The sequence below is a fragment of the Mytilus galloprovincialis genome, chromosome 11, assembly GCF_965363235.1.
Source record: "Mytilus galloprovincialis chromosome 11, xbMytGall1.hap1.1, whole genome shotgun sequence".
NCBI lineage: Eukaryota > Metazoa > Mollusca > Bivalvia > Mytilida > Mytilidae > Mytilus > Mytilus galloprovincialis.
The window spans coordinates 51,588,584-51,876,941 of record NC_134848.1 but is presented as its reverse complement, the minus strand read 5'-3'; the positions used below and the strand labels follow the sequence as shown (position 1 = coordinate 51,876,941).

At 33.2% G+C, this 288,358-nt stretch overlaps 7 protein-coding genes and 3 long non-coding RNA genes across 12 annotated transcripts; 5 read left to right on the top strand and 5 right to left on the bottom strand.

The window, feature by feature from the left end:
- Positions 1-49,100: 49,100 nt before the first annotated feature.
- LOC143052359 (uncharacterized) lies at positions 49,101-75,916 on the bottom strand. Of its 2 annotated transcripts, XM_076225367.1 has the most exons (6): positions 75,371-75,916; positions 64,524-64,679; positions 58,942-59,077; positions 54,383-54,589; positions 52,109-52,384; positions 49,101-51,642 (listed from the first exon to the last, which is right to left on the bottom strand). In XM_076225367.1, exons 1-5 carry the CDS (start codon positions 75,856-75,858, stop codon positions 52,193-52,195), a joined length of 1,179 nt encoding a protein of 392 aa, XP_076081482.1. In that variant the 5' UTR covers positions 75,859-75,916; the 3' UTR covers positions 49,101-51,642; positions 52,109-52,192. The 2 variants fall into 2 exon arrangements, with proteins under 2 accessions (XP_076081482.1, XP_076081483.1); XM_076225368.1 differs by lacking the exons at positions 49,101-51,642; positions 52,109-52,384; positions 54,383-54,589; positions 58,942-59,077 and adding an exon at positions 63,762-63,946.
- Positions 75,917-79,218: 3,302 nt separating this feature from the next.
- On the bottom strand, positions 79,219-84,169 carry LOC143051224 (uncharacterized). Its single transcript, XM_076224199.1, has 6 exons — positions 84,136-84,169; positions 83,456-83,511; positions 81,735-81,843; positions 81,390-81,451; positions 80,670-80,753; positions 79,219-80,305 (listed from the first exon to the last, which is right to left on the bottom strand). Exons 2-6 carry the CDS (start codon positions 83,476-83,478, stop codon positions 80,152-80,154), a joined length of 432 nt encoding a protein of 143 aa, XP_076080314.1. The 5' UTR covers positions 83,479-83,511; positions 84,136-84,169; the 3' UTR covers positions 79,219-80,151.
- Positions 84,170-85,522: 1,353 nt separating this feature from the next.
- LOC143051893 (uncharacterized) lies at positions 85,523-87,328 on the bottom strand. The gene is made up of 3 exons (XR_012970936.1): positions 87,256-87,328; positions 85,837-85,880; positions 85,523-85,576 (listed from the first exon to the last, which is right to left on the bottom strand). It is a non-coding gene; the product is annotated as an uncharacterized LOC143051893 (long non-coding RNA).
- A 52,472-nt stretch (positions 87,329-139,800) lies between these two features.
- Positions 139,801-171,978, top strand: LOC143052358 (uncharacterized). The gene is made up of 6 exons (XM_076225366.1): positions 139,801-139,887; positions 157,602-157,830; positions 161,708-161,937; positions 165,073-165,292; positions 167,573-169,968; positions 170,343-171,978. The coding sequence occupies exons 2-5, from the start codon at positions 157,611-157,613 to the stop codon at positions 169,699-169,701; spliced, it is 2,799 nt and encodes a 932-aa protein (XP_076081481.1). The 5' UTR covers positions 139,801-139,887; positions 157,602-157,610; the 3' UTR covers positions 169,702-169,968; positions 170,343-171,978.
- Positions 171,979-174,846: 2,868 nt separating this feature from the next.
- Positions 174,847-176,509, top strand: LOC143051223 (uncharacterized). The gene is made up of 3 exons (XR_012970657.1): positions 174,847-174,978; positions 175,719-175,778; positions 176,053-176,509. It is a non-coding gene; the product is annotated as an uncharacterized LOC143051223 (long non-coding RNA).
- A 12,087-nt stretch (positions 176,510-188,596) lies between these two features.
- LOC143050800 (uncharacterized) lies at positions 188,597-200,053 on the top strand. Its single transcript, XM_076223914.1, has 5 exons — positions 188,597-188,816; positions 189,697-189,884; positions 194,454-194,673; positions 196,696-197,081; positions 200,000-200,053. Exons 1-5 carry the CDS (start codon positions 188,597-188,599, stop codon positions 200,051-200,053), a joined length of 1,068 nt encoding a protein of 355 aa, XP_076080029.1.
- A 17,581-nt stretch (positions 200,054-217,634) lies between these two features.
- On the top strand, positions 217,635-219,754 carry LOC143051222 (complement C1q tumor necrosis factor-related protein 3-like). Its single transcript, XM_076224198.1, has 3 exons — positions 217,635-217,804; positions 218,963-219,022; positions 219,258-219,754. Exons 1-3 carry the CDS (start codon positions 217,693-217,695, stop codon positions 219,716-219,718), a joined length of 633 nt encoding a protein of 210 aa, XP_076080313.1. The 5' UTR covers positions 217,635-217,692; the 3' UTR covers positions 219,719-219,754.
- A 959-nt stretch (positions 219,755-220,713) lies between these two features.
- On the bottom strand, positions 220,714-230,561 carry LOC143051221 (microfibril-associated glycoprotein 4-like). Its single transcript, XM_076224197.1, has 9 exons — positions 230,505-230,561; positions 229,571-229,615; positions 229,114-229,196; positions 227,336-227,407; positions 226,812-226,944; positions 225,289-225,416; positions 223,373-223,469; positions 222,553-222,717; positions 220,714-220,896 (listed from the first exon to the last, which is right to left on the bottom strand). Exons 1-9 carry the CDS (start codon positions 230,512-230,514, stop codon positions 220,811-220,813), a joined length of 819 nt encoding a protein of 272 aa, XP_076080312.1. The 5' UTR covers positions 230,515-230,561; the 3' UTR covers positions 220,714-220,810.
- Positions 230,562-234,863: 4,302 nt separating this feature from the next.
- Positions 234,864-261,269, bottom strand: LOC143052357 (uncharacterized). 2 transcript variants are annotated; one of them, XM_076225364.1, is made up of 6 exons: positions 261,149-261,269; positions 257,137-257,297; positions 250,752-253,604; positions 244,349-244,778; positions 241,564-243,366; positions 234,864-240,590 (listed from the first exon to the last, which is right to left on the bottom strand). In XM_076225364.1, exons 2-5 carry the CDS (start codon positions 257,142-257,144, stop codon positions 241,564-241,566), a joined length of 5,094 nt encoding a protein of 1,697 aa, XP_076081479.1. In that variant the 5' UTR covers positions 257,145-257,297; positions 261,149-261,269; the 3' UTR covers positions 234,864-240,590. The 2 variants fall into 2 exon arrangements, with proteins under 2 accessions (XP_076081479.1, XP_076081480.1); XM_076225365.1 differs by having other exon boundaries at positions 257,147-257,297.
- Positions 261,270-284,245: 22,976 nt separating this feature from the next.
- On the top strand, positions 284,246-287,122 carry LOC143052356 (uncharacterized). Its single transcript, XR_012971095.1, has 3 exons — positions 284,246-284,385; positions 285,357-285,609; positions 286,797-287,122. It is a non-coding gene; the product is annotated as an uncharacterized LOC143052356 (long non-coding RNA).
- Positions 287,123-288,358: the final 1,236 nt, after the last annotated feature.

Here is a 288,358-nt window from a genome sequence, read left to right as displayed (position 1 = left end):
TGTGATAGACTGATTCTTACACTATGTCTATAACTCACAGTATCATTATTGTTACAGGATAAATCATCGGACTGTGATAGATTGATTCTGACACTATGTCTATATGTCACAGTATCATTATTGTTACAGGATAAATCATATGACTGTGATAGATTGTCTCTGACATCATGTCTATAGGTGACAGTATCATTATTGTTACATGATAAATCATATGACTGTGATAAATTGACTCTGACGCCATGTCTATAGGTCACAGTATCATTATTATTACGGGACAAATCATCTGACTGTGATAAATTGACTCTGACACTATGTCTATAGGCCACAGTACCATTATTGCTACAGAATAAATCACCCGACTGTGATAGATTGACTATGACACCATGTCTATAGGCCACAGTACCATTTTTTATAAAGGATAAATCATCTGACTGTGATAGATAGACTCTGACAATATGTCTATAGGTCAAAGTATCATTATTGTTACAGGATAAATCATCTGACTGTGATAGATTGACTCTGACACCAAGTCTATAGGCCACAGTACCATTTTTGTTACAGGATCAATTATCTGACTGTGATAGATTGACTCTGACACCATTTCTATTGGTCAAGGTATCATTATTGTTACAGGATAAATCATCGGACTGTGATAGATTGATTCTGACACTATGTCTATAGGTCACAGTATCATTATTGTTACAGGATAAATCATCAGACTGTGATAAATTGACTCTGACACCAAGTCTATAGGCCACAATACCATTTTTGTTAAAGGATAAATCATCTGACTGTGATAAATTTACTCTGACACTATGTCTATAGGTCACAGTATCCTTATTGTTACAGGATAAATCAACTGACTGTTATATATTGACTCTGACAGTATGTCTATAGGTCACAGTATCATTATTGTTACAGGATAAATCATCTGACTGTGATAGATTGACTCTCACACTATGTATATTGGCCAAAGTACCATTATTGGTACAAGATAAATCATCTGACTGTGATAGATTTACTCTGACACCATTTCTATTGGTCAAGGTATCATTATTGTTACAGGATAAATCATCTGACTGTGATAGACTGATTCTTACACTATGTCTATAACTCACAGTATCATTATTGTTACAGGATAAATCATCGGACTGTGATAGATTGATTCTGACACTATGTCTATATGTCACAGTATCATTATTGTTACAGGATAAATCATATGACTGTGATAAATTGACTCTGACGCCATGTCTATAGGTCACAGTATCATTATTATTACGGGATAAATCATCTGACTGTGATAAATTGACTCTGACACTATGTCTATAGGCCACAGTACCATTATTGCTACAGAATAAATCACCCGACTGTGATAGATTGACTATGACACCATGTCTATAGGCCACAGTACCATTTTTTATAAAGGATAAATCATCTGACTGTGATAGATTGACTATGACACCATGTCTATAGGCCACAGTACCATTTTTTATAAAGGATAAATCATCTGACTGTGATAGATAGACTCTGACAATATGTCTATAGGTCAAAGTATCATTATTGTTACAGGATAAATCATCTGACTGTGATAGACTGATTCTTACACTATGTCTATAACTCACAGTATCATCATTGTTACAGGATAAATCATCTGACTGTGATAGATTGATTCTGACATTATGTCTATAGGTCACAGTATCATCATTGTTACAGGATAAATCATCTGACTCTGATAAATTTACTCTGACACCATGTCTATAGGTCATAGTATCATTATTGTTACAGGATAAATCATCTGACTGTGATAGATTGTCTCTGACATCATGTCTATAGGTGACAGTATCATTATTGTTACAGGATAAATCATCTGACTGTGATAGATTAACTCTGACATCATGTCTATATATAGGTCACAGTATCATTATTGTTACAGAAGATATCATCTGACTGTAATAGATTGACTCTGACACTATGTCTATTGACCACAGTACCACTGGTGGTACAGGATAAATCATCTGACTGTAATAGGTTTACTCTGACGCCATTTCTTTTGATCAAGGCATCATTATTGTTACAGGATAAATCATCGGACTGTGATAGATTGACTCTGACACCATCCCTTTAGGTCACAGTATCATTATTGTTACAGGATAAATCATCTGACTGTGATAGATTGACTCTGACACCATGTCTATAGGTCACAGTATCATTATTATTACGGGATAAATCATCTGACTGTGATAGATTGACTCTGACACCACGTCTATAGGCCACAGTACCATTTTTGTTACAGGATAAATCATCTGACTGTGATATATTGACTCTGACACTATGTCTATAGGTCACAGTACCATTTTTGTTACAGGATAAATCATCTGACTGTGATAAATTTACTCTGACACTATGTCTATAGGTCTCAGTATCCTTATTGTTTCAGGATAAATCATCTGACTGTGATATATTGACTCTGACAGTATGTCTATAGGTCACAGTATCATTATTGTTACAGGATAAATCATCTGACTGTGATAGATTGACTCTCACACTATGTATATTGGCCAAAGTACCATTATTGGTACAAGATAAATCATCTGACTGTGATAGATTTACTCTGACACCATTTCTATTGGTCAAGGTATCATTATTGTTACAGGATAAATCATCGGATTGTGATAGATTGATTCTGACACTATGTCTATTAGCCACAGTACCACTGGTGGTACAGGATAAATCATCTGACTGTAATAGGTTTACTCTGACGCCATTTCTTTTGATCAAGGCATCATTATTGTTACAGGATAAATCATCGGACTGTGATAGATTGACTCTGACACCATCCCTTTAGGTCACAGTATCATTATTGTTACGGGATAAATCATCTGACTGTGATAGATTGACTCTGACACCATGTCTATAGGTCACAGTATCATTATTATTACGGGATAAATCATCTGACTGTGATAGATTGACTCTGACACCACGTCTATAGGCCACAGTACCATTTTTGTTACAGGATAAATCATCTGACTGTGATATATTGACTCTGACACTATGTCTATAGGTCACAGTATCATTATTGTTACAGGAAAATCATCTGACTGTGATAGATTGACTCTCACACCATGTCTATAGGTCACAGTATCATTATTATTACGGGATAAATCATCTGACTGTGATAGATTGACTCTGACACCAAGTCTATAGGCCACAGTACCATTTTTGTTACAGGATCAATCATCTGACTGTGATAGATTGACTCTGACACCATTTCTATTGGTCAAGGTATCATTATTGTTACAGGATAAATCATCGGACTGTGATAGATTGATTCTGCCACTATGTCTATAGGTCATAGTATCATTATTGTTACAGGATAAATCATCTGACTGTGATAGATTGACTCTGACACCATGTCTATAGGTCACAGTATCATTATTATTACGGGATAAATCATCAGACTGTGATAAATTGACTCTGACACCAAGTCTATAGGCCACAGTACCATTTTTGTTACAGGATAAATCATCTGACTGTGATAAATTTACTCTGACACTATGTCTATAGGTCACAGTATCCTTATTGTTACAGGATAAATCATCTGACTGTGGTATATTGACTCTGACAGTATGTCTATAGGTCACAGTATCATTATTGTTACAGGATAAATCATCTGACTGTGATAGATTGACTCTCACACTATGTATATTGGCCAAAGTACCATTATTGGTACAAGATAAATCATCTGACTGTGATAGATTTACTCTGACACCATTTCTATTGGTCAAGGTATCATTATTGTTACAGGATAAATCATCGGACTGTGATAGATTGATTCTGACACTATGTCTATATGTCACAGTATCATTATTGTTACAGGATAAATCATATGACTGTGATAGATTGTCTCTGACATCATGTCTATAGGTGACAGTATCATTATTGTTACATGATAAATCATATGACTGTGATAAATTGACTCTGACGCCATGTCTATAGGTCACAGTATCATTATTGTTACATGATATATCATCTGACTGTGATAGATTGACTCTCACACTATGTATATTGGCCAAAGTACCATTACTGGTACAGGATAAATCATCTGACTGTGATAGATTTACTCTGACACCATTTCTATTGGTCAAGGTATCATTATTGTTACAGGATAAATCATCGGACTGTGATAGATTGATTCTGACACTATGTCTATATGTCACAGTATCATTATTGTTACAGGATAAATCATCTGACTGTGATAGATTGACTCTGACACCATGTCTATAGGTCACAGTATCATTATTATTACGGGATAAATCATCTGACTGTGATAGATTGACTCTGACACCAAGTCTATAGGCCACAGTACCATTTTTGTTACAGGATCAATCATCTGACTGTGATAGATTGACTCTGACACTATGTCTATAGGTCACAGTATCCTTATTGTTACAGGATAAATCATCTGACTGTGATATATTGACTCTGACAGTATGTCTATAGGTCACAGTATCATTATTGTTACAGGATAAATCATCTGACTGTGATAGATTGACTCTCACACTATGTATATTGGCCAAAGTACCATTATTGGTACAAGATAAATCATCTGACTGTGATAGATTTACTCTGACACCATTTCTATTGGTCAAGGTATCATTATTGTTACAGGATAAATCATCGGACTGTGATAGATTGATTCTGACACTATGTCTATAGGTCACAGTATCATTATTGTTACAGGATAAATCATATGACTGTGATAGATTGTCTCTGACATCATGTCTATAGGTGACAGTATCATTAATGTTACATGATAAATCATATGACTGTGATAAATTGACTCTGACACCATGTCTATAGGTCACAGTATCATTATTGTTACATGATATATCATCTGACTGTGATAGATTGACTCTGACACTATGTCTATTGGCCACAGTACCACTAGTGGTACAGGATAAATCATCTGACTGTTAGATATTTATTCTGACGCCTTTTCTTTTGTTCAAGGTATCATTATTGTTACAGGATAAATCATCTGCCTGTGATAGATTGACTCTGACACCATGTCTATAGGTCACAGTATCATTATTGATACGGGATAAATCATCTGACTGTCATAGATTGACTCTGACACCATGTCTATAGGTCACAGTATCATTATTATTACGGGATAAATCATCTGACTGTGATAGATTGACTCTGACACCAAGTCTATAGGCCACAGTACCATTTTTGTTACAGGATAAATCATCTGACTGTGATAGATTGACTCGGACACTATGTCTATAGGTCACAGTATACTTATTATTACAGGATAAATCATCTGACTGTGATATATTGACTCTGACAGTATGTCTATAGGTCACAGTACCATTATTGGTACAAGATAAATCAGCTGACTGTGATAGATTTACTCTGACACCATTTCTATTGGTCAAGGTATCATTATTGTTACAGGATAAATCATCGGACTGTGATAGATTGATTTTGACACTATGTCTATAGGTCACAGTATCATTATTGTTACAGGATAAATCGTATGACTGTGATAGATTGTCTCTGACATCATGTCTATAGGTGACAGTATCATTATTGTTACATGATAAATCATATGACTGTGATAAATTGACTCTGACGCCATGTCTATAGGTCACAGTATCATTATTGTTACATGATATATCATCTGACTGTGATAGATTGATTCTGACATTATGTCTATAGGTCACAGTATCATCATTGTTACAGGATAAATCATCTGACTCTGATAAATTTACTCTGACACCATGTCTATAGGTCATAGTATCATTATTGTTACAGGATAAATCATCTGACTGTGATAGATTGTCTCTGACATCATGTCTATAGGTGACAGTATCATTATTGTTACAGGATAAATCATCGGACTGTGATAGATTGATTTTGACACTATGTCTATAGGTCACAGTATCATTATTGTTACAGGATAAATCGTATGACTGTGATAGATTGTCTCTGACATCATGTCTATAGGTGACAGTATCATTATTGTAACATGATAAATCATATGACTGTGATAGATTGACTCTGATGCCATGTCTATAGGTCACAGTATCATTATTGTTACATGATATATCATCTGACTGTGATAGATTGACTCTGACACTATGTCTATTGGCCACAGTACCACTAGTGGTACAGGATAAATCATCTGACTGTGATATATTTACTATGACGCCTTTTCTTTTGTTCAAGGTATCATTATTGTTACAGGATAAATCATCTGACTGTGATAGATTGACTCTGACACCATGTCTATAGGCCACAGTGTCATTATTGATAAGGGATATATCATCTGACTGTGATAGATTGACTCTTACACCATGTCTATAGGTCACAGTTTCATTATTATTACGGGATAAATCATCTGACTGTGATAAATTGACTCTGACACTATGTCTATAGGCCACAGTACCATTATTGCTACAGGATAAATCACCTGACTGTGATAGATTGACTCTGACACCACGTCTATAGGCCACAGTGCCATTTTTGTTACAGGATAAAGTATTTGATTGTGATGGATTGACTATGACACCATATCTATAGGCCACAGTACCATTTTTGTTACAGGATGAATCATCTGACTGCGATAGATTGACTCTGACACTATGTCTATAGGTCAAAGTATCATTATTGTTACAGGATAAATCAACTGACTGTGATAGATTGACTCTGACATCGTGTCTATAGGTGACAGTATCAATACCGTTACAGGATAAATCATCTGACTGTGATTGATTGACTCTGACACTAAGTCTATTAGCCACAGTACCACTAGTGGTACAGGATAAATCATCTGACTGTGACAGATTTACTCTGACGCCATTTCTATTGGTCAAGGTACCATTACTGTTATAGGATAAATCATCTGACTGTGGTAGATTGACTCTGACACCATGTCTATAGGTCACAGTATCATTATTGTTACAGGATAAATCATCGGACTGTGATAGATTGACTCAGACAACATGTCTATAGGTCACAGTATCATTATTTTTCCGGGATAAATCATCTGACTGTGATAGATTGACTCTTACACCATGTCTATAGGTCACAGTATCATTATTATTACGGGATAAATCATCTGACTGTGATAAATTGACTCTGACACTATGTCTATAGGCCACAGTACCATTATTGCTACAGAATAAATCACCCGACTGTGATAGATTGACTTTGACACCATGTCTATAGGCCACAGTACCATTTTTTATAAAGGATAAATCATCTGACTGTGATAGATAGACTCTGACAATATGTCTACAGGTCAAAGTATCATTATTGTTACAGGATAAATCATCTGACTGTGATATATTGACTCTGACAGTATGTCTATAGGTCACAGTATCATTATTGTTACAGGATAAATCATCTGACTGTGATAGATTGACTCTCACACTATGTATATTGGCCAAAGTACCATTATTGGTACAAGATAAATCATCTGACTGTGATAGATTTACTCTGACACCATTTCTATTGGTCAAGGTATCATTATTGTTACAGGATAAATCATCGGACTGTGATAGATAGACTCTGACAATATGTCTATAGGTCAAAGTATCATTATTGTTACAAGATAAATCATCTGACTGGGAAAGACTGATTCTTACACTATGTCTATAACTCACAGTATCATCATTGTTACAGGATAAATCATCTGACTGTGATAGATTGATTCTGACACTATGTCTATAGGTCACAGTATCATCATTGTTACAGGATAAATCATCTGACTATGATAAATTGACTCTGACACCATGTCTATAGGTCAAAGTATCATTATTGTTACGGGATAAATAATCTGACTGTGATAGATTGACTCTGAATCCATTTCTATTGGTGAAGGTATCATTATTGTTACAGAATAAATCATCTGACTGTGATAGATTGACTCTGACACCATGTCTATAGGTCATAGTATCATTATTGTTACGGGATAAATATTCTGACTGTGATAGATTGACTCTGACACCATGTCTATAGGTCAAAGTATCATTATTATACGGGATAAATCAACTGACAGATATAGATTGACTTTGACACCACGTCTTTAGGCCACAGTAACATTATTGTTACAGGATAAATCATCGGACTGTGATATATTGATTCTGACACTATGTCTACAGGTCACAGTATCATTATTCTTATAGGATAAACCATCTGACTGTGACAGATTGTCTCTGACATCATGTGTATAGGTGACAGTATCATTATTGTTACGGGATAAATCATCTGACTGTGATAGATTGACTCTTACACCATGTCTATAGGTGACAGTATCATTATTATTACGGGATAAATCATTTCACTGTGATAAATATACTCTGACACTATGTCTATAGGCCACAGTACCATTATTGCTACAGAATAAATCACTTGACTGTGATAGATCGACTCCGACACCACGTCTATAGGCCACAGTGCCATTTTTGTTACAGGATAAATCATCTGACTGTGATAGATTAACTCTGACATCATGTCTATAGGTCACAGTATCATTATTGTTACAGGAGATATCATCTGACTGTAATAGATTGACTCTGACACTATGTCTATTGACAACAGTACCACTAGTGGTACAGGATAAATCATCTGACTGTGATATATTTACTCTGACGCCATTTCTTTTGGTCAAGGTATCATTATTGTTACAGGAAAAATCATCTGACTGTGATAGATTGACTCTGACACCATGTCTATAGGTCACAGTATCATTATTGTTACGGGATAAATCATCTGACTGTGATAGATTGACTCTTACACCATGTCTATAGGTCACAGTATCATTATTATTACGGGATAAATCATCTGACTGTGATAAATTGACTCAGGCATCATGTCTATAATTCACAGTATCATTATTGTTACAGGATAAATCATATGACTGTGATAGATTGACTCTGACATCATGTCTATAGGTCACAGTATATTTATTGTTACAGGATAAATCATCGGACTGTGATAGATTGACTCAGACAACATGTCTATAGGTCACAGTATCATTATTTTTCCGGGATAAATCATCTGACTGTGATAGACTGACTCTTACACCATGTCTATAGGTCACAGTATCATTATTATTACGGGATAAATCATCTGACTGTGATAAATTGACTCTGACACTATGTCTATAGGCCACAGTACCATTATTGCTACAGAATAAATCACCCGACTGTGATAGATTGACTATGACACCATGTCTATAGGCCACAGTACCATTTTTTATAAAGGATAAATCATCTGACTGTGATAGATAGACTCTGACAATATGTATATAGGTCAAAGTATCATTATTGTTACAGGATAAATCATCTGACTGTGATAGACTGATTCTTACACTATGTCTATAACTCACAGTATCATCATTGTTACAGGATAAATCATCTGACTGTGATAGATTGATTCTGACACTATGTCTATAGGTCACAGTATCATCATTGTTACAGGATAAATCATCTGACTCTGATAAATTGACTCTGACACCATGTCTATAGGTCATAGTATCATTATTGTTACAGGATAAATCATCTGACTGTGATAGATTGTCTCTGACATCATGTCTATAGGTGACAGTATCATTATTGTTACAGGATAAATCATCTGACTGTGATAGATTAACTCTGACATCATGTCTATAGGTCACAGTATCATTATTGTTACAGAAGATATCATCTGACTGTAATAGATTGACTCTGACACTATGTCTATTGGCCACAGTACCACTGGTGGTACAGGATAAATCATCTGACTGTAATAGGTTTACTCTGACGCCATTTCTTTTCATCAAGGCATCATTATTGTTACAGGATAAATCATCGGACTGTGATAGATTGACTCTGACACCATGTCTTTAGGTCACAGTATCATTATTGTTACGGGATAAATCATCTGACTGTGATAGATTGACTCTGACACCATGTCTATAGGTCACAGTATCATTATTGTTACGGGATAAATCATCTGACTGTGATAGATTGACTCTGACACCACGTCTATAGGCCACAGTACCATTTTTGTTACAGGATAAATCATCTGACTGTGATATATTGACTCTGACACTATGTCTATAGGTCACAGTATCATTATTGTTACAGGAAAATCATCTGACTGTGATAGATTGACTCTCACACCATGTCTATAGGTCACAGTATAATTATTATTACGGGATAAATCATCTGACTGTGATAGATTGACTCTGACACCAAGTCTATAGGCCACAGTACCATTTTTGTTACAGGATCAATCATCTGACTGTGATAGATTTACTCTGACACCATTTCTATTGGTCAAGGTATCATTATTGTTACAGGATAAATCATCGGACTGTGATAGATTGATTCTGACACTATGTCTATAGGTCACAGTATCATTATTGTTACAGGATAAATCATTTGACTGTGATAGATTGACTCTGACACCATGTCTATAGGTCACAGTATCATTATTATTACGGGATAAATCATCTGACTGTGATAAATTGACTCTGACACCAAGTCTATAGGCCACAGTACCATTTTTGTTACAGGATAAATCATCTGACTGTGATAAATTTACTCTGACACTATGTCTATAGGTCACAGTATCCTTATTGTTACAGGATAAATCATCTGACTGTGATAGATTGACTCTCACACTATGTATATTGGCCAAAGTACCATTATTGGTACAAGATAAATAATCTGACTGTGATAGATTTACTCTGACACCATTTCTATTGGTCAAGGTATCATTATTGTTACAGGATAAATCATCGGACTGTGATAGATTGATTCTGACACTATGTCTATATGTCACAGTATCATTATTGTTACAGGATAAATCATATGACTGTGATAGATTGTCTCTGACATCATGTCTATAGGTGACAGTATCATTATTGTTACATGATAAATCATATGACTGTGATAAATTGACTCTGACGCCATGTCTATAGGTCACAGTATCATTATTATTACGGGATAAATCATCTGACTGTGATAAATTGACTCTGACACTATGTCTATAGGCCACAGTACCATTATTGCTACAGAATAAATCACCCGACTGTGATAGATTGACTATGACAGCATGTCTATAGGCCACAGTACCATTTTTTATAAAGGATAAATCATCTGACTGTGATAGATAGACTCTGACAATATGTCTATAGGTCAAACTATCATTATTGTTACAGGATAAATCATCTGACTGTGATAGACTGATTCTTACACTATGTCTATAACTCACAGTATCATTATTGTTACAGGATAAATCATCGGACTGTGATAGATTGATTCTGACACTATGTCTATATGTCACAGTATCATTATTGTTACAGGATAAATCATATGACTGTGATAGATTGTCTCTGACATCATGTCTATAGGTGACAGTATCATTATTGTTACATGATAAATCATATGACTGTGATAAATTGACTCTGACGCCATGTCTATAGGTCACAGTATCATTATTATTACGGGATAAATCATCTGACTGTGATAAATTGACTCTGACACTATGTCTATAGGCCACAGTACCATTATTGCTACAGAATAAATCACCCGACTGTGATAGATTGACTATGACACCATGTCTATAGGCCACAGTACCATTTTTTATAAAGGATAAATCATCTGACTGTGATAGATAGACTCTGACAATATGTCTATAGGTCAAAGTATCATTATTGTTACAGGATAAATCATCTGACTGTGATAGACTGATTCTTACACTATGTCTATAACTCACAGTATCATCATTGTTACAGGATAAATCATCTGACTGTGATAGATTGATTCTGACACTATGTCTATAGGTCACAGTATCATCATTGTTACAGGATAAATCATCTGACTCTGATAAATTGACTCTGACACCATGTCTATAGGTCATAGTATCATTATTGTTACAGGATCAATAATCTGACTGTGATAGATTGACTCTGACACCATTTCTATTGGTCAAGGTATCATTATTGTTACAGGATAAATCATCGGACTGTGATAGATTGATTCTGACACTATGTCTATAGGTCACAGTATCATTATTGTTACAGGATAAATCATCTGACTGTGATAGATTGACTCTGACACCATGTCTATAGGTCACAGTATCATTATTATTACGGGATAAATCATCTGACTGTGATAAATTGACTCTGACACTATGTCTATAGGCCACAGTACCATTATTGCTACAGAATAAATCACCCGACTGTGATAGATTGACTTTGACACCATGTCTATAGGCCACAGTACCATTTTTTATAAAGGATAAATCATCTGACTGTGATAGATAGACTCTGACAATATGTCTACAGGTCAAAGTATCATTATTGTTACAGGATAAATCATCTGACTGTGATATATTGACTCTGACAGTATGTCTATAGGTCACAGTATCATTATTGTTACAGGATAAATCATCTGACTGTGATAGATTGACTCTCACACTATGTATATTGGCCAAAGTACCATTATTGGTACAAGATAAATCATCTGACTGTGATAGATTTACTCTGACACCATTTCTATTGGTCAAGGTATCATTATTGTTACAGGATAAATCATCGGACTGTGATAGATAGACTCTGACAATATGTCTATAGGTCAAAGTATCATTATTGTTACAAGATAAATCATCTGACTGGGAAAGACTGATTCTTACACTATGTCTATAACTCACAGTATCATCATTGTTACAGGATAAATCATCTGACTGTGATAGATTGATTCTGACACTATGTCTATAGGTCACAGTATCATCATTGTTACAGGATAAATCATCTGACTATGATAAATTGACTCTGACACCATGTCTATAGGTCAAAGTATCATTATTGTTACGGGATAAATAATCTGACTGTGATAGATTGACTCTGAATCCATTTCTATTGGTGAAGGTATCATTATTGTTACAGAATAAATCATCTGACTGTGATAGATTGACTCTGACACCATGTCTATAGGTCATAGTATCATTATTGTTACGGGATAAATATTCTGACTGTGATAGATTGACTCTGACACCATGTCTATAGGTCAAAGTATCATTATTATACGGGATAAATCAACTGACAGATATAGATTGACTTTGACACCACGTCTTTAGGCCACAGTAACATTATTGTTACAGGATAAATCATCGGACTGTGATATATTGATTCTGACACTATGTCTACAGGTCACAGTATCATTATTCTTATAGGATAAACCATCTGACTGTGACAGATTGTCTCTGACATCATGTGTATAGGTGACAGTATCATTATTGTTACGGGATAAATCATCTGACTGTGATAGATTGACTCTTACACCATGTCTATAGGTGACAGTATCATTATTATTACGGGATAAATCATTTCACTGTGATAAATATACTCTGACACTATGTCTATAGGCCACAGTACCATTATTGCTACAGAATAAATCACTTGACTGTGATAGATCGACTCCGACACCACGTCTATAGGCCACAGTGCCATTTTTGTTACAGGATAAATCATCTGACTGTGATAGATTAACTCTGACATCATGTCTATAGGTCACAGTATCATTATTGTTACAGGAGATATCATCTGACTGTAATAGATTGACTCTGACACTATGTCTATTGACAACAGTACCACTAGTGGTACAGGATAAATCATCTGACTGTGATATATTTACTCTGACGCCATTTCTTTTGGTCAAGGTATCATTATTGTTACAGGAAAAATCATCTGACTGTGATAGATTGACTCTGACACCATGTCTATAGGTCACAGTATCATTATTGTTACGGGATAAATCATCTGACTGTGATAGATTGACTCTTACACCATGTCTATAGGTCACAGTATCATTATTATTACGGGATAAATCATCTGACTGTGATAAATTGACTCAGGCATCATGTCTATAATTCACAGTATCATTATTGTTACAGGATAAATCATATGACTGTGATAGATTGACTCTGACATCATGTCTATAGGTCACAGTATATTTATTGTTACAGGATAAATCATCGGACTGTGATAGATTGACTCAGACAACATGTCTATAGGTCACAGTATCATTATTTTTCCGGGATAAATCATCTGACTGTGATAGACTGACTCTTACACCATGTCTATAGGTCACAGTATCATTATTATTACGGGATAAATCATCTGACTGTGATAAATTGACTCTGACACTATGTCTATAGGCCACAGTACCATTATTGCTACAGAATAAATCACCCGACTGTGATAGATTGACTATGACACCATGTCTATAGGCCACAGTACCATTTTTTATAAAGGATAAATCATCTGACTGTGATAGATAGACTCTGACAATATGTATATAGGTCAAAGTATCATTATTGTTACAGGATAAATCATCTGACTGTGATAGACTGATTCTTACACTATGTCTATAACTCACAGTATCATCATTGTTACAGGATAAATCATCTGACTGTGATAGATTGATTCTGACACTATGTCTATAGGTCACAGTATCATCATTGTTACAGGATAAATCATCTGACTCTGATAAATTGACTCTGACACCATGTCTATAGGTCATAGTATCATTATTGTTACAGGATAAATCATCTGACTGTGATAGATTGTCTCTGACATCATGTCTATAGGTGACAGTATCATTATTGTTACAGGATAAATCATCTGACTGTGATAGATTAACTCTGACATCATGTCTATAGGTCACAGTATCATTATTGTTACAGAAGATATCATCTGACTGTAATAGATTGACTCTGACACTATGTCTATTGGCCACAGTACCACTGGTGGTACAGGATAAATCATCTGACTGTAATAGGTTTACTCTGACGCCATTTCTTTTCATCAAGGCATCATTATTGTTACAGGATAAATCATCGGACTGTGATAGATTGACTCTGACACCATGTCTTTAGGTCACAGTATCATTATTGTTACGGGATAAATCATCTGACTGTGATAGATTGACTCTGACACCATGTCTATAGGTCACAGTATCATTATTGTTACGGGATAAATCATCTGACTGTGATAGATTGACTCTGACACCACGTCTATAGGCCACAGTACCATTTTTGTTACAGGATAAATCATCTGACTGTGATATATTGACTCTGACACTATGTCTATAGGTCACAGTATCATTATTGTTACAGGAAAATCATCTGACTGTGATAGATTGACTCTCACACCATGTCTATAGGTCACAGTATAATTATTATTACGGGATAAATCATCTGACTGTGATAGATTGACTCTGACACCAAGTCTATAGGCCACAGTACCATTTTTGTTACAGGATCAATCATCTGACTGTGATAGATTTACTCTGACACCATTTCTATTGGTCAAGGTATCATTATTGTTACAGGATAAATCATCGGACTGTGATAGATTGATTCTGACACTATGTCTATAGGTCACAGTATCATTATTGTTACAGGATAAATCATTTGACTGTGATAGATTGACTCTGACACCATGTCTATAGGTCACAGTATCATTATTATTACGGGATAAATCATCTGACTGTGATAAATTGACTCTGACACCAAGTCTATAGGCCACAGTACCATTTTTGTTACAGGATAAATCATCTGACTGTGATAAATTTACTCTGACACTATGTCTATAGGTCACAGTATCCTTATTGTTACAGGATAAATCATCTGACTGTGATAGATTGACTCTCACACTATGTATATTGGCCAAAGTACCATTATTGGTACAAGATAAATAATCTGACTGTGATAGATTTACTCTGACACCATTTCTATTGGTCAAGGTATCATTATTGTTACAGGATAAATCATCGGACTGTGATAGATTGATTCTGACACTATGTCTATATGTCACAGTATCATTATTGTTACAGGATAAATCATATGACTGTGATAGATTGTCTCTGACATCATGTCTATAGGTGACAGTATCATTATTGTTACATGATAAATCATATGACTGTGATAAATTGACTCTGACGCCATGTCTATAGGTCACAGTATCATTATTATTACGGGATAAATCATCTGACTGTGATAAATTGACTCTGACACTATGTCTATAGGCCACAGTACCATTATTGCTACAGAATAAATCACCCGACTGTGATAGATTGACTATGACAGCATGTCTATAGGCCACAGTACCATTTTTTATAAAGGATAAATCATCTGACTGTGATAGATAGACTCTGACAATATGTCTATAGGTCAAACTATCATTATTGTTACAGGATAAATCATCTGACTGTGATAGACTGATTCTTACACTATGTCTATAACTCACAGTATCATTATTGTTACAGGATAAATCATCGGACTGTGATAGATTGATTCTGACACTATGTCTATATGTCACAGTATCATTATTGTTACAGGATAAATCATATGACTGTGATAGATTGTCTCTGACATCATGTCTATAGGTGACAGTATCATTATTGTTACATGATAAATCATATGACTGTGATAAATTGACTCTGACGCCATGTCTATAGGTCACAGTATCATTATTATTACGGGATAAATCATCTGACTGTGATAAATTGACTCTGACACTATGTCTATAGGCCACAGTACCATTATTGCTACAGAATAAATCACCCGACTGTGATAGATTGACTATGACACCATGTCTATAGGCCACAGTACCATTTTTTATAAAGGATAAATCATCTGACTGTGATAGATAGACTCTGACAATATGTCTATAGGTCAAAGTATCATTATTGTTACAGGATAAATCATCTGACTGTGATAGACTGATTCTTACACTATGTCTATAACTCACAGTATCATCATTGTTACAGGATAAATCATCTGACTGTGATAGATTGATTCTGACACTATGTCTATAGGTCACAGTATCATCATTGTTACAGGATAAATCATCTGACTCTGATAAATTGACTCTGACACCATGTCTATAGGTCATAGTATCATTATTGTTACAGGATCAATAATCTGACTGTGATAGATTGACTCTGACACCATTTCTATTGGTCAAGGTATCATTATTGTTACAGGATAAATCATCGGACTGTGATAGATTGATTCTGACACTATGTCTATAGGTCACAGTATCATTATTGTTACAGGATAAATCATCTGACTGTGATAGATTGACTCTGACACCATGTCTATAGGTCACAGTATCATTATTATTACGGGATAAATCATCAGACTGTGATAAATTGACTCTGACACCAAGTCTATAGGCCACAGTACCATTTTTGTTACAGGATAAATCAACTGACTGTGATAAATTTACTCTGACACTATGTCTATAGGTCACAGTATCCTTATTGTTACAGGATAAATCATCTGACTGTGATATATTGACTCTGACAGTATGTCAATAGGTCACAGTATCATTATTGTTACAGGATAAATCATCTGACTGTGATAGATTGACTCTCACACTATGTATATTGGCCAAAGTACCATTATTGGTACAAGATAAATCATCTGACTGTGATAGATTTACTCTGACACCATTTCTTTTGGTCAAGGTATCATTATTGTTACAGGATAAATCATCTGACTGTGATAGACTGATTCTTACACTATGTCTATAACTCACAGTATCATTATTGTTACAGGATAAATCATCGGACTGTGATAGATTGATTCTGACACTATGTCTATATGTCACAGTATCATTATTGTTACAGGATAAATCATATGACTGTGATAGATTGTCTCTGACATCATGTCTATAGGTGACAGTATCATTATTGTTACATGATAAATCATATGACTGTGATAAATTGACTCTGACGCCATGTCTATAGGTCACAGTATCATTATTATTACGGGACAAATCATCTGACTGTGATAAATTGACTCTGACACTATGTCTATAGGCCACAGTACCATTATTGCTACAGAATAAATCACCCGACTGTGATAGATTGACTATGACACCATGTCTATAGGCCACAGTACCATTTTTTATAAAGGATAAATCATCTGACTGTGATAGATAGACTCTGACAATATGTCTATAGGTCAAAGTATCATTATTGTTACAGGATAAATCATCTGACTGTGATAGATTGACTCTGACACCAAGTCTATAGGCCACAGTACCATTTTTGTTACAGGATCAATTATCTGACTGTGATAGATTGACTCTGACACCATTTCTATTGGTCAAGGTATCATTATTGTTACAGGATAAATCATCGGACTGTGATAGATTGATTCTGACACTATGTCTATAGGTCACAGTATCATTATTGTTACAGGATAAATCATCAGACTGTGATAAATTGACTCTGACACCAAGTCTATAGGCCACAATACCATTTTTGTTAAAGGATAAATCATCTGACTGTGATAAATTTACTCTGACACTATGTCTATAGGTCACAGTATCCTTATTGTTACAGGATAAATCAACTGACTGTGATATATTGACTCTGACAGTATGTCTATAGGTCACAGTATCATTATTGTTACAGGATAAATCATCTGACTGTGATAGATTGACTCTCACACTATGTATATTGGCCAAAGTACCATTATTGGTACAAGATAAATCATCTGACTGTGATAGATTTACTCTGACACCATTTCTATTGGTCAAGGTATCATTATTGTTACAGGATAAATCATCTGACTGTGATAGACTGATTCTTACACTATGTCTATAACTCACAGTATCATTATTGTTACAGGATAAATCATCGGACTGTGATAGATTGATTCTGACACTATGTCTATATGTCACAGTATCATTATTGTTACAGGATAAATCATATGACTGTGATAAATTGACTCTGACGCCATGTCTATAGGTCACAGTATCATTATTATTACGGGATAAATCATCTGACTGTGATAAATTGACTCTGACACTATGTCTATAGGCCACAGTACCATTATTGCTACAGAATAAATCACCCGACTGTGATAGATTGACTATGACACCATGTCTATAGGCCACAGTACCATTTTTTATAAAGGATAAATCATCTGACTGTGATAGATTGACTATGACACCATGTCTATAGGCCACAGTACCATTTTTTATAAAGGATAAATCATCTGACTGTGATAGATAGACTCTGACAATATGTCTATAGGTCAAAGTATCATTATTGTTACAGGATAAATCATCTGACTGTGATAGACTGATTCTTACACTATGTCTATAACTCACAGTATCATCATTGTTACAGGATAAATCATCTGACTGTGATAGATTGATTCTGACATTATGTCTATAGGTCACAGTATCATCATTGTTACAGGATAAATCATCTGACTCTGATAAATTTACTCTGACACCATGTCTATAGGTCATAGTATCATTATTGTTACAGGATAAATCATCTGACTGTGATAGATTGTCTCTGACATCATGTCTATAGGTGACAGTATCATTATTGTTACAGGATAAATCATCTGACTGTGATAGATTAACTCTGACATCATGTCTATAGGTCACAGTATCATTATTGTTACAGAAGATATCATCTGACTGTAATAGATTGACTCTGACACTATGTCTATTGACCACAGTACCACTGGTGGTACAGGATAAATCATCTGACTGTAATAGGTTTACTCTGACGCCATTTCTTTTGATCAAGGCATCATTATTGTTACAGGATAAATCATCGGACTGTGATAGATTGACTCTGACACCATCCCTTTAGGTCACAGTATCATTATTGTTACAGGATAAATCATCTGACTGTGATAGATTGACTCTGACACCATGTCTATAGGTCACAGTATCATTATTATTACGGGATAAATCATCTGACTGTGATAGATTGACTCTGACACCACGTCTATAGGCCACAGTACCATTTTTGTTACAGGATAAATCATCTGACTGTGATATATTGACTCTGACACTATGTCTATAGGTCACAGTACCATTTTTGTTACAGGATAAATCATCTGACTGTGATAAATTTACTCTGACACTATGTCTATAGGTCACAGTATCCTTATTGTTACAGGATAAATCATCTGACTGTGATATATTGACTCTGACAGTATGTCTATAGGTCACAGTATCATTATTGTTACAGGATAAATCATCTGACTGTGATAGATTGACTCTCACACTATGTATATTGGCCAAAGTACCATTATTGGTACAAGATAAATCATCTGACTGTGATAGATTTACTCTGACACCATTTCTATTGGTCAAGGTATCATTATTGTTACAGGATAAATCATCGGATTGTGATAGATTGATTCTGACACTATGTCTATTAGCCACAGTACCACTGGTGGTACAGGATAAATCATCTGACTGTAATAGGTTTACTCTGACGCCATTTCTTTTGATCAAGGCATCATTATTGTTACAGGATAAATCATCGGACTGTGATAGATTGACTCTGACACCATCCCTTTAGGTCACAGTATCATTATTGTTACGGGATAAATCATCTGACTGTGATAGATTGACTCTGACACCATGTCTATAGGTCACAGTATCATTATTATTACGGGATAAATCATCTGACTGTGATAGATTGACTCTGACACCACGTCTATAGGCCACAGTACCATTTTTGTTACAGGATAAATCATCTGACTGTGATATATTGACTCTGACACTATGTCTATAGGTCACAGTATCATTATTGTTACAGGAAAATCATCTGACTGTGATAGATTGACTCTCACACCATGTCTATAGGTCACAGTATCATTATTATTACGGGATAAATCATCTGACTGTGATAGATTGACTCTGACACCAAGTCTATAGGCCACAGTACCATTTTTGTTACAGGATCAATCATCTGACTGTGATAGATTGACTCTGACACCATTTCTATTGGTCAAGGTATCATTATTGTTACAGGATAAATGATCGGACTGTGATAGATTGATTCTGCCACTATGTCTATAGGTCATAGTATCATTATTGTTACAGGATAAATCATCTGACTGTGATAGATTGACTCTGACACCATGTCTATAGGTCACAGTATCATTATTATTACGGGATAAATCATCAGACTGTGATAAATTGACTCTGACACCAAGTCTATAGGCCACAGTACCATTTTTGTTACAGGATAAATCATCTGACTGTGATAAATTTACTCTGACACTATGTCTATAGGTCACAGTATCCTTATTGTTACAGGATAAATCATCTGACTGTGGTATATTGACTCTGACAGTATGTCTATAGGTCACAGTATCATTATTGTTACAGGATAAATCATCTGACTGTGATAGATTGACTCTCACACTATGTATATTGGCCAAAGTACCATTATTGGTACAAGATAAATCATCTGACTGTGATAGATTTACTCTGACACCATTTCTATTGGTCAAGGTATCATTATTGTTACAGGATAAATCATCGGACTGTGATAGATTGATTCTGACACTATGTCTATATGTCACAGTATCATTATTGTTACAGGATAAATCATATGACTGTGATAGATTGTCTCTGACATCATGTCTATAGGTGACAGTATCATTATTGTTACATGATAAATCATATGACTGTGATAAATTGACTCTGACGCCATGTCTATAGGTCACAGTATCATTATTGTTACATGATATATCATCTGACTGTGATAGATTGACTCTCACACTATGTATATTGGCCAAAGTACCATTACTGGTACAGGATAAATCATCTGACTGTGATAGATTTACTCTGACACCATTTCTATTGGTCAAGGTATCATTATTGTTACAGGATAAATCATCGGACTGTGATAGATTGATTCTGACACTATGTCTATATGTCACAGTATCATTATTGTTACAGGATAAATCATCTGACTGTGATAGATTGACTCTGACACCATGTCTATAGGTCACAGTATCATTATTATTACGGGATAAATCATCTGACTGTGATAGATTGACTCTGACACCAAGTCTATAGGCCACAGTACCATTTTTGTTACAGGATCAATCATCTGACTGTGATAGATTGACTCTGACACTATGTCTATAGGTCACAGTATCCTTATTGTTACAGGATAAATCATCTGACTGTGATATATTGACTCTGACAGTATGTCTATAGGTCACAGTATCATTATTGTTACAGGATAAATCATCTGACTGTGATAGATTGACTCTCACACTATGTATATTGGCCAAAGTACCATTATTGGTACAAGATAAATCATCTGACTGTGATAGATTTACTCTGACACCATTTCTATTGGTCAAGGTATCATTATTGTTACAGGATAAATCATCGGACTGTGATAGATTGATTCTGACACTATGTCTATAGGTCACAGTATCATTATTGTTACAGGATAAATCATATGACTCTGATAGATTGTCTCTGACATCATGTCTATAGGTGACAGTATCATTAATGTTACATGATAAATCATATGACTGTGATAAATTGACTCTGACACCATGTCTATAGGTCACAGTATCATTATTGTTACATGATATATCATCTGACTGTGATAGATTGACTCTGACACTATGTCTATTGGCCACAGTACCACTAGTGGTACAGGATAAATCATCTGACTGTTATATATTTATTCTGACGCCTTTTCTTTTGTTCAAGGTATCATTATTGTTACAGGATAAATCATCTGCCTGTGATAGATTGACTCTGACACCATGTCTATAGGTCACAGTATCATTATTGATACGGGATAAATCATCTGACTGTCATAGATTGACTCTGACACCATGTCTATAGGTCACAGTATCATTATTATTACGGGATAAATCATCTGACTGTGATAGATTGACTCTGACACCAAGTCTATAGGCCACAGTACCATTTTTGTTACAGGATAAATCATCTGACTGTGATAGATTGACTCTGACACTATGTCTATAGGTCACAGTATCCTTATTATTACAGGATAAATCATCTGACTGTGATATATTGACTCTGACAGTATGTCTATAGGTCACAGTACCATTATTGGTACAAGATAAATCAGCTGACTGTGATAGATTTACTCTGACACCATTTCTATTGGTCAAGGTATCATTATTGTTACAGGATAAATCATCGGACTGTGATAGATTGATTTTGACACTATGTCTATAGGTCACAGTATCATTATTGTTACAGGATAAATCGTATGACTGTGATAGATTGTCTCTGACATCATGTCTATAGGTGACAGTATCATTATTGTTACATGATAAATCATATGACTGTGATAAATTGACTCTGACGCCATGTCTATAGGTCACAGTATCATTATTGTTACATGATATATCATCTGACTGTGATAGATTGACTCTGACACTATGTCTATTGGCCACAGTACCACTAGTGGTACAGGATAAATCATCTGACTGTTATATATTTATTCTGACGCCTTTTCTTTTGTTCAAGGTATCATTATTGTTACAGGATAAATCATCTGCCTGTGATAGATTGACTCTGACACCATGTCTATAGGTCACAGTATCATTATTGATACGGGATAAATCATCTGACTGTGATAGATTGACTCTGACACCATGTCTATAGGTCACAGTATCATTATTATTACAGGATAAATCATCTGACTGTGATATATTGACTCTGACAGTATGTCTATAGGTCACAGTATCATTATTGTTACAGGATAAATCATCTGAATGTGATAGATTGACTCTCACACTATGTATATTGGCCAAAGTACCATTATTGGTACAAGATAAATCATCTGACTGTGATAGATTGACTCTGACACCATGTCTATAGGTCACAGTATCATTATTATTACGGGATAAATCATCTGACTGTGGTAGATTGACTCTGACACCAAGTCTATAGGCCACAGTACCATTTTTGTTACAGGATAAATCATCTGACTATGATAGATTGACTCTGACACTATGTCTATAGGTCACAGTATCCTTATTGTTACAGGATAAATCATCTGACTGTGATATATTGACTCTGACAGTATGTCTATAGGTCACAGTACCATTATTGGTACAAGATAAATCAGCTGACTGTGATAGATTTACTCTGACACCATTTCTATTGGTCAAGGTATCATTATTGTTACAGGATAAATCATCGGACTGTGATAGATTGATTTTGACACTATGTCTATAGGTCACAGTATCATTATTGTTACAGGATAAATCGTATGACTGTGATAGATTGTCTCTGACATCATGTCTATAGGTGACAGTATCATTATTGTTACATGATAAATCATATGACTGTGATAGATTGACTCTGACGCCATGTCTATAGGTCACAGTATCATTATTGTTACATGATATATCATCTGACTGTGATAGATTGACTCTGACACTATGTCTATTGGCCACAGTACCACTAGTGGTACAGGATAAATCATCTGACTGTGATATATTTACTCTGACGCCTCTTCTTTTGTTCAAGGTATCATTATTGTTACAGGATAAATCATCTGACTGTGATAGATTGACTCTTACACCATGTCTATAGGCCACAGTGCCATTTTTGTTACAGGATAAAGTATTTGATTGTGATGGATTGACTATGACACCATATCTATAGGCCACAGTACCATTTTTGTTACAGGATGAATCATCTGACTGCGATAGATTGACTCTGACACTATGTCTATAGGTCAAAGTATCATTATTGTTACAGGATAAATCATCTGACTGTGATAGATTGACCCTGACATCATGTCTATAGGTGACAGTATCAATACCGTTACAGGATAAATCATCTGACTGTGATTAATTGACTCTGACACTAAGTCTATTGGCCACAGTACCACTAGTGGTACAGGATAATTCATCTGACTGTGACAGATTTACTCTGACGCCATTTCTATTGGTCAAGGTACCATTACTGTTATAGGATAAATAATCTGACTGTGATAGATTGACTCTGACACCATGTCTATAGGTCACAGTATCATTATTGTTACAGGATAAATCATCGGACTGTGATAGATTGACTCAGACAACATGTCTATAGGTCACAGTATCATTATTTTTCCGGGATAAATCATCTGACTGTGATAGATTGACTCTTACACCATGTCTATAGGTCACAGTATCATTATTATTACGGGATAAATCATCTGACTGTGATAAATTGACTCTGACACTATGTCTATAGGCCACAGTACCATTATTGCTACAGAATAAATCACCCGACTGTGATAGATTGACTTTGACACCTATCTATAGGCCACAGTACCATTTTTTATAAAGGATAAATCATCTGACTGTGATAGATAGACTCTGACAATATGTCTACAGGTCAAAGTATCATTATTGTTACAGGATAAATCATCTGACTGTGATAGACTGATTCTTACACTATGTCTATAACTCACAGTATCATCATTGTTACAGGATAAATCATCTGACTGTGATAGATTGATTCTGACACTATGTCTATAGGTCACAGTATCATCATTGTTACAGGATAAATCATCTGACTATGATAAATTGACTCTGACACCATGTCTATAGGTCAAAGTATCATTATTGTTACGGGATAAATAATCTGACTGTGATAGATTGACTCTGAATCCATTTCTATTGGTGAAGGTATCATTATTGTTACAGGATAAATCATCTGACTGTGATAGATTGACTCTGACACCATGTCTATAGGTCATAGTATCATTATTGTTACGGGATAAATATTCTGACTGTGATAGATTGACTCTGACACCATGTCTATAGGTCAAAGTATCATTATTATACGGGATAAATCAACTGACAGATATAGATTGACTTTGACACCACGTCTTGAGGCCACAGTAACATTATTGTTACAGGATAAATCATCGGACTGTGATAGATTGATTCTGACACTATGTCTACAGGTCACAGTATCATTATTGTTACAGGATAAATCATCTGACTGTGATAGACTGATTCTTACACTATGTCTATAACTCACAGTATCATCATTGTTACAGGATAAATCATCTGACTGTGATAGATTGATTCTGACACTATGTCTATAGGTCACAGTATCATCATTGTTACAGGATAAATCATCTGACTATGATAAATTGACTCTGACACCATGTCTATAGGTCAAAGTATCATTATTGTTACGGGATAAATAATCTGACTGTGATAGATTGACTCTGAATCCATTTCTATTGGTGAAGGTATCATTATTGTTACAGGATAAATCATCTGACTGTGATAGATTGACTCTGACACCATGTCTATAGGTCATAGTATCATTATTGTTACGGGATAAATATTCTGACTGTGATAGATTGACTCTGACACCATGTCTATAGGTCAAAGTATCATTATTATACGGGATAAATCAACTGACAGATATAGATTGACTTTGACACCACGTCTTGAGGCCACAGTAACATTATTGTTACAGGATAAATCATCGGACTGTGATAGATTGATTCTGACACTATGTCTACAGGTCACAGTATCATTATTCTTATAGGATAAACCATCTGACTGTGATAGATTGTCTCTTACACCATGTCTGTAGGTGACAGTATCATTATTATTACGGGATAAATCATTTCACTGTGATAAATTTACTCTGACACTATGTCTATAGGCCACAGTACCATTATTGCTACAGAATAAATCACTTGACTGTGATAGATCGACTCCGACACCACGTCTATAGGCCACAGTGTCATTTTTGTTACAGGATAAATCATCTGACTGTGATAGATTAACTCTGACATCATGTCTATAGTCACAGTATCATTATTGTTACAGGAGATATCATCTGACTGTAATAGATTGAGTCTGACACTATGTCTATTGACAACAGTACCACTAGTGGTACAGGATAAATCATCTGACTGTGATATATTTACTCTGACGCCATTTCTTTTGGTCAAGGTATCATTATTGTTACAGGAAAAATCATCTGACTGTGATAGATTGACTCTGACACCATGTCTATAGGTCACAGTATCATTATTGTTACTGGATAAATCATCTGACTGTGATAGATTGACTCTTACACCATGTCTATAGGTCACAGTATCATTATTATTACGGGATAAATCATCTGACTGTGATAAATTGACTCTGACATCATGTCTATAATTCACAGTATCATTATTGTTACAGGATAAATCATATGACTGTGATAGATTGACTCTGACATCATGTCTATAGGTCACAGTATCATTATTGTTACAGGATAAATCATCGGACTGTGATAGATTGACTCAGACAACATGTCTATAGGTCACAGTATCATTATTTTTCCGGGATAAATCATCTGACTGTGATAGATTGACTCTTACACCATGTCTATAGGTCACAGTATCATTATTATTACGGGAAAAATCATCTGACTGTGATAAATTGACTCTGACACTATGTCTATAGGTCACAGTACCATTATTGCTACAGAATAAATCACCCGACTGTGATAGATTGACTATGACACCATGTCTATAGGCCACAGTACCATTTTTCATAAAGGATAAATCATCTGACTGTGATAGATAGACTCTGACAATATGTCTATAGGTCAAAGTATCATTATTGTTACAGGATAAATCATCTGACTGTGATAGACTAATTCTTACACTATGTCTATAACTCACAGTATCATCATTGTTACAGGATAAATCATCTGACTGTGATAGATTGATTCTGACACTATGTCTATAGGTCACAGTATCATCATTGTTACAGGATAAATCATCTGACTCTGATAAATTGACTCTGACACCATGTCTATAGGTCACAGTATCATTATTGTTACGGGATAAATAATCTGACTGTGATAGATTGACTCTGAATCCATTTCTATTGGTGAAGGTATCATTATTGTTACAGGATAAATCATCTGACTGTGATAGATTGACTCTGACACCATGTCTATAGGTCATAGTATCATTATTGTTACGGGATAAATATTCTGACTGTGATAGATTGACTCTGACACCATGTCTATAGGTCATAGTATTGTAACGCCGTAGGGCTATGCTTAGTTCTTGTGTACCTTAAACCGTGTGATAAACGATTCGTATAATAGTGGGACTTTGACTGTTTATAGTTTTACCGGTCAAAGTTACACCAATATACAAGAAAGGACTGTACTATCCAGACAAGACTACTAAATACAAGAAGAACCTTTAATATAGCCACAACATTATGTTATCTATACGGGATCGTTGAGTCTCTGGCTTTTGGTGAATATGAATGAGAAAGTTGGATATACAATATATAATTTATTAATTAGTATATGAAATATTTATAATATATTATGAATAAAAATGTTTTATTATTGTCAATATATTTCTGGGTAGCTGCCTGATCCTCTTGCACAATGTATTTTTCTGCGGAAAAATACTCGGAACCTTTATATTGATATGGAAATAACGGACAGTCTTCTTTCTTTAACTGACGGTTGCTATGACGTAGTAATATTCTATATTATAACTCTATACAATTTATAAAGTATCTACTCGATACGTTATTTATTTGTACGATAATAATTTACACTGTTGCTTTAATTCGGACAAGTAACTAAATTCCTTTATATTCAGGAATTTTCTATAGGAAATAAATATACATATATTTTTCCTTAAATACTACTTTATTTGCTTTTAGCTGAATTTATATTTAAATTCAACTTTTGTACTTCTGAACCTTAATTGTTATGTACGAACACCGTTCACAATTTATTACTTGACTAAGTGTAAGTAAAAGACACCCTCTTTGTATATTAAATTAATTTCTCTTTCAGAAATATTCCGTCTATAGAAACCTTTCCTTGTTTCTCTTTTAGACAAATAATTAAAACTGCTCTTGCCTTCCGCCTAGCAGTTCTTTTTATTTTTTAGCTTCCGCCTTGAGTCTTGAAGCCAGACTGCCTAACACAGTCTGTGCATGATGTTTTATAATAATATTTACGTGCAATATCCTCGTGCTTCTCACGAGGTCCCCTATGGTTACCTCAACAACCAATCAGCCAATCAGAAACTGATTTCTACGGGAAACGTCATACTTCCGTTTCCTACCTGAACAAACTTTTGTAAATATCTCTTTATTCCGTATTAACATATTCGGGAAATTTGTATAATTATATTCTAGACATGGAGAGGAATTTAAGCATGTCTCGTTTATTATGATACGAGTTTTCTAAGTGATCAGCCGCATGAAACAGCCATGAATATTATGCCGTCTAGATTTCGATCGGAACAACGTCAGTTTGTTATCAACTCTAGACCGTCTATTTGTATATTCAGCTGTCACCTTCTATTAAAATTGTTATGAAGTTATTCCTAGGATTATGTGTGATCTATGGACTATTCATTTAAGCTGGTAAGACTTATGTACGCCGAGAACGACGATTATTGCATCCAGATTATCTACCTTGTTCTAGACAGTGTTTGTTTACGTCACATTCCAAAGAATGACAATGTCATAGATGTGTATAAAATTACAATACACATCTCTAAACGTTCTAACGTTTGTAACAAAACCGATGTTACTATGAATTTCTATAACTACAACAATATTTATGTATAAGAATACATATTCTTTATCAACTATGATCATTACGACTCTTTGTGTAAGGAAAATAAATATAAAAACTGTAAACAGCCTGGCTGTTTGTTTTTCTTTAAGACCTCTACAGGCTCTTGTGCGTACTATAATTTTTCATAGATATTCGGCGTATGGTACATGGTTCATGGCCGTGACAGTATCATTATTGTTACGGGATAAATATTCTGACTGTGATAGATTGACTCTGACACCATGTCTATAGGTCAAAGTATCATTATTATTACGGGATAAATCATCTGACTGTGATAGATTGACTCTTACACCATGTCTATAGGTGACAGTATCATTATTATTACGGGATAAATCATTTCACTGTGATAAATTTACTCTGACACTATGTCTATAGGCCACAGTACCATTATTGCTACAGAATAAATCACTTGACTGTGATAGATCGACTCTGACACCACGTCTATAGGCCACATTGCCATTTTTGTTACAGGATAAATCATCTGACTGTGATAGATTAACTCTGACATCATGTCTATAGGTCACAGTATCATTATTGTTACAGGAGATATCATCTGACTGTAATAGATTGACTCTGACACTATGTCTATTGACAACAGTACCACTAGTGGTACAGGATAAATCATCTGACTGTGATATATTTACTCTGACGCCATTTCTTTTGGTCAAGGTATCATTATTGTTACAGGAAAAATCATCTGACTGTGATAGATTTACTCTGACACCATGTCTATAGGTCACAGTATCATTATTGTTACTGGATAAATCATCTGACTGTGATAGATTGACTCTTACACCATGTCTATAGGTCACAGTATCATTATTATTACGGGATAAATCATCTGACTGTGATAAATTGACTCTGACACCATGTCTATAGGCCACAGTACCATTATTGCTACAGAATAAATCACCTGACTGTGATAGATTGACTCTGACACCACGTCTATAGGCCACAGTGCCATTTTTGTAACAGGATAAATCATCTGACTGTGATAGATTGACTATGACACCATGTCTATAGGCCACAGTACCATTTTTTATAAAGGATAAATCATCTGACTGTGATAGATTGACTCTGACAATATGTCTATAGGTCAAAGTATCATTATTGTTACAGGATAAATCATCTGACTGTGATAGATTGATTCTTACACTATGTCTATATGTCACAGTATCATCATTGTTACAGGATAAATCATCTGACTGTGATAGATTGATTCTGACAATTTGTCTATAGGTCACAGTATCATCATTGTTACAGGAGAAATCATCTGACTGTGATAAATTGACTCTGACACCATGTCTATAGGTCAGTGTATCATTATTGTTACGGGATAAATAATCTGACTGTGATAGATTGACTCTGACACCATGTCTTTAGGTCACAGTATCATTATTATTACGGGATAAATCATCTGACTGTGATAGATTGACTGTGACACCATTTCTATCGGTCAAGGTATCATTTTTGTTACAGGATAAATCATCTGACTGTGATAGATTGACTCTGACACCATGTCTATAGGTCACAGTATCATTATTGTTACGGGATAAATAATCTGACTGTGATAGATTGACTCTGACAATATGTCTATAGGTGACAGTATCATTATTGTTACAGGATAAATCATCTGACTGTGATGGATTGACTCTGACACTATGTCTATTGGCCACAGTACCACTAGTGGTACAGGATAAATCATCTGACTGTGATAGATTTACTCTGACGCCATTTCTATTGGTCAAGGAATCATTATTGTTACAGGAAAAATCATCTGACTGTGATAGATTGACTCTGACACCATGTCTATAGGTCACAGTATCATTATTGTTACGGGATAAATCAACTGACTGTGATAGATTGACTCTGACATCATGTCTATAGGTGACAGTATCATTATTGTTACAGGATAAATCATCTGACTGTGATGGATTGACTGTGACACTATGTCTATTGACCACAGTACCACTAGTGGTACAGGATAAATCATCTGACTGTGATAGATTTACTCTGACGCCATTTCTATTGGTCATGGTATCATTATTGTTACAGGATAAATCATCTGACTGTGATAGATTGACTCTGACACCATGTCTATAGGTCACAGTATCATTATTGTTACAGGATAAATCATCTGACTGTGATAGATTGACTCTGACACCATGTCTATAGGTCACAGTATCATTATTGTTACGGATAAATAATCTGACTGTGATAGATTGACTCTGACACTATGTCTACAGGTCACAGTATCATTAATGCTATAGGATTAACCATCTGACTGTGATAGATTGTCTCTGACATCATGTCTATAGGTGACAGTATCATTATTGTTACAAGATAAATCATCTGACTGTGATAGATTAATTCTGACACCATGTTTATAAGTCACAGTATCATTATTATTACAGGATATATCATCTGACTGTGATAGATTGACTCTGACACCATGTCTATAGTTCACAGTATCATTATTGGTACGAGATAAATCATCTGACTGTGATAGATTGACTCTGACATCATGTCTATAATTCACAGTATCATTATTGTTACAGGATAAATCATATGACTGTGATATATTGACTCTGACATCATGTCTATAGGTGACAGTATCATTATTGTTACAGGATAAATCATCTGACTGTGATGGATTGACTCTGATACTATGTCTATTGGCCACAGTACAACTAGTGGTACAGGATAAATCATTTGACTGTGATAGATTTACTCTGACGCCATTTCTATTGGTCAAGGTATCATTATTGTTACAGGATAAATCATCTGACTGTGATAGATTGACTCTGACACCATGTCTATAGGTCACAGTATCATTATTGTTACGCCATAAATAATCTGACTGTGATAGATTCACTCTGACACCATGTCTATAGGTCACAGTATCATTATTGTTACGGGATAAATCACCTGACAGTGATAGATTGACTCTGACACCACGTCTATAGGCCACAGTACCATTTTTGTTACAGGATAAATCATCTGACTGTGATAGATGGACTCTGATACTATGTCTATACGTCAAAGTATCTTATTGTTACAGGATAAATCATCTTGCTGTGATAGATTGATTCTGACACTATGTCTATAGCTCACAGTATCATTATTGTTATAGGATAAACCATCTGACTGTGATAGATTGTCTCTGACATCATGTCTATAGGTGACAGTATCATTATTGTTACAAGATAAATCATCTGACTGTGATAGATTAACTCTGACACCATGTTTATAAGTCACAGTATCATTATTATTACAGGATATATCATCTGACTGTGATAGATTGACTCTGACACTATGTCTATTGGCCACAGTACCACTAGTGGTACAGGATAAATCATCTGACTGTGATAGATTTACTCTGACGCCATTTCTTTTGGTCAAGGTATCATAATGGTTACAGGAAAAATCATCTGACTGTGATAGATTGACTCTGACACCATGTCTATAGGTCACAGTATCATTATTGTTACGGGATAAATCATCTGACTGTGATAGATTGACTCTGACATCATGTCTATAGGTGACAGTATCATTATTGTTACAGGATAAATCATCTGACTGTGATAGATTGACTCTGACACTATGTCTATTGGCCACAGTACAACTAGTGGTACAGGATAAATCATCTGACTGTGATAGATTTACTCTGACGCCATTTCTATTGGTCAAGGTATCATTATTGTTACAGGATAAATCATCTAACTGTGATAGATTGACTCTAACACCATGTCTATTGGTCACAGTATCATTATTGTTACGCGATAAATAATCTGACTGTGATAGATTCACTCTGAAACCATGTCTATAGGTCACAGTATCATTATTATTACGGGATAAATCAACTGACAGTGATAGATTGACTCAGACACCACGTCTATAGGCCACAGTACCATTTTTGTTACAGGATAAATCATCTGACTGTGATAGATGGACTCTGATACTATGTCTATACGTCAAAGTATCTTATTGTTACAGGATAAATCATCTGGCTGTGATAGATTGATTCTGACACTATGTCTATAGCTCACAGTATTGTGATATGTTTCCTCTGACGCCATTTCTTTTGGTCAAGATATCATTATTGTTAAAGGATAATTCATCGGACTGTGATAGATTGTCTCTGACACCATGTCTACAGGTCACAGTATCATTATTGTTACGGGATAAATCATCTGACTGTGATAGATTGACTCTTACACGATGTCTATAGGTCACAGTATCATTATTATTACGGGATAAATCATCTGACTGTGATAAATTAATTCTGACACTATGTCTATAGGCCACAGTACCAGTATTGCTAGAGAATAAATCACCTGACTGTGATAGATTGACTCTGACACCACGTATATATGCCACAGTGCCATTTTTGTAACAGGATAAATCATCTGACTGTGATAGATTGACTATGACACCATGTCTATAGGCCACAGTACCGTTTTTGTTACAGGATAAATCATCTGACTGTGATAGATTGACTCTAACACTATGTCTATAGGTCAAAGTATCATTATTGTTACAGGATAAATCATCTGACTGTGATAGATTGATTCTGACACTATGTCTATAGGTCACAGTATCATTATTGTTACAGGATAAATCATCTGACTTGTGATAGATTGACTCTGACACCATGTCTATAGGTCATAGTATCATTATTGTTACGGGATAAATAATCTGACTGTGATAGATTGACTGTGACACCATGTCTATAGGTCACAGTATCGTTATTATTACGGGATAAATCATCTGACTGTGATAGATTGACTCTGACACCATTTCTATTGGTCACAGTATCATTATTGTTATAGGATAAATCATCTGACTGTGATAGATTAACTCTGACATCATGTCCATAGGTGACAGTATCATTATTGTTACAAGATAAATCATCTGACTGTGATAGATTGACTCTGACACCATGTTTATAGGTCACAGTATCATTATTGTTACAGGATATATCATTTGACTGTGATAGATTGACTCTGACACTATGTCTATAGGCCACAGTATCATTATTGTTACAGGATAAATCATCTGACTGTGATAGATTGTCTCTGACATTATGTCTATAGGTGCAGTACCACTAGTGGTACAGGATAAATCATCTGACTGAGATAGATTTACTCTGACGCCATTTCTATTGGTCAAGGTATCATTATTGTTACAGGATAAATCATCTGACTGTGACAGATTGACTCTGACACCACGTCCATAGGTCAGAGTATCATTATTGTTACGGGATAAATAAACTGACTGTGATAGATTGACTCTGACACCATGTCTATAGGTCAGAGTATCATTATTATTACGGGATAAATCATCTGACAGTGATAGATTGACTCTGACACCATGTTTATAGGTCACAGTATCATTATTGTTACGGGATAAATCATCTGACTGTCATAGATTGACTCTTACACCATGTCTATAGGCCACAGTATCATTATTATTACGAGATAAATCATCTGACTGTGATAAATTGACACTGACACTATGTCTATAGGCCACAGTAGCATTATTGCTACAGGATAAATCACCTGATTGTGATAGATTGACTCTGACACCACGTCTGTAGGCAACAGTGCCAATTTTGTTACAGGATAAATCATCTGACTGTGATAGATTGACTATGACACCATGTTTAAAGGCCACAGTATCCTGATTGTTACAGGATAAATCATCTGACTGTGATTGATTGACTCTGACATCATGTTTATAGGTGACGGTATCATTATTGTTACATGATAAATCATCTGACTGTCATGGGATGACTCTGACACTATGTCTATTGGCCACAGTACCACTAGTGGTACAGGATAAATCATCTGACTGTGATAGATTTACTCTGACGCCATTTTCTATTGGTCAAGGTATCATTATTGTTACAGGATAAATCATCTGACTGTGATAGATTGACTCTGACACCATGTCTATAGGTCACAGTATCATTATTGTTACGCGATAAATAATCTGACTGTGATAGATTCACTCTGACACAATGTCTATAGGTCACAGTATCATTATTATTACGGGATAAATCACCTGACAGTGATAGATTGACTCTGACACCACGTCTATAGACCACAGTGCCATTTTTGTTACAGGATAAATCATCTGACTGTGATAGATTGAGTATGGCACGATGTCTATAGGCCACAGTACCATTTTTGTTACAGGATAAATCATCTGACTGTGATAGATGGACTCTGACACTATGTCTATACGTCAAAGTATCTTATTGTTACAGGATAAATCATCTGACTGTTATAGATTGACTCTGACACTGTGTCTATAGGTCACATTATCCTTATTGTTACAGGATAAATCATCTGGCTGTGATAGATTGATTCTGACACTATGTCTATAGCTCACAGTATTGTGATATGTTTACTCTGACGCCATTTCTTTTGGTCAAGGTATCATTATTGTTACAGGATAATTCATCGGACTGTGATAGATTGACTCTGACACCATGTCTATAGGTCACAGTATCATTATTGTTACGGGATAAATCATCTGACTGTGATAGATTGACTCTTACACCATGTCTATAGGTCACAGTATCATTATTATTACGGGATTAATCATCTGTCTGTGATAAATTGACTCTGACACTATATCTATAGGCCACAGTACCATTATTGCTACAGAATAAATCACCTGACTGTGATAGATTGACTCTGACACCACGTGTATAGGCCACAGTGCCATTTTTGTTACAGGATAAATTTTCTGATGGTGATAGATTGACTATGACACCATGTCTATAGGCCACAGTACCATTTTTGTTACAGGATAAATCCTCTGACTGTCATAGATTGACTCTGACACTATGTCTATAGGTCAAAGTATCATTATTGTTACAGGATAAATCATCTGACTGTGATAGATTGATTCTGACACTATGTCTATAGGTCACAGTATCATTATTGTTACAGGATAAATCATCTGACTGTGATAGATTGACTCTGACACCATGTCTATAGGTCACAGTATCATTATTGTTACGGGATAAATAATCTGACTGTGATATATTGACTCTGACACCATGTCTTTAGGTCACAGTATCGTTATTATTACGGGATAAATCATCTGACTGTGATAGATTGACTCTGACACCATTTCTATTGGTCACAGTATCATTATTGTTATAGGATAAATCATCTGACTGTGATAGATTGTTTCTGACATCATGTCTATAGGTGACAGTATCATTATTGTTACAAGATAAATCATATGACTGTGATAGATTGACTCTGACACTATATCTATAGGCCACAGTACCATTATTGCTACAGAATAAATCACCTGACTGTGATAGATTGACTCTGACACCACGTGTATAGGCCACAGTGCCATTTTTGTTACAGGATAAATTTTCTGATGATGATAGATTGACTATGACACCATGTCTATAGGCCACAGTACCATTTTTGTTACAGGATAAATCCTCTCACTGTGATAGATTGACTCTGACACTATGTCTATAGGTCAAAGTATCATTATTGTTACAGGATAAATCATCTGACTGTGATAGATTGATTCTGACACTATGTCTATAGGTCACAGTATCATTATTGTTACAGGATAAATCATCTGACTGTGATAGATTGACTCTGACACCATGTCTATAGGTCACAGTATCATTATTGTTACGGGATAAATAATCTGACTGTGATATATTGACTCTGACACCATGTCTTTAGGTCACAGTATCGTTATTATTACGGGATAAATCATCTGACTGTGATAGATTGACTCTGACACCATTTCTATTGGTCACAGTATCATTATTGTTATAGGATAAATCATCTGACTGTGATAGATTGTTTCTGACATCATGTCTATAGGTGACAGTATCATTATTGTGACAAGATAAATCATATGACTGTGATAGATTGACTCTGACACTGTGTCTATTGGCCACAGTACAACTAGTGGTACAGGATAAATCATCTTACTGTGATAGATTTACTCTGACGCCATTTTTATTGGTCAAGGTATCATTATTATTACAGGATAAATCATCTGACTGTGATAGACTGACTCTGACACCATGTCCATAGGTCAGAGTATCATTATTGTTACGGGATAAATAGTCTGACTGTGATAGATTGACTCTGACACAATGTCTATAGGTCACAGTATGATTATTATTACGGGATAAATCATATGACAGTGATAGATTGACTCTAACACCATGTTTATAGGTCACAGTATCATTATTGTTACGGGATAAATCATCTGACTGTGATAGATTGACTCTGACACTATGTCTATTGGCCAAAGTACCACTAGTGGTACAGGATAAATCATCTGACTGTGACATATTTACTCTGACGCCATTTCTATTGGTCAAGGTATCATTATTGTTATAGGATAAATCATCTGACTGTGATAGATTGACTCTGACACCATGTCTATAGGTCACAGTATCATTATTGTTACGGGATAAATAATCTGACTGATAGATCGACTCTGACACCATGTCTATAGTTCACAGTGTCATTATTATTACGGGATAAATCATCTGACTGTGATAGATTGACTCTGACACCATTTCTTTTGGTCAAGGTATCACTATTGTTACAGGATAAATCATCGGACTGTGATAGATTGATTCTGACAATATGTCTACAGGTCACAGTATCATTATTGTTATAGGATAAATCATCTGACTGTGATAGATTGATTCTGACACTATGTCTATAGGTCACATTATCATTATTGTTACAGGATAAATCATCTGACTGTGATAGATTCACTCTGACACTATGTCTATTGGCCAAAGTACCACTAGTGGTACAGGATAAATCATCTGACTGTGACATATTTACTCTGACGCCATTTCTATTGGTCAAGGTCTCATTATTGTTATAGGATAAATCATCTGACTGTGATAGATTGACTCTGACACCATGTCTATAGGTCACAGTATCATTATTGTTACGGGATAAATAATCTGACTGATAGATCGACTCTGACACCATGTCTATAGGTCACAGTGTCATTATTATTACGGGATAAATCATCTGACTGTGATAGATTGACTCTGACACCATTTCTTTTGGTCAAGGTATCACTATTGTTACAGGATAAATCATCGGACTGTGATAGATTGATTCTGACAATATGTCTACAGGTCACAGTATCATTATTGTTATAGGATAAATCATCTGACTGTGATAGATTGATTCTGACACTATGTCTATAGGTCACATTATCATTATTGTTACAGGATAAATCATCTGACTGTGATATATTGACTCTGACACCATGTCTATAGGTCACAGTATCATTATTGTTACGGGATAAATAATCTGACTGTGATAGATTGACTCTGACACCATGTCTATAGGTCACAGTATCGTTATTATTACGGGATAAATCATCTGACTGTGATAGATTGACTCTGACACCATTTCTATTGGTCACAGTATCATTATTGTTATAGGATAAATCATCTGGCTGTGATAGATTGTTTCTGACATCATGTCTATAGGTGACAGTATCATTATTGTTACAAGATAAATCATATGACTGTGATAGATTGACTCTGACACTGTGTCTATTGGCCACAGTACAACTAGTGGTACAGGATAAATCATCTGACTGTGATAGATTTACTCTGACGCCATTTCTATTGGTCAAGGTATCATTATTGTTACAGGATAAATCATCTGACTGTGATAGATTGACTCTGACACCATGTCCATAGGTCAGAGTATCATTATTGTTACGGGATAAATAATCTGACTGTGATAGATTGACTCTGACACAATGTCTATAGGTCACAGTATGATTATTATTACGGGATAAATTATCTGACAGTGATAGATTGACTCTGACACTATGTCTATTGGCCACAGTACAACTAGTGGTACAGGATAAATCATCTGACTGTGATAGATTTACTCTGACGCCATTTCTATTGGTCAAGGTATCATTATTGTTACAGGATAAATCATCTAACTGTGATAGATTGACTCTAACACCATGTCTATTGGTCACAGTATCATTATTGTTACGCGATAAATAATCTGACTGTGATAGATTCACTCTGAAACCATGTCTATAGGTCACAGTATCATTATTATTACGGGATAAATCAACTGACAGTGATAGATTGACTCAGACACCACGTCTATAGGCCACAGTACCATTTTTGTTACAGGATAAATCATCTGACTGTGATAGATGGACTCTGATACTATGTCTATACGTCACAGTATCATTATTGTTATAGGATAAATCATCTGACTGTGATAGATTGTTTCTGACATCATGTCTATAGGTGACAGTATCATTATTGTTACAAGATAAATCATATGACTGTGATAGATTGACTCTGACACTGTGTCTATTGGCCACAGTACAACTAGTGGTACAGGATAAATCATCTTACTGTGATAGATTTACTCTGACGCCATTTCTATTGGTCATAGTATCATTATTGTTACAGGATAAATCATCTGACTGTGATAGACTGACTCTGACACCATGTCCATAGGTCAGAGTATCATTATTGTTACGGGATAAATAATCTGACTGTGATAGATTGACTCTGACACAATGTCTATAGGTCACAGTATGATTATTATTACGGGATAAATCATATGACAGTGATAGATTGACTCTGACACCATGTTTATAGGTCACAGTATCATTATTGTTACGGGATAAATCATCTGACTGTGATAGATTGACTCTGACACTATGTCTATTGGCCAAAGTACCACTAGTGGTACAGGATAAATCATCTGACTGTGACATATTTACTCTGACGCCATTTCTATTGGTCAAGGTATCATTATTGTTATAGGATAAATCATCTGACTGTGATAGATTGACTCTGACACCATGTCTATAGGTCACAGTATCATTATTGTTACGGGATAAATAATCTGACTGATAGATCGACTCTGACACCATGTCTATAGGTCACAGTGTCATTATTATTACGGGATAAATCATCTGCCTGTGATAGATTGACTCTGACACCATTTCTTTTGGTCAAGGTATCACTATTGTTACAGGATAAATCATCGGACTGTGATAGATTGATTCTGACAATATGTCTACAGGTTACAGTATCATTATTGTTATAGGATAAATCATCTGACTGTGATAGATTGATTCTGACACTATGTCTACAGGTCACATTATCATTATTGTGACAGGATAAATCATCTGACTGTGATAGATTGACTCTGACACCATGTCTATAGGTCACAGTATCATTATTGTTACGGGATAAATAATCTGACTGTGATAGATTGACTCTGACACCATGTCTATAGGTCACAGTATCGTTATTATTACGGGATAAATCATCTGACTGTGATAGATTGACTCTGACACCATTTCTATTGGTCACAGTATCATTATTGTTATAGGATAAATCATCTGGCTGTGATAGATTGTTTCTGACATCATGTCTATAGGTGACAGTATCATTATTGTTACAAGATAAATCATATGACTGTGATAGATTGACTCTGACACTGTGTCTATTGGCCACAGTACAACTAGTGGTACAGGATAAATCATCTGACTGTGATAGATTTACTCTGACGCCATTTCTATTGGTCAAGGTATCATTATTGTTACAGGATAAATCATCTGACTGTGATAGATTGACTCTGACACCATGTCCATAGGTCAGAGTATCATTATTGTTACGGGATAAATAATCTGACTGTGATAGATTGACTCTGACACAATGTCTATAGGTCACAGTATGATTATTATTACGGGATAAATCATCTGACAGTGATAGATTGACTCTGACACCATGTTTATAGGTCACAGTATCATTATTGTTACGGGATAAATCATCTGACTGTGATAGATTGACTCTGACACTATGTCTATTGGCCACAGTACAACTAGTGGTACAGGATAAATCATCTGACTGTGATAGATTTACTCTGACGCCATTTCTATTGGTCAAGGTATCATTATTGTTACAGGATAAATCATCTAACTGTGATAGATTGACTCTAACACCATGTCTATTGGTCACAGTATCATTATTGTTACGCGATAAATAATCTGACTGTGATAGATTCACTCTGAAACCATGTCTATAGGTCACAGTATCATTATTATTACGGGATAAATCAACTGACAGTGATAGATTGACTCAGACACCACGTCTATAGGCCACAGTACCATTTTTGTTACAGGATAAATCATCTGACTGTGATAGATGGACTCTGATACTATGTCTATACGTCAAAGTATCTTATTGTTACAGGATAAATCATCTGGCTGTGATAGATTGATTCTGACACTATGTCTATAGCTCACAGTATTGTGATATGTTTACTCTGACGCCATTTCTTTTGGTCAAGATATCATTATTGTTACAGGATAATTCATCAGACTGTGATAGATTGTCTCTGACACCATGTCTATAGGTCACAGTATCATTATTGTTACAGGATAAATCATCTGACTGTGATAGATTGACTCTTACACGATGTCTATAGGTCACAGTATCATTATTATTACGGGATAAATCATCTGACTGTGATAAATTGATTCTGACACTATGTCTATAGGCCACAGTACCAGTATTGCTAGAGAATAAATCACCTGACTGTGATAGATTGACTCTGACACCACGTCTATATGCCACAGTGCCATTTTTGTAACAGGATAAATCATCTGACTGTGATAGATTGACTATGACGCCATTTCTATTGGTCAAGGTATCATTATTGTTACAGGATAAATCATCTAACTGTGATAGATTGACTCTAACACCATGTCTATTGGTCACAGTATCATTATTGTTACGCGATAAATAATCTGACTGTGATAGATTCACTCTGAAACCATGTCTATAGGTCACAGTATCATTATTATTACGGGATAAATCAACTGACAGTGATAGATTGACTCAGACACCACGTCTATAGGCCACAGTACCATTTTTGTTACAGGATAAATCATCTGACTGTGATAGATGGACTCTGATACTATGTCTATACGTCACAGTATCATTATTGTTATAGGATAAATCATCTGACTGTGATAGATTGTTTCTGACATCATGTCTATAGGTGACAGTATCATTATTGTTACAAGATAAATCATATGACTGTGATAGATTGACTCTGACACTGTGTCTATTGGCCACAGTACAACTAGTGGTACAGGATAAATCATCTTACTGTGATAGATTTACTCTGACGCCATTTCTATTGGTCAAGGTATCATTATTGTTACAGGATAAATCATCTGACTGTGATAGACTGACTCTGACACCATGTCCATAGGTCAGAGTATCATTATTGTTACGGGATAAATAATCTGACTGTGATAGATTGACTCTGACACAATGTCTATAGGTCACAGTATGATTATTATTACGGGATAAATCATATGACAGTGATAGATTGACTCTGACACCATGTTTATAGGTCACAGTATCATTATTGTTACGGGATAAATCATCTGACTGTGATAGATTGACTCTGACACTATGTCTATTGGCCAAAGTACCACTAGTGGTACAGGATAAATCATCTGACTGTGACATATTTACTCTGACGCCATTTCTATTGGTCAAGGTATCATTATTGTTATAGGATAAATCATCTGACTGTGATAGATTGACTCTGACACCATGTCTATAGGTCACAGTATCATTATTGTTACGGGATAAATAATCTGACTGATAGATCGACTCTGACACCATGTCTTTAGGTCACAGTGTCATTATTATTACGGGATAAATCATCTGACTGTGATAGATTGACTCTGACACCATTTCTTTTGGTCAAGGTATCACTATTGTTACAGGATAAATCATCGGACTGTGATAGATTGATTCTGACAATATGTCTACAGGTCACAGTATCATTATTGTTATAGGATAAATCATCTGACTGTGATAGATTGATTCTGACACTATGTCTATAGGTCACATTATCATTATTGTTACAGGATAAATCATCTGACTGTGATAGATTGACTCTGACACCATGTCTATAGGTCACAGTATCATTATTGTTACGGGATAAATAATCTGACTGTGATAGATTGACTCTGACACCATGTCTATAGGTCACAGTATCGTTATTATTACGGGATAAATCATCTGACTGTGATAGATTGACTCTGACACCATTTCTATTGGTCACAGTATCATTATTGTTATAGGATAAATCATCTGGCTGTGATAGATTGTTTCTGACATCATGTCTATAGGTGACAGTATCATTATTGTTACAAGATAAATCATATGACTGTGATAGATTGACTCTGACACTGTGTCTATTGGCCACAGTACAACTAGAGGTACAGGATAAATCATCTGACTGAGATAGATTTACTCTGACGCCATTTCTATTGGTCAAGGTATCATTATTGTTACAGGATAAATCATCTGACTGTGACAGATTGACTCTGACACCACGTCCATAGGTCAGAGTATCATTATTGTTACGGGATAAATAAACTGACTGTGATAGATTGACTCTGACACCATGTCTATAGGTCAGAGTATCATTATTATTACGGGATAAATCATCTGACAGTGATAGATTGACTCTGACACCATGTTTATAGGTCACAGTATCATTATTGTTACGGGATAAATCATCTGACTGTCATAGATTGACTCTTACACCATGTCTATAGGCCACAGTATCATTATTATTACGGGATAAATCATCTGACTGTGATAAATTGACACTGACACTATGTCTATAGGCCACAGTAGCATTATTGCTACAGGATAAATCACCTGATTGTGATAGATTGACTCTGACACCACGTCTGTAGGCAACAGTGCCATTTTTGTTACAGGATAAATCATCTGACTGTGATAGATTGACTATGACACCATGTTTATAGGCCACAGTATCCTGATTGTTACAGGATAAATCATCTGACTGTGATAGATTGACTCTGACACTATGTCTATTGGCCACATTACCACTAGTGGTACAGGATAAATCATCTGACTGTGATAGATTTACTCTGACGCCATTTCTTTTGGTCAAGGTATAACTATTGTTACAGGAAAAATCATCTGACTGTGATAGATTGACTCTGACACCATGTCTATAGTTCACAGTATCATTATTGTTACGGGATAAATCATCTGACTGTGATAGATTGACTCTGACATCATGTTTATAGGTGACGGTATCATTATTGTTACAGGATAAATCATCTGACTGTCATGGGATGACTCTGACACTATGTCTATTGGCCACAGTACCACTAGTGGTACAGGATAAATCATCTGACTGTGATAGATTTACTCTGACGCCATTTTCTATTGGTCAAGGTATCATTATTGTTACAGGATAAATCATCTGACTGTGATAGATTGACTCTGACACCATGTCTATAGGTCACAGTATCATTATTGTTACGCGATAAATAATCTGACTGTGATAGATTCACTCTGACACAATGTCTATAGGTCACAGTATCATTATTATTACGGGATAAATCACCTGACAGTGATAGATTGACTCTGACACCACGTCTATAGGCCACAGTGCCATTTTTGTTACAGGATAAATCATCTGACTGTGATAGATTGACTATGGCACGATGTCTATAGGCCACAGTACCATTTTTGTTACAGGATAAATCATCTGACTGCGATAGATGGACTCTGACACTATGTCTATACGTCAAAGTATCTTATTGTTACAGGATAAATCATCTGACTGTTATAGATTGACTCTGACACTGTGTCTATAGGTCACATTATCATTATTGTTACAGGATAAATCATCTGGCTGTGATAGATTGATTCTGACACTATGTCTATAGCTCACAGTATTGTGATATGTTTACTCTGACGCCATTTCTTTTGGTCAAGGTATCATTATTGTTACAGGATAATTCATCGGACTGTGATAGATTGACTCTGACACCATGTCTATAGGTCACAGTATCATTATTATTACGGGATAAATCATCTGACTGTGATAGATTGACTCTGACTCTATATCTATAGGCCACAGTACCATTATTGCTACAGAATAAATCACCTGACTGATAGATTGACTCTGACACCACGTGTATAGGCCACAGTGCCATTTTTGTTACAGGATATACCATTATTGCTACAGAATAAATCACCTGACTGATAGATTGACTCTGACACCACGTGTATAGGCCACAGTACCACTTTTTTCTGACTGTGATAGATTGACTCTGACACTATGTCTATAGGTCACAGTATCATTATTATTACGGGATTAATCATCTGTCTGTGATAAATTGACTCTGACGCTATATCTATAGGCCACAGTACCATTATTGCTACAGAATAAATCACCTGACTGATAGATTGACTCTGACACCACGTGTATAGGCCACAGTGCCATTTTTGTTACAGGATAAATTTTCTAATGGTGATAGATTGACTATGACACCATGTCTATAGGCCACAGTACCATTTTTTTCTGACTGTGATAGATTGACTCTGACACTATGTCTATAGGTCAAAGTATCATTATTGTTACAGGATAAATCATCTGACTGTGATAGATTGACTCTGACACCATGTCTATAGGTCACAGTATCATTATTGTTACGGGATAAATCATCTGACTGTGATATATTGACTCTGACACCATGTCTATAGGTCACAGTATCGTTATTATTACGGGATAAATCATCTGACTGTGATAGATTGACTCTGACACCATTTCTATTGGTCACAGTATCATTATTGTTATAGGATAAATCATCTGACTGTGATAGATTGTTTCTGACATCATGTCTATAGGTGACAGTATCATTATTGTTACAAGATAAATCATATGACTGTGATAGATTGACTCTGACACTGTGTCTATTGGCCACAGTACAACTAGTGGTACAGGATAAATCATCTTACTGTGATAGATTTACTCTGACGCCATTTCTATTGGTCAAGGTATCATTATTGTTACATGATAAATCATCTGACTGTGATAGACTGACTCTGACACCATGTCCATAGGTTAGAGTATCATTATTGTTACGGGATAAATAATCTGACTGTGATAGATTGACTCTGACACAATGTCTATAGGTCACAGTATGATTATTATTACGGGATAAATCATATGACAGTGATAGATTGACTCTGACACCATGTTTATAGGTCACAGTATCATTATTGTCACGGGATAAATCATCTGACTGTGATATATTGACTCTGACACTATGTCTATTGGCCAAAGTACCACTAGTGGTACAGGATAAATCATCTGACTGTGACATATTTACTCTGACGCCATTTCTATTGGTCAAGGTATCATTATTGTTATAGGATAAATCATCTGACTGTGATAGATTGACTCTGACACCATGTCTATAGGTCACAGTATCATTATTGTTACGGGATAAATAATCTGACTGATAGATCGACTCTGAAACCATGTCTATAGGTCACAGTGTCATTATTATTACGGGATAAATCATCTGACTGTGATAGATTGACTCTGACACCATTTCTTTTGGTCAAGGTATCACTATTGTTACAGGATAAATCATCGGACTGTGATAGATTGATTCTGACACTATGTCTACAGGTCACAGTATCATTATTGTTATAGGATAAATCATCTGACTGTGATAGATTGATTCTGACACTATGTCTATAGGTCACATTATCATTATTGTTACAGGATAAATCATCTGACTGTGATAGATTGACTCTGACACCATGTCTATAGGTCACAGTATCATTATTGTTACGGGATAAATAATCTGACTGTGATAGATTGACTCTGACACCATGTCTATAGGTCACAGTATCGTTATTATTACGGAATAAATCATCTGACTGTGATAGATTGACTCGGACACCATTTCTATTGGTCACAGTATCATTATTGTTATAGGATAAATCATCTGGCTGTGATAGATTGTTTCTGACATCATGTCTATAGGTGACAGTATCATTATTGTTACAAGATAAATCATATGACTGTGATAGATTGACTCTGACACTGTGTCTATTGGCCACAGTACAACTAGTGGTACAGGATAAATCATCTGACTGTGATAGATTTACTCTGACGCCATTTCTATTGGTCAAGGTATCATTATTGTTACAGGATAAATCATCTGACTGTGATAGATTGACTCTGACACCATGTCCATAGGTCAGAGTATCATTATTGTTACGGGATAAATAATCTGACTGTGATAGATTGACTCTGACACAATGTCTATAGGTCACAGTATGATTATTATTACGGGATAAATCATCTGACAGTGATAGATTGACTCTGACACCATGTTTATAGGTCACAGTGTCATTATTGTTACGGGATAAATCATCTGACTGTGATAGATTGACTCTGACACTTTGTCTATTGGCCAAAGTACCACTAGTGGTACAGGATAAATCATCTGACTGTGACATATTTACTCTGACGCCATTTCTATTGGTCAATGTATCATTATTGTTATAGGATAAATCATCTGACTGTGATAGATTGACTCTGACACCATGTCTATAGGTCACAGTATCATTATTGTTACGGGATAAATAATCTGACTGATAGATCGACTCTGACACCATGTCTATAGGTCACAGTGTCATTATTATTACGGGATAAATCATCTGACTGTGATAGATTGACTCTGACACCATTTCTTTTGGTCAAGGTATCACTATTGTTACAGGATAAATCATCGGACTGTGATAGATTGATTCTGACACTATGTCTACAGGTCACAGTATCATTATTGTTATAGGATAAATCATCTGACTGTGATAGATTGATTCTGACACTATGTCTATAGGTCACATTATCATTATTGTTACAGGATAAATCATCTGACTGTGATAGATTGACTCTGACACCATGTCTATAGGTCACAGTATCATTATTGTTACGGGATAAATAATCTGACTGTGATAGATTGACTCTGACACTATGTCTATTGGCCAAAGTACCACTAGTGGTACAGGATAAATCATCTGACTGTGACATATTTACTCTGACGCCATTTCTATTGGTCAAGGTATCATTATTGTTATAGGATAAATCATCTGACTGTGATAGATTGACTCTGACACCATGTCTATAGGTCACAGTATCATTATTGTTACGGGATAAATAATCTGACTGATAGATCGACTCTGACACCATGTCTATAGGTCACAGTGTCATTATTATTACGGGATAAATCATCTGACTGTGATAGATTGACTCTGACACCATTTCTTTTGGTCAAGGTATCACTATTGTTACAGGATAAATCATCGGACTGTGATAGATTGATTCTGACACTATGTCTACAGGTCACAGTATCATTATTGTTATAGGATAAATCATCTGACTGTGATAGATTGATTCTGACACTATGTCTTTTGGCCACAGTATCACTAGTGGTACAGGATAAATCATCTGACTGTGATAGATTGACTCTGACGCCATTTCTATTGGTCAAGGTATCATTATTGTTACAGGATAAATCATCTGACTGTGATAGATTGACTCTGACACCATGTCTATAGGTCACAGTATTATTATTGTTACGGGATAAATAATGCATTTACGTTGGATAACTGTATATTGATTTGGGGTATGATCTACATATCATATAAGAATAAGAATAAGAATAAGAATAATTTTATTGCATCATACACCCAAAAGAGGGTCAACGCAAAACAAACAAGTTCACAACATAAAGAACATAGACAATTATAGTCCAATGATAATCACAAGATAACAAAACAAATACAAATACATAATACTATCTAAAACATGAAATACATAGAAAAAATAAACGAAAAACAACAATCAAGTTTACAGGGTCAGAGTTTGATATATAAATATGCTATTGAGAATGTTACATTATTAATGGTCAATTATTATATTAAATTTAATCAATTCATTTGAAAGTTCACCTTTCAAATAAGTTCCCAAATGAACCCCGGAAATTTGTCTCCTGGTTTGATCTGCAATAACGTTTTGACGTCATATTTTAAATATTGTATATAAGTATAGGTCATTCTTTCTTAAATATTTATATAACTATAGGTACTGAATTTCAGTGAATGTTATATTAAAATGGGTACGTTTTTTGAGGCAAAAATGGCACACCCCTACCAAAAAAATATCGAAGTTAATACAACACATCTCAAACAATCTTTCATTTCTAAAGTAAATCATTTTTTTAAAATTTCAGTTCTATAAGGGACTTACTTACTTTGAAAGCAAAGAAAGGGGACTGGGCACTGTGTGTTTGTTTTTTGTTGTATTTTGCTTAGATTTTGTTTTTTCGTTTTGTTTTTATTTATTTTATTTATTTGCTTATTTGCTGTTGTTATATTTTCATTTATCTTTTTTTAAGATTAAAAGTGCCGGAAAGAAGGAGGAGGGGGGGGGGGGGGTGTCATTCAGATTCTTGAAAAAAAAACTAATTTGTCCAGACAACGGCGACGACAAAGTATTTTTAAGTATCCTATATGACTGTCCATTTTCAATGGATAGTAACATGTAAAATTTAAAAGAAAATATATTTTTGAGATCTGAAAAATAAACCAGTTAAGACTTTTGTCGTGTTCTAAAAAAATGGTATTGCTAAAAATTACTAGGAAAATGAGAAGGCTTTCTTCATATGTAATCCCCGTTTCAGAATCCTTGGAATTGACCCAAAAGGGGTAAGAGAAACAAAATTCAAAATCATGCAGTTCAAAAGAAGGCTCGCAATATATTTGTTTAAATCTAATGAAGTGTACATTACATTTATGGATTTTTAGGGTCATCGGACGCAAAAATGAAAATTGAAATGTCAAAAATTCATACGCATTTAAACAACAAGCGTGTTACATATAATGACTCCTAAAGGACACCGTAATTAACACCCCTGAAGAAATCAGTAGAGGACTTTGCTATGCACTTCACGTTACCCGTAGCAAAATACTGAACATCCATTTTAAGTGAACTAAGATGATCATATTCTGTGAACTATAGACATTTTGGTATTAAATGAGACTCTAGTAGGGATCATCCTGCTTGCCCTACATTCTCAGTTTTAGATTTTAATAGATAGTTGCCAAATTTTATGCAGTGTTTCTCCAGCCAGTGGAGGAATTTACAGAACAACAACACCCCCAGAAAGGATACGTTACAGGTCAGACATTTTAAAAGTTTTTGTTGTCTTATTTTAGTTTTCATTTTTTTTTTTATTAAATTTGACTATATACTGCACAATTATTGTAAAAAAAACACAGCAAAAGCGTACTTGGTATGTCCTACGTGGAGATTGTAAGTTCTCGTTGATGTTACAAGAAACAGTAAAATCATAAAAAAAAACTTCAGATCATAGATTTATTATCTATGTTCAGATTTACTGATTACTCGAATTCATGTCAATTTTTTCATGCAAGTGGCTCTCCGTACGAACAATTCGTACGGCGAGTCCCAGGGCTCCTAGTACGAACTGCCATATAGATGAAACGTATACGAATTTCCAAATTTCGGTCTTGGAATAAATCCCGTGAATGGTGCATTGACTTTGACCCAAAAAAATCATTATGTCGAAATATAAAATCATTCAATTGATAGACTAGCCTGATGTTTAGATATTTCAATAAATCGTTGTCAAAGCCTATCCCAGCACCCCAACTCCATAGATCATAAGGTGTTTCGAACATCTATTTAGACCAATTAGAATTAACTAATTGACCATGGCCATGTCCATCGTCAGGAGCCCAAGCCATTGCATAGTGACACTTATTATAAAAATACTGTAATTTTTATTAGGGGCTCAAAAAAATTGATCTGCACTGATTTTTCAAACTTGTTCTAGACATTGCTGACCTTCGATATAAATTCTATAAATATCTTGCAAGAATAGTACACAGGAGAGCACTTACAAGACTGGATGGATGCAGGGTATTTCTATGTCCCTTGCAATGTGTCAAACAGGGGATGATAAGTAATGGATAATAGATGAATTTCACCATTCTTGCATTTTCTAGTACATTTCCTATGTCACAATAATGTTAATATATATACATATCTATATATCTAGCTCTGATGCTGTATAAATAAACTTTTTGTTGCTTTGTTCTTGAATTACAAAATGTTGTGGCAACAATTTCACTAAGATTTTGTACTAAAAAATAAATGTATTTTAAGAGATTCCACCTCTAGGTGTAATACCACCATTGATTTTCCCCTATTGGTCTTTGTTAAATTTGCACTTTTCAAAAAATTGTGCAGAATTTATCTTTGTTTCAAATAAAGAAATACTTGGCATGAGTAAAGTTTTATCCTGTCCAGTTCTATAGAAAAAGTTTCACATAACATTTCATTGCATATAAGAAATATACAATCATTGGAAGTTAACCAATCAAATTTCTCCCCTTATTCTATCTGTGTACAAGGTTTAGTAACCATGTAACCTCAAGATTACAAAATTTTCTATAGAAATCAAATAAAAAATAATGGTGTTTTGAAATACCCAAGACATATGTTTATGACACAGAAATAGTTTTACTGCAATAAAATGTAGAATTAATTACCTACAACGGTCAAATTCAAGGGAATATTTTTTAAGACCTACTTTCGTATGCAACCGGATGTGACGTACCATGATTTGGTGGTATTACACCTCTATATTCATTACTATGAATCAACTTTGGTATTCACTTTAGCTTTGATAGGGTGAGCAGATTCTAGTAACACAAAAGGCAGATTATACTTTTGATATTCCTAATCTTTGTCGGTTTCCTAAACGTAGAAAAGCTTTTATCAGCTGGCTCCTCTCCCTTGCCTTTAATATATCATAAGGTCCAATGAAATGCAGAGTAGCTTTGTCTTCTGGACCTAATTTATCTTTGATATGATTACAATACCTGGGTGATGTAGACAGGCATGTTATCAGTATCTGAAAAGAAAAATCAGTTATACTTAATTAGTATACCACTAGAAAGTTACTTGTTACCTGCCCAAGAGATGGTATAAAAGACACTTTAAAGTTCTGATATTTGTGAATATAGCACACTGGAAAAAAAGTAGAAGTACCCAGTGATCTTGCTCCACAAAATGATACCCCTCCCCCTTGCAAAGTCCATGATTTGCTAAGGGGAAACCCTAAAAATAATTTTAATAAAAAAATTAAAGAACCTCACATACCCCACACCCCCACATTGTCACTTAACAAACAAAATCTCACCAGATTCCTAAGTTCAAAGACTCATAACTCTACAAAAGTCAACTGATAAAAATTTTCTTGTGGATATGCACAATTAACATATAATGTCCTCATAAACTACAAAGTTTCAACTGTTGCAGTAGTATAATTGGGCCAAAAAAGTTCTAAGGGGCATAACTCCTAGAAAAAAAATTGAATCGTAATTTCCTGCAATAAGCTCATCTACATATTAGTATGTCCTTATTATCTACAAAGTGTCATGAAATTTTGTTGTGTGGTTTCAGAGAAGTTGCGATGACAAACTGTTGCAGTAGTATATTTTGGCCAAAATTCTAAGTTAAAGGGGCATAACTCCTACAATAAAAATTGAATCATAATTTCCTGCCGATATGCACATCTACATAGTAAGTCCTTATTATCTACAAAGTTTCATGAAATTCTGTTGTGTGGTTTCAGAGAAGTTGGGATGACAAACTGTTGCAGTAGTATATTTTGGCCAAAATTCTAAGTTAAAGGGGCATAACTCCTACAAAAAAAAATTCGTAATTTCCTGTCGATATGCACATCTACATAGTAAGTCCTTATTATCTACAAAGTTTCATGAAATTCTGTTGTGTGGTTTCAGAGAAGTTGGGATGACAAACTGTTGCAGTAGTATATTTTGGCCAAAATTTTAAGTTAAAGGGGCATAACTTCTACAAAAAAAAAAATCGTAATTTCCTGTCGATATGCACATCTACATAGTAAGTCCTTATTATCTACAAAGTTTCATGAAATTCTGTTGTGTGGTTTCAGAGAAGTTGGGATGACAAACTGTTGCAGTAGTATATTTTGGCCAAAATTCTAAGTTAAAGGGGCATAACTCCTACAAAAAAAAATTCGTAATTTCCTGTCGATATGCACATCTACATAGTAAGTCCTTATTATCTACAAAGTTTCATGAAATTCTGTTGTGTGGTTTCAGAGAAGTTGGGATGACAAACTGTTGCAGTAGTATATTTTGGCCAAAATTTTAAGTTAAAGGGGCATAACTTCTACAAAAAAAAAAATCGTAATTTCCTGTCGATATGCACATCTACATAGTAAGTCCTTATTATCTACAAAGTTTCATGAAATTCTGTTGTGTGGTTTCAGAGAAGTTGGGATGACAAACTGTTGCAGTAGTATATTTTGGCCAAAATTCTAAGTAAAAGGGGCATAGCTGCTACAAAAAAAAAAAAATCGTAATTTCCTGTCGATATGCACATGTACATAGTAAGTCCTTATTATCTACAAAGTTTCATGAAATTCTGTTGTGTGGTTTCAGAGAAGTTGGGATGACAAACTGTTGCAGTAGTATATTTTGGCCAAAATTCTAAGTTAAAGGGGCATAACTCCTACAAAAAAAAATCGTAATTTGCTGTCGATATGCACATCTACATAGTAAGTCCTTATTTGTTGTGTGGGGTATAATAAACTGCTGACACAGAGAAATGTCTTGCTGTCAGCAGAAAATTCTGAAAAAGACAATTTGAGGGACAGCAGCATTGACAATTAATACGAAGTCGCTAGACCATGACATCGGGGCAGGGCATCCAAATAACTAAACTGATTTGTACTGATAGTAATGCAATTTTATAGAAAATATCATTTATCTATCAAAAGGGATCATTAATTTTACTGGACTGAAAGTATTGATCATTTAAGAGTTGATCGAAACATTTTAATCAATAAGCTATATATTAACATTACCTTTGTCTCATGGAGCAAAAGGCCAAGACATTGTTTTATGAAGCAAGAATTGCCTAGTCCAATGATCAGCTGTCCAACATGTTGGCTAAATCCTCTTATCTTTGATGGATCCATAGTTTGAAGTGTCTCCTTATCAATAGCCTCTGGTTTTTGTCTAGTATCATGAATCTTTTGATCAACTAATGAATCATTGGTTGAAACTTTAACCTAAGAACAAGGAAAACCATATAGGACCCACTAATTCATAATTAATAACTACTGTACATTCAGAAATTATTGCAAGGTTTCTTTATACAAATAATTTGACTGGTTTAATATCGCAATAATAACTAGAGGCTCTTAAGAGCCGGTGTTGCTCACCTTGGTCTATGTGTTGCAGTGCATATTAAACATAGGACACTCTACATTTTTTAAGACAAGAATAGAATTCATGACAAAACTCTCTGTTTTTGTGTCAGTGACTTGTTTGTAGAACTTACTTTACTAAACATTCTTGCTTACAGTTATCTCTATCTATAATGAGCTTGGCCCAGTAGTTTCAGAGCAGAAAATTTTTGTAGAAGATTAACTCCTGAAGTGGTCAATTGACAATTTTGATCATGGTGACTTATTTGTAGAGCTTACTTTGCTGTTTACAGTTTATCTCTTTCTATTATAATATTCAAGGTTATAACCAATAAACTGCTTCGCTGAGCGCAGCTGGATACGCCCCCAGAGGTCCAACCCTGAACAGTTGGGGCAAAAATGGACACAATATTCAAGCTTGATACAGGTCTGAATTTGGATTGTAATTAAATATTTGACATATTATAGGTTTCTGAATAAATGTAGCCAAAGAACTTGGAATTGGTTATATGAATAAAACCCCAAAACTCGGAAACGGTAATTCTGAAATTTATAAAAAATGAAAGGGAGCTCACGTCAATAGATATAAACAATTCACCAAAGTTTCATGCATATTGGTTAAAGTTTTTTTGAGTTAATGTCCGACATGTTGACGAAGGACTGACGGACAGACGGTCAACGGTATACCATAATACGACCCGTAAACGGGCATATAAAAACTGCAAAATTTCCTTAAAATTAACAATTCAGGGGCAGCAACCCAACAACAGGTTGTCTGATGCATTTGAAAATTTCAGGGCAGAAAGATTTGTACCTGATGAACAATTTTACTCCTTCTCAGATTTGCTCTAAATGCTTTAGTTTCAGATATATAAGCCAAAAACTGCATTTTACCACCAGGTTCTATTTTTAGCCATGGCAGCCATCTTGGTCAATGGGTGTAGTCATCAGATACATTTTTTAAAGAAGATACCCTAAGCATAATTTAGGCCAAGTTTGGTTTAATTTGGCACAGTAGTTTCAGAGGAGATTTTTGTAAAAGACTACAATAAAATGCTCCGCTGGGCGCAGCTTGATACGACCGCAGAGGTCGAACCCTGAACAGTTGGGGCAAGTATGGACACAACATTCAAGCTTGATACAGCACTGAATTTGGATTGTGATTAAATATTTGACATAGCATAGGTTTCTGACACAGAATGTGCTCTAAGAACTAAAAAATTTTTTAATTTACCTATTCAAACCATATCATTATCATTTGCTTTTATATATAAATCAGAAATAACCAATTTAAAATGGAAAATTTTAAAGTAAAAAAAAGTAAAAAAAAATCCCCCCCCCTTATTTTGTGAACCCCCTTATGATTCATCACCCCCAAACTCAATCCCAGCCTTCCCTTTGTGGTATGGTACCTTGCAGTACAATTTCATAGAGATCTATACACCTGAACACAAGTTATTGTCTGGAAACTAGAAAAATGCTTGTTTTTTTGGCCCCTTTTTGGCCCCATATTCCTAAACACTTAAAGCAATTACCCCCAAACTCAAACCCAGCTTTCCCTTTGTGATATGGAACCTTGTAGTACAATTTCATAAAGATCCATACACTTACACACAAGTTATTGTCCTGACTCTAGAAAAATTCTTGTTTTTTTACCCTTTTTGGCCCCTAATTTCTAAAATTTTGAAGCAATTACCCCCAAAATCAATCCCAGCCTTCCCTTTGTGGTATGGTACCTTGCAGTATTATTTCAGAGAGATCCATAACTTGAACACAAGTTATTGTCTGGAAACTAGGAAAATGCTTATTTTTGGCCCCCTTTTCTTAAACATTTGGGCAATTACCCCCAAACTCAATTCCAGCTTTCCCTTTGTGATATGGAACCTTGTAGTACAATTTCAGAAAGATCCATAGACTTACACACAAGTTATTGTCATGAAACTAGAAAAATGCTTGTTTTTTGCCCCTTTTTTGGCCCCTAATTCCTAAAATTTTGAGGCAATTACCCCCAAAATCAATCCAAACATTCCCTTTGTGATATGGAACCTTCCAGTACAATTTCAGAGAGATACATACACTTGCACAAGTTATTGTCTGGAAACTAGAAAAATGCTTATTTTTGGCCCATTTTTGGCCCCTTATTCCTAAACGTTTTGGGAAATTACCCCCAAACTCAATTCCAGCTTTCCCTTTGTAATATGGACCCTTGCAGTACAATTTCAGAAAGATCCATACACTTACACACAAGTTATTGTCATGAAACTAGAAAAATGCTTGTTTTTTGCCCCTTTTTTAGCCCCTAATTCCTAAAATTTTAAGGCAATTACCCCCAAAATCAATCCAAACATTCCCTTTGTGATATGGAACCTTTTGGTACAATTTCAAGAGAGATCCATACACTAACACACAAGTTATGTCAGGGAGTTACAAAAATGCTTATTTTTGGCCCCTAATTCCTTAACTGTTGGTACCATAATCCCCAAAATCAATCCCAACCTTCCTTTTGTGGTATTGAACCTTATGGTAAAATTTCATAGAGATCCATTCACTTAAACTAAAGTTAGAGTGCGAAAACCAATCGGTCTTCGGACGACGACGACGTCATACCAATATATATATATATATATACGACCACAAATTTTTTTTGCGGTCGTATAAAAATTTACGAAAAATTGTGAAAAAATGACTTTAAAGGGCAATAACTCTTTTTGGGGTGAATTGACAATTTTTGTCATGTTTGACTTATTTGTAGAGCTTACTTTCATGACTTTGCTGAACAATTTTTCTGTTTACAGTTTATCTCTATCTATCAGTCAGGGGCGTTACTTAAACAAGTTATTTTTTTTAATTACCTAATATATAAGTAATTTTTTATTTTAAAAATAATAAAATTACTTAATAGAGTTATTTTAATTTTCAATAGAAACATAGACTAAATGTAGTTTTCATGATTTTTAAAACACCATTTTATATGATAAAATAAAGAATTTATCAGATTTGAGAGGAGTATAGAGATAAAGGGTTACTTTGAAAATAATGACAAAAATATTATTTGAATAAGTTATTTTTAACATTTTTGAAAAAAAATAGCAATTACACTTACCTATTAAAGGCACATAATTGAATTAGGTTACAAATTATAAATAACTTCAGGTCTTAATTAATTCACAAGTATCAATCTATTTATATCAGTCTACCTTCAAGATTTTAGAGGAAAATGATAATTTAATAGTCCCAAGAGACCAATCTTTGACCCAGAAGCGTGGTTATGAAAGATAAGTGCATTGGAAAGTTAATTAGTGTTTCTGAAGAATTAGTTTTTATATATCAAGGGAAAAATAACCAGATAACTGTGAAAATTATTTAAAGCTAGTAAAATCTGTATTCTTAAACACCTATAAAAATAATATTTAGAAAAATAACTTATATAAGTTATATTTAAATTAGCCTCGTTTTCAACATTACTTGTATAGGTAATTTTAATTGTTACTTGTTTAAGTAATGGCCCTGACTGATCTATTATAATATTCAAGATAATAACCAAAAACTGCAAAATTTCCTTAAAATTACAAATTCAGAGGCAGCAACCCAACAACGGATTGTCTGATGCATCTGAAAATTTCAGGGCAGATAGATCTTGGCCTGATGAACATATTCACCCCCATGTCAGATTTGCTCTAAATGCTTTAGTTTCAGAGATATAAGCCAAAAACTGCATTTTACACCCATGTTCTATTTTTAGCCATGGTGGCCATCTTGGTTGATGGGCGGGGTCATCGGATAGTTTTTTTATAACTAGATACCCTAAGGATGATTTAGGCAAAGTTTGCTTTAATTTGGACCAGTAGTTTCAGAGGAGATGATTTTTGTAAAAGTTAAGGGACGACGACGACGATGGACGCCAAGTGATGAGAAAAGCTCACTTGGCCCTTTGGGCCAGTTGAGTAAAAATTGCATTCTGATATCTGATACATAGTTTATATTTTCATGGTACATGTTCATGGATTTTAGTTTTTTGAAAAAAATCAGTGGAGAAATTTTAAGCCATCTGATATAAACCTTCGATATAAATTCTTTAAATATTTGGCAAGAATAGTACACAGGAGAGCACTTACAAGACTAGACTTAAGAAATCTGCATACATTGGAAATGAAAATTAATTGTTGACACACAAGCCTGAAATTTTTTTACTTTATTTATATATGAAGAAGTACCTCTGCAACTGTCATTATCTGTATCTGTGTTACATCCGTTACATCAAGCATTTCATTTGATGAAATTATGAAAGTTAAGTCTGGAACTGCCACAACACGTACATCCTTGATCATGGTTTCCTCGACCAATCCTATACTACAAAAAGAACCATTTTCAAAATTAACCTTTCATCATTTTCATATACAGGGTACCAGGATTTGATAATTTAGGTCGAGTCAATCGATTGCGATCTTGTTTTAATCAGTTATTTAAGGTGGTTACAATATTTCATGGATTTTAAATATGTCAAGGGCTAAATATTTTTGTGAGGTTTTTTGTTCATGCTTTTCTTGTCACTGATTTTGATCTTCCTTAATGTTTATAGGACAAGGTACAATTTGGGGTAAAATTTTCCTTAACATAAACTGTAATCCAATGAAATATTTGGCTTCTATTCTTGTATGAAATATTTGCCTTTCATTGGTTACACAACCATAAATAGAGGCTCTAAAGAGCCTGTGTCCCTCACCATGGTCTATGTGCATATTAAACAAAGGACACAGATGGATTCATGACAAAATTGTGTTTTGGTGATGGTGATGTGTTTGTAGATCTTACTTTACTGAACATTCTTGCTGCTTACAATTATCTCTATCTATAATGAACTTGGCCCAGTAGTTACAGTGGAAAATATTTTGTAAAAAATTACAAAAATTTACAAAATTTATGAAAATTGTAAAAAAATGACTATAAAGGGCAATAACTCCTTTAGGGGTCAATTGACAATTTTGGTCATGTTGACTTATTTGTAGATCTTACTTTGCAGTACATTATTACTGTTTACAGTTTATCTCTATCTATAATAATATTCACGATAATAACCAAAAGCTGCAAAATTTTCTTAAAATTACCAATTCAGGGGCAGCAACCCAACAACGTGTTGCCTGATTGGTCTGAAAATTTCAGGGCAGATAGATCCTGACCTAATGAACAATTTTATCCTGCAAGATTTGCTCTAAATGCTTTGGTTTCAGAGATATGAGCCAAAAACTGCATTTTACCCTATGTACTATTTTTTAGCCATGTCAGCCATCTTGGTTCGCGGGCGGGGTCATCAAACACATTTTTGAAACGAGTTACCCTTATGATGATTGTGGACAAGTTTGGTTAAATTTGTCTAAGTAGTTTCAGAGGAGAAGATTTTTGTAAAAGATTACAAAAATTTACGAAAAATGGTTAAAAATTGACTATAAAGGGCAATAACTCCTTAAGGGGTCAACTGACCATTTTGGTAAAGTTGACTTATTTGTAGATCTGTCTTTGTTGAACATTATTGCTGTTTACAGTTTATCTCTATCTATAATAATATTCATGATAGAAGTTTCCATGTCAAAATTAGACCTTCTTATTCAGTGACTCATACTATAGTAAGTCATTTTTGTGTTTGAAACAATTGACAAAGGTATCAACTAACTGGATCTGGATGGTAAGTATTACTTTTGATTTCACAGCACTCACTTCATACTAACAACATTTCACTTGAGCAATCTGCTAAAACATTTTACCAGTTGATCAGTTAGTTGGAGAAGAAATCTAACTGCAATTTGGTAAACTGTTTTGGCCATTGCTATTGTGATACCCCAAAGGTCACTGGATAAGCACAGTAATAAGTTTTTTACATCTTGTGTTGAAAACCTGAGGACTGACAGATGTATGAGCAAAACTCATGATTATGCAAAATTAAATCAATTTGTACAAAAGAAATTTACTAAGTCAGAACAAGTAAAATTTTCAATTCCACCAGTCACAATAAATGGTCTATTTAATGAGATGATCAAACTTGACATTAATAAATCCACCGGATCTGATAACATAGGACCAAAAATTTTAAAATTGAGTGCTCCTTTCATAACGTCATCTTTAACTTACATTTTTAACAGAATAATAGATACAAGTACATTACCCAGTGTTCTAAAGAATGCAAGAGTAACCCCTGTTTTTAAAGCTGGTGAAAAATTCATGGCAACAAATTATAGACCAATTTCTGTACTTCCCGTTTTATCAAAACTTTTAGAAAAGCATGTTTCAAAACATTTGTATGACTACCTAAAAAGATTAGATCTTTTACACCCAGCACAGTCTGGGTTTCGACAAGAACACTCTTGCCAAACTGCCCTTATCAATATCATAGATAAATGGATACAGGATATGAATGATGGTAATATCAACTTAGCAGTCCTGTTGGATTTTAAGAAAGCTTTTGATGTAGTAGATCATGATATTCTCTGTAAAAAACTTGAAATTTATGGATTTGATAATACTGCTGTTTCTTTTTTTAAATCATATTTGAATGAAAGAACTCAACAAGTACAAATTGGTAATGCTCATTCTGAAAAACTTTATATCAAGTATGGTGTCCCCCAAGGCTCCATATTAGGCCCCCTTCTGTTTATATTATACATAAACGACCTTCCTATTTATATGCAAAATTGTTGCACTGATTTATATGCCGATGATTCAACTTTACATCTTTCTGGTAATTGTTATCAAACTCTACAGTCAAAGGTACAAGAAGATTTACATGGTGTAGAGGAATGGTGCAATGATAACAATATGTTCATCAATAAAAATAAAACAAAATATATGATTATTGGAACGAAGCAAAGAGCAATGCCACATTACAATGAGAGTTGTTTAACTATTAACAATCAAGTGATACAATCTTCCACATGTGAAAGTCTTTTAGGCATTAAAATTGACCCTTCCCTCACATGGACAAACCAAATTGATGTGATCTGCTCAAAAATATCATCTAGACTATATCTACTATTAAAGATTAAAAAATTTCTAAATCTAGACTGCAGAAAATTATTCTATAATGGTTATATCTTGCCACTAATTGATTATTGTTGTATAGTGTGGAGTAGTTGTAGCAGTGAGGGTTTAAAAAGGATATTAAAATTACAAAAGAGGGCTGCTAGATTAATACTAGAAACAGACCCATTCGCTCCTTCTGCACCCTTATTCAAACATTTAAACTGGATGACAGTTGAACAGAGAATAAAATATCATAAGTTAGTGATGACATTTAAGTGCATTAAAAATGATGCCCCATCATATCTTACTAACAAGTTTCATTATGTTTCAGACAGAAATCCATACCCCTTGAGAAATGCTGTTCAAGGAAACCTCATACTCCCTAAACCAAAAACAGAATTGTTCAAAAAATCTTTTATGTATTCTGGACCATTCTTGTGGAATAATTTGCCAATACCGTTAAGAAATATTACAAATGTTAATTCTTTCAAATACAAAATAACAGATCATTTATTGAAATCAACCTAGCTATATCAATAATATTAAAAACTGATCATGTCATCATGTTTATTTTTTTCATCACATTTTATCAAGTTGTATTAAACATTATTATCATACTTGACTTTTTATACTAATGTATGCAATGTATATGTTTGCATTTTGTTTGATTTCTCATGATGAGGGCCTCAGGGAAGATTAGTTATATAGCTAACTGTGTAACCCTCTTAAAATAAAGTATTGTTGTTGTTGTTGTTGTTGTTGTCCACTTAAAAAACACACCAAAATGTGTCTATATGAAGTGAAAACATCCATTGTTTATGAATGCTTATCGTGTCAATATTTTTAAATCACTTAAACCTGTCGAGCATTATTAAATACTGATTCGTATTCACATATATGTTGTTTACAAATCCAATCAATATTAATAAAGGAACAGTAGTTTTGTTTTGTTGTTGTTAAAATGGGACAGTAACTATATAATCATGATAATAGCCCAGATACCATTTATGTAGGAAGCAGGCCATGCGATACCCTCCTATATTATTAAGATATTTAACGTTTGGCATCACTGGGGTATATTTGTGCAAAAAAAGTTCACTTATAATTAATAAACGATAAATTTAACTGTACAAAACTAATCAATTACAATTTTTATGTTCATTCTAAGTATGCATGACATATTTGCCACTAAGCAACCAAGAGTTAAATTATGCGTTGCAAATTAACAAACCGCGTTGCACAAACTTATGCTAATCAAAGCATTGTCAATGTTGTGATCCAGCCATATTCATAGCTAGTCTGATATTCTTCTAACCATACTTTTTTTTTCTCTTTTCATTTCCAATCTTACTATAAAATTTCTGTGTAATTGTCCAAATGTAGGGAATTTCACAATATTGATGCAAATATTGATATATTTACATATTGATATGTCAATTTTAGACTCTGTCAGATTTTTTTTTAATAAATGGTGGTACAACAGGTCATGAGATATTAACTGTGGTGAATTAAGACTGGGGTTGTTTCCAATTAATACTTACACCTTTGAGTGTAATTATTTGAAAATCATGACATTTGATAATCATACTGACTCTTACTTGCCAATTGAAAGAATTGGAGTTATACCATTTCAAAAAAGTGTGGGAATCAACTTAGATCTATTAATACACATGTTGACCCAAATTTCGTTGAATAACAACTTACACAAGCATAAGATACTTATATAAAACAAAATTCTTATCAACTGATTCAATTGATGTAAAAATACTTTTTCAAAATAATTCATAAATAGTAAATCATTATAAATTTTGATTTACAAAGGAACTATATGCAAGTGTATATCTAAAATAAAAGGGTTGTTCGTCCAATCTTTTCTAAATTCAAGGGCAAATAAAATGTCAAAAGTTGGCAGTTGATGATTAACATGATTAAAATGGTGTAGAAAGATTCCACAAATCATAAAAACACATTATAAGTTTCATGATATGTCTTCAACTTAGCATGGCTGAATCAATAAAACCACTGCAAGCAAAACGCATTTTTATTGTGCCATTCTTATTCTTATCTGGTGTCTATTTGAAAGCAGAAGTCATTGATATCATCTTTCACTGTGGATAGACAGGATAATGTTCCATGTCTTGGGCATTGGTCTTTACCAAACAGAATACCTTTATTTCCTCCAGATGTCGTTTGATCTGTTTTAGAATCCTGCAACCAAAACCAGACGTCTTTAATCATGTTTTCAAAAATTATTAAATTGCCATAAAAGTTATTGCCTTTACTGAGGACATATTATTGCTAAAAGTTTTGAGATGTTCTGGTGTTTTAAAGCGGACACGCTTTGCAAATAATAATAATTGAACACGTTTGGATCATTTAGGATTTTGAGGACATGTTTGGGCATTGTTGGGGAGATTGACACTTTTGGAAGTGTTACATATACATTGTATCATGTCTGTCTGAATTTCAAAATTTTAAAGAAATAACATTTTCATTCCACTAATTAAGCTTGCTCATGTTGTTTCATTTCTTGTTGTAGCAAGATGTTCGTAAGGAATCTTAGCTGCTATTCTCAATTTAAAAAAAACAATATCTTACTGGTTTTACATGTATGTACATGTATTGTAACACAATAGTCCAGCAATGTGAAAAAAACCCTGAAAAGTCAGTCCTCATTCTGCAGTATGTTAAGGTTAAGCACAAAGTGGTTAAAGAAACAGTCTTGTCAATAGTCATGATAGTAATGGTCAAAATTTATTTTCACCATATTTTTTAAAGAATTTACCTTCCCTTTAGGTTACACATTCTGCAAAACTTCTCCAGCATTGTTGTGAACCTCATTTCTTCCACTGTTCTAGAAGTCAACAACAAATCACGAAGTATTTCTTTTAGGTCATTTTGAAAGTCATGTCTTCCAGCTTCAATATGATGTATCATAACTCTGAAAAAAAAATCCTAATTATTTATATAAGAACTGGACACTGATTAGAGGTGCATAGAATCTGCTGTCGATTTGGAAACTTGTTCTATAATCTATTATTAAGTCAGACTTGGTGTCTATTTGAGTCGTACCTGTACATATATATATGCAAAATCAAATAAATGGGGAATATGTCTATGGGACACAGATGATGCCCCCGCTAGCATATCATATAAAGTTATAAAGGGCAGGGTTTCCCCGAGTCAATTATTTTTTTCGCCAACTTACATAAATATATTTTTCGTTTAAAATGTTCCTTCTTTCTACCCCCCCCCCCCCCCCCCATTTACTTTTTAAAAGATACTATAAAAATAGCAATATAGACATCATAATTTTGACTTCAAAAGTTTATCGGATATACATTTCCCTTCCAGTTGAAGGATAAAGACTAAAGGCAGAGACTTTTCTTACTTTTCAACAGGTTTGGAACAACCCTCCAAATGTGGGATATCCCTTAAATAAGGGACTGTCCCTCAGACAAGGGATCATTTTGCTGTTGTAGAAAAGTAAAAAGAAAAATTTAGCTTTTTTTTAACTTAAACGGGGAAAAATTCATTATATTTGGAACAACTTTTCTTAAAGAGGGGTCCACTTATTTTTTAAAATAAAGAAGATACATGTACATGATGTATAAGTCCAGGAATATTACAAAATTCTTGGACATGTTTTGACCATATAATACCAGATAGTTGTATAGTTCTTTGGGAAAAGTTTCTTCAAATGATATGAATATGTGCCCTTTTGTACTAAAAAGTGGTTTTTACAACAAAACATTTTTTTTTTATCACTTGAAATTGATCCCTGATTTAAGGGATAGTCATTACATTGAAGGGTTACTTATTTGAGGAGTTGTTCCCAACCTGTTGAATATATTTCTTCATAACGACAGTTTTCTTTTCCGGACCATCGTAAATGAAAAAGTTGAGACGTAAAAATATGCTTGAAACACGTGCGTCGCCAAAACGAAAAATAAATAAAATGGATGAAATCAAATCATTATATATATTTCTTTCGCCAAATTCTTTCGCAAATGATGAATTTTAATCGCCACAATTTTTATTTTTTTGCAAAATGCGAAAATGGTGAACGCCAGCGGTAACCTTGAAAGGGACATAACTGAAGAACAGTAAAAGTGACGCTACTCAAATTTGTACTTGATCTGAGTTTTGTGGTTATATGTATTGTGTATAAGTTTTATAACATTTCGTTGAGGCAAACTGAAGGTAGAGAACGGAAACAAAAAATTCAGCAATTATTCCATTTGTAAAGGGGCATAACTTTAGAACAGTAAAAGTGACACCACCAAAATTCAAACTTGATCTGTATTTTGTGGTATTAAGCATTGTGTATAAGTTTCATAACATTTGGTTGAGGCTAACTTTAGTTAGGGAATGGAAATGAAAACTAGTATTTTTTCCATTTGTAAAGGGGCATAACTCTAGAACAGTAAAAGTGACACTACCGAAACTCAAACTTGATCTGTGTTTTGTGGTAATAAGCATTGTGAATAAGTTTCATAACATTTGGTTGAGGCAACCTAAACTAGATTTGATTTGATTTTTGGTGTTTTAACGCCACTTTTAAGCACCGCTTTTGGGCCAATTTTTATTGGTGGAGGGAGCCGGAGTGCCAGGAGAAAACCACCGACCTGTGATAGGAAAACTGACAATCCTAGTCAATTTAGATTGGAGTCCAGTGCACCCGCACAAGCGGGGTTCGAACTCACAACCTCAGTGTTGACTGGCTAGTGATTACAGTAGTAACTACTTAGACCACTCGGCCACTGAGGCCCCTCCTAAACTAGAGAGCGGGAATGAAAAATTCAGCAATTTTTCCATTTGTAAAGGGGCATAACTCTAGAACGGTTTAAGTGACGCCACTGAAATTTAAACTTGATCTGTGTTTTGTGGTAATAAGCCTTTTGTAGAAGTTTTATAACATTTGGTTGAGGCAAACTAAAGTTAGAGGACGGAAACCAACTTTGGGAAGTAAGCCAAAATATTTATTAAATGGAATTTATTTTAAGATGTTGCATTAGAATGGAGATATCTGTATTGTATTTCGTTGCTAGGTAAACTCAATTTGTGACAGTCAAATCTACGTTTCACGAAGGCCAAGCTTAAAATACAATACAGATATCTCCCAATTACAGATATTTGAATTTTAATGAGGGCCGGTAAATAATGAAAACTTATAAATGTAAATAAAATGCTCCGCTGGGTGCAGCTTGAAACGACCACAGAGGTCGAACCCTGAACAGTTGGGGCAAGTATGGACACAACATTCATTATAAGCTTGATACAGCACTGAATTTGGATTGTGATTAAATATTTGACACAGCATAGGTTTCTGACACAGAATGAATGTGGTCTAAGAACTTAAAAATATTTTTAATTTGCCTATTCAAACCATATCATTATTATTTGCTTTTATATATAAATCAGAAATAACCAATTTAAAATGGAAAATTTTAAAGAAAAAAAATGGAAAAAAAGGAAAAAAAAATCCCTCCCCCAAATTTTTTGAACCCCCTTATGATTCATCACCCCCAAACTCAATCTCAGCCTTCCCTTTGTGGTATGGTACCTTGCAGTACAATTTCAGAGAGATCCATATATACACTTGAACACAAGTTATTGTCTTGAAAGTAGAAAAATGCTTGTTTTTAGGCCCCTTTTTGGCCCAAAATTCCTAAACGTTCAGGGCAATTACCCCCAAACTCAAACCAAGCTTTCCCTTTGTGATATGGAACCTTGTAGTACAATTTCATAAAGATCCATACACTTACGCACAAGTAATTGTCCTAAAACTAGAAAAATGCTTGTTTTTTGCCCCTTTTTGGCCCCTAATTCCTAATATGTTTAGGCAATTACCCCATAATCAATCCCAGCCTTCCCTTTGTGGTATGGTACATTGCAGTACAATTTCAGAGAGATCCATACACTTGAACACAAGTTATTGTCTGGAAACTAGAAAAATTCTTATTTTTGGCCCCTTATTCCTAAACGTTGTGGGCAATTACCCCCAAACTCATTTTCAGCTCTCCCTTTGTGATATGGAACCTTGTAGTGTTGTGATATGGAACCTTGTAGTGTTGTGATATGGAACCTTGTAGTACAATTTCAGAAAGATACATACACTTACACACAAGTTATTGTCATGAAACTAGAAAAATGCTTGTTTTTGCCCCTTTTTTGGCCCCTAATTCCTAAAATTTTGAGGCAATTACCCCCATAATCAATCCCAGCATTCCCTTTGTGATATGGAACCTTGTGGTACAATGTCAGAGAGATCCATACACTAACACACAAGTTATGTCTGGAAGTTTTTTTTTGTCCCCTTTTTGACCCCTAATTCCTTAACTGTTGGTACCATTATCCCCAAAATCAATCCCAACCTTTCTGTTGTGGTATTGAACCTTATGGTAAAATTTCATAGAGATCTATTCACTTAAATTAAAGTTAGAGTGCGAAAACCAATGTGTCTTCTGACGACGACGACAACGACGACGACGCCAACTTCATACCAATATACGACCACAAAAATTTGTTTGCGGTCGTATAAAAATGGAAAAAAAATGGTAACATTTGTCATTTCCATGTGTAAGGGCAATAACTCCCATAAGAAGTTGTCTGACAGTTTTACAGCTGTGAGGTTTAATTATGCATACAAATTTTCCAAAATGCTAAAATTATCACTGATACCTTTATCTTACATTCATTTAGAGTATTTTCCTGAAGAAATAACTGTGAAGAACTTCTTAAAAGCAATCGTGCTTTGAAAACGTACACAGATTTAACATATCCGTCTCTGGTCCATGTTTTACCATTGTCAAGTCAACATCCAGTATTAGAAAAATGTGATTTTTAAAATATAAAGCAAAGTTGTTGAGAACATAATGTCTGTCACCATGCTGGTGACGATTTGTCTCGGTGCTGAAGTGTCTAGAATGCTGCAAACTTGACACATTCAGTCAGGGGTACTACTTGTACAAGTTATTATTATCCACCCCTAGTTGATCCGGCCCTATAATAAAATAATAATGAATAATTAACTTCGGCGGATTTGGTGACATATCTGAATCAGTATAAATGGAATTTGTAAAAAGTATCGATGAATAGTGACAGCAGGTAAGTGAAGGATGCCTAATATTACCTTTAGCATGTTTAGAGAAACATTCAGATGAATTACTTTAAATCGATACAAAAATGAGTAATCAGTGTGATTTGTACAATTTGTTAAGCAGCATCGATATCAGTATATGAATATGAAGTTATTTTCCATGATAACCATGATAACTCAGAATACAATTGGGAAAAGTTTATATTCAATTCCGACACATAGAAGAGATAAATAGATATTTACAATCCACTGGAACACATAATAATGTAATTACCATAATGATCATTAGTCTATACATTTGTAATTGGTTTGTTTATTCAACAATTGTCTGATGATCGTGAACCAAAGTAAGGCTGGTCGTAATCACTTAATTCAATTAAAATCATAGCTATTAAAATTTACTAAGAGCTAATTTCCTAATTCTTGTAGAGTAAAACTTTGGTGGCTTGCTTGCTTTGTTTGTATAACAATGTATAAACTTTTAACTCAAGCTTTGACATCTTCAAACAATATATATAGGCATAGTTAAACCTGTATATATTATATTTACATTTAATTGGACGTTATCCCAATAAAATTGTACAATATACAAACAAAGCAAGTAAGTAAGCTAACCTGAAAGTCTTGCTCTACATGCATTAGGAAATTAGCTCTAAATAAACAATTCACAGGGCCGTAACTAGGCCTTGGGAACAGACGAGGCAGGGGTTTAACGGGAGCCGCCGATTGAGGCCCCCTGGCCGAAAATTGTAACATTAATTTATGGTTCGAAATATATCTTGTTACCTCCGTTGTTTGTATCATATTTATCGTTTTGTTTCATATTTACCATATAAAGAACTGTAATAGTCTATCAGAGCCGGTTGACAGATATTTGCCTCGAATTTTGTACCATCAATTATATAAAATTTACAGTAGGTTATATGTCTGATAGTAGAAAATGCGGGACAAGTGTGTGTGGTCAACGTTTTATTAAAAATAACACACATTTTCAATAACACTTTAATAAAGCGCAAAGAGTGGAACCTAGTCACTGTCTGTGAATGCTAGTTTGACCTTTCTTGTGCCACTATTATCCCATCGTCTGACTACTTTCTTTGAATTGAATAATTAATTTTTTTTGCTAATTCTATAAACATGATAAATGCATGTGCGTATTGCTGTGTGTTTGTTTTTCTTACAATGTACATTGGCTAGAGGTATAGGGGAGGGTTGAGATATCAAAAAACATGTTTAATTTTTAGTTCATTTATATATTTCAGAGTTTTATAGTATGACGTCCATTATCACTGAACTACATGTAGTACACATTATTGTTTAGGGGCCAGCTGAAGCACGCCTCCGGATTCGGGATTTTCTCGCTGTACTGAAGACCCATTGGTGGCCTTCGGCTGTTTTCTGCTCTTCGGTCGGGTTGTTGTCTCTTTGACACATTCCACATTTCCATTCTCAATTTTATTACACCCGAATCAATAATGATACAAATTAAATACTCTCTAGTCACCTTTACCATGGTTAATTGTGTGACCGTCTTTATTTCACAAGCCCAAAGTATTCCCACAATACTCCATGGAAATTCAAAGTATCAAGCAATCAAATTGTCATTCTGCCAAGGTCTTGTCCTGTCCGTTTAACATTTGAATGGAATAATCACATACATTTTGTAACTTGCTCTCTATATATAGCTAAAAGAAAGCCTACTTCATGTACTTGCCGTTAAACCAAACAAATCCTCCATCCATCCAAAATAAATGTTTTGTTTTCGAATAGCAGCCAGGTTTGCAGCAAAACATTTGAAAATGCCTCAAATCTTCATTTTATTTGAAAGAGAACTACATACAAATTGTGGGGTGTTTAGGTATTCATGTGTGATCTGTGAATGCTTCTTTAATAATATTAACTGAGCAAGGTGAAGAATTCAAACTATTTTAATTCTGATTTACTTTGCGAACTGACAACATGACTGATAATGTTGGAAATATCCATTATCAATAATTCATTTTCACGGGAAATAAATAATTACAGAACCAAATGCCGGTTTACTGGCGATGGTAATCAGATACAGAGATATTGATACCTTACGTTGAAATAAAAGTACAGAAGCTGCACGTCAACATAAATTACTATTCGAAGTATGCATTACTTAATTCTTGATGTTAAAATGCAAGGATGTGTTCTACCCTCTGCATGCATGCCTAACTTTCTCCATTTTCTTTTTTTCCCTTATTATTTTTTTTTGCCAGCAATTGCCTCGTCTGCCTCATTGTAGTTACGGCCCTGATTCAAGGTCTTTATAGTTGGATCTTTTATTAGAAGTTCTAATAACGTTTGTCAGGACCTCAGCAGGAATATCAACTCTTCCTGCTGCTTTTCAAAGATAAGCATGAAATACATGTACAGCTTTTAAGACTTCTTCTTATATATATCTATAATAATATTCAAGATAATAACAAACTAGAGGCTCTAAAGAGCCTGTGTCGCTCACCTTCGTCTATGTGAATATTCAACAGAGGACACAGATGAATTCATGACAAAATTGAGTTTTGGTGATGGTGATGTTTTGTAGATCTTACTTTACTGAACAATCTTGCTGCGTACAATTATCCCTATTAATTAGGTTTGGCCCAGTAGTTTCAGTGGAAAATGTAAGTAAAAACTTACAAATTTTATGAAAATTGTTAAAATTTACCATAAAGGGCAATAACTCCTTAGGGGGTCAATTGACCATTTTGGTCATGTTGACTTATTTTTAGGTCTTACTTTGTTGAAAATTATTGCTGTTTACAGTTTATCTCTATCTATAATAATATTCAAGATAATAACAAAAAAGCCAAAATTTTATGAAAATTGTTAAAATTTACCATAAAGGGCAATAACTCCTTAGGGGGTCAATTGACCATTTTGGTCATGTTGACTTATTTTTAGGTCTTACTTTGTTGAAAATTATTGCTGTTTACAGTTTATCTCTATCTATAATAATATTCAAGATAATAACAAAAAAGCCAAAATTTCCTTAAAATTACCAATTCAGGGGCAACCTACTAACCAGTTGTCCAATTCATCTGAAAATTTAAGAGCAGATAGTTCTTGACCTGATAAACAATATCAACCCCTATCAGAATTGCTCTAAATGCTTTGGTTTTTGAGTTATGAGCCAAAAACTGCATTTTACCCCTATGTTCTATTTTTAGCCATGGCGGCCATTTTGGTTGATTGGTCGGGTCACCGGACACAATTTTTAATCTAGATACCCCAATGATGATTGTGGCTAAGTTTCATTTAATTTGGCCCAGCAGTTTCAGAGGAGAAGATTTTTGTAAAAGATTACATAGATTTACGAAAAATGGTTAAAAATTGACTTTAAAGGGCAATAACTTCTAAAGGGATCAACTGACCATTTTGGTCCAGTTGACTTATTTGTAAATCTTACTTTGCTGAACATTTTTGCAGTTTACAGTTTATCTCTATCTATAATAATATTCAAGATAATAACCAAAAACAGCAAAATTTCCTTAAAATTATCAATTCAGTGGCAGCAACCCAACAACCAGTTGTCCAATTCATCTGAAAATTTCAGGGCAGGTAGATCTTAACCTGATAAACAAATTTACCCCATGTCAGATTTGCTCTAAATGCTTCGGTTTTTGATTTATCAGCCAAAAACTGCATTTTACCCCTATGTTCTATTTTTAGCCATGGCGGCCATTTTGGTTAATTGGTCGGGTCACCGGACACAAATTTTAAACTAGATACCCCAATGATGATTGTGGCCAAGTTTGATTTTATTTGGCCCAGTAGTTTCAGAGGAGAAGATTTTTGTAAAAGTTAACGACGGACGACGACGACGACGGACGACAGACGACGGACGCAGGACACCAAGTGATGGGAAAAACTCACTTGGCCCTTTGGGCCAGGTGAGCTAAAAACTGCAAAATTTTGTTAAAACTACCAATTTGGTGGCAGAAACCCAACAATGGGTTGCTCGATTCGTCTGATAATTTCATGGCTGATAGATCTTGACAAATTGAACAATTTAACCCCATGTCAGATTTGCTCTAAAAGCTTTAGTTTTTAAGATATAAGCTAAAAACTGCATTTGACCCCTATGTTCTATTTGTAGCCATGGTGGCCATGTTTGACGATGGATCAAAACTTCGGAGTTTCAGAGAAGAAGATTTTTGAAATAGTTTATGACAACAGACGACGAAGGACGCCAAGTGATGGCATAAGCTCACATGGGGCCCTTTGGGCTCCGGTGAGCTAAAAAGGGAGACAATGCCATTTAATATAAGGCAAAATAATAAAAACTAGAGGCTCTAAAGAGCCTGTGTCGCTCACCTTGGCCTATGTGAATATTACACAATGGACACAGATGGATTCATGACAAAATTGTGTTTTGGTGATGGTGATGTGTTTGTAGATCTTACTTTACTAAACATTCTTGCTGCTTACAATTATCTCGATCTATAACAGTACTTTCTGTGGAAAATGTTATTGAAAATCTTCAAATTTTTAGAAAATTGTTAAAAATTGACTATGAAGAGTAATAACTCCTTAGGTGGTCAATTGACTATTTTGGTCATAGTGACTTATTTTTAGTTCTTACTTTGCTGTACATTATTGCTGTTTACAGTTTATCTCTATCTATAATAATATTCAAGATAACAAAAAAAACAGCAAAATTTCCTCAAAATTACTAATTCAGTAGCAGCAACCTAACAACCGATTATCCGATTCATCTGAAAATTCCAGGGCAGATAAATCGTGACCTGATCAACAATTTTACTTCCTGTCAGATTTGTTCTAAATGCTTTGGTTTTTGAGTTATAAGCCAAAAACTGCATTTTACCCCTATGTTCTATTTTTAGCCATGGCGGCCATCTTGGTTGGTTGGCCGGGTCACCGGACACATTTTTTAAACTAGATACCCCAATGATGATTATGACCAAGTTTGGATTAATTTGTCCCAGTAGTTTCAGAGGAGAAGATTTTTGTAAAAGATAACTAAGACTTACGAAAAATGGTTAAAAATTGACTAAAAAGGGCAATAACTCCTAAAGGGGTCAACTGACCATTTCGGTCACCTTGACTTTTTTGTAAATCTTACTTAGCTGAACATTATTGTAGTTTACAGTTTATCTCTATCTATAATAATATTCAAGATAATAACCAAAAACAGCAAAATTTCCTTAAAATTACCCAATTCAGGGGCAGCAACCCAACAACGGGTTGTCCTATTCATCTGAAAATTTCAGGCCAAATAGATCTTGACCTGATAAACAATTTTACCACGTGTCAGATTTGCTCTAAATGCTTTGGTTTTTGAGTTATAAGCCAAAAACTGCATTTTACCCCTATGTTCTATTTTTAGCCATGGCGGCCATCTTGGTTAGTTGGCCGGGTCACCGGACACATTTTTTGAACTAGATACCCCAATGATGATAGTGGCCAAGTTTAGTTTAATTTGGCCCAGTAGTTTCAGAGGAGAAGATTTTTGTAAAAGTTAACGAAGACGACGGACGACGACGACGGACGACGGACACCGGACGCAAAGTGATGGGAAAAGCTCACTTGGCCCTTCGGGCCAGGTGTGCTAAAAATCTTAAAGACTCATTATCTTTAATAAATATGTACAATGATGTATGGAAAAGTTTGACACAAGCTTTCTGTTTTTTTGGTGTTTTTTTTTCGATTTTAAAGACTGAAAATAAAATATATTGACTCTGAAATTAAAATTTTGGGTTATATATTAAAACCACTATATACTCATGATACTGCACAGACTTTAAACCCATTGACAAGGATGATGGTGTCTAAGTAACTGCAATTCAGAATACCGAACATGTTGAATGAGGGCATTTTTTTAAAGAAAATACTTTTAACCATGCTATTGACATTCTTATCTTTATCTATAATCATATTTTTTACTTTTCTTTATTTTCTGTTTTTTTTATATTTTTGGTTTATTTTTCTATTTCAACAATTTCTTTATCATATTGGCTTGAATTTTTTTATTTTGTTCATCTAAAGTTCCTTTCTTAGTGGTCCATTTATAAACATGATAAAACATCATTTCCTTAAGTTCTACATGTTCTAGTTCGTTAATATATGATCATGATGATAAACCTGTCATCCATACATGTTTACTACGCATGGACGGACTTACCGGACAACAACACTTCTGTGAAAACAGAGGTGACCCATTTGTCTGATTGATTTTCAAATCTTTTCAGATATATGATTGCGGAAATAAGATAGTAAAAAATGTACGTAACATTGAGTTTTCAGTGAATAGATTCAAATCAAATTTGATGCAATTTTTATATAATAAAGAAGAAATATACACGATCAAAGCCTTAGATGGGCGGAGTTACCAGACTGCATCGTATCTTCATTTTTATTCCCTATAAATATTTTTTTATATTGGGGCGGATCGACTAAGGGCCCGATTGACATGAAGCTACAAGAACTTGAGAAGTACCTGACTGACATTGCAGTAGTGAATGAAAAGATGGTAATTTTAATTTTACCTGGAACTACTACCCACAGTTTTCATCAACTCTTCATCATCATGGTGTTCATCTGAATCAGCATCAACTTTGGGAAGAAAGTTTTTAACAAGATATTCTATAACTTTAACATGATTTTCCAATTGTTCAAGTTCTTTGACACTTGTGTCAAATGTCAAGTTAGCATTCAAATAATCCATCATCTTGATTAAATCTGCATCGAGGGGTGGCAAAACTGCATTTATATTTGAAAACATGTCGAAAAATTCATCAATGCTCTTCGTGGATGGGTCGATCCAGTTCCAATTAATCTGAAGATTTTCTAGTTCGCTCATCGTCCAATCACTTGTTTCACGCGGAATGTAACTACTCAGTGCAGTTAATTTCTTCTTCTTATCGCTTGATGCGGAATAATAATCGCCATCTGATCTTTTTGTCCACAGTGGATCATCTTCTGAATTTGAGCTGTGCCGTTTGCGTTTGCGTTTAGGTTTCGAGGATGACGCCATGTTGTGCCGAGGATAATTGTTCTCAACTCATCAATATACGGCAGCCGGTACGGTCACAGAACGATAAGTAGACGTCAGCGTGTGTTAATTTAGAACCAAGTTATTGCAGAACCGGAAGTAATTCTAGAACCAATTCATGTCTTAATACCATACATATAGATACGGCTACTAAGAACCAAATTGTAAACAACAGGTATAAAACGTTGTTATTGGTTTGGTCGAGAAAGCGTGTTTGTATGTAAATATAATCATTGGTCTAGTCGGTATATCACTTTAGATGACTTACGAAAAGAAAATTATATTATTAAAAAACAATTAATGATTTTGAAGAAAAGTAAACAAAATACGCTTGGATGTATATTTGTATAAAAGTGTTATCTCCCTTTCACTGTTACTGTTACATGGCTTCACCTTTGTGATTTTCATTGTTTCATTGTCGTTTCCCTATTATTTACCAGTTAAAAAAGATCTTGAAAATAATTACTGATTGACAAACAATTTTGTTATCTGCTTGACCACAATATTTTTTCTCTCCATCAAATTGAGAAAGTTTGTAAACTATCAAAGGGTCTATCAAGGCCCTCGAGCCGTGCAACCGTACTACATGCATGCAAGGAATTGTATATTTTAAATATACAATTCCTTGATGCATGTGATCCCTAAACAAAATATACACCCACCAGCACAACTTCGTAAATGCATCTTAAGATATTACCTGATATTACTATATAGATAAGGGTTCAACAAATCCTGGTGTCTTGATGTAGATTAGGTTGCAGAGAAACTCAGAATCAAAATAAAATTAATGTTCGCATGATCCTTGGCGTCTGTTTTGGATTGCAGCTTTATAACTGCATGTAGCTTTATAAACTCGAATATGCAATATTAATCCATAAGGGCATAAGTTCGGGGTGTTCTGAGATTGTAATGAAGTAGAATTAACCATAATAACTCAGAGGCTCTCGCGGAACATGGATATATTCTCCGTCCATCTGTCAGTCATTCACTTGATACTTGGTCTCAAGGGTGCACTATAACTCATACCCAGGAGGAGAGCATAAAATAAAAAATATGATGTCCATTAAAACACAGCACTGAATGTCTAAAAGATTTAATCACACGTTAAAAATTTCTTCTAGCATTTGGTTATCTTGTCTAGATTTTGCACATTCGTCTATACTTCGTATTTTTATTTAATATGTTGTTGCTTACAATTTGATAGTAGTATCAATGAAAAAACAACATAATAGCTGGGTGACAACTATGACATTATTCATTATAATTGGCATGGAACGACTCTTGACCATTAATTGTTCGCTATGAACTACACTGAACTTATGCCCAAAGTATAAACAGGTAAGTTTTCGCTAAAATGTCGGGCCGAAAATGTCGGGCCGAAAATGTCGGCGCTCAAATGTCGCCTAGTAGTTAAAATTTGTTCGTCAAATGTCCTGCGACCGTTAACAATGTATCGAGAAAATAAAATAAAACTTTGATTTTATTTGAAAACAATTAACGTTTGTGCCCCCCTTAACCTTAAATTCTTGATCTGCTCCTGCATAGGTTCTTTCTTTACTTTTAACATCAACTGCAGATATTGCCCCTCCCTGTAGGCATCTATCGACCATTTATTTCTTCACTTATAACATCACCTGCTAATATATGACCTGCTGATAATGAACCCTTTTCACACCGTTACGGGCGTGCATACTATATAGAAAGACTATGTTTTCGTAATTCTTATAAAAAATAAAAGAAGAACTCATCTCATTCCGTATCGTATATGTATGGTTTGTTTAAATTGTAAACTTGCCCTGAATATGCCTGAAATATTTGCCACTGAAGTAAAGCCACCAGCTACCCAGCAATGAATCATTTCATCATCAGATAGACATTTTACGTATTTAGACAATGAAATCAGACTAACAATGAACAAAGAAAATGTAATAAGTATAAATAAAAACTATAATACTATAAATTGTAAACTTTATTTTGTTCTGTGCACATCGTCATTATAACTACAAAAATACATTCTCAGATTTGTTTATTATTCGTATATAAGTTGCGGATTTTTTTTTAATCAATAACTGATTATTTTTGGAACATGTCTTAATAAATAAATTTGTAGTATTTACTGTCTTCTGATTGGTTAAAAGTATTAGTTTTATTTTCAATGTTGTCAATTTTTATGGCGATACGCCCACTCTGACGTTGTGTATTCATACGCCAACATGTGTGTACGTACGTTGTTATTGTTAATATGAATAATAAAAAGTTCTTTGAGTCTTATTTTTGGTAGAAATTTATTTATAATGAATGGCAATAATTTATTTTGAATTTATTGACCCATAAAATTAATTTTTGACATTTCACATTTTACCTAATCCGCTTCCGCTTCTATTATATTAAAGCAGAGACATATATGTCTCTGATTAAAGTATAATAGTTTACTATAGTCTTATCACATACAAACAAATATTAACACACTATGAAATTCAATGTACATTCATAAAATTTAGAATGCATGTGTCATTCTTATAAGAACTATTAGACACTGTTATTTACAATATTAAAACATCAGAATAAAACATAGTTTTGTTATTTTGATAAAACAACAAAAAGTGCAGTATTACCATGCACATTCAATACATGTATATACATTTGCACATAAAAAAATATCATCTTCATAAGACCATTGTAAACAATAGTAATACTATTTCGTCACATTATGGCAGGTTTCTGCTACAGAACTACAAACATTTCCATTTTTATCATCCGATAAAGTTAAAAACATATAATTATGGTGATGATTTATATCAATTAATAAAGACTGGCTTAGATCTTCATATGAATGACATGTTAACAAAACATGTTTTCATCTTCTATATTATCACAATTGAAACACGATGGTTTATCGAAATCTAGTATTTTGTAACGACCAGTTTCAATTTTAAAGGCGCAACTCCACATCTAAATTGAGCATATGTTCTGTTGTGCAATTTTAAATATTGAAAACGATTATTTGTTCATATTTTGATATCAAATGTTCTCAAATGTATTAATAGAAAATATAAAAAGATTGATTGATGGTCGAAAATGACTTAAACATTTAATATCTAATTTGTTTTAAATGTTTTGGGGTAAATAATAACATTAAAGATTATATCCCTAGTGGCGGGATTTCGTTTTCGATCTCTTTCAGAATAAAGTACACAGCAGTTATAAAAGAATATTGTTGAATGATACAAATGCATAATAACAATCCGATTGTTTGGATTTCAGCCTAATAAAATTCTTATTCTTATTCTTTTCTTAATAAGTTGACACTGAAAAAACATTGATAAACAAAACAAATCCTTGAGTAAATAAAAACATTATTGGGCACACAAAATAATCATTAACTATATCTAATACATATTAAACGTACACCAAAATACAATTTTTATGACCTGTAGAAATTTTATTAAGCATATCAAATCGAGCTTGAAATGATATCTGTCCAAATAATTACTACAACCATCAATCTGGATGATTGGGAGGAGTGACCAAAATACAACCAGAACCAATCATTTACGAAACATTTTACAGATAAGCACCACCCCAATGTATTATTGATATCTTCCTGGCATGAATGTACACCTATTGTTGAGAAGAACACTAATAAACTTTGACACTGGATCAAGACATACCCACTGCACATTTACAAAAACAAGACGAAAGATTAAAGATAAATACATTTAAACATATCTGCAACTGTTCTCTTGTGCATATTCATTATTGATTATTTCATTGTGAATGTCATTTAAAGAAAGCCAGATAATTATAAAAATACAAGTACAATCAGTTCCTAAAAATTAAATAATCATGCTTTTCTCGCAACTAAACATTCGGTGTATCGCGAAAAATTACCATGAAAGAATACGTAATAGCCGACAAGTTAGGAAAATTTGAAAAGATTTCGTAAAAGAAATCGGATCAATAAACCACATGCAGTTGTCATTTGATAATCTCATTCTTTAAATTATAAAGACAAATTTTGGAAAAAAGGAAAATCGTTTTTCATAACCCTTTTCGCAATAATATGGAAACACTATATAGTAATATATTTTATATTTTATTTTCAAATTGTGCCATTGCGTATTGTTCAAGGCTTTATTATTATAAATGCTATAGATAGAAGAAGATCGGTTTTTATCAGAGTTTTTATGGGTTTTTTTTGTCTCGTCTGTTATGTATTTTTAAGAAGTAATAAACTTTAGCTACAAATTGATTTTTTGAGACGTGAATACACATTTAAATCGAAATTCTCAATCCTTTCCTCACAACTCGATGTTCTGTTGACAAACATTTATTGTTGGCAAATTGGTATGGACATTTGCTGCTTCGGCACAATAGCCAAATCATTATCTCCTTCAAGACCACGTCTCTGATGTACTTTGAAGCAAAACTGAAAAAGAGTTAAAAAAAAAATGTAATAAATGCGTAATCAAACGACAACATTTACACAATGGAGAGTATGCATTCTAAAACGATACGTAGCGTAGTGGCTAAACTGTTATGTCATTTTGTCTCTGCTGGGATGCTGTCTCGTTGGTAATCCTATTTTACACAGTACAATTTTTAAAATGAAGTATTATTCATTTAATATTTATAATTGACATGTTAAAATTTCTTCGCTTTTTTTTTCTTGGTTTTCTTTTTAATATTTTGTTTGTTTGTCAATCTTTCTAAGCAACGTCGCATTGTCTATGAATCTAATAGATTTGAACTTAGATATTCTTATAAAATTACCAAACCAAAACAATACATACGTAGTATTAACAGTAAACAGTCCTTTTAATTTGCAGTCTGCAAGTCCCCGTATCTGCTCTACTACTGCTGAGGTGTATGGTTTCCTGTAACGAGATTTAAAAATGATTACTGGAATAGTTATTGGAGTCGTTTTGCCACAAATATTAAATAGATTTAAAAAGACATGCATAGTAATATTTAAGAGCACGTAGTGCAGTATAGAAACAATTAAAACGTATAAAAACGTTCCTCATATATGCAAGTAAATACTAAAAAAAACCGACGAAGTTAAAAAGTCTCCCAAATGAATTGATTGTTTAATTCTGTTTTTAACGCTTTTAGACTCTTTCGTGGTGTCCAGTTTTTCATTATAAGTAAACCACTGACCTTCGATCGGAGAACTGACAATCCCGGTTAGTCAACTAACATGGAAGTCGAGTTCACCAACACGGGGTTCGAACTCATAACCTCAATGTTTGACTGGTTAGTGATTCCAGTAGTAACTAATTAAGCCCCCTTTCCAAAAAGAACAAATATTTGTTTAAAAAAAAAAATTAAAACCCTCACCATCAATATATATGTACAAACAGCCAGCACAGTGAAAACTTACTTCATTTTAAACTGTTGGAGGAGTTATAATTAACTACTAGTATATGCCCATGATGAAACGGAAGGACGGACAGGGATAAATAATATCAACCCCATCTTTTACTTGATGAGGCATAAAAATGACAACTTACCCTGGCAGTTTCGGATAATACAATAATTTCTGCGATAGAGTTAAACCAATATCATAGACCAGCTGAAATTAAATGAAACTTATTACGGTTAAAATGAAATTGTTTATAGAAACGAAATTATCAAAAATAAGAATAAACGCTTACAAACTTAATAGTAAATTATATATTCTTTTCATCGGTGTATTGACATTTAATGGTATTCAATATGATTAATATCTTTATTTTTAATTAATATGTGAACAAACATTTTAACACCTTAATATTGATTTATTTACTTTCAAGCACTGTAAAACAAAACTAATTTTGTTCGTTTAAAACTTCAAGGAATACCAATATAAGTCTTACCTTTTCCGAGAAGACATGATAACCAAAACCGTAGGTATCATGCTCCCTTTGTTGAACTCTGTTTGGTGTTCTCAGAAATTCATGGTGTCTTTCATGGTCAACCTCATCGCTTTAAAAGACAAAATTCTAATTAAGTATATCTCCTGTAACGAGATTCCCGCAACATTTATTAAATGTACCATGTTTCTTTTTAAGTATAAATATTCAGAAACATTATTTGCATTCCCTCGAGTCAAGTTCGTGCTACCAAAAATAACACCTTTACTAAAAAGCTCGCAATTACCGAAGACAAGCCTAGAATGCTACATAAAAAGAAGAAACTCTCATGACGAGGAATCTTAAGAGCTAGGGTATGGTGACTAAACATTATACATCATTTGAAAAATAAATAATATCCAAAAAATTGACTAGCTTTGTTCTGTATAATGGATACATTTCTGATCAACATTTCGTTAGATTATTAAACTACACCGTTAAAAAAAGCTGATGAATAACAATAACATAAATATATAATTTAATATCTAGAGGAGTTACACAGTTACTTGAACAACTTAGATATCTATCTTCTAGAATAAGTGTTTCTAATAATGGCTTCTTTAAATCAGTTGCCATATATTATATTTTTTCTTTACACTTATTAATGTTAAAAAAAATTAATGATGATTGTATGTTTTCTCGTTTGTCACTTATGGGCCATGTATAGCTTACTATACAAAAATAGACAAAAAAACAGTATCGAGAGCAAATTGTTCGTACTTTCAAATGAACGTACTGTTTATTTTTTTAAGTTAACAAGGAGAATAAGTTTGAGGTTAAAGTTTTCAGTAATTAATAACTTACTCAACCCTAATGGAATTTTTATTGAAAATTTGGACCGCAGCTGGTCAATGACCAAAAAACAGCATCCACATCAAAATTATTTATTTTCATTTTCAGATAATATAGATACTATTTTCATAGTATACAGAAACGAAAAATAATGGAATACAACAGAAAACAGAATAATAACGGGCTTTGAAAAAAAGAGATAGGGCTTTAAAATATTGTCCTGTCTCTATGTACATATATGACTTGATATCATTTCAGTAAATTAAATTCTACAGAAATAAAATCTTTTACAAAAAATAATCCTACATACTTTCAAGCAAGCTAAAAATGGCCGCGATTTCGCTTTTAAGTCAAACAAGACTTCCGATTTAAAAATTGCACATAGTAAATTTTAAGATTACTCGGGTCGACAGGACAATGATCTTGATCCGTTGATAGCGGAGATTCTCTACCAAACATAGCATTGATCGCCTAGGTGAAGAAACTTGAAATTGATAGTTAATAGAAAGTACAATTTATTTACAGTATATGTATGTTCACAATATACAGAAATTTGAAAATAAAATCAATTTAACAGAATAAAAAACGGACTCTGGAAACGAGGCAGAGGGCTAAAACTGTTTCCAAGCTCAGAGTTTCTAAGTGCCTATGAATTTTGATACCTTTTCTGAATTTCTCCAGACATGAAATTTTTAACTGAAATTCTCTAGACACAAAATCTTTTACAATTTTTTTCTCCACAAAAGTTTACATACGTTCAACCAAGCTCTTAATGCCCGCGATTTCGCGGGTGTGATCTAGTGCATGTTGAAATTAACTCCTTTCATACTTTGGCGTAACAAAAGTAAATCACGATGTTCGTGAATTTATTAACGGTAATAAAATCTACTAACCATTTTGAATCATCACATATCATGATCCCGAGTATGTGATTTAATGCAGAGTCAATCTGAAATGAAGGTATAAGATGAAAGTATACTAATCTAAAAATTAACAAATGTTTCAAATTAAGAATCATGATCTAGTTTTTGTTATTTAAAGTGATTGGGATTAATAAAGCATGTAAGAATTATCAGTAAATCGATGTATTCATATGATCCTGAAATAATCAAATAAATGTCTGCTTTATTTTCTGAGTACAAATAAAGTCTCCCGTTACTCACTTTCATGTTGAGAAAGCGTTAAATTGGATATTCTTTCTGGGTAACGTTTCATTTTGGGATCCTCTTCGTGGTCCGCATTTAAACCATGTCGATTTGAATTTATTTGAAAAAGTCAGCGGTACTGACTTGGATTTAACAAATAACGCAGTGTCGCTCATGAGCCATGTGTGAATTGCAGGATAAAACAAATGTACATTGTCGGCAAGCCTTCTTTTCGTCCTGTTTTTAAAGCTTGTTCAAACTATTTTTATATTAAATTTTCCAACGATGTATAACTATTGTATATTTATTTTGAGAATTTCGTTTGATTTGTTTGTTTTGTTTTAGAATTACAATTCATTAGTCAACTTCTCAATTCTAAATGTCAGTTCATATAATCTTATGTGCTTACAAAGGTATAACACACTTACATTAGATAACCAAACTGATTCTAAGTTGTATTGCCCTACAATAAATTAAACAAATGAAAATAAAGATATTGTTATGTCAATTAAAGGTATTAGCATTGTCTAAAAATATAAAAATCGAATCAATGCAATTCATATAAAAACATGTCTAACTAGAAAATTTTGAAAGTTACCCATTAGTTTCAATGTGTATGACTGAAATAAGTTTAGCACATAAATCAAAGAAAACTAAAACAAATTATTGAACCTGAGGTCATTTTGAGAACTTGAACATTGTAATTCCATACTGGACTGAACAGACAACAGTAATTATTTTGCATTCGCATGTATTAATTGTAGTTAAAGTCATAAGAAACCTCAAATCAAAAAAAATAATGCATATGTTTTTTATAACTCAATGGATAGTTTTCATTATAAAACTTATGTACATATACTTTTTTCTGAAGAAAATTCTTTAATTTATTCATATTTAGAAGAAGTTTACTTTATTTTAATTGCTTGCTTCCAGGCAATTCCCCCGACATATTTTTCGTATGCAAAGTGACCTCAGTGTGACCCACCTCGTAAAAATCCGGTGATCACAATACGCATGAATGTTCTTAAAATAAACTATTATCTGAATTTACATGTTAAACACGTGCTCAATTTCCATGCTTTTTGTTGATTTTATGTCGATTGTTGACAAACAGGTGACAATCGTTAAACTTCGGATTCAAAACACGAACTTTAATTACCTGCCATATTTTCACACCAACACTGGCCGATTGAAAAAAAATTGACGATTATACGAAATTTACACGAAGAAAATGAGAAATTCGTGCACAGAAGACTAAGTTTATGATGTTTGTATGCATTGGTTGAAGAATTGGAAGAACATTGTTTTTCACCGGTCACTCGTTTCTTATGACTTTAAGACAAATTACAGAATCAAATAAAATTGAGAAAAAAACCAAATTGAACAGTTAACCGTTGAATAGTGTGAAGGACCTTGTGCATCTAAGTCTATTCGATAAGAATTTATGAAACTAAGCTTTTTGAAAAGCTAATATCTGTTTTCTAAGGTTTAGTCTTTATGAATCTATCTCATGTTTAATCTCAGATTAAAAACATCAAATATTATACATATAATAATTAGTTGTTGTTCAGAATATTCAATGGTCAGTAAGTTGTAAATGAGGTCTTGATTGGGTTTTGATTGATTCATATATCAAATAAGAATTAGACTTCTTCAAGTGCTTTTTGTGTACTTCTGTTATGTTTTTGACAAATAGAAAGACAGCAAAAGATCAATTATTAACTTAATATTGACATTTAATAGACCTCCGCAGAAAAAAGGGCTGTTCAAATCCCCTCGACCTTCGAGCATAATTATATTACCTTCATCTATTTCTTCTTCTTCTTCATTGTTTCCAACTTCCGTGTCATCTGGACTGTCTTTATTAAGCTGTAAAAAGATAACGTACGAAGTTGATCTTGAACTTATTTTTGTATATATTCATATTTCTACTTAACCGTAGGGGAAACAAAATATGAAACAACCCCATACGTGTACTTTGAACCTACTCATCATTTAGTGTTGGATGCAAACACTGGTCCACGCCCACCATGTGTTTTTGATAAATATATTTACAAAGCACCGCACATTACTGCACCAATTTTTTTAAAATATATTGTATCCAAACAGTTCTATTTGAATTCACTCACCCATGTCACCTGCGTAACGTCTATTTCAGAAATCTCTGGCGTATCTGAAACAAACACAAAAGTACATTTTTTTTCTTTTCTCCAATTCATTTTATTATACTTAAACATTTAAAAGTTGAAAACTGTAGTTATTAAGGGGCAACCGGTGAAATTACATATCAATTTTGTCCGCTTTCTCCAATTTGATTACATAAAAGCCCATAAAACAAATATTTTTTGACCTACTGTAATAAATCTCTTCAAATGTATTTTGCATGCACTTCAAAGCATAATAAAATGTATATAAGAAGAAATAAACTTCGAATCAAATTGAAGACATAGTTTACATATTTCCTAACCTTTCGTTAGAACGGTATATTTTAGAAAACTACCGTTAGCTGGAAGCCGGCCGAAGGTGTGGATGGAGTGCGACTGTCTCAGTGATTACCGTCTCCGAGGAGACGATATTAAGAATTGAACGATGGGCAGTCATTGCGTGAATGCTTCTTACTACCTGATTGGAAGATATTACGAGACGTGAATAATCAAAGTTTATTGATTGCTTAGGACAATCCAAACCTAGTTAATGTCCTTCAATCCCGTAGAGTATCGGATTTGTCCTCTCTATTCTAGCAATTAGAGTTTGCCTGGTCATTAATCATGCATATTCATGATATTGGTACACAGGTAACTTTTATCTATAAATAGCTGAATCTTCTGGAGTTTCGTAAACAACAATGTTAAACGATATGTAACTACTTCATAACGTGTGACCTCACGTGTGTGGTAAAATTTGTTGATTGATGCACGTGGATTTTCTAAATGAATTAATCTACAAAGCGAGAACACTTTCCATTTTCATCAGCTAAGAGACGGCTAGTCCTTTTTGAAAGGCTAATACTTGTTTTTGTAGTTATTGATAAGTCCATAGTTATGGGGCGAAATTTCATCGAGGTTTCATATCTATGGATAGTATAATTGATCAAAAACACTTTCTCATTTTAAATTGTGAAAATTAGTATGCGTGACAAATTGATGAGTCAACTTTTGTTGCTTCTATTGAGTCTGACACATTTAAGATCATTATAATATGACAACTGAGAAATTTATGCACGATTTAAATACAAAATTCGACCACAGTAATACTAAATGAGGCTAGAAATGAATGTGCTACGAAATTTTTCTTACGTCAATAATATACCTACATGATATATACCTACCAAATAAAAAACAAACATTCGGATTTACTTTTCGATATGTCTCTCACCCTACATCTCCCTTATCTTGTGTTATAGCCATTCATAGTCATTGGTTGTTTGGCTTGATATACATTTGTAAATTACTGTAAAACACCTTTTCATTTATTTTACTTATACACAGTTCCATTAATTTGAAGACAATATCTGTGTACAGTATGGATTTCGAATACTAGTATATTACCTTTTGAACTGTCCTCTTCGTCATTTTGCGTATGTTCATCCTCATCTGTATTTCTACTATTGTCTTCCACAGACTAATTGTAAAACAGTTGAAATTAATAACGTTTTTTTGTATATATACATAAAGCGATATGCGGTTCACTCTTATAAAGCATGAACAAAATCATAACTACTATAACAAATCAATTCTAATAAAGAAAAATACTCGAGATTTTGAATGAAAGCTTGGAAGTGTTTAACCCAAGTTGCGACGAAGCTATGACGTTTTAAACCCTTATGCCTACAGTTGAACTTCATATTTATATAAATAAAGACGATCTCTTTGAAAGTTTAACAAAACTCGTTTTATGGAGAAATACAACCCGAACATTTTTTTGTTATCATTGCAAGAAATGCATAGATAGCGGAGACTATTGCTAAGTCATTTTATACTGATGTATTTAAAGATCAGTCAACGGTTCAATATGTCGAAATTTAAATTACATTTTTGGGGAAACATGTACAATTCCTGCTAGCAGGTTAAATACAAACTCCCTGTCCTTATATAACAGCTATTGTAAAATTGTCTTGTTTTCTTTTTGAAAATGAAATATTTAATTTTATTGAATTGTCTTCTATTCTGTTCTTCTTTTTTTTTTAACAATTACCAATATTTTGGTAAGTGTTACGTGGCAAATTATAAAATATATGAATGATTGACACTTACATTAGCTGGCAATCTCTTGGCATTCTTCTTATGGTCTAATTCATACCAAAAAACTCGTCCTTCTTTTCTGTGAAGCATACATTAGAAATAATAATCCTTTTATAAATACATAGTTTCGACATATTTATTTTCTTTATAATTTGTTCTTTTTGAGAATTAACACACACACACTGTGTTTTTATATCAAAGCCTTTGCTTTCAAATGTCTATAGTCAACGAATGAAATAATGTATATTTATCAATATAATTAATTATTAAAAAAAACTATTGTTATATTTATACCATATACATTCTTGGTTCTGGATTGACCAGGTCTTGGTTTTAGATGGACATGTTTGGTTCTGGATTAACACGTTATATTTATACCATGTACAGTTTTGGTTCTGGATTGACAAGGTCTTGGTTCTAGATTTACATGTTTGGTTCTGGATTAACACGTTATATTTATACCATATACTGACTTGGTTCTGGATTGACAAGGTCTTGGTTCTAGATTTACATGTTTGGTTCTGGATAAACACGTTATATTTATACCATATACAGTATTGGTTCTGGATTGACACGTTATATTTATACTATGTACAGTCTTGGTTCTGGATTGACCAGTTCTTGGTTCTAGATTCACATGGTTGGATATAGATTAACACGTTCTATTTATACCATATACTGACTTGGTTCTGGATTGACAAGGTCTTGGTTCTAGATTTACATGTTTGGTTCTGGATTAACACGTTATATTTATACCATATACTAACTTGGTTCTGGATTAACAAGGTCTTGGTTCTAAATTTACATGTTTGGTTCTGGATAAACACGTTATATTTATACCATATACAGTATTGGTTCTGGATTGACACGTTATATTTATACCATGTACAGTCTTGGTTCTGGATTGACCATGTCTTGGTTCTAGATTCACATGGTTGGATATAGATTAACACGTTCTATTTATACCATATACTGACTTGGTTCTGGATTGACAAGGTCTTAGTTCTAGATTTACATGTTTGGTTCTAGATTAACACGTTATACTTATACCATATACTGACTTGGTTCTGGTTTGACAAGGTCTTGGTTCTCGATTTACATGTTTGGTTCTGGATTTACACGTTATATTTATACCATATACTGACTTGGTTCTGGATTGACCAGGTCTTGGTTCTAGATTTACATGTTTGGTTCTGGATTAACACGTTATATTTATACCACATACATTCTTGGTTCTGGATTGACCAGGTCTTGGTTTTAGATGTACATGTTTGGTTCTGGATTAACACGTTATATTTATACCATGTACAGTTTTGGTTCTGGATTGACAAGGTCTTGGTTCTAGATTTACATGTTTGGTTCTGGATTAACACGTTATATTTATACCATATACTGACTTGGTTCTGGATTGACCAGGTCTTGGTTCTAGATTCACATGGTTGGATATAGATTAACACGTTCTATTTATACCATATACAGTATTGGTTCTGAATTGACAAGGTCTTGGTTTGGTTCTGGATTAACACGTAATATTTATACCATACACAGTATTGGTTCTGGTTTGACCAGGTCATGGTTCTAGATTTACATGTTTTGTTCTGGATTAACACGTTATATTTATACCATATACAGTTTTGGTTCTGGATTGACAAGGTCTTGGTTCTAGATTTACATGTTTGGTTCTGGATTAACACGTTATATTTATACCATATACTGACTTGGTTCTGGATTGGCAAGGTCTTGGTTCTAGATTTACATGTTTGGTTCTGGATAAACACGTTATATTTATACCATATACAGTATTGGTTCTGGATTGACACGTTATATTTATACCATGTACAGTCTTGGTTCTTGATTGACCAGGTCTTGGTTCTAGATTCACATGGTTGGATATAGATTAACACGTTATATTTATACCATATACTGACTTGGTTCTGGTTTGACAAGGTCTTGGTTCTCGATTTACATGTTTGGTTCTGGATTAACACGTTATATTTATACCATATACTGACTTGGTTCTGGATTGACCAGGTCTTGGTTTTAGATTTACATGTTTGGTTCTGGATTAACACGTTATATTTATACCATATACATTCTTGGTTCTGGATTGACCAGGTCTTGGTTTTAGATGGACATGTTTGGTTCTGGATTAACACGTTATATTTATACCATGTACAGTTTTGGTTCTGGATTGACAAGGTCTTGGTTCTAGATTTACATGTTTGGTTCTGGATTAACACGTTATATTTATACCATATACTGACTTGGTTCTGGATTGACAAGGTCTTGGTTCTAGATTTACATGTTTGGTTCTGGATAAACACGTTATATTTATACCATATACAGTATTGGTTCTGGATTGACACGTTATATTTATACTATGTACAGTCTTGGTTCTGGATTGACCAGGTCTTGGTTCTAGATTCACATGGTTGGATATAGATTAACACGTTCTATTTATACCATATACTGACTTGGTTCTGGATTGACAAGGTCTTGGTTCTAGATTTACATGTTTGGTTCTGGATTAACACGTTATATTTATACCATATACTAACTTGGTTCTGCATTAACAAGGTCTTGGTTCTAAATTTACATGTTTGGTTCTGAATAAACACGTTATATTTATACCATATACAGTATTGGTTCTGGATTGACACGTTATATTTATACCATGTACAGTCTTGGTTCTGGATTGACCATGTCTTGGTTCTAGATTCACATGGTTGGATATAGATTAACACGTTCTATTTATACCATATACTGACTTGGTTCTGGATTGACAAGGTCTTAGTTCTAGATTTACATGTTTGGTTCTAGATTAACACGTTATACTTATACCATATACTGACTTGGTTCTGGTTTGACAAGGTCTTGGTTCTCGATTTACATGTTTGGTTCTGGATTTACACGTTATATTTATACCATATACTGACTTGGTTCTGGATTGACCAGGTCTTGGTTCTAGATTTACATGTTTGGTTCTGGATTAACACGTTATATTTATACCACATACATTCTTGGTTCTGGATTGACCAGGTCTTGGTTTTAGATGTACATGTTTGGTTCTGGATTAACACGTTATATTTATACCATGTACAGTTTTGGTTCTGGATTGACAAGGTCTTGGTTCTAGATTTACATGTTTGGTTCTGGATTAACACGTTATATTTATACCATATACTGACTTGGTTCTGGATTGACCAGGTCTTGGTTCTAGATTCACATGGTTGGATATAGATTAACACGTTCTATTTATACCATATACAGTATTGGTTCTGAATTGACAAGGTCTTGGTTTGGTTCTGGATTAACACGTTATATTTATACCATACACAGTATTGGTTCTGGTTTGACCAGGTCATGGTTCTAGATTTACATGTTTTGTTCTGGATTAACACGTTATATTTATACCATATACAGTTTTGGTTCTGGATTGACAAGGTCTTGGTTCTAGATTTACATGTTTGGTTCTGGATTAACACGTTATATTTATACCATATACTGACTTGGTTCTGGATTGACAAGGTCTTGGTTCTAGATTTACATGTTTGGTTCTGGATAAACACGTTATATTTATACCATATACAGTATTGGTTCTGGATTGACACGTTATATTTATACCATGTACAGTCTTGGTTCTTGATTGACCAGGTCTTGGTTCTAGATTCACATGGTTGGATATAGATTAACACGTTATATTTATACCATATACTGACTTGGTTCTGGTTTGACAAGGTCTTGGTTCTCGATTTACATGTTTGGTTCTGGATTAACACGTTATATTTATACCATATACTGACTTGGTTCTGGATTGACCAGGTCTTGGTTCTAGATTTACATGTTTGGTTCTGGATTAACACGTTATATTTATACCATATACATTCTTGGTTCTGGATTGACCAGGTCTTGGTTTTAGATGGACATGTTTGGTTCTGGATTAACACGTTATATTTATACCATGTACAGTTTTGGTTCTGGATTGACAAGGTCTTGGTTCTAGATTTACATGTTTGGTTCTGGATTAACACGTTATATTTATACCATATACTGACTTGGTTCTGGATTGACAATTAAGGTCTTGGTTCTAGATTTACATGTTTGGTTCTGGATAAACACGTTATATTTATACCATATACAGTATTGGTTCTGGATTGACACGTTATATTTATACTATGTACAGTCTTGGTTCTGGATTGACCAGGTCTTGGTTCTAGATTCACATGGTTGGATATAGATTAACACGTTCTATTTATACCATATACTGACTTGGTTCTGGATTGACAAGGTCTTGGTTCTAGATTTACATGTTTGGTTCTGGATTAACACGTTATATTTATACCATATACTAACTTGGTTCTGGATTAACAAGGTCTTGGTTCTAAATTTACATGTTTGGTTCTGGATAAACACGTTATATTTATACCATATACAGTATTGGTTCTGGATTGACACGTTATATTTATACCATGTACAGTCTTGGTTCTGGATTGACCATGTCTTGGTTCTAGATTCACATGGTTGGATATAGATTAACACGTTCTATTTATACCATATACTGACTTGGTTCTGGATTGACAAGGTCTTAGTTCTAGATTTACATGTTTGGTTCTAGATTAACACGTTATACTTATACCATATACTGACTTGGTTCTGGTTTGACAAGGTCTTGGTTCTCGATTTACATGTTTGGTTCTGGATTTACACGTTATATTTATACCATATACTGACTTGGTTCTGGATTGACCAGGTCTTGGTTCTAGATTTACATGTTTGGTTCTGGATTAACACGTTATATTTATACCACATACATTCTTGGTTCTGGATTGACCAGGTCTTGGTTTTAGATGTACATGTTTGGTTCTGGATTAACACGTTATATTTATACCATGTACAGTTTTGGTTCTGGATTGACAAGGTCTTGGTTCTAGATTTACATGTTTGGTTCTGGATTAACACGTTATATTTATACCATATACTGACTTGGTTCTGGATTGACCAGGTCTTGGTTCTAGATTTACATGCATGTTTGGTTCTGGATTAACACGTTATATTTATACCATATACTGACTTGGTTCTGGATTGACAAGGTCTTGGTTCTAGATTTACATGTTTGGTTCTGGATAAACACGTTATATTTATACCATATACAGTATTGGTTCTGGATTGACAAGGTCTTGGTTCTAGATTTACATGTTTGGGTCTGGATAATTACGTTATATTTATACCATATACCGTATTGGTTCTGGATTGACACGTTATATTTATACCATCTACAGTATTGGTTCTGGTTTGAGCAGGTAATGGTTCTAGATTTACATGTTTGGTTCTGGATAAACACGTTATAATAATACCATATACAGTATTGGTTCAGGATTGACAAGTTCTTGGTTCTAGATTTACATGTTTGGTTCTGGATTAACACGTTCTATTTATACCATATACAGTCTTGGTTCTGGTTTGACAAGGTCTTGGTTCTAGATTTACATGTTTGGTTCTGGATTAACACGTTATATTTATATCATATACAGTCTTGGTTCTGGTTTGACAAGGTCTTGGTTTGGTTCTGGATTAACACGTTATATTTATACCATATACAGTATTGGTTCTGGTTTGACAAGTTCTTGGTTCTAGATTTACATGTTTGGTTCTATAGATTAACACGTTATATTTATACCATATACTGACTTGGTTCTGGATTGACAAGGTCTTGGTTCTAGATTCACATGTTTGGTTCTAGATTAACACGTTATATTTATACCATATATTGACTTGGTTCTGGATTGACAAATTCTTAGTTCTAGATTTACATGGTTTGATCTAGATTAACACGTTATATTTGTACCATATACTGACTTGGTTCTGGTTTGACAAGGTCTTGGTTCTAGATTCACATGTTTGGTTCTAGATTAACACGTTATATTTATACCATATACTGACTTGGTTCTGGATTGACAAAGTCTTAGTTCTAGATTTACATGTTTGGTTCTGGATTAACACGTTATATTTATACCATATACTGACTTGGTTCTGGATTGACCAGGTCTTGGTTCTAGATTCACATGGTTGGATATAGATTAACACGTTCTATTTATACCATATACAGTATTGGTTCTGAATTGACAAGGTCTTGGTTTGGTTCTGGATTAACACGTTATATTTATACCATACACAGTATTGGTTCTGGTTTGACCAGGTCATGGTTCTAGATTTACATGTTTTGTTCTGGATTAACACGTTATATTTATACCATATACAGTTTTGGTTCTGGATTGACAAGGTCTTGGTTCTAGATTTACATGTTTGGTTCTGGATTAACACGTTATATTTATACCATGTACAGTCTTGGTTCTTGATTGACCAGGTCTTGGTTCTAGATTCACATGGTTGGATATAGATTAACACGTTATATTTATACCATATACTGACTTGGTTCTGGTTTGACAAGGTCTTGGTTCTCGATTTACATGTTTGGTTCTGGATTAACACGTTATATTTATACCATATACTGACTTGGTTCTGGATTGACCAGGTCTTGGTTCTAGATTTACATGTTTGGTTCTGGATTAACACGTTATATTTATACCATATACATTCTTGGTTCTGGATTGACCAGGTCTTGGTTTTAGATGGACATGTTTGGTTCTGGATTAACACGTTATATTTATACCATGTACAGTTTTGGTTCTGGATTGACAAGGTCTTGGTTCTAGATTTACATGTTTGGTTCTGGATTAACACGTTATATTTATACCATATACTGACTTGGTTCTGGATTGACAAGGTCTTGGTTCTAGATTTACATGTTTGGTTCTGGATAAACACGTTATATTTATACCATATACAGTATTGGTTCTGGATTGACACGTTATATTTATACTATGTACAGTCTTGGTTCTGGATTGACCAGGTCTTGGTTCTAGATTCACATGGTTGGATATAGATTAACACGTTCTATTTATACCATATACTGACTTGGTTCTGGATTGACAAGGTCTTGGTTCTAGATTTACATGTTTGGTTCTGGATTAACACGTTATATTTATACCATATACTAACTTGGTTCTGGATTAACAAGGTCTTGGTTCTAAATTTACATGTTTGGTTCTGGATAAACACGTTATATTTATACCATATACAGTATTGGTTCTGGATTGACACGTTATATTTATACCATGTACAGTCTTGGTTCTGGATTGACCATGTCTTGGTTCTAGATTCACATGGTTGGATATAGATTAACACGTTCTATTTATACCATATACTGACTTGGTTCTGGATTGACAAGGTCTTAGTTCTAGATTTACATGTTTGGTTCTAGATTAACACGTTATACTTATACCATATACTGACTTGGTTCTGGTTTGACAAGGTCTTGGTTCTCGATTTACATGTTTGGTTCTGGATTTACACGTTATATTTATACCATATACTGACTTGGTTCTGGATTGACCAGGTCTTGGTTCTAGATTTACATGTTTGGTTCTGGATTAACACGTTATATTTATACCACATACATTCTTGGTTCTGGATTGACCAGGTCTTGGTTTTAGATGTACATGTTTGGTTCTGGATTAACACGTTATATTTATACCATGTACAGTTTTGGTTCTGGATTGACAAGGTCTTGGTTCTAGATTTACATGTTTGGTTCTGGATTAACACGTTATATTTATACCATATACTGACTTGGTTCTGGATTGACCAGGTCTTGGTTCTAGATTTACATGCATGTTTGGTTCTGGATTAACACGTTATATTTATACCATATACTGACTTGGTTCTGGATTGACAAGGTCTTGGTTCTAGATTTACATGTTTGGTTCTGGATAAACACGTTATATTTATACCATATACAGTATTGGTTCTGGATTGACAAGGTCTTGGTTCTAGATTTACATGTTTGGGTCTGGATAATTACGTTATATTTATACCATATACCGTATTGGTTCTGGATTGACACGTTATATTTATACCATCTACAGTATTGGTTCTGGTTTGAGCAGGTAATGGTTCTAGATTTACATGTTTGGTTCTGGATAAACACGTTATAATAATACCATATACAGTATTGGTTCAGGATTGACAAGTTCTTGGTTCTAGATTTACATGTTTGGTTCTGGATTAACACGTTCTATTTATACCATATACAGTCTTGGTTCTGGTTTGACAAGGTCTTGGTTCTAGATTTACATGTTTGGTTCTGGATTAACACGTTATATTTATATCATATACAGTCTTGGTTCTGGTTTGACAAGGTCTTGGTTTGGTTCTGGATTAACACGTTATATTTATACCATATACAGTATTGGTTCTGGTTTGACAAGTTCTTGGTTCTAGATTTACATGTTTGGTTCTATAGATTAACACGTTATATTTATACCATATACTGACTTGGTTCTGGATTGACAAGGTCTTGGTTCTAGATTCACATGTTTGGTTCTAGATTAACACGTTATATTTATACCATATATTGACTTGGTTCTGGATTGACAAATTCTTAGTTCTAGATTTACATGGTTTGATCTAGATTAACACGTTATATTTGTACCATATACTGACTTGGTTCTGGTTTGACAAGGTCTTGGTTCTAGATTCACATGTTTGGTTCTAGATTAACACGTTATATTTATACCATATACTGACTTGGTTCTGGATTGACAAAGTCTTAGTTCTAGATTTACATGTTTGGTTCTGGATTAACACGTTATATTTATACCATATACTGACTTGGTTCTGGATTGACCAGGTCTTGGTTCTAGATTCACATGGTTGGATATAGATTAACACGTTCTATTTATACCATATACAGTATTGGTTCTGAATTGACAAGGTCTTGGTTTGGTTCTGGATTAACACGTTATATTTATACCATACACAGTATTGGTTCTGGTTTGACCAGGTCATGGTTCTAGATTTACATGTTTTGTTCTGGATTAACACGTTATATTTATACCATATACAGTTTTGGTTCTGGATTGACAAGGTCTTGGTTCTAGATTTACATGTTTGGTTCTGGATTAACACGTTATATTTATACCATATACTGACTTGGTTCTGGATTGACAAGGTCTTGGTTCTAGATTTACATGTTTGGTTCTGGATAAACACGTTATATTTATACCATATACAGTATTGGTTCTGGATTGACACGTTATATTTATACCATGTACAGTCTTGGTTCTGGATTGACCAGGTCTTGGTTCTAGATTCACATGGTTGGATATAGATTAACACGTTATATTTATACAATATACTGACTTGGTTCTGGTTTGACAAGGTCTTGGTTCTCGATTTACATGTTTGGTTCTGGATTAACACGTTATATTTATACCATATACTGACTTGGTTCTGGATTGACCAGGTCTTGGTTCTAGATTTACATGTTTGGTTCTGGATTAACACGTTATATTTATACCATATACATTCTTGGTTCTGGATTGACCAGGTCTTGGTTTTAGATGGACATGTTTGGTTCTAGATTAACACGTTATATTTATACCATATACTGACTTGGTTCTGGATTGACAAAGTCTTAGTTCTAGATTTACATGGTTTGATCTAGATTAACACGTTATATTTGTACCATATACTGACTTGGTTCTGGTTTGACAAGGTCTTGGTTCTAGATTCACATGGTTGGATATAGATTAACACGTTCTATTTATACCATATACATTCTTGGTTCTGGATTGACCAGGTCTTGGTTTTAGATGGACATGTTTGGTTCTGGATTAACACGTTATATTGATACCATGTACAGTTTTGGTTCTGGATTGACAAGGTCTTGGTTCTAGATTTACATGTTTGGATCTGGATTAACACGTTATATTTGTACCATATACTGACTTGGTTCTGGATTGACAAGGTCTTGGTTCTCGATTTACATGTTTGGTTCTGGATAAACACGTTATATTTATACCATGTACAGTATTGGTTCTGGTTTGACCAGGTCATGGTTCTAGATTCACATGTTTAGTTCTGGATTAACACGTTATATTTGTACCATATACTAACTTGGTTCTGGATTAACACGTTATATTTATACCATATACTAACTTGGTTCTGGATTGACAAAGTCTTAGTTCCAGATTTACATGTTTGGTTCTGGATAAACACGTTATATTTATACCATGTACAGTATTGGTTCTGGTTTGACCAGGTCATGGTTCTAGATTCACATGTTTAGTTCTGGATTAACACGTTATATTTGTACCATATACTAACTTGGTTCTGGATTAACACGTTATATTTATACCATATACTAACTTGGTTCTGGATTGACAAAGTCTTAGTTCCAGATTTACATGTTTGGTTCTGGATTAACACGTTATATTTATACCATATACAGTATTGGTTCTGGATTGACACGTTATATTTATACCATGTACAGTCTTGGTTCTGGTTTGACAAGGTCTTGGTTCTAGATTCACATGTTTGGTTCTGGATAAACACGTTATATTTATACCATGTACAGTATTGGTTCTGGTTTGACAAGGTCTTGGTTCTAGATTCACATGTTTGGTTCTAGATTAACACGTTATATTTGTACCATATACAGTCTTGGTTCTGGATTCACAAAGTCTTAGTTCTAGATTTACATGTTTGGTTCTAGATTAACACGTTATATTTATACCATATACTGACTTGGTTCTGGATTGACCAGGTCTTGGTTCTAGATTCACATGGTTGGATATAGATTAACACGTTCTATTTATACCATATACAGTATTGGTTCTGAATTGACAAGGTCTTGGTTTGGTTCTGGATTAACACTTTATATTTATACCATACACAGTATTGGTTCTGGTTTGACCAGGTCATGGTTCTAGATTTACATGTTTTGTTCTGGATTAACACGTTATATTTATACCATATACAGTTTTGGTTCTGGATTGACAAGGTCTTGGTTCTAGATTTACATGTTTGGTTCTGGATTAACACGTTATATTTATACCATATACTGACTTGGTTCTGGATTGACAAGGTCTTGGTTCTAGATTTACATGTTTGGTTCTGGATAAACACGTTATATTTATACCATATACAGTATTGGTTCTGGATTGACACGTTATATTTATACCATATACAGTCTTGGTTCTGGATTGACCAGGTCTTGGTTCTAGATTCACATGGTTGGATATAGATTAACACGTTCTATTTATACCATATACTGACTTGGTTCTGGATTGACAAGGTCTTGGTTCTAGATTTACATGTTTGGTTCTGGATTAACACGTTATATTTATACCATATACTAACTTGGTTCTGGATTAACAAGGTCTTGGTTCTAAATTTACATGTTTGGTTCTGGATAAACACGTTATATTTATACCATATACAGTATTGGTTCTGGATTGACACGTTATATTTATACCATGTACAGTCTTGGTTCTGGATTGACCATGTCTTGGTTCTAGATTCACATGGTTGGATATAGATTAACACGTTATATTTATACCATACACAGTATTGGTTCTGGTTTGACCAGGTCATGGTTCTAGATTTACATGTTTTGTTCTGGATTAACACGTTATATTTATACCATATACAGTTTTGGTTCTGGATTGACAAGGTCTTGGTTCTAGATTTACATGTTTGGTTCTGGATTAACACGTTATATTTATACCATATACTGACTTGGTTCTGGATTGACAAGGTCTTGGTTCTAGATTTACATGTTTGGTTCTGGATAAACACGTTATATTTATACCATATACAGTATTGGTTCTGGATTGACACGTTATATTTATACCATGTACAGTCTTGGTTCTGGATTGACCAGGTCTTGGTTCTAGATTCACATGGTTGGATATAGATTAACACGTTATATTTATACAATATACTGACTTGGTTCTGGTTTGACAAGGTCTTGGTTCTCGATTTACATGTTTGGTTCTGGATTAACACGTTATATTTATACCATATACTGACTTGGTTCTGGATTGACCAGGTCTTGGTTCTAGATTTACATGTTTGGTTCTGGATTAACACGTTATATTTATACCATATACATTCTTGGTTCTGGATTGACCAGGTCTTGGTTTTAGATGGACATGTTTGGTTCTAGATTAACACGTTATATTTATACCATATACTGACTTGGTTCTGGATTGACAAAGTCTTAGTTCTAGATTTACATGGTTTGATCTAGATTAACACGTTATATTTGTACCATATACTGACTTGGTTCTGGTTTGACAAGGTCTTGGTTCTAGATTCACATGGTTGGATATAGATTAACACGTTCTATTTATACCATATACATTCTTGGTTCTGGATTGACCAGGTCTTGGTTTTAGATGGACATGTTTGGTTCTGGATTAACACGTTATATTGATACCATGTACAGTTTTGGTTCTGGATTGACAAGGTCTTGGTTCTAGATTTACATGTTTGGATCTGGATTAACACGTTATATTTGTACCATATACTGACTTGGTTCTGGATTGACAAGGTCTTGGTTCTCGATTTACATGTTTGGTTCTGGATAAACACGTTATATTTATACCATGTACAGTATTGGTTCTGGTTTGACCAGGTCATGGTTCTAGATTCACATGTTTAGTTCTGGATTAACACGTTATATTTGTACCATATACTAACTTGGTTCTGGATTAACACGTTATATTTATACCATATACTAACTTGGTTCTGGATTGACAAAGTCTTAGTTCCAGATTTACATGTTTGGTTCTGGATAAACACGTTATATTTATACCATGTACAGTATTGGTTCTGGTTTGACCAGGTCATGGTTCTAGATTCACATGTTTAGTTCTGGATTAACACGTTATATTTGTACCATATACTAACTTGGTTCTGGATTAACACGTTATATTTATACCATATACTAACTTGGTTCTGGATTGACAAAGTCTTAGTTCCAGATTTACATGTTTGGTTCTGGATTAACACGTTATATTTATACCATATACAGTATTGGTTCTGGATTGACACGTTATATTTATACCATGTACAGTCTTGGTTCTGGTTTGACAAGGTCTTGGTTCTAGATTCACATGTTTGGTTCTGGATAAACACGTTATATTTATACCATGTACAGTATTGGTTCTGGTTTGACAAGGTCTTGGTTCTAGATTCACATGTTTGGTTCTAGATTAACACGTTATATTTGTACCATATACAGTCTTGGTTCTGGATTCACAAAGTCTTAGTTCTAGATTTACATGTTTGGTTCTAGATTAACACGTTATATTTATACCATATACTGACTTGGTTCTGGATTGACCAGGTCTTGGTTCTAGATTCACATGGTTGGATATAGATTAACACGTTCTATTTATACCATATACAGTATTGGTTCTGAATTGACAAGGTCTTGGTTTGGTTCTGGATTAACACTTTATATTTATACCATACACAGTATTGGTTCTGGTTTGACCAGGTCATGGTTCTAGATTTACATGTTTTGTTCTGGATTAACACGTTATATTTATACCATATACAGTTTTGGTTCTGGATTGACAAGGTCTTGGTTCTAGATTTACATGTTTGGTTCTGGATTAACACGTTATATTTATACCATATACTGACTTGGTTCTGGATTGACAAGGTCTTGGTTCTAGATTTACATGTTTGGTTCTGGATAAACACGTTATATTTATACCATATACAGTATTGGTTCTGGATTGACACGTTATATTTATACCATATACAGTCTTGGTTCTGGATTGACCAGGTCTTGGTTCTAGATTCACATGGTTGGATATAGATTAACACGTTCTATTTATACCATATACTGACTTGGTTCTGGATTGACAAGGTCTTGGTTCTAGATTTACATGTTTGGTTCTGGATTAACACGTTATATTTATACCATATACTAACTTGGTTCTGGATTAACAAGGTCTTGGTTCTAAATTTACATGTTTGGTTCTGGATAAACACGTTATATTTATACCATATACAGTATTGGTTCTGGATTGACACGTTATATTTATACCATGTACAGTCTTGGTTCTGGATTGACCATGTCTTGGTTCTAGATTCACATGGTTGGATATAGATTAACACGTTCTATTTATACCATATACTGACTTGGTTCTGGATTGACAAGGTCTTAGTTCTAGATTTACATGTTTGGTTCTAGATTAACACGTTATACTTATACCATATACTGACTTGGTTCTGGTTTGACAAGGTCTTGGTTCTCGATTTACATGTTTGGTTCTGGATTAACACGTTATATTTATACCATATACTGACTTGGTTCTGGATTGACCAGGTCTTGGTTCTAGATTTACATGTTTGGTTCTGGATTAACACGTTATATTTATACCATATACATTCTTGGTTCTGGATTGACCAGGTCTTGGTTTTAGATGTACATGTTTGGTTCTGGATTAACACGTTATATTTATACCATGTACAGTTTTGGTTCTGGATTGACAAGGTCTTGGTTCTAGATTTACATGTTTGGTTCTGGATAAACACGTTATAGTTATACCATATACAGTATTGGTTCTGGATTGACACGTTATATTTATACCATGTACAGTCTTGGTTCTGGATTGACCATGTATTGGTTCTAGATTCACATGGTTAGATATAGATTAACACGTTCTATTTATACCATATACTGACTTGGTTCTGGATTGACAAGGTCTTAGTTCTAGATTTACATGTTTGGTTCTAGATTAACACGTTATACTTATACCATATACTGACTTGGTTCTGGTTTGACAAGGTCTTGGTTCTCGATTTACATGTTTGGTTCTGGATTAACACGTTATATTTATACTATTAACAGTATTGGTTCTCGATTGACCAGGTCTTGGTTCTAGATTTACATGTTTTGTTCTGGATTAACACGTTATATTTATACCATAAACAGTTTTGGTTCTGGATTGACAAGGTCTTGGTTCTAGATTTACATGCATGTTTGGTTCTGGATTAACACGTTATATTTATACCATTTACTGACTTGGTTCTGGATTGACAAGGTCTAAGTTCTAGATTTACATGTTTGGTTCTGGATTAACACGTTATATTTATACCATATACTGACTTGGTTCTGGATTGACAAGGTCTTGGTTCTCGATTTACATGTTTGGGTCTGGATAAACACGTTATATTTATACCATATACCGTATTGGTTCTGGATTGACACGTTATATTTATACCATCTACAGTATTGGTTCTGGTTTGAGCAGGTCATGGTTCTAGATTTACATGGTTGGTTCTAGATTAACACGTTATATTTATACCATATACAGTATTGGTTCTGGATTGACAAGTTCTTGGTTCTAGATTTACATGTTTGGTTCTGGATTAACACGTTATATTTATACTACTAGTATTAACAGTATTGGTTCCGGATTGACCAGGTCTTGGTTCTAGATTTACATGTTTGGTTCTGTATTAACACGTTATATTTATACCATGTACAGTCTTGGTTCTGGTTTGACCAGGTCTTGGTTCTAGATTTACATGTTTGGTTCTGGATTAACACGTTATATTTATACCATATACAGTCTTGGTTCTGGATTGACCAGGTCTTGGTTCTAGATTCACATGTTTGGTTCTAGATTAACACGTTATATTTATACCATATATACTGTATTGGTTCTGGATTGACAAGGTCTTGGTTCTCGATTTACATGTTTGGTTCTGGATTAACAACTTATATTTATACCATATACAATATTGGTTCTGGTTTGACCAGGTCATGGTTCTAGATTTACATGTTTGGTTCTAGATTAACACGTTATATCTATACCATATACAGTCTTGGTTCTGGATTGACCAGGTCTTGGTTTTAGATTTACATGTTTGGTTCTGGATTAACACGTTATATTTATACCATATACCGTATTGGTTCTGGATTGACACGTTATATTTATACCATCTACAGTATTGGTTCTGGTTTGAGCAGGTCATGGTTCTAGATTTACATGGTTGGTTCTAGATTAACACGTTATATTTATACCATATACAGTATTGGTTCTGGATTGACAAGTTCTTGGTTCTAGATTTACATGTTTGGTTTTGGATTAACACGTTATATTTATACTACTAGTATTAACATTATTGGTTCTGGATTGACCAGGTCTTGGTTCTAGATTTACATGTTTGGTTCTGGATTAACACGTTATATTTATACCATATACATTCTTGGTTCTGGATTGACCAGGTCTTGGTTTTAGTTGTACATGTTTGGTTCTGTATTAACACGTTATATTTATACCATGTACAGTCTTGGTTCTGGTTTGACCAGGTCTTGGTTCTAGATTTACATGTTTGGTTCTGGATTAACACGTTATATTTATACCATATACAGTCTTGGTTCTGGATTGACCAGGTCTTGGTTCTAGATTCACATGTTTGGTTCTAGATTAACACGTTATATTTATACCATATATACTGTATTGGTTCTGGATTGACAAGGTCTTGGTTCTCGATTTACATGTTTGGTTCTGGATTAACAACTTATATTTATACCATATACAATATTGGTTCTGGTTTGACCAGGTCATGGTTCTAGATTTACATGTTTGGTTCTAGATTAACACGTTATATTTATACCATATACAGTCTTGGTTCTGGATTGACCAGGTCTTGGTTTTAGATTTACATGTTTGGTTCTGGATTAACACGTTATATTTATACCATGTACAGTCTTGGTTCTGGTTTGACCAGGTCTTGGTTCTAGATTTACGTGTTTGGTTTTGGATTAACATGTTATATATATATATATATATATATATACAACTCGTCTAAACATCAACCCAACAATGTTAGATCTGTAAATTTGCTTTCGCAAATTTTTGGTTCTTCCCTCGCCGGGATTCGAACCCATGCTACTGTGATATCGTGACACCAAATCGCCTGCACTGCAGCCGTCCCGCTAGACCACACGACCACCTGGGCTCTCAAAAAAAGAGCTTTCGGTGGGCATGTGTTACCTTTCCACGTCAGTTTTAATCTAGCGGCGTACTACAGTACATGATGTATAAGGCATGAAGATGTTATTGTTACAGATCAGCTAAATTATCTATAGTAAAGGATCCTACAAATTAATGTAATATACAGTCACAGAAAATAATAATATTCATAAGTACGTCTGAGTCAGTGACAACTCTACAACAGATGTATCCATCGGATCGTCATCAATGATGGTGATACATGGCTGTGTACATAATGTATATACAACTCGTCTAAACATCAACCCAACAATGTTAGATCTGTAAATTTGCTTTCGCAAATTTTTGGTTCTTCCCTCGCCGGGATTCGAACCCATGCTACTGTGATATATATACAACTCGTCTAAACATCAACCCAACAATGTTAGATCTGTAAATTTGCTTTCGCAAATTTTTGGTTCTTCCCTCGCCGGGATTCGAACCCATGCTACTGTGATATCGTGACACCACACGACCACCTGGGCTGTCAAAAAAAGACCTTCGGTGGGCATGTGTTACCTTTCGACGTCAGTTTTATATATATATGATTCCATATACAGACTTGGTTCATATATACACGTAATATCCTAGTATATATAGACATAGGTTTATCGTTGTTCAGTCTTTTTCGAAGGGAAAGAAGATTTTGAAAATTCAGAGGAAATAAAGTGTAAGTTTAACAATGAATTACATTGATTTACGTTTCAATAACATTAGGGTCTGGATGGGGCATTCATGAAGAAATATGGCAAATAAATATAACACGTATAATGAATAGAGAAAAATGAACTGAAAACATAAAGAGTAGAGAATAACTGTGGAAAATAAAATAATTATGTTATACGTTACTGATTAGAGAAACGAGCAATGTACAGAATAAAGAATTCCTCCAATTACAGAAAATTTGAATTGTAAAATTATGTTAATGGGAATTTTACAAAATAAGCGTTATTCTTACAGATAAAGAAAAATGCCCTAAAAATTTAAAGAATACAGAAATTAAAGAACCCTATCCATACCATTTTACTTGGCTTCGTCCTTATTTTACTTAAGGGGACGGGCATTTGGTATTCTTGGTTTTTGTGGATTGGCTATTTATTTACCACTGTTGGTAGGTATATGCATTTTTTTAGCGGATTTCTTCCCCTAACTCTCCCCCGAAAATAAAATAGTCGTCCATTAAACAGAATTTAATAACAAATCGCGTTCGTTTTGACGTTTTATTTATGTAGACATTACGTAGATAATCATATTATTTTTTTGTCATTTAAAGATTTTTAATCATTTACATGCCTACATAAATAAACTACGTCAAACTAATCTTTCTCTTTAAATTCCAACCTCTGTTTTACTCATATGCCAAAAAAATTCTGGTCGATAAAAGTAATTTTCACATGGGAGAAAATGCTTGTATAATTGTAATCATATTTTGATATTTTAGAAATACCCATCATAAATGTAGTATTACATGTTTGGTTCTAGATTAACAACTTATATTTATGTAGTATTGTAGATCGTTGTACCTGATATCTATGGAAAAAAACACATATTACATTCTAATATTGAATAACTTATGACTATTTTAATATGTATGAAACTGGAACTAGTAAATTAATGTATTAATTAGTCCCAGATAAAAAATAAATACACATATATTTTTTACTTTACTGGCACATTGAAGCGTTCATCAACACTAAGCTTTCAATAATTTCTTTTTCTTGCATTTTTATCTTCAAAATTAAGGAATCATGAACGTCATATATTTTATTACACTGCCACATTTTCGAATGATAAGTTGAACATTTAAGTATTTTTGTCATACTCTCACACTTAACAGAAAGTATTGTATTGGAGGTTGTATAATACTATAGGATCTTAAAACGCTCGAAAATATCAAACAAGAACAAACGCATGACTTGTACAGATATAGGATAAATCTTATTCTTCAGGCAGTTTTGAATTAAAAAAAGAAATCCTGAATGTCATATATTTCTATGAAATTGATTATCCCATTACAAATTCAAGGATTCGCTCAATTTAAAAGTTAGCGGTGTCCATTCGATTGTCGATCTTTACGAAAATACGCAATGATTACCAATTTAGAGCCAAATGAATTTACAGCACCACAGCTTAATACGTTCAAACGTATCAGCATAGAAGAAGAACTAGAGAAACAATTTACAAATTATTCACTTCGAACAGGTACTAGTATATGAGAAATAATTAAAAAAAAACACTGGACGTTAAGCAACCAACAATCAATCAATCAATTAAAAAAAAATAAAGAAATCGAAAATGTAATATATCTACAAGAAAATTCAAGGTATCACTAATTTTTTACTGCAAACGGTGTCAATTCGATTGTCGCTCTTAGAAAAAATACTCAATGATTACCAATTATATTATGCTCTTAGCTTGACAGCGCATTGATGTCCAAGCTCCAACCTACCAACACTCCTGGAATAAATTGATTTTTTTGTTCACAATTGAAATTATTCAATTAAACGATAAATTAAAACCAAATGTAACTGTATGTTACACGGGTAAATTATAACGTAAGTGAGTAAATCTTAAGGACGTGATTTTAATCACTTAGTTAGTTGCGATGAGAACATGCTGTGAAGGCAAATATGTTCATGGTCATGTTACATGTATTGAAAATTTCAAACTAGTATAATTTCTTTATTCCTTGAAATATCACACTGAAATAACTGAAATACATTTATGCTGAAACCATTGTTAATGACAATGTGCGAGCTTTAAACGACGATGATACTTCAATGGATGTAATTGAAATAGCTATAAGTCAACTGAATGCCCTCTGGAGGAATGTTGGAAGAATGAACACTTTATATCCCGAATGTGATGGACAGTTAGAAGACCTTCAGAGTTTAATTCGCTGTATAGAAAATATGATATTGGCATCTTAGTCGTAATAAAACTGACAGTCTGTGTAATAGTTGAAGGAGGACTTATAATTCATTAAAGACCTTCACGAGTTCATTAATAACCCATGCATGTATTATCATGGCAGCCCTAGGGTCAATATCAGTCCAAGAGCCGCATGGCTCGAAAAACTAATATTGACCGAGGGCTGATAGTACATTGGATATGAAAAAAGTCATTTTATGATCTTTTTATCATATGCGTAAACAATGGAGAATTTAACAGATAAGTATATTCATCCTTTTACATGGTTCCAAAATAGAAGTTCAAAGATTTAAAAGTTCACGGACGTCGGACGCCAGATTTAGTGCATTCAATATGAAATCTTTATATCATATGCCTCAACAGAGAAGAAAAATATTTTAATATAGATAGTTCGACAAAATAAATAATTCAACAATATTCATAATGAACACTGTTTGGAAAAGTCAACTTTTTTTAAAGTAATTTTCTAAATTATGCTTGAAACTTTTAAAAATGCATTTAATTAATACATTTTTTTGTATTATTATTTTACACAATATACTTTCCAGTATCTAAATAATTGTTTTGTGTTCTACTTTGTAATGTTTTTCACTGAAAACGTAGCATTGAGGTGTATTTTCCGGAACTTGCCGAGTATTACCGGAATGCCATGTGATAAGGTTACGGAAAGGTGTGGCGTACGGAAAGGATTAAAAGTAAATTATTTTGCATATGCTACAATTAATACAGCATATGCTATATAAACTACAGCTTAAGCTATAATTTATGTACCCTATGCTGTAAATAATGTCGCTTAGGCTATAATATACAGCATATGCTGTAAATTATACAACATATGCTATAATTAACCCAGCATATGCTATATGAACTACAGCTTAAGCTATAATTTATGTACCCTATGCTGTAAATAATGTGCTTAGGCTATAATATACAGCATAAGTTGTAATTTATACTGCTTATGCTGTAATTTATATCGCATATGCTGTAATTTATATCGCATATGCTATAATTAACACAGCATAAGCTATATTAAATGCAGCCTATGCTGTAACAAATAGCATATGTAGCTTAAGCGTCCAGTTGAAGTACCTTAGGGTTCAAAAGTAAATATAGATTACGCTATAATTGTTGTAACATGTACATTATTTGCCGAGTATCACCGGAATGCCATGTGATAACTTTACGGAAAGGCATCTATATGATAACAATCGAACCATGTGATAAACTTTTCGTATCAGCCCGCAAAGAAAAATATGGAGTTTACTTTTTTTACATAAATAAGGCCGTTAGTTTTATTGTTTGAATTGTTTTACATTGTCTTATCGGGGCCTTTTATAGCTGACTATGAAACTACAAGGCCAATTCAATGATTTGTAACTTAGAGGATTGACATATGGAAGATCTTTTAATGTCCCACCTACGATAGTAGAGTGGCATTATGTTTTCTGGTATGTTCGTCCGTTCGTTAAATCGTCCTTCTTCAGGTTAAAGTTTTTGGTCCAAGTAGTTTTTAATGAAGTTGAAGTCAAATCAAACAAATACAAGTAGTTTTTCCAATCATAGCCTCAAATTTAAATTCTTGACTTTCTTAGTTTCACCTTAGTACATCCTTACATACGATGGATATATTTACAGATCCAGGATGCTGATAATCCAGAACATCTCATGGAAGATGAATCAGTGATGAATGTATTTGAAACTGCTCGGATTTGTACAATACTTAATGCAAAGACAAAATATACAATAGTCGGATCACTGATACTGAGTAACTTTGAAATTCTCAGTAAACAACCAATGCTTGATGCATTTTGGGAAGACACAGAGTGTGTAGGATTAAAAACTTTACTACGAAAAAACAAGGTAAAATGTGATTCAAGCTTATTACATCACTATGTCTCCTTAATTAATCATCATGTTCCATACATTATAATTTCTTTCTGTAATATGTTTTCTGTCTATGAAGAAATAACATCAACACTGTGGGGAATACTAAATTTTAAAGTGTACATCACATTTTTTTATGTTAATCAATTAGACATATGACATATTACAGTTGTCTCTTATAATTTAATTATAAATTCCATTTTTTACAGGAGTATAAACCATGAAAAAACATTGATGAAGTCACGGTCACATGACTAAATTATGTCTATCAGCTAATAAACAAAAAACGTCAGCCAATCAGAAGACGTGAGACATCCAGAATTAAACTATTCTCAAATATAGCTAAATGTTACTAAGCAATGCAGAAACATAATTGAGATATTGATAAAATTTAGATGACTCTTTCAATGTTCAAAATACCTGTAGTAAATTGTCATAAAAGTGTAGATTTTTCCAGATCTTTAATATCACATGAACACATTTGTATTTATCTTTCAACACTTAAATCACATTATGTAAAATATTTATAATGCATATTCTACTGATTGATTGATTATTGGTTGCTTAACGTCCAGTGACAAATATTTCATGCATATTCAGGACGAGAACAAATTTACAATAAATACAATAGGTAGGTTGATACGATAGAGGCCATCTTGGATGATGGTCGGGAAAATTTGGACTGCCACTGGAAAATGAGGGTATCATGAATAAGGACAGAAATGTTGCCTTGCAACAGGCCACCTACGGACCCCTCAAAAGAGTTGTTGCAATGGTTCTTAACGTGCAAAGAGCTTGGCACTCTCTTTACACGAGGCATCGGATTTAACGTCCCCCTTCTGACCGGCCGTGACTGCGAACTTGATACATCCCGCACAGCCAAATTGACGCCCCACTTCGGCAAGCGTTTTACTGCCGGTCGGGAGAAGACCAAGTGACCATATTTCTTTACCCAAGTCACCCTTGGGGTCATATTCTACTGCAATTAGATTCTATCGTCATGCTTACAACAGTCAACATGTTGATATTTTTCAGGTCAGCTTGAGAGAATTTTATGTCACAGATGTGGTAAGCCACCAAAAATATCTGACGAGATCCTCACGGAAATGGTGGATGTCAGCACATTTGGAAGTGGCAGTAATGCTAGGCATAATTCTGAGGATGGTGCTCAAAACTTTGAAAGTTGTGTGCATGATTGTGAAGGTATGTGTATTTACCTCTGCTGATATACAGTTGAACTTTGTTGTGTTAAACTTGGTTGTTGATAGTCCAATCAGAACATTAGTGTCTGATTCATTTATTTTCGTGGGTACCAATTTTTGTGGATTAAGAAAAAACTTGCATATTCGTGGATATTTAATTTCGTGGTTTCTGCAGACTATCCATTTATCATTGTGGCTATGGGAAAATTTAAGTAACATATTTTTACTCATTAAAGTTTAACCCCATATGATATTCTAGAATGCTGCATAATATTGTTACAGTGGTATCATCATGGTATGTTACATATAGTTAGAAATACACATTATTCATTTTTACAGTAAATCATTAGAATTCTTCCAAAGTGGAATCTTTAATAACAACCCGTTCTTTGACCATGTTTCAGCATTTCGCCATTTGTCTCTTGATTATTCAAGTTAAATTTTGCCACCTTATTTCACATTGTTAGGAATTAAAAAAAAGCTTTTCATTTTGATTTTGATGATAAGAAATCTTATGTTCAAGAGTTGAACATTTTGATAAACATGTTGCATATCGGTGAAAGTTGATATATCTGTTACCTGATTTATTAAAATTTCTTTGTTGCTATGATGAATTATAATAAAAGCATATACCATATTATTCTTTCATTTGACTGTGCTTAATGTCCAAATTTTATAGGATTTTTAATTTTCTGCTAACTTTCTTGTCTTATTTTTATACCCCACGCAACGGGATGCGGAGGGTATAATGTTTTTCACCTGTTAGTCTGTCCATCAGTTCTGGGATGATGGTCGAATAAATTTGGACTGCCACTGGAAAATGAGGGTATATTGGCTAGGAACAGAAATTTTACCTTGCAACAGGCCACCTACGCACCCCTCAAAGAGTTGTTGCAAGGGTTCTTAACGTGCAAAGAGCGTGGCACTCTCTTTACACGAGGCATCGGATTTAACGTCCCCCTTCTGACCGGACGTGACTGCGAACTTGATACATCCCGCACAGCCAAACGGACGCGCCACTTCGGCAAGCGTTTTACTACCGGTCGGGAGAAGACCAAGTGACCACATTTCTATACCCCAGTCACCCTTGGGGTTACATGTTTAAACAAAATCTTACTATTGAAAATAAGAAACGGTACCTAAACTTCGATAAAGTGTTCGTCCTTAACTTATCTAAACGAAGATATAACTGAAACTGAATTTACAGTTATAGCATAAGGTTTAACATGTGTTCCTACAAACAAATGTAACCGCAGACAATTAATGAAAATGTTCAATCATTTGAAGTCTTTGCGACTGAAATATTATTTCGGTACTAATGTTCGCATGGCAACTAAAAACCACCTTTTTAAAGTTAAGTATAACTTTAGAATTCCAATAATTGGCGATAGTTCAATAAAAAAAGACATTTTCTACACAAAACACGAATTATCAAAATATAAGATTAAATGCAATATTTCTGAATCAGAACGTGAATGCATAAAAATAAATAATCGACAATATATGTATGTAGTCATAAAGCCGATAAAAATAACACGACTGTAATACAGATTAAATGTTATTATCTTACTGAAGGCGAATCCGAATTAAATGACGATATTCACTATACTAAAATTATTAATATTGACATAGAAAACACCAGAAAAATAGTAAATAAAATGGTATATCGTACGATAGAAAATGATGAAATAGACGAAATGGCTTACGAGAGGGTAAAATATTTGAAACTTCAAAAGCATACTGCCTTCCTAAGATTCACGAACTAAGTTCGAAAACATTAGAAATGTACCAGAATAATGAGCCAATAATGTAAGAATAAAGAAAAAGCATAAGCAAAATGGTGCATAATACAAAATGTATATTAGGTCAAGGATAATATATTCAACGAAAGGTTGATTATAATATTACTATTTAAATTAAAACATTTGATATGAAAGATATGAATAATAAATAATAAAATGTATATATGAATGTATATTTCTTTTTCAGGTTACAGTTGCAGTTGTAGAATACAATAACTTGACCGTTTATTTTGGAAAAATTAAAGAAAAGACCATGACATTTGCTGAATCAAAACTTGGGAAGCTAAACAACAAGAAGATTAATTTAGATTCATCTCTTCAACTGGACAAGAATGATGTTCTTGAAATAGATGAAAACTATTTGATATCCAAATCTGAAGGACATGTTAAAAATGGAAAAAAAACATTATTATCCGAGGAGCAGAAATTGTCAATTTCTAATTCAATTACAAATTATTTAGATAAGAAATTATAAAATTAAACACCTAAATAATTTTAAATTATTTATCAAATTAAACCCTTGAGACATGATAAATTTGTAAACCTCCATGAATTGTTATAAAACTTATACAGGAGTTATTCTTCGTGATCAAAATGAAAACATCTACAGATAAAAGAAACACTTGTTTTCATTTTTTTACCGATTAATGAACAGTCAACATTACACTTTTACATTGACAGCAAAATTATCAGTCGAAGACGTCTCGTCTTCGATAATCTTTAACGAATTTATCATGATAGAGCTGTGACAATATGATGGGCTTAAAATATATATATAAATATATATAATATATATTTATATTTATGATTGTATATTCTCAAAATGTGTATTAAATTGAATAAAATAAATACAGGGGAATATCTATTAAGAAAATAATGACCTGTAAAAGGTTGTTCAATTGACCGCTACGTTGCATATTTACATGCAGACAAGGTGGTGACATGTAGCAATTAGTTAAAGCACGGGAAATATGTGTATTCTTTGACCATTAATCTCCAGGTTGGTCAAAACATGTCAATTAAAGTCAACTTAATAGATATTCATCCCTGTATCTTTTGATTTAAGACTATAATGGTCAAATTAATAGAAACCTTGACACTGTTTATATTCTGTATATATACTTGTGTATTTTACCGTATAGAGGAGACCGTCCGTTATGGACACTGGTCCAGACCGGCTTTAATAAACTACTATTCCAAAAAACCATGTGTTACATGTGGTTATTTTGGTGCCGTGACCAGGATGAATTCTGAAAAATACTAAGGTACGTGTGATATTTTATTTGATAATCTTAATTATTATATTCTCAAAAAATGGCTGAACAAGAATTTAATGTAGGGTTAGTTTTTCAAAATTTAGCAACACAAGTTCAAGGTCTTACTCAAAAATGAACTGCAAACGGTGTCAATTCGATAGTTGAAGGCTTTGACGGTTCAAATTCAGAAAAATATTCTCAATGGATTCGATCTATAGAAAAATATGCAATGATTACAAATTTAGATCTGAATGATTGTAAAATGATATGTTATCAAACATCTGTAGGGCCAGTAAGTGATTTCATTGCTAGGTGGTTAAGAGAAACTGATCAGGTGAATAATAATTGGGATAATAAAAAAACTCAATTTAATTTTCGTTATGGGCATATTCCTGATGCATCATATGCATTTGAACTTTTGAATAAGGTTAATAAAAAAATTGGCGAAAATGCTCCCATATTTGGAGAACGAATTTTAACGTTAGCAACATATGCTTTTAGAGGGCAAGATATCAATCAACCAATAGTTCAACTTCAATTAGTTAACTTTTTCATAAATGGGTTGTATCAGGATTATTTGAGAATGAAAATAATGCGTGAAATTCCACAAACTTTGGCTCAAGCAGTAAACTCGGCAATGGATGAAACACAATTAAGACGAAAATTTGACTTAAAAAAAAAATAACGGTAATGAGCGTAATATAACACCAATGGACATATCGCATTACCGAGAAATAGGTGTGAAATGTAGCAATTGTAACAGATTTGGCCATAATGCAAAATATTGCAGAGATAAAAAATGTCATGATTGATTGATTGATTGTTGGTTGCTTTACGCCGCATTAGCACAAAAAGGCTATATCGCGGCGAGAGCTAATTCGAATATTTTTACAATTTAAAGCATATTTTTAAAATAAGACAAAAGGTCCTTCAATACACTAAAATTCTTGACTAAAGCAAATTGATTATATACAAATAAAAATCAACAGTAAAATAACGTGATAAAAATTAAAATCGATTTAAATATAATAACATTTTTATATTTTATAATAAATTCCAATTTCTTTTAAAAAAGCAACAATATTTGTAAATGGAACATTATTAAATAAATCATACATATTATTGACATTGAAATGCTTCTTACGAATATCAGCAAAGTCAATACAATTAATTAAAACATGTTTAATAGTATACTTGCAGTTGCAAGGAACACATTGTGGTTCATCTTCATTTTTTAAAAGATACTCGTGTGTTATTCTAGTATGACCAATACGACATCTAGTAATAACACACTGATCTTTTCTGCACATAATATTATCAAAAGGTTTGCCTAAATTAGGTTTAATTTCATGCAATTTATTATCGTCTTTTTTACTCCATTTATTTTTCAATATATTAAAAACGTATTCTCTAATATTAGATTTAAAATCAGTATATGGTATATCACAGTTAGATAGAGGGTCACCCAGGGCATTCTTTGCCTCAAGGTCTACAGCTGTGTTTCCAAGGATTCCAACATGACTCGGGACCCATAGAAATATTATTTCTTTCAGAAGAATTTTTAAATTCCTCATTACATATAAAATTTTCAGGATTGTTGGGTTTTTAATTTTAGTATTTCGTATAGCTTGTAAGCATGAAAGTGAATCCGAACATATAATAAATTTGGATTTATCTGAAGAAGCAATAAATTTCAAAGCCAAAATTATTGCTTCTGCTTCAGCAGTAAAGATGGATGCATCAGATGGCAAACGGAGGGTTGCAGCTCTGTCCCTGAAGACAGCAGCAGATGCAACTCTATCACCATCTTTTGATCCATCAGTATAGACAGTTGAAAAATCGAGATAATCGGCTTTAATTTCAGCATAGTGTTGCTGAATTAAAAGAGGATTTGTTTTATTTTTATTGTGTTCACGGAGATCAAATATCATTTTTGGTTTGGGAAGTTCCCATGGAGGACATTTGCAAGTTTGAACTTGAGCAACAGATTTTAAATCAAAAGAAGCTAAATGTGGTTTTAAACGTAAACCTAACGGAGGAATTTTATTTTCATGTTTTGCAAAAATATCTTCATAAATCGGATTAAAAACACAGCTGTAGGCAGGATTATCTGAATGGGCTTTTAGTTTGACAGCATATTGAAGTCCAAGCTTCAAACGTCTGTCAGTGAGTGAGTGCTCATCAGCCTCTACATACAGACTCTCAACTGGTGAGGTTTTAAATGCGCCAAGACAGAGACGCAAACCTTGGTGATGCACAGCATCGAGAATCTGTATGTAGGACTTCCTTGCAGAGCCATACACTATAGAGCCATAATCTAGTTTAGATCTAACAAGAGATCTATATAAATTGAGTAAAATGTTGCGATCAGCACCCCAGTCAGTGCTGCCAACAACTTTTAAAATATCTAAAGCTTTTAAACATCTCGCTTTTAACATTTTGATATGGGGTAGAAAGGTTAACTTTTTATCGAAAAGTAAACCAAGAAATTTGGTTTCATCAACCATTTTAATTGGGTTGCCGTACAAAGTTAGTTCTGGATCAAGATGCAATTTTCTTTTGTTACAAAAATGCATCCCGACCGTTTTTGAAGTGGAAAATTTAAAACCATTTTCCGAGGCCCATTTTTCAATTCTTCCAAGACATAATTGTAATTGTCTTTCAATGTTATTCATATTTTTGCCTCTGTAACATATTAAAAAATCATCAACGTACAATGAACCTTCAATATTACTTTTTAAAACTTCAACAAGGCTGTTGATTTTAAGACTAAATAATGTAACAGATAAAATACTGCCCTGAGGGACACCCATCTCTTGATCATAAAGATCAGACATGGTCGAATTAACTCTAACATTAAATTGTCTGTTAGAGAGAAAATTAGAAATAAAATTAGGCATATTGCCTTTCAACCCCATATCAAATAGATCTTTTAAAATACCATATTTCCATGCAGTATCATAGGCCTTCTCAAGGTCGAAAAAGACCGACACCACATGCTCATTTTTCGCAAAACCATTACGGACAAATGATTCGAATCGAACAAGATGATCAAGAGTATTGCGACCCTGTCGGAATCCACACTGGATATTGGCTAATAGCCCATTGGATTCCAGGAACCAAACAAGGCGATCATTGACCATCCGTTCGAGTGTTTTACAGACACAACTGGTAAGAGCAATTGGTCGATAATTAATAGGATCCGTATGATCTTTACTTGGTTTTGGAATAGGCACGACGGTTGCAAGCTTCCAGATTGATGGTAAATCACCAGATTCCCAGATGTTATTCATGAGCTGCAAGAGAGCTTCTAGCGAGGAATCTGGCAAGTGTTTTAAGAGTTGGTAGTGAATATTATCAGGCCCACAAGCTGTATCATGGGCTTTTGACAGAGATGTTTTAAGTTCTTCAAGAGAAAATAGTTTATTATAATTTTCACCATTTTTTGATTTAAAGTTTAATTTAATTTTTTCTTTTTGTTTTTTAACTTTTTTAAAGTCTTCCCTGTAGTTGTTACAAGAAGAAGACTTTGCAAAAGTTTCACCAAGTTTGTTGGCAATATCCTTTTCAGATGTTAATAAATTATTGCCGTCTTTCAAATGTTTTACAGTGGCTTTAGAATTTTTACCTTTTATTTTATTTACCATATTCCAAACTTTTGTCATCGGAGTGCGAGATGTAATCCCCGAGACAAATTTTTTCCAGGATGTTCGTCGGGCTTGCCTACAAGTCCGCCGTGCCTTATCGCGAAAAATACGGAAATTACTCCAGTTTTCCGTCGTTGGTTGTTGATTGAACCGTCTTTCAGTTTTTTTACGGTCATCTATGGCTTGATCACATGCGTCATCAAACCATGGTTTACTGGGATGTTTTGGATTTGCCGAGGTCTTAGGAATAGTTCTGTCAGCAATTGACGTTAGAACTGTATTAAAAGTTAAAATTGGATCTTGCACAGTCTCAAACATCTTTGACTGAAGTTCCGTTCGACAGAGATTCTCAAACAAGGACCAGTCCGCCTTGTCAAGTTTCCAACGTGGTACTCTCTGTTGGGCAGAATTAAACAAAATGTTCAAGTACTATTGGAAAGTGATCACTTCCACATAGATCATCATGAACACGCCATGAATAATCCAGGAGCAGAGAGGGATCGCATATAGTGATATCAATAGAAGAATAAGACCCGTTTCCAGGATGAAGATACGTATTAGATCCATCATTAAAAATGCATAATCCTTCTTGAGAGACAAAGTCCTCAATGATCTTACCTTTGGCATTATGAGTCTTGCTACCCCATAATGGATTGTGGGCATTGAAGTCGCCCATAAGTATAAATGGTGAGGGTAATTGATCAGTGAGGTTTTTGAGTTTTGCTTTATCGATAATTGAATTAGGTGGAATATATATCGAACATAATGTAATTGTTTTGTCTAATGATAAACGAATTGCAACTGCTTGCAGATCCGTTGTGAGTTGGACTGTGCTATGAATGACGTTGTCCTTCACAAAAATGGATGATCCGCCTGCAGCACGTTCATCTACCTTAGAAAATGTGCTATACATGTTGTATCCTTTTAAAGATACGTTGTCACTTTCTTTTAGATGAGTTTCTTGAAGACAAAATGCAATAGGTAAAAATGACTGAACTAGAAGTGTTAACTCGAGAAGATTTATTTTAAGACCTCGGCAATTCCATTGGATTATATTTGTCATTATTTAATAAAAGAAGGGCGAATGCTGTCGAGTTTGCCAGCATTCTTATTTCGCTCACCCTGAGATCGTGATCTTTCGGGTGGCGGAACACTTTCGGTTTCCATTTCAGTTTCGATGATAAGTGTTGAAAATCTGTTGTGCGAGGAGAGTCGTCGATCTCCAGGACTACGCGCAGCTGGTGTTACTCCGCCTCGACCCCTACCCCGCGACCTCGAATCAGAAGACTTCTGAGAGGATGTATTTCCTGGCTTCTTTTGGACATCCTTCTTTTCTTGAGAACGAAGAGGAGATGGGGCTCTGGTAGACTGTGTACTGGACGAAGAAGATACCTTCTTGGATGCAGATGAAGGAAGACTTTTGGAGGTGGAAGAATCATCTATATCACTGGGAAGATCCCAGACAGATTCACCGTTCCAATTGTGTATTTCTACTGTTTCTTTTTTATTTGATTTTTTTTTCTCATTTTTTTTTTGGTGATGATAGTGAGCTCTGTAGGGAAGATTGAGTTGACTGAGTACTGGTTTTGGAAGATATTGGTTTTCTTGGAATTAATATTCTATCGGTAGGTTCTGTTTCAACAGGCAGCATTTTAAAATTGTCCGCATCAATTGGCCAAGTCATGCGAGTTTGTGTATTCTCGTGACTGAATGAGCGGACAACTTTGCTGGCGTACGATGGTCTGTTTGAAACAAGGAGATCATTCGAAACAGAAGCTATCTGTTTAGCTTCTGGGTAACTAATGTTTCTTTCTGTTTTAATTTTAATAATATTTTTTTCTTTAAGGTAAACAGGGCAGTCCCTAGACGATGAAAAATGGGATTCACCACAGTTTACACATTTAGAAGATTCAGAGTGACAGTTTGTTCCCTCGTGTCCTTCGTCAGAACACTTGAAGCATCTCTGCTTACCACGACATTGTTTGCTTCCATGACCAAACTTTTGACAAGTAAAGCATCGAATTGGGTTTGGGATAAACATGTCAACTCTGATTCCGAAGCAACCTAAAGTAATAGATGGAGGAGGAGTTGGAGTTCTAAAGGTCAAAAGATAAGTATTTAATTTGATTATATTTCCATTCTTTTTAATTTGAAATCTAATAACATTAGTTACACCTTGGCTTGAAAGTTCCTCACCGATTTCTTCCACGGTAAGGTCACCAAGGTATTGACTTCTGTCTCGAATGATCCCCTTACAGCTGTTCAAACTGTTATGAGGAGAGGCAGAAACAGGAGAGTTTGATATTGTAGACATTGTAAGTAAATTTGTTGATTGACTTTTGTTGGAACATTCAACCAACAAATTGCCAGATCTCATTTTTGAAACTTTTTTAACAGTACCAGCAACGCTTTGAATTTGTTTGTGAATTACAAAGGGCGATATTTTTGAAATTGGTTTTTCTTCTGTTCCTTTTATTACAATAAATCTGGGCCAACTGTCATCTTCCCGACAGGGCTCTGAATCATCACATTTTCTTTTCTTATGTATTAAAGCTGATTTCGAGGGTTTGTTTTGTTGTGCCATATGAAAGGAGAAAGATTCACCATTCTTGCCATCCACCCACCTCGGAGTGCCTACAAGGGCGATGCTGTGTTTCCGTGGCGAACCGGGATCGAGTGCTAATGCTGAAAACGAGCTCCATATATAATGTAGCTGGTCCTCAAAATCAGCACCCAAGATCCACTGCGGAAAGCACCAGATGTTCCAAGAATAGTATACTCAAGCAGAGCGTATCCATCAAGCGAAAAAGAAAGCGTACCACTTGATTGACCCATGAGCCATCGCCTTCTTCAGTTATCCAAAATATAAATAGCTTAATTTTAAATACATGTGTATATTATGAAAATTGTTACAAGAAAGCTTATTGTTGAGGATTAACTGAAGGGCTCGACATGACCAGCCGATTGATCGAACCGGGTCCATCCGACCTCCCGTTTAGATGATTTCGAAGCCAAAGCAGCTTATTGAACTATAGTCTCGTCCGTCCGGGTATTTTCTGACCGTAAGGAGTCTGGCTATAGCCCTCATCCACAAGGATCTCGTCAACCACCGACACGGGTAGCAACCCACGGCAAACGGGTTGGAGAGCCTATTTTATTTAAAACATCGGGCATCTCACGATGTTCGGATCACTTTAGTCTGGTCTCTACCCTTCGACCTGTCCAGCATGGGTAACCCTACCAGGAGACGAAGCTCCAGCTTGCATAGCTCTTGGGGTCACTGAGACACGCAAGCCCTCCGACCACGGCAAGGATAGCGATCCACCGGAGGGAAAAATGTCATGTAAACACAGTAAGTTCGCGTGCCGAATTACATGTACCCCGAGGCAATTTTAATGACAATACGATAGGTAATAATGCAAATACATATCCTAGAAGATTTAATTCTGTACAAAACAATTTTAATGACAACACGATAGGTAATAATGCAAATACATATCCTAGAAGGTTTAATTCTGTACAAAACAAGTCTGACACGACAGGACAACAAAGAAGAACATTCTTCTGTTGGAACTGTGGTAAACCAGGTCATTATGAAAGAAATTGTAGGGCAAGATCGAATGAACAATTTAGGAAACCAAGGGAAAATTGAAACTAAGACGGTCTCTTTATGCTGAAGCCAATAGGGAGACTTTTAAGGGAATTAAGGGAAATAAGAGGTTTGAGAGAAGAAGTAATTACAGATATACAAAACCTGTATATAATATATATGAATCATGGTTAAAAAAAATAAATAACAAATCAACAGACTTTAACAATGCATGTTCTAACAATTCTACCTATCACTGGAATAAAAATTATTATAAAAGATCTAACAATCGTAATTCAAAACCGGAAGTAAACAAAGGAAATATGGCGCGGAATTCAAAATTCAACGGAAATAAAAAGGTTAGAGCGCGAAATTCAAACATACAAAATAGAAATTTTGAAACTTATCAAGAACAACAATCATTTGAAAATGCACCAGAAAACAAAATTGAAAATGAATCTGAACAAGTAGAAACATTTGAAATTAATTTAGCGGGAAATTGCACATATGAAAGTTAAAAGGTTTAATTGACAGTGGAGCTTCAGTATCTTTATTGCATAATAAGATTTACAATTCAATTAAGCGATTACCAAAATTAGAAAAAAAAGAAAGTCAATTTACAAGGAGTTAACGGGGCTTCTTTAAATGTTTTAGGAAGTATACATTTAGACTTTAACATAAAAGGAAACAAAATGAATCATACTTTTTATGTAGTATCTGACGAACAGAAATGCAATTTTGGGTCGTGACTGGTTAGTCAAATTTGGTGTTAGAGTTTATTTTGATTTGGGATGTTTAAGGATAAATAAAACTTATGTACCATTAGTAGAAGATATTCATATAGCTTCAATTGTTAGACTTGCTCAAACCACTGTCTTCAAACCTCAGACTAGTAATATTTGTTATGTAAAAGGTAATAAAAATTATACATTCTCAACTTCTACATCTTTTGAAATTTCACCAATTACCAACGGGCATTTGAGTTATCAACTAGGTTTAATGGTTGCTAATTCAGTTGCAAACATTAATGAAAAGCGTCAAATGCCAGTACTTATAGTTAATACTACGAATAGAACTTATATGTTTAGAAGGGGCATAGCAATAGGAAGGGCTTTACCAGTTTTAGAAGAAAATGTTGTCTCACTTGAATCTACTCAAGAGCACTCTGAAATTGAGAATGTTTTTGAAACTGATCTTAATGTTCCTGATGTTCATATGGGTGTTAAAACTGTTGAATAATAATAGAGATGTTTTTGCTTTTAAGGATACTGAATTAGGTCAAACTGACACTGTGAAAATGAGAATCGATACAGGGGATAATCCCCCGGTTAAATTGAAACCTTATCAACTCCATTACACAAAAGAGAAATAGTCAATAAAGCAATAACTGACATGTTAGAAGCAAACATTATAAGAAGATCTAATAGTAATTATTCCTCACCAGTTGTATTAGTTGATAAAAAAGATAAAACTACACGCTTTTGCATAGATGTTATATCCCTGAACTCTTCTTCTTTAGCAATCCGATATCAACTTCCGGTTATCGATGATATATTGACACTTTTAGGGGCTGCAAAGTTTTATTCATTGATCGATCTTAGGGCAGGATTCTGGCAAATTAAGATGGCGGAAGAAGATAAATCAAAAACAGCATTTGTTTTTCGAATTTAATGTTATGCCATTTGGATTGCAAAATAGTCCTGCTGTATTTAGTCAATTGATGGAAATGGTTTTACAAGATCTAATTTTTGCTATCTCCTATATAGACGATATTTTGATATTTTCTGAAACTTTAGAAGAACATTTCGATCATATTCAACAAGTATTTGACAGATTAAGATAACATAATTTGAAATTGAAATTAAAGAAATGTCAATTTTTTGCAGGAAGAAACTAATTATTTAGGTTTTAAAATCAATATCGACGGTGTAAAACCGGACGATGCCAAAGTTGAAGCAATAAAAACATTACCAAACCCTGTTACTGTTAAGGAAGTAAGAAGTTTTATAGGGGCGTGTTCATACTATAGACGCTTTATCCCTAATTTTTCAAAGATTTCTATACCTTTAGTTGCTTTAACTAAAAAATATGCTAAATTTCAATTGGATGAGGAATGTCAAAGAGCTTTTGATTTTTTGAAATATAGTTTAACTGTGACTCCATTATTAGCATACCCAGACTTGAAGAAACCTTATGTTTTATATACTGACGCGTCTAATGATACCATAGATGCATGTCTTACGCAACCTTGCGAGGAAGAAGAAACTCATTTATCATGTTTAAGAAAAGAAAAACCTATTTACTTTTTATCTCATAAACTGTCAGACACACAGTCTAGGTGGTCTACTATTGAAAAAGAAGCATTTAGCATTCATTATGCATTACAAAAATTAGATCATTATCTTCATGGAGCTGAATTTATTATCAGAACTGACCACAAACCTTTAAAGTACTTATTGCTTTCGCCACAATGTAACAAAAAAATTACAACTTTGGGCTTTAGGTATTGCAAGTTACAATTGCAAGATTGAATGGCTAGCGGGAACTGATAATACTATTGCTGACTATCTTTCAAGAAGGCCTCCGGGTCAAGAAGGCAATCAAAATCAAAGTGAAACAATTAAAGTAGATATAAGTGACAAGGCTTTTCAAATCAATACTTTGAATTCAAATGAGTTCAATCCAAAAGATTTTGCAAGTTGTGACTATAAAGAAGATGACCAACTTAGCGTCAAGGAATGTACGATTCCTGGTTATGACATGAAAATTGAACAATCTTTAGACATAGAACTTTCGGAAATTATTAATCAAATAAACACAGGTAAGGCTTCAAGAAGTGTTGATAATAAACATATTATTATCAATGATATACTTTATTACATTTCTCACCCTGATGATGATTTAAAGTTCAGGCTTTATATTCCATTACAATTACGAAATGAGGTCATCAAAAGTTATCATGATAATCTAAGTCATTTAGGAATCGACAAATGTCACGATTCAATTAGGCAAAAATATTTTTGGCCAAAGTTATATAAGGAACTTAATTCCTATATTAATTCCTGTGTTATCTGTCAATCTCAAAGTGCAGGTAAAACAAAACCTTTATTACAAATATCTTATATACCACCATTTCCATTTGCTAAGATAGGGGTAGATTTATCTTGACCTTATCCTACATCATTGTCAGGAAATAAGTATATTGTCAGCTTTGTGTGTCATTACAGTGGGTAACCTTTGGCTTTTTCTGTTCCAAATAAAACTTCGGAAAATGTGGTTCATTTATTAATTGAAGAATTAATCCCAAACTTTTCTGTGCCGTTAGTTATAGTGTCAGACAATGGCGGTGAATTCACCTGTAAAATATTTGAAAAAACTTTAAAAGAATTAAATATAAGTCACATAACAACTTCTTTTTATCATCCACAGGGAAACGCGAAAGTAGAAAGATTTCACAGGACGCTTCATGACGTCATGGCAAAGAAATTGCAAAGTGACGCGTCTACTTGGGACGTATGCCTAAATCAAACAATAGCAGCTATGCGGTTTCAAAAAAATGAATCAACAAAATTTTCTCCATTTTTTCTTTTATACAATAGAGACCCTGTTCTTCCAATTGATAACCTATTGAAACCTAGAAGGAAATATGTAGGTGAAGAACCGCACAAGATTTTTTTCAGAACAACAGCACAAATCGCTCACTTTAGTTCACAGAAATTTGAAAAAGTATAAAGAAAAACAAAAACAATCGCAGATAAAAATAGACAAGAAATTAATTTAGAAATTGGGGATCCAGTTTATTTCAAAAATCATTTAAGAAAAAGTAAATTAGACACTAAGTGGAAACCTTATTACCGAATAATTGAAAACAACTTCTCCGGTAACCTTTGTCCTTAAAAACCAATTAGATGGGTCTGTCGCTAAGAAAGTCCATTTAGAACACCTTAAAAAAGCTAAGATTAATGAATGGGTTATTCCAACCAATCTAGAAGGTAGGCAATTCAGGAAAACAAATTATGTTGTACCTCCCGAAGATAGTGACGAAAGTGAAAGTGAACTTCCGGTCGCTAATCCTCGAGAAAGACTCATAAATCGTTACCGACAAGAACGAGAAACATCTTCCGACGAGGATGATATTCCGCTCGCTGAACTTAAACAAAAAATAGCAAATAGAAACCGACGTGAAAACGAAGAAGACAAATCTTCCGTCACTTCCGGTTCAAGCGAAATGTCGGATAATAATAGTTCTGATGGGTATAATTCAGACCGAGGTCAAAAAGTGTCTGTTGATGAAGTTATAATGTCAAAAGACAATAAGCAAACTGTTAAAAAGTTTGAAAAGAAAGACGAACTATTTTTAAGTTTTCTCTCAACCGTTTCTTGTTATCTTAATAAAATGCACGACTAACAAACGTAGTCATATGCTTCATAAGAGTAATATTAATTATTATGTATATAAATATATAGGAAACAAGTGAAACTGCGAGCTACTGCTCACTGATGATACCCCCGCCGCAAGTGGATAATATTAATAGTGTAAAAATATGCAAGTGTTCGGTAAACAGGAAGTTGTCGAGTGATGAATCTGAAAACGCATCACACGGTATAGCTGACTTATAAAAATCCTGAAACCAAATTTCAGAAATCCTTGTATTGTAGTTCCTGAGAAAAATGTGACGAAAATTTTTAACTTGGTTATCATGTGTAAAATCATACAAGTGTTCGGTAAACAGGAAGTAGTCGAGTGATGAATCTGAAAACGCATCACACGGTATAGCTGACTTATATAAATCCTGAAACCAAATTTCAGAAATCCTTGTATTGTAGTTCCTGAGAAAAATGTGACGAAAATTTTCAACTTGGCTATCATGTGTAAAATCATACAAGTGTTCGGTAAACAGGAAGTAGTCGAGTGATGAATCTGAAAACGCATCACACGGTATGGCTGACATATATAAATGTTGATACCAAATTACAGAAAGGATGGATGTGTAGTTCCTGAGAAAAATGTGACGAAAGTTTCATGGGACGGACTGACTGACTGACTGACGGACGGACTGATGGACGGACGGACTGACAGACAGAGGTAAAACATTATACCCCCCCTTTTTTTAAAGCGGGGGTATAATTAGTGTATAACTTGTAATTATGTAATCAATAATTGTATCATATCACTTCAGATGGATTGCCTAAATGCTGAACTTCGATTAGAAGTTGTTGCTTCCTTGCCTTTGGAATTGAGACGTATAGTGCGTAGGAACCATCGAGAACATATGGCATACCTAAAACGACCCATGAATAAGGAATTCAAGTCGATAATTGCTCTCAAGCCTTCTGCTTTTAATATGGATGAATTCATTATTCAACCATCCTTTTTCAAGCGATTTATAAGGGCAAGATATGAAAAAAAAATGGCAACAGCATGAAATTGTATTACTTTCACGCATATTTCAATCATATGTAGAAACATTTAGGTCTCCATCTGAAGTTGGCAATATTAATATTAAACCATCAATAATCGTGGGCTGGATAATTACCAGCAAAGTTATAAGTGACATAGAAGAAAATTCTTATATTACTGCTTTGGTAGAATTTGGGACAAGTATAATTAGTGAATTTTCATACTGTAGGCAACATCCTGACTATAAGGAACATGTTAGAAAATTGCTATAGATGAACATTTTTAACATTTACTAATTATTATATATTTTTAATTCTTTTTTTTTCTTTTCTTCTAACTACAGATGGAAGATACCCAAGCTATCCTTGCACTGCCAATAGAATTTATTGAAGGGACTCATGCATTACCAAATGAAATAATTAAAATGATTTGAAGATGTCATGCTGATTTTTAAAAAAAAACCTGCTGAAATAGCTTATTCAATTAGATTAGTTACTAACATCATTCATCATGGTTCAAAAACATCAATCAACAAAACTGGGATTAGCTCCTCTCTTGTTAAAAAAGTTTATAAAACTTTGTATTCGAAAGTTTGTATAAAAGCAGAAATTACTGTTTTAACAAGGATTTTTCGGCAGTGTATGGAAACTTTTAATCCATCTTTAGGTAGGGAGATTAACTTATCACCACGCTTAATTAATGAATGGGTGAAGGTCATTGAACTAAATGCAATGGAATCCGGTGATCAATATCTTTTTGAGTTAGCAATGTTCGAACATCTACTTAGTACCATGTTCGAAGAATGCAACAATGATGCATCACAAAAAAATATGACAAGACAACTTTTCAGAATTTAATTTTATTTTGATTAATCTATTTTTAGATGGTTATACAACTCCTTAACATACTCTCGGTCATGTTTAGATTCATGTCCATCCATAGAAGGTGGGGTCCTGTGGATTTCCGGATGGAAAGAATTGTCGACAAGAAGGCCATGAAAGAGGAGTTGGCTGATATTATAAAATTTTCTATAAACAATGACTGGGATCTTCAAGGACACGATACAAACTTGAAGCATAGTAAAATAAAAAAAATTGTAAACCATTTAGCAACCGGTTTACCGGATCACCATTACCAATTGTGACATTGACTTTTCATTTTAACTGCTTGTTATGAATCATATCAATATATAAATAATTAACTAACTGTAGTTTGTGTTTCATTTACTAAAAACAAATAATAATAAAATAAATCAAATTATATATAACTAACCAATCGAAAAATAATCTTAAAAAATTCCCAGTTATTATTTTCTTTCCTTGCAGGCCAAGAATGAAAAAAATGACTATGATTTCTTTGTTACTATCTTCTTTGGTTTAAGTGGTTCTACTTTCATTCAAGAACATGTGGTCTTCCATAAAGTTAATGAAATTACTACTACGAGGTCTAATTGGTTAGTTACTTTTGTTATTGATCTTGCTCAATTTGTTAATCAATTGTCGAAAAATATAGCACAATCCTTTATACTGGCTCAGAGGGCAACTTTATTTTATAGCAAACCAGGTTATGAGATGTATTTTAGAACTTTAACTAATTTAAAAGAAAAATACCGATGGCTTACTGGAATGTATGAAACCTTGCTAAGTGGCCTTCAAGAATACGATAAATTGCAACACCGAACTAAACGTTCAGTTCTTCCGTTCGTAGGACGTATTAGGAGCTTTCTTTTCGGAACAGTTTCCGATGAAGATTTGCGTACTATAAATAACAATATAAGAGTTTTATCCAACAACCAAAAACGCATTTCACATGTCTTAAGTGAAAGTCTCACAATAGTAAATGTTACGAGGGCTGAAGTTGCACGAAATCGGAAAACCATTAATAGTTTAACAACAGGTTTACATGACGTTGATCTAAAGTTAAAAATGTTCACCAAACTTTTAAAAAAAGAAATTGCGGATTTAGAAACTTTTGTTGACATATACGCAAAATTGGATGTTATTACAAGTGAAATGAAATTAATGGTTCAGAGAGCGACATTCTATTTTCTTCACCTAAATTCACAGTTGAACATGTCATCATTGGGTCATCTGTAGCCTAGCACCATCAATCCAACATCGTTTAGGTTTCTTCTTACAGAAATACAGTCTCAATTACCAGCATACCTGAAACTTCCAAAAGATCCTACTAAAGATCTTTGGGCTTAATATTAATTTTTAACCTGTACTACTTTGATCTATGAGAGGAAAAATTTTGTTGTCATTTCTGTCCCACTTTTAGACTACAATAATAAATTTGAAGTATTTAAAGTCTTCAATTTACCTGTACCTATGCAATCGAACAAAACAAATGTTAATATGGTTGCTAATTTCAATCTAGAATCAGATTATATTGCCGTTAATGCTGAAAGATCAAAATATATTCTATTTGATCAAAATGAAATAATACAATGCACACATCCTTTGGTCCCGTATTGTGCTGTCAGTTGTCCAAATTACCCAATCAATCTCAGTAATCTATGCATCACGACTTTGTTTATGAAAAAGGGAAGGAAAGTATTCGTTGATTGTCAGACTTTAGTTCAACCTTTTGCCGTTCTGCCTAGGGCAAAGTATATCTCATCCGGTTCATGGTTAATTACTTCAAGGATTCCTTTAAAATTTGCAATAGCTTGTAGATATGCGGATCATAAAATAACTTCTAGTATAGAAATTTTTCCACCTATAGATATTTTACGATTAAATGAATAATGTACTGCTAATAATGATTATATGGCGCTTTTGCCTTTTCTTCACTCGAACAGTAAGTTTCAAGTTCAAGATCAATTTGCAGAATTAATCAAGTCATATAACTTTACTAACATAGGGATATGGAAGCCATTTCATAAAACCTTTCCAAAATTCAACTAAACAAAGCTACCAAAAGAACTAAAAAATATCGATAATATACCAATGGATAACTAAATTTACCAATTAAACTAGTTAGATTCTATTGAGGAAGACTTTGGACTACCAAATTGGGCTTATGCATTAATCTATTTTTTGTTGCTTTTGCCATAGGGATAATGTTATATTTATTTTGTAAATATCGTCAAAATATTAAGAATAGGTGTTTAACCAAGAAAATGAATAATATTAAAGAGGTTCAAATAGTCACAAGGTACCTTGGTGGTGATTAAGTGGTGTCAACTAATGTTGAGGGCGATGGTACTGCCTCCAGAGATGTCAATTATATAGCTTCTGCACCATTATTGGAATCAACCACTGAGAACCATTATCCAGTACTCAATTTGTCAACCAATGAGTAGTAGCAATCAAGTACATTAACTACAATAAAATGGTGATTGGACAAAAACACTAGATATTGGCTTTGATCATTGGACACAACGTAGACGTTTAGATGTACACAAAACTATATGATCACATAACTTTATATTGGTAGAGGGAATCGTTCTACAGCATCACAGGTAGATTTGCCTGTAATGTTTCAGCCGGTGACAACTGAGCAACCTAGTCAGGGACTCTGAATCAACAGAGAAGGTAAGCTAGGTCAGTTGGGAGTAAATCAACGACGGAAGGTGGATCACATGCAGGTTGGAGTTTTAAACGACAGATGGTGGATCACATGCAGGTCAGAGTTTTCAACGACGGATGGTGGATCACATGCAGGTTTGAGTTTTCAACGACAGATGGTGAATCACATGCAGGTCGGAGTTTTCAACGACGGATGGTGGATCACATGCATGTCGGAGTTTTTGACGACGAATGGTGGATCACATGCAGGTCGGAGTTTTCAACGACAGATGGTGGATCATATGCAGGTCGGAGTAATTGCAGTACTTCTAAATGACGGGAATTGGCGTGGCAGATAAACAAATGGATTGTTGGAGTTGACAACGACGATCAGATGAGCAGTTCACTGCAGTCGGGGTTATGAAGACGGTCCACAGTTGCATATAACATATTTACATGCAGACCATGTGGTGACATGTAGCAATAACAATTAGTTAAAACACGGGACATACATGTATTCTTTGACCATTAATCTCCAGGTTGGTCAAATCATGTCAAATAGAGTCAACTTAATAGATATTCATCCCTGTATCTTTTGATTTAAGACTATAATGGTCAAATTAATAGAAACCTTGACACTGTTTATATTCTGTATATATACTTGTGTATTTTACTGTATAGAGGAGACCGTCCGTTATGGACACTGGTCCAGACCGGCTTTAATAAACTACTGTTCCTAATAACCATGTGTTGTGTAACACAGGGGGTAAATCCAATTATACCAACATTTTTTTGGGATTGGTACAAAATTAAGAACTTGGATTAAACAAATAGAGAAGTATATTTGTTTGGCAGGGTTCTGTAGAAATGAAGCAAAAATGGTAGCACACCTAACATGTTTTTTTGCATAAAACAATTCAACAGAGTAGTGTGTATCAATCGGAAAAGCAAGGTTGACAAAAACATTTCTCGATGGCGATAAAAAGGTGACGATTAAATTTCGAAATTGTATTTAAAGGAAAACTATAGGCATGAACAGCAACAAATGCGGTAAATTTGTGTATTAAGGCTGTTATAGTCCCATCTTGATAAATGATAGTGTTGAGAACGATGTTAATTATGTAAACAGAATACTAGTAGTATATATCAATCTGAGAGCTGATGTTTTAAACAGATGTCAAAAACTCAGAGTGAAATGTCCGGTGATTAGTGTTTTTGTAATATGTACTTTTGTTTTCCTTCTTATCAGTTGGTTTTTTAGATATATAGTCTAGACTGTGTAAATGAGTGAGGATTACAACTTTAAAATCTAATTTAAGGGGCATCAATACACACGCACAGCAAAGACAAATCTAAGAAATGTGTATTAGACGCTGTAAAGGTTCAATCGTTATTTATAGTAGCGATTAGTAGGATACTGCTGTCATAACCGAATGCATTACAATACATTTTCAGTAGTGATATAGAACTGAAGTTAATTGTATATATGTATACCTGTCAAATTGACACGACTGTTTGCCACATCACACAGGTAGCTGCAAATTATCGTTTGTCTTATTTTAAGTTATTTCTTGGAAAATAAGATGATTTTGGTATTTTTTTAATCTTTTACCCCTTAGTTGCAAGCAAATGATTCTTCGTCTGAACATTCACGAGATCAGCAAGGTCTGACGTTGTCTTATGCTTTGTTGTTGAAAGCTATTTCGATTGTGTGTTTCTCTTAGGAAACTACAAAATACATCATAATAAGAACTTAAGTGAAGCTATTCTGAAATATAAACAGTTATTTTAGTGTAAATCAAACTCGTATATGTCCAAACCAGACCTATGTTGCTCTCGAAAGTTGATAGTGCAAGTTGTAGTCATTAAATTCAATGCACATGATTATAACGTTGAATTTTGGATACACGTGAAATAACGTTGTATTGTGCTTAACAACACATTAGCAATCGCCGCGTAGCGAAGACTTCATTAACACTAACCAGAGAAAAACACACCACATCTTTTCTACGAACAAAGGTAAATACCACACCTTATCGTACAGGTAAGTGATATGTTCCACTATTCCCTCAGGCACTTCAGGTGTTAAAAAATCGGACTCCTGAACATCATATTATGTTTTCATAACAACAGTTATGCATATAATATTTTTTAACAAAAATATATAAATGGTTATCGCGTTGTATTGTCCTAAAAAATCGCCGAGTAGCTACGATTCAACCAACACTGACCAATCAATCAAAGTGCTTGTTAGCACTGAATGGTAAAGATTGCATCAGTGTATCAGTGCGAAGTTAAATTAAATATTGCATTGTTTGTGATTGATTAAACTGCAATACTAGACAAAGGAAAATAACTCCATGTTTAAAAGATGCTTGTAAACAATGACATCATTTATATATTTAGAACAGACATTTAATTCCTCCAACTTGCAAAAGTTACGTAGTGTTCTTGACAAGTGTAACATCATTGTGTGCCTCGTATATCTGAGCATATATTACATTGTTAAATTTCTTGAAATATTCATGGATAAGATGCATAGAATGTTATGACCAATGTATTTTGTGTATGAAAAACGTTGTGATCAGCCTTGTAAGATTTAGATTTAAAATCAGTCCCATAATGTTTTGTTTGCATTTCATGCAATCTTTAATTAAATACAGTCTATATCTTTTTAAGGAACAAAGGTTAATGGCATACCTGACCGTACAGGTTATTGATATATTACTCAATTCCCTCAGGCACTTTATAAGTCAAAATTGCGGACTCCTGAACATCATACTTCATGTATGTTTTCATATTCATAATAACAGTAAAAACACGTTTTAAAGTACTTAGTCAGATATTTATTAATTGCAATCACTCAACATTTCAAGACAGAAAGATATAAATAATTTTAAAAAACGGAAGACCTTTAGTACAATGCAAACGACTACAACAACAGTAACGCGCGAGTTTTTAATTTGTGCGTCCAAGTTACACAACTCGTGCGTACGAATTTCGCAAGTTTGACGGTTAAGCTTACATCAGTTAATACATAATTTGAATTGTTCTTATGATATGATAATAATAGTGTTACACTATTCAATCCTTACTTAAATGTATTGCAATTTTATGTCTTTTTGTACTATATTCAGTAGTCTTAAATGGATTCCGTTTTTTTTTAAATTTATTGTCGATTTTGCAACAGACTCTTCATTTCGATCATTACACAGTAGTTTGACATCTGCAATGACAAGGTCTTAAAGTTCATCACCATCAGTAATGAGATACTGTATTAACAGGTCATTACCAGCACACTCACTTGATCAGCAATTATTATTTATAACTGTTGATGTAAATGTCATTTGGTTTTTTGAGTCTTTGTTTACTCCCTTGGTTTTGATTGTTATTGTCTTATACCTTAACAAGCACTGGCAGCAGTAGATTAGTTAATACATGATACAAGTACAATTAATTATCTAGATAACAGTGAGGCTCTCCTGCATTATTTAGGTTCTATGAAATGCTGTAATGATAATTAGAAATGGCAGATTCCGTGTACTTAAGACACATAATGACACAAAATATCAGAACCTATACATCTACATTGATCTAGCCGAGAATGCCATATTAAATGGTTGTAAGACATTACATATATTGATATAAAAATGTGGTATGATTGCTAATAAGACAACTCTCCACAAGAAACCAAAATGAAACAGAAATTAACAACTATAGATAACCGTACGGCCTTCAACAATCAGCAAAGCCCATACTGCATAGGCAGCTATAAAAGGCCCCGAAATGACAATGAAAAACAATTCGAACGAGAAAACTAACGGCCTAATTGATATAAAAAAAAAACAACCAACAACCACTGAATTACAGGTTCCTGACTTGGGACAGCACATACATACATAATGTGGCGGGGTTTAACATTTTAGCGGGATCCCAACACTCTCCTAATCTGGGACAGTGGTATAACAGCACAATATTAGATAATACAAATAAACACTCTATGTTGAGAACACCATTGATGATGCAAACGATATTTGTTTACAACAAAAAAAAAGCATACCACAAAAGGAATTAATTTTAGGCCTTTACAATCTTTTTTTTTTTCAAGTTTTAGGCATGGATAGTTATAGATAAAATCAGTCGTGTTAGCGTGTATTATGATAATATACATGTTCAGAAATACACACTGTAAAATCCGATATATATTTATGCATTTTATATTGCGAATCGTTGACCTCTGTCAAACACTTAACCTTACTGCGATTGCTAAATTTTCATACAGAAGAATCACAATTGAAATTGATACTGTGTCGTTCTTTACATTAATAAAAGCTTCACAATAATTTCTGAATTTACAGGAGTTGGATTTCTGTTTTGATTTTACTTTTGATAGAGGAAGACCATTCAGCTTGAATAATGTTCAGATTGTGATATATGGATTGACAATCCTATTTAGTGATCTATGGATTAACAATCCTATTTAGAAACAAGTTGATTGAAAAACACACCCAAGCCCCCTCCCCATAAACACAAAAATACCAATAAAATAAATACACACCAAATACTTACGAAAATTATTTGAAAATCAACACATTCAAATCTCTGTAGATTTAGCTGTGATGAACAACTGATTATTATGATTAACGTGCTTTTAGTTAGATTGTGCCAAGTCAGGAATATAAATCATACCAAATCAGGAATATGACAGTTGTTATCCATTCGTTTGATGTGTTTGAGCGTTTGATTTCGTCATTTGAGTAGATTCTTTCCTTTTTGAATTTTCCGCAGAGTTCAGTATTTTTGTGATTTAACTATTTTGATAAATTTATTGAAATATATATAGATGACTTTTTTTTAAGAAAATCCTATGAAAGCTATTCAACTACAGCATATACAAACATGAAATTAAAAAATCTTTATATTGACTTTTTTTTTAAATAACAGAGGGTTGTAAAGATACAGTGTCCATTCTCTCATGTTTTTATTAATTAATTCACGATAGCGAGTTCAAAAATAATTAGTTTTAAAAATCGTCTTAAATTTGCCTAGTTGTAAGGTATTTAATTTTACAATCCGTTTGCTTTGAATTTTTGACAATAAAAAATATATATATATATATATATTATTCCTTACGTTTCTTGCTATTCCTAAGCATATACACACAAAGAAAGTTAAAGTGTCTGGTATAGTTATATTACTAAAACAACCTTAAATAAATAACCAAATCCATGTAAAGCCACCTTCAATTGAAGACGATCTAACTTCAGTTTCTTAATATTTTATTATTTTTCAACAGAGAATTCTGAAATGTTCTATTATAAAGATTTGTAGTATATATAACATAATCTTAAAAAATATAAATAGCATAGAATATATAGCTATATTGTTTGATAACTACATGTACTATAGAACTTAAAGTATTGTACAATCAAAACTGGTAACATATTTATGACTCTAAGAAAAGATGTATAGGTTATTGGTTGATAAAAAAAAAACGATGAATATAGATTCTACCAATGCATTGAGTGGTTTAGGTTTTTTTACCATATACAACTAGTTTTTATACTTCTTTTCGAACGACCTCTCAAAAGATATTATTTTTCTACGTGACATCATCAGCCATGGTCGGTTTTTTCAGTGACGTCACAGTAGAAATGTTATAGAACAGCAAGAAAATTTGACGTCATAATCGATTTTGACCAATGGAAAACTGAGATCAAACGAACCACAAGTTGATTAGATAAATATAACAGATCAGGCAAAGGAATAAATCGAGTATGAATTAGAGAAAACTCTTTAGAGATTGTTGGAAACACAGATCGTGATTGATGAATCAATTAAGAAGTTGCTGCATAAATAATAAAACATCTTGTTTTGGTTTGTTTTATTGTTTTTTTTTTTGGGGGGGGGGGGGGACATTGTGAAATAGCAGGACAGATTTAAAACTGCTGTTTTTATATGAATTGTTATAATAGAGAAAACAATATACATACTACAAACTAATTGTATGTGTCATACTCGTATTACTGACATTCTGTTTTAGTTTTACATTTATATTCACATTTGTATAAGACAAACAGACAAATAATAGTACACTTGACACAACATAGAAAACTAACGAATAAGCAATACGATCCCCACCAGGGGTGATCGCAGGTGCTCCGGAAGGGTGAGCAGATCCTGCTCAACATGTGGCACCCGTCGTTTGGCATATGTGATAACTAATACAATAGATGAAATGTTAAAGATTATTAATTTTTGTCGTATCATAGCGCAATCTTCCTTTTTTTGAAAGGCGAATAAATCTTTAACTTATAGACTTTAGCATCCCTTCACATTACCACATTGTGTAAATCTTCTAAGGTTATTAACATGCGTATTTATATGGCTTGCTGGAAGTTATAGAAGTCTATGTCACATTTTGTTACATTTTTAGTGACGGCTATTTGATTGGAGAGCACATTTTGGAACTCAATATGGGAAATGTTTCGAGCACTTTGATTTCTGCAAAGCGGCCATTTGCCATTACATTACAATGAGATTATATATGTCCCAGACATGACTATGCAAACTTGGCAATTCCATAAGTAAATCAGTAATTTGTCCGCAAATAGGCGAATTGTACATGTTTTGGCCTACTGTGCATGTACAAAGAAACATTGTGACTCTGAAATATGTGGGCCTTTTGAATTGAAAAAAGGAGTATAATTTCTATATAAAATAATGTAATAACGAATAATCGAAAAAAGCAATACTAGTATTCAAATAGAAGTTAAGAAAAGATATTCTATATGAAATATCCTCCTATATGAAAACACCTTGCAGGTTGAATTTAGACGGTAAAAAAAATGTTTTATCACCTGATGTTTGTTTTTTTGTTTTTAAAACATGATGACTTCAACCCTTTCCGAAAATATTCAATTAAGTATTTGTTCCTTAGAATTACACAGCATATCTAAAATATCCACTAAAGGAAGATTACAAAGACACGTTTGCTTTAGATCTAAGACGGAAAAAAACTTGATTATCCTCTCATTTGATATGATTATATCAGAATAAATCTACAACTAAGAGCAGCAATTGGGCCCATATAATACGGTTTAGGTACCTAGAATTCTCCAATTAAGTTGGAAATATATATTGTTGCCTCATCCCACATGGAAAACAATTGTTTGAAATGTTGGTGCGCATTCACTTTGCTCACCAAATTTGTAAAGGTATACGCATGTTATAGTTCTTAATGTTACTACTCTTTTTGTATACGCGTATAACCCAAAAAGGTTATCTGTATCTGTATCTTTATTTTGTGAGGTGGGGCTGACAGTTTTTGTATCAGTTTATGAACGAGCATATATATAGTCTGGCCGTTGTTTGATTGAACATTTCTAATCTTGCCGACCTTAAGTTTGAACTAAATCCTGACCTTTAAAGATTTTCCAGGCCCCGCCTCAGAATAAAATGGTCGTCTCCTTATAAATAGAAATAAAACTAATCTAAATTACACGGATTATTATGTGGAACGATAAACAGTCCAAAGTCAAGTAAACTTAGGACCAATAATTCTGAATAGTTTAGCCAGCACATACAGCTGTGGCAGCAACATACAATGAGTATTATTAGTACTTTACGTGCTTTGATTCACGTCTGGTTCCCTCTTTATAATAATTTGATATGATTTGTTAAAATCCCATTTTACTTTTAGTCAGTTGATTGAATGAGAATACAAATGAAAACGCTGCTGTTTTTGATCTTCATAATATCGTAATTAACGGCCCAAAAAAACACAATCAAAAGTATTATATGTATATATATTAATCAATTCCTGGTATGGGTAATCATTAGTTTTCCGAACTATTGAAAGTTTGTATTTAAACATTGTTAAACGGTTAATATTTGAATGTGAACACATGTTGACTACTGAGGTTGTGATAAAAGTCGTGTTAAAACACTATCCCAAGAGGGAGTGCTCCGATATAAAACGGAGGACAATACATGCATAGCACATATTTAAAGATGTATACCAAATTTAAAGGTATTTGATTTATATCAATATTGCGAAAAAACGGCTTACAAACAGGATCTGGATATGTGCAGGAAACTTTTTTTTTGTAATTTCATTACAATGAAATCATAAATGTCCCAGACATGAATATGCAAACATACCAATTCCATAAGTTAATCAGAAATTTGTCCGCAAATAGGCGAATTTGACATGTATTATGTCTACTGTTCATGTACAAATGAACATTGTGTACTCTGAAATCTATTGGCCTTTTAGGATTGAAAACAGTAGTATAATTGCTAGATAAAATAACGAAAATTCGGAATAAAGCAATATTCAAATAGAACTTAAGAAGTGAATATGAATTTTATTTGAAATATCCTCCTATATGGAAACACCATGACAGGTTAAATTTTGAGGGTAAAAAAACTTTTAGGTCACATGGTGTTTGGTTTTTGTTTTGTTTAAAAACATGATGATTTCAACCCTTTCCCGTCTGTAGATGCCAATTCCATGCATGTGTTCCTAAGAACTACACAACAAATCTACAATATCCACTTTAGGATGTTTGCAAAATCACGTTTGTTTTAGATCTAAGACGGTAAAAAACTTGATTGTCTAGAATTAGATAAAATTTATATCTTTATTATTTACAGATAAGAAAAGTAATTAATTCAAAAGGTCCGCAGTTATACGGTGTAACTCCTTAGGATAAAGTACCTATGATTCTCCAATTCAGTTGGAAATATAATGTGACCTCATAAAAAATACAAAAAAAATATTTTTGAAATGTTTGAGCTCACCTTTCTCACCAAATTTAATTGTAAAGGTATACACATGTCACAGGTTTTTTTTCTACTCTTTTTGTATACGGGTATAACCCAAATTTTTATCTGTATCATAATTGTGTTGGGAGGGGCTGGCATTTTTTCTATCACTTAATGAACGAGCAGGATATTATCTGGCCTTTATCTGATTGAAAATAAATAGTCTGGCCGAATGTATGTTTGCAATAAATATTATGACCCCAAAAGATTTGCCAAACCCCTACCCTTGCATAAAAAGGTCGTCCTCTTTTAAATATAAAAAAAATCATCAAAATTACCCAGTTTATAATGTGGTTTGCTAGGCTGTTCGAAGTCAAAGAAAATCAAGGATCAACAATAACGAAGAATTTAGCCAGTAAATACAGCCACAGAAGCAACATAAAGTATGTTTTATTAGTACTTTACGTTCTTTGATTTAACATGTATGTCTAGTTACATTTTCATAACACCTGCTATTATCTTAATAAATCCAATATTACTTTCAGTCAGCTGCTTGAGTGTAAAATTACTGCTGTTTTTGTTATTCATACTATCGCCATTTACGGTCCAAATAACATGATAAAATGTATTATAAGTGTCTTTATCTGTTCCTGGGATAAATAATCTTTAGTTTTCTAAACAATTTAATGTTTGTTAAACAGTTAATCATTACATGTGAACACATATGATACTTATATGTTGACTACTCGGGTTTGAAAAAAGTCGTGTTAAACCATTATACCAAGTAGGAGTTATCCGACAGAAAAAGAAGGGTAATACATATTTAAAGATTTATACTAAATTTAAAGTAAAAGATTTAAAGGTAAACCAGTTCCAAAAATAACTGTCCTGGTTTTACCTATTCTATTTTTAAACTTTCCCAGGGAAATACCCTTTGAATACCCATGCGAAATCGAAAGTGTGAATACTTTTCTATCAAGAGGATTACCGCCTGGTTTATTCTAGAGTTCCGTGTAGTAGCGTAAGTTCCATTTTGAATTTGTAAATAGTTAAAACTTATTCATATGTTTGTATAAATGATACTAGAACACACCCGCGAAATCGCGGGGAAATAGAGCGTATGTAAACTGTAAAAAAAATACTGACTGGAGAATTTCAGTAGAGGTATCAAAAGTCAAAGGTACTTAGGGACTGGGCACATTTTTTTGCCCTCCCCCTATTTTCCAAATACCGATTTTTATACCTTCTGTTTTTCTGTACATAAATATGCATATATACTTACTTACTATACAGAGAATTTCAGGAGAGGTATCAAAAGTCAAAGGTTACCGTACTTATATATATATATACATCAGTGAACGCCCTGAATAGTAAAGAACCCCCCCCCCCCCCAAAGATAACCATTGGGATTTATAGTAAATTATAACAAATACAGTTATTCATAGTAAATGCATGTAAGTATACAGAAATATATAGTATTGACCGCCGTTGATAGTAAACCATAGGCGGATCCCAAGAGGGGGGGGGGGGGGGGGTAGCTTGGGGGTCCTGCTCCCATTTCGTTGAAAAAAAATTGTTGATTATATGGGGAATCACTGAAGCATGAGAGGAACGGCCCCCCCTTTTTTTTAGGCCAGTCAGTGCCACCCCCACCCCCTTTCAGGTCAGTCAGCGCCCCCTCCCTTATGAAAAGTTCTGGATCCGCCACTGTAAACTAATTTAATAGTAAATAGCAAATATTATTCATTTTCGTTTTCATCCCAAAACAACCCAGACTGAAACACGTTAAGTAAGGATGATACATGCTAGAACTCAAAATGATAGCAGAAAGCAAATCTATATACTTTATTCATAGTCTTCGTATGTTCAAAGTACAGAAGAACACAAACCGGAAGTCTAATCTGACTTAAAGTTTTGTCCAATGACGGGAAAATATCCGGACGCATTCTTTTTTGTTTTTTTTTATCCCAAAATAACCCAAACTGAATGATCATAAGAATGGACAAACTTGCACAAACTTGCTGAATATAACTAAATGGACCATTCTTTAATATTCTAAAAGATATGTACAAAGAAAGACAAATCCTTCTATTCAGATCTACCAATAATATCTTCTTTATATTTTATTTTTACTTTAGGCTAGCTAAAAGCTTTAAAATAAGTAAATAAAAAAATGGAGTCACCGACCTCATTTTCGATTTAAAACGCCATCTTTTTCACGGAATTTGGAAATTGGGACTTCTAGTTAATAGCTGTGTAATATTTTTTTAAAAGTCCGTATCCAATAAAAACTTGTCTGTTTTGTTAACCTAGTTGTTAATACAAACTATCTTACTTATATTACCATTTTTTGATTGGAAAATGATAATGATAAGTTGCTATAATAGTTTTCCCGCCTTTTTTATTGTGAAATACTTATAAAAAAATTAAGTTTAAAAAAATTGACCAATAATTTCTCCATCAGTCTTCAATAGAATATGCGTTGTTTATATCTAAACAAAATAAGGAAATAAAAAGATGGGGTCACCGTAATGGAAAAAGAGATATTTCTAAAAAGGGGTTAACAATTTGAATTGGCGGGAACACATTGTGCCAATTCTAAAAACAACGTCGAAAGACGTTCGGCCGGTTTAGGCTATATTCTTACAAATTAGGGACAACCCAGTTCTCGTTATTTGCTGTTTTGTTGTTTGTTTGTTTTAAACTACGATAAATTCACACACATTAATCCACATTAATCTACACTTACCTGATAGTACTTAGTTTTCATTCAGTATCACAGACACGTAATAACGTTACGCACGCTGTTCCTACAACCCCTAGGATTTGTAACACAATCTTCGAAATTTCCTCCGCAAAACAAAATAAAAATGTTAGCAAACACGAACCACTATAAAACAAATTCAATATATGTTTTAAATTATGTTTTTATAGCTCTTGATCATATACTAAGTAATATCTAGTATACTTGAGAATTAAAATAACAAAGCTATGTGAAAAAAACGGATGTCCAACGTTACATTTATGAAAAACTGTTTTGACTCTTATGTATAGTGATCATATTCCTTATTCTCTGATCTCCGGAAATTTGGCAGGAACAACGGTATGTGTCGGTTCTTTGTGGCGTTATAGTCGTTATTTTGCCAAATTTCATTTGACTCGGTGGACGCATATTAAGCTTGAATAAGAAAAATGTCCAACGACGTTTTTCGGTAACTGAACGACTGAAAGTGAATTTTATAAGTAGATATAGCGGAAAACGAATAAAAAGAGTAAGACAATAACAACATCTACCAAAAGTACAAATATTTACCTCATTGTTCGTGAGTTCAAATATTGCAGATTTTATAAAATCTTCTCTACACAGTCGTTTTTCAAGCGGTAGCCATTTTGTCCAAGTTGATTTTTCATTTTTCAAAGCAGTTAACGCGTATTTTTTAACAGTTATTTATAATTGATCAAAACAAAAGTTAGATACACGAAGAGTACAAAATGCCAAAATTCTTTTCTTATTAACTACATATTTGGGTCTTTAAGGAATAAATTTTTTCAACACATTACAAAACGGTAGCCATTTTGTCCAAACGTCGAAAAACGTCGAAAAATCCGAAAAACGCTAATTTCCGACGTTACATGTCCTAAAGTTTCAATTAAATGTTCATGATAATTAAAACAAATCGTTTGGTGAAATTTGGAAAGAGAGTTGATGGCCGCCGGAAAAAAGAATAGTGCATGTTGCTACATGTATAGACTCCGACCGGGACATAGATTCGACACAGGTTAAATTTTGCAATTTTTATTGATCGTTTATAGCTTTTATCGATTTATTTAAAAGAATCGTGAAAAGGAAAATTAAATCGCATTTCATGAACTTTGTTCAACTTTTGCAAAGACAAATTGGAAACACCAAGACAATCCTCTAAATGTAAAATGCGAATTTTAATTTATGTTGCAAGGACTTCGAAATATGTCTTTTAAAGTAGTCTCTTCAGTAAGGTGCATTCACCAATTATATTAAAAGACTTAATACAAGTCCACGGAATGTTTTACCTTGCAATTTGTCCTGCTATTCATGTTATAACTGAAAGTTATTCCTGTACTACATGTACTAGCGAAGCCGGAACTTTTCGTCAATATTAACTTGTGCATGAAATTGAGGAAATTGAAAGACAAATCCAAAACAGCGACGAAAACCGTTTCATTGAATTAATAAAACCCGGGATTTTATTAGCCGTTTTTACGGACAATTCAAGAGTAGATTACTTTATTTTAAAATGTTTATCAGAAGTTCAACTATTTAAGCAACCAACTTTAGAAGACTTGGAAAATAATTCTCAAGCCAAGATTCAAGAAATTGAAGGGGTGTATTTCGACAAATTATGTGTCAAGAAAAATACAATTCTATTCAAATTAATCAAGGTTAAAAATGTTTCGATTTACTTGCAGAGTGTCAGATATATTTGTATTGGGGTTGAATTAAAATATAGAAATTTTACAATAACAGATTATATGCACCATGAAAGTTAAACATCCTATGATAAAAGTTTTGCACATTATTTATGGAAACCGTATACATGTACTTCCGTCCAATTTTTCCTTCCTACATTACTTGCGACAGTAAGCACTGCATTTTTTAGGTGAAATAACTTAAAAGGTAAACATTATTAAATCGATTTCCACAACTTGAAGTAATTTATGATAAAATGATATCACAAAAAGAACAGAACCAGAATCAACCAACAACATATAAAAAAACCGAATAAAACTTGCAAAAATTAATCAAAGTCAAAAACCCTCTTTGACGCCGCATTTTTTGTGTAACGTCGTGTTGTAGGAACATCGTGCACAACGTTAATATAAATGCGGTTGTTGGGAAAACAATGCGTTGTACAAATGTACACACGAATGCTACTATGAACATTTCATTTCAGGTTATTCATAGTGCGTATGTGTTGAACAGAAAGTCTTTTTAAAATAGTGAAGACATTTTTATATAATATCATTGTTCAATCAAAGTATATCTGAAAGACAAGACAGAATTTTGCTTCCGGTATCATGAATTTTAATTTCGTTTAAGAATGTTGTTCCTTTTTATTTTTGATGATAATTACTTAAAATCATTAGAAATCTAAGACTCCATTTCCACTAACAATAAACATCGATCATTTCTGAGATCGCCGATCTTTAGTATTGCAAAAATGAGAAAGATCGATCTTCAATCGGACGTAAACATTCCATCTCCAGATGTAGTTTTAAAAGACCGATTTTTTTATGAACCGATTTTTCTTCAAGTGAAAACGCTTAAAATACATCGCGATCGACTTTTCAATCAATCAATCGATATAAAATTCCAAGTGTTTTATGTAGATATGAAAATAAATCTGCGCATGGTCAGTTTAAAAATGTTCCGTTAAAAAAAGCTGATATCAGTGTTTACTCTCAAATGATTTGACAGAACGTGCCATGGAGATAATAAAAACCAAATAAATATATTCGACGTTTTTTTGCATCATTCTTTTAACAAAAAAAAGAAGATGTGGTATGATTGCAAATAACATAGTTCTCCACAAATGACCAGCTGACACGGGAAATTATTAACTATGGGTCAACGTACGGCCTACAACAATGAGCAAATCCCATACCACATACACAACTATAAAAAGTCCCGAAAGGACTAATGTAATACAATTCAAACTAGAAAATAACAAAAAAACAAATTAATGAAAAACAAATATGAAACGCTTTTACAAACAACAACCACTTAATTACAGATTCCAGAGTTGAGGCAGGACCCGTTTCAGCGCTCGACTGATACCATTACTTATTCGTTCCTTATTTGCTTATACGTTGAAATACATTGCACCTATTACGAAACAAATCTTTTCAATTGTTTTCTTGTCTCTGATGTTAGCTATGGGTTCTTAAAAGTAAAACATACCTATTAGCGCGTATGTACCAGTTTAAACGCTAAACCGATGACCTGATACTTATTCGCTTACAATATGTTTGTTATAGGTCGCACCTTTTTTAAACAAATCTTTCCCATTTTTTTTTTCTTGCCTCTGATGCTATACATTGGTTCTAAGAGGTAAAATAGCCCTATACTAAGGCGTAAATACTCGTTTCAGTGCTCGACTGATGCCCTGTTACTTATTCGTTCCATATTCTCTTACTATACGTGTGTTATTCGGTGCACCTTTTAAAAAATATCTTTTCAATTGTATTCATTCATTATTTTTTTTCTGTAAATTACTCATCTTCAAACGAAATGACCGTTATAAGTATTTTTTCTGACAATTCTTTGTTTTTTAATTACTTATGACATGTTAATCAAAAATAAAATTAATAAATGCAGTCTAAGCATATAATTATCTAATGAACCAAATATTTCCGTATTCAATTTTCTACGATTTTTTGTTAATGAAATGGTTAGACCGATTATTTTAGATATGCAATGTATACTAAATGTAAACGCACAAGTTCTTAAAAGATCGAAAACGCGAGATGCTCTTCAGAGATCGATTTTATTTCAATTCCGTGCAAATGTTAACGGTATTTCTGTTTTTATCATTCATCCTTAGGCATCTATGAATATCGAAATATTCCGTAATATTGCTAGAAACTCAGTCTAAGTAGACTCATGCAGCTTTCATACCGTGAGTATGAATAAAACCTAGTCCGACCTCTTTTCTCAAATCTCCTTTTAATTGATTTTTACCCATATGCATTCCTCTGTAATTCTTCATTCCGACAACTTTTTAACACAGACACTATTATGGTTTTTTTTATACAAAAATTGCATACCTTATACATAAATATCAAATTTGGTAAATTGGAACAAACTCGGAATGGTCATACAAAAAAACCCTACAATGTAAGAAGCTTATATGTTAACTTCTCTAGATGCACTTTGTTTTACATGTATGCGTCGTTAGGTTACTGTTTTGTTGGTGTTTATCAGAAATCTAATTATTATATTCATGTAAAAATGTACACATTTAAAATACGTTAGTGCAATTTGCCATATACATATATATTTACGTAATGTACCTATTGCTAAAGATACATTGAATTTTGAGGACATAACCAGAATGATTGATGATTTTCGTACTTTCTTAATGATTTGTAAAATATCGATATAATTAAGAACCTACGAAAGTCTATACATGTAGAAAATTAAGGAAAAATGTATTATATTATAATTTGATTGGCTCATCTTGTTGTCGAGTATCCAGATTCTGTTTCGTTTTTTTTACAGTATTTTTTGTGTATTTTTTGTTGTTAGATTGCTGTATAGTTGATTCTCTTTTCATTCTCATATTTTATCCAATTCTGGAACATGTCTATTATATAAAAACAATTTTCATTTTTTTCTCGGCAATTTAACCTATCAAAACGATTGTCACTCTTTCCATCGGCTCAAAGAGGAATAACTCTAATAAACGTTTCCAGTTCGCGGACATCGCGACGTCATAAACCTCTGACGGCATAGTACTGTTGCGCTTGTATATGCGCATAAACAATAGAGGGATTTGTCTGGCATTACTAATATGTTCCCTTCCACAGTTGGAGTAAAACAAGGCTGCATTCTAAGTCCTACCTTATTTTCTTTTTATATAAATGATTTAACCTCAATGTTTGATAACACATGTGACCCTGTAACATTACATGACATAAAATTGTCTAGTCTTTTATATGCTGATGACTTAGTAATAATATCAGAATCCTCAGAAGGTTTACAAAATTGTCTAAACAAGTTAAATACTTATTGTGAAAAATGGAACTAGACTGTCAATCTTGACAAGACAAAAACAATGATATTTAATAAAAGTGGAAAACAACTTACTAAAGACAAGTTTGTATTGAATAATGAAGTTATTAAATGTTGCACAGTATATAAATATTTAGGTATACTATTCAATCCATCAGGAATTTTCACTAATGCTGTAAATCTCCTATGTAAAAAAAGCTTCTAAGGCAATGTTTTGTAATAAAAAATACTCTACTCAGATAAGATGGATGTGTTTTCCCATATGAAACTATTTAATTCTTGTGTTAGCCAAATATTACTGTATTGTAGTGAGATATGGTCGCTAAATATTGTGAAAAACAACAAAACTCTTGAATCTCAATATTTATCTATGGAATCAGTAAAACTCCAAATCAAATTTGCGAAAGGTCTTCTAAATGTTAATTCAAAGGCAGTAAATGCAGCTGTATTAGCTGAATTGAGAATGTACCCTATTGGTATACAGGCCCTTAAGTCTTCTGTAGGATTTTGGTTACATATTTCAAAGTCAAAGGAAAATGAGTCATTATTACATAATGTTTATAAAGCTAACAAGCAGTTAACTGATGGATTACTTTTAGCCGTCGTGAGGAAGCTCAATGAAAATTACATTATATTTTGGAGAAATTGTCTCTTTAATGATGATAATTCAATAAACGAAAATAAACTAAGAACCTACAGAAAATTTAAAGTAAAGTATGAACTAGAAAAGTACCTTTTATTGAATTTAGATAAAAATGTTACAAAAAATTATGCTAAAATAAGAATAAGTAATAGTATGCTGGCTGTTGAACGTGGTAGATACAACAAAACAGCTTTAGAAAATAGAATATGTCCGTTATGCCATAAAGAGGTGGAAGATGAATTTCATTTTATCATAACATGTTCAGAAATTAATAAAACTAGGATCAAAATGTTTGATGAAATATCTAGTATTGTCCCCTGTTTTAATTCAATGAGTGAAGAAAACAAATTTGATTTTATATTTTCCTGCGAAGAATGTGATATTTTACTTATCATTGTTAACTACATAAGTGAAATGTATAATGAGAGAAACAATTATAATGTCAATATATGAACTGTGTAATTGATGGCTCAACTTATAATGTTATATATATTATAACATATTTTTTTGTAACCTAAGCATAATATTTAATTGACAATTTTAAAGAGGAGGCAACCCCAAGGGTGACTGGGGTATAGAAATATGGTCACTTGGTCTTCTCCCGACCGGCAGTAAAACGCTTGCCGAAGTGGGGCGTCCGTTTGGCCGTTTGGCTGTGCGGGATGTATCAAGTTCGCAGTCACGTCCGGTCAGAATGGAGACGTTAAATCCCATGCCTCGTATAGAGAGAGTGCCACGCTCTTTGCACGTTAAGAACCCTTGCAACAACTCTTTGAGGGGTCCGTAGGTGGCCTGTTGCCAGGCAAAATTTCTGTCCCTATCCAATATACCCTCCTTTTCCAGTGACAGTCCAAATTTCCCCGACCATCATCCCAGATGGCCTCTATTGTATCAACCTACCTATTGTATTTATTGTGAACTTGTTCTCGTCCTGAATATGCATGAAATATATGCCACTGGACGTTAAGCAACCAACAATCAATCAATAAAGAGGAGGCATGTTGTCAAAAATAGTATTATAATTAATACTAATAATCTATGTTTTTGTTTTTCTTTCAACGCTACATGTTTGTAGTGTTTAATGACTATCGTTTTGTAATAAATATGCCTGTTTGTTTGTTTTTGTTGTGTATTTAAGTAACAATCATATTGTTTGGATTTCAGACTAATCAAATTCTTATTCTTATTCTTAAGAATGGATGACAAATGCGACTATACATGTTACATATAGGACACAGAGGCATGATGATTAATTTATTGTGGAAGGAGGAGAAGCGACACAAAAAATGAGGTCTTCTCGTTTAATAGTATAGATATATAAAAAGACCTATACAAAAACCAAATGACCCGTTACTTTTCAATGTAGAATGCAGAATGTATTATCATTAATAAATAAAACTCTATTCATGTAAAGTCAAATGCTTTTGTTAGAAATAAATAAGGTCGGTAGGTTACGTCTTTTACATGCACTGTAAAAATAGTGCTTAGAATTTAAACGTGTTGCAAGACTTATGTGCTTAGGAAAGTGTTTAATTTCTAAGCATTAAAAGCTAAACATGTTTTGGCTCTCAGCACTTCGCACTAAACATGTTTTGGCTCTCAGCACTTTGCAATAAACATGTTGTTGTGCTAAACATGTTTAGCTACATCGTCAAGTATATGAAGCTAAACGTGTTTAAATTCTAAGCACTTTCGATATTTAGACACTTTCCTAAACACGTTTAGAATTACAACACATTTAGGCCGAAGACGGCATGCATACCACGTGCTAATTTTTGAGCGGGAAGAAGAAACAAAGAACCCGAAGTCAAAGGCCACGCTGTTTACTTCTGACCATAACTGACCGTAACTTTAAATAACTGTTTCAGAAAGGTAAGGAGTTATGATTATACTGATTCTTATTTTTTACTGCCAATTTTAAATGATTATTGACAGTTATAAGTATTATGTACAAGTACACTACCGTATAGTCAATGCAGGAGAAGAAAAAGGGGGAACCATCCCATGAAACAAGTGCTTGTAAGAGATTTTAGTGTTCAAACTATCTTGTGTAAAGATAAGAGTTGTTTAATGTTCTATCATGCAAGCTAGCACTTACAAATGTATTATATATATATATGTTCTTTGAAAGGAGTTCATGAGGACAATTTTCATTTGGTACTCCTCGACAGATTATAATGGAACATGAAGGGAAGCGGAATCTGCCGAGTGCATCATTCGCAAAACCAGTGTCATGTCGAGTTCATTGTTTTAGTAAGCACTTCCTAAATGCACAATCAACATTTGCTCAACATAAATAAAAAGATGCTTGTTTTTCTTCAATAGTTATAAGCCGTTGTGCTTTCTTATATTTTTATTGATATGTATTGTTTTATTCTAGATGGGAGAAGTGCAGAGAAAATCATTTGTCTTGACATGCTAAAAGAGGAGATAATGCACAGTAGCAACTATAGTGCTAGGTAAGAATCCGAAGTGTATTTGATTTTAAAAATGTCAATATATATTTGATCAAATGAATGATATTAGGCATGAAAAGAAGTTTTATATTAAAAATATCAATTGACTCAGCAGTACATTTATGCTTTTATACCAGTGTTCTAATGTTGTTATCTGGATCTTAAATCATGCATTTACTTTTTGGTGTAGTAGTTCGTATATTTAAATTTTTAGATTAATTCTACTTAGTTGCTTATCAATATTTTTCTATCTTTCAGGCCAGTGATCAGCAGTTGGGTACTAAGAAAGGAGAAGCTCTTATTGACTTGTAAAATGAAAACAGGACATTTTCAAATTGTTTTGATTGGTCAATATTATGTATATGTACGTTGCTATGAATTTATGATTGTATGAGTTAATATTTGATTGTGTTCAATGATTAACTGGAAATAAACAATTACATAAATTCCTTTGTTTCATATCTTGTAATTTTGTTTTTAATCCTAGAATAAGTATTATAATAATTTCATTTCAAAAGTTCTAGACTGTTTAATGAATCTTTGAAATGAAGAAAAAATGCAATAGTCGAATGTTGACAATTGAATTAAAGAAAATACTCATTCAGATTGAAAAGGTATTAGTCACAATCAATTTGAATTGGAAATTCAAGTTTCTTAGTTTGATGCGTTTGGCTCCTTTTGTGATGGTATGAACACATGTAGTATTGAAAGCTATCATACGTTTTACAGTCTACCCTTCCGGAGTATTAGTTTATTTGGGGTCTAATGAAGTAACGGCTTATCGTACTAAAACGATAAACATGTTTCTTCACGACCCTTTATGGTCTAAACATGTTTACATTCAAAACACTTCACAGCTAAACATGTTTCCTGACAAAACACTTCAGAACTAATCATGTTTCCAGATACAACACTTTACAACTAAACATGTTTACAGTCTAAGCACATTTTAGCAAAACATGTTTCTAGTCTAAACACTTTACATCTAAACATGTTTACAGTCTAAGCACTTTATAGCTTGACACGTTTAGGCTGTTAGCACATTAAATATTAAACATGTTTAGATTTAAAACATGTCAAAAATCGGTTTCACAAATGTGTTTAGGAAAGTGTTTAGGCTCTAAACACAATTTTTAGAGTGTGATAAAGGGCATAGAAAGAGAAAGTCTCTTTCATGTAACAATAAGAATTGAATAATTTAGACTGGTTTGCATGATTGATTTTACATTTTCATATCAAAATCAGCAATATTTGTTTAATTAACAAAAGGGTGAATGATGATGCATTATGAATGTACGTATCCACAATTGTGTTATCAGTCTTTGCATCCCTTCCGGCATCCACTTATAACCACAGCCACAACCCCATCCCCTAGCAGACCCAGAAAATGGTCTTGGACTTAAATTGAATACGCTACCTAGTTATTAAACAGATAACTGGATTGGCATGAGAAGTGTAGCAGTCTTGATTTATATTACTGTGAAAGTACTTTTATTCGTGGGGTACCAATTTTCGTGGTTTTCGTGGATGACTTTATCCACGAGTTTAAGTGTCAATAAAACAACCATTGTCCAAATCAAGACATGGAAAGATCCCATGAAGGTTTGATGACTACTGATATGATCTAGAAAATGTATTGAATAACATCGAATCTGAGAATGCAGTCACAGAACTACAACTGCATGCAGGATTATACCCATTTAATCTTTAATAACCTAAACTGTACAGTTTTTTGTTTTTAATATTCTCATAAGAATTTTTTTTTTCGATGAAAGTCAGATTTGTGGGTTTCTTATCGTCGAGTTGCAAGTTGCGAGTTGAGAGAGTCGAGTTGCAAGTCACGAAAGTCGAGTTGCGAGTTACGAAAGTCGAGTTTTGAGTTACAAAAGTCGAGTTGCGAGTTACAAAAGTCGAGTTGCGAGTTAAAAAAGTCGAGTTGCGAGTTATAAAAGTCGAGATGCGAGTTAAGAAAGTCGAATTGCGAGTTAGAAAAGTCGAGTTGCGAGTTAAGAAAGTCGAGTTGCGAGTTACAAAAGTCGAATTGCGAGTTACAAAAGTCGAGTTCCGAGTTACAAAAGTCGAGTTGCGAGTTACGAAAGTCAAGTTACAAAAATATTTTTGACACGCGAAATTTTCAGGTTTGATTCACATTTGATAAACTAAGCATGCATGTACCCGAACTTAGTTATACTTATTTATAAGAGTCTAATACTAGTTAAGTTCTGGAAGTATTTGAAAATAAATACTGTATCCTTACATGACGAGATCGATCTTATTTAATCCAGTGTGTTTACACTAACATAAAAAGAACCGGTCTGACCATAATTTACTTTTTTAACTTATATTTCGTAAACAAATATCCTAAAAATAGAATATTAAAGAAAATTCTGCATATCACGCAGACTATAACACATTACAAAATCATGGAGAAAATAGTTTGCCCATTGAAATATCTTTTGGATTTACAAATCATTTTTTTTTTTCATACATCATAAGCCATTTAACGAAGACATGTGTATAGACTATCGCTATATAACGAACAGTCAATGCGTTTGAAGATGAGGATTTCATGACGTAGCTACTATTGACGCAACGACGCACCTACGTGCAAAAACGAGATGGCCCAATAAAAATAACAAGAGGGCACACGCTGAAATGTCTCGCCTTCTTTACTAATCAATGATATTATGTTGATAGTCTTAAATATAAAGCTTTATTATAACTGTCACATAAACTCAACATTATCTAAGAAAATGAAACATTGATCAATGAACCATGAAAATGAGGTCAAGGTCAGATGAACCAAGCTAGGCAGACACCAATTGATATTTTATCGTGTGTTTTTCTATGTTGTGATGTTATGTTATTGTTTCAGAAAAAGGGAGAAGGTTTGGATCCATTAAAACGTTCAATCCTGCTGCAAGTGTTTGCACCTGTCCTAAGTCAGAAATCTGATGTACAGTAGTTTTACGTGTTTCTCGTTTTTTTATTTATATATTAGACCGCTGGTTTTCCCGTTTGAACGGTTTTACACTAGTAATTTTGGGGCCCTCTATAGCTTGTTGTTTGGTGTGAGCTACGGCTCCGTGTTGAATGCCGTACATTGAACTATAATGGTTTACTTTTTTTTTTAAATTGTTATTTGGATGGAGAGTTGTCTCATTGGCACTCACACCAAATCTTCCTATATCTATGTACATCTAACAATTCTTCAATACAACAAATGTAGTTGACCTATTGCTTATAAATTAAGAACAACAGACCAAAACACAAACACTTAACATTTAGCAATGAACCGTGAAAATGAGGTCAAGGTCAAATCAAACCTGCGCAACTGATATATATAGATAAAAAAATATTTCCATATACCAAATATAGTTGAACTATAATGCATATAGTATTAGAAAAATAGACCAAAACTAAAAAAAACTTAATACTTTGACCCCTGAACCATGAAAATGAGGTTTAGGTCATATGACACCTGTCAGCTAGACATGTACACCTTATAATCATTCCATACAGCAAATATAGTAGAACTATTGCATATAGTATTAAGAAAATAGACCAAAATTCAAAAATTCATGTCATGCATCCGATTTCACCTTGAGAGATGCACACGCCTGATGAAGCTAATTTGTTTAGCGAAATATTGCGTATTTCTATTTAACATCTAATAGAACTTTTGAATGTATTAATTGATGTGTTTAAGTTATATTCTTAGACATTTATATAATTTTAATTCAGTAACTGTATCAGTTTATTTTCACAAACTGATCCACGCTTAAATAGATTGAATGTTGATTGTTGCTATTCTTAGACATTATATATATATATAGGTGTTTCAATTTGTCTGAAAGGTTTCCGTATTTTCTATCAGTTCAGTTTTGTTGTGCGAACATCGGTTTATACAATTGTTAGACCATCTACTAAACGAACTACGAGATCGTCTTGTCAATTCGGAAGAACGTTTTCTTGCCCAGATGCTTCTTCCAAACAATCTGAAAAGTTTGAATCGGGGCCATCAAATTCGCATAGTTCGCACCTAAGAGTCCTACCAAAGATCAGTTTCTTCTCGAAATTAAAAGGTGTGTTACGCGATGGGATATTTATCCATCTAAGAAACCAGACTGACTCTGTGCAACATTGGCGATGACGCCGAAAGAACTTTGCCCAAATATATCTGTATTCTGCAAATACTTCTCACCATGTCATCCTCAACCTCTACTACTGAGCGCTCCTTCAACACTCTGAAACGCATAACAACATATCTGAGATCGACCATGGGACAAGAAAGACTTTCTTCAATTGCACTGCTGCACGTTCATTCTGATTTTGACATTGACATTTATTCTTACATACGGTCAGACCACATACGGACGTCACATTCGTGGCATTCATATATCACCAAATTAAAAATTGAGTGTTTGAATTGCTTTGTTTTCGTATGTTAACACATATGTAATGAGATTATCAAGTTAATTAGCCCTGTCTTTCTCTGAAGCATAAAAAATTGGCGAGCACTGCAAAGGTTTTAGTTTTTTTTAGTCAGTATTGGGTCTTTGATTTGATATATAGCAAAACACTCAACTGTTCATACTTCCTTCAAAATTAACCATATTGGATCGAAGAAAGATTCATTTTCTGCAAAAAAGGGTCCAAAAAGGTTTTACGCCTCGCTTCGCTCGGAGAAATCATTTGCCTTGCTAAGCTCAGCAACTTCTGCGTGCAGATTATTATCAGTCTAGCTACGCCACATGGTTGAATGAGTACTTGAAAAAGAATTTAAGATTTTTTGATATTGTTAATTTCTCTCTTATAAGTAAAATAATAACTATATTTGGTATCTGCGTATCATACAACGTCCCCATGCCTGCCACAAGGTTTTTAATTGATCTTGACCTTTTCATGGATCAGTGAACAAAGTAAAGTGTTTGTGGTCATATATCGCAGATACTATAAGCAATAGGTCTTCTATTTTTTATATATGGAATGATTGTAAGGTGTATACCTCCCAACTTGCAGTTGTCATCTGCACTTGACCTCATTTTCATGGTTCAGTGGTCAGTGTTTACTTTTTTTATTTCGCAGATACTATATATATTCAGTAAATTTGCGCCAAAATGAAAATTAAAATAAAAACATTAACGCCAATAATACTGGTACAACATGTAAGTACAGGTACATGTAAATAGTATAAAAATAGTATTATACAAAAGATAATAACTTTAAAGCACAGTTTTATTGCATAATAAATCATATTTCCAGAATCGGTCATCGTAACCACTAATCTTGTTAAAGCTCAGTTCTGTTATAAGTTTTAAAACGACATCATCAAAACTATCAAAAGCACTATACACTATAGTTAAACCAAAAGTTTGTTGTTCTTACACAAGACTTGAAAGCAACGGGTCGGACGTACTAAAACACTGGATAACTGCCTATATGTGTGGTTTTAGAACGCTACTGAATAATTTCCTCTATATAAAAAAGGAGATGTGGTATGTTGGCAATGAGGCACAATCAAGGTCAAATAAAGTGGATTAAAGCCATCATTGACAACTGTATGGCCTTCAAAATCCATTATTTGATATAAACGGCACAAACATGAAAAATGTAAAACAATCCAAATTGAATTCTTAGAAAACTAACAGAAACCGTTTTACTAACTTATAATTGACAATCTTAAATATGTGAAAACTTGTATAATTTTAAACCTAAGTGACTCAGTTTTATAAGTTACTCAATACCCAGGAGGAATACTTAAAACAAATCTTATTCACGATGAAGCAATACACATTTTAAACTTTCCAATTAAATCTTACCTGTAAAAGGACGCAAATGTAAATGGTGTTTTTACAGTAGCATCTTTGACGGCTATATGCATAGACTAAAGAAAACAAACTGGGAATGAGTCAAAGAGACAGCAACCCAACCAAAATATACAATTCAACCAAATGGTATTGGGTCTTCAACACAGAAAGAAATTACACACCTAGAGGGAGCCCCGATCATGCCCCGAAACACAATGTTATTTATCGTTATATCAAGAAAATGGACGTCATTCTATGCTCCTATATATATATGCAGTGCAGGCGATTTGGTGTCACGATATCACAGTAGCATGGGTTCGAATCCCGGCCAGGGAAGAACCAAAAATTTGCGAAAGCAAATTTACAGATCTAACATTGTTGGGTTGATGTTTAGACGAGTTGTATATACATTATGTACACAGCCATGTATCACCATCATTGATGGCGATCCGATGGATACATCTGTTGTAGGGTTGTCACTGACTCAGACGTACTTATGAATATAATTATTTTCTGTGACTGTATCTTACATTAATTTGTAGGATCCTTTACTATAGATAATTTAGCTGATCTGTAACAATAACATCTTCATGCCTTATATATCATGTACTGTAGTACGCCGCTAGATTAAAACTGACGTGGAAAGGTAACACATGCCCACCGAAAGCTCTTTTTTTGAGAGCCCAGGTGGTCGTGTGGTCTAGCGGGACGGCTGCAGTGCAGGCGATTTGGTGTCACGATATCACAGTAGCATGGGTTCGAATCCCGGCCAGGGAAGAACCAAAAATTTGCGAAAGCAAATTTACAGATCTAACATTGTTGGGTTGATGTTTAGACGAGTTATATATATATATATATATATATAAAAAGATGAACCAAAATAAAAATATATACAAGAGCAACATAGGCTAAAGGTTCCTGACTTAGGTCAGACACAGAAATGCGGCGAGTTAAAACTGGTGTTATGCACGCCCATTATTTCCCTCACATCTCTAGCCAATGTAGACATATATAATTTTAACGCCCACAATTTTCAGTGTCATTGTCAATAAAATAAATTTTGCGGTCCCTAACGAATATTGCCCGGCATTACAGCTGTCCAAAAAAGCCCACTCTAAACGAAATCTGCAGAAGGGGTCTTTTATATAAACCCTCTGCTGTTGTTTTTTATTTGGTCGGGTTGTTGTCTCTTTGACACATTCCCCATTTCCATTCTCAATTTTATGTACTATGGTTTGGTTTCTATCTCACTTCACGTTTAATATGACGGTGCTAGCTATGAAATTTGATAATAATCTAAAAACTGCAAGCCATTTGCTGTATTTCAAAAGGCTGTCTGCTTCTTCATAAAATACTATTATATGTAGTGATTATGTAAGCAGTTAATTTTATGTTTACAAGAGACACAGATAAAGTCCAAACAACACTGAAAAAATCAACAATACTGTATACAACTCTATAAGTTTCGTTTCCCCATTTTTACGCAATTCGACTTTTGTAGTTTTCATTTTATAGCCTCATAGTTCTTGTACATATGGGAAATAATAATTTCATGCTGGACTTTATTTTGATAAGAATTATTTGACAATTCAAGATACGTTTATAGCATTTGTTTTTGAAACTGATTTCTTTACGTGACATGTGTATGGCCTAATTAACACATATGATGGTCCTTAATCTGTTGATCACTTTATCTTGGGTTAATTAGTGTTGTCACTACGATTTACACGGGTCAATGTTTACTTTGCAATTTCCTTCAATCCAGACTATTTGTAACCTTCCTTTAGAGGCTTTAATTTTTCATTTTTCTTTTTTAGAAAACTAAAATCCACGAATTTAAAAAGCCACGAACATGTAAATATTGCTCAAACCCCGAAAATTGATACCTACGAATTAAAGTACTTTCACAGTTATATAAAAACAATGACCAATAATGAGCTAGAATCCACGTCTGTTTGTAAATAACTATGATATCATAAATATTGATTAGTGTATGGGTTGTAATCGGAAAGAAAGTTGGGACAATATGAACTAAAGTTATTTTATTTTTTACAGTCAAAGACAATGGCATCTGGTCTAATACTTGAAGAAGAAAACTATGTTAGAATGAGCTTGCTACTGACAGGGATATCTCCTCGTGCAGCAAGAGCCTTGTTTGATAGGGAATTTGCTCCAGCATGCTTAGATTCCTCTCTGAAAAGGGAATTTAACAAACTGAGAGAACTTCAGAAAAGACGAATTATTAATCAGCAACAGTGGAACTTGCTGTTTCCAAGATTTCCTGGTATTTATCAGTGTCAAAGTTAATTCAGAAATTACATCCCTGCACAACGTGTAATTACAGCATAAAATCATAAAATAATGTGTTGGCTTATTGTACCTATTTCAGGCATTTGAATATCCTTTTTGGTTATTTCATTACTTTATAGTCAGAGGTATTGTATAGCATATCACTGACATGATAGAGAAATACTTTACTTATTGTTGAAGTAGTTATCAAAGGTACCAGGATTATAATTAATACGCCAGACTCGCAGTTCGTTTACATAAGACTCATCAGTGACGCTAATATCAAAATATTTATAAAGCCAAACAAGTACAAAGTTGAAGAGCATTGAGGATCCAAAATTCCAAAAAGTTGTTCCAAATACGGCTAAGGTTATCTATGCCTATAATAAGAAGCATATACAATCATACAATACAATACAATACAATACAAATACAAAGTTTTTTATTGTCAATTATGACGCCAAATAATTTGAGCAGTACAATTAAGTTCAATTTCATACAAATGATTACATATTGATTACATTGATTATTTAACAATTAAACAAAGTGATGTCTTTTTCAACCAAATAAATTCTGCAGAAAAGATATATATATATATATATATATATATATAGTTTTACAATATAATATAGATGGACAAACTACCGGTGACTAAACTGTATCTAGAATTAATTTTCTCTCTTTGAATAAAGTACACAATAATAAACTTACTTTTTTAATTATAACATTATCCTCAGATGACATTAACTATATTAATTATGATTTATTTGGGAGGCTTTTAAAGTTTTGGTTAACCTTATTTAAGTAATCTATATATTCAGATCTTTTATTTTCTAAAACAGGACACTGAAGAAGAAAATGAATTTCATCTTCAACTTCAGTGTTACATAATTTACATATTCTATCCTCCACTCGAAGCCCCACATATCTGCCTCTTTCAATTTCTAATTTATATGCACTGACTCTGAACTTAGTGAGCAGTCGCCTTTCATCCTCATTTAAAACTAATAAGTACTTTTCCATATAAATATTTTCTTTAAATAATCTATAAGTTCTTAGTTTATTTCCATGCTGTTTATTTTGTCTATCATTGTAAAGTTCAGATTTCCAAATACAAGAATATGTCTGTTTTAATTTCCGGTAAATTAGTGATTTTAAATCCATCTTTGAATTTTTAACAAGTTTAAGATCTATATCAAGATATTTCATAAGAATAGCAATACAACTATACCAACTATTTTTGTTTAAACTATTTAGTGATCTAGAGACATTCAGGGCTTCAGAGAGAAGGATATCATCAGACTTTAATATATATTTATAATATCTAAACATATTTAAAATTACTTCAAGAAATAAGGGATATCTTCCCATTTCACCCAATACAGCTATATTTGTAGAATTTTTTACCTAAACCCAAAGAAAATTTACAGAATTTGACATGAATACTTTCTTGTTTCATGTCCTTGCATAGTTTAAAAAGATTATGTTCATTTTTATTTAGTTTATATATTACTGACGATCCCCATATTTCACTCCCATATAACAACACAGGTTTCACAGTATGATCAAATATATGTGAAAGTGTGTTAATTCTAGGTTTATATAAGTTAAAACTTTTTTTATATTTAAATAAAGCTTTCAATCCCCTTTTATATAAATCATCTTTAGCCTCTGTAAAGCTTCCACTTGCACTCACATAAATTCCTAAATATTTATAGCCCCTAGCCCTTTCAATAGGTATATTATTAATATTAAATATTTTTTCATCTAGTTTTCCTGTTTTATTAAAAACTACTGATTTAGTTTTGTTTATATTTATTTGGAGTCCCCATTTATCACAGTAATTATATAGTTTATCAATACACCTCTGTAGACCATTAGCTGTTTCTGACATTAATACTAAGTCATCTGCATACAATAAGCAATTAAGCTGTAAGGAATTTAAAATAGCAGGTTTACAGGTCTCATCAAAAGAGTCAAGAATATCATTTATAAAAAATTTAAATGAAGTGGGCTTAAATTATCCCCTTGTTTGACTCCTATGTTAGATGTAAAGTTTTCAGTCATAGAATATTTGTCTACCTTTACACAAAGTTCAATATTATTATACATATCTTTTAGAGTGTTATAAAATAAATCACTGACTCCAATATTTTCTCAGTTTATAAAAAAAGTCCATCATGATTAACAGTATCAAAGGCTCTTCGTAGGTCAACAAAGCATGTAAAGAATTTTGTATTGCCTTGTTGAGTATACTTTTCTATAAGAGTTCTCAAAACTAAATGATGATTACTGGTGCGCTTGCCTTTACAGAAACCAATTTGTTCCGGTTTGATAATATTTCTATTTGCCAAAAATTTCTCTAAACGAATATTTAAAATTTTCACAAATAACTTGCCTATAAAACAACTCCCAATGGTAATTCCTCTATATTTTGAAGGATCATCTTTTGAACCACTTTTCAATAAAGGAACTATATATCCTTTTGCCCAAATTTTGGGGAAATTTCCTGAGTTTAAGATACTATTAAACAATTTTTGAAAACAAGAAACTAAATATATTTGACTGGACTTTAACATTTCATTTAAAATTGAGTCAAAACCACTGGCTTTTTTATTTTTAAGTGTACTAATCGCTTTTTCTATTTCTGCTTTTGAAATCAAATTATCAAATTCAGTAAATATTTTTTCTCTTTCCATGTCTTTTATCTTATCTTTTAAATAATCACAGGATGCATTAGTGTCTTTTTCATTTAAATTTTTAAAATAAGAAAACCAAGCATCTGTTGACACATCAGATGTGGTATTCTCCCTATTTGTATCTGATAACTCATGAAGCAGTGCCCAATATTGACTTGGATTTTCGTCTTTTAAATTATCTAATTTATCTATTAAATCTTGTCAAAAATCCCTTAAATCATATGTAGTAGTTCAGATCATAAGTTATTTTCGAATGGTTGATAATTGGCGATTTTACAGAATCCTTTGTTTACCATACTGAAAACTGAATTTAAAATCACGTTAAACGAAATGTAAGTTGAGGGAATTACTTTTTATTTACAACAATTTTATAAGTATGTTTACACAAAATTTCTACTTTTAACCAGATTGCTTATGAAACAATTATTAGACCTACGTGTATAAGAAAAATGTCGGACTTGGAATTAAAGAATGGCAAGAAATGATTCAGCATAAAAAAAAATATGATTTTATTTTCAATTCAAAGTTACCTTCTGTGTACGGTATTTTTTTATTACAAAATTATCTAATTTTCTAAAAATGAATAACCATTTATTTATAAGAGAAACAAATTATTCCAGATTAAAACTTAAAAAATAAATATTTCGTCCAGAGCAGAGCGTTCATGATAAAGGTGAAATACGAAACGCAATTATGTTATTCCTTCTCTTAGAACCCTTGGTTCACTAGTTTTTGTAAGCTGGAGTTCTGTATTAAGTAGGTATGTAAAAGAAAACTTCCCGATACAAGAAAAAATATATTAAAATTCTACTGAATTTTCATAAAGATAAAAATCGGATAACGAATTTGAAAAGCCTAGAAACGCTGACATATTATGGAATATCGTATCTAACACCTTTGTTTTTTACTGAAAAGAGATCATATTATGAATTGTTGTAGAAATATTTAGTTTCTGTATCTTTAATTCTTACTAACTAACTCTGGTATTGTCCCCGAGAGGTAGAGGTTATTGGATTGGTCAATGGTCGGGTCAGATCAACGGGTTTGAAATTGGCAATTGCTGTGTCTCTGAAAAACATGGTCATCGCCATCATTATCATCTCTAATGATCAAATACTTTTTATTGTGATTTCCCTCACACTGCAATTATTTAATAATCTTATATTTTTCTAGATGTAGTTGATTCTAAAACATTTGATGTAACTCTGATGATAACTTTACTCAGAAACCTGGCTGACTTAACCCCGTGTAATGGTGACTATGACATGCTGCCATCTCCCAATGAATCAACACCTACCTCAGATTTGGCCAGGATAAAATGTTACAGAAACATGCTGGCCCACCTAGATGAGGGAAAATTAGATAATTCTATATTTATCAAAGCATGGAACGATATAACTGGAGTAAGTACCTTAAAATTATACCATTTTCATCAGAATTGGATGATACCTTATAATAATAATGTTTCGATATTAACTTGTTTAACAACTTGTCATTTGAACAATTACGTGACCATAGATAAGAGAGGGAACAAATAGGGAAAGGGTGGTGAGAATTTTCGTTGTCTTTCATTTTTAATATTTGAAAAAAGCATTGCCTCCTAGATGTATTAATTTGTTATCAGTCACCAATCTGACCCTGCTGATTTTGAATGATTCATTAATTAGCAAATTTAAAGTACGCGTAAATATAGCCAACGTTAACTTCATGTTTTTTTTTACATTTCAACATCACGACTGGGTAGTTCTATAGACAATAACTGTTTAGTGTCTTTAAATATCAGCTGTATTTGTACGAGGCTAGGAAACAAGGTGTATGCAAGCTTTTAGTGAGCTTTTACACCTGTTTCGAGCCGAGTAAAAATACAGCTGATATTTGAAGACACTAAACAGTTATTGTCTTTATCCTGCAATTAATTCTGTATATAATTTGTGTTATGAAAGACACAAAAACACATGTTTTGCATTTATTTTCTATTTGAAACCCCTCGAGGCATGCTTAGAAATACGATACAGTAATCACACATTCAGCTGAAGACGGGTTCGCAAAAAAAGAATCTCGAATGGTTTACAATAATAAATCGCTCAAGGTGAATAATTATCTATTTTAACATAAAATTTAATTTAAACAGTAAAATTAAATAACAAAACAGTGTCCAATTTGAAACAGAAGTGTACGAGTTGTCCTACGCTTCAGACTCGACATTCACTAAACATGCATGTTGAAAGTGACATGGTTGTTTTTGTAACACAATCATACACATTCAAGTTTTGAAATCGATAGAAAAGACTGCTGTTCATGTGTGTATGTTATAAGAAAATTGGTGTGATTCTTATTGCTATAAAGAAATGCTTGAAAACAAACAGAACGTATAAAAGTAATCGTTAATTCGCAATTGCTACGTCATTGGAATGCGATAGCAATACACATCGTGAGGTCTCGCAGGTTAATACAATACTCAGTCCGGCAGTTCCGGCAGTGGGCGGAGCTTTGGAGCAATATCTGTATAGTATGTATACAGATACAGCATAGCGATATTTGTAGGGCCGTATCTGTATAGTAGAACATCCAATTGCAGGATAAACTGATTTAATATCGAGTGATCAAACATATACAAGTACAAGGCATATAGACTGACACGAAAAACACGTGATTGTTAAATTTGTGTAGATGTTAGCTTCTGCTGTTGCCCATGCTGTCATAATTGTTTTATAAGTACTGTAAATATATATCGTACAAACATCTAGTTTGAGGGCAATACATGTAATAATAGATATCAGAAGTCCGGATTTTGAAATACAAGAAGTAAGTATATAAACACATTTAATACATATATTAAACAATTATTAATAAACAATTGAGGTATTAAAAATAAAAGAGACAAAACAACTTTTTAAACTTTCCCTATTCTCGATTGCTACATGCATTTTTACAATATAAACCAATAGATACGTTCATATACGTCAAAGTATCAAATACATATTCGATACGTCTTTAAATGTCCCACTTCTATTCGGAACGCTCACAGTTAAATATTTGAAAACCAATGATTAATAAGAACCGAAACAATGGAAGAGTTATATGACCAAAAAGGACCTAACTAATAGACAAATCCATATAAGGCCAAATTTGACTTAGGGAGTTGAAACCTTAGTTTATAATTTAAAAAATTGGAAAAGGACAATTTTAAAAAGGAGTGTTATCAATCATTGCGTTACCGAATGCGAAGAAGATAAGATTGATAAGAAAACTTTATTTTGATTCGGCACAAGTTCAAATAAGCAACACAAGCTCTAAGGAGCCGAATACTGAGTTGATGATATCCTCAGCAACTGATTGTCCATTAGCGGAGGTATCGACCCAGTGCTCACTGTGCTGTAAATGTAATGGGTACATCAGTCAACAGTTTTTTATAATCTTGATAACTATAAAAACAAACAAATATGTCAATAACGAAAAACAAAAAGACATATAGACAAAGCACAATAGCTACAACAGACAAGAATTCAAAAATCACTTGTTTATTAGTCTCATGGTGAAATCTTACCTGAGTTTGTGATATATCAATTACACTGGAAGTCTTCATTTAGACATACGTTTAATGCAAACAAAAATTTAATACTTTCAACAGTAAATTTTTGTAAACAAAAGACCTAAAAAAGGTGTTGAAAACTTTAAATTATTGGCTTTGAATAGGCAAATTATAGTTCGGAAGGTTTGTGACTCGGCAAAGGCTCATTAAGTAGTTGTTGGTTCGAATGCTTATTAAAGGCTCATTAAAGCGTGGCAGGGTTGTGGCGTGGTACAAACTTGTTTAGTAATGATCTGTTTGTGCTTAGTATTGTCATTATAGCAGTATGAGGTTTTTGTTAGGTATAGTCACATATAGGTGTGTAAGGTTTGTGGTTGGTACCCGCACATTGAAGTTTGGAAGAGATGTGCTTTGTATAGTTAAGTATAAGTATACGAGGTATGTGCTTGGTACATATACATAACGATGCAGCAGGAACTTCATTGTTGATCAGGGTGGAATGTATGAACAAATCATCTGGTGATCAGTTTGGAATTTTGAAAGTGATCTTCTGGTGATCAGGTCGAGATGCTACAGGTTATCGTTTGATAATCTAGGTAAAATTCTAGTGATCAGGTTGAAATATTATTCGGTAGACACTGATATTACAATTGACATTTCTCATTTCCTAAGAGATAATTGGGCGCTACCACCTCAATTATATTTTATAAACTTTGAAGTGTTTGCAAAGTTTACATGTTTTGAATGTTTAAACATTTGCAGTATTTTATCAAAATTCAATATCGGCAAGATTTATTTCTGTGTCAAAAGTTTATATGTTATTTGTGAAAAATACGAAATTATTATTATGAAAGGTCACGATTTCTTTAATATACTAACTATGAAAATATTTAGATGCATTTTGTGTTGAGCATACCCACAAGTGTTATTGAAATACAATTTATATCATTTAGTTGTAAATTCTGGAACAACTACATTTTTCAACAATTTCTACATAACTTTCCAGGCTGTCGGCAGATTAGGTGGACAATCAATGAAGCAGGAATGTGATAATTTAAAAACAAAGATATTGGACCAGACTAATCAAGAAATAATGTTAGACATTAAACGTTCAAATGATGAAATTAGGGAATTAAAACAATCAGTAGACAGTTTGAAAACAGCAAATGCAGATCTGACAGAGGAAGTAGAAAAGTTAAAAGATACAGTGCCTTGGAATATAAGAGGTAAGAATAGGTCAAACTATGATCGATATTCATCTGTAGATCTGATTACAGGACATCAAAACAGTTTTAAATATCTGGTGGTCAGACTACCATGTTGAATATAATCCTATAGTGAAAATAATCTTGTGGTGATCAGGTTTGAAATAGTATAGCAATCCTTTGGATTTGGTGATTGGGTTTGATTGTTGGAGAGAATCATCTAGTGATCAGTTGGGAATTTTATAGATAATCATTCGGTCATTAGTTGGAATCTTAAGGAAATCGTCTGTTGAACAAAGTGTAACTGTACATATAACCCTCTAGTGATGAAGTCGAAATGTCATTAATAATAAGGTGAGCAGGTCAGATTGTTATTGATAATCTATAAGTGGTCATGGGAATTTTAGAAAGTCCTCTGGTGATGAGGTTATACATGTTATAATGTTGAGGTTATTAGCAGGATATCAGATTTAAACCTGATGATTTTGTTTTACTGATCAATTTGGATTATTAGAGATAATCATCTGCTGAGCAGGTTGTACTCTTAGATTTATTCTATGTCGATCAGGTTGAAATATAAGTAGATATCATCTCAGTAGGTATCATCTCAGTAGGTATCATCTCGTGATCAGAGAGAAATGTTTGAGGTAATGCTCTTGCAAATAGGTTGACATCGTGTTGAAGGCAGTACCTTGACCTTTAATGGTTTACTTTAATAAATTGTTGTTTGGATGGAGAGTTGTCTCATTGGCACGCATACAACATCTTCGTATATCTATATATTGAGTTCTCTTGTAATCAGATTGCAATGATGATCGTAGTTCTCTCGTGATAATATTGAATGCGAAAGACAATCATCTGGTGATCAAGTTGAAATGAAAGAGGAGAATATCTGGTGAACAGATTCAAATGCTAGAGGTAATCCTCTGGTGATAAGGTTAGAAATTTAGCCACAACTGTCTGATGATCAGTTCTATTTTGGAATGTTAGACTTAATTCTCTAGTAATCAGGTTGGAATATTGGAAGTTATCATCAGGTGATAAGATCGGAATGTTAGATGTTAAGTTCTTTTGATAAGGTTTGAATGTTTGCGGTAATTCTATGGTGAAAAGTTTAGAATGTGGATGTAATCATCTCGTGCTAAGGTTAGAATGATTAAGTAATTCCCTCTAGATGAGGTTGGAAAGAAAGTTAGAAACAACTGTTTGGTGACTACAAAAAAATGTAGTTTGAATTTAGAATGTAATAAGCAATTCTTTAGACTGAGGTGGTTACAATGCTAGAGATTATACACGCTTGATAAGGCCGGAATATTAGATATACTGCTATGTTTATTAGGTTGAAATACTAGAGGTAATACTCTGATGATAAATTAGATTTACAGAGAGGAAAATATAACTGATTGCAATTAAGTTGAAACAATTATCAAAATAGCTTATATTTGTCCAAGTGAGCGATTCAGGCTGTTTGGAGCCTCTTTTTGTTAATTAAGTTTACAAACAGCTTTAAGTTTTATTTGTGCTGATTCTTTTTTTTTTTAATATTTTATAATTTTATCATCTTGTGACGTTAGAAATCAAACATGACTTACTTAGTAATATAATGAGAGAAGTGGTTTACATGTGAATGAAACAGCAACCTAAAAATTCCTTGGCAAATGATATTGAAGCCATTTACAAGATGAAAAAGATATATGCTGGAAATAGTCATGAAGCATCATTAAAATCAGAACAAAATGTCATAAAACAAGACTCCTACACTGGCAACTTCTCTCAAATCAAATTTACCGTGAATTTAAGTTCATGTATATCTCAGGTGAATTTCATGTTATTTTCTTTCACCGCACATGACCTGATATGTCAACTCACGTGAAATCAGTTACTCAAAAATCTTTCAAATACATTAAATCAAATAACATCTTCATTCTTCAAATTTAAATAATATAATGAAAAAGTTTGTTGTTTTGTAAGTTAATGGAAAAGTTATTTGAAAAAGTTTACGTTAAATTCATGCGTAAATTTTTACTTTAAATTCATGTGAATCCCAATTCACGTGAAATTCACAAGTGAGTTGAATATAGAAGTTCGTTTGAGGTGAATTTCACGTTATATTCTTAACGTGAATTGTATGTAAGGTTCAGGTGAAATTGATCTAAGCAAAGTTTTCCTATGTAAGAACAATGTCGTTATGAAATATGATACAACTGGAGTAATTTAAAAAAAAAATACTATCATAAGAACTTCAGAATCATTAAATTAAAGTCCATTATACGTAATAGTATTCAATAATTTCAATTGCAGCACAAATCGGGGAGGACCTTGTGGAGTGGAAGGAGAATGACAAGATGTTTATATTGACCAGAGCTGCCAAATATGTACTGAAATGTATTAAGGAGAACAGTAATGTCACTATTACTGCTAGTTCTGGGGTTGGTAAGACGGCAATTCTTCGACATGTGGCTTTACAAATGTCAGCAGAAGGATACGATGTACTTCCGATAAGAGACCCAGGTGACATTATAAAGTTTTATAACCCGAAAAAGAAGACATTGTTTGTTATTGATGATTTATGTGGTAACTATTCTTTTAATCAGTCTGACATGAAAGTTTGGGAACCATTCATTGAGAAAATAACAAAAATTCTGTCAAACACATTTTCCAAGATAATTGTAGCATGTCGATTACAAGTGTTTCAGGATGAGAAATTCGAATCTTTATCAATTTTCAAATCATGTGTGTGTAACCTTTTATCAGATAACATTAGCCTGTCAAAAGCTGAAAAGAAGTCAATAGCTGAAGTATATCTTAAAACTAAAGCTCCTGATGTATCAGATTATTATGATTTATATGATTGCTTTCCACTTTTATGTAAATTATATCAAAGAAACCCTTCACTGAATATCAAAGATTTCTTCAAAAAGCCTTTTTCAGTTTATGAAGCAGAGATTGACAAGCTATATGACAAAGGATTTTATAGTAAATACTGTGCTTTGGCGTTATGTGTCATGTTCAACAACAATGTAAAGGAAGAAATTCTAACAGGGGAGGTGAATGAAGACACAAGAGTTATAATCGAGAACATATGTGAGGCATGTAAACTGGATAGAGGAACATCAAGGCTAAAATTACAGGATGAACTGAACTCATTTATACATACATTCCTGAAAAAGGAACAAAACATATACAAAACTATTCATGATAAAATATTTGACTTTCTTGTGTACTACTTCGGACATAAAATAATCCAATGCTTGATAAAGAATGGACATAGTGATTTGATCAGACAAAGATTTTTGTTAGAAAATGAAGACAATGTTGATCAGTTTATATCCATTGTGCCTCCTAAGTATCATCAAATTTACATACAAAGAATGATTGATGACTGGTCAAAGGGGGAAGTCAATCAAGTGTTTTGTAACAGGAATATGAACATACCTAAGTTCAGAGAGAGATTTCTTTGTCACTTGAATGGGCTCGAAACACATTTTCAGAGACAATTAGCAAACATACGTGATGTACGCTATCCGGATTATATGCTGCTTCTGTTGTCTTTCTATGGTGATCTTCCTATGATTTCTTGGTGTTTTGATCATGGTGTCTCTGTTCATCGTTGTAGGAATGATAAGATGACCCCATTGCATGTGGCTGCAATAAAAGGTTGGACAGATATAGTAAAACTGCTGTTAGACACAGGGGCAGATTATAATAAATGTGACATGTACGGTTTGTCACCTGTAATGATTGCTTGTAGATATGGACATACAGAAATATTAAGGATTTTGTTAGAAAAAGGAGCAGATAATAACAAATGTACCAATGATGGTTGGTCACCTGTATTGATGGCCAGTAGATATGGACATACAGAAACAGTAAGGATTTTGTTAGAAAAAGGAGCAGATAATAACAAATGTAGCAATGATAGTTGGTCACCTGTAATGATGGCTTGTAGAAATGGACATACAGAAATAGTAAGGATTCTGTTAGAAACAGGGGCAGATTATAACAAATGTAACAATGATAGTTGGTCACCTGTATTGATGGCTTGTAAATATGGACATACAGAAACAGTAAGGATGTTGTTAGACAAAGGAGCAGATTATAATAAATGTAACAATGATGGTTGGTCACCTGTAATGAGTACATGTAGATATGGACAGATAGAAATAGTAAGGATATTGTTAGATACAGGAGCAGATTATGATCAGTGTAACAGTGATGGTTGGTCACCTGTGATGTTGTCTTGTATTGAGGGACATACAGAAATAGTAAAGATGTTGTTAGACAAAGGAGCAGATTATAATAAATGTAACAATGATGGTTGGTCACCTGTAATGAGCGCTTGTAAGAATGGACATACAGAAATAGTAAGGATGTTGTCAGACAAAGGTGCAGATTATAATAATGTGACAAGGATGGTTGGTCACCTGTAATGAGTGCATGTAGAAATGGACAGATAGAAATAGTAAGGATATTGTTAGATACAGGAGCAGATTATGATCAGTGTAACAGTGATGGTTGGTCACCTGTGATGTTGTCTTGTATTGAGGGACATACAGAAATAGTAAGGATGTTGTTAGACATAGGAGCAGATTATAATAAATGTAACAATAAAGGCCAGTCATCTGTTATAATTGCATCTGAAAGAGGTTATAGTGATATAGTGCATGCGATACATGGACATTCTAGGAAGGAAAAAGGTAATTTCAAAACAGGATTGGAATAGATAGATGTGGTTTGATTTCTAACGAGATAACTTATAACAAGATGTCAAGGGTGATACAACTACAAGGTACCAACTCCCCTTATAACAGTATATAATTTTGAAATGATATCATTTCCTACATGTAATATGTGCATTGGCTTCATCAAATGAGCATAAAGCATGAACCCTTTTTTTTTATTCAATACTAATGTAAAAAAAAAAAATACTGCTTTCATTTTAAGTGGATCAGAAAAAAAATGTTTGAAAGACTGCCGCTTTGATAGGATAAAAATAAAGTGAGTGTTGTTCGGTCAGGTGTTTCTTTTTATATCTATATTATAATTTGGTTTTTGTTTTGCTTATTTTCAGAGAATACTTTGATGAAAAAAAGAAAAAGACGCAGAAGGAAGTCCCGGCTGTAGGCAATAGTACCTAAACCAGGATTACAAAATACACAGTGGGAATGACGTTTTAAACATATTAAATGAAGACGAATCCGAGATCGTGGTACCAGTAATATATATGGACCAAGCTGAAAGGAATAGCATGTTGAGTAATGCTCATGCTCATATATTATGACAAAGAACTACATTTGATATGACAATTTGAGGTCAAACACATAAACATGACTTATTTATGACGCCATAGTAACACAACTCGTGACTGTTCTGCAATAAAAGATCTAGATTAAAACATCTGGTTCATTTATCAATAAACCATAACATAATTTTAACAGCCTTGATAAGTTTACTATTTACATTTTCAGGAGTCATATATAAGCTCTAAAATTAAGCATATCATTTCCTTTGGTGATTTTGGATTATTTCTATATTTGTGAAAAGCCTGATATTATTTTGAAAAGAATCTGTGTAAAAGAGGGACGAAAGACACCAAAGGGACAGTCAAACTCGTAAATCTAAAACAAACTGACAACGCCATGGCTAAAAATGAAAAAGACAAACAGAAAAACAATAGTACACATGACACAACATAGAAAACAAAAGAATAAACAACACGAACCCCAAAGTAAAGTTTGTTTCGTTAATTATTGTCACAAAACATAAACCACTTACTAGTATTTCTAATGGTGAAGACAACAGTTGTAGCTGGCGTTCACCATTTTTATATCTCCATTATATCTTTGAATCACTACAGTATTGTATTTGAACTCATTATTAACTAATTTAGAAAATATTTTGACAATCGTATTTTTTAAAAAGACGTTTTATATTAGCTGTGTTTGATGTTCAAAAATTACAAAATGCGATGTTCTAACTGTCTTTAATATATCGTACAATTTTTATCTGAACAATTATGAAACATAACATTGTATATTAGCTTTAATTGTTATTAGTTTAATTTATAAATGCGACTTTTTGGTATTGTGAGTTTTAATTTGTCTCACGTTTAAGACATCCAGTGATATTTTTCTTGAAATTTGTATTTTAAATTTGTAATTAATGTGTCTAGCTCATGTTATTGTTGATAAAATATATTGTTGCATAACATACATGTAAATGTAAATCTTTTTTATCATATAATGTTGACAGATAATTTTAAAAAAACACCATCAATTTAAATTTAACATTGAATTGAGAGCACCTGGTACGTACGTGCTGTATTCAAACTCACAACCTTAGTAATGACAGGCTAGTGATACAGTAGTTGAACTACTTAGACCTCTCACCTACGAAGGATATCTAATACCATACTTCAATTTATCAGCAATGTTAAAACAATATATTCAATGAATATCTTATATGATATAAGAAAACTGCTTCTATTTGAAAATAAATATGACGCTAGTTTTTTTATATACATGTATGTGTGATTTTCAAAAGCTGTTGTCGGAAAGTGCAAGTAATTTTTTAAAGCAACATGTGTATCAAATTGTATCTTAAATTGTATTTTCTGTTTATCTGTGTAAGATTAATATTGGTGTACTATTTTCCATAACTATTGTGGATTTGATAAAACTAAATGTTGCAATAAATTTAAAATTACATTCAACGTATTTCATTAAAGCCATCATTATCCAAAAGTTGTGGAGCATGATAAACCCAAAGTTTCAAATATGACTTGTGAGTGATCCATATACCAGAATCACAGTACACACTCACCATGCCGCTATGTTAAAAACTACCTAGCATTACAGCAGCAGATTATAAAGGAGCAGAGTGTACACTACAATTATACATGCATATATAAATATATACACATATAAAAGCTCGGGGTTACGAATCCGATATCGATAGGTCCTGAATTTCAAACATAATATTGCTGTCAACTCAGGTTATCAAACCTTGTTCTGTATTCTCGCTAACATAAAGAATTAATTTTTAGACTGAACTATTGGGGTAACTAAGGTGTAAATTAAAAAAAGAACCAAAAGATTTGATTTTCAAATATGGTTCAAAGGCCAAGAGCAATATCTGGAAAACAACAAGCGTGACGATGACACCAATACAAATAATGTATCTTTCTGGGTAGTCCTGATCAGTTATAAATTGGTTTAGATTGCTTGTGTTCAATTATTGTTTTTTAAAGTGATAATGCCTTGACTGTTCTGATATCATATGACCCTCTCTCTCTGTTTAAGATGGATTGTATTTATTGAAGGGTATTGTAAATAACAATGCAATGGCTTTGGATATATAAAATGAGCCTTCCTCTGTTGTAAGTGGCTTGTGAAATACGAGTTCACTATGGAAACTAAATGTGCAAATCGAAAAACAAATTTACCAAAATTGTCTAAGTCGTTGCTAGCCAAATTATGTATTTATTGAGTGGTGACCTGTTTCTCCAAATGTTTCTTTGTGTCTGCTAATTTTGTCAAAACTATTTATTATATACACGACAATAAACTGTTTGTTCTTTGCTCGTTTAGCCTTTTGGCCTTTTTTTTACTTTTTTTTTATTCGAGCGTCACTGATGAGTCTTTTGTAGACGAAACGCGCGTTTGGCGTATATACAAAATTTAGTCCTGGTATCTATGATGAGTTTATTTAGCATGCAGTTCATTAATCAATCATATAAAATCGATACACTCACATGGTAAACCTGACAGCTTGCAACACTGCGTGTAGTGATGTCATCTGTCTGTAAAAAATATCAAACAACGCGACACACCTGCATTCTTTTTCTGACGAATGAATACACAGACTGCATCAACTGATTGTATTCAAAGATAGATAAATCAGGACAAATAGCATAACCTGTTTTGTAGAGTGGAGTAGTAATATCTTGTCTAAAAGGAGCAATTTTTCACTTTTTAAGAGTTACAAAAATACAGTCACTAGTGATTTTATATCACTGCAGCATAAATTAAATTCAGGATCAAACTGATTCATTACAGTGAATTCACCTCAACCTAACAAAGCAAAAAGAAGGGTTTTGTTTAGGCCAAATAACATACATTTATATACATTTAGTCATGTCGGGGTCTTTTATAGCTGACTACATGGTATTATCTATTTAGTTGTTGAAGGCTGAAAGGTTGCCTTTAATTGCATACATCCACTTCATCGGAATTTTCAAAGATAGTTGTCTCATTAGCAATCATACCACATCTCTTTCTTTCTATAACAATATCACGACGAGTACTGAAAAAATTCGTCCTACATTGTTTTTTGTCAGAAACACAGAACAAATAGACAAAATGACACAACCAAAGCCTACGTTAAGATATATGTTAGATAACTTCACAGGTAATAAGGTTTGAATAGGTAAAATTATTCGGACGTAAATAATTATTGCATAAAATTTACTATAACAAAATCAGAGTGAAGGCATACAAGCGAAAATACAGTATCATTGCCATGACACAACTCTCAACAAGAGAATATATATGAGACACAAATTAACTATAATTATAGTTTATTAGTTTATTAGACAAAACTGGCCTGCAGAAGACTGCGTAACAGGAGCATATTTATATACACAATATTAATTACAACATAGTTCATAATACAAACAGAATACATTTTTAAATTATACATCTTCAGAAATAAGCTTGTGTTTATTACAGTTTTAAATTAGACAAGCATCTTTTCTACCTTTTGAATAAAAAGTGACAGCTTAGACATTACCATTACTATATTTAAGCATGTCAAGTACTTTTTCTTCATTTGGATATTTTAAATAATATGGAGGTATGAACTTCCCCCTTAAATCCTTAACTTCACAGTTGGTACATTTACATATGTAGTGGTATACTTCCCCAAGACCAGCTTTACAGAGAGGACAAATCCTCTCATTTCGTAGTACATTTCTCAATCTTCCTGTTTCGATGGGAAACTTTGTATTACATACCCTTAATTTAGATATGTTTACTCTATGACCCCGCTTAATTTTAACAGATATGGTTCCAAGCAAAACTCTTCTTTAAAGTATAGATAAAATTCCCCCCTTGATTAATTGTTTATATCTAAGAACCATTTTTTAATAAACTGGTCCTGGAGACGCTGCCTTACATTAATTTTAATATAATTATAATCAACTTGCTCCGGTAAAAATTATAAAGTTCACAAAAGCCAGAGTCATTAAACACAGATTTTACATACTTAAACCACTTAAAATTACAACCTTCATGTTCATGCATGTACCAAAGAAACTTATAAAGTTTACCCGATAGTTTTTTTTATCATTTGTTGCTAGCTTGTGCCAAAAACATACCATTTTTAACTTGATCTGCAGTCACCGTACAACCTGCAACAATACACAATATCGCATAGTTAGCTATAAAAGGCGCCAAAACAAGTTTTAATTTTAACCTTGTAATGATAACCTTAAGTCTGTATTAGTTATCTCAGGAACATAATCAACTTGAAACCATGCATATTGTGTGAGGACGATTCTTATCAACATACTACATGTACAAACTTTGATAAGTAGTTCAGTATGACCTCTGTTGTGTTTTTTTCCTGTGTAAGTTGGATATTAGTATCCGATGCTATCACGACAAAAGATCAAGAAGATGTACTACATGCGATTAAATCTGCATACGGTAAATAGAAACTTTATTTTGATCTTAACAAACATAATTTTCCAAACGGCATGTATTAATAAATCAAGTGGATTTTGGATGGACATGGTAAAAGTTTGTTAGGAAACTTTTATACACACAAAAAAAAAAACAATTACACAGTGCAGAAATTTTTTAACAAACAGTGGGATTGCATATTTTTTGCAGAACAAGTATATTCAATGTGGTGACAGGCAAACATTAAGTTAAAAAAAAGCCGAAACGACTGTTATACACAGGGAGAAAAACCTTAGGAGTATGAAAGCGACAGCGCTCCAAAGAAAAAAAATATCGAAGCGTTGATGCTGCATGGCAAATGTCGAGAACAAAATTGGAAACCTAGAAGACACTGTACATATATTATATGATGGGCTTGAGCGTAATGAATAATCGGAAATCTCAAATATTTTCTTCAAACAACTATGAATTGAAATCTTTCCCTAAATATTACCCAAGCTTAGATGCTGAAAAACGTTTCTTCTAGATGCCAATTAAAACTGACATAGAAGAGGGTCGTCTTACAATTATGATGGTTAAGTTATCGTATATAATAAAATGAATGGAAAATATATGTCATACAGTTGTAGTGTAGCTTCTGGTGCGACTATAAATATGAACCCGTATGATATTAAAGTTGTATAAGTGTATAATTGTATATGGTACATGAATGAATGCCAAAGGTAAGCAGAAATAATAATTATTTTAATAACTTGTTTTTTTAGATGAAATGAAGAAAGAAGTTTCAACGCTGAAAGAAGAACTAACACTAATGAAACAAAAAAGTAAGTAAGCGTAGCAAAAGTTTGTTGTTACCTAAGAGTAAACGTTTTAACAGATAAATCAGCGATAGTCACTCTTTAATCCACTCGTTACTTTATCCCTTTTTGTTTTTAGCTATCTATGTAGTTATTCGAATGTCAATCCGTTCTATGGTTAACAGGAGTTTGATCAAAGTTGTTTATGAGTATATCTAGTCTTTGGTTAGTTATAAATATCATATCACGTTAAAAATTAAAAATATTAATTATTGTTTATATTTCGTTTCCTGATTTACAGATTGTGAATGTGCTACGAAAGTCGATTCATACAACAATAAAAGTCCCCGATTCTTAGTACCAAATGGACAGACTCCAGTGGCGTTCCACACTCACCTTTCTACAAACTTCAACGTCAGTTCCAATCATGCTGTCGCTTACGATGTTGTCAAAATTAACGCACCAGCAGCTGGATTGTATTTTATCACCAATACAGTCATGTCAATGCCTAACCATGGAATCCATGTTGAGATTGTTAAAAATGGAGTAGCTATTGGCAAGAACTGGGCCGATCACAACGGGTACGAAAGCGGTACCATGTCAGTAATTACCGATCTGGACGTGAATGACAGTGTTTGGGTGAGAGATTCGGACGGGGGGTCAGAACGTTTAGAGCATGATTACAACAGTTTTTCTGGTTTTCTGATTTATACGGAATATAAAATGAATATTGAAATAAAGATATCGTGTAATATTCACTATTTGTTTTTCTTATGGGGACTTATTTTGTATTATTATTAATGGATTTTGGAGAATTTCTCCCTGTATGCTAACATTGCCCATGTGAAATTTTGAAATTGTTTGTATAAACATTGAACGACAAAAATATGTGACATCAAAATTTTCTGACGTTAGACACGCGAAATTGTTTCTTTCAAAATTGTAACACAATGATGAATGCTGTACCCATATTTTGCCACTTGATTATGATCGATTTATATCTAGAAATTGACCATGATGATCGGTTGAAAACAAAACTTTACGACACATGAGTTGATTTTAGCTTCCCAATAGTGAGGCATTGGGAGGTTGAAATCCTCAGTTCGTTATCTTTTTACGGACGCCATCACGATTTGTTTCACTGTTATGGAATATCTGTCATAAAGAAGATATCGGATATGTTTCTGATGTCGTAACTTCAATTCCGTTCCCATTTCACGAATGTGACCTACCGAGTTAGACTTTTTTCCTTTATTCGTGACACTTTTAACTAATGTGTCTGTTCGTTTTGTTCATGCACCATTAGATCTATTTTTACACCTTATACATTATGTATCAGTATTGTTAAAACTTGTGACACTTGAAGAAGACCATTTGTTGAGCCGAAATATTTGTCAGCACGATTTAATAACAACATTTTCGTATTATAACATCTTATATCAGTACCGTTGTGCAAATCTTTAGACTGATATATATATATATATACAGATACATTTGGTAAAATGTGATCACTTTAACCCCGCCACGTTCTATATATGCCTATCAAAAGTAAGAAGCTGTGTTATTTAGTTTGTTGTCATTTGTCGAGTATATCGGATTATTTTGTTTTTTGATTATTGTATTTTTTTAAATTAGGTAGTTAGTTTTCTGGTTAGATTATATCTTTTTTTTTCGTTTCTGGATCTTATATAGCTTACTATGGGCTATGGTTTTTCTCAATATTGAAAGCCGTGTGGTGATTTATACAATAGTTGTTAACTTCTAAGTCTTTTGGTATGTGTAATTCAACAGACATGAGTGAGTGGCTTATTCTGTCAACCTGATGTCGACAGAAATCCTCATCTCATTAAATCAGATTAAGATAGAGAGATGAACAGGTGTGTTTGTTGGCTATCACATATTTATTATCTATCAATATAAACGTAAAATCAAAAGAATAATAATAATGTAATACAATTTATTAAAACATTTCAGTATTTCCTAATCATTATTTTCGTCGATTTTTAGCCATAATTATCGCCACGCCATGAATGCCATATCACTGACTTGTCTCCGCTAACACTGTAATTGATTCGCCCAGGCAGGTAATAACCATTTAGATTAGAATTATAACAATTATTATATCACCAGGCCCCACCATGTAGAACTGCACATTTTCCTATTAACATGTCATTGTCTCTGTCAAAAGTAGAAAACTTCATACCACTGTGATCTGTTAAAGAATCTCCTAAAATATAATTGTTTTGACTTTCATGTAAGAGAAGCTTTTATTGTTATTTAGTACCATATTCGTAACCAAAATAATCACCTTAGCTCTCAAACTAGAATAGGTGATCGAATTGCCAAGTACGTCGGGCACAGTGTATGGCGATTCGGTGCTACAATATCTCAGTAGCATGAGTTCTAATCCCGGCAAGGGAAGAACAAAAAAATGTTTCTGCAAATTTACAAATCTAACATTGCTGACCTGTTATTTAGACGAATTATATATTTATGAGATAAATAAGTACTAATTATGCCACTATCCAGCTGAGTCGCAATAGATTTGGACGTATGAAAGTATAGGTCACTATTCGGCTTCAGCATTGAGCAAAATGTAATGTATCTTCTTCTTGTAGGAAGAATCAAACTTAAATGTGCCCTTTTTGCATGTAGCTTTACTCGGGGACCTGTTATCAAATAGAGTATATACGTTCATATTTGAAGCCAGGGATTTTGTTAAAATTTTATCAACTTCTAAATGACATAATTATGCCTGTTCTCGTTTCCTTCTCATGATAGCATCAAAATATGACATGTTGTCCTGAAGACCATGTCTTCGTAGGTAATCATAAAAAAAATGTTACGCAAACTGGCTGATGTATTTTGGTTCTGGTGAGACAACAAGCCAAATACAAAAACAGTAAGGAAAAATGCTCTCGTTTTTAACTCACAACCCAGAAAACATTGAATGTCAAATACTTACAAACACCTCAATACTGAATAACCTTTTTTTTTTATCAAACAGCAAACATATATCATGTTATAATGTTTTTATCCTGTAACACGTCGGGTATCTACGACAGCCTTTTATTTGTCTGAACCAAACAGATAACAGTTTAACTTTAGGTCAAATTGTGTAGATAGGGTTGGAATTGTAGTTTCCTGTTCATTTTTAAATAAATAGAGAATTTTACCCTCTTATGTCGTACACGGTATTAGTCATATATGATGAGCAAAGAAATTTTGAAAACATCTTCATAAAACTGTATTTTCTGACAATGCATATGTATTATATATGTTACTACAAAATAACAGTGCGAACGATTACATCTATTCGGGACTATAACTTCACTTTATCATTGATATCGACTTCCTAGACGAATGACACGTGAAACAACTTATACATTTGGTTCACCCAAAGCGCTTTTCTCTATTTACCTTTATCAAATAATCAAGTTGGCAGATTTCTTTTCAAAGTTATGAAAAAAATGTTTAACATGATTGTGCTCTCATGTGTTTGTTTGTTTTTTGGAGTGTTTTTTTTTTGTTTGTTTGTATTATTATTTTTTTTTTGGGGGGGGGTAATTGAATAGGCGGATGTATATTGCCTTTCAAAACTAAAGGTAAAGCTTTGCATGCAAGATGATCCGTTTACCACCAAAACACATTAATCACATTCCCAGCATCGCCAGAATAACCACCAACAAAAAGCTGAAATCCATCCCGTTCGTCACCGATCGAAAACATTACATACTCTGCATATTTTACTTGGTTGTCGAAGTCTGACATTTCAACTCTTAATGTGTGTCTTCCATGGGACGAAATTTTGTGTATGTTTTCGTTACCTGAAAACAACAATAGAACAGTGAAGACAATTATCATCTCATCTATTTTGTATCCTGTACTAAGCACTAATCATGAGTTAATATGGTCATTAAAAGACATACCCTCATATAAGTAGTTGACTTACGATTGTGGTCAGTTTGATTAATTTGTAAGTATGGTAAAGCATATGTTTTATGTTACGTCTTTTGATTTAATAGGTTAAAAACAAAGATCAGTCATTATCACCGTCAAACCATTGTGCATGGGGTTTCAGAGAGAAAAGAAAAAAATGAAACAAAATAAAAATAAATTAAAGACGCAACAAACACAACGCACACTAAGAGATGGCATGAAAATACGTTTCCCCTAGAGTCTGCTGAGCTAAATAGTTCGCCATATGTTGCTTATATCGGAGTTTAATAAATGGAGATCATGCAAACCCTCTTTAGTTAGCACTGATCCTGTTAGATATCGGTTCTTCGATCAACCTCAATGCTTCTCGACGTCGTTCTCTTTTGTTTTCTTTTTTCACTGGCGTCTGGTGAAATATTATTTCATGATTCAAATTTAGTAATATAATTCTTTTTATGAATAGCAGTTACCTAGCCAGTATTCTCCACTGCTGTTCCCAAATCCCTCTTTGTATGCTGACCATCTCCGATAAAGATCAGTGCTTCCGTTGATTCTTCTTTGAATAACTTGTTTTATAATAAAATGTTGTAATCAATTATTAGTTCTAGGATGAAGGTGCTATAAAACAGGTTATAATTATTATTACTAGTTTTAATTGCAAATTAGAAAGTACGATAGCTTAGTATCACTATTATTACGTTTGAGAAGGTAAATTTGCTAGATAAAAGTCCTGGGTCGATATTGCCCCAAAATTCAGATATTCATCTGACTCGATATCTTTTTTAAAATCAGCCCTCTATATTGGTTATGCCATAACTATGTTGAAATCAGTAGTATTTTTACAAGTTCACAAACATATTTGTTTTTGTCTAATTGCAGGATAAAGTGAATAATTCAAAAAAACAAAAAACAAGTGAACTCAAACAAATAAAGCAAAACTAATACCGTCCATTTCCTGGTATCTTTCACATAACAATAAACTGGAACTGCGGGTAGGACATCGTCAGGATATATATTATAACCACCGGTCGTCACATCTGCGATATATACACATTCACGTGGTAAAATTCTACCTGCATAATTTAAAAAAAGATGTATTTGACAAATAATAATATATGACATCCTTATAACGAAAGTTGCTACCATGGATTTAAGAAGCAATGTAGTCAAATCACTGTTGTTGTCCAAAATGTTAAACAATTCCTTTTTTAATAGTTGCGTTATTTTGTTCTTTGAAGATGGTATTTGTAACAGTTCATAAAATGAAAATGATGTCGCGAGTGCAACAACAACAAATGCAACATATCTTTAATTAATCAATTCATAATGGAGTGTGTTAACTTGCGTAAACATGGATTCGCTGTCACAAAGTGTTAAAGTATGTTTAAATGAAGGATTTGGGTCGAGGAAACAGCATAGTGATTTACAGTTTATTTTGCTGTGTGTATTTATCCACTGTTTATGCGTTGAATCAATAACCCCAAACAACTTTATATTTTTCAACCACGAAAACCTTTCCTTATTGACAATGTCATGTGTGATTCATAACCGAGACACGTTCGTTTCAACGTTTCATTGTTTCCTGTTTGTTATATGTTGTATTTTACTGAGTTTCAGAAAATATCGATAAATGAAGGTAACGGTTTAAACAAATATCAAATCAAACTTTTATATTTTTTCCTGATAAAGCTTAAATTTTCTATTGCCTAATACGTTTAACATTTTGGCAACTGTTTAAAACAACAAATACCTAGCTTATTACTACATACCGTTTGAAACTGTGTTAAAACAGTGTAGATAACGATTGCATAGTTTGGTACTATTACAGCATGAGGAACACATAAACTGTCTTCCCTCAGATCTCCTTCCAAAAATTGAGTCTGTCAGATGACTGCAGGTCTATAACATGTATATCATTATCAGAAAAGATATCATCGAAACGTCTTTTGTTTCAAAATAATTCAAAAGACACGCTGCATGTTAAATACTTCTGATGTATTTAAGACCCCAGCTAATTAGTTAAACATACGGTTTGCTAAGTTGTTTTTTTTTTCTTTTTTTTCGCTGTATGATTTCATTTTGAACTGCGTCCGGTCATATATATTTTATATCAATGAAAAGTAATTTCCTCTTTTCAGTTCATCCGAAATCTATACTTTGAATGGAATTTGAACTAGAAATATGCATCACGTTAAACGTAAACAAAAAGGAATTTGTCCTGTCATAAGTTTAGAAAGTGTTAAGAAATAAGTTATCCTACTCCATCAGGCTACAAGTTGACAATCGACAAATATGGCTTTCATTTTAGTTCCCTCTGGGTCATATATGTATTCTCATGGTTTTGATCTTCTGCATCGATGGCGATTGATTTTTTTTTTACTTTGTTTGTATCGTCGTGTAATATGTTTTCGTATGTCATATGTTTTAGTATCATCTATATGTCATGGGTTTACATTGCACACGCTTATAATGTGACGTGTTTTTTTCTTCTGTCGGTTTTATATTAGGAACAGCAATAACACTACAACTTGACAAATTAATATCATATTCAAAGTAGCTTTAAAAGAATTTAGAACAAATTTAATAAAACTGATCTGATTAGCCATTTTCATTTAATGTCAAAAATATGCATCACTAGAATAATTGTTGTGAAAAATTACATAATATGTTAAAATTTGTTACAAAACTGGTTTAGGATATTTAAATCATATCAATCATATAGTGTCACATATGGACTTCTACGTTACGTTATGTGCGGAAATACACGAGGCACTGTTATGTGTCTTTGAATCGAATTCAATAGATATAATAAGCGTATATTCATAAAATCTTTTTAACTCAAACATAAGTTTATTTGCGTTAGTGTGTACTGTTTTCGATTTATTTTGAACTCAAAAAACGAAATATACCATCAAAACAAAATACATATTAAAAAAGTTTTGCAATTCCTCTGTTTAAATAATCATATATAAAGTGTGTATCAAACTACACTATCTTGATATTCGGTTATATAAAGTAGGATAGTTTAATTGAAACTAAAGTCCATATTGATTTATTTATCTCGAGATCACCTGATTGAATGGATAAAAGGCATACAAATGTAATCTATAATTTACCTGATTGTTTAACTGAAGGTTGGTTAACTTATTTTATTCTTGCAAATGTTTTCTGATAGCTTCGATTAAACTTATAATTTTGTCATAAAAAAAACAATTTCATACCAGCAGGAAGTTGTCTAAATATATGATTGTTTGTAGTTTTTTTTTAATATGAATATGGACATACTACAGGGGCATAGGCTTCAAAAACGTATATTTCTAAAATATGTTATTTGATCGGATGTATTTCGCTTTGGTACATCTCATAGTTTCACGTCAATAGTTGTTTTGTTTCCATTTATTGCACATATGTATAGAACAGTTTAATGATACTAACTGGTTGATTGATTGAACCTGATTTTTAGGTTTATATCATAAATAAAACAATTTTGTTAACGACAAAACGTCAATGAGACAACAGCCCAACACAATTCTGATTTGTTTCAATTCACAAGTGCTTATTTAATATACATTACTGTCTAACAATTAATGACCTGATAAAAAAAATCAAGGAATATTATGCGGACAGACATAAACATAAACATAAAAGCATTCATGATCAGTAAAGCATTTCAGGATGTGCACTATTTTTTATAATTGACAATTTTCATTTATATTGCTAACAAAATATAAAAACGGTTCTCATCTGATTAATTTTACAAAAATGGAAAATATTTAGGTTAACTATAGAAATTAAAATTTAAAAATGTCTGTAAAATGTCGGTACAGAAATCAGCAATTATGTCATTTTACAACCTTTAAATCTCCAGTTGTGATTAAGCAGATCTGCAAAATGACTGCATTGTACAGGAATGGATCGTTTTGCTCAATTATAATTCTGTAATGTGTTATGCTACTATTATGAGTAATTTCGTCGTTACTTCTTTATGTTTTTGCCAAGACTAATGAGTTTATTTTTGTCACCTCTTCAGTAAATATACTCATGATATGTTTAAAACAAGACTTGTGGGAGGGTTGGGAACTCGCTAATATTTTCACCCCGCTGTATTATGCATGTCCCAAATCAGGAGCCTGTTATTCAGTGGTTGTCGTTTGTTTATGTGTTAGAAATTTGTTTTTCGTTCTTTCTTATGTATAAGTTAGGCCGTTAGTTTTTTTTTTTGCTTGAACTCTTTTACATTGTCATTTCGGGGCCTTTTGTAGCTGACTACGCGGTATGGGCTTTGTTCGTTTTTTGAAGGCCGTACGGAGACTTATAGTTGCCAATTTCTGTGTCATTTTGGTCTCTTGTGGAGAGTTGTCTCATTAGACATGTTACGAAAAGGTAAATTATCGACGCTGAGGTTGACAAATTAGTGTTTAAATGTGGGGACTGTGTCAAAACACTAATTATCGATTCAAACAGAAAAAAATCAATGTGAGTGATGTTAACCAGGTATCTTGCTTAATTCTTTGTTCAATAAAAAATATACAAAAAGATTAGAGCAACCATTTTCTTATATTATTTCTTGAAATTATAGGATGGGAAAAGTATACGTGTTTATGGGAGATGGGGACGATGTTTTTTTTAGTATGATCTTTTACATTTAGACAAAATCAATTAATAAGCCGGTTTTATTTGTTTACTTTATTTATTACGATATCGATCTATTACTCCGCTACTGAACCTCATCCTGAAAATGTATGAACAATTTGTCACTGGACGAAAAATAAACAACATTCAATTAATCTCTGCAAAAGCCGCACAAAACTCTTCTGTCTTGTTGTTTTTATACCCCCACCTGCGATAGTAGAGGTCATTATGTTTTCCTCGGTCTGTCTGGTCACGATTCAACTTGAAATTTATATCACACGTTTCCTTTGAAAAGATCTTTCTAAATTGAATGCCACATAAGAGATTTCAACCAATACTTCACACAGTCCACTGAACATAGAAACATGATAATGTGATTGGACTTCCATGTACTATAAACACATTACCGTTTTTCCGATGTCTCCATATGCTTCAACTAACTTGGAAAGGTTTTTTTAGCGCCCTATAGCATGTTCCACATAAATCTGATACCCGAAATATAGTTGCAAGTTTATTTTAACATTTTATTAGGTCTTTCCACTTTTCTGTGGAAAGACCTATTGTTTTTCTTCTGATTATTTTTTTTTTTTTCTTCCGCCTAATTTTGTTCTTGCGATAAACATTTGTTTCGCAATATGTCGCTTAGATATTTTGTATATGATATCGAACAGTTTATGCGCTTTTGAAATTTACCCTGCGTAAACGAATACTTTTCTTTGTAGGAGTTATCTCCCCAAACACTGTTTTCCTTGTTAGCGCATCTCCTTCGCAACCGTTAAAGATTATGACAAATTTATTTTACAAAATTGCTCGTTATATCCTTGGCATGATTTGTCCTGTTTTGACCGAAGCGATATGACCGCTCCATATGAGAGTTATTTCCCCTTATGCATCTGATATAAGTGATATGAATTTCTATCTTATAAATCATAAGTGATAGAGACCTAGGATCTTTTGATTTGAGGTCCTTGGTCCCAAAAAATAAAAATTAGGTCAAGGTCAAAGGTCAAGGTCATATTCTAATATTTGAATTTGGCTTATTTTCACTTATATCCAAAGACTGTATAAGATATCAACAAATTATTTTTACTAAATTGTTAGTTGCGACATGTCGTAAGATGTAAATTTTGATTGCAAGCGTACGTTGAATGTAAAAGGGAGTTTTCTCCCCTCTTGTATTTAAAAATACGCGTTTGGTGATATAACTCATTAACTAAATATAATTAAGACCTATGGTCTTTTGATTTGAGGTCCTTGGTTTATGACCTTGAAATTGATCTCAAGGTCATAGCTTAATTTGGCGTTCTAGATTTTGACCTTTGCTTTTATTCTATATGTATACATGATAAAGATATACAACTTTTAGAAAAAGGTATCAAACCATTTAACCTTGAAAAAAACAACCGGAAGTGACCTTTTGTAAACCGGAAGTAGCTATTTTTTTGTACTTTATTAATATAAAAGTATATAGAACCAGATATTTTTGGAATTAGTGTCAAGTAAATATTCAAATATAATCGGAAGTAACAAATTATCTCCCTTATTTAAAAAAAATGTATGGAAACAATATATTTTTGGAATCAGCTTACTAGGAGCTATCATTTGATGATTGAAATGACATTTTAAACTTAGTTTAACAACTTTTCATATCAAAATACATTGTTTTGATGGAAAGACCTTCAATTGTTCTCTGAACAATTGGTTTTTAATTCTTTCTGATCTTTTTCTACAGGTAGCCGTCTAAGTAATGGCGCAAATGGAGAAAATAGACGGAGAACGACATGCGGTATTTTTTATTTTACCTTAAATGAAAATATCCCGAGGAAATCTGGTCACACCTGGTCAATTTTAAGGCATTGTTTTCTCAATTAAAATTTAGAGCATCATCCTGCTGTCTTAGGAAACTACTGCGTGTGATAGTAATCATATTGTCTACAAAAACTTGCGTAGGTATGCAATGCCTGTATATGGGGTAAAAAGTAAAATCACAAAAATACTGAACTTGGAGGAAAATCAATTCGGAAAGTCCATAATCATATGGCAAAATAAAATAACAAAACGCATCAAAAACGAATGGACAAGAACTGTCATATTCCTGACTTGGTACAGGCATTTTCAAATGTAGAAAATGATGGGTTAAACCTGATTTTATAGCGCTAACCCTCTCACTTTGATGACAGTCTCATCAAATCCCGTTATATTTACATTGATGCGTTAAAATTGTGCCTGCAGCTTCTTTTCTGATGTGAAAATGGCACAACAATTGCTGTCAAGTACTGCTTATGTTTTGGGCGTTTTATGCCACCCTTCCACTATGTATTCGATGATAAGCAATCCGCAAAAAGTAAGTCACATGTTCAGAGACACTTCCAAATGAATTCACAGTTTAAGTATTACCTTTTTTGTTTGAATTTTTGTAAAGACTTGGTTACAGTTAGATAAATAAACTAAGAAAATGCATGCATAAGAGTGTATATAACAGTGAATACTTTTGGAATGTTTGAAATTCAGGTTAAACGGGTACGACAATTTTAAAGATAAAAAATTTAAATGCGGCATATATCATGTTTTGAAATTTTGCATTAATATGTTTAAGATATTTTTCCAAAGATCCTCAAATTATTTAGTTATGTCTAACCAGTCACATTTCACATCTGGTGCAGGGAAATTGGTACCGTTAATGTTATTACTACCACTGGGTTGATGCCTCTGCTGGGGGACTGTTAGTCCCCGAGGGTATCATCAGACCAGTAGCCAGTACTTCGGTACTGGCATGAAAATAATGATTTTTTGTGTTATTAAAATTTCCTGTTACAAAATATTAGAAATTATTATAAATTAAGGAATTTATCTCCCTCATGCAAAGCTCTGATTCCTTTTACGGATTTGGCTATACTTTTTGGACCTTTTGGATTATAGCTCTTTATCTTTTATAAACGCTTTGGATTTCAAATATCTTGGCCACGAGCATCACTGTAGAGACATGTATTGTCGAAATGCGCATCTGGTGCATGAAAATTGGTACCGTTAATGTTCTTACATGAACATAATATAAGATAAATTATCTTTTCCAGATAAGGTATTATATGATCATTATTTAATATTGTATGATAAATCGGTTCTGCATTGGGTACAACCCGTCCTTAATTTCTTACCACGGATAAACACACCTTGGACAAGTGAACAAGTGAAACTGGAAACTACTACTCATTGATGATACCCCCGCCCAAATACTTGACGGTAATATGTCCTCAGGCACACGGTGGCAAATACACATTGTCTAACAATTGTGTTTGAAGGATAATGGACTTGGAATAACATAATTATAGCTCATATATTGTCACCTTATGATATTTCCCTCGCTTACACCGCATAAATTACTCATGCAGCAGTCAATCGTGATCATATAGGTATGCAAGACATATAGGTTTTCCATAAAATTTGACAAATTTGACAGTGTATGGTCTTCACTGAGTTGTTTGACAGTTTCTTCACTAATCGTGAACTTAACATGACAATGTCATGAACGCATTTTATAACATAGTTATCATGGAAATTTTGTACTTTCTCAAAAAACTGAAATCTTTCTTAAATTAGGTAACTATTACTCTTGCTGTGTGTTTGTCTTTTCTACATTGGCTAGAGGTAAAGAGGAAAGATTGAGATCTAAAAAAAAACTGTGTTACGCCTGATCCAAGTCAGCAGTCTCTGGCCTTTGTTAGTCTTGTGTGAATTTTTATATTATTTTCTTTAATGTATTTCTGAATTTAATATAACTTCCATTTTCACTGAACTAGTAACCGTTTTTGCTTTTGTTTTTTTACAGCTTTGTTAAAGGGCTAGCTGAAGCACGCCTCCGGGTGCGAAATTAACTCGCAGTTTTTAAAACCCATTGGTGGCCGTCGGCTGTTTTCCGCTCTTTGGTCGGGTTCTTGTCACTTTGAAACATTACCCATTTCCATTCTCAATTTTAAATGACGGCAAAGCGACGTCAATTATAAAATATAGGTTTAAACTTGACAATGTTAAATGTGTATCCACATTGTTTAAATAGTGCATACTAGATGGTTTTCTTTTCAGAAAATATCATCATACAGGGAAGTGCATGGGTCTTTATTTATATCAGCAAAACAACAATGACCAACAATTTACATAAGATCCATATCTCTGTATGAACAGCGAAGAACATTTTTGTATATGTTATACAAGGAAATAAAGTTAGGAAGAACTCTGTACAAAGAAAACTTCAATCTAAGTTTGTACAGTCAAGGACGATGGCATCTAGACTTTCACAGGAGGAAGAAAACTATGTCCGGATGAGTTTGTTACTGATAGGAATATCACCTCGTGCAGCACGAGTCTTATTTGATCGTGAATTTTCGCCAACATGTTTGGATTCCTCGCTAAAAAAAGAATACAAAACATTGAGAGACCTTCAGAAAAAACGAATTATTAATCAGTCACAGTGGAACCTGTTGTTTCCCATAGTTCATGGTGAGTAACAGTGACATCGGTACGTCAACATGCATATATATACACACAATTTCACTCATAAAAAAACCAAATTAAACCATTTTCATCAATACCTTTTTAAAGTGATATGTTTTTCCTCTCTGTTCCTAATAACTTATTTTATATTTGAAATCTTTTGTTAGGCAGAATAACTTCTAAATGATGTTCATCATACATATTATGGACCTTGGGTATTTTGATATGATACGCATGATCTTTTTGTTTCCTAAGATACGCGTATGTTTATCTGACATTGTGTTCAAAATATGAATGTACGATAGTAATGTTTATCTCTGTGCCCAGTGTTCGTCCGTTTGTTTGTACTATATTACTGTCACGTAGTGTGGTCATTTGAGCGTTATTTTTTAACATTGCCATATAAGCGGGATGTTGGACTAGCGGTAAAACCCGGTTAATCCAAACATTTGTTTCTTAATACATCCTAAACCAAGTCAGGAATATGACAGTTGCTATCAAATAGTCCGTTTCTATGTATGTTTGCGTAAGATTTTGTTGCAGCTCTATTGTTTCGTTTATTTTCTTATGGTTTATGTGCTTTCTCTAGTTTTAGTTTGTAACCCAGATTTGTTTTCTCTTAATCGATTTATATATTTGTAGAATTTCTACAAGAAAATTTATATTCTAACAATATTTTGTTTACAATGGTTACTTTTTGAATTAATATTTTGAATGTCTGCAGAAATATTTATTTACGCCTGTCTAAGCTATATATGAGATAGAACGACATTCAATTTGTCTCTGAATACTAGTAATTAGTCTCATTATGCAGGAGTGTGATTATCTTATATTCCATTTCTAGATGTTCTTGATTCAAAAACATTTGATGTGACTCTTATGACAGTGTTACTTAGAAACCTGACCAACCTGAACCCTCCTTATGGTGGATATGACATTTTGCCACCTCTTAGTGAAGTAACACCTTCTTCAGATTTGGCAAGAATAAAGTATTATAGAAATATCCTGGCTCACCTGGATGAAGGGAGAATTGACAATTCAATGTTCAATAAGGAATGGGACGATATTACTGGAGTAAGTACATTAAAACAATATCATATAATTCCATTTTCCTAAGAATAGGATGAAACCCTTAGAATAATAACAGGGTTTGACATTAACTTGCATAACAATTTTTTAGAACAACTTAAAAGTCTCCATACTGAATTATTTGTCTAAAATGGAAAACCACTAGTCAAAAGAGTACTTACTGTAATTTTTAGACATATGATTTTGCAAACTGTAGCTCTCTGTTTCCTGGTATTCTGACGAAATTTTGAATTCACAAGAATCAGCTGCCTTGCTATCGTAAATCAAAGGGGCACGGGAATATTATAGTATAAAAATAATATTCACGTTATCAAATGAAAAATAAAACAATTCTACCGAGCTCAAAAGCTAATATGGGATCGATTAACTGAGGGATTTCTCGTAATTATTACTTACGAAACTCATTTCCTCCAACAAGATTGTTCTAAATGTTGAGAAATCTCATCAATAAGTACTCAATTAATGTTATCTTTATTGATATAAGTTTTTATCTACCTATATTTCACCTCTTCTACAATTACTAACACCCATAGACTACCCAACTCTATACACATAACACTAATTAAAACCAAACTAGTCTAAATTGATTTATTACTGAAATCAAAACATTAAAAATAACACCAAATAAATTCAAATAAGCAAGATCAAAATTTACCTCGGGAAAACAAGTTTAATCGAGTCTTTGTTTTATATTAAACTTTTTTTTTTATTTGCACATGAACATAATAAGATAATAAGTTACACACATCTGTATGCATAATAGTTATATATACTAAAAAGAAAGATATACAATATATTTAATCGACACAGCTGTTTTAGTGTGATATATTGCAGATAGTGATTTTAAGATAGAGACTGTTTGGATATGAAATATATATACATTATATGTGGAGTCTATTTTGTTTTTGTTTTTTTTTTTGTTTTTATGGTAGTAAAGGAGTCTAGGGGTAACAACAGTTTTCTGCCCTATTGAGTAAATTATTTTTCTAGAATATATTTTTTCTATTAATATCATTTTTATCTGCATTTTTTAAAATACCAAATAAAACCATACCAATATTTAAAGATAGTTCTATTTCTGTCTTCTCAAATATCCTGGAGTAAGGTCTTTCAATAATTTTGATAAATATGGACACATCCATACTATATGTTCTATTGTTTCGATCCCTCCGCACCCAAAGCTACAAATATTTGTATCCTTAATTTTTATTTTAAGGAGAAGTTCATTCGTGCCTAAAACTCGATGTATTATTCTGTATTGAAACCACTGCAATGTTGATTTTTTTGTAACATAAAAGGGCAATACATGGATATTTTTCCAATTGCAGTTTGCATTGAGAATTAATGACCATTTTTTTCACATTTTTGTTTAGGATTTGACTTTTACCATTCAAAATATTATACATATCTTTTGAACCTTTCTGGGATTTAAAAAAAAACTTTAACACTGAGGGCAAAACTGGACCGTTTCTCTCTTTAAGTCATTTGGACATATTTTATATTCTTTAATATACTTTTTTTATTGCCGAAATTAGGCCTTGATATGTGAGAAAATTAGTTTTAATATTGTATACATTATTAAAGTTATCAAAAGTCATAAAATTTTCACCTTCCTGTAACAAGTCATTGATCAGCCAAACCCCTTGTTTTGTCCAATCTTTATATAAAACTAAATGGTTACCAATCTTTATTCCATCATTCTTCCATAAAGGGCATGTTTTAATTTGAGAGTTATTTTGTACATTTTGAAGATCTTGCCAAGCATCAAATACTTCTTTCCAAAATGGATTATTCAACTTTTTTTAAGGACCAAGAAATTGCATTTCCAAAAATTTATATAAATTTTCTGAAAAGAGGAATAGTTTCACTAGTTTTGAATTATTTCTATTAATTCTTCTTATCCAGGTTAATTTACGAACTTTTACGTAGTTTTCAATATTTATCATTTTTAATCCTCCTAAACAGTGTGGTTTGGATAAGGTGTCTCTGTTGGCTTAATCTGGTTTGCTATCCCAGATAAAAGAAAATATTTTTTTCAGTAAAATGTTTAAGCTTTGTGCTATTTGGACAAGGTATGGACAGGCATAAATGGTTTAATTTTGATATTATAAGTGTTTTATCACTGTTATTTTTCCAATTGGTGAGAGTATTCGATTAGACCAAGTTTTTATATCTATAAAAAAATAAGTCAATATCAGGTTATGAACCTAAATTTTTAGAAACACTTAATATTTCTTTTAAAGATTCTTTAATAAAACCATTCTTGGCAGTCGCTGAACGACATCTACCGTGTCTTTCGAACAATCGATCGGAAATGCCTTAATTAGCGCAAGTTGTACATTTGTAGCTCCACCAGAACGTAAACTATGCAATACATTTTTCTTAATATATGACACAAATGGTTGAAAAGTTTCAATAAATAATTCTCTAAAACGTGTGTAAAGACAGTGGTTCATTATCCTTCCGAAGTACATATCGATCCTTGAATTTTGTTTAATTTCTGAAAATCAACTCTTCTGAAACCCGCGAAATATCAGCCAACAACAAATATAACTTTAAATTCTGTATTGGACCCATATGGGAATCGATACAGGCTATTACTACAGAATTGCCATCACGGTAAACATCAGATTTACTTTTCGGAATAAATAAAGATACATAACCTAAATCAAACTTGCTGTCACATATCCGTATATTTAATAGGTCGGACACGCTCAAAATCCTGAATAAGCAAGTAAACACGCGCAAATAATACGCTGTGACATAACATTATATTCTTTAAATAATGAACTATACATTTTAGGTAGAAGCTCAAGATGACCTGGTTCCCTTTTTTCCGTTCGTGTAGCTAAGCGCCGTTTTGACCTTCTAATACATTTTTCACAACTAAATTTTCGGAAGGAGACGTTTTACTAATCACTTGATGTGCCAATTGTATTCTATAAAATGCTAAAATCACCGGACTAGCAGTGTTACTGTTTTGAACTAATGAAGATTAATAGAGTGCAACGTGCAAAGGTTTTGACGGTAAAATATCACAACCATTTATACCGTATACCGTACAAAACCGTATCAACGGCCCACTTTTGACAACGGATAAATCCCGCATTGGAAGTTTTAACGGTACTGTCAGATTTAGATTCGCAAATATACTTATCTTCTGAACCACTAGCAATTTCGTTTGACTCTTACTGACGAGCGGTGTCCCATCCCCCTTCAGACGTATCCGCGATCGTTATCAACTTATTTCTTTGTTTAAGCCTCTCGGTACACGAATAAATAATATCTCTAAAACTGTACGCAAAGAAATTTCTTCAGAGGATGTACCTGAATCCATGTTTACTATTAACTGGGAAAACACGTCTAATCGAGTCGGCTCTGTCGTGCTAAATGGCTATATCCCATGAAGCTCTAAAGTACAAACGGTTTATCGGGAGACAACTAGGAGAAATTAATTTCAATCTAATTCAGTGCCTTCAAAAGGTTGACATTGCATTTTTGTTAACTCTAATGTAAATAACATGCTTTAACATTTAAAAAATTAACAGGAACGCTAAAAACTAAATATTTGAAAACCAATTATTCATAAGAACTGAAGCAAATGAAGAGTTATACGACCAAATAGGACCTACTTAAAAGCCAACTTTGTCTGAGGGAGTTGGAGCCTTAGTTTCTTTGTAATGTTTATAATTTCAAAATGTATAAACGAACAATTTTAGAAAATGCCAGGATTGTGTTCGGTAGAGGTACATGAAGGTATGACATGTGTGTGGTAGGGGCAAACGCATTTCGTCTCGTGTACTTCCGTATGGTTAGAAAATTTATCAAATACTCCATGTAGGCAATCAAATCCGGTCTTAGAAATATTATTTTAATTTCGATTTGTCACGTGTTTAACCATAAGTTTCTTGAAAAGGAAAATGACGATGATTTACTATAAAATTGTTTGAACTGCTTAAAGTTTATTGAACACTTTATGCATGTCCCTTTTGTTAATCAAAGTGCAATGTTAGAGAAAATCATTTGGTGATCAGGTTGAAAGGATGGAGATAATCCTCTAGTAATGAGGTTGGAGATAATCTCATGGTCAGGTTTAAATGTTCGATGTATTCCATTAGTGATTAGGATGAAATTTTAAAGTTAATTATGTTTGTTAGGCACTTGTATTAGCAGTGACATTTATCATTTCATAAGAGACGCTTGATCCCACCACCAAAGTTATACTTTATAAACTTTGCAAGTTTATTCATAGTTTTCATGTGTTAACTGTTAAAATGTTTGCATTAGTCTATCAAATTAAAGTTACATATAGGCAAGATTTATCTTTGTGTCAAAAGATAATATGATTTTCTGAAAATATGAAATATTTTGTAAATAATGTATTCATTTATTAATTATTATTACGCAAGTTCAAGACTTATTCAATGAATAAGAAATATTTGATGCATTTGGTGTTGGGCATATAAATTAGTTTGATTGAAACGCATTTTATCTTAATTACTAGTAAACTATGGAATAACTATATTTGTCAACAATTTCTCAATAATTTTCCAGGCTGTCGGCAGATTAGGTGGACAATCAATGAAGCAGGAATGTGATAATTTAAAAACAAAGATATTGGACCAGACTAATCAAGAAATAATGTTAGACATTAAACGTTCAAATGATGAAATTAGGGAATTAAAACAATCAGTAGACAGTTTGAAAACAGCAAATGCAGATCTGACAGAGGAAGTAGAAAAGTTAAAAGATACAGTGCCTTGGAATATAAGAGGTAAACAGATGTCGAGATGTTATCGATATTCTTCTGTAGATCTGATTGACATCTAACCTTTGATGATCAAATTAAAGTGTTAAAGGTATTCCTTTGGTGATCATATTGGATCCTAGAGATAACTTCCTGATGATAAGGGTTGACGTTCAATCAGTATCCTCTGGTTGTCAGGCTAGAATCGCATTTGCTTCCTTTGGTGATCAGCTTTGATTGTTGGGGATAATCCTCCGGTCATTAAATGAAATCTATAGAATCTTTTGTTTGTCAAGATTTAGCCATAAAGATAATCCTCTAGTGATCAGCTTGAAAATTTATAGATAATCCGCAAGTGATCAAGTGGGATTATTATGGATAATCAGGTCAGACTGTTTTTGATAATCCGTGGGTGATAATGTTGGAATGATAGAGATAGTTCTCTGTATCAGCAGGTGATTATATTCGAATTTTGGGGATAATCCTCTATTGATCAGGTTGGAATTGAAGGCTTTTCATGTAATGAAAATACATGAAAAGGTTGATAATTAGAACTAATCATATGGTGATCAGGTTGAAATGACTGAGCAAATCGTCTGGTAATGGGATATAAATGCTAGAGGTATTCCTCTGGTGATCAGGACGAAATGTTAGAGGTAATCATTCCTTGATCAAGTAAGAATCTTAGATAAAACTGTGTGACTATCAGATCGTATTTGGAACGTTCGACGTAAGTTTCTAGTTATCAGATGGACTGTTAGAGCTTAATCTTATGTGATCAGGTCATAATGTGGTGGTATGTTGATAAGGTAGGACTGTTCCGAGTAATCATCTTGTGATCCAGTTAGAATGTTAGAAATAAGTCTATCGTGATCAGGTTTTAGAGTTGTACACAACTGTCTCATGATCGGTTTGAATTTAGAATGAAGACATAAGACATAATTATCTACTGGTCAGGTTGCAATGTCAAATACTATCCACGCTTGATTTACGGATATACTGATCTGTTGATAATATTTAAATGCTAGAGATAATGATGTGACGATGAAGTCGAATGTAGAGATTGTTATCTGGCGATCAGGTTAAAATGTATGATATGCCACTGTAGTTGCCTTTTTTGCAAAAAAACATTATAGAGAAACAGTAATTGTAAATAAGGAAGATAATAAATACATTAAAATCTACAAAAAAAGTTAGCATTACCTAAATTGTTAACTGATACTTTATTGTCCCTGAATGACCATTTTCATAAATTTTATGACTCATTTGCAGAAACAAAGATCGATAGAGATCCACGATAAATAGTAAAAAGGTTCAGCAAAATACAAAACATGTCAACTGATTACTGAGAGAAGTAGTTGCCCTTCAAAGATGTGTTCCCTAATTGTTTTGGTTGATGCACAGACTGTGATAGATGCAGAAAAAAGAGAAAAAAAATACAAATCATTCATCATTAAAAAAAGTTTTTTTTTTGTAATAATTTTCTCTGAATGATGATTTATATCCCTTTTTGCATTGAAAAGATGCTTTAAGCTGCTGAGAACAATAGTTGCAAAGAAACCATAACAAAAAAAAATCTTTAAAAAAATCTACAAACAAGTAAATCAGCCCTTTGCTTTTCTCGTTTGATTTATTTTACATTTTGTAATTTCGATGCCTTTTATACCTTTCTATGTGATATTGGTTTTGCTCATTGTAGTAGCCTTATAGTGACCTAAAGATTTTATTTTTAAGGTCATTGGTCGCTGCAGAGTGATGCTTCTTTATATGACCAAATTGTCACATCAGTTATAATATCTATTGCCATTAAATATTTTTTTATCTCTAAATCCTTTACAGAGATTTAAAAATACATATAGTAAAACCCAGGAAATACGAAAAGCAATTAGAGAATATTTCCAGAGAACCAAACACAATTTATTGCAATTAAGTTGAAACAAATATCAAAAAAGCTTCCTTTTTCCTGAGTGAGCGAATCCGGATATAAACTTGAAAATCATTAAAATAAAGTCAATAATACGTAGTAGTATTCAATTACTTTCATTTCAGCACAAATCGGTGAGGATTTTGTCGAGTGGAAGGACAATGACAAGATATTTATACCAACAAGAGCTGCCAAACATGTATTGAAATGCATTAAAGAGAATAGTACTGTGACTATAACTGCTAGTTCTGGTGTTGGTAAGACGGTTATACTCCGACATGTGGCTTTACAAATGTCAGCAGAAGGCTACGATGTACTTCCAGTAATAGACCCATGTGACATTGTCAAGTTTTATAACCCGAACAAGAAGACACTGTTTGTTATTGATGATTTATGTGGGAACTATTCTTTAAATCAGACAGACATGAAAGTTTGGGAACCATTCATTGAGCAAATAACAAAAATTCTTTTAAAGAATAATGCTAAGATAATTGTAGCATGTCGATTACAAGTATATCAGGATGAGAAATTCGAATCTTTATCAGTTTTCAAATCTTGCATTTGTAACCTTTCATCAGAAAACATGTGCTTGTCTAAAGCTGAAAAGAAGTCAATAGCTAAAAAATATCTTAAAACTAAAGCTCATGATATTTCTGATTGTTATGATTTATATGATTGCTTTCCACTTTTATGTAAATTGTATCAACAAAACCCTTCACTGAATATCAAAGATTTCTTCCATAAGCCTTTTTCAGTTTATGAAGTAGAGATTGACATACTACAGAAAAAAGGATTTCACACTAAATACTGTGCCTTGGCTTTGTGTGTCGTGTTTAACAACAATCTTACGGAAGAAACGTTTACAGGGGAGGTGAATAAAGAAACAAGAACTATTATTGAGAACACGTGCGTGGCATGTAAACTGGACAGAGGAACATCAACGCTTAAATTACAAGATGAACTTAACTCGTTTATTCATACATTCCTGAAAAAGGAACAAAACATATACAAAACTATTCATGATAAAATATTTGACTTTCTAGTGTATTACTTTGGACAGAAAATAATACACTGTTTAATAAAGAATGCACATAGTAGAGTGATTATGGAAAGATTGTTGTTAGAAAAACAAGACAGTGATGATCAGTTTATAACAGTTGTGCCCGTTACGTATCACCAAATGTATATACAAAGAATGATTGACGACTGGTCAAAGGGTGTACTAATAGAAGTTTTGTGTAACATAAACATGAAGATACCTCACTTCAGAAGGAGAATCCTTTTTCATTTGGAAGGATTGGAGACGACTTACCAGAAAAATTTAGCACATACATGTGATGTACGTGACAATGTTACTGTACTAATGCTGTTATGTTCTTATGATGATATTTCAATGATTTCTTGGTGTGTTAATCATGGGGTGGATGTCAATCAGTGTAGCAAGACGAATGACACCGCATTGCATGTCGCAGTTTTTTATGGTTGGATAAAAATAGTAAGAATACTGTTAGACGCAGGAGCAGATTATAATATATGTAACAGTTATAGTTGGTCACCTGTTTTGCAAGCTTGTAGATTTGGACATACGGAAATAGTAAAAATGCTGTTAGACACAGGTGCAGATTACAATAAATGTCACAGTGATGGTTGGTCACCATTATGGATTTCTTCTAGATATGGATATACCGATATAGTAAGAATGTTGTTAGACACAAAATCAGATTATAATAAATGTGACAGTGAGGGGTGGACACCTTTTATGGCTGCCTGTAAATATAGTCATACAGAAACAGTCAGGATGTTGTTAGACACAGGGGCAGATTATAATAAAGGTGCCGATTCTGGTTGGTCACCTGTTAGTTTTGCTTCTTGTGTGGGAAATACTGAAATATTAAGATTATTGTTAGACGCAGGAGCAGACTATAATAAATGTGACAATTCGGGTTGTTCACCTGTACTGTTTGCTTGTTTCGAAGGATATACGGAAATAGTAAGGATGTTGTTACACAAAGGCGCAGATTATAATTATTGTAACAATGAAGGTTGGACACCTGTTATGTGTGCTTGTATAAACGGACATACAGATATAGTACGGATGTTGTTGGACATAGGAGCAGATTATAATAAATGTAACAATGAAGGCCAATCATTGGAAATAATTGCATCTGGAAGAGGTCGTAGGGATATGGTTCGTGTTATAAATGAATACATAAAGAAGGAAAAAGGTAATTGACAGCTGTTAAATAATTTTAAAATGTTGATTATTTCAATTTAGAGTGGAAACTTTCAAAATTCTTAATGAGTAAAAGTATCGGTGTTGTTTTATTATTATAGATTAGAGGCACATGGACGCAAACTAGAAATAAGACTATGTAATGACTAATTTTTCTTCCTATGTTTTTTATTAATGACATCTACTGTGAGTAGCATTAACATAGATAAAGTAATAAAATATATGGGCTGGAAATTATAAACAAAACTATCAATATTGACAAATCTAGTGTTTACGACCAGGAAAGGTCAAGTTCAAATACGATTTACCGTACCTACAAGTTTTTAACAATACATTTCTCAGTCAGATAGAACGGATAAAATCATTAGAGTCTCGGCCAAATGCAGTATCTCAAATAGTTATGAAAGGTACCAGAATTATAATTTAATAAACCAGACGCGCGTTTCATCTAATTATAAATTTATTGTTTACAAACTTTTGAATGTATTGAAATACAAAGGCTTTTCTACCTAAGGCAAACTTTTTGGAATTCTGGTCCTCAATGCTCTTCAACTTCGGACTTTATTTGACCATTTGATCTTTTTTGGATTCGAGCGTCACTGATGAGTCTTTTGTAGACGAAACGAGCGTCTGGCATATATACTAAATTTAGTCCTGGTATCTATGATGGGTTAGTTCATCTACATAACACCGTTGTGACAAATACGGCTAAGGTAATCTACTCCTGGGATAAGAAAAAATTCTTAGTTTTTCTAAAGTTTTGTAAACAGGAAATTTAAAAAAAAAAAGAAAAAGACCATATAACTGACATTCATTTTAACACATAAGTGCTGACTACTGGGTTGGTGATCCACTCGGGGAAAAAACGTCCACCATCAGTGGCACCGAAGCAGTGGTGTAAATAGTAATCCAACGTACCAGGATTATAATTTAATACATTAGACGCGCAGTTCGTCTACATAAGACTCATCAGTGACGCTCAGATCAAAACACTTAATAATAAAAATCAAGTAGAAAGTTGAAGAGCATTGAGGACCGACAGTTCCAAACGGTTGTGCCAAAAGTTGTGTGAATCTTTACCAGGGCCAATACAGAAACAACAAGTTAATAACGTTATACTAAAGAATTTTGTGAATGTTTAAGAAAAGATAGTTTTTAAATACAGATATTATCAACACGTTTAAATCTTACTTCAGCAAGACAAAAAGGAAGTCAACCTAAAGGTAAAAATAAAAGAAAGAGGCGACTAGATTCAAGCGAGTCAGATGAAGATGTTTCACTGGCCAGACTAGAGGAACAAATAAAAGGTAAATAAATCAATTTAGCTCACTTTAAATAACAAATCAAAATGACCACAAGATAACTTAAAAATATTAAAAATCTGTCATGTCAAATAATAAAATATTTCGAATTTTAGCAGTTTTTTCTTTAATTTGTAAAAATAAATTGTTGGTAACTTGTAAATACAAAAATGTAGTTATCAAACATACCAGGATTATAATTTAGTACGCCAGACGCGCGTTTCGTCTGCATAAGACTCATCATTACACCACTGGGTTGATGCCACTGCTGGCGGACGTTTCATCCCCGAGGGTATCACCAGCCCAGTAGTCAGCACTTCGGTGTTGACATGAATATCCATTATGTGGTCATTTTTATAAATTTCCTGTATACAAAAATTTGAATTTTTTGAAAAACTAAGGATTTTCTTTTTCCAGGCATAGATTACCTTAGTCGTATTTGACACAACTTTTTTTGGGAATTTTGGATCCCAAATGCTATTCAATTTTGTACTTGTTTGGCTTTATAAATATTTTGATATGAGCGTCCCTGATGAGTCTTATGTAGACGAAACTCGTGTCTGGCGTACTAAATTATAATCCTGGTACCTTTAGTAACTATTTACACCACTGGGTCGATACCACTGCTGGTGGACGTTTCGTCCCCGAGGGTACCCAGCCCAGTAGTCAGCACTTCGGGTTGACATGAATATCAAAAATGTGGTCATTCTTATAAATTTCCTCTATACAAAAATTTGAATTTTTCGAAAAACTAAGGATTTCTTATTCCAGGCATACATTACCTTAGCCTTATTTGGCAAAACTTTTGGGAATTTTGGATCCCAAATGCTCTTCAACTTTGTACTTGTTTGGCTTAATAAATATGTTGATATGCGCGTCACTGATGAGTCTTATGTAGACGAAACGCGTTTCTAGCGTACTAAATTATAATCCTGGTACTTTGATAACTATCATCAGTGACGCTCATATTGAAACACTTAAAAATCAAAAACAAGTAGAAAGTTGAAGAGCATTGAGGACCGACAGTTACAAACGGTTGTGCCAAAAGTTGTGTGAATCTTTACCAGGGCCAATACAGAAACAACAAGTTAATAACATTATACTTAATAATATTTTGAATGTTTAAGAAAAGATATTTTTTAAATACAGATATTATCCACAATTTTAAATCTAACTTCAGCAAGGCAAAAAGGAAGTCACCCTAAAGGTAGAAATAAAAGAAAATGGCTACTAGATTCAAGCGAGTCAGATGAAGATGTTCCACTGGCCAGACTAGAGGAACAAATAAAAGGTAAATAAATCAATTTAGCTCACTTTAAATAACAAATCAAAATGACCACAAGATGAGTAAAAAATATTAAGAATCTGTCATTTCAAATAATAAAATATTTCGAATTTTAGCAGTTGTTTTCTTTAATTTGTAAAAATAAATTGTTGGTAACTTGTAAATAGTTATCAAACATACCAGAATTATAATTTAGTACGCCAGATGCGCGTTTCGTCTCCATAAGACTCATCAGTGACGCTCATATCGAAACACTTAAAAATCAAAAACAAGTAGAAAGTTGAAGAGCATTGAGGACCGACAGTTCCAAACGGTTGTGCCAAAAGTTGTGTGAATCTTTACCAGGGCCAATACAGAAACAACAAGTTAATAACATTATACTTAATAATATTTTGAATGTTTTAGAAAAGATATTTTTTAAATACAGATATTATCCACAATTTTAAATCTAACTTCAGCAAGGCAAAAAGGAAGTCACCCTAAAGGTAGAAATAAAAGAAAATGGCTACTAGATTCAAGCGAGTCAAATGAAGATGTTCCACTGGCCAGACTAGAGGAACAAATAAAAGGTAAATAAATCAATTTAGCTCACTTTAAATAACAAATCAAAATGACCACAAGATGAGTAAAAAATATTAAGAATCTGTCATTTCAAATAATAAAATATTTCGAATTTTAGCAGTTTTTTTCTTTAATTTGTAAAAATAAATTGTTGGTAACTTGTAAATAGTTATCAAACATACCAGAATTATAATTTAGTACGCCAGATGCGCGTTTCGTCTCCATAAGACTCATCAGTGACGCTCATATCGAAACACTTAAAAATCAAAAACAAGTAGAAAGTTTAAGAGCATTGAGGACCAACAGTTCCAAACGGTTGTGCCAAAAGTTGTGTGAATCTTTACCAGGGCCAATACAGAAACAACAAGTTAATAACGTTATACTAAAGAATTTTGTGAATGTTTAAGAAAAGATATTTTTCAAATACAGATATTATCCACAATTTTTAATCTTACTTCAGCAAGACAAAAAGGAAGTCACCCTAAAGGTAGAAATAAAAGAAAATGGCTACTAGATTCAAGCGAGTCAGATGCAGATGTTCCACTTGCCAGACTAAAGGAAAAAATAAAAGGTAAATAAATCTATTTAGCTACCTTTAAATAACAAATCAAAATGACCACAAGATGACTAAAAAATGGCTACTTATAAAATGAGAAACGGAATCGAAACGAAACGAAACGAAACGAAATATAACGAAACGCAACGAAATATAACGAAACGAAATACAACGAAACGCAACGAAATGAAAAAATGAAGAAACGAAACGAAACGAAATGGAAAATGAAGAAACGAAATGAATCTGACCCTTATGTTATGCAATTGTGTGGTGCTGTTGATGTAGTTATCATTGTTACAACCACGTTCAAACAGTATCTATCTATACTATTAAACGAGAAGACCTCATGTTGGGTGTCGCTTCTCTTCTTTCCACAATAAATTAATCATCATGCCTCTGTGTTCTATGGGTTCAGTGCATAATCGCATTTGTCATCTATTCATATGATTATTCAGATTGAGTTATTTTGGGTGAAAAACGAGAAAAAAGACGTCCGGATATGTTTCCGTCATCGGGCGAAATTTTAAGTCAGATTAGACTTCCGGTTTGCGTTTTTCTGTATACTTTGAACATACATTAATACTACGAATACAGGGTATTTTCTGTCTTATATCCGTCATCGGACGTAATTTAAGTCAGGTTAGACCTCCGGTTTGCGTTTTTCTTTTTACTTTGAAACAAATACATATATTACGAATAAAGTGTATTTTCTGTCTGATATCATTTTCAAGTTTACTATCTACGACAGTCACAGGGTTTATTTAATAGGGAGAGTCTGAATAATTTATCATTGACCGCTGTGGATCAATTATTAAACTGAGAATTGACTGTAAAAAGAAAATACACTTTCAGGACGTCTGGAGCGGGTGTTTTTAAGATCGAAATTTCAGAATTGACCATTTCGGGATCCGGGATTTCTTTTTTCGAATTTCGGGATGTCGAGATATTTAATTTGTATAATAAATTTAGAACCTCGGGATTTCATGTTTTTAAGCCCGGGATATTGGGATCAGGGCCCCTCCGAATCCAGCGGATCCAAAAATGTTCATACGCAGGGGCCCGTTGACTGCCTAAGAAGGGGTCCTCTCCGGTCATGCTTCAGTGATTCCCTATATAAGCAACCAATTATTTTTCAGAACAGGGGGGGGGGGCGGGCTCCCTAAATCCGCCTCTGCCCTGATCCCCTCTTTAATGAATGATCATAATATACAGATAAACGCTAAAATTATTCATGTGTCATTAAAATTAAAAGAGAACAAAAAACAAAAACAAAATTTGTGGAAAAAGGAGGAACCGGGCTAGAAAAACAATTATCCTGTCGCAAATGACTTTTAATACCTTTTCTGAAATTCTCAAGTCGCTAAATGATTTACAAAAAAAGAAGATGTAGTATTATGAATGCCAATGAGACAGCTCTCCACAAGAGACCAAATGACACAGTTATTATCAACTAAAGGTCACCGTACGGCATTCAACAATGAGCAAAGACCATACCGCATAGTCAGCTATAAAAGGCCCGAAATGGTAAAACAATTCAAACGAATCCACCCGCCCTTTAGAGTAGTCTAGTCTGATGAACAGAACGTTGTCTATATGTCGGACTTAACTACTTTCAAAAGTAACTACACTCAAAAGCAATGATTTCATGGTTCAGTTTGAAAGAAACATAACCAAAGATATTGGTTTATTCTACACACAAGTCCGAATTGCTGTCAGTAAGATGTTTCAATATATCTATATTGAGATAATCAGCTTGCAACACGATGTAGATATTTGTTAATCACATAAAACATGGTGGACTCATTCTGACCATCTAGGTATGTTGATTTTCTTTCTCATCGACGTCAGCAGCGGATCCAATCATTTTCAAAAGATTGAAGGGGTCTCCAGCCTAGGAGAAAAACATTCAAAATTTATATCGCCATTCAAGTTCATGTTTGGTAAAAAGGGAGGTTCAAACACAGGACGTTCACCTCAGATATCTTTTTCAGTTGAATTTTGTTTTCGTTATGGCTACTCGTCAGCCGTTAGCATTTCACATTTTTAATTTATTGTCAAATACAACTTGGCCAATTCAAACTTAGGGAGATACCATTTGATTTTTATGGGCTAGGATGAAATTTTTTGTCCTGCATTTTATTTAGTTTTATTAACCAACTTACTACAATATGTATAGAAATGCCCATGCTTTATAAAAAGAAAATTTCGACATCTGGTCATTATGAACGGAGAAATTGTTACAGCCAGTCATTACGAAATCTCAGTCATGCATTACAAAATCACACCCGTGCATTACGAAATCACAGTCATGCATTATGAACAGTTGAAACGGGACATCGATTAAATCAAAATTTTGTTTATTTCTTTAAATAAGTGTGACATTTTTTTCTTTTTTTTTAAACTTAATATGATAAAAACAAGTTTAAATGATGTTCATTGACATTGTTTTGTAACGACTTGAAACGGAAATATTTCACAGTCTTTTTCGAGTACGACTTTCGATTATAATCACTGCTTCATTTCCGTTGTTCAATCCTCAGCGAATGCAGACTATAATAGTTAAACTGTCTGATTTATTCTTCCCAGCTACTTTTTATTTGCTAGATGAAATGAATATTAATAGCATAAAATTAAGTACTTGGATGAGAAATCAGAAATTACATCTGACAGTCACAATGTCGACCAAAATTCCATGCGAAATTGAATGCGAAAAGACAAGTTGAAGTTCATCTATGAAATTCGTGTATCTTCTCCACGGTAAGTTTCTTACTCTTTGTTTAATCGAAGAATCAATAAAAATGTTATGAAACGGGCTTTTCTGTATTAGTCCTGTTGTAGTTTATGGATAGCTGGCTGTATAATTTTTGATCCGTCGGAGACTCGAAGACTGTTCTTGAATGAAGTTGCCTTTATAGTTGGTTAATAAAAGTATCAATATATGGACTTTTTGATATTGGCCCTGTAACATGCCCTTGATATCAATGATGGCCTCGGACAGTTGTAATGGCCCTCGGCGTTGCGTCAGGGCCATAACAACCATCCTTGGCCATAATTAACACCTCGGGCATGTTACAGGGCCAATATGAAAAGTCCATACATTAATACTATAGTAATCTCTGTCCTGCATTTTTATTTTTTACTATATTTGGTCCTGCCTTTTTTATATAAATTTATCCCGTTTTTTTGCCCAGTTGATCATCCTGCCTTCTTTTTTACTAAACAATCCTGTCTTGCCTTTTTTATACTCAAATCCCTGTCCTGTAGACTTTTTTTTAATTTCATCATAGCCCTCTCCACCTCCTCCCCCCCAAAAAAATCAAATGGTAGCCCCCTTAACTTGGACTCGGAACTTGGAATAAAAAAAAAACCAACTAATTACACCACCTTTTTAAAATTAAAATCCTAACCTCCTATAACAATGTAAAAGATATATTATATATAGGCCTATTTCGTTTATTTTGTTGTATTTCGTTTCTTCATTTTCCATTTCGTTTCGTTTCGTTTCTTCATCTGTTCATTTCGTTTCGTTTCGTTATATTTCGCTGCGTTTCGTTGTATTTCGTTTCGTTTCGTTTCGATTCCGTTTGTCACGTTATAAGTACCGCTCCACCTCCCCCCCCCCCCCCAAAAAAAAACACAAATTAAATCAAATGGTAGCCCCCTAAACTTGGACTCGGAACTTGGAATAAAAAAAAAATGAATTACACCACTTTTTTTAAATTCAAAATCCTAACCTCCTATAACAATGTAAAAGATGTATTTTAAATATAGACCTATTTCGTTTATTTTGTTGTATTTCGTTTCTTCATTTTCCATTTCGTTTCGTTTCGTTTCTTCATTTTTTCATTTCGTTTCGTTTCGTTATATTTCGCTGCGTTTCGTTGAATTTCGTTTCGTTTCGTTTCGATTCCGTTTCTCACTTTATAAGTACCCCTAAAAAAAAATAAGAATCTGCCATTTCTTATCTTTCGAATTTTAGCAGTTTTTTCTTTAATTTCTAAAAATAAATTGTTGGTAACTTGTAAATAGTTTTCAAACATACCAGGATTATAATTTAGTACGCCAGACGCGTGTTTCGTCTACATAACAAATCAGATCTAATATCTTTTGCAATAATTATATTGGAAAACAATGAGTTCCAATTTAATGGGACTGTATATAAGCAAGTTATGGGGGCGCCACAATGTGGAATATTATCACCCACTGCCACCGATCTGCATCTGTCAACAATACTTACAAAAATCTTAAACAGATTTCAATTTAAAAATAGCATTAGTATGATTTGTCAATATCGTGACGATGGTTTCATGATTACAGAGTGCAACAAATCACAAATTGATGAGTTTTTGGCAATTGCAAACAATATTGAACTTCTACTTAAGTTTACGTATAATTTCTCCAATACAGAAGTGACGTACTTAGATACTGAGGTGTACAAAAGGGAGCGTTTTAAATCGAGTAGTGTCCGTGACACCAGGTTACATGTCAAACCAACTGAAACGTATCAGTACTTCCCAATTACAAGTGCACATCCTAAACATACTTTTAGAAGTATTATTACAGGTGAAACAATTCGTCACATAAGAAACAATAGCAACGAAACTGATCTCAACAAACATCTTCTTAGGCGAGCGCCAAAACAAGGATTCGGAGGTTTTTAAATCACCTACCTAACACAAGGCTATATGATATATCATTTGAAAGGTCTTTTATCGTACATTCAGAATTGCCTGGTCGTCAAACTGGGAAATGGTCACATTTTTTAAAAAACGGCAAAAAAGGGGGAAAAAATATAAGTCATAATTTGACGATATTGTTCGAAAAATGCATTTTAAGAACAAATTCGTCTGCAATATAATATGAAATATATCATTTGACAAACTAAAGTCTATCTAATTTTTGTTTCCGAAATAATTTTTTTTTTAAAAGTGTTTAAAATGAAAAAATCTCGTATTTTTGTGAAAATCATATTTTTTACGGATATTGACGCAAAACTCTCGGTAATATTAATTTTGCATCTAAAAACACACAAATTCTATTGGTTTTATATTAGTAACATATATAACTAGTTTTTAAAGTTCTAATGTCTCGCCTAGCTTGTTTTTTATACCGACAAAATATTGAAAAAACTATATTAAAACATATTTTAAAACTGCTCTAAAGCGCGTATTTACCATGTTTACAGCACAGTTAAAAATAAATGTTATTTTGGTCTCCTGTTAGTTCGACAGTTATAAATACAATATGATTTAATTGTCTTAAGCTTGCCAACCACGTCAAGGCCGAAGATCACTGGCAAGGTGTTGTTTTTTTGTTGTTTTTTTGTGTTGTTTAGATCACTTGCAAGGTGTTGTTTCTTTTTGGGTTTTTTCTTAACTACCACTATCATCGCATACGGAACTTAAGTACACAACCATTTGGAAGAGTTATTACAAAACACAAAATTAATAATAATATACATATTTACATTGAATAACAGTGAGGCAACTTAAACTTTATATTGCCCCATTGCTCAAATGCTCTTTCGCTATTAGTCAATGGTATCGTTTTCATCTTCATCATCGTCATTCATTTGATCTTTTTTATAGGTTGATGTTCTCTTTAGAATAAATATTTTGGTAAGTATCACTGCCCTGACATGGACAAAGCTCCGTGCAAGACATTTGCTGCTCTCGGCAAATACATTTCTTGCTACGTATTTATTCCCTCTTGCAAGCACATACTAGATCTTGCAGGAAATCGGACTTCATCATGCTTAAAAAGTAGAATGGATCAGGGCCATGTAAACTCTTTTCCATCCGTATTCATAAGGAGACAAAGGATTTGGATGATCGAGATGTGAGGACATCCAAATTGTCGTTTGTTGAAATGACCGCAAAATATGTTCTTTGAATGCAGGTTCACTTGAGTCTTTGCATGTTACAAGTTTAACACGTAACTTGTTTAAGTCAACATGTGATGAAGCGAATTTTTCTTTTAAGTCATACAAGCTTGAAATAAGCTCTATGGCAGCTGACAACGATGTGGAAAAAGCAATCTTGTCAAAGTTTTGGAGATAAGTAAACTTACTCGGAGATTTTCTTATCAACTTGAAAACAGTCTTTTTGCCAATCCCAATTTTAGCAGAAGTGTTATCACAACCAGTTCAAGCATGAACTACAGGGAGAATATTAGCTAGTAAAGGTGAAAAAGATTTACTTAACTCATGGATTGGTATGTACCTTCTACAGTCCCTAAGACAATTAGTTGACCCCGTCAAAAAACACATTTGTTCAGTCGACACAAGAGTCTTGAAATAATGAACACAGAGCACAAGAACATCTGTATCGGAACACTTGACTATGATTGGTCGCCTTATATTCAACTGCTAAAAGATCTTATGAGAGTATAACATGAAGCAAGATTCTGGTGTCTGTGTCTTCATACGAACAGGACAGACCTGAAGATCGATTACATGCTCTCATTGAGTGTTGTCGCTCTATTCTGGATTGGAAAATGCGCCGTCAAGAACTAAACATTTGTTTTCATCCTGGAACATATCAGACAAATTGCTGCTCAGATAATCTCAAAGGAAAGTTATCAGAGCTTGCTTGTTTTTGTTGCTTGATAGACCTTTTTTCCAGTCTGGAACAGTTCGGCCTTCAGCGATATGAAACTTTTTCGTAGTTGTTGCCGATCGTCTATGTCGCTCTGCTGATTTTATGGAATGTCCAGTACTAGTGTCATAGCGATCGAAGACATCAACAACCTTGTCTGTGAATCGGAAGCATGATTGTAAAAGATGGATGAAAGATACTAAAAGGGACAGTCAAACTCATAAATAAAAAAAAAACTGACAACGCCAGGCTAAAAATGAGTGCCTGCATAATGTAAGATTTGGCCAAGCCTCCAATTGTGGACATCCTTTTAACATCAAATGACTGAAATCATGCCATTTCTTATTGGTACGGTAGCACTGTGATCGATTGGAGGAATGTTAGCGACTGATCCTACCTTAATTTTCAAATTCATGGGAAGATCAGACTTATTTGTCTTCCCCATAATTCCATCGTCATCATATATGCAGTGGGAATGGGGCAAATTAGATAGGACGAAACAGTTTCCACAGATACGTCATCTCTACATTTTGTTAGAGATAGTGCACGGGTAAACACAAGCTCGGGAATCTAATGACCTTTTACAACTTGCCCAGATTTGCATTTTAGTTGTACTTTGGGGTTCATATCCTCAAATGTCTTCAGTCCTGATCTTTGTCTGTTGAAAGTGATGACTCAACAAATATCTTCCTTTTTGACGTTTTTGTTTTTCAAGTTTTAACTGATTTTAACAGTGAATCTTCAATGTCGTGACTTGCAAGGAGACCAGTTGAAATGTTCATATGCTGACGTGAGAGATTATCAACGTCAAATGGATTTGTCATATTTTCTGTTATATAAACAGTTAGATCGTCTACAAATGTTTTATCCCTTTTCATTGCATCTGGTTTTGCTTCATCGTGACATTGGTCACCAACATGGACAAGACACGCACGTGCTTTCATTGCCGATGTTATCTGACTAAGCACATGCCTGGTAAGATTCCATCTTATCAATGAAGCCTTCCTCTTTGTTAAACCAACAATGCCTCTAACAACCTTAACACATCATCATGTCTTTGCCTTAAGCTTACAGCATTCATTAAGGTTGTGAAACCTCTATTAGTTGTCATACTAAGAGTCTCTTGTGTGATATTTTGACATATTATACACTATTGCCAATTATGGACATGCGGCAGCGCTTCATTGGAAGTGGCGCACATTTCACAGGACTTGGACACTCATCAATGATGAGTAATTATGATAATATTCAAGAATATACTTTTATACAAAATGCAGTCTGCTGCTTAAATAGCACATGCTAATATCATTAGTAATGGTTAAAGTGGTCTTTTGGTAACACATATACGAATATTTATCTAGTAATATGTTGAAACACGACTTGTGTTTTGGAAACTCAAGTGTTACCTATGCATATTAGATACTAGATTTATATAAATGTTTAGCGTCTGGGATAAACACGATACAGATCCGGAATACCGTTTAATAATGCAGATGTTAGAAAAGTCGTCAAACGTTTATTATCCATCATTGAGCTTCGATGTGTGTCGCAATCTTTTCAGGGTATATGGAATTTATTAAAACAAAACATATAAGAGTTTTAATAAGTCAGTGACATTGACAATCTAAAAAAATATGGTATTTTTTTTACATTTTAGGGTTGGTCTTACAGATGCCTCAGAATCAACTAATTTTTCATAAAATCTTCTTTTTATTGGATTCCATGTCTTTTTAGAATGTATTCCAAGCTATCTTAGATAAAAACGAATAATATATTTACAACAATGCCGATATATGCAATGTTAAGTATCGCCGTATAATCCAAAGTAATTCGACATGTCTGTGTTCTCGTGAGATTTGCAAGAAACGAACGTGACCATAGGGAACTTTGACGACAACCCAAATCGTATGCTCTAGAAGTTTTTCTTTCGATTGATACCAAAATTAGCTGTGTGTTTGATAGGTGCATTAAAAACCTTAACGAGAGGCTTATTCTCAAATCGGCGCTCGCCTATCTGACTTTGGAGAATAAACTTATAGATAGAGGCTATGATAAGTTGGAAACTGCAAAAAACATTAAAGATGTGAAATACAAGATTAAACGATGCAGTACTCTGTCAGATAATTTTAGACAAATGGAAATTCCACTTACACTAGTAACTAAATATAACCCTACAGTTATAAATCTTAACAGAGGTATTAAGAAGCATTGGCAAATTTTGCAAAGAGATGAATATTGTAAAACAATATTTCAACAGATGCCTATTATTGCATACAAACGCAGTAAAAATTTAAAAGAGCACCTAGCAAAAACAAGACTTTTAAATAGGGAAACTTTTGAGAAGGGACCCTTGCTAAATAAAACTTAGCTAAAAAAATCCCGAAACACCGTTTATTAATTATATATATATTTTTAGTATAAAAAAAGGCAATTAGTCATTACGACTCTATAAAAACGGTGTCAAGTCTTGAGGTTTAAGAATGTATGTTGGTGATGGGAATCTTTGCATTTGTGGAAAGTTTACCCAAATGTTTGTGAATCGAAATAGTTAAAATGCCAAACAAGTACGAAATTGAAAAGTAACGAGGATCCAAAATTCAAAAAAAATGTGCCAAATACGGCTAAGGTAATCTATGCCTTGGATAAGAAAATCCTTAGTTTTTCGAAAATTTTGTGTGGTTCGTCTGTCCTTGACAACATTTTAATCATAAGTTAATGTTAGTCTTTTTCAAAAGTCTGGTTTTAAGTAATAAAACTATAAGAGCTAAATTTTGTATATAAATTATTTACATGAAAGCATTGCGGTGTTCATCCAAAATCGTCAATGTTCAATACATGTCTTTATGAGATGTTTCTCCGTACTAATTGAGTAATAGTCTTGCTGTATTTGAAAACACATATGTTATGACTCGAATGTGTATATTTTTCTTTGGTAAAATTCATTGGATACACACCTCATTTACATTGAAGTTTATTTGACACTTAGAGGAAACTCTTAATATCCCACATTGCTGTCATTTTTTTTACATATTTCAATCATTATCATTAAACATGTTAAAGGGACACTAGCTGTCAAATTCATGTTTATCGATATGACTCAAATGCTTATATTTGATTTATAACCGTGTAAAACATGTATCCAAATTATAAAAAGTCTAAAATAAACATTTTACATGAAATTTTGAGCTCGAGAGTATGGAACTTCGTTTCGTGAGAGTTTTTAGACTTGACGCCAACTAGATAATTATCAATTTGACCATCGATGACCTCCGATAGTCATATAAGTGACAAAAACAAAACTATAGAATAATAAGAAAAGAAACTGAACTTGTGCAATATGATTTTTCTAGTTCTATTTATTTTCATATTGTAGATTCAACATATATTTTAATCAATGTTTGTTTGAAAATATATTTTTTTTTGTGGATCGAATCATTCAATCAAATGATTAACCTTTGTTTCACTTTCATTGTTGACATTTCCCTCCTTTAAATTACCGAATATCAACAAATGATTAACCTTTGTATCACTTTCAATGTTGACATTTTCCCCTTTAAATCAAAAATCGATGAGTTATTCATCTTTAGCTTGAGGATTCAATGAGGTGGAATTATTCACTTGCAAATGAATAATTAATCATCAATGTTTCTTCGCTAAACTTGACAAAATTGAACATGTGAACCATACTGGCTGCTAAAATCGAATGAATATTTTACTATTTTACTTTCATTAATGGTCAGAGCCATAATCATGCTTTTGTATTTCTCTCAGCTAGTGGTCCTTATATAAGAAGTGACATACCATCATGTGTACTCTTGTCTTATTGATTGTTTTTTTATCTAATCAAAGCGTCAGTCTTTCGAACATTTTTTCAGATCAATTTTAAAAGAAAGCATTATGAATTTTTACATCGGTATTGCATTTAAAAAAATGTCACGTTTTATAGATATAGGAAGATGCGGTATGAGTGCCAATGAGACAACTCTCCATCCAAGTCACAATATATAAAAGTAACCATTATAAGTCAAAGTATGGTCTTCAAGACGGAGCCCCTAAAAATAACTAGTGTAAAACCATGCTCATTTCGATGGAGGAAATGGCCATATTATCAAGTGATAACGTTGAAAAGGTCTATAATGTTCTTATGTTTGTATTTATTGTGGTTCTAGTTAAGATACAACCATTTAATAAATATAGATGTACGGGTAGTCTATATTAGTTTTTGTAATTTTTTTGCTTATTTTTAGATAATGCTTTGATGAAAAAAAGAAAAAGAAGCAGAAGTAGCTTAAGGAAGTCATAGCTGTAGGAAATAGTATATTTACCAGGATTTCAAAATACTACAGTATGAATGTCCTTTTAAGAGTGTTAAAATAAAATGGACCTGAGCCCGTGGTAACAGTACTGTATGTTGAGCAAGTGGAAAAGAATAACATTTTAGGCAAAGAGCTATGAATGAAATGACAATTTAAGTTCAAAAACATTAAAATGACGCCATAGTGACACAACTCGTGACTGTTCATTAATCAATAAACCATAACATAATTTTAACAACCTTGATAAGTTTACTATTAACAATTTCAGGGGTCATATGTAAGCTCTAAAATTGAGCATATCGATTCCTTTGGTGATTTTAAATTGAAAAGCTTGATATTTTTTTTTCGGGAAAGTATACAACCAATCATTATGACGAAAAGTATCTGTTTTAAGTTTGTTTCGTTAAATGTTGTAACAAAACAGAAACCACCAACTAGTATTTCTAACGGGGATGACAACAATAATATATATAAGAATTGATTGTTATAAGTTTAATTAAGAAATGCGACTTGTTGGTATTATGAGTTTTAATTTGTCAAACGTTTACGACATCCAGTGATTTTTTTCTTGAAATTTGAATTTTAAATTTGTAATCAATGTGTCTAAATCATGTTATTGTTGATAAAAGATAGTGTTGCATAACTTACATGTAAATGTAAATCTGTTCTATCATATAATGTTGACAGATAATTAAAAAAAAACGCATCAATTTAAATTTCCTTGTGCTATTAAACCGTTTAAAGTATTTACCAACTCAGATTCTTACCTGTAATAAATGTTATTTGAACCAAAATATTCTATTTTTGTCAAAATAAAGTTTTTAACATTTGTACATGACTATTTACGAAATGTTAATATGATATACCGTTTTCCGTCCGTTTTTTGTCAGTTCGTTTGTTCGTCAGTCAGATTTCTGGTTTACAGGGGTTTTATTTTTAAACAATAACGTAAAAATTTAACATTGATTAATATAACCTAGCTTTAGTGTTGTTATAAATTTCTAATATGATATTGAAAAGTTATTGAACTTTATTCTTTGAAAATTCGACGGGAGTATCATGCGCACATGGTTTAGCTGCTTATTTAATGCTATCTTGACTATTACAATATTTTTAAATTATCAGAATCACATTAATAGTTCTGATATTACAATAAATTTATAATTAAACACTGTACACACATTAACAGAATACAAAAGTTTACATATATTACATAAATGATAGAAATAATGGACACAGGTATGGTTTCTATAATAAAAAGGAGGTCAGACTAATTGATTGATTGAATACATGAATGATTGCTTGATCGGTGTTTAATGCCACTTTGTGAATAATTGGCTATGTTATTATAGTCAGTTTTTTTTGTAGAGGAATCCAGAATTTCCAGAGAGACCATCGACCCTCCGATTATTCTTGTTAATTAAGATTAAATTAAGAGCACCTGACACGTACGTGTTGGGTTCAAACTCACAACCTTAGTGCTGAAAAGCTAGTGATTTAGTAGTTGAACTACTTAGACCACTCGCCTTCCGAGAGTATCTTATATTACACCGTAATTTATCAGCATTGTAAAATAATATATTCAATTCATATTTTATATGAAATAAGCAAACTGCATCCATTTAAAAATTAGCTGATATGAGTAAACTTTGTATATATGTGTGATTTAACAAATCTTTTGTCAGAAAGTTCAAGTAATTTTTGAATGCAACATGTGCATCAAATTGTAACTTATGTTTGTATTTTTAAGTTAAATATTGGTGTACTGTCTACTATATATACCTATTGTGAATTTGACAAGACGTATTGTTGCAATAAATTTAAAATGACATTTCACGTATTTCATTGAAGCCATCATTATCAAAACCTTGTGGAGCTTGATAAACCTAAAGTTTCAAATATGACTTGTGAGTGATCCATATACCAGAATCACAGTACACACTCACAATGCCGTTATGTTAAAAACTACCTAGTATTACAGCAGCAGATTATAAAGGAGCAAAGTGTACACTACAACTATACATGCATATATAAATATATACACATATAAAAGCTCGGGGTTCGAATCCCATATCGATAGGTCCTGAATTGCAAACATAATATTGCTGTCAACTCAGGTTATCAAACCTTGCTCTGTTTTCTCGCTTACATAAAGCAATACAACTTTTTAAACTGTACTATTTAGGTAACTAAGGTGTAAATTAAAAAAGAACCAAAAGATATGATTTTCAAATACGGTCAAAAGGCCAAGAGCAATATCTTGAAAACAACAAGCGTGACGATGACACCCATACAAATAATGTATCTTTCTGGTTATTCCTGATCAGGTATAAATTGTTCTAGGTTGCATGAGTTCAAATATTTTTTCTTTAAGTGAAAATGCCTTGACTATGAAAACTAAATGTGTAGATCAAAAAACGAATTTACCGAAATTGTCTAGGTCGTTGCTAGCCAAAATATGTTTTTATTGATTGGTGACCTGTTTCTCCAAATGTTTCTTCGTGTCCGCTAATTTTGTCAGAAGTATTTAGTATATACACGACAATAAACTGTTTGTTCTTTGCTCGGTTAGCATGCAGTTCATTAATCAATCACATAAAATCGATACACTCACATGGTAAACCTGAAAGCTTGCAAGACTGATTATAGTGATGTCATCTGTCTGCAAAGAATTGTCAAACAATGCGACACACCTGTATGCTTTTTCTGACGAATGAATACACAGACTGCATCAACTGATTGTATTCTAATATAGGTAAAGCAGGACACCTAGCATAACCTGTTTTGTAGAGCGGAGTAGTAATATTTTGTCTAAAAGGAGCAATTTTTCACTTTTTAAGAGTTACAAAAATACAGTCACCAGTGCTTTGCATATCACTGCAGCATAAATTAAATTCAGGATCAAACTGATTCATTAGAGCGAATTCACCTCAACTTAACAAGCCAAAAAAAGGCTGTAGTTTAGGCCAAATATCATACCTTTATAAACATTTAGTCAAGTCGGGTTTTTTATAGCCGACTACACGTTATTATCTATTTCGTTGTTGAAGGCTGAAAGGTTGACTTTAATTGCTAACATCCACTTCATCGGAATTGTTAAAGATAGTTGTCTCATTGGCAATCATACCACATCTCTTTATTTCTATAACAATCTCACGACGAGTACAAGAAAAAATCGTTCTACATTGTCTTTTGTCAGAAACACAGAATAAATATAAACAATGACACAACCAAAGCCTACGTTAAGTTATATGTTAGATAACTTCACATGTTATAATGTTTGAATTGGCAAAATTATTTAGATGTATTGCATAAAATTTACGATAACAAAAGCAGAGTGAAAGCATACAAGTGAAGATATAGTATCATTGCCAATGACACAACTCTCAACAAGAGAATATATATGAAACACAAATTAACTATAATTCTAACATGACGTCCTTCAAACGCTTTGAGTACACACCCGTGGTAAAATATGAATATATTGCATTGGCTGTTCCGATCGTACTCCCACGTCATATGTTTTTTCATGAATGAAGTACCCGACGTCATAGAATATGATGACGTTATAATTTAAGCATTTTACGGGAAAATACACGCTTCTGATACCGAAAATCATCACAATAAGGAAACGTCAAGAAACGATGCTAAAATGTGGTATAAGCCCATTTTTTTTTTACATAGAAGACATATAAGTTAATTATCATTAAAATTTATCCAAATCTATCTAAATAAGTTTTGTGAATAGTTTGAGCATGTCACTTTTTCTGTTTGCTCCGTTCTTTTACGCCAATCTAAAAGTGCGTTAATTTATGAGAACGGCAAATAATGGCCTCCACCTAGAGCGCTTCGATCCAAAACAATTGCCGTATATGTCCTATTTGAATCGAAATAATTCATGGGGGCTTGAATATATCTAGATTTTAACACGGGTTGTCCCTTTATACCGATATTTTACCCCTCGCTATCGCTCAGGGTAAAATATTTGTCATAAAGGGCCAACCCGTGGTAAAATAACGATATATTCAAGCCCCCATGAATTATTTCTTAATTATATGTCACCCTACGACCTGCAACAATGAACAAAGCCTATATCGTATAGTTCGTTATGAAAGGTCTCGAAATAAGTCTTAATGTTAATCTTGTAATGATAACCTTAAGTCTGTATTAGTTATCTCAGGAATATAATCAACTTAAAAGTTGAAATCACGTATATTGTGTGAGGACGACTCTTATCAACATACTACATTTACTAGATGTGTTAAGTAGTAAGAATGGCCTCCGTTGTTTTTGTGTTATTTTCCTGTGTTAGTTGGATTTTAGTATCCAATGCTATCTCGACAAAAGATCAAGCAGATGTACTACTTGCGATTAAATCTGCGTACGGTAAGTAGAAACTTTATTTTGATCTTACATACATAATTTTCCAAACGGTATGTATTCATAAATCAAGTTGCTCTGCATTTGGATGAGGATTGTAAATGTTGCTAGGAAAGATTAATACACACACAAGTATAAATCTAAATCAAAAACAGGTTTATTGAATATTTTCGCCAAATGCGTATATTCAAAAGGGTGACATACAAAAATTAAGGTACACAAAGATAGTCTAAACGAATGTTATATACAGGGGGAAAAACTTCGGGAGTATCGAAGAGAGAGCGCCTAAAATAGATCAAAAGGTGTAACAAAGCGAGGATGCTGCATGATAAATATCAATAGCGAAATAGTAAACCTACAAGACACTGTACATATATCATAAGATGGGTTTGAGTGTATTGATTAATCGTTTTTTTTTTCAAATATTTACTTCAAACAACTACGAATTGAAATCCTTCCCCAAAAGGTTATCCAAACTTAAGGAGCTCATAAAATTCTAGTGGCCAATCAAATCTGACATAAAAGAGGGGCATCTTACACTTATTTTGGTTAAGTTGTCTTATATATAGAATAAATAGATACTGTTTGAAATACAATTTCAGTGTAGTTTTTGGAGCGACTATACATATGGACAACTGTTAGTACATCTTTCTGGTATTATATGGTCAAAACATGTCCAAGAGTTTTGTTATATTTCGGAAACTATATCTTCTTTATTATAAAAAGCAAGTGGCCTCCTCTTTTAGAAAAAAAGTTCAAAATATAATGAATTTACCCCCTTTTAAGTTAAACAAAAAGTTCTTATTGTTATCAAAAGTAAATGGTTAGTGTTTATTCATTACAATGTAGACGCTAAGATAAGTTTGAGGGAATAATCATAGACAATAGGGCACACTCATCGTATTCAAGGGGGTAGAAAATGTTAACGAAAACTACATTTATGTTACTTGGCGAAAATAATAATGAAGAGGCGAAAAAAAAATAAAGTTGCGAAAAATATATTGTTTTGGCAAAAGAGGTGGCGACAAAAAAAATTACCCAGGGGAAGCCCTGTGGACAAGTCTGATAAGTTGTATAAGTGAATACATGTACATGGCACATATGGATGCCAAAGGTAAGCTAGAATAACTGCTATTTTAATAACTGTTTTATTAATTTTTTTAGATGAAATGAAGATGGAAGTTTCAACGCTGAAGAAAGAACTAACACTAATGAAACAAAAAAGTAAGTTTTTTGTTAGCTTAAAGTAAACGTTGGTACAGATTATTCAGCTATACTCACTCAATAATCTACTCGTTACGTAATCCCCTTTTGCTTTTAATTTGTTCATTCGAATGTCATTCCATTTTATGGTTAACCAAAGTATTGTTCATAAGTATATCGAGTCTTTGGTTAGTTATAAATGTCGTTTCAGGTTTAAAATTAAGAAGTTATTTTTTATTTTCTTCCTGTTTTGTAGACTGTGAATGCGGTACGATAATCGAAACAAACAACAATAAAGGTCCAAGATTCTTAGTTCCCAATGGACAGGCTCCAGTGGCGTTCCACACACACCTCTCTGCAAATTTCAACGTCAGTTCTAATCATGCTGTCGCTTACGATGTTGTCAAAATAAACATAGGAGACGGCTACAACAAATTCAGTGGTATATTTAAAGCACCAACAGCGGGATTGTATTTTATCACCAATACAGTTATGTCAATGCCTAATCATGGAATCCATGTTGAGATTGTTAAAAATGGAGTAACTATTGGCAAGAACTGGGCCGATCATAACGGGTACGAGAGCGGTACCATTTCAGTGATTACTGATCTGGACGTGAATGACAGTGTCTGGGTGAGAGATTCAGACGGAGGAACAGAGCGTTTAGAGCATGATTACAATAGCTTTTCCGGTTTTCTAATTTATACAGAATACTAGAAAATGAATTTTAAAATAAATCCATTATGTTTGTTATATATTTTTCTGATGAAGAGTTAATTGTGTTATATAATTAATGGATTTTCGAAAATTCTTCTAAAAGTTTTCCTTAAATTTTATGTCATTTAATCTACTTTTTGTTTTACTTTTTGTTCTACTTTTTGTTCTAACTTTTTTTCTAATTTTTGTTCTTCTTTTCTTTTTTGTGTTGTTTTTAAGGCCAATGGTTTTGTACATTTAGCCCATTATTCGCCATGAATGTAAACGTCATCCAATTTTTCAAACATAGCAACTGATTCTAGATGCGAACATTAAGTCATACTCATACAACGATCAACGTTCCTCATGTTTATGAATGTGACGAATAAGAAAAAAAGAAAAATATGGTAAGATTGCCAATATGACGATGTTTTTTTCAGCTGTACAGACAAAAGTACAAACATGCAATAAGTTATATATATATTTACAGATACAGGTACCCGGTCAGTGTTCAAAGTGATCACTTTAACCCGGCCGCATTCTATATGTGCCTATTCAAAGTTAAGAGCTGTGTAATTCAGTTGTTGTTGTATGTCAAGTTCATCATATGATTTGTTATTTGTTTTTTGTTTTGTTTAAAATTAAGCAGTTAGAATTCTCGTTATAACTGTTTTACCTTTGTCATTTCGGAACTTTTTATAGCTTACAAAGCGGTATGGGTTTTGGTTATTTTTGACAGTCGTACCTATACGTGACCCTTACAGTAGTTGCTAATTTTCACGTCATATGGTCTATTCAATTTAACGGACACGATTGATCTGGCTAGGTAATTCTTTCAATCTGAAGAAAACCAGTCTTATAAAAATAAGTTTAAGATACAGAGGTTAACTAGTGTGTTGTTGGATATCACTCAGTGTTTCCTCTTACATCATGAACGTTATATCACAAAAACAATAATTTTATTGTAATAACAATTTATTAAAAGGAATCAGTATTTCCGTATCATCATTTGTGTCGACTTTAAGCCATAATCATCGCCATGCCAGTAACGCCAAACAACTGACTTGTCTCCGCTTACACTGTAATCGATTCGACCAGGCAGGTATTTACCATTCAGATTGGAAGTATAACAACCCCTATACCACCAGGCTCCTCCATGAACTTCTGCGCAGTTTTTTGTAGAATGAATGTCATTGTCTCTGTCAAAGGTAGAAAACTTCATACCATTGTGTATTGCAATTAAAGAATCTCCTGTAATATAATTTAATTGTGGAGGTAACGCGTCTTCTGATTTGCTGACGTTGTTTTGTTTATCAGCTCATATAGACATAATTTAGTCATGTAACCGTGACGTCATCAACATTTTTTCATGGTTTACTTCGGTTAAAAATGGAATTCAGAATTATATGTAAGAAATAACTGTAATATTTTTCTGTCCATTCGAAATAACATAAAAAATTTGGTGCACGCTGTAAAATAACCCGCTACGCCGGTTATTTAGTGTGCACTACCTTTTTTTTATTTTATTTCTTCATAGACAAAAAAAAAGTACAGTCATTCCTTACATAATTATGTAAGAAAGGTTTTTAAGTATTGTCATGTTTATTTCATTAAGGAGGTACATTTTTGTGCTTTCAATGTCATATTTAAAACAAAAAACATCGAATACATATATAAGAAGAGGTTTTGAATAAACTTCAACAAGGCAACTAATTAAATAAAAAAAAAACACGAGTTTTTAGAGAGACAAAAATCCATAATACAATTAACGATCCCTGTATATTCATTCCTAAAGTTCGCTACATATAAGAAAAAGGAGATGTTATATGATTGTCTTTTGAACAAATACTAAACTGAAGTCGGCCCGTATATTTATGCAAATATAGTTCGCTTTACGGCCGTCACAATGCGCAAACAAATTGCCAGTTAATCAACGTGTTCGTGCATATATAGACCTCGACAAGAGAAAATTGTGAAATAGTTTACACGAGAAAATGAAAGAACGGATGTATGCTAACAGAGTGTATGTAAATCAAATAAGACACACAACAATCACCAACTACAAGTCAATAACAGTTTCAGGGTTTTGGTAGAGACTAACGGATTATTGTGTGATGCAACATTTGTTAGCGCCGGACTTTTAATTAACAAGAAGCATGATGTATGTTGTTTATCCTTGTTGAAGGCCGAAGGCAGTACAGTGATCTTGAGTTGTTGATTTGTATATCATTTGATCTCTTTTGGAGGTTTGTTACATTGGTTATCATACCAAATCTTTTTATATATTATGTTGTCGACGAATTGCATTCAGAAATCATCAGGTCTCAATAAATCAAATCTAATCATTCTTAGATAAACCTTGAGCCTTCGGTCCTTGGCTGTTAATACATCTGATAATAATAATGTCATGTTATAGAATCATAATAACCACACGAATGAAAAGAATCTGCCAAAACGGGATCAAATGTAAAGAATAAGAAAGACTAACATTGACTTTTGAATAACGTCCGTGGAAGACATTTCATTCAATTTTAATACATTACTAGCATTTCCTTAAAAGTTCTTTAGGAGACAGGCTTTCATTTAGACGATACGTAATACATAGACATTCGTACAAATTAGGCTGACAAATCTAAAAAAGAAATAAGCTTCGTTTTTTTTTTTTTTTCCTCTTTGAACTATGGCTGACAGACTTACATTTCCTTGTGGAGAAATAGTAAATGATGCAATAGCTTAGACATATTTTTGTTTTAATTTCTGAACAAATGCAAAGGCTAAACCTCTTGAGTTTAAGATTGTGGAAAATTGTATGTTTACATTCAAAATAAATACAATATTCACATAAATTACATTACCAGCATTTCCAGAATAACCACCAACAGCAAGCTGATATCCATCCCGTTCGTCACCGATTGAAAACATTTCATACTCCGCATATCTAACTTGGTTATCAAAGTCTGACAATTCAACTCTTAATGCATGTCTTCCATGGGACGAAATTTTGTGTATGTTTTCGTTACCTGAATGAAAGTACGAAGTATAAAAAAATAATAGAACAGTAGAAACAATGCTGCTCTCTTATATGTTGTACTTCATACTTAGTCAAACGCTAAACATGAGTTGAAATATCGGCATTGTAAGACATACACTCGAATTAGTAGTGGACTGACGATTTTGAATAGTTTGATTAAATTGTAGGTATGTTAAAGCATAAGTTTATATTGCGTCTGATAGGTATAACACATAGATCGTTATAAAAGACAAGTCAGTTATTACCACCGTCAATAATTTTTGCAAGTGGATATATAAATACAATACATGAACACAACTAAAGAAAACATCGTCGCAACAAACACAACGCACACTTCGCGATGGTAAAAAATCACGTTTCCCCTAGAGTAAGCTAAGCTAAATAGTATGCCATGTATTACAATATATCGGAGTTAAATCAAAATCAAATCAAACCAATTATCTCATTAGTAAGCACTAACCCTGTCGGATATAGGTTCGTGAATCATTGTCAATTCTCTTCAACTTTGTTCTTGACCCTTTCGACTTCTTATTAGATCATGACTGCTGTTCGAATGTATTTTTTTGGACAAAAGTCGCGTTAGTAGAAAAGTAATTTTATTATACACATTTGTTAATGGAAATTCTTTTGCAAAGAGTAGTTACCTAGCCAATATTCTCCACTGCTATTCCCAAATCCCTCCTTGTACGCTTCCCATCCGCGGTAAAAATCAGTGCATCCGTTGATTCTTCTTTGAATAACCTGTTTAATAATAATGTATTGTTATGAATTCTAAGTTCTAGGATGAAGGTTTCTAGAGAACAGGTTTTATTTACTGTCATTTTTATTAATGACAAGAAAATAGGAGGGTAAGATACCTGAAGATAACTAGGTCCTTCCACATTTCAGTTGAAAGACCCATTTTATTTCTTCAGATAATTTTTTTTCTTCTTCTGCCATTTTATTTCTTGCGATGTGTAGTGGTCTCGTATGGTTTCGCTTGTATATTTTTCATATGATATCGAACATTAATTTTGCTTTTAAAGTTGACCCTGTTTAGTCGAAGCCTTTTTAATGTAGGATTTATTTTCCCAAACACTGTTTTTGATCGTGCATCTCCTCCTTAACCGTGAAAGAAATCGACAAAAATGAAGGTTAATTGATTATTACGCCAAATTATACATGATTAAGCCATAGGGTCTTTTGCAAAATGTTTGATGACATATGACCTTGATAAATATCAAACGGAAGTGACCTTGAGTAAACCGGAAATATACATTTTTGCACATATTTTATAGAAAAGTTCATAGAAACTAAATATTTATAAAAAGACATCCAAAAACCTATCCTTTGAAACAGGAAGTGATCTTCCGTAAACCAGAAGTGTTTTAAAAAAAAAAAGTATCTCCCTTATAACAGGCATAGGTATATAGAAACCATATATTATTGGAATCAATGTGAATAAAGCGTTCATATGAGACCGGAAGTGACTTTTTTTTTAAACCGGAATTAGCAAATAGTATCCCTTATTTCAGGCAAAAAAGTAGAGCATCCTTATCTTTATTAACCAATTTATTTAGAAATGTGATGTGGAAAGACCTTTAATTGTTCCCTGAATAATATCATTATGTTTGAAAAGATGAATTTGCTTTATAAAAGAAAAGGTCCAATATCACCCCAAAATAATTGCATATGACCCCTTATTTCTAGCTCAAATTTTAAATTAGTATTAAACGCCTATTATCAAAATGCATCTTGTTATAACAATGACAAGATTTGTGTTATTTTTTCATAATGTATATATATTAATCAGTCTCCTTCTTATAACATCACAGATTTTCATGACTGTAAACATTAAACCCTTGCGTTGACAAAAAGATCTTCAATTAGTATGAATCTTTATCTGGTATATAGTTTTGTTAAAATCTGCGAAAATTTGTCAATTTCACAAACATCTTAATCTTTAGCCAAGTGTAGGTTAAAGGGAAAATATCAAAGGATCAATTCCTAAACTGTCCACTTTATCACATGTGTAATCATCAAATTGAAACACCGTTCATTTTGGATGTTTGAAGACAATTCCACTTGGGTTGTCAAAAATTTTCAAGAGGTTGACAAAGGTGTATTTTTGTCGGTAACAGCAAGTGGTTGAAGTATGTTTTGGAATTTTCAGAATTTCTAATTTTTAATTTATCTCAACATTCTCATCTTCATAAATTTAATGTGTTCGTAGCGTTTTCTTGATTAATCTTCATCGGGAACGATTAGAACAAAAACAAATAAATGAAGTTGGCTGTAAAAATACTTAGCTATATCATGAAATGAAACGATATAAGAAAAGCCAAAACTATCTATTAATAATAAAATAATCAATAGCTCTTTGTTATCTCTATTTTTTTTATAAAATAAAAATAAACTAACATCATACATTAATTATTCAAATTAGATCCAATATGATACATGTAATACTGGGAATCTTTGTTTTAATGAGAATATTTTTGGAAACGACAGAGACAAGCAGACGTTGAATACCTATTCCTTGGGTCCAAATAAACTCAAATGAATACAGATTAAATAATACCGTCCATCTCTTAGTTTCATTAACGACACAATAGACCATAACTGCTGGTAGGACACCGTCTGGGTATATATCATAAACACCGGTCTTCACATCTGCGATATCTGAACATTCACGTGGTAAAATTGTACCTGTATAATAATGATAAAAAGTATTTAATAAATAATGAAATGTGACGTCCCTATGAATAAAGTTACTACCATGGAATCAATGCATTCAAAACAAAACTTAAAAGACAAGAATTAAGATAGAGAAAACGATAAAACGACTAACAACAGACCAAAATCAACATAAAAAAAACTTAACATGGAGCAAAACGAATTCAACAGAAATCCGGAGTCAAACTCATATATTCTGCCCATAGCACAAATCCATTGATAAGTTGAATCCAGTTATAAATATTTACAAGGACATCGTGTCGCCGTTTTAGCTATTCGCACCACAGATGTTCCGAACAACCAATTCAATAATGCGTCAGATCAATTTCGTAGAGAAAAATAAGCAAGATGGAGTAACACGAAGTCCACAGAAACACCGAAGATACACTTCCATGCCTGTTTTTTTACCACAGTACTTGCGTTACTGGTAGTATACGTCATCTGGACTTCAGAACATGATGAGTCCCTAATGAGTCGCTCGTATATGCATGATGATGGATTTTGGTAAAGAGAACAGCAAAATGAATGCAAAGGTTTTTTCTCCAATGTGTTCATATCTATTGAGTATGCTATATATTGGCTTGATGACCAAGAAAACTTGTTTTATGTGAATTACAACCGATACATGTTCGTCTAACGAAGGAAATGTAGGACTGCACTTACGTTTCCTGTTCCGTATATCACGCATTTTATGGTAGTTACAGAAAATATAATTCGGTGATTGAAGCTTACTTTAATATTCAACAAATACACCGTTCACTTTCCTTATTTATTTTTCAATATTTCCGCAAAAGTCCAATAAGAATTTCGGATAAAATCTAGTTCTTAGCTAACATGACGTTTTGATATAGTTATTTCAAAAACTTTGTTTTTTTAAATGGCAACACTTTATTTCTTCTGTATTACATACAGGGGCCTCGTTGGACAAGTGGTATAAGTACAATGTAGTTCCATAACCGTAATCACTAGACAGGCAACACTGATGTTTTGTGCTCGAGCCGAGCTCGTGCTCAAGCACTCGACTCCAATCTGAAATGTCTAGGATTGTCAGTTTTTCTATCTAAGGTTGGTATTTTTCCGGGGATTCCGCCTTCCTCATTCCTGCACCAATTAAAACTGACAGCTACCTAATTGCCCTACAGTGGCACTTAACAGTGGCGTCAAAACACAATGAATCAATTTGAATTACAGAGCAGTTTGACATGGTGTTTGTCAAAATGCAATTTACATTAATACATTCTTTAATATATATATATATTTATTGTATGTCAATAATGCTAATTGATTTTTATATTAGAGGAAAAAACTCTGGCATTTTTTGTTATTTGTTTACCTATTAACACTTAATATGCTCAAAAAATTAAATACCGTTTGAAACCGTGTTCAAACAGGGTAAATCACGATTACATAGTCTGGTACTATTACAGCATTCGGAACAAATCTGCCGTCTTCCTTCAGATCTCCTCTTGCCAAAAATCGAGCCTGTTAGATGACTGCAAGTCTAAATAACAAGTAAAAAGTATTGACCAAGGAAAAGTTTTCAAAATGATTCAAAATTAACAATGCATTGTAAATTACTGCCAAGGTATACAAATCCGCCTGTCGATCAGTTATATCTACGATTTAACAAAACAAACCATTTACCACGCATGGATAATAGAGTTACTTTTGATGTTCAATCTCGGGTTAAAACTATACTCTCTGACAAAATGGATGATTTTCGCTTTCCAAAGGTTTTTTTTCTATTTTTATTATATAATTATGTAGTTCTCAGTTAATACAAATAGTGATTTCCGTTATAGAAGCTATGTTGCTGCGTACGAATCAATGCTTGGAGGCCTTAAAAATGGTTTTTAATTATCTTTCAAGATAAGGCAAATAAATATCCTCACCTGCTGGTATGCACATCCTAAGTCGTAGCTGACCGATCCTGAATGTGAAATGAACTTGTGTTTGTAGCATACCTAAAAGCGAAAAAATTGATGAGCATTACACATACAATTGAGATTAGAAATGGGGAATATGTCAAAAAGACCACAACCCGACCAAAGAGCAGACAACGGCCGAAGGCCACCAATGGGTCTTTAACGCAGCGAGAAAATATTGTGTACTAAATCAGTGAAAATGGACGTCACACTAAAGTCAAAAACATACAAATGAACTAAAACTAAAAAAAACAAGACTTACAAAGGCCAGAGGCTCTTGTAAAATACAGCGTTGTAAAACGTGTTTTGTGAAATCTCAACCGTACGCCTAATTCCTCTAGTCAATGTAGAATTTAAAAAACACATACATGTAGCAATACGCACAGTCAAACTCAGTTAAAAGGAAGTCCGAGTCCGATGTCAGCATATGTAACAAAAGCAAGTAAGTAAAATAACACATGTCTTTATATAATTAGACATCAATCGCAGTCCTTAACGTACAAACAATTTGGGTTCCTTGCATAAATATGATGTTGATCATAGACCTATGGAAATGCATTAGATTATTTCAGTTCATAACATTGGCACAATTCAAAGCTTTGCAATCATCTGTTGTTGATAAATACAAGAAGGTTAAATGAAACAGTCGATCACACCTAATTAACACCCACTTGCAGATAAGGTAGTAACATTATATATGTAATTATCGTCTTTCGTCATCTTTCCTTATCATGTAACCTTCTTGATAAAATGTGTTTGTAGATAAGGGTGTCGTTTCTGTTTTTCAGTGTTGTTATGTTGTTTTGCCCTGTGCAGAGCACACGGTCCGAAAATACTATTCATATTTTTTTTCTTTAAACTAGAATTCATATTCTCGATTTTGACTATTTTTCTCTTTTCTTTATGTTTGGGCCCATTTATTTCATATTTTTTGTTATATTTAAGCAAACCATTGTTATCTATTTTAAATTTTAGAGATTCAATTGCTCTTTTTCCCATTCTATTACTTGATTCGTTTGTTGTTCGAAACTGCAGTTGTAACAATTTCCATTGTTTATAAATAAAGGCAACAGTAGTATACCGCTGTTCAAAACTCATAAATCCATGGACAAAAAACAAAATCGGGGTAACAAACTAAAACTGAGGGAAACGCATTAAATATAAGAGGAGAACTACGACACAACATTAAAATGTAACACACAGAGAAACGGACTAAGCATTATACAAACTCCTATGAGTATAACAAATATAACAGAGTTCATTCCATGACGACATGATATAGAAAATGTTGACAATAGTTATAATTCATAGTTAACAGCATTTTCCCCCTGTGATACGTGTTCTTTGCAGTTAAGTTTATAATCTTTGACATTGACAATAAGATTAGACACAATATTTACAACTTAGAACGTCTCTCAGTGTTCTATATAGACTGCGTCTCATCTCCAAACAAATAATGTGTCGGTGTTTAAAACATCATTGACTGGCGTTTTTATTAATTCTTTAGTAACTATTGGTTTAAATGAAACTTTTCGACAGAATGGATAATTTCCGTTTTTCTATTTTGTTGCTGTTGCAACATTCCTGAAGATGTACAGCATTGTAATTCCCATACATAATCTACAGTAGGAGACTCATGATTTTACATCTCTACCGTCTGCGGTATCAAAAAAGTAATTACATCCCGGCCTGCAGATCCCTCCGTGGATTTCGGATCGGGATACATCTTAGAATTATAAATTTACCTCATTATCTGCGCAAGTCAGCGTATAGTGGCAGCTTGACGGGCTTGCAACATTTGTGCATGATAGACAATCTTGTCCACAAACTGTAAAACAAAAACAGTTTAACCAAAACGTGCGTGAATTGTGCACCTTATTCTGCATTTTAAAATCTACTTTGAGGACACAGTGTTTCGTTGACTGGCTTTGTTAATAACTCTTTTGTCATAGGTTGTTTAAACGTCTTACATAGATTAGCCAAGCAGATTTTAAAAGTTGGCTATAGGAATTTTTGGTTAATCAGCTATATGCACTAGATATTAACTATTCAGAAGAGATAACTCCGTAGTTATCTATCATTCTAACAAAGTTATCAGGAGATGTCTTGCATAAACAAACATGCGGAAACGGAAGATATACCAGATGCCCTGATTCTCAAACAAACTGGATTAAAAGATGACCATGTATAATTAGTACTCACAAGTAAAGTGTAGCTGTGTCAGTAAGACGACGATAAGATGCACATCTATGAAAAGAAATATATTGCATATAATGATTTTAATTTAACACTATTTATTGGTCACTATAAATACAATTATACTTATCATGTCAATGCATTTTGGGTGTTTTATTGACAAATAATGGCCATCTATAAAAACGATGCTTTTCAAAAAACAAATTTAAATGTTTTCCACAGGGGATTAAGGAACCAACAACCAATCAATCAATTACTATGTTACTCACTGATGTTCAAATACAGTGTTTTGATTTAAGAGATACTGGTTTAAGCTGTTTTTGACAGAAGTGCAATGGGAGTAACATTGATGTAAAATTACAATAGAAAATAAGGGATAGAAAATCACTACACACACTGTATAAGCCCTATGGCAAATAATCGCTTGAACGACGTTTTTATTGTCAATAATTAATTTTCATTGTTGGTTATTTTTACCAGATTATAAGTCTTTTTATCCAAAATAATTGTTATCGAGCCTGCGACATGGTCGCAAAAGCCATCCATAGCGATCCGTCAATCTGTTGTCGTCGGTGACGTACACAAATATATTTTCTCTGTGGTTAAAGTTTTGAAATTTTAATAACTTTCTTACGAAACTACATATCCTCGATGTTTGGACAGAAGCTTGTTAATCATCGGAAGATAGTATCCAGACGTAGATTTTGAAAAAACAAATCCTGTTTATCCGTATTGTACTTATAAATTCTACCAGTTAACATTACATTATCTCTGTTGTTAAAGTTTTTAAAAAAATCACCTAACCTAAAACTTATAATATGTCATGAAATTCACATTGAGATTGTAGAATGTACGTATATATCCGAAAAAAAGCATCGAAAACTACACGTTTTGCTTCTTGTCTTAATCAGTTGATGCAATATTTAGTATACTAACTTACATGATGGCATTGTCGTGTTTTGTATGTAGAACTTGAGAGGTAACAAACTTTGACATATTAAACTTAAACAACTGATAAAGGATTTCTAACTCTGAAGGCGAAAATCATGCAAAAGCATTACATGTTTATGGAATTTTAGATTGAAGTAATCGGCGAAATGCGTAAAATATGTTTTATGTGTAACGTTAGGTTAATACACAACACGAATATTCAAAAAAGAACTTGATGTGATCTACATACCTAGTGTATATCGCTCCCCTATTGTCTTTCCTTGTTTGTCATGGTATTTATTTTCGATTTAGGAAAACAAAGGCAACAGCAGTATACCGCTGTTCGGAAGTCATCAATCGATTGAGAGAAAGCAAATCCGGATTACAAACTAAAATTGAGGGAAACACATCAAATGCAAGAGGGAAGCAACCAAACAACAGAAACACTTTAGTGCAACAAAAATCAAAACGATAGAAATATTATTAGTTTGGAATACGTATATTTATATGTAGGATCCTTTACTATAGATAATTTACCTGATCTGTATAAATAACATCTCCATGCCTTATATATCATGTACTATAGTACGACGCAAGATCAAAACTGACGTGGAAAGGTAACACCCGGCCACCGAAAGCTTCATTTTTATGAAGCACAGGTGGTCGTGTGGTCTAGCGGGAAGGCTACAATGCAGGCGATTTGGTGTCACGATATCTCAGTAGCATGGGTTCAAATCCCGGCGAGGGAAGAACACAAAATTTGCGAAAGCAAATTTACAGATCTAACATTGTTGGGTTGATGTTTAGACGAGTTGTATTTATATATAACATCCACATGCCTTATATATCATGTACTGTAGTACGACGCTAGATTAAAACTGACGTGGAAAGGTAACATCCGACCACCGGAACCTTCATTTTTATGAAGCCCAGGTGGTCGTGTGGTCAAGCGGGACGGCTACAGTTCAGGCGATTTGGTATTACGATATCTCAGTAGCATGGGTTCGAATCCCGGCGAGGGAAGAACACAAAATTTGCGAAAGGAAATTTACAGATCTAACATTGTTGGGTTGATGTTTAGACGAGTTGTATATACATAATGTTCACAGCCATGTATCACCATCACTGTTGGTGATCCGATGGATAAATCTGTTGTAGAGTTGTCACTGGCTCAGACGTACTTATATATATATATATACATGTATATATACGTCTGAGTCAGTGACAACTCTACAACAGATAGAGAGACGCATCATTAAAGCTGTACTGAAAAGGCTATTCAAGCTTTATCTAGTCTTCTTTACCGACATTTTATAAATTAGTTTTTACAGTAGACTAAACATCTGATACAGAAAATGTGTGTTAAACAAGGCATTTCAAACAGTTCTGAATGAGTTTAATGCATAACAAAATATATTTATTGCAGAACGTATGTTTTGGAAAAATGAGTTCTGCAAAATTTGCATGTGAAAAGCGTGAAAAACTATTTTCCTGCAGCTGTTATGTCCCATCCATGTAGCATTAATATTGGATGAATAGCAGGTTAATACCATGAATTCAATTTTAAAACAAAAACAGATTAGAAATATTTGGTGAAATTAAAATTATACACATTCTAAAATCATGTAAATCATTGTTTGCAATTGAAGTGTTGCAATACTTTTTCCAGGTGTATATATTGTACATATAGTAAGTAAGAAGAGATTTTTTATTAAAAATACACGTTATTTCCAAAATATTTGGAAATGTGCCTGAACAGGCAAATTCAATTTGTTCGCAGGTTTCGGTAACATTCTGAATAGGACCCCTAATCGCTAAGTTCAATAAATTCGGAACATCACCATTAAAAAATCCCTGGTCGCAAACTTCGGAATATTCCATATAAAAATATCTGGACGCAAACTGTCTTATTAGAATACCTGGACGCAAATTTCCTTTTTAGAATACCTAGACGCAAACTTCCTTATTAGAATACCTGGACGTAAACTTCCTTATTAGAATACCTGGACGCTGGACGCAAACTTCCTTATTAGAATCTTACTAGGATTCCCGAATATCGGAAATAATCTTGTTAAAACCCAAATTCGTCAAATTCGTTACTTTCAATAGCAATTGTCATCGAATCCTTTGTCAGCAACCTTCGTTCATTATTTTATAAATAAATACGACCGTTAGTTTTATCGTTTAAATCGTTTCGGTGCATTTTACCGCCGATTAAACTGTATGGATTTTTGTTTTTGTTGAAGCAATGCTTACATCCACGTCATTTGATCTCTGGTGAATTGTTGTCTCATTTTGGCAATCATACCATATCTAATTTTTAACTCACCTGACCTGAAAGGTCAAGTGAGCTTTTCTCCTCACTTGGCTGTTCGTCGTCGTCGTTAACTTTTATGAAAAATATCCTCCTCTGAAACTGCTAGGCCAAATTTAACCAAATTTGGCCACAATCATCATTTGATTATCTTGTTTAAAAAAATGTCCGCTGACCCAGCAATGAAAACAAAATGGCCGCCATGGCTTAAAATAGAATATAGGGGTAAAATGTCGATTAAACCAAAGCATTTATAGCAAATCTAACGGAGTAAACTGTTTATCAAGTCAAGATCTATCTGCCCTGAAATTTTGAATGGGACAACCCGGTATTGGGTTGCTGCCCCTGGATTGGTAATTTTAAGGAAATTTCCAATTCTTTGGCTATTATCTTGAATATTATCATAGATATAAATAATCTGTTATCAGCAATAATGTTCAGTAAGTAAGATCTACAAATAAGTCATCATGACCAAAATGATCAATTGACCCCTTAAGGAGTTATTGCCCTTTATAGTTAATTTTTAACAATTTTTCTTATTTTTTTTTTGTAATCTTTTACAGAAATCTTCCCCTCTGAAACTACTAAAACAAACTGAACCAAACTTTCCCACAATCATCATCAGGGTATCTAGTTTAAAAATGTGTCTGATAATCCGGCCCGCGAACCAAGATGACCGACATGGCTAAAAATAGTACATAGGGAAAATGCAGTTTTTGGCTCATATCTCTGGAACCGAAGCATTTAGAGCAAATCTGATGAGTATAAAATTGTTCATAAGGTCATCATATATCTGCCCTGAAAGACTAAAAATGAAAAGGACAAACGGACAAACAATAGTACACATGTCACAACATAGAAAACTAAAGAATAAACAGCATGAACCCCACCAAAAACTAGGGGTCATATCAGGTGCTCCAGAAGGGTAGGCAGATCCTGCTCCACATGTAGCACCCCTCAAGCAGATCCTGCTCCACATGTGGCACCCCTCAAGCAGATCCTGCTCCACATGTGGCACCCGTCGTGTTGCTTATGAGATAACAAATCTGGTAAATAGTCTAATTAAATTATTTTATAAAAAGGGTCAAATGTAACATTAACGGAGTAAATTTTTTTCATGGCATAAACTATAAAGTTAGTGTGTTTTATAAAGCAGTATGCACTACAATTTCAAAATTTATCATGTATCAAGATTTTTTTACTCATTGTTCAGAGCAGTATAATAAATAATAAAATATCATGAGGACCTAAGAGCTAGGATTCCACAGCTAAGAAAACATAAGTATCCTATAAAATTTTATTAAAAAACCTCAAGCAAATACCATATCTGCTCATTAATTATCATTCCATAGAAAACAAGAATGTGTCCCAAGTACACGGATGGCCCACTCGCACTATCCTTTTCTATGTTCAGTGGACCGTGAGATTGGTGTCAAAACTCTTATTTGGTATTAAAATTAGAAAGATCATACCATAAGGAATATGTGTACTAAGTTTCAATTTGATTGAACTTCAACTTCATCAAAAACTACATTGACTAAAAACTTTAACCTGAAGCGGGATGAACGGACGTACGGACGTACGGACAAATAGACTTACAGCCCAGAAAACATAATGCCCCTTTACTATCGTAGTTGGGGCATAAAAAAAAAATCTCAAGTGACCAAATAATAAAGTATTTAGAAATAACTTGGAAGCTTATTTTAGGTAAAAGTTAGGTAAAGGTTAGAGATTTTGGTCGTAAATGTACACCAATGAGACAGACACCTTAAACATGAAAAAAACAAAAACCAACATCTAATTGGGTACCAGTCTTTCACAACAAACAATTGTCTATTCCATTTATCATGTTCGGCGCTAACAAATTTCAACACTGCTTCCAAAGATTGGTTTTCCATACAAAAGGCAAACAAATATATCAGTTTCAATTATTGGGATAATTAGGGTTATATACTTGATGGATGATTTAATATTACTACGATAAGTGCTGCTATCATAACAAAGTTATCTTCAACAGAACCAATGACATCTGCATAAATTAACCAAACACATACATAAAATTGAATCTGTATTTATTTTTGGTCTAAATACATATAGCTCTTATAAACAACCAACAATTTAGACTTCATAGAATAGACAAACCTTTTACCATAGTTATTTGTAAACATGCAATAATCAATAATTAAGATACATATACTGGTATAATATAAGGTTTAAGGTAAATATAGAGATATATCTAAGTTGAAATTTACAGGACTAAATCTATGTAGCCTTCTATTCCATATATAATTGACAGATTATTCAACATAAGTAGTTAAAAAGTATTAAAAAATCAACTTATCATTCAATATTTTGCAACTTGAAAAATATAATAACTGATCCAGGGTTTTCACCAAAATCTTGACCAATCACATTCCAGAATAGATCCAGTAACCACACTTCATTTACAAGGCATCTGCTAAAATTCCATTCGACTTTTAATTATTTTCTTTTAATTATTATATCAGCCAATGAAATGCTTATCTCCAAATATTTAAGTGTGCATTTTTTTCATCAAAACTAGAGGATCTGGAAATGTCTTCTAAACAGAAAGTTAAGCATGACGTTTTCATGTCCTTGTAAGCAAAACCTTAACAAAAGATCTCCAGTTTGATCAGATTTGGTCAAACATATATAAACTATGATTTTAAATTTGACTAGCAAAAATAGAAATTAAAAATCTCTTATTTGATGTCAAATCTCACCTCCCCCATTCTCTTCCTTCTTAATAAGAATTTTGTGTTTGTGGATAACCTAAGTTACCAAGGCCCAACAGAAAATAATGTATATTTTGGCATTAACTTAAAACTGTTATATTACCAAGTAGAATATTGAATTCACGCCAAAATAAAATCTATATTCCAGCATCTACCATTAATGCATTTTGAATCTAAATATTCAAATTGGAATAAACTATTTCATACTGTCAAGGAATGCTTATTTATCATTGAAAGCTAGGTCCCAAAGGACCCACAGTTTAGGTTGGTTTTTTTTGTGAGACAATGTCATAGATTTCTTTGTTATTAAAAAGCTCAACATAAACAACAAAAAACTTTCTCGTATAAAAAGGTGAAAAACACAATAGACTAAGTTAGCATTGACTAGATTATATCCATAAATGAATATACATGCAAATACTGGTAAAACTGCTAAATAGCATGAACAAGACTAGTGAGAGTTGTCGAATTATAACAGTCATGTGACTTACTATTCAGCTTTAAATAAAATAATATACTACAAACAAATCACAAAAATACTGCAGTTTCATTTTCTTATGAGGGGTACACCTTATGGAAATTGGAACTGTAATTTCTGAAATTTTTTCATGACATTGTCTCACAAAAAAAAACCTAAACTGTTGGTCCTTTAGGACCTAGCAATCATTAATTATTTTTTTTGATTGTGTAACAATGTGCCAAAATGCATGATTAAACAAAGTCATTTCCATAAATGCTGCATACAATTAATATTATCAAAATTTCAAATGCTATATTACCATGATTACTATCTCGTCACAATATTTTCAATAAAAACAAGGAAAACATTTAAGAATTTACAAGTGTCATATCATCAAAACATGATACATCACATCCAGTCTAATACAAAAATAGAATTTAAAAAAAATCCCTTAAATTGACAGTTATTACAAGATGTAGGAAATTAAGTCTGCATTTTGTTATAAACATATACTGTGGGTGATGCAAATTACCATATTTTTTTTGGTTATTTAATCATTTTAAAATAATCTGCATAATAGTATCAGACATATCAATGAGAAATTAACTTAAATTACAATGTATATAAAATGTATTTGTGAATTTTATGAGAAATGAACAAAATTTCAAATAATACATAAAGCATTAAAAAAATAACAATTCCAAAGAATGCTTAATTAACAGAGACTAGCATAACAAGATCTTAAAGCAGTTTTACCATACCTGGTAAGTACCCTAAATCCAAAACCTATTACAAGAATGATAATTAAGTCAATATTACTATCAAACATAGAAAAACTACATATATAAATGGATAAGCATTTTGGCAAAAACTGGGAAGCACAAACAAGTTATTATCCATATTTTAAGGTACACAATTTATGAACTTGTAAATCTTTTCAAGTAGCACTATTTAAATCAATTATGAAATGTCACATGTCAATCACATGGTATTCAGTATAATGGCTGAAGGTCAAGTATTCTTAAAAATGATACATATGACATAGAACAAATAATGAATTATTTTATTTTATTTTGTTAAGATTTATTGTATAACAAGCTTATAAAATTTTGATGATGTTGGGTATACTTTGGAAACTTGTCCTTTCCCAATTAGCATGATATTCCCTACCCTGACCCCATTATCATTATTCCCAATCCTGTATTCATACTTTAAAACCTATAATTATGAATAAATATGTACAGGTACACTTTGATTCCAGACAAATAGACTTTTTTTTAACAATTAAAGCATTGACTAATTATATCTGTTTTATTATGTCCATTAAAAATTATTATGGCACCTTAAATCTTTGTATTTTGTAACAGTAAATTAACATCATTATATGCATACAAAAAATAAAAACAAAATTCCTCTATCACAAATAATTGCAATTAGTTTTATGAGGATTGGAAATTAAATTAAGTGAATTTTCACTTTTACAAATTCCTATTTCAATGTATCTTTAAAGGAAGACAATTTATGACCCGTCACATTAAGACTTATAAAGTGTGGATTCATTATTTTTTGTTGGATACCAATTTTTCATGGATTTCGTGGGTACAGGTAAACCAAGAAATTAAATGTTTAGCTAATGACAAATTTTTCTGTAGGCTTGTTTGCAGGTTTCGGCCGAACCATGAAATTAAATATCCATGAACAAGCAAGTTTTCCTTAATCCACGAAAATCGGTATCCATGAAAATCAATGAATACACAGTAGTTCTTAGCAATCTATCACAAATTTAATACACTAGATGAAAAATATGTCATAAAACAGAAAAACATAATCTTCAAACATACAATTCAAATTGCAAATGTGATATCTTAAGATAGCACAAATAGCATCCAATATAACTAAAATAATCAAAAAACATAATAACAATTTCTAGAATAAACAAGCAAAAACAAAAATGAAAAAAAAATCATGAAAAAATCATAAATTCTATGCATTAGAACAAAAGCAAAAAAAAGCATAACTTTCCATTACATTAGTCAAATACTTGTATATATTGAGGACAAAGGTGTGTTGACAAAACACGACAAGGACATCTTACAAAAAAAATCTACTGGAAACATGCATAAAACAGTACAACCATTTATTTATAAAACTTTCATATAATCATACACACAAATCTGAAAGAAGAATTAATCAGAAAATATAATGAATGATACCTTAATCATCCAGTGGGAAGAGTTTGATTTTTATAGAATGAATACTCTATCACAAAAATTCCAAGAATTTGTTTTTGTTCAATAGACATATTTACACTTGTATGCAAATTTGTCTGCCATAAATAAAAATCAAACAAAATGCAACAAATTATTGCATCCCAATTCAAAACATTTGATGGTATACTAAAGAAATATTGTTTTTTATGTCAGAAGGTTGTTGACAGAGAGATCTGTGACAAAATTCGACTAAAGGAGAAGGTCCAGTAAGACCCCTTTTTGGCCCCAAAATATAGCAGTTTTACAAAATTGTTAAAATGTAAACTTTTAGTTATTTATTGGACAGTAGAATGCTTCTACTACATAAATATGGGTTGTTTTTGACAATTTAATGCACATATATTGGGTACTAGCACCATTAAATCATGCTAAATTTCTGAAATCATCACAATTTTAGCATTTTAGTTAAATTTTAGACGGTTTTCGTGTAAAACAAAAGTGGACGCATTCGTGTTCATCCTTTATATTGAAAGTAAGTTGTATTCAATGATAATACATAACATATATAAAGGTTGAGGATGAACACGGATACAGCCACTTTCATTTTTGACAAAAAACATCTGAAAAGTGACATTTTTCGGCATATTTGGTAGATTTTTCATATTTGAGCTTGAATCGGATCATTTTTAATGATTAAATCAGTTAAAATCGTTCACATAAACTAATTGATTCAAATGAAATAGACACTTCAGTGTTTAAAAAGTGGTTAAAATCTTTCGTCAGATGAACCTGAAATTTGAGGCCAAAATCGGTCATTACCGGACCTACTCCTTTCATATTTTAAGATGCATCTATTGTCATGATTGTAAATATGTTAAGATAAAAACAAAAGTTATCTATGCAAATTACAAAAGGTCCACAGGTTTTTCCGTTAACACTCATGAAAATAAAATAAACAATGATAAATATGTTAAGATTTCCAATAAATACTTAACAATACATGACAAAAATCCTCTTAAAGGGACATAACTCATATAAATAAAATAACAAAGAGAAAGACACAAAAGGGAATCATATAAAAATTGCCATTTATTGACACTTTTGATTTCTAGTGAAGCAATTTAAAATACTGAGAATATACTTTACGGTGGTGAATTTTGGAGAATCCCGTATGGAAAATACGTAATTAATATGAAATTGACATACGAAAGTATGGTTACCCTATAAAGGCTGTAAAGATCCAGAAAAGTAGAAGAAGAAAGTAGTCTAACAAAGAATTTTATTAGATTGAGATAAATATTTTAATCCAAATTTAATAAATGGTTTGAGTATCAAGGACAAGATTAAATGTACAAATTATTGTTCTGATTCAAACAATAAAATAATTACGAATCAAATAATTATAATTAATGTCATTAGTACTGTAATAAATTGTTTTTTTAATTAAATTCATTCTAGAAAAAGTTGTCATGGACACTTATGCTAAACAATATAATTGTTAACAGCATAATATTCATTGGCTAAAACATATATTTAACTCATATTTCTATAAATTGCCTCGAAAATAAAAATACAACAGCTAGTAGTAGAAGAAAATTCAGATATAAATCATGCATATAATCATGATAATGATTTTTTAATTTACCTTGATTATAATCATTTTAAACACTTTTTTCAATTAAAAACATTCTTGAAAAAGTTGTCATGGACACTTATGCTAAACAATGTAATTGTTAACAGCATAATATTCATCTCATTAAACATGTTAAAATTTGATCAAATTACAACAAAAAAAATCCTTATTTAAGTAGAAATTTTCAATTAGCCATAAAGTACCAATCATTTTGATTTTTTTTTCTTTAAATACTTTTACACTTAAATATTATCGGTGGAAAATCCAAAGGATAAAAAATATCAAAAAGTTTTTTTATATTTAAGTAGAAATGTTCTGATAAGTCCTAAACATGATAAATGATATTTTCTATAGATACTTTGCACTTCAGTAGGGAAAGATGACACTACTTGACTAAGATAGAAAATTAACATAAGAGGAGCTGCCAGCTCCTGCATTAATGAATAACATAAGTAAATGTAGGTAGTGCTCTCATGAATGCTGTTGGAAAATCTGAAGAATGAAATATATATCAAAACATTGTTGCCATGACAAGAGACAAATAATCCTATAACATCCAATCAAAACACAGAAGGAATGGTACAATCCAATCACATGATTCTTTTAGTCCAATGGTGATGAATTAAAATGATGATATATACACATGATTTACAGATGCATGAAGTTTGTTATGGTTTGAACACATATCTTTGTTTTCTAAGCCTTCATACTTCTTTAAACAACCTGCAAGAAAAAAAACATACCATGAATCATCATGATCATGTGTAAGTGTAATTCATCAATATAATATAACATGTATAAAACAGAAAATATTACATATCAATCATCATTTGAAAAAAATGTTTTGTTTCTTAAGCATGTTTAGCATCATTTGAGTCTTCAAAACACTGTTTTTTAACATATGAAATATATGGTGCTACCTCTTTAAACTTTGACTTTTGGATTTGACAGTTTTTTGGTGATATATGTGATATTGGACAAACTTGTGTTCTGTCTGTTTATTGCAAACCGAGCGAGAAAGGCATGTACCATGTCAGACTATCTGGATCATGTATTTTTTCATAGATCATTGACATTGTTTTTATGTCTATTGGTTTGATGGATGTTGATCAGCATGATCAGGTCATTGTGGTCTGTTGTACTCTCAAATAGCATATAGGTTTTGGTAATTAGTGATTTTCTGTCATAATAATTGAGTGTTTTCATGGACCTCGTTGGTACAGGGTGACCAAGAATTGAAATAACCTCCAAAGTGCAAGCTTTCCTCAACAAGGTACCCACGAAAATATATGGATCTACAGTACATTTGTACTAAAAGCCTTAAAGATTATGTTACCATATTACATGTACATATGATAAATTGTAGTTCTATAATTTCAGCATTTCTCACCTTTATTTTTTTATTGAAATAGTTTATCAAACTTAATGCAGTTCAATTTAAATATCAATGATCAGGGGAGATAACTTTGTTACACAAATTTGCTCAATCAAGAGGGAGATAATTCAATCAAATCGATTACCTAAACATGCTAAATAACACTTTTATGGTTGAAAATGGGTCTACCAATTTCTTGTAAGTTTTTTTGGAATTGTCCATTTACAAGAATAAAAGTGTTATTTAGTTTTAAAGTAAATCTGAGTAATCTCCACCATTATGCTTCTTAATGGGTCTACCAATTTCTTTTTTACTTCTTACCTATTTTTTCCACATCATATCAACTGGCCAGTTTGTAGCGTCTTCCACCCTGAGTTCTCTGCCTGACGTAGCTATATATGGTTTATATCCACGAGACGTGAAGAAACTTAAGACTTCCTGTGTTACTGTCCCAGACTTTAACCACATCCATTCCATAAAGACAGCCTGGACATCCACCATCTCAAAAAATTTAGTCCCCCCTTTTAGCACATATCCCTCATATCCTTCGACATCCATTTTCATAATTATTTTTTTGAAATTAAATCCTGGTATATTTAACAAGTCATCTAATTTAGCAGTTACAACATCTTCTCCTATTTTACCGTTCACGTTGCTACCTTGAACTTTATTTGCATTGCTACGGTCCATCACAAATGTTCCGCCAACATTTTTCTCATCTTTACCCAAAGAGACAGTACCTCTAGTGTCAGATAACGCATTGTAAATTAATGTTATCTTACTTCCTAGATTGTTTTCTATGATAGAATTGCACATACGTTGCACATTAGAAGTCAATGGATCTACCGCAATAACATTCCTCCCAAATTTAGCTACACCTAATGTGTAGACCCCTAAATTAGCACCTAAGTCAACAAATTGTAAGTCTTCATCTGGTTTAAGTAATGAAATAACACTATTGACTAGTCCTGTTTCCCAGCCTCCATCACGTAGGATACTACCACTAACCCACTGGTCAACAGATGGGTCATAAACAAAGATAGTATATGGTCCAGCGAGGGAGTCACTTATTTTGCCTCTTGTCATTTGTGGAAGATTGAGACAGACGCTATCATCAGCCAGCCATTGTCTTTTATCATGGTGATAAACTTGAACCCCAGAAGTAAACTGAGAAGAAACTTTTGAAGATTTTTTAACCACCGATGTTTTTTTCGTTTTTTTCCACAACACATCAACTGGCCATGTTTGAGATAAAGAAATCTCTAATCTAGAATTAGAGTTAGGATTTATTGGTTCATAACCGAGATCCTTGAAAAAATTCAAAATTTCTGTGGCATCAGATCCACTTTTATGCCACATCCATTCCATAAGAACGGCCTGTACGTCCACTTCTTGGAAGAATTTTTTAGCACCTTTGAATACATGGTGTTCATATCCTTCCACGTCTATTTTCATAATAACTTTTGTAAAATCAAAACCTGGGAGTCGTAGAAAGCTATCAAGTTTTGCCGTTTGTACGACATCATCATATTTCCCACTATAAGCACTTCCAGAATATTTCTCCATGTTCTTTCCCTCCAATACAAAAGTACCTCCTACATTCCCATGGTCTTTTCCAAAAGATACCTTTTCAATCTTATCTGACAAAGCATTTGTCACAACGGTAATCTTGTCCTCAAAATGGTTGGCCAGGATAGATTTACAAAATCGTTGTAAATTGATTGACAGTGGTTCAGCAGCAAATACACGCCTACCAATCTTAGCAACAGCCAATGAGAACACACCTAAATTAGCACCAAGATCCATAAATTGCAGCTGTGAATCTTTATTTAACAGATCAAACATTAGCCTGATCAAATGAGGTTCCCATGCCTCATTCCGTAGAAGTCCTCCGCTAACATGAACATCAGTATTGGCATCGTGAACATATATCGTAACATCTCCCGCTGGTGTATGCAAATTAGCTTTCAAGAAATTGCCTGATGCAGAGCATGATGAGTCATCTGGAACCCATGTTTTTCCATCTCTACGGTAAAAGTTAACTCCATATCGTTTTGAAGATACTTGGTTGGTTTTTTCAGCATGATCAAAAGCTTGATTTTTCTGGACATGGGTTTGAGGCACCTGCAATTGTAATTAATTAACTAATTATATAATATCTATGTTCTTTGTATGTTGAAAACCATTTTACCTTTGCTTTTGTGTTTTTACCTCATAAGTAAAATTGAGAAAGGAATGCATGCTTCAGTGTGTGTCAAAGTTAAAGATGCTTTAAAGATCTTTTGTGTTGCATGTTTATATATTGATATGAACTCTTGCTTTCTATGTTTAATTGGATGCATATGTTTTTATGTTTTATGTCTTATGTCTTATGTCTTATGTCTGTTGTCTGTATGTCTGTATGTATTATGTCTTTACGTCTTATGTCATGTCTGTATGTCATTATGTCCTATGTATTTATGTCTTATGTCTTATGTCTTAGGTCTGTTTGTCTTTATGTCTTATGTCTGATGTCTTATGTCTTAGGTCTGTTTGTGTCATGTCTTTATGTCTTGTCTTTATGTCTGTATGTCTTGTCTGTATGTCTTATGTCTTTATGTCTTTTGTCATGTCTGTATGTCTTCTGTATGTATGTATTATGTTTTTATGTCTGTATGTCTTATGTCTTTTGTCTAAATGTCTTTATGTGTTTATGTCTTAATGTTGTGTGTCTTTACGTCTTATGTCATGTCTGCATGTCTTATGTCTGTATGTCTTATGTTTTGTCTGTATGTCTTATGTCTTGATATCTTATGTCTGTATGTCTGTATGTCTTATGTCTGTATGTCTGTATGTCTTATGTCTGTATGTCTTATTTCTGTATGTCTTATGTCTTATGTCATGTCTTTATGTCTTTATGTCTTATGTCTTGATATCTTATGTCTGTATGTCTTATGTCTGTATGTCTTATTTCCGTATGTCTTATGTCTTATGTCTTATGTCATGTCTTTATGTCTTTATGTCTTATGTCATGTCTTATGTCATGTCTTTATGTCTTATGTCATGTCTTTATGTCTTATGTCATGTCTTTATGTCTTATGTCTTATGTCATGTCTTTATGTCTTACCTGCTGAGATCTATCTTGCTGATTTTGGCTACTTTCAGGTGTATCACCTCTACCTTCATTATACAAAGATGATTGTTGCCCTCTTTGTTGTTGTGTCTGTCTAGGCTGTTGTTGTTGCTGAACTGCATTTGGTTGTTGTTGTTGTGACTCTCTAGGCTGTTGTTGAACTGCATTTGGTTGTTGTCTTTCATGCCGAGTTGACTTTCTAACAGAAGTTTCTGGTCCGTTTTTGAATGGATTTCCAGACTTTTTCCTTCTCCAAAGTACGTCAACAGGCCAACTTCCAGGATATTGTGTATCCAATACAAGATTACTGCCAGGACTGAATGGTTCATAGTTATATCTGGTGAAGAATTGTATGATTTCTTGAGCACTGGAACCATCTTTTTGCCACATCCATTCCATGAGCACTGCTTGAACATCTACAGTTCTGTAATAAGTAGTTCAATATTAAATACTGCTTAAACTTTAGATTACAAATTACTGTAAATTCAGATATATTTGTATTGTTTGTGATGCAATATTTGGAACAAAAAAGGCTCCATCAAAAAACAAATTCAATTGCTTAACTATAGCAATAAAAAAAACAAAAAAACACAAATACATTTTTTTTTTTTTTCAAAAAGAGTCCCAATGTCCCCTGCATTGGACCAATAACTAATATATTATTAATCATTGTTAATAGACCTATTTAGGATGGTGACCCCATAATTACTGCATGATTTTCAGGTACTTCTTTTTAAAATGCAAAGCATAATCCTAAATATCTTTTTAAGCTGAATGTTTACTTACAAATGCCTTATATAATTAACTTTATCATGTTTATATATAATTCCTCTTAAACAGTTAAACATCATGAGCATACTTGGAAAATAAAATAAAGAAATAAAAGAAAAATTGATCTGTCTCCCATTTGGAAAAGAGTTGCTTTTCTTTTGTCATGTTAATGTACATGTTGTATGTATATTTTTATTTCCTCCAATATTGAATTGCAAGTAATCAACTGCCCTTTTATTTCACCCCGCCTAAAAAAATGCTATCATTCTCAGGGGTGATCACAGAAGAAGTGAGGGACTATGCCACCTTAGAACTCCCCATTTCACTCCAGAGAACCTCATGGCAGAGGTTTATGTGGCCCTTGATTTTCTTGATTACAATTCTAAATGTTTTTATATTTCAAACAAAGGCAAGAAAAGAATAAAACATTATACATGTTATAAAATTGGTAAAATGCCAACAATCAATTCAATTCTGAAAATAGATTTACTGAAAGTCATGAAAGTCATCAAAGAAGGACAAATATAAATCATAGGAAACATTTTTTTACCTTTTAAGAGGTATTTCTACCTCTTATTTTTTTACTTAGAACCTGCTAATTCCTACATCTAATTGCTTTAAATTCCTGATATTTTTTTCTGGTCCTAAATATACATAAACTATTTGCCACTGGATGTCATCAAATTACAACTTTAAATTATTTTTTAGAATGCATTTTTTAAAGCTGATTTTTTTCCCTTTTTTTCCATATATATGACACATGTACATGATGTATGATGAAGACATACTCTAGATCTATCAATCAGTTTAATTTATGTCTGGAGCTGGCATGTCTGCTAATACTCCTTTTTAAATCATTTATGTATCTTTGTCATTTTGCATAGTTTCTTTTTATCTATTCTGACGTCTGACTTCTTTTCAACTGAGTTTTACTGTGTGTATTGACTCTGACTTCTTTTCAACTGAGTTTTACTGTGTGTATTGCTGTCTGTTTGTTTGTCTACATTAGCTTCAGGTACATATATAGGGCATGTAGGGGGAGGGTTGAGATTTCACAAAACATGTTTAACACTGCTGCATTTTTGTGCCTTTCCCCAAGTCAGGAGTGAGTGACCTTTGTCAGTCTTGTATGATTTTTTATTTTAGTTCATTTGTATATTTCTGAGTTTAATTTGACATCCATTATCATTTTATTACACAAATTCACTATTATCATGATAATAGCAATCTCTTTACACTGTAAGTAAACAAGAGTGTACACGCTGAAATGTCTCGCCTTCTATACTAATCATTGATATTATGTTGAAAGTCCTAAGTATAAAGCTAAGCTTTATTACAACTGTCACATAAACTTAACATTAACCAAGATAACTAAACAAAGACCAATGAACCTTGAAAAAGAGATCCAGGTCAGATGAACCATGCCAGGCAGACAGGTACAGCTAACAATGCTTCTATACAACATATATAGTTGACACATTACTTATAGTTAAAGAAAAATAGACCAAAACACAAAAACTTAACACTGTGCAATGAACCGTGAAAATGAGGACATGGTTAAATAAAACCTGCTCGACTGACATAAAGATCATAAAATATTTCCATACACCAAATATAGTTGACCTATGGCATATAGCATTGTATAGCATTAGATAACTAGAGGCTCCAAAGAGCCTGTGTCGCTCACCTTGGTCTATGTGAATATTAAACAAAGGACGCAGATGGAGTGTTTTGGTGATGGTGATGTGTTTGTAAATCTTACTTTACTGAACATTCTTGCTGCTTACAATTATCTCTATCTATAATGAACTTGGCCCAGTAGTTTCAGAGGAGAAGATTTTTGTAAAAGATAACTAAAGATTTACGAAAAATGGTTCAAAATTGACTATAAAGGGTAATAACTCCTAAAGGGGTCAACTGACCATTTCAGTCATGTTGACTTATTTGTAAATCTTACTTTGCTGAACATTATTGCTGTTTACAGTTTATCTCTATCTATAATAATATTCAAGATAATAACCAAAAACAGCAAAATTTCCTTAAAATTACCAATTCAGGGGCAGCAACCCAACAACAGGTCGTCCGATTCATCTGAAAATTTCAGGGCAGATAGATCTTGACCTGATAATCATTTTTACTTATGTCAGATTTGCTCTAAATGCTTTGATTTTTGAGTTATAAGCCAAAAACTGAATTTTACCCCTATGTTCTATTTTTAGCCGTGGCGGCCATCTTGGTTGGTTGACCGGGTCACGCCACACATTTTTTAAACTAGATACCCCAATGATGATTGTGGCCAAGTTTGGTTTAATTTGGCAAAGTGGTTTCAGAGGAGAAGATTTTTGTAATAGATTACTAAGATTTACAAAAAATGGTTAAAAATTTACTATAAAGGGCAATAACTCCTAAAGGGGTCAACTGACCATTTCAGTCATGTTGACTTATTTGTAAATCTTACTTTGCTGAACATTATTGCTGTTTACAGTTTATCTCTATCTATAATAATATTCAAGATAAATAACCAAAAACAGCAAAATTTCCTTAAAATTACCAATTCAGGGGCAGCAACCCAACAACAGGTTGTCTGATTCATCTGTAAATTTTACGGCAGATAGATCTTGACCTGATAATAATTTTTACCCCGTCAGATTTGCTCTAAATGCTTTGGTTTTTGAGTTATAAGCCAAAAACTGAATTTTACCCCTATGTTCTATTTTTAGCTGTGGCGGCCATCTTGGTTGGTTGGCCGGGTCACGCCACACATTTTTTAAACTAAATACCCCAATTGTGATTGTGGCCAAGTATGGTTTAATTTGGCCCAGTAGTTTCAGAGAAGAAGATTTTTGTAAAAGATTACTAAGATTTACGAAAAATGGTTAAAAATTGACTATAAAGGGCAATAACTCCTAAAGGGGTCAACTGACCTTTTCGGTCATGTTGACTTATTTGTAAATCTTACTTTGCTGAACATTATTGCTGTTTACAGTTTATCTCTATCTATAATAATATTCAAGATAATAACCAAAAACTGCAAAATTTCCTTAAAATTACCAATTCAGGGGCAGCAACCCAACAACAGGTCGTCTGATTCATCTGAAAATTTCAGGGCAGATAGATCTTGACCTGATAAACAATTTTACACCATGTCAGATTTGCTCTAAATGCTTTGGTTTTTGAGTTATAAGCCAAAAACTGCATTTTACCCCTATGTTCTATTTTTAGCCATGGCGGCCATCTTGGTTGGTTGGCCGGGTCACGCCACACATTTTTTAAACTAGATACCCCAATGATGATTGTGGCCAAGTTTGGTTTAATTTGGCCCAGTAGTTTCAGAGGAGAAGATTTTTGTAAAAGTTAACGACGACGGACGACGACGACGGACGACGGACGACGGACGACGACGACGGACGCCGGACGCAAAGTGATGGGAAAAGCTCACTTGGCCCTTCGGGCCAGGTGAGCTAAAAAGACCAAAACTCAAAAACTAAATTTTGACCACTGAACCATGAAAATGAGGTCAAGGTCACATGACATCTGCCCGATAGACATGTACACTTAACAATCATTCCATACAATAAATATAGTAGACCTATTGCATATGGTATGAGAAAAACAGACCAAAACACAAAAATTTAACTATAACCACTGAACCATGAAAATGAGGTCAAGGTCAGATGACACCTGCCAGTTGGACATGTACACTTTACAGTCCTTCCATACACCGAATACACTAGCCCTATTGCTTATAGTATCTGAGATATGGACTTGACCACCAAAACTTAACCTTGTTCACTGATCCATGAAATGAGGTCGAGGTCAAGTGAAAACTGTCTGATAGACACGAGGACCTTGCAAGGTACGCAAATATCAAATATAGTTATCCTATTACTTATAATAAGAGAGAATTCAACATTACAAAAAATTTGAACTTTTTTTTCAAGTGGTCACTGAACCATGAAAATGAGGTCAAGGACATTGGACATGTGACTGACGGAAACTTGGTAACATGAAGCATCTATATACAAAGTATGAAGCATCCAGGTCTTCCACCTTCTAAAATATAAAGCTTTTTTAAGAAGTGAGCTAACACCACCGCCGCCGGATCACTATCTCTATGTCGAGCTTTCTGCAACAAAAGTTGCAGGCTCAACAAAAATTAAAAAATTGTACATCCTGGTAGAAAAATGTGTTTAAATATCATGAATATATATAGGAAAATCATCAAAAGGGTTGAAATATATACGATAAATGGGTACAGCTTGTGTAAATAACATAACGAGTTTAAATTAATTGACTACAATATCTATATTAACTAAGAACTCAAACACTTTAGTCCTTCATATTATCATATAACAGTACACCCAAGAAAAAAAAAGCGTAGGAGGAGTAAATGAAATAATACCTCTTTTAGCATACCATGTATACCATACCTTCAAAGTGTCTGTGCTATAAAAAATCATTTATGTAAACATTGATCATGACTTATCATTATTTAAATTTTGAAAAAAATATAAAGCAAAATAATTTTCATGATTTTTAGGGGATTTTTTTCTTCTTCTAAAATTAAAGCTGATAAAAAACAAATGACGTGTCTATCTTAAATGTTTTTAGGTATTTCATATTGCAATAAGCTTTAAATAAAAATAATCACATGTGGTAAATTTTTGCCCACTCATGTACAAGACTCATTATCTATTAAATTTTATTTGTTTGTGCCTTTATTATTACATAATGTCAGTCAGGGTTACTAGTACTACTTGTATAACATGTAAAAGTAACTTTTATTTACTTGAAGAAGTAAAAAAAATATACTTATATATAAGTAAATTTGTAGGATACTTATACAACTGAATTTTATTTACTTGTATAGGTAAAAAAAATAATAGACGTAGTTATGTCCCTTAGACATTCAGATTTTTTTACTTATATAAGTGAAAAAGTCATCATATCTTCATTTCTTAAATTCTTAAGATTTCTTTGCTCTAATAGAATTTTAATGTGTCTGCCCATTGCAGATGTCTTTACTATTCATTTAAGTGTAATGTCATGGACAATGAAAATCCCATTTATCTGTTATATCTCAAAAACACTGGTCATTTACAAGCCCAAAAAGAGCAATTTTTGAAGGCTTTGCACAAATACCTAAGATCTTTGCGCAATAAGTTTCTTTGTTGAATTAATTATGAAATGAAACATTGAACTCTATTAAAAAATTATGAGCTAACCTGGGAAAAATCATTAAAGACATGATTTTAAATCTCAAAACTTGAGAATTTTTGTCAGATTGTAAAAACAATTCTTTTATAAGTAAATTTTTGAGAAAATTAAGGGGGGATTATTCAAACATTATAATTTACTTATCATATTATTTTTTTTGTTTCTTCTTGAAGTAAATAAAAATTACTTGTACAAGTAGTACCCCTGACTGAATGTAAAGATGCATTGACAATTTACATTTTTTTTCTATAAAACTTGATGGACATTTTAATGTGGACTCATTTTGGGCTGGTTGACAATTTAACCAGTTTATGTTCATGATGTTAGCTACATTTTTAGCTTTACAAATGGTTGAGAGTGTGATGACCATCAACATGATCAATATAACTAGAATTATCGATATACATACCTAAAGAACTTATCAGCGGCTCTGAGAACATGGTGCTCATATCCCTCCACATCTATCTTCATAATCACTTTCTTAAAGTTAAATCCAGGCACATCTAAAATGTCATCCATCATGGCTGACAGGACGACATCATCGTATTTACCAATAACTGGACTTCCACTAAATTTGTTCATGTTTTTATCATTGAGAACAAAAGTGCCGCCTACGTTACCTTTATCTTTACCAAATGTTACATTTTCTCTCTTGTCTGACAATGCATTTGTAGCAACAGTTATCAGACTTTCAAATCCATTAGCGGTTATCGAAGCACAGAATCGATGGAGGTTAATGGACAAAGGTTCTACAGCCAAAACACGTCGGCCATATTTAGCAACAGCCAATGAAAATACCCCTAGATTTGCTCCGAGGTCTATAAACTGAAGCTCAGAGTCCTGTTGTAGCAATGAATACATGAGTTGGGTAAGATGTGGTTCCCATGACCCACCACGAACAAGACTCCCACTTACATGAATGTCGACGGTAGGATCATGAACAAAGATTGTCAAATCTCCAGCATTCGTGTGCATGTTTGCTTTTAATAAACTTTTTGGATCAATGCACATTGATGTGTCTTTGACCCAATTCTGCATGTCCCTTCTGTACATTCGAACCTGTGAATTAGTTTGAACACTTCTGGTTTGTTCAGGCTTGTCCAGATTTTGTGGCAGGGAAGACACTTGCTTTTTCCTCCAAAGAACATCAATGGGCCAGGATCCTGATGATGAAGTATCCAGTACAACTTTCCTCAATGGGTCAAAGGGTTCATATCCACGATCGTGATAAAATTTGAAAATTTCTTCTGCTCCTGATCCTGCTTTATGCCACATCCATTCCATTAAAACAGCTTGAACATCAACTTTGCTGAAAAAATCGCTAGCACCTTGCAGGGCAAAATGTTCATAACCCTCAACATCCATTTTTATAACGACTTTCTTAAAATCAAATCCAGGTAATTTCAATATATCATCTACTTTTGCTGTCAAGACTTTATCTTGATACTGACCACCATATTGAGCCCCACGTTGCTTTTCTGGATTTTTTCCGTTTAGAACAAATGTCCCACCAATGTTTCCAACATCCATTCCAAACGATACAGTTTCTCTCTCATTACCTAAAGCATTTGTTACTACTGTAATTTTATCCTCAAAATGATTATCTCTGATAGATCTACAAAATCTTTGAAGATTAATAGATAATGGTTCCACTGCAACGACTTTCCGACCATAGCGAGCAACCGCTAGTGAAAATACACCCAAATTAGCGCCAAGATCAATGAACTGAGAAGATGGGTCTGCCTCTAATAGAGAAAACATTAGCTGAATTAAATGTGGCTCCCATTCACCATTCCTCATTAATCCACCACTGACATGGACATCAACACTTGGATTGTGAACATAAATCTTAACATCTCCGGCCTGAGTATGCATGTTGGCTAACATGAAGTCTGACTCTACACGACACATACTATCATCCAGATTCCATTTTGTCATATCGTGGCGGTACATTTGAACCCCTGTAGATTTTTTTGTAACTTGGTTTGATGAGTTTGGACTATATTTTGCAACTTGTGCATGGGTATGACCTGTATCTACACGCTGTCGCCATAAAATATCTACTGGCCAAGCACCTGGAGCACGAACATCTAATAACTTATTACCATTAGGGTTCACAGGCTCATAGCCATGATTAGCAAAAAAGTTAATAATGTCGTTAGCTTCTGTCCCAGTTTTGTGCCACATCCACTCCATTAGAATGCCCTGGACATCAACTTTACGGAAAAATCTTTCAGCACCATTCAACACATGACTTTCCCAACCTTCAACATCCATCTTAATTATAACTTTTTTTAAGTTAAATTCTGGAATAGTAAGTAAGTCATCTAACTTTGCTGTATTTACTTCATCTGAGTATTGACCTACTACGGAACTACCTTGAATTTTATTTGTGTTTTCATCCTTTGCGATGAAAGTTCCGCCCACATTCCCCTTGTCCTTTCCTAACTTCACCTTCTCGTTTTTATCAGAGAGGGCATTGTGAACTATTGTTATAAAATCTTCAAACTCATTTGCATCAATAGATTTACACAAACGTTTTACATTGATTGACAAAGGTTCAACCGCTATCACCTGTTTGTTAAGGTTAGCAACGGCAAGGGAGAAAACTCCAATATTAGCACCAAGGTCAATAAACTTAAGGTCATCATCCTTTTCAAGAAGAGAATAAACCAGCTGAATCAAATTTGGCTCCCATTCACCATGTTCCACTAAGCTAGCGCTAACATGAACATCATCAGAGGGATCATGAACAAAAATTTTAACTTCCCCAGACGGTGTATGCATTTCTGTTTGTACAAACTTTTCTTTTTCAATTTGACTGCATATTTTATTATCTTGCATCCATTCTTTCTTATCGTTTAGCTGGAGTACATCAAGTAAGTTCTCCTCCCCTCCATTCTCCTCTTGTAAGTCTTTGGTTGTAATTGAATTTTTATCTTTTTGGTTTTGATTACTTAGATTGTCTTCCCTTTGTTCGATTTCCGTCTCTGGTTTATTATTTTGTGACTCAGTTTTTTCTGGTATAAAAAGTAAGTTGTTTTCAGATTCAGTTGCGGTTTTCTCAAAGTTAGCTGGATGCTCCTTATCACTTGCCATTGTGAAAACATTGTTTTTAGCAACACCCTTTCTGCCATTATTATACAAACTGTCTAAACGAAGTGAGCCGTTACCAAAGGTGTTGTTGACAAACCATATTGTGGATAGGACTGTTATCCCAAACAGGAAAAGTAATAGAGTCTTCTTCTTTCTCATGTTAAGTCTGAAAACATAAAAAGAAACACACACTTTAAGAAAGGTCAATTTTCAAATATTTACAAAACATCTTACAAGTGGATCAAACAGGGTGTACATGTTGTATTTGGCCAGATCAGAGTGCAACTTTGTAAAAAATAAAAAAGATGTTGTATGATTGCCAATGAGACAATTCTCCACAAAAGACAAAAGGACACAGAAATTAACTATAGGTCACCGTACAGCCTTCAACAATTAGCATAGCCCAGACGGCATACATTTGTAGTTAGCTATAAATTAAAAGGCCCTGAAATGGGAAAATGTAAAACAATTCAAACGAGAAAACTAACGGCCTAATTTATGTACAAAAATGAATGAAAAACAAATATACAACACATCAACAAACGAAGTCGCAAATGTGTAAATAGATCACAAAAATACAATATTTGAAAAAAGAGACTGCAAATAGTAGTACCTTTGTATGACAAACCCATAAATATTTGCAATGTTTTCATTATTGTGTAAATTGCCAAAAAAATCAGGTGTCACAAAAATAAAAATCACCTTTTCAGTTTGCAGCATTCCTGAAATTGCAATTAGAATTTGGCATATATGTGTTCATTACTCATAAATTGCAATAATTTCTGTTTTTTCCCATATATATGACATTACAGGAAAAAAAGTAAACAGCTTACTTACAGCATACTGGTGCATACTCCTTCCATTATAAGATTAGTAATAATGATAAAAAAAAATGCATGAGTTAACTCCCTTTGAAAAACAAATCAACTCTAATAATCTTTCGTAAAGATGATCGTGATAGGAGCTATATTTACGTGTGACTTTAAAAATAAACACATTGCTTCTTAAATTATTTAATATAACACTTATCCCTCAGAAAAAATAACACATTGATACTAAATATAGTAAATATAACACGTAAGTGTCAGTAACCTTTCTCGTTTACACATCTGGAATACCGTAGGTGTTTACCTCGAACTGTTATAATTTACCAAGTGACAAGGTCTGCTGAAAGCTTTCAACATGTGGTCTATATAGCTTGTCAGCTAAACATAGAGGTCATGTGATAGTATTGGCATACTGTAAATTCAAAATATTTTGAGAGCATTTTTTATTGCAATTTTGTCTTATTAGAATAAACTGCGATTTTAACTTTTGCAATATGGAAAAAAATCCTGTTTAATATTTATAAAAGGTACCAGGATTATAATTAGGTACGCCAGACACGTGTTTCTTCTACATAAGACTCATCAGTGAAGCTCATATCAAAATATTTATAAAGCCAAACATATAAAAAATTTCAAATTGCAAGTTTAAACTTTTAAAACTTGATTAAAACATTGCAATAATTTCTTAACTTACAGTATAACATTAGAATATATCTGGCATGTCTTGGGAGAGTACAAATTAATATAATAAACAGCTGCGCCATGAACGCATGATACGCCCAACGTCTTGTGTGGAAGTTTTATGCAATAATCATAAATAGTTTCTGAGAAAGTTTTAAGCAATAACCATATATTGTTTTTGAGACACGGCGGGGACATGTGAAATCCCCAACCCTGTTTTTTTTTTACAAAAAACTAAATTTCACTAAAATAAAGTTTTGAATCATCACCAAAAAGTATACAGATCTTTAGATTAATATAACAAAGAAGTGTGTAAAGTTTTAAGCAATAATCATAAATGGTTTTTGAGATACGGCACAACATGTAAAAAAACCCTCCCCCTTTTTTACAAAATACTCAATAACTCAAAAATGAAATTTTGAATCATCCCCAAAAAGTATACAGATCTTCAGATTAATATAACAAAGACATGTGTAAAGTTTTAAGCAATAATCATAAATCGTTTTTGAGATATGGTGCGACATGTAAAAAAAACCTCCCCATTTTTTACAAAATACTCAATAACTCAAAAATGAAATTTTGAATCATCACCAAAAAGTATACAGATATTAAGATTAATATAACTAAGAAGTGTTTAAAGTTTTAAGCCATAATTAAGAATCGTTTTTGAGATACGGTGCGACATGTGAAAAAAAACACACCCCTGTTTTAGTTACATAGTGCCGTATCTCAAAAAGTTTTAATCTTATTTTCACCAAAAAGTATACAGATCATTTGACCATCATAAGAAACAACTATGTTAAGTTTCATGAAATTTGGATGAGTTGTTCTCAAGTTACAGTGCGACATGTTTACGCCGGACAGACAGACGGACAGACAGACGGACACCGGACAGTTGTATACCATAAAACGTCCCGTCAAAATTTTGAAGGGCGTATAAAAATTAAGAAGATGTGGTCGGATTGCCAATGAGACAACAACAAAAATAAATTGTAAAATATTTTTGAACAATTTCTCAACACGATACATGTATAGCCTTTTTGCACTGATGCGGCGTAAAGCAAACACCAATCAATGAGACAACTCTCAACAAGACACAAAATGACAAAGACATCAACTATCCTAAGTCACTACACAGCCTTCAACAATGAGTTAAATCTGCATTCATAGTCATCTATAAAACCCCGAAATGAAAAACGTAAAACAATTGAAATGAGAAAAATTATGCTTGATTTTCTTTGTGTAAAAATTTTCATTTAAGCTTTGACATTTTACTTTAATTTGAATTTAGTATGCACCAGATGACGTACATGTATACATGACATACATATTGAAGTGAGAAAATAAATTGTCTTTATTCTCTTTAAGTCAAAAAGATTGATGAGACAGAAGCTATCAACATGATTTAAGATCCAAATATTCACATATGATATAAAACATCAATGGACAAGGTTCCTTACTTGATCATTTTGGCATGGGTAATTGTCATAATATTTACTGTAATTTCAGAAATTATTGCGATTTTATCATGTTTATCATTGAATATGTTGAACATGTTGAAGACAAAATTGTGATTTTAATTTTTTTGTTATTGTGAAAAATCCTGTGTACATGTAATTCATATTAAAAATTTTAAAATAAGAGTTTTAATTATTGTGATTATAACCATGTTATATTTTTTGCAATAATTTTTTTGATTTACACTACATTAAATTCAGAAATTTACTGTGTGCATTTATTATTGCGATTTTGTCGTTTTAGAGAAAAATATGATTGTTATTTTTGCGATATAAAAAAAAGTCCTATTTAATTCATCTAAAAAAATTCAAAATGTGAGTTTGAATTATTGAGATTATAACCCTAACTCTAGTTTGGCATTAAAATTAGAAAGATCATATTATAGGGAACATGTGTACTAATAAAATCGAGAAAGGAAATGGTGAATATGTCAAAGCGACAACCACCCGACCATAGAGCAAACAACATAGTTTGAACTTGATTGGACTTCAACTTCATCAAAAACTACCTTGACCAAAACTTTAACCTGAAGTGGGACGAACGGATGTACGAACAAACGAAACCAGACATAATGCCCCTCTACTATCATGACTATTGTACATGAACATGTAGGTGGGGCATAAAAATCATAAAAACATCACAATAATTTCTGAATTATAGTAATCTACTTACAAGTACATACTATATTGCGTAAAACATGAATTAGTCCATAGTTTTATTGTTTCATGTGTACTTTAGATCTTCTGTCTTCATTCCATTTCTTTAGCTCTGGTGGATTAGAAATATAATGTTCTAAAATAAGCTGCCTTCTTCTTACATCATGTTCATTATACCTGTAATTTAAACAAATAACAAATACATTAAAGCTAAAACAATCTCCATTCAACTTGTAGATCATGTTTATAAAATTAAAGTCTACCTCAAAACCAGAAAACAAACAGACATTTTAGCTATAACAATGTATAACATGTACAAAACCAGGTTTTATCCACCCTTTTCTACATACATTTTTGTACTTGACATAAGGTAAAATAATGCTTGTACCAAGTTTGGAATAGCACACCGGTTTTCCATACATTTGATGTGGTTATTTTTTTCGATTTGTTAATAGACTTTCTGTGTTGAATTTTTCCTCAGAGTTCTATATCTTTTTTATTTAACTTTCAAAATGGTGCCAAAGGTCATGAAGGTATTGAGGTTTAAAATCATATGTTTATAACTATATGTATCTTGTAGGTCTGGCAAAAAGTTGATAGGTCTGTCAAATTGTCTACCTTGCTGGCCGCAATGTCTGACAGGGGGAAAAAGTTATCTGCATCTCTAAAAAGGTGAGAAATGGCTAAATTGGATCTCAAAGTTTTTACAATCCAACAGAAAAAAATGGCATCAGCATTTTATTTTCGTAGGAAGGTATTGAAAAAAAATTATTTACTTACCCTTTCAAGATATCATAATTATTTGGACTAGGTTAATATGAACAGAGTATTTTCATGATTTTCAATATGTACATCATGTACATAGCTATACAAAAGAAAAATTTAAACATTAACTAAGCAAATAAATAAATTATCATAGGGCCATAGTTATTATATTTTTAGTTTTACAAAATTTTTTGACAAAACCAATGGGTAGGAGGACGAAAAAAAAAAAAAAAAAAAAACTGCTGCTGCTGCTGATTTTTTTTTTAATACCAACCGTCAATATCAAAATTTTTTTTTTTTATTTCACCAGGAGATTTTCTACTAGTGTAACAACTATTTTTTTTTCTTGACAAGGTTTGAATTGAAAATCAATGTGCAACAACTTACTAAATCACCAAGAGCATAAATTTAGATTCTTTCATGCAGTTATGAACTAAAATTTATTTTTTTTGGCATGAAAAACACTGGGTCGGAGGAGAAAAAAAAATAAAAATCAACATTTTTAATTTTATTTTTTTTCCTATTTGGCAAAAATTAGGGAAGGAGGGTTCGTAAAACTAAAAATAAAAAAACTACGGCCTAGGCAGGAAAAAATTGGATGATTGTGTACAGAATCACTCACACACGACTGGAGCTGGCCCCCCTTAGGTCAATCAGCGCACCCCTCCTTACAAAAAGTTCTTGATCCACCACTAATTATTGTGTTCCAGATAGCGATAGTTTTATAAGCAGACTGACAAAAAATCTAAGGGAAGGTCTGTGATGCCAGTGTTTTCCTAAGGATTTTCTGATAGCGCTGTGGTAAGCGCGCGATGTTGGATTCATTCACCATTGAATGTCAAGTAAAGTCAAACAATAATGATACGGTTAATTTTAGAAATTTGCCATTACTGCAGCATTAGTAATGGTATCGGCTATGTTCGCCCTAATGACTTGTTCGCCCTACGTCCGTTCGCCCTGAGTTCGTTCGCCAATAGAGTCCGTTCGCCCTACTTAAAGATATAATATTCAGGGCATTGAAGTTGAATAAACTTATTCAGATATTTCTATGGTACATATTCCTATATTTAAAAGTTAATGGTTTGTTTAGGATCATTATGATCATTAATTGTTCAATGACAAAATAATTCGGATCACTAATATTGTGAAACTTGTCCTTTGAAGGATGAATTATAAAAACAAACGTTTAGTTTTGATAAAATATTCAGCTTGAAATTAATAAAAACAATAATGATGTACGAACCGAAAATCATGAAACAGATTTTCAAGTTAATTTATTATAATACTCTGGGCATACATGTCAAGTGACATGATATTCGCGTGTAATACACGCTTTTTCAACGGTTTACACGCGAGGATTTTGTCACATGGCGTGTACACGCTTTTCACCACTTTACACGCAATTACACGCTTTTTCGTTCTTTTCATTTTTTGGTCGTTAGTGATATCGCTATTCTCGGGTATTTTCCTTATTCGGCGATAAATACCGAAAAATTCAAAGCAATTGTTTGGCTGCCGTATTGTTTATTTTTCTATATGGACAAACAGTAAAAGATAAGTAGTTTGTGATTAGTTTTAACGATTTTGTGACTTTCTTTCAAATTCACTTTACAGGGGAAATGTGCACAGAAAGAGGTCACTTTTCAGGACCTGTACCGTCGCCTAAAGTGCCAATTGGTAAGCCAAACGATGTGTACGGCAAGATTCAAGATTTATAAATTATATTTTGGAGTTCGAGTTTAAATGATCGAGTGACAAGTAACGCATAATTTGTGCATTCTATGTTGCAATGATAAAAAAAACAATACATGTGAGAGGAGAAATACAATGTAGCTATTTGAATAAACATTTAACATGTTTATCTAATAGAAATCAAATTTATAAAACATTTTTCTTTTTCAATTTCAGTTTCAAATCTAGCCAACATGGCAACAGATTTCTACAGGCCATGGGGATAAAAATACCACAGAACTGTTGCATCAGCTCTGATAGTACCAGCTTTCTTCTGATGAACTACCCAGTTTTAACCAGGCAATAGCAATGGGAGCAATGGCAGAGATAATCTATAGATGACATTTTACATTGCCAAAAAAAACCAAAACATTATGACATTCTTTCAAATCTTGATGAAGCTAATTCAGTCAAATATCAATTCCTACTGTGGGAGAGCCTTTTCAATTATAAAGAAATTAACACTGAATTCTGATCCGAACTTGACTATGTTACATTTGTATTGTGTGCTGTTATCAAATAAATGTAACTAAAATTGAAACTGGCAGTTGTTTTGAATATGTGCCTAGTGGTGGTGCTTTAAAAGCAACATAACAGACCACTGTTTAATACAATAAAAGTTCAAAGTAGAATATATATTGTTTTTTTATATTCACAAATTTGTATGAAATTATGAACATTACCACATTCATATTAACAAGTCCGCATCTATGTCACGCGTTTTCACACGCTTTTTGACATATCATGTCATGTCATGACATGATTTCCCATTGTCAGAGGTTGACATGTATGACTCTGGGACTAGTCTCAGTTGAACTGAATACAATTATTTTGTTAACAAATATCAATAAAGATAAATTTATACATTGTATTCCAAGTATTCTACTCTGCAAATAAAGAGAAAATGATAAATATATACAAATATTCTGTCAATTTTTCAACAAACTTTAACATATTTTATTAAAATACTTAAAATTATGCGACTAGACAACAATTAGAAAAAATAAGGGCGAATTGACTCTTGGCGAACAGGTACCAGGGCGAATGCAAATCAGGGCGAACGGACCCGGATTCATTAGTAATCCAAATAATTATGATGTCTTGCAAGGCTATTTTATGTTTTAGCCATTCTTTTTCTTACTTGCTAAGGACTGGATTCTTTATAAGAATGTTTTAGATCCACTAGACGTAGATTAGATTAGACATGTTAGATGATGAACCGATTGAGTTTCTTCAGGTAACTTTGTTGGTTTTTTTTTCATTGAAAGAACTTAGAAAACTTTTGTATCTATGACTACACTTAAAACTGTGAAGAATATGGGACAGTATTACAATATCTCAGCCTTGAGGAGAGAAGAAAAGCAGTGTAATTTATAACTATGTAAATTATATCCGACTGTCCGATCCACCTCCGCCCGCGGCTTGCAGCTGCAAATATTGTGTTGCTAAAATATTTGAGAAATCATGTTTAGTTAGATAAATGCATCATGCAGTAATTTTGACTCAGTTATGACTTTTACGAAGAACCATACCATTGTTTAACTTTATTACGTGGCAATCGTTACTGATAAAATTCCCAAATTCGTCAGTCGGTGTCACCTGTTCCCTTTGGTACCTGAAATAAGCGTCAGAATGTACAAAAACTCGACCAGGAACCAGAGCAGTTAAAATACAAATAGTAACCCGTTTGGATACGAACGAATCCCGGAAACGTCAGTTTGTTTATCAAATTTTGTCTAACGTTATATCTATTTATACAGCGGCGTAGCTAGGCCAAAATGATGTGTACGCAATGCCCGGGAAAGAAGTCATACGGCGAGGGGTGTGGAAGCTCTAGAGTAAATGGTGCAAAATCCTGCATTCTCGTGATTTCCTGGGACTGAAAATGACCTCACAGAAATCTTATTTTCATGAATAACAAGTCAACTTTTGAAAATAATTAAATTTGAAAAAAAAAAAATTAGAGGAAAAAAGTTCTAATGTGTAGTGGGTAGAGCTTATTGATATATTAGGTAACAATTAAAATATATAGTGCCACCACCATATATTTTAATTGCTACCTAATCAGTCTCAACCCACTATACATTCACTGAGAAAATCCAAATTTCTAAGCCTTAAAGGGTATTTTTTTTTATTGTGAAAATACATAAATAAATCGAATCACATTTCTCTGTTTTATTTTATAAGAGAACAAGCAGTCTTTCTTTTAGCTTTTAATTCTAAAAGTTAGTTCTGAAAGTCAATGACCATTTCCTTTCCAGTTATCCAAAACCGTGTCTGTTGAAATTTGTTTTTCGTGGTATATGTTCAATAGAACAAGCCCAGATAAACGAATGGATTTCATTGTATTTCTTTAGTCGTCTCATGGTACTGAACATGCTGAAAGAGTGTTCTATCGTTGTTGTCCAGACCGACATACATGCATATTATATGTTAAGTATTTTAAAGATTCCCCGTATAAATCCTTGTTTATAACATCATAGTTTGGAAACCTTTAACTATACATTTGTATACAAATACTTTTGAAGTCCCAAAATCTACAAGGAAAAGCTTCAAAACTAAATCTGAGTTCTTTTTATCAACTTCCAAAAACGAGTCATTTATTTTAACAAAGCAAGGAAAACAAGCATTTTAAATTTTGCACATGGAGAATAAGCACTTTTAATCTCGAGACACGTATAATTAAATGAACGAGGCACCCATCTTGCACGACCGAACATAAAATAAAAAAGTAAAAAACACGTTGAAGTAAAAAAAAAAAAAAAAAAAAAAAACGGCGAATAGGTTGCAAAAATATTACGGCATTAATAGAACATCACGTTTTATTTCATCAGTCATTTTGAAATCTTCAGAAAAGATGTCAGGGTAAGGAGACAGTAGACGCTCTTATTGTATTCTGAGGACTCAGCTATTTTATATTGTTTGCATCAGCAGCACATCACGATGCTGGTTCCGAAAATGTAAAAAGAAAACTAGTTTCCGGAACGGAATATAGTTACAAAGTGAATATTACACTTTATAATTAATTCTATTACTTAAGTTTTATTCTAACTATATTTACCATATTTTTATTTTTGTCAAATTTTCGATGTATACGCAACTGCGTTTTTGCGTACAGGTTGCTACGCGCCTGTTATACATGACATTATTGTCAGTTTTAACGTTGTCATCAATATTTTTTTGTTTTCTATCCATGTTCAGTTTTACTATCCAAATCCTAGCATTTTTAGTATTCCGAGATATAAATAGAAAACAAAGAATAATGATACCAACGTTAAAATGTCAATAATGTAGGGTACAAATAGACAGGAAATACGAAAAATGTTTGAAAAACATTGATAAACAAAACTGTATTCTGCTAACTGAGTCCTGCTGTACGAAAGACTCTTTTTTATACTGTAGAAATCCATGTTTAGAGGATAAAAAAATAAAAAGCACTCTTTCTGTCTGCTCCACTACTAAAAGACAAACATTTGAATAAACTATCATGCAAATTATATGTATAGCAAATGTTTACAAAGAATCGTTTGGCTATACCCAAAATCATAGTGCAGTATATAATTTAATAGATTTATAAGAATATGTGGTCACATGATGAAAGCCAAATGAGCCGGACAATCACAATTTGTAAAAAGGTTGTCTCTTTGACACATTCGGCCCCATTTCCATTCTCAATTTCATTTTCATTATAGTTCAAAGTACGGCACGATCTTCAACACGGAGTCTTGGTTCAAACCGACCAGCCAGCTATAAAGGGCCCCCAAATGAGGAGCCTGTAATTCAGTGGTTGTCGTTTGTTTATGTGTTGCATATTTGCTTTTCGTTCATTTTTTTATACAAATAAGGCCGTTAGTTTTTTCGTTTGAATTGTCTACCATTGTTTACCATTGTCATTTCGGGGCCTTTAATAGCTGACTATGGGCTTTGCTCATTGTTGAAGGCCATACGGTGACCTATAGTTGAAAATGTCTGTCATTTTGGTCTTTTGTGGACAGTTGTCTCATTGGCAATCATACCACATCTTCTTCAGTTTTTATAATTACATATAAAACCATTAAAACAGAAAAACTAACGGTCTAATCTATATAAAAAAAAACCTACAAAAACAACAGTTATGAACCACATCAACAAACTCAAATCACTGACATCAAGTTCCTGATTTAGGAAAGGTACTTATAAATCCAGCAGATTTAAAGGTTTTAGTATGTACCAACCTTCACCCTAACCCAAAACAATACGATGTAACATCACAGCATAGAAAATTAAGACACACTATAAGATATCAATTGAAATGACTCAACTCAATCAAAAGAAATATTAACACAAACAAGTGAACATCTTTCTGTTATATATAGATAAGCTAGTATGACGTCCATTATTACTGAACTAGTACACATTTTAGTGCGGGATTGTCTCGCTGTGTCGAAGACCCATTTGTGGGCCTTCGGCAGTTTTCTGCTCTGGTCGGGTTGTTGTCTCTTGACATATCTCAATTTCCATTGTCAATTTTATACATTTTCTAAACCTGATTTCACTCCCGGTTTTTAGTGGAGTTCGTGTTGTTTCTTATTTATTATTTATAACTGTTGATGTAAATGTCTTTTGGTTACGTGAGTCTGTGTTTACTCCTTGGCTTTGATTGTTATTGTCTTATACACTGAACGAATAAATTTGAAAAATTTAAGAAACAAATTAATAGAATAAGCTATGGATGAGATTTTAAACTATACCAGAAAGACAATCCTAACCTAGAACAATATGTACCTATTAAAAGTGACATTTCCATTCGATGATCATTGTTTTTGTTTTTAGCACCAAGGTCTCAAACAAATTAACGTGATACTTAAATTGCTACAAATAGATTCTATAATGTATTGCTTAATGTTGGATTCACAGAACAGGTGAAAGTAATTCGACCGTTTTAGGCCGTGACATTTAGATGTAATTAGATCTTTTTTCAAGTTGAAAAAGTCATGCTAGAGGAGGAGGAGAAAGACTAGGTAACAGGTCGATTCGTATATATAACAAATTAATGGCTGTTCCACTTGAGAATATATTAAATCTAATGTAAGGAATTGAAACAAATCAGTAAATGACCAACAGAAAAAAATGACATAGAAAAATAAGAAATTCCAAAATCAAGACTCGAATAGTCGATCCTAAAAGCCAACAGAATCACTTTTGTCAATGTTAACAGATAAATCATCTACGGAAATTTACAATTTTTTTGATTATTTGCAGTGGAAGTGGGCAGTGAACAGTTTTGCTACACGTGCTAATGTGTCATTAGGAAATTAACTGTAATGGAACTTTGAAACGAGATCTCTATAAAAAGAAATTTGAATTCATGGTCAAAATATGCTAGTCATTTAATAAAGGCATACCTATTTGAAATATCGTAATTTATTCTGCAGCATGACATTACATTGTTTTGTACACTCGCAATATTGGTGAAAGAAGCCGAAAGGTCATTTCCGCGTGTTCATTGGGTTGGTACCCCCTTTTTGACGATAGGGACATATGATTCGACTTCCCGTTTGTTCTGGGTTTGAACATCCTCTTTATCCTAGGTTTTAGTCCATTTTGAAAATGACTGGACCGCCCGTCTTAAAGAAGCAGAAAAAAAATCATCTTATAAATCTCAACTGCTTTATATCAAAACAATGTCAAGTTATATTTGAGGAACAAAAGTTAAAGTATAATTATATCGCGTTGTATATAATATAGTCTATCGGTACTGGAGATGTTTTGGTTTGGTGTCATCAACAGACAGAACATTATATAGATATAGGAAGATGTGGTATGAGTGCCAAGAAGACAACACTCCATCCAAGTCACAATTTGTAAAAGAAAACCATTAAAGGTCAAAGTACTGTCTTCAACACGGAGCCTGAATTGGCTCATACCGAACAGCAAGCTATAAAGGATTCCAGTAAATACTAGTGAAAAATCATTCAAATGGGAAAACCAACGGTCTAAACTTTATAAACAACTAGAAACGAGAAACACTTATGAACGACATCAACAAACGGCAACTACTAAACATCACAAAAAAAATCGACTAAGATTGATCGTAAGTATACACTTACCATCAATCTTAATCGTAAGTTTTTTTGGTGAAACCGACCACTGATTCCTGACTTAGGACAGGTGCAAACAATTGAAGCGGGTTGAAACGTTTTAATAATGTCTTTTAAAAGAACAAAAACAAATATTTATCATGAAGGTCATGGACACACATTTTCTGAATGCCAATAAACTGTGAACAATATCATCATGGTTATGCAATGTTATGTTTTTGCTTAAGTTAGACAATGACCTTCATCATGTTATATTTAGAAATTCTTCTAAAAATATATATTTTCTTATTATTGCGTTGTACAACACAAATAACAGAAACATAATTTAATCGAAAAACCAAGAACATGGAATATATATCCATCACACAACATCAATACATGTACCACACAATACATACAAAAGCAAAGGAACAGCGCCTTTTAACATCTATTGGTGTTGTATTTCATTGTGTATTTTCCCATGGAACGCAGCAGAAAAAGTTCTGCACGCGATAAATTCATTATACGGTTCACAACTGACCCCCTACGAATCCATAGAGGGTTAGTAAAATCCATAGGGGACTCGGCCTTTGGCCTCACCCCCTATGGATCCGTAGTTGATCAGCAGCTCACCATATAACATATACTATCATTTATAAGCTATAATTACACTCACATTTAAGAGTTAATAAGAAACCAATTAAATGTTCAAAGGGTTAGATCTTTTTAAAGTAAAAAACATGGGATACAAACAATTTTGTAGGGAATGGGCTTGCAAAACAGAGAACAGAGAAAGTGTCCGTTGTGCTATAGGTGACGAATACCACTATGTAATGGAATCCAGCAGTCTCTTGACAGATAGAACACTACTTATTGACAAGAAATACCTAACGAACTGTAATGTTTTAAAATTTGATGCTATTATGAGCCAAAAACAGAAATCTAAACTCCGAAAATTGTGCCAATTTATTAGAATTATAAATGACAAACTGGATTCTCTCTGATGTTAACCTATCGGCTATACTGATCATACCGTTGTAAAAAAAAAACAACTCATATTTAATGCTTCCTCAACAAATGTACATATATGCAATGTAATGTAAACTAATGTGTGTTTCTGTATACCTTTGTCCAACTTAGGTGATACCAGAATAAAATGATATATATATATATATATATATACAAAATGGTTATAAAAATGTATGGCATAAACTAAAAGAGATATTGTATTGTGTATTTTCGCATTATAATGGCAAATATCTTCTCTAAGTGATAAAAACAAATTTCTTTGTTTTAGTGAGTCTTTTTTTCACCTTTCAAAATCAAAGGCCAAGTTCGGATGGATATCTAGAGTAGATTGAATTGACATGGTCATATATAACACCTGTTATGATTGGATAAAGCTTTTCCGCCATAAACACTCGAGGAACCCTGGTTGTGGCAGGGTTCCTAGAGATCGACTCGATATCCCGGATGTTATGACGTCAATCCAATCAAATTTGAATGTAAACATATTCAGAGTAGGGGCCTTGTACTTCCGGTAATCTAGAGACCTTACTCTTCAAAATTATTTACCGTTCATATGGAACTCTAGTCAGAACTCTAGTTCCATCCGAACTTGGCCCACTAAAGGTTGAAATGTTCTCGACGCCTTTGACGTCATACTTATTCATAGAAGCTAAATTAGATGCCAAACAAAAATACAAATACAAAATTAAACAAAGTGCTATATAAGTGTTATAGTTCTCACATTCAAAGATAGGAAATACAAGTCATAGATTAGAATCAAGTTAGATTTCTCTTTAGGTAAAACTCGCACGTGTGATACAAAAATAAGATAGTTTAAACAAAAAAGTACATGTGAAATAGAATGTTTAGTGCAATTATCTTTTTGACAAATGGTATAGTTACAAATCTTCACATCAAATTGAATACGGAAAAAGCTGTAAGAACTAGTTGCTGATTTAACAAAAAGAACGAAGAGTGCCATATTTGTTATTGTGGTCATTTTTTTTTCTTTTCATTTTCATATTCGCATCTTTGTTTCCACTCGATGGGTTTAATATATTTTGCAGAGACATTTTTATGTATGAAGACCTTGAAACGTAAATGCAATATTCTAAGAAACAGTTGAAAACATAACATTTATTTTTCACAGTTCACACTAATTATTAATTTAAATACTATTTATATTATCGAAAACATGTCTAGCAATAAAAAAAAAAACTTGAGAGATTTTATACGAAAACAAGTTTTGATGAAATTATATAAAGTTGTTATATGTCAACAAATGTATCATTAAGGGCTTTGATGTACACAAACCTTTTTTCTCGACCACCACTACAAAAAATGAGGATTTCCGATCTCCCTAGCTAACCCGACAGGGTCTGCTTGGTTTTGACAAAGTAAAAAATATAAAGAAAAATAAAAAATAGACAAACAAACATAAAGAACAGAGAACAAACGGGTGCTGAAACATAAAGAATGGAGAATAAACGGGTGCTGAAACATAAAGAACACAGAATAATGGGTGCTGAAACATAAAGAATGGAGAATAAACGGGTGCTGAAACATAAAGAACAGAGAACAAACGGGTGCTGAAACTTAAAGAACAGAGAACAAACGGGTGCTGAAACATAAAGAACAGAGAATAATGGGTGCTGAAACATAAAGAACAGAGAATAAACGGGTGCTGAAACATAAAGAATGGAGAATAAACGGGTGCTGAAACATAAAGAACAGAGAATAAACGGGTGCTGAAACTTAAAGAACAGAGAACAAACGGGTGCTGAAACATAAAGAACAGAGAACAAACGGGTGCTGAAACATAAAGAACAGAGAACAAACGGGTGCTGAAACATAAAGAACAGAGAACAAACGGGTGCTGAAACATAAAGAACAGAGAATAAACGGGTGCTGAAACTTAAAGAACAGAGAATAATGGGTGCTGAAACTTAAAGAACAGAGAATAATGGGTGCTGAAACTTAAAGAACAGAGAATAATGGGTACTGAAACTTAAAGAACAGAGAACAAACGGGTGCTGAAACATAAAGAACAGAGAACAAACGGGTGCTGAAACATAAAGAACAGAGAATAAACGGGTGCTGAAACTTAAAGAACAGAGAATAATGGGTGCTGAAACTTAAAGAACAGAGAATAATGGGTGCTGAAACTTAAAGAACAGAGAATAATGGGTCGTAGTAAAGCGAATAGTGAAATATCGCATTAACGAATACAAAAAGGAAGGACTCCCTCCCTTGGATTGATAAGCAATGAAGAAATTTAACAGTTACTATATTATAAGATCAAAACCAAATTCCTTCAAAATAATAAAATATAGATCAAGATACGACAATTTTAATTTCACAATAACCTGTAGGAACGTTTTGGATCATAGTTATCAATTTATTGTTAACAAACTGGTAGTGTCTGCATGTAGCCACACTATGGGTGCCTTTCTTTCTGACCAAAATTTTGTAAACGTTTTAGGCGTTTGATGTTGTTTTTTTAAACGCTAAAGTAGAAACAAATACATCGTTTTATCAGTGTTTACTGTCCCTGTTCGAACTTTTGCACATGTTATTTCTAAACAGACTTTTACACACGTAGAATCAAATACATCGTTTATTCAGGTTAAAGTTAGAAACAAATTTAGCGTTTGCACTAAAAAACGATGAACGACAAACTGAAGACGCATTTTAGCGAGTGCATATAGTTTGTCAAAGTTTATGTAAGAAACAAATGATCAGTAGTATGTACACAAGGTACATGTGCGCGCTTAGCTGTTTGCATCGTATGTGTTAGAAATAAATGCACTCTATATCTACCACCGCGCGATCAAATGAAAAAAAAAACCAGACAATGACAAAGAGATTACCGTGACATTTGCCCATGGCGATAATACAAAAAAAGACTAGAACATAATTGAATAGCTAAAATAACCATTATATATCGATCTCTTCAATCTAAAAGAATAATTTACATGTTATCAATCATAAATACTAATACATGTACGTAGCTGATTATTTTTAAGAAAACATCTGTATCATGTTTGTTTTCCTTTTCTTGTCTCCCGATCATGTTTGTTTTCCTTTTCTTGTCTCCCGATCATGTTTGTTTTCCTTTTCTTGTCTCCCGATCATGTTTGGTATCAGCTACTAAAATATACATATAAAATCAGTGTATATGAAGTGCGAATCCAGTTAGTTCATTTTCACTGTCATATGCGGGTATGTCTATTGTAGAATAAAGGATCATGGGAAAACTGTATTTGTTTACGTTTAGAAAATACCAAATTAATTGATTTGAAGGAAAGTTTTTACATATTTTCATTGCGATATGTCTTTATTATGTACAAACATAGCATTAAAGTTCAAATAAGTGTTATAAAAGCAACATAATATAGCATATCGATTTTTGAAAGCGATCCATTTTAACTATAGATGCGATGAATTATCACTGTTAGTGCAGTCATTTCTGATGTGGAATTTTCGAAGATGCGAGGAATTTTTATTGTAGAATTATGTGATAAATGCACTTGAAACAAATGAAAAAACTTAGTTGATGACTTTAGAATTTATGATAAATGTATTTTCAAATTGAAATACAAACTCCTCATTCATTCTTTATCAAATATATAGCTTTTCAAACTTGTAACAACAACGCTTCTCAAAATGTCATATTGTATTCTTCAAATTACGTTTTTCCTTGATTTAAAAAAAAAATTAAAAGATATTTCTGTATTTTTTTTAAGTCAAAGATTGATATTGCGGAGTTTAAGTGCAGTCTGTGTTAAATAGAGACGAATACATTTGAGGACGTTATCTTCCACGCAATAAATACACTTGCGAACAGAGAAATATGCATCTTGAAACGCAATGGTGACAGAAAAGCTTATAAAAGATTAACTTTCCCCAGTTGTACCCTTAACTGCTTCAATTTCCATATTCTGAAAAAGACAGTTTTGGTAGAACAAATTTTCTTGACTCGATTGTTGCTTGCATGATTTTGACTGTATAAGGTGAAACGGTATGTGACATAAATTATCCACAGTCATTAAAACATGAAATGTAAGGTGTGGGCGAACTTTTTTGTTTGCATTGGTACGTGAAGTAGAGCACCCTTGATGCAAAAAAAAATTATCCGTAATGAACAGCTCGATACCAGAGGAGGATTTAGGGGGACAGGGGGTTGCCCCCTTTTTGGGAAAACATTTGTTTACTTTTATATGGAATCACTGGAGCGGGCCCCCTCTTAGGTAGTCATTGGACCCCTACTTATAAAAATTTCTAGATCCGCGAGTGGATACTACCACAGAGGTCAAACAATGCACATTTGGGTAATTGTACACAACATGCATGCTACAATTCATGTTTGATGATCTTAGACCCTTTGGACCTCTATGTGGGCTATTTCGGTAACTTGGTAAAAATCCCCAAACTGGATACAAGGTTAGATTCAGCATGTCAAAGAACCCAAAATATCCATAAGGTCTTTTGTCTATAAGAATGCATGCATGGGATATCATACATTTGTTATTGAAGGCATGACTGTAACAATAGGATGAAGATAAAAAAATATATCTTATTCTGGGGTCTCATTGGGGGGGGGGGTCTGATCCCTGATCCCGCTTACTGTTTTATCAGATTCCCGTATCCCGCTTATACTATGCAATTCTCATTTTTTTTTAATTTTCCATGTCCCGCTATACTTTATTTCTCGTTTTCACGACACAATCATTTGACTATCACGTGTCACGCTAAACAAAAAAATCGGTAATTCCGCGTCACGCTTATACCCCAACGCGACCCACTATTCTACTCTTTTCGGACTCATATTAAGCCCATTATAAATATATTAAAAAAGTGTGTTTTTTATCCCTTTTTATCCCGTCTCGTTTCGGGTTGAGCCACAGATAGATAAGATGTCATATGTGACAATGACACAACTCTCAAAATGAGTCACAATTTATAAAAGTATACCTTTATACGTCAAAATACGGTCTTCAACATGGAGTCTTGGCTCACACCGAACAGCAAATTATAAAGGGCCCCAGTGTTAAACCTTTTAAACGGGAAAACCAACGATTCAATCTTTATCAAGATGTACGTAATTAGTGGTGAAGTGTCATGGAAATGGATAAAGAAAAACAAGGATATGGAAATGGATAAAAAAAAAAACAAGGATAAAGATCCCTATACGATTCATAAGAAATTTTAAAAATGGAATACATTTGAAATAAATGTTATTTCTATTGAATTTATTTAGAGTGTTTTAAAACCAAACTTTCCTCCGTAAGTTAAATTTTATCAAATCCGTCTCTTACTTTATCTATTGTTTGAGCAAGGCGGCTAAATTAAGGCTTTACAGCTAATTTCCTAATGCATGTAAAGCAAAACTTTGGTTGACTTGATTGCTTAGTTTGTATAATTGTTTATACAAACTTTGTAAATAAGATTGACAATATGTATCGGCATAGTTTAACATTTAACCTGTATTTATATAATTATTATATTTGAATTAAATTGGGTGTTATCATAATGATTGTACACAAAAAAAAACAAAGCAAGCACGCTAACTAAAGTCTTGCTTTACATGCTTAAAAAAATACGCTGTAATAGATAAAAAAATAGATATATCATACAGTGAAAATGCGCCGCATATACAATGCTAATGAATCGCTCTACAGTGAAAATGAAAGAATAGTATCATTATTCGACAGTAAACACGACTCGCATATAGAAAGCATCATAGTGGAATTCAGTTCAATATGAAGAAACTGAATGACAAAACCTATTCTACGTTATACAACTTTAATAATTGTGCTGAAATGAATATTTTTTCTGCAACAACATCTTACCTGTTAGTTTTAAAACACCTGCACGATCTGTTCGTGAAATGTCCTAAATATTCACCTATTTTGGTGTATATTTCACAGCTATTTGGATTTAGGCGCGAAAAAAACCCGTTCGCATCTCTTACTTTGTTTTATTAGTATTATGTGTTTCTTACCATATACTTTTAACTAATTTTCTTCATTTTCTTCAAAAATAAAAAAACGTCGTCTGTTTATTTATCATTCTACATCAAAAATTTCTGGCATATACAGTGAAAATGATATTTTAGGATCCGCACTTTACATACACTGTAAAATTATAAACAAATTTTCTTCGGAACCTTTGAAACATTATGACCTTGAAAAATTCTTTTAATATATCAATATAACACCTGTTATTCCCAAGGTTACAATTTATTTAAAGATCATACATATTAGTTGTATTTATGACAGTTTGGTTAATTTTGGTATCTCTAAAAATGCATAAATAATTGTGTGAAATCAAAACAAAAAGATTTGTTACTAATTCTTAACAAGAGTTTATATAAATAGCATTCCTTAGGGAAGGGTTTAAAACCAAAGTCTAATATTAGAATTCATCAAATGGAACATAGTTGCCTTGATGGTCTACTGGTCTAAGTAGTCAAACTTTCAAGAGAGAACAGCAAGTCGAACTACTGTATCACTAGCCAGTCAACATTGAGGTTCTCTCCGGGTACTCCAGCTCCACCACCAATAAAACAAGTCGAACTACTGTATCACTAGCCAGTCAACATTGAGGTTCTCTCCGGGTATTCGAGCTCCACCAAAAAAAAAACAAGTCGAACTACTGTATCACTAGCCAGTCAACATTGAGGTTCTCTCCGGGTACTCCAGCTCCACCCACCAATAAAACAAGTCGAACTACTGTATCGCTAGCCAGTTAACATTGAGGTTCTCTCCGGGTACTCCAGCTCCACCCACCAATAAAACAAGTCGAACTACTGTATCACTATCCAGTCAACATTGAGGTTCTCTCCGGACACTCCAGCCCCCACCACCAATAAAAGCAAGTCAAACTACTGTATCACTAGCCAGTCAACATTGAGGTTCTCTCCGGACACTCCAGCCCCCACCCCCAATAAAACAAGTCGAACTACTGTATCACTAGCCAGTCAACACTGAGGTTCTCTCCGGACACTCCAGCCCCCACCCCCAATAAAACAAGTCGAACTACTGTATCACTAGCCAGTCAACACTGAGGTTCTCTCCGGACACTCCAGCCCCCAACACCAATAAAAGCAAGTCGAACTACTGTATCTCTAGCCAGTCAACACTGGGGTTCTCTCCGGACACTCCAGCCCCCACCACCAATAAAAGCAAGTCGAACTACTGTATCACTAGCCAGTCAACATTGAGATTCTCTCCGGACACTCCTGCCCCACCCCCAATTAAACAAGTCGAACTACTGTATCACTAGCCAGTCAACACTGAGGTTCTCTCCGGGTACTCCAGCTCCACCCACCAATAAAACAAGTCGAACTACTGTATCACTAGCCAGTCAACACTGAGGTTCTCTCCGGGTACTCCAGCCCCCACCACCAATAAAAGCAAGTCGTACTACTGTATCACTAGCCAGTCAACACTGAGGTTCTCTCCGGGTACTCCAGCTCCACCCACCAATAAAACAAGTCGAACTACTGTATCACTAGCCAGTCAACATTGAGGTTCTCTCCGGACACTCCAGCCCCCACCACCAATAAAAGCAAGTCGAACTACTCTATCACTAGCCAGTCAACATTGAGGTTCTCTCCGGACACTCCAGCCCCCACCCCCAATAAAACAAGTCGAACTACTGTATCACTAGCCAGACAACACTGAGGTTCTCTCCGGACACTCCAGTCCCCACCCCCAATAAAACAAGTCGAACTACTGTATCACTAGCCAGTCAACACTGAGGTTCTCTCCGGACACTCCAGCCCCCAACACCAATAAAAGCAAGTCGAACTACTGTATCTCTAGCCAGTCAACACTGAGGTTCTCTCCGGACACTCCAGCCCCCACCACCAATAAAAGCAAGTCGAACTACTGTATCTCTAGCCAGTCAACACTGAGGTTCTCTCCGGACACTCCAGCCCCCACCCCCAATAAAACAAGTCGAACTACTGTATCACTAGCCAGTCAACACTGAGGTTCTCTCCGGACACTCCAGCCCCCAACACCAATAAAAGCAAGTCGAACTACTGTATCTCTAGCCAGTCAACACTGAGGTTCTCTCCGGACACTCCAGCCCCCACCACCAATAAAAGCAAGTCGAACTACTGTATCACTAGCCAGTCAACACTGAGGTTCTCTCCGGGTACTCCAGCTCCACCCACCAATAAAACAAGTCGAACTACTGTATCACTAGCCAGTCAACACTGAGGTTCTCTCCGGGTACTCCAGCCCCCACCACCAATAAAAGCCAGTCGAACTACTGTATCACTAGCCAGTCAACACTGAGGTTCTCTCCGGGTACTCCAGCTCCACCCACCAATAAAACAAGTCGAACTACTGTATCAATAGCCAGTCAACACTGAGGTTCTCTCCGAGTACTCCAGCCCCCACCACCAATAAAAGCAAATCGAACTACTGTACCACTAGCCAGTCAACACTGAGGTTCTCTCCGGGTACTCCAGCTCCACCCACCAATAAAACACTGACCATCAAGAAATAGCACAATAGTGTTGAAAGTGTCATTAAACACCAATTAATCAATCAATCAATCAAATGCAACAAACTTATATGACAGTCCAAAAAAGACGACAACAAAGAGTGATTCACAATCTTTTTTTTTATATTTTAGTATTTGCATGTGACATACAAGTATTGTTAGCTTTGTTTTGTTTTGGTTTTATTACCATGCTGCTTGTAAAGCATCTTAGAGTAATAATAATTCGATACAATAACGCTTTGAATGATTTCATAATTATTTCCATTATAATATGACAGAACATAACTTTGTATTTTTGAACAAGAATTTAGACAGGGATCAACAAGATATTACATGTCTTTTAAACTAAGATGTACGTGCAATGATTTATAAAACATAACATTTTCTTTTAAACTTAGATGCACTTGCAATGATTTACAAAATATAACATTTTCTTTTAAGCTACAATGTAATGCAATGATCTACAAAACAAGTTCTTTTAAATAACGATGTACATGCGATGATTTACAAAACATAACATGTTCTTTTTAGCAAAAATGTAATGGCAATGATTTATAAAACATAACATGTTCTTTTAAATTAGATGTACTTGCAATTCTTCACAAAACATAATGTTTTCTTTTAAGCTACGATGTACAATGTACACATGGGACATGCGATAATTTACAAATCCTAATAATATTTTCTTTTTCACTACAATATACATGCAATTATCTACAAAACATGACATGTTTTAAATAAACTTCTTGTATTGATTAACAATAAATAACATATCATGCTCTTCAAAATTACATGCAATGATATTAAAAAAACGACAGAACATGTTCTTATAAGACCACATGTATTTAACTAAAAGACAACAACACAGAAGTTGTTACCGTAAGAACGCATGTAGTGAACTACGTTACATGAAATTAGAACCGAACTTTGACCTAAAATGGTTTACTTTTACAAATTGTGACTTAGATAGAGAGTTATCTCATTGGAACTTATACCACATCTTCTTATATCTCAATACTAGTATATTAACAAGAAATCTTACAAAATTAAGAATTAGTTCCCACCCTCTTTTGATTGAAAAGGGTAGATATTTCAGACCAAAAATTAAGAGAGAAAACAGAATATGCTTGAACTGCAATCAAATAGAGGATGAAAAACATTTCCTTATTTATTGCAAAAAAATTGAAAATTAAAGAAAACAACTATTTAATAAACTAAATTTAAATTCACAAGATCTGTGCCCTGAAAAAGTTATGAAAACCATTTTTAGTTTACTTAACCCACAAAATATTGATGATACAAAAAATATATGCCATTACATACAATTATGCTTTGAATCTTTGTAATTTTATTCATTTAACCTTGATTTGATATTTTGTCATACATAATATATATTTATTTATGTGATGTATTATCATGTTAATGTGGGGGAAGACATCATTATACTTGTATTGATTTTCCTGATTTAATAAAAACTTGAAAACTTGAATAATAAATTGCTACACAACAAACTACCAAATCTTTTCAAAAGCAACATTTGTATTGTAAAAAGGTAAATAACATAAAATAATCCAAGACAAACTCAAAACGGAAAATTCGTCAAAATCAAAAGCTCAAACACAAAACTTAACCTGTCACCTGGATGATATTCGCATAAACACTAGGATATATCAGTCAGTATTTTGTTGTAGTATTTATCCCTTTAAAAACAAACACATGTCAATTGGACATGCTTTGATACTATATATGCCCTTGAATTTTTACTAGATAACATTTTTGTTCGCTTTGGGAATTCCGTATATCGTCAGATTATCGGAATTCCAATTGGGACTAACTGTGCACCACTTATTGCGGACCTGTTTTTGTATTGCTATGAGTTACAATTTATGACAAAAATAAGCAAAGACCCATCGAAACAACATCTGACAAACAAATTCAATAATACTTTTAGATATTTGGATGATATTTTGGCTCTCAATAATGACGACTTCGGTATGTATATTAAAGAAATTTATCCTGCTGAACTTACTTTAAAAAAAGCTAATACTAACAATGACCACTGTCCTTTCCTCGATCTTGATATCTATATCACTAACGGAAAGCTGAATACTAAAATTTATGATAAAAGAGATGATTTTTCATTTCCTATCGTTAATTATCCATTTTTAGATGGTGACGTTCCCTTGTCACCATCTTACGGTGTTTATATATCTCAACTTGTACGATTCGCTCGTGTATGTAACAATGTTTTAGATTTTAACGAGAGAAATTTATGTATTACTGAAAAATTATTACACCAGGGTTTTTGATATCACAAACTAGTCAAAACATTTACTAAATTTTATCATCGGTATAAGGACATCATTCGTAAATATAGCTCAACATGCAGACTTCTTATACGTTCAGGTATTTCACATCCAATGTTTTATGGAAATATTCTTTATCAAGCACAACGGTGTCAGTATTCACCTCAAAAACTAACAAAACCTTTGAATAGACTTATTAAGAAGGGATATAGTTGCGATACTGTTGTCAGGTCATTAAAGATTGCATATTTTGGCGTTAATATTGATTCACTTATAGGGTCTTTGCATCAGAACTAAACACATTTATTCAAAAACCAGTTGTTGGCATGACACAGGTTATGTTCTTCTAATATATGTTATGATGGTATGATACTAAACCCCTAACGGGAAGGATTGTGCCTGATGTTCATATGATGAAATCATAATCTTTCAGTCAGTTTAATAGAAGTCTGGAGCTGGCATGTCAGTTAACTGCTAGTAGTCTGTTGTTATTTATGTATTATTGTTATTTTGTTTATTTTCTTTGGTTACATCTTCTGACATCAGACTCGGACATCTCTTGGACTGAATTTTAATGGGCGTATTGTTATGCGTTTACTTTTCTACATTGGCTAGAGGTATAGGGGGAGGGTTGAGATCTCACAAACATGTTTAACCCCGCCGCATTTTTGCGCCTGTCCCAAGTCAGGAGCCTCTGGCCTTTGTTAGTCTTGTATTATTTTAATTTTTGTTTCTTGTGTACAATTTGAAAATTAGTATGGCGTTCATTTTTACTGAACTAGTATATATTTGTTTAGGGGCCAGCTGAAGGACGCCTCCGGGTGCGGGAATTTCACGCTACATTGAAGACCTGTTGGTGACCTTTTGCTGTTGTTTTTTTCTATGGTCGAGTTGTTGTCTCTTTGGCACATTCCCCATTTCCATTCTCAATTTTAACTATACCAAGAAAGAAAAACAAAATAGCATATAGACGAAGCAAATGAAAAAATGTAAAACAAGAAAAGATAGCAAATAACCATAGCTCAATAACACAATGGGGGGCATTATCAATAACGAAGCACGACAAAAGGATATTTCCAAAAAATGCTTATATGCAAAGACAAACAAAAGAACATCATAACACGTAATTAAGGTTATGTGTCATCCCGAATTAAGTTACGCTATACTTGTTTTTGACAGTTTTTTTTATGTTACTATTTCAAACATAGAATATCTTAATTTAGTAGGATATTATTAATCTAAACGTAGTTAAAAATGTTTTCTGTTCTACATATTTCGGACTATGATTTGTCTTGATTCCTTGGGTATATATGAACCAAGGTTGTAAACCACATTGTAATTACCACGACCTTCTCTATCTGGCAGATTAACTTAAATACCAATGCCATTAAACCTGCTTTTTTCAAGGTAACAATTTATCCATAGTTTATTGATACATTGTTATATTAGACTTATTTATGACAGTTTTTTTATATAACTATTTCAAAAATAGAATATACAAATACAGTTTATCTGTATGATAAATAAAAGTACGCAAGCAAAACAAAACGACGTGATGGCGTAGATTTAACATAGTAACACTGTCATAAAATAAATAAGATCTTTGAAGATTGTTTTTATCGGTACAAATTTTCAATAATCTTTAAAATTTCATTAGAAAATATAAACCTCCAAATGTAAAGCTTTTGTTGTGCTATATAGTAAGTCATCGCCGTTTCAGAATATGGTTGATGCAATCGAACACAGATTTGTAAATTTAAAAAAAATAAATATCTGCATGTATCTATTTTTTTTTTTTTTAAACTTTTCTGATATTCTACAAGGACATACTCTAATTTATGTAATTAGTAACTAAAAGAAGGACGAAAGATGCAAGATGGACAGTCAAACTCATAAATCGGGAAAAAATGACAACGCCATGGCTAAAAATAAAAAAGACAAACAGACAAACAATAGTACACATACCACAACATAGAAAACTAAAGAATAAGCAACACGAACCCCACCAAAAATTAAGGGGTGATCTCAGGTGCTCCGGAAGGGTAAGAAGATCCTGCCCCACGTCGTGTTGCTCATATTATAACAAATTCGGTAAATAGTAAATTTGGTAGGTCACATTTATGAAAGGGAAGGGGATTGTAGTTACGACGTACGGAACATATCCGATATAATTTGAGAAACGTTTATTCCATAACAATCGACTATCTCGTGATGGTGTCAGTAAAATTTACGAAGGGGTGAGTTCAACTTCACCATTTGGAACTCTTGGTTTAATAGCTTCCTTATTATATCGAATATCGTGAAAGGAAGAGAAGCGACACACAAAATGAGATCTTATTTAATAGTTACTGTATAGATTAACATTAACAGATGGAATGTTTTATGTTTTTTCATATCCTTTTCAAAATCGGCTTATGCGATATCACAAATGTTTTACGGTCGCCACTACGAATTGGTTGACCTCATGATGCTCAGACCAATTCACTAGATACATGTTGTCGCGGATTTATTTTTTGGATATTCGTGGTAAGTCGCCTTAAATATGTAACTATACTGACATTTTGACTGGATGTGTGTTAGGCCGTGTTCACATTGACCTAAATTTGGTGTTGTGTTAGTGTAACTCACACGTAAACTAAACACAATTGCGTTCCCATTGATAAAACTCAATGTTTACATGTAGTTTAAATCATGTTTTACCTACACACAGTCGATAGTCAATGTAGGCCTTGTGTAGGTTAAGTGTACACAAAACTAGGCATTTAGGACATTAGTTTTATCGTGTATATATTTAAGGAGGAAACTTTTTTTGAGTAAAATTGATATTTTTGATAATTATAAGTTGTCTAAATTTTTACAGATTTTTTTTGTTAAAAAAAATTAACGTACTTTATTAATCCCTAATCAAGACTCAAAGCAGCATCATTGCCGAACCCATAAGGCAGCAACCAATTGATTTTCGGGGGAGGGGGGGGGGGGCTATTATAGTTGAGTTTAAAACATAAAGGCAAGGGGGGTGGGGGTGGTGAGCTATGGATTTTGTTTTGGAAACTAAAAAAGTTTCCAGTTTTTGGCCCTGAAAAAAAATTGTTTGTTTCACCCTCATCTGCCACTATATATAATGCTAAAATTGATTTCGACTTGTCACCAAAATTTGTCCTGAAAAAAATCAATAGCTCACGCCCCCCTTCCCCTCCACAAAAAATGAAGTAAATAATTGTTGCCTAATTCATTTGAAAAGGTCTTCCCGAATTGACTTGACGTACACAGAAATATTCGCCACTGGTCATTACTCAAAAAACGATTCACGAATAAATGCATGACTAAACAAATGTGAGGTAAATGATATGTTTGTCTAGTATCTCAGATCCATTAAATAACACGTAAAATAAATATAAAAAAACGCTACCCTATTCCTTTACCAAATACTCCTTGGAGAAGAAATACCATTTGAAACGAAGAGAAAAGATAAAAATGTAGTGATCCCTAATATCTCAATCCTTTTTTTTCGGCTGTAAGCACGCTGTTGCAGCTAACGTTTTCTAATGCGTTATCGAGACTTCTCTTGTATATTCAAACTACTGCAAATTATAAAAATGGCTTTCTTAAAGTAGCAACCACTTAACTTAAAAAAAGGATGAGAGTTATTTTTTTTTTATCTGAGTCAGATTTTTTTTCGCGCGTACGTTTTTATTCCTTTTTTTTCGATGCTGGTTATCAGATACTTTTTTTTCAATATTTAACACTATAATGTATGGGGACACTCTTGATTCAGAACATTTTTTTTTTATCATCTGTATAACCATTTTTTTTTATCAAATTGGAGATCGGAATATTTCCATTCCCATCCTCCGCCCCCCTTTTGAAGTCAATTGGTTGTTCCCTTACCGCTAGAAAAAATTTCCAAAAATTTTGAATTCAGTTCTACGTAATGAACATTTAAATGACATATAGTTTACAAGTGGGAACAAATCTTATGTACAGGTAGCTAAACAAGGTGTATAGATGTGAACAAATGTAATGTGAAACCAGTGTACACTACACTAAACTAATTGTAAACATGTTTACTCTACACGGCGTTTGGTGTGAACACGGCCTTACCTTAGTGGTAATTTGGTACAACGTTTTGGAATGTTTGGTTTCATGCTTTTGATTTTGTTTTGATTTTGATTTTCAGGTATTTTGAGTCTTAAACCACAGATGATTCCAATATTTGCGGCTTGCGTCTTTAACTTTCAGTCGCCTAGCACTTTTGATGAGATTTTAAATTGAGACGCAACCAGTCTCACACTTCCTTAATTTTTACACGGTTTCCTCGTTTGTTTTTATTTCCAGGCTAATTTAATATTGCAATAAAGCGCGGTGGTTTGGCTTGTAACAAAACCAGATCCAACCCACCATTTTTCTTCTTAAAATGTCTTGTACAAGGTCAGGAATAAGGCACTTGTTATCTAATATAGATCGTTTCTATGTATGTTGCATTGCTGTTTTGTTTTTTGTTGCACTTTCTGTGTCCTGCTGTTGCTATCCTATTATAGTTGATTTGTTTCCGTAAGTTTTATTTTGTAAACCGGATTATTTTCTCTCAATCGATTTATCACTTTTTAACAGCGGTATACTACTGTTGGCTTTATTAATCAAACATGAACATGTTTACTAAAAGCGGAATACATCCACTGTTGCCTCTCATTTATACAGTAGAGTCATATATTTTTCAGAATTTAAGGCTAAAAATATATTGAATGGATTCATAATTGATACTTTGAATCCACCACACATAACTGTTTTATCCAGGTTTTTATTATAAAAAGTGGTAATTTAGAAAATGTTAGCATTGTCGCCTATGGCAGAATAAATAGTACCGTTTTCCCTATAATTTCTTACGTATCGTCACCGTATGGTTTATGTATAGGCAGCATTGAGTATACTTTGAGCCGTATCTACATAATGATCACATACCATGTTTATGCGATCGGATTGTAAATAGTTATGAAGAAAATCGTCAAGAGTTTACCTATGAAAAGGTCTTTTGATGTGAATGTACACATTTTACCAACACAATGTCGTTTTTTGTGCCAATACATGTCATTTCATAAATCATAAATTTGAAATCTGATACATATTTGAACCACCAAGTTCTAATAAGCTCATCATTGATACCAGGATTAAAATTTTATATTTACGCTCCTGAGCGTTTCGTCCACAGAAGACTCAATAATGACGCCCGAATAAAAAAATGTTTAAAAGGCCAAATAGAGAACGAAGTTGTAGAGCATTGAGGACCCAAAATTCCAAAAAGTTTTTCCAAATACAGCTAAGGTAATCTATTCCTGATGTAGAAAAGCCTTTGTTTTTTTTTTAAATTCAAAGTTTTGTTAACAGTTAATTTATAATATGAACATATCAATGCTAACTCAACTCGACACAGAAGTGCTGACTACTGGGCTGGTGATAACCCTTTCGAAGGTAATTGAGAGGTCGTATTATTTATCGAAAGATAAGATATGGTAAAATTAAATCATATCTCATATGACATTGCACCGAAATTATAATCATATTTTTTTCTTTCTTTCAAAGTACAATCGATAGCTTGTTTTTTCATTTACACGTGTAACCCGCATGGTCAAATTTAAGTTAAGAGGTCTCGGTGGTTTTGATTAAACGTGTCTCAATATGAGAGATTATCAATTTTCAACTTTTCCAAAACTTATGAAAATGAGATATATTTAATTCAATCATATCGTGTTTAAATGATTCATAAAGAATGCAACATCATTGTGTAAGAATCGACTCATGTTACTAAGGTACTTAAAAAAAAGATAATATTTTAGTTTTTTGAAGATTTACATTGATACAAATATGAAATAAATCATGAGGTAGTTTGTCATACATTATAAAATGTACAAATAAATCATTGATTTTATTTTTTTGTTTTAAAAAAACTAAACAGACAAATTACAGCAACAGTATTTTCTGTATATCATATCTTGATATCAGCAATATCAAACTTATTTCCAAAATCAACTGCCCATCAGCGGAATTCCTTATTTGTTTCTGTGATGGCATATTTTCCAACAGCCTGTTTAATCAGATATTTGTTCCTGTAACCATCAACTGCAAGGGTTCCTGAAAAAAATAAGCTGAGGATGTGCTTTGTGTGTTGGACTATGTTTCGCTGTTATAAAGAGCCATGTTCTCTCTTAATGCTGCAAAAAGAGTTCATTTCCTTTTAGTTAAGTACAGTTTTTTAAGCATACATTATTCTTAGGCATGATTGCATATTTTGATATTCAAGTGCAACCTGAATTAAAACAATGCATTATGTTCAAAGGTTTACACAAATGATTTTTAGCCTGCCAAATATGCATCGATTCGCTTACATGATATGATTATCGCAAGCCTTTTTTATATTTTGTTTCATTTACATGATATCTTATAATGTTAAAAAGATATTTCTAAAACAAAATAATGTCAACACCGCCACCGTCAACATCTCAACCACCTATTAAAAAGCATTAAAACCAGCAGAAAAATAATTAGCGGACATGGAGTGACGTTAACATGGAAGAGCGACTGAGAACTTATATAAATATAAAAAAAACAGCAAAAGGAATACCTCCAGGCAGATTTCATAATTTTCCTCAGACTTTTTAATATTTGTCTGTGAAGGACTGGATAATACCCACGCATTTTAACCGTGTAATGACTTATCTCTTGATTTATTCACATGTCGTAATATCCTGAACCTAATTGATAAGTCGATCCTTGTTTGTTATACAATATATAAAAGACCAAATTTAACGGGATTGATCTGGCATACATCAAAGAACCAATTTTACCACAATGTTTTGTATACCAAAAATAACACTGGTTATGGTAAGTAATAATTTGAATCGTTTTATTTGATTTCATATTTATTGTGGACTCAATTGTTTTCGTGTGTACCACTTTTCTTGGATTGAAGAAAAACTTACATTTTTGTGGATATTTCAAATTTGTGGTTTTACCAATCTCTGCATACAATGCCTATAAAAAGAAGTAATCCTTTGAACATTTGAACTCGTGTATCACCTGTACCCACGAAATCAACTGTCTTAACTAATTGTTTAGGTTCGAGCATTTCTTATCAGACTTTCTGGTTTGAAGTTTCTTTGGAGTTATTTTACGTTTTCTGAGACTAAACGCTCGTCTGGCGTACAAAATAATCAGACTGATATAAAAAAAAAAATACAAAAAATAGGGGAAGTAAATAAACATTGACAAAATAAAAATCCATCATCCGACGGAACCAGTGAAACGCATTATTTTTTACTTGCTAGGGGCATTTTTCGTATCTTTGATGAGGATTTTGTTTTATAAATGATTATATAGTATTACATTTCAATAATGAAAAACAGATTAAGAAATATTCATGCAAAATACGTACACGCATCATCGTAAAGCCTTCGTAAATTATAACTTGAATATAACACAACACAAGTTTAAGTTGCTCTTCATGTTGGCTAACTTATTACATTTTCAAAGCATTCTTAACTCTATTGCTGACACCTATTACACATCGTGCATTTCTTTTCTTTCAAACTTGTTTCAAAGTGTGTTGCTTTAAAATGTACTGTGTGGATACGCAAGAACAGGGTCAATACTAGTAACTAGGAAAATAAGAACTACATTGGAAAAAGTAAAATCACAAAAATACTGAACTCCGATGACAATTCAAAACGGAACGTCCCCAATCAAATTAAAAAATCAAAAGCTCAAACACATCAAACGAATGGATAACAACTGTCACATTCCTGACTTGTAAGTGCCATTCAGTCGAAATAGTAATATCTTAAATTTATTTTCAGTTGATCAGTTTATCATCATATGAAATGGTTTCAACTGACCTGACCAACAGGACAACACAAGAATCATCAACCACGATCACATATCGAGCTCTACGTAACACCTTACCACCTATATCATCCAATTATCAATGTTTATCTGATGCTGACTGTGGCGTGGACCAATGTTGTCATAAACTCCTCAAAAATCCAATTTATAGTAAACGTTTCCTCGAAATTCAGTCATCAGGTCCTTTTGGTGATTATTATATTGGATGTAAGTTAATTATAGTCTACAGATAGACATACGTCGATAAGTTATAATAGCATCAATGTCAAATTATTATATACTACATTTTTAATATATTTTTCAACACACTCACATGATACTGGTAGATACGATAGGTCAGCATTCCAATATTCACTGACTTAGACAGATGTTCTTCATGCATCTTTATTTAAGAAATTTATTTCGCTATTTTACGAAATTTTCATTTGATCTTGTTGATTGATAATTTCTGTTCTCAGCACAGTAGAGTGATATAAAAAAAATCGCTAGAAAATAAAGGGCACACGTGCCATTATTAATGAAACAAACATCGACGTTATAGGTATAATAGCGATCAACAGATTACCATTGCTCATCTCAATTCGATTTTTTTCTCAATCACTCTTGTTAAGATGAAAAACGACAATCTATATATAGCGGAACAAAGTTTGTCGCCAGTGTTTGCGATAAGGGAATACATATTTCATACACATGTTAACAGCTTTTCTAATTATTCGGGAACAGTATTATACGTTGGTGCTACTTGTATACCACGACAAATATAAGCAAGTAAACATTATTGATCGTTAAAGTTGCCTTTTTGGATAATAAATGTAGAATTTTTAATTTAACAGAGGTGAAATATTACTCATATTTCGAAAATGCGCACTGGCAATAAGAGAAAAAGATCAAAATACCAAGTACAATGTGCAAACCACAATATAGAAAATTAAAGACTGTGAACCCAACATAAAAACGGAGGGTGATCTCAGGTACTTTGGAAGTCCAGATAGATCCTGTTCCACATGTGGCTCTCGTGTATCATTTTTAACATACTCTATGTGTGTCAGTGATATTACAATATCAATAGTAAGAAAACAGCACGGATCCAAAACAATTTTCCAATTCCCTTCACTTTTTACAAATGTTTTAATATAACATTGCCAGTGTTACTCTCGGTTTTGAAATGAAGACAGGAAAAACGTTTCCATGATTATATGACATTGATCATTTCTATTTTTATCAGCTAACACTGTTTTTTTTAAATGGATATTATAATCGCGATCACGTTATAATAACTTTTCCTGTTTCTATATTATGTGTTCTTTTTTTTCACATTTAAGCATTTTCAAAGAAAACTACATATTTATCATAGGCAAAATATTATAACTTGTCAATGTTTAATTTCATTAAAGCAAGATGCAGTGACAAGGCAAAAGAAGGAGTGTTTTGTCCATTAAACGTTTGCGGATGCGTAAAAAATTTAGCATGCCGACATATAAAAATGCCCCCTTCAATGCTTCAGATGTCGACTCCTCCAAATCGACCTCCAACAATAAAAATCAAGACTCCTGCAATGATGAAAATGTGGACTACGCCAATGCCAATGATACCAACTATTCCAGATGTCCAGCGAGTAAGAAGGACGTTTCCGCCGATGAGACCTGGTTATTACTACAGATGTGTATGAAAAGAGATATTAAAAACGGATTTATGCAATAGCATATTTTGAATGTTATAATTGTGATATTCACATTAATATGCATATCGCCATTTTAACAAAACCTTTCAATCTTTGAAATACTTAGGCTTTTCTACCTCAGGAATAGATTACCTTAGCTGTATTTGGCAAAACTTTTAGGAATTTTGGTCTTCAATGCTCTTCAACTTCGTACTTTATTTGGACTTTTTAACTTTTTTTGATTCGAGGATCACTGATGCGTCTTTTGCAGACGAAATGCGCGTCTGGCCTAAATATAAAATTTAATCCTGGTATCTATGATGAGTTTATGTGCAAGTGAATCTTCTGTTACTAGTTACCTACAAGATTGTAGTTGTTTAGATATCTATTTATTTCAGTAGCTGTATAATAGATATATCTTCTGTCATTTATGTACAAAATAAAAAAAAACAATGCTTTCAACAGCAAATAGTTATTTCCGAAACATGGACATGATATATGTAATATCGGATTTTTCTTTCAACAGAAATATCATTTTTTGTTTTTTTGCAAATACTCTTTTGCCGGTTCATACGGAAATCACCATTTATTAAAGGATTTTTTTTGTCCTGATTGTTGTTTAGATTTTTATGGGTTTTCTATGGGATGGGAAACATCTCATACGTTTTATTACCAATACAATTCTATAAAGAATAATATGCGAAAATAATCGATGTATTTAAAACAAAAATGGAATGTCAATCTAAAAATTTAGCATGTTTAGCATTCGTAGCTTCTAAACTGAGCCTGAAAATTATATAAAAAAACATGCATATAACAACAAATCATCACCTTGAACTCTGCATGCTGCGAATACATAAGACTGATTTGTTCACGCATCGGTTACAATATAATGGAATGTGATGCGACTGTCATACAAGTGAGAGGTTTAGCTAGCTATAAAACCAGGTTCAATCCACCATTTTCTACATTTGAAAATGCCTGTACTAAGTCAGGAATATGACAGTTCTTGTCCATTCGTTTTTTATGCGTTTTGTTATTTGATTTTGCCATGTGATTATGGACTTTCCGAATTGATTTTCCTCTGAGTTCAGTATTTTTGTGATTTTACTTGATATTGTGTAAAAATTACCAGACCGACAAACACAAACAAAGATATGATTAGGATACTATATATTGTCTTGTCATTGTATTCAGAAACAACAATTGTATTATAATTTGAATCTTAAGGCATATTTTATGTTACACATTGCTTAAGATTTAAAATAACATATAATTATTGTTTTTGAATAGAAT

Coding starts and splice junctions, on each gene's coding strand:
- LOC143052358 (XM_076225366.1), top strand. CDS start 157,611: ATGGCATCTGGTCTAATACTTGAAGAAGAAAACTATGTTAGAATGAGC. Junction 157,831..161,707: donor GCTGTTTCCAAGATTTCCTG/GTATTTATCAGT, acceptor ATATTTTTCTAG/ATGTAGTTGATTCTAAAACA. Junction 165,293..167,572: donor AGTGCCTTGGAATATAAGAG/GTAAGAATAGGT, acceptor TTTCAATTGCAG/CACAAATCGGGGAGGACCTT.
- LOC143050800 (XM_076223914.1), top strand. CDS start 188,597: ATGGCATCTAGACTTTCACAGGAGGAAGAAAACTATGTCCGGATGAGT. Junction 189,885..194,453: donor AATGGGACGATATTACTGGA/GTAAGTACATTA, acceptor ATAATTTTCCAG/GCTGTCGGCAGATTAGGTGG. Junction 197,082..199,999: donor TTGTAGCATGTCGATTACAA/GTATATCAGGAT, acceptor ATCTTACTTCAG/CAAGACAAAAAGGAAGTCAA.
- LOC143051224 (XM_076224199.1), bottom strand. CDS start 83,478: ATGATATGTGATGATTCAAAATG. Junction 81,844..83,455: donor ATATGTGATGATTCAAAATG/GTTAGTAGATTT, acceptor TGTCTTTTAAAG/CGATGAGGTTGACCATGAAA. Junction 81,452..81,734: donor ATCATGTCTTCTCGGAAAAG/GTAAGACTTATA, acceptor ATTTAATTTCAG/CTGGTCTATGATATTGGTTT.
- LOC143052357 (XM_076225364.1), bottom strand. Junction 244,779..250,751: donor GCCGCTGATAAGTTCTTTAG/GTATGTATATCG, acceptor TACTTATTACAG/AACTGTAGATGTTCAAGCAG. Junction 243,367..244,348: donor AGCAAGATAGATCTCAGCAG/GTAAGACATAAA, acceptor TTACAATTGCAG/GTGCCTCAAACCCATGTCCA.
- LOC143051222 (XM_076224198.1), top strand. CDS start 217,693: ATGGCCTCCGTTGTTTTTGTGTTATTTTCCTGTGTTAGTTGGATTTTA. Junction 217,805..218,962: donor TGCGATTAAATCTGCGTACG/GTAAGTAGAAAC, acceptor TAATTTTTTTAG/ATGAAATGAAGATGGAAGTT. Junction 219,023..219,257: donor AACACTAATGAAACAAAAAA/GTAAGTTTTTTG, acceptor CCTGTTTTGTAG/ACTGTGAATGCGGTACGATA.
- LOC143051221 (XM_076224197.1), bottom strand. Junction 226,945..227,335: donor TAGGATGTGCATACCAGCAG/GTGAGGATATTT, acceptor CTTGTTATTTAG/ACTTGCAGTCATCTAACAGG. Junction 220,897..222,552: donor TGGTTATTCTGGAAATGCTG/GTAATGTAATTT, acceptor TACCTTTGACAG/AGACAATGACATTCATTCTA.
- LOC143052359 (XM_076225367.1), bottom strand. CDS start 75,858: ATGGCGTCATCCTCGAAACCTAAACGCAAACGCAAACGGCACAGCTCA. Junction 64,680..75,370: donor ACTGTGGGTAGTAGTTCCAG/GTAAAATTAAAA, acceptor TTTTTTTTTCAG/AGTTATGATACATCATATTG. Junction 59,078..64,523: donor ATGTGTAACCTAAAGGGAAG/GTAAATTCTTTA, acceptor TTCTTTTTGTAG/TATAGGATTGGTCGAGGAAA.